General features: G+C 40.0%; 2 protein-coding genes across 3 annotated transcripts; one reads left to right on the forward strand and one right to left on the reverse strand.

The window, feature by feature from the left end:
* Nucleotides 1–24,877: 24,877 nt before the first annotated feature.
* Nucleotides 24,878–53,688, reverse strand: LOC134056386 (3'-5' RNA helicase YTHDC2-like). Its single transcript, XM_062513151.1, has 29 exons — nucleotides 53,514–53,688; nucleotides 52,690–52,780; nucleotides 52,101–52,297; nucleotides 50,282–50,481; nucleotides 49,480–49,646; nucleotides 46,925–47,027; nucleotides 45,602–45,758; nucleotides 43,330–43,437; nucleotides 42,156–42,304; nucleotides 41,643–41,778; nucleotides 41,172–41,298; nucleotides 40,107–40,172; nucleotides 39,140–39,318; nucleotides 38,872–38,968; nucleotides 38,708–38,795; nucleotides 38,530–38,610; nucleotides 37,518–37,600; nucleotides 36,536–36,641; nucleotides 36,279–36,398; nucleotides 35,662–35,934; nucleotides 34,971–35,097; nucleotides 34,301–34,506; nucleotides 33,415–33,610; nucleotides 31,493–31,602; nucleotides 29,770–30,059; nucleotides 29,202–29,367; nucleotides 28,065–28,268; nucleotides 26,051–26,233; nucleotides 24,878–24,967 (listed from the first exon to the last, which is right to left on the reverse strand). Exons 1-29 carry the CDS (start codon nucleotides 53,686–53,688, stop codon nucleotides 24,878–24,880), a joined length of 4,275 nt encoding a protein of 1,424 aa, XP_062369135.1.
* Nucleotides 53,689–62,956: 9,268 nt separating this feature from the next.
* MCC (MCC regulator of WNT signaling pathway) lies at nucleotides 62,957–242,887 on the forward strand. Of its 2 annotated transcripts, XM_062513152.1 has the most exons (20): nucleotides 62,957–63,101; nucleotides 76,154–76,401; nucleotides 89,707–89,918; nucleotides 179,024–179,137; nucleotides 185,852–185,994; nucleotides 193,699–193,835; nucleotides 197,642–197,805; nucleotides 201,348–201,554; nucleotides 210,162–210,308; nucleotides 210,612–210,701; nucleotides 211,133–211,281; nucleotides 212,986–213,126; nucleotides 214,293–214,389; nucleotides 215,259–215,265; nucleotides 216,658–216,841; nucleotides 223,389–223,623; nucleotides 229,786–229,992; nucleotides 230,909–231,006; nucleotides 241,573–241,695; nucleotides 242,707–242,887. In XM_062513152.1, the coding sequence occupies exons 1-20, from the start codon at nucleotides 62,962–62,964 to the stop codon at nucleotides 242,885–242,887; spliced, it is 3,024 nt and encodes a 1,007-aa protein (XP_062369136.1). In that variant the 5' UTR covers nucleotides 62,957–62,961. The 2 variants fall into 2 exon arrangements, with proteins under 2 accessions (XP_062369136.1, XP_062369137.1); XM_062513153.1 differs by lacking the exons at nucleotides 62,957–63,101; nucleotides 76,154–76,401; nucleotides 89,707–89,918 and adding an exon at nucleotides 105,587–105,643.
* Nucleotides 242,888–244,922: the final 2,035 nt, after the last annotated feature.

A 244,922-nucleotide genomic window follows, 5' to 3' on the forward strand; every position in this document is an offset into this window, starting at 1 on the left:
GGCGGAAAGACTTGGATTGCTTTCTTGTGTTGCTAAGAGCAGGAAAGACATCTCGCAATTCCGGATGCCGGATCCTAAATCCAAGGTGCAACTTTGCACCTGGGGAGCTGCCTGGGACAAAAAGGAGCCAGGGCTTGCGGTCAATAGCAGCTGACCATGAGGCGCCGTGTGCCCTGGTGGCCAAGAAGGCCAAGGGCATGGTGGCCTGTGTCAGCAGTAGTGGGGCAGCAGGAGCAGGGCAGTGCCCTGTGCCCTGTGCTGGGCATTGGTGCTGTGGCCGCAGCTGGAGTGCTGTGAGCAGTTCTGGGCCCACCTGAAGCAGAAAGACATTGAGGGGCTGGAGCGTGTCCAGAGAAGGACACGGCAGCTGGGGACAGGTGGGAGCACAAGCCCAATGAGGAGGTGCTGCGGGAACTTTAGGCAGGGGAAAAGGAGGCTCATCAGCAACCTTGCAGGCTCACTTCCAGAAATGCCTACATGACAGTGCTCCCCGCAAGGGCCGTTCTCATTCCAAGAATGCCCTCACTGCATCCAGATGCTTTAGACACTGGAGTAGGGGGCACTTGGATCCTTTGCTTGGTGGGCTCCTTCCTTTGCCATTAGGAGAAGCCCCGCTCATTTTGTCTTCAAGCAGAAGTGCTTTTGCTGAAGACTTCCTCCCCTTTGGCAGCACCGGCTGACATTCTGAGAGTGTTTTAGTTTTCCATGTCTGCAGCAGCAACAGCTGGCTATTTCCTAATTTTCCATTTCAGAGCTTTACACAGGTCAAAGCCCAGTTTTCAGAGAGAAGGTTGCTTGCTGGTAGTAGCCAGGGTGGACTACTGAATTGGGAGCCATGTGCACGTCTGTTCAGTCAGCCCGTCCTCACTGGACTGGAGTGACTTCAGAGTCCCATTGCTATGAGAGTTGATGATTTTGCCTTAGTGGAGCAACTTGTAGAGCTGAAGAGAAATAAGGTTAGGAATGATAGGCAATGGCCTGTCCCTGATGCTTCTCTCTGTCCACAGAGCCCTGAACCGATAACAAACTCTGAAGTGACTCTTACAATTCCTGGGGACGAGGCCAAAGAGGCGCAAAAGGACCAGAAGCCTCCTGTGGCAATCAGCGAAGAAGCTGAGCATTCTGAGCCAGTAAGTGCCAGTTGTGGCTGGTGCCATCTTTAGTGCGAGACAGAGCTGCAAGATCCTGACCAGCCAGCACTTGGTGGTGCTGGCTGAGGATGCTGAGTGCTGGAATGTTGCCAGGAGCTAGCAATCCCCCCAGCCAGTGAGAGCTGGAGAATGGGCTTTGACCTGTGCCGTTTAGGTCCCTGCCTGCTGGGATTCTGATAGGGACAGGCCTGAAGCATGAAGGCTTCCCGGCCCCAGAGGAGGGAGCATGTCCAAGACACTGAGCTCAGCCGTGTTGGATACGTAGGGGCCAGTGTGGTCTGGAGAGACCTGTCCCTTTCCAGAGTGTGGTCAAGGAGTTGGAGGCACATAAAGGCTTGATCTGACCCCAGAGGCTCTTCGGGGTGCTTGGTCCCCATGAGCTTCTGGGCCGTGCTTACTTGGGTGCATTTCCGAGACACACTGTGGAGTTGCCGCTAGAAGTGAGAGATTTGGTGCCTTTCTTGCCAAGTCCTTCCTTTGCCTCTTCTGGCAGAGCGCTCAGTAGCAGCGTCCCCTCTGAGTGCACCTGTCTTTTGATAAGCTGCAACGAGTTGATTGTGTTGTTCACGAGTCCTTGTGGGCCTGGTCCTGTCTGGTGTGCAAAAAAGAGACAGAAATGGCATAGTTCTGGACCCATTTGTGAGGCAAAACCCAGAGGCTGCATGTGTCTCTTGATACTTTCTGTTGTGTGGTCTGCCTTGATAAGTGCCCTTGAAAATGTGCATTGCAGCCTGGAGAGGGGAGAAGGCGGAAAGACTTGGATTGCTTTCTTGTGTTGCTAAGAGCAGGAAAGACATCTCGCAATTCCGGATGCCGGATCCTAAATCCAAGGTGCAACTTTGCACCTGGGGAGCTGCCTGGGACAAAAAGGAACCAGGGCTTGTGGTCAATAGCAGCTGACCATGAGGCGCCGTGTGCCCTGGTGGCCAAGAAGGCCAAGGGCATGGTGGCCTGTGTCAGCAGTAGTGGGGCAGCAGGAGCAGGGCAGTGACCTGTGCCCTGTGCTGGGCATTGGTGCTGTGGCCGCAGCTGGAGTGCTGTGAGCAGTTCTGGGCCCACCTGAAGCAGAAAGACATTGAGGGGCTGGAGCGTGTCCAGAGAAGGACACGGCAGCTGGGGACAGGTGGGAGCACAAGCCCAATGAGGAGGTGCTGCGGGAACTTTAGGCAGGGGAAAAGGAGGCTCATCAGCAACCTTGCAGGCTCACTTCCAGAAATGCCTACATGACAGTGCTCCCCGCAAGGGCCGTTCTCATTCCAAGAATGCCCTCACTGCATCCAGATGCTTTAGACACTGGAGTAGGGGGCACTTGGATCCTTTGCTTGGTGGGCTCCTTCCTTTGCCATTAGGAGAAGCCCCGCTCATTTTGTCTTCAAGCAGAAGTGCTTTTGCTGAAGACTTCCTCCCCTTTGGCAGCACCGGCTGACATTCTGAGAGTGTTTTAGTTTTCCATGTCTGCAGCAGCAACAGCTGGCTATTTCCTAATTTTCCATTTCAGAGCTTTACACAAGTCAAAGCCCAGTTTTCAGAGAGAAGGTTGCTTGCTGGTAGTAGCCAGGGTGGACTACTGAATTGGGAGCCATGTGCACGTCTGTTCAGTCAGCCCGTCCTCACTGGACTGGAGTGACTTCAGAGTCCCATTGCTATGAGAGTTGATGATTTTGCCTTAGTGGAGCAACTTGTAAAGCTGAAGAGAAATAAGGTTAGGAATGATAGGCAATGGCCTGTCCCTGATGCTTCTCTCTGTCCACAGAGCCCTGAACCAATAACAAACTCTGAAGTGACTCTTTCAATTCCTGGGGACGAGGCCAAAGAGGCGCAAAAGGACCAGAAGCCTCCTGTGACAATCAGCGAAGAAGCTGAGCATTCTGAGCCGGTAAGTGCCAGTTGTGGCTGGTGCCGTCTTTAGTGCGAGACAGAGCTGCAAGATCCTGACCAGCCAGCACTTGGTGTTGCTGGCTGAGGATGCTGAGTGCTGGAATGCTGCCAGGAGCTAGCAATCCCCCCAGCCAGTGAGAGCTGGAGAATGGGCTTTGACCTGTGCCGTTTAGGTCCCTGCCTGCTGGGATTCTGATAGGGACAGGCCTGAAGCATGAAGGCTTCCCGGCCCCAGAGGAGGGAGCATGTCCAAGACACTGAGCTCAGCCGTGTTGGATATGTAGGGGCCAGTGTGGTCTGAAGAGACCGGTCCCTCTCCAGAGTCTGGTCAAGGGGCTGCAGGCAGAGAAAGGTGTGATCTGACCCCAGAGGTTCTTTGGGGTGCTTGGTCCCCACAAGCTTCTGGGCCGTGCTTACTTGGGAGCATTTCCGAGACACACTGTGGAGTTGCCGCTAGAAGTGAGAGATTTGGTGCCTTTCTTGCCAAGTCCTTCCTTTGCCTCTTCTGGCAGAGCGCTCAGTAGCAGTGTCCCCTCTGAGTCCTCCTGTCATTTGATAAGCTGCAACGAGTTGATTGTGTTGTTCACGAGTCCTTGTGGGCCTGGTCCTGTCTGGTGTGCAAAAAAGAGACAGAAATGGCATAGTTCTGGACCCATTTGTGAGGCAAAACCCAGAGGCTGCATGTGTCTCTTGATACTTTCTGTGGTGTGGTCTGCCTTGATAAGTGCCCTTGAAAATGTGCATTGCAGCCTGGAGAGGGGAGAAGGCGGAAAGACTTGGATTGCTTTCTTGTGTTGCTAAGAGCAGGAAAGACATCTCGCAATTCCGGATGCCGGATCCTAAATCCAAGGTGCAACTTTGCACCTGGGGAGCTGCCTGGGACAAAAAGGAGCCAGGGCTTGTGGTCAATAGCAGCTGACCATGAGGCGCCGTGTGCCCTGGTGGCCAAGAAGGCCAAGGGCATGGTGGCCTGTGTCAGCAGTAGTGGGGCAGCAGGAGCAGGGCAGTGACCTGTGCCCTGTGCTGGGCATCGGTGCTGTGGCCGCAGCTGGAGTGCTGTGAGCAGTTCTGGGCCCACCTGAAGCAGAAAGACATTGAGGGGCTGGAGCGTGTCCAGAGAAGGACACGGCAGCTGGGGACAGGTGGGAGCACAAGCCCAATGAGGAGGTGCTGCGGGAACTTTAGGCAGGGGAAAAGGAGGCTCATCAGCAACCTTGCAGGCTCACTTCCAGAAATGCCTACATGACAGTGCTCCCCGCAAGGGCCGTTCTCATTCCAAGAATGCCCTCACTGCATCCAGATGCTTTAGACACTGGAGTAGGGGGCACTTGGATCCTTTGCTTGGTGGGCTCCTTCCTTTGCCAGTCGGAGAAGCCCCGCTCATTTTGTCTTCAAGCAGAAGTGCTTTTGCTGAAGACTTCCTCCCCTTTGGCAGCACCGGCTGACATTCTGAGAGTGTTTTAGTTTTCCATGTCTGCAGCAGCAACAGCTGGCTATTTCCTAATTTTCCATTTCAGAGCTTTACACAAGTCAAAGCCCAGTTTTCAGAGAGAAGGTTGCTTGCTGGTAGTAGCCAGGGTGGACTACTGAATTGGGAGCCATGTGCACGTCTGTTCAGTCAGCCCGTCCTCACTGGGCTGGAGTGACTTCAGAGTCCCATTGCTATGAGAGTTGATGATTTTGCCTTAGTGGAGCAACTTGTAGAGCTGAAGAGAAATAAGGTTAGGAATGATAGGCAATGGCCTGTCCCTGATGCTTCTCTCTGTCCACAGAGCCCTGAACCGATAACAGACTCTGAAGTGACTCTCTCAATTCCTGGAGATGAGGCCAAAGAGGTGCAAAAGGACTGCAAGCCTCTGGCTGCAGTCACGGAAGAAGCTGAGCATTCTGAGCCGGTAAGTGCCAGTTGTGGCTGGTGCCGTCTTTAGTGCGAGACAGAGCTGCAAGATCCTGACCAGCCAGCACTTGGTGTTGCTGGCTGAGGATGCTGAGTGCTGGAATGCTGCCAGGAGCTAGCAATCCCCCCAGCCAGTGAGAGCTGGAGAATGGGCTTTGACCTGTGCCGTTTAGGTCCCTGCCTGCTGGGATTCTGATAGGGACAGGCCTGAAGCATGAAGGCTTCCCGGCCCCAGAGGAGGGAGCATGTCCAAGACACTGAGCTCAGCCGTGTTGGATATGTAGGGGCCAGTGTGGTCTGAAGAGACCTGTCCCATTCCAGAGTCTTGTCAAGGGGCTGCAGGCAGAGAAAGGTGTGATCTGACCCCAGAGGCTCTTTGGGGTGCTTGGTCCCCACGAGCTTCTGGGCCGTGCTTACTTGGGTGCATTTCCGAGACACACTGTGGAGTTGCCGCTAGAAGTGAGAGATTTGGTGCCTTTCTTGCCAAGTCCTTCCTTTGCCTCTTCTGGCAGAGCGCTCAGTAGCAGCGTCCCCTCTGAGTCCTCCTGTCATTTGATAAGCTGCAACGAGTTGATTGTGTTGTTCACGAGTCCTTGTGGGCCTGGTCCTGTCTGGTGTGCAAATAAGAGACAGAAATGGCATAGTTCTGGACCCATTTGTGAGGCAAAACCCAGCGGCAACGTGTGTCTCTTGATACTTTCTGTGGTGTGGTCTGCCTTGATAAGTGCCCTTGAAAATGCGCATTGCAGCCTGGAGAGGGGAGAAGGCGGAAAGACTTGGATTGCTTTCTTGTGTTGCTAAGAGCAGGAAAGACATCTCGCAATTCCGGATGCCGGATCCTAAATCCAAGGTGCAACTTTGCACCTGGGGAGCTGCCTGGGACAAAAAGGAGCCAGGGCTTGCGGTCAATAGCAGCTGACCATGAGGCGCCGTGTGCCCTGGTGGCCAAGAAGGCCAAGGGCATGGTGGCCTGTGTCAGCAGTAGTGGGGCAGCAGGAGCAGGGCAGTGCCCTGTGCCCTGTGCTGGGCATCGGTGCTGTAGCCGCAGCTGGAGTGCTGTGAGCAGTTCTGGGCCCATCTGAAGCAGAAAGACATTGAGGGGCTGGAGCGTGTCCAGAGAAGGACACGGCAGCTGGGGACAGGTGGGAGCACAAGCCCAATGAGGAGGTGCTGCGGGAGCTTTAGGCAGGGGAAAGGGAGGCTCATCAGCAACCTTGCAGGCTCACTTCCAGAAATGCCTACATGACAGTGCTCCCCGCAAGGGCCGTTCTCATTCCAAGAATGCCCTCACTGCATCCAGATGCTTTAGACACTGGAGTAGGGGGCACTTGGATCCTTTGCTCTCTTGGGTTTTTGCTTCTATGGTTTTAGAAGGCCTTTTTATTTTCTTCCTGCTGCTAGCATAGGTAATATTCCTGAACTGTTTTTTTCACGAGAAGATGCAATTTGGTCAGGGATTTGGGTGTTGAAAGTCCTTTTCTCTTGCCAGGTCGGCCATTAGGACCTTGCACGTCTGTGTCATTTTAACAGTGCCTTTTCCTTCTGGCAAGCTTGCAGATCCAGAATTGCCCAATTATAGAATCAGGTTTTCAGTCTGGGAATTGAGCATTAAATCATCTCCTTTGCATTCCAGCTGGTCCTAAGATGTCAGATTAGTTTGGAGGGGCTCGGCTTGATTCTGATTACAGGCACTTTAGCACCATCCGTGTGGCTGTGACATACAGTAGATCTTGCCCCAGCGCAGATGCATAAAGAGTGCAGTTCCAAGGGCCATGCTCTGGGTCTGATGTCATTCCATAAGCTGCTACACCCTCCAGATTCCTCGAGAGTGTGGTTCGCTGAAGCAACAAGACAGCAAGTTCAAGATTGCTGCTGAATGGGGCACTGGCTTTCCAAGAGTTGATGTGTGTCATAACAGAAAGTATAGTAAGAGAATATATATAAGTGAGATCGATCTATCTATCTATTTATCTATCTATCTATCTATCTATCTATCTATCTATCTATCTATTTATCTATCCATCTATCTAACTTTTCCATAAGTGATTCTTCCCAGGTCTGGTTAGAGGCAGGTGGAGGTGCAAAGCTCACCCTAAGGCATCCCTTCAGCAGAAGAGGAGAGGCATGTTCTATCAACTGATCCCGAGCAGTCAGAAATGTCTCCCCTCCAGAGATGGTTGTTTTCCCCCCTCAGAGTTGTTTTCCTCCTCCTGCCTCTTCTGCCCTGAAGCCCCATTTTATTCTTTAAATTTCTCCCTTTCCTAGTGATGTGGAACGATTCCATGTTTTAGGTGGTGTTTGGTGACTCTTGTCATACATCCATTACATGGCACATGATTTTCTTCATTGGAACCCCTGAGGGTGTGTAAGTTCATTTGTTGATGGGGGTTTCTGTTGAGAAACCCCCATCTTTCTTATGAGGGTTTCTGTTACCACTGGTGTGAATTCTCAGGTGACAAATGAGCAAGAATGAATGCCTTGGTCCTCCTCCATATACTGAGGTGGCTGTAGAGGCTCTCTGGCCTCCATCAGAGGAGTTGTGCATGCATCCTTATCTCCTGAATGAGCAGGATTTCTAACAAGAGTGTAGATGTCAGAAAGGCAGGAGACTAGTGGTGTGGCCTGAAGAAAACATGAACTCCAGAAGTGTCTCTCACAAGAAGTGAGCCCACAATGGAAGCCCACAATGGAAGCAGAGCCAGGATGGAGCTGTGGGACAGGGCTGGGTGTCAGTCACAAAGGAAAGACAAACGGGACACAGCAGAAGTGGAGGGAGGTCCTCACCAGACCCTTGAGAAATGCCACACCTTCCCTGTCAGCTGCCTGAGAGGCTCTAGGAACTTCAGTCCCAGATGGACCCTGATTGTACTGCCAGTGTCACTTTGGAATCTGTGCCTCCCCATGGGCAGAGAATGATGCAAGAGAGCAGCAGCACAGTGCTTTGGGAACATGTGAGCCCATCCGGCTTAGAGACTTGGCCCACAAGTGTTGTATGAGAAGTTGAAACGCATCTTCTTTTGCTTTCTGTGCAGGCCCTTCTAGAGAAAGAGCGTGAGCAGATTGCTTTATCAGAGGTGCCATGGCAGACTCAGGAAGAGGTGTTCCCAGCCCCAGAGCAGGAAGAGCAGCTCAGGCAGCAGGTGGAAGAGCTACAGGAGAATGGCCAGGTAAGCCTGGCTCACCAGATGACAGACTGAAGGGCAGAAGCAGGAGCAAAAAACAGAGCTCCTGGGACTGAGGAGGCCAGGAGTCCCACAGGCACTGAAAGCACAGAGCCTTGTAATCTGCAGAGATCAGCACTGGGATGGGAGGGTTAAAATGGAAGCACAGGTGGGTAGGGAAGCAGAAAGAAGTGGCTGAATGAATTTGATTTTGAGGCTGAAAGAGGAAAAGCTGAGCTGGTGACAGCTTCCTGTGACTTGCTCTGCATTTGTGTCTACAGAACATCAAGGCAGAGCCACAAGTAGAGCTGCCTGAAGATCAGATTGCCATCATGGCAGTGAAGAGGAGGAACAAGGAAGACATGAGAAGTGTCCAAGAGGAGATGAATCTCCATCAGCAGAGAGGCGATCAACAAAACCAGGTTAGTGCAAAAGTGACACACACTCCACTCAAGAAACATTTCACTTCTTTTTTACAGAACCTCAAGGACAACATCAGTGCAGAGCTGAAGGAAATTGAGGTTAGGATGAAGGCAAGAGAGAAGAGGCTGGAGGAAGAAATAAAAATGATCAGAGAGAAACATAATCCCCTGCTTCAGGCTGTACAAAAGCAAGTGAGTGAAAAAAGCAATAGCCAATGCAGTCACCAGACTAGTGGTTTCTGCCCTTCTTGCCTTTCCAGTGTAGAGTAGCAGGGGGTGGGGTGGTGCCTCTGAGTGCCATCCTGCTGTAGGGTCCATCACAGCCACTCTGAAGGACATTTTCTGGTGTGCTGAATCACAACATCTGCCCTGGAGAGTGAGGCTAGTCCTTTGGCCTTTTGGCTAACAGTCATTCAAATGGATTCCTGCTGGCCTGTTCCTGCACTCCTTCTTTCTTGAGGTATTTTTTACAGTGGGACATGGTGACCCAGACGGAGGATTGAAACAAGCTGTCTGTAGTCTTGTAAATCTGTTCTCTCCCTTTCCTCACAGTCAATGACTCTTGGCTGACAGGGACAAGCTGTAGTCTCTGACTGCTTTGTTCTGTTTGACTTGAGGTGGAAGCCTTGACATCTCACCTGCCAGCCCGCAAAGACTTCCAGCAAATGACTGGAAAGAAAAAGCCCCGTTGTCAGCGTGAGGCACAAGAGCTGTCCCAACCGGAGATGCTGCAGGTTGGGCATGTCCTGAAGATGGGCCAGGAAAAGAGGACTCAGTGGAAGGAGGTAAAGCATTTGAACAAGCATGTCTGCAGCCCTTGGAGAGGGAAAGGAATCCCTGGGGAGGAAGTGGAATGGTCATTGTGGCAGCCATCCTTCAGAAAATCCATGAGAATGGAACATGAATCTGGCTCTGAACTCGAGTAAAACCAGCCTTTGATACTGACCCACCAGTTTGAGAAGGGGCCATCCAAATAATCCATTTTAAGAGCCCTGCATGTGGCTGACAACATCTTCCTGTGGGCTTGCATTTGAGAAGGGATCTTAAATTAAAACTTTGCCAGCCACCTTTCTAACACAAACTCTTTACTTGTCTCAGATCTACACAGGCAGTGTTACTGAACCTGCTGCAGCAGCAGCCTTGTCTAGTGGAGCCTTTGCTCCCCAGCCTGAGAAGTGGAGCCTGGGCAGTTTGTTCATCTCCAGCACTGACACAGCTGCTGCTCGGCCAAAGGAGACTAAGAAGTACTTGCAGCTACTGAGTACGTCTGGTGTATTTCTTGTCTGAGGGACAGTGTGTTGTGTGCATGTGTCAGTAGAGCTGTACCAAATGTTCCTCCTCAGTTTGGTGGCACAGGGACATTTAGGATTCCCTGTAGGAACTGCTGTAGAAAATCACTCTCTGTGTTGGCCATCTGTGCTACAGAGTTATCTGTCTGGTTATTGTTGTTGTTCCTCAGCCAACCACAAAGGGTTCAGAGACCCACCCAGTGGGGCTGCCTTTTTTATCTTCTGGAAGCTGAGATCTCTGCTTTAAAGTGAGCATCTTGCATTTTGTTTCCCTCAGGGAAAATAGTGAACATGAAAAATCCTGCAACAAAGTACAATGAACTGGAAAACATTGGCAGCGGGTGAGTCCAACCACAGTTACTTCTACACAACCATGGGCAGGTGATTTGCTGGTAGAATGTCTATCAAGTGTGAAGTCAGGCAAGCTGCAAACATATTCAGACACTGAGGTTAGATTGCTCAACCTCTCAGTACTGGCCAGAATTTGTGAGCAAGGTCAAAAGGCATTGTCAAAGACATCTCCATGCTTCTAAGGTCTTGCCTGCAGCAAGAAACAGGACCTGGAAGATCTCCTTGTCTCTACAGTGTGGGACAGCTCTGTGTTATTTTCCTTAGCACTTTTTAATATCTCCAAATCATACAGCCAGAGTAATGAAAGGAGAAGAATCTTGCTTGCCTGAAAAAGCAAACTACCCACTATGATAGCTGTCAGATTACGGTTCTCAGGAACATTTCTTTCCAAGAGTTTGCTGAAGCACATACTCCAAGGTCAGGAGAAGAACTGCAACAGTTTAGAAACTGCAGCCTGAGATGAAAGAATAAGCTCTGTCTTTGAGCTAAGGCAGTAAACCCCAACACTCCAGGAACAGGCCCAGTGCCCATGCACTTGAGAGGAAAATGCATCAGCTGCCTTCCGGCAGACCCTTCCTGCATCCTGCAGATTTTAGGCACTTCCTGGGCTGGCTTTCACTCCACGATCTAAATGGCTTCTCCTTTCCTTGCTTTGTTTTGTTTCTAGGACTTTTGGAGAGGTTTGTAGGGCACTTGACAAGGCAGCAGGAAGAGAGGTAAATGTCAACAGCCCCTGCAGACTCTGCAGCTCTTGAGGGCTTTCCCCTCTGGTGTCAGCTGTGGCTGGAGCTTTGGGTGGAGCTGTGCAGTAAAGGCACAAGAAGCACAGACTGGCACCAGCCTGCAAACTGTATTTGGGCCATTCTTTGTCCTTCTCAGCTGCCAGAAGGAAGGTGAGGAGGGCAGCGGTTCCTTTCAGAGAAGGACGCGCTCGCTCGCTCTCAATTGCTAAAACAAAGGTGGTGCCTTAGAACATCTCACTGCTCCTTGCGGCTACAGCTTCAGAGCTGTATTCTCATTTCTGGCTGCCAGCAAATACTTCTGAATGTTACTGGCAGTTCCTTAGCCATCTGCAGGGCTGCACCTGGGAACTGCACATAGGGAGAGACCTGCAAGGCATCCCTAAAAGCCCGAAGCCCCGCTTGCAGCCCAGGATGTATCCACCGAGTACCAAGGCATGCATTACTTTTGAATCCCAGGAAGGAATGTGGTCAGAGCCTTGTGGGTTATGGTTAAGACATCTTTGCTACCAGGTGGACATTGTAAAATGTCGGTGGCCACACATCCTGAAACTGGCCTCCAAGGGAGCAGAGAAATGGGCTGTTGGAATGACAGTTCCTAATTATTCCAATGTCTAATCACAAGGTGCTTTGGCTCAGCTTGGCTGTGTCATTCCAAAATCACTCACTCCGTGTGTGTTGTGGTCTCGTGCCACCAACTTCTGAAGTTACTGAATTTCAATGTCATTTTAGGTGGCCATAAAGAAAATAAATCTCCACAGACTGAAAGAGAAGGAACTACTAGTCAATGAACTCATGCTCATGAATAAGCATAAGAATCCCAACCTGGTTAACTGTTTAGACTGGTGAGTCATGCTTTTGTCCCATGACTGTTTGTTTACTACTGCAAATATGCAAGGTAAAAACCCACTTTGGTCCCTGGCAGAAAACAGAGCTGTTAATTATTACTTCTTATTGTTCTTCTCATCTCCAATGGATGGGAAGAGAGTGCATCTTGTCTGCATGAGTTTTCCCTGGCACACGTAGTTTGAAAATTGTTCAAAAACCTGGATCACCCATATCTTACCAAATCGTAAGTTCATCATGAATCGTAAGCCTGTAAGTTCACTGCCACCATGTTGTTCTGGGGCTTGATTTATTTCAAGTGTCCTCTTACATGCGGATCAACTAACAAGGATTTCCCTTGATTGTGTTCCCTCTTTTCTATTGCTTTGCATGCCAGGAAGACTAGGTGCTTTTTTTTCCAGAAACACATAGTGTGAGAGGCTTTTTATCTGTTACTAAACTGCATTTTTCACTTGCTGGTCATCTAACACATCTCTTTTTCATAGCTGTACCTTTCTCCTTGAGACGACATAGACTGCAAACACTGCACGGCATAGAGGGAATGTCTACTCCTTTCATTCTGTCCTTGTCAGAAAGGGACCCGGAAACAAGAATCAACCCTTGTCGTTTCCAAACAGCAACGTAGCCATGCACGTTCATATCCACGCCCTTGTTTCCTTCTTTCAGCTACCTTGTGGATGAGGAACTCTGGCTGGTTATGGAGTACATGGATGGAGGCACTCTGAGAGATATCATCAGCAAGACCTACCTATCTGAAGATGAGATGGCAGCTGTCAGTCGGGAGGTCAGGGATCCCACCTGGGCTTCCAAGGGCTTGGGCAGGATTGTCTGGGAAACTGGGGCTCAGAACTGGAGAGATTTCATGTGCCAAGCTTTGTTTCTGTATTACTAGAATGCTATGGGCAAGCAAGAGCCTTTCAAGTGAATTGCGTGGCAGTGTGCCTGCATTCACTGTACTCTGTTCTTATACTCTGATCTCCTGCTGTTAAATCCTTGCTCTGTCTCTTGTGTTTGTATTTTCTATGCTCCACTTCGCCTCTCTAAATGCTTACCTCGAGCCTGTCTGCGCTGCATTCATCGCCTGTAAAAGCAAAGGTGCTTGTGGTAGGATTTGAAATTAATAGCAAAGAAAGAGCAACTCGTTTCTCACAGGTCTCAAAAAGCACAGTAGTGCACCCAGGATGACGTTTGCTTCTGAAAGGTGACTGATGTGATGTTTCCAAGTCTGTGCTGAGGCCAACAATAAATCCTTTGTCATGCAGCCTCCCACCTCAAAGTAACCCACTTCACACCAAAGGGAGGGATGTTTTCTTTCTTGGCAAACCCTTGTTTGTCCTCTGCATGGAGGGCACATCCACTGCGGGAGCAGTCATTCTGGCTGGTTTGCGGGGGGCCAGTCTACAACAGCAGTTGCTGTTGCTCTTTCAAAAGCTGACATGCCTCTCCTTAGAAAGGTCCTGCTCTGCTAGTGTTGGAGCAGCAAGCTCTTCCTCTCAATGGCACCGTGTGTTCTGCCATTACTCCCCATTCCCCTGGAAGGGGAATCATTTAGAGTTGTTTCCCGTCTTGTGTGATGAACTCCCATCACTAATTTTTGCCCTCCTGTTTCTGTTTTCCTTCCCAGTGCCTGCAAGGACTGGATTTTCTTCACAGAAACCGTGTGATCCATCGAAATGTGAAGAGCCGCAACATCCTTCTCAGCACCGATGGCTCTGTCAAGCTGGGTCAGTATATTCCTGGTCAGGAGCAGTATTCCAGGGATGTGGGGTGTGGGTCTTCTTTGAGTGACTGCCAGCTCTCCAAAAATGGTGCTGGTGGGAGTGCAAGGGCCCAGGCTGCAAGCTGAAGGCTTGAAGTTGCAATGTGCACAGAGGTACAATAAGGAACCAAAAGCAGACAAGAGTGGCGTTGGTCTGCATGTGTCCCTTCCGGAGGGAGGGAGGCACAATCTAAACCTTCAGGGGAATAAAGGCTACTGCTGTGAGCTGCGTTTAAAAACCTCGGTTTTTCTGGAAGTGGCCAGTTTCCTACTTCCTTGGCTAAAGCCCCAGGGAAACGGAGCATGGACAGTTCTCCAGGAGATTCATCAACAGCACATTCTTAGACTGAGAGTGTGGAATTCTTTTGCTTGCTTTCATAATTTGAGCTGGCTTTTATGGTGTGTTGTTTTCTCCACAGCTGATTTTGGCCTCTTTGCTCAGCTCACCCCTGAGCAGAGTAGATGGAGCTCAGTGACCAGCACTTCTGAGTGGATGGCACCTGAAGTCATGACAGGTCAACCATATGGCCCCAAAGCAGACATATGGTCTTTTGGAATCATGGGCATTGAAATGGTGGAACAAGAAGTTCCTTGCCAGAGGCAAACTCCTGTCTGGGTAAGGTGCAAACACTTACTGATCTCACTGCCCTTCTCACCTGTCCCATGTTCTGTGTGCCACTGGACAAAATCCCATTGCCATGTGCTGGCACCACTTCCACCAATGTCCCTTTCTAAATATGTCCCTGCAGCACATTGGCATCTGCTGTAGAGTTTTGGTTGCATCAGAAGGGAAGTGGCAGGTAACCAGTTCAGCAGCCTGCCATTTTTGCCTCCAGCCATGCCTGACATTTCTCATTTGCTTTTTGAACACTGTTGGAGCTTTGTTTCGGGAGGAAAGGAATTATTTAATGAAATTGTTAGATATGTGATAAAAATCCTTCAAAATGGAGGTTGAATCTTCTGAGGTTCAATTTTATAGAAAAAGTAAGAAAAAAGGATAAAAAAGAAAATGAAAAATAGATCAAAACAACCACCAAAGCAGTGCCCAAGCAATTCTGCTAGCTTTTTCATTTTCTAACCACAGCACATCAATTTTCCTGCATACTGTAGCACATTTTCCAAATCCTGTGTGTCTTTGGAGCTTCCAGTCTTTCAAATAATTTGTACATTCTTCTGTCATGTCTCTGGGTGGCCTGGATAGCTTTAGGATGCATTTTTCTCTGACTGCAGTTAGAATTGCACTCCAAACCCTTGGCTGTTTCTTGGTACTTTAACAAGTTGATGAGCTGCAGTCAGGTGCCTGTGGCTGGGATCCAAGGTGTGGGGTTGATGCGGGTGCTGTGTTCCTTTACTGCAGGAGCAGGGTCATTCCCTGACTTGCACAGTTCTAATGACAGTGAGGATTTCAGCTCCCCACCATGTCTAGTGGCTGAGCTCAGCTGCAGAGGGACAGGATAAAACCCCCTTTGTGACCTCTGGCGGTATGGGAAAAGGAAAGAAAGCTGCCATAATTATTTTTACTCAAGGGGAGTGTGTTTGCTTTTTTAGGCTTGGAAATTTCCCTCTGGGTTGAAGAGGATAATAACAGAGTCTCTTTGGTCACCATCTATTTCAGTGCCACCAGCACTGAGCTGTTGGTATTGTGATGGACATTTTTATGAAGACCAGGCTGGAGCCTGGTATCATGGAGAGCTTGCCCAAACCTCGCATTTCTTGCCTGGCACTTTCTAAGATGGCATACCATTAATGCATCAACTAGAGCATCCAAATGAGCAGAGGGGAACCATAGGGGTAGCCCTTCTCCTTCTTCTGATTTGCCCATGAAAAGGTTTCCTCTTGCCACATAAAGAAGATGAAACTTGCAGACTGCTGAGAAAAAGAGCTGCAGGTGTTTCCCGTTTGTGTGCCCAAACAAGCATTTTCATCCCAATATATTTGTGCATGCATCTTAATGTGTCTGTGTTGAATAAGAGATTCCAGATGTTTGTTTCCTTACCTGAGGAATACCTGGTGGATTTCCCTTTTTTTTTTCTTCCAATTACCATTGTTTTCCAGAACAGGAGAGAAAGCTTGATGAGTTTCGGTTTGTGGCAGCTGTACTTAAGGGACCAACAATCCCTGCAGAAATGCCTTTCTTGTAATAATTCTTTGAAACAGAGTTAGTTAATGTAGCTAAATCCCTCTCCCAAAAAGCTTGTCAAGCTGTGTGAATCCTCAAGGAACCAAACACGCTTTTGGTGATGTAATTTCCCCTAACCAGGTCAGTCCATGAAATCAGCTGCCAAGGCATCCATTTCCTGGATGTCGGAAGAGCTGTGGCCGCTTTGCAGATGGTGTTTCTTGGTACAGGAGAGTCATCTCTGCCTCTCTGCCAGGACAAAAACTGCCACTGCAGAGTGGAGGTTCAACAACGGGGTCTGGGAGAGCAGTTACAGATGTGAAAGAAGCAGGCCTAGCCTCGTGTTTCCTTTTTCTCCAGCCTCAACTCCAGATAGCCAAAGGAGGGAGACCAAAGCTGCAGCAGCCCAACCTCTTCTCGCTTCAGCTGCGGGACTTCCTGAGCTGCTGCCTGCAGACTGACGAGGCTCGGCGCTGGTCTGCCATGGAGCTCCTGCAGGTAAAATGTGAAAGGGCTGCAGGTGAAACAGTGTCCAAGGGATGGGCTCCTCCTCCTCTGAAGTCCAAGGCATCAGATAAGCCCCGCTCCTCCCCACCTCCAATCTTGGTGCTGCTAAAATGAAAATGGGTGAGGAATCCTGGACTGGGCTGGGCTGGGCTGGCAGGGAGCTCTATATGTCATGTGGTCCAAGTGGCCTGCAACGAGCAGGGACATCTTTAAGGAGATCAGGTTGCTCTGAGCCCTGTGCCACCTGATCTGGGACGGTTCCAGGGATGGGGCACCTACCAGCTCTCAGGGTATCTTGTGCCAGTGTTGCACCATGCTCCTAGTAAACAAGTTCTTCCTCAGACCTACTGTAACTCGATTCCCTTTTTGTTTAAAAATGGTAGCCCACATCCTATTGTAACTGGACCTGTTAAAAAAAGGTGTCTTGCACTCCCTCAGAGACCACATTGAAGGTTTGGAAGGTGTCAATAAAGTCTCCCCGGGACCTATTCTTCTCCAGGCTAAATAACTCCAGGTCTCTCAGTCTGTCCTAAGAGGAGAGGTGCTCTGTCCTCTGACTGTTTCTGTCACATTACAGTTGTGTAATTTGGTGGTGTGTTCAGTTTTATCTAATGGCAAAAGACTTGAAGTAGAGCAGTGCAGGGTCCAGAGGCATGAAATGGTGGTGGAAGAACCCAAGGAAGCCAGTCCCGGCCGAGCAGTCAGAGATTTGGCTGTGGGAAAGAGCGGCTGTGGCAGGCTCACTGTGAGCCTCTGAGGGGCCCTGCTTTGTGTCCCCCACCCCACTCTTAGAGGTTTCTGCCACACAAACAGAAGCAGCTGAAAGAGACTTTTCCCAGCCCCATCTGCTGCCTGGCATGGTCAAGCAGACAGGAACTGCCCCAGGGTTACTGCCAGGTTGTGTGGCAGAGAGGGAACTGCAGGACCCAGTGCCACTCGGCTGTCCCTGCTGGGAAGGAAAGAAGGAAAGGAGCCATCCTGTGCCATCCAGCACAGGAGGGGCAGGGCATGGAAAGGTAGACACTGCTCTCTCACTTTGTGGAAATTAGCATGATGCCCGTCTTTCAAAGAGAGGCACCTATGTGAGTCTTTGGAGTTTCCTGAAAGGAAGAAACCCCAAGGACAGAAAGCACCATTTCCAGAGCCCTGGCAGGGCAAAAATCCTAGCAAGATGAAGACACCAGAACAGAGATGAGTGGGATTCTGGGCCAGGTTTGCCTGTGATGGCAAGGTCCTGCACATGAAGGTTGAGGTGCAAATGGCCCCGTTGGTCCTCTTGCTGCATCTTTCATGCACCAGAGGAATCCTGATTGAGCCTATAAAGCACTGTACTTGGAAAATCATGATTCATTGTTTGTTCGTTTGTTTGTTTTTCCTGTCGACAGCATCCATTTGTTACATCAGCCAAGCCAGCATCAACTCTGGCACCACTCATCATTTCAATGAAGAGGAAGGTGGAGACAAGAATGTAACAATCACATCAAGACATTAGCTTCACAACCAGCACAGAGCAAGATTGTAGATTAGGACTGTACAATAGGATTTTAAATAAATAAAGTTTCTCAAACCTCAACTCACTTGGAAGATTCCCCACCTTCTGAATCATTCAGAAAATTCAACATTTCCTTCTGGATTGCCAGTTGTTTCTTAATGGTGCTAAGTCACACTTATGGCCTGGTTTTTTTTTGCTGTGGTTTCTATGTGGGGAAGGTTCTTCTTCATTTATCTTCACCAGAATACACTGCCTTTGGAATATGGCCCACTGGCCTGTTTGTTTTTGTTTTTTTTTTTTTTGCCCAGCCAAGGAGCTTCTTTTTGAGGCAGAAAGGGCAATGGCATTTGCAGGCAAAACCAAAGGAGGAGGCAGCAGCCAAGCCATCCTGTGTGGATGCAGGCCTTCCATGATGGCTAACATCTGGCCTGGAGGCTTCACAGTCAGAGATACCGTAATTATATATCCACCAGTCTGTGCCATTAGGGAAAAGATGTAAACATCCCTAGGAGGAAGGCATTTGAAAGCTGGGAGATTTAAATACAAACAACGCCAGCCAATCCCTGGCAAGCGTGGACACAGGAAGCTCTTGGCCACTGAGCTGGGTGGTGGTAACCACATTCAGCCAGTTAGGAGAGCAACCGCGCAGGTTTTTGACAACCGTATAAAAAAGAACTGCACTCAGTAAAATTGGCTGTTGTTGTGGGAACTACGGAGTGTCGTGTCTTGTACATCTCAACTGTGACAGCCTTCGGTCGTGACTCAAGAGCATTTGGGTTCCTGCCACTTGGATTTGCATCCCTCAGTGCAATCTCTTTGGCTGGAGGAGAGTCTTGCTCAACTGAGAAAGCAGGAAGACCGGTGAGGGTGCTCTGAAAGGTCTCCAGGATCTGGTGCAGAGCTGACAGCGACTGCGAGGTGAGAGTGAGCCCAGCCTTGTCCAGGGTGGAGCCCCAGCAGAGCCCTGGCAGAGCCCGGAGCAGCCTCAGCCCGGGCAGAGGCAGGCTTGAAGGAGGCCCTTGTAGCTGCAAGAGGCAGCAGCCCGGCTCTGGGTGCCTCCTCCTGGCACCGGGCATATCCTCTGCTCTCAGAGCCGAACTGGCAGCTGGCTGGTCCCGTGGGGAAGCGCAGCCGTGCTGGGCACAGCACAGACTGCTGGCACTGGCCGTCTGGAGTGTGGCCAGGAGGAGAGAAAGGCAAAGAGCAGCCGAGGGCTAGCTCCCTGGCTGAGGATTGCTACTCTTGTGCCAGGTGCCCTGTAACTCCTGGGAAAGGTCAGCGGTGTGTGCAGCACTCTGGGCACAGGGGGAGGGAGCCCGGCTGCTGCGCAGGCTCCAGCCCAGGGCAGCATCCTTCAGGCACGGCAGTTCTGCCAGGGAAACCAAGGCCAGCGGGAGGCGCTGTCAGCTCGGCAGGTCACATCTGCAGGACACACTGCCTCCCACAGCTCTGGGAGGAAGCGCCTGCAGTCCTGGAGTTGTGCACTGAGCCAAAGGTAGGAAATGCAGAGTGTTTTGCAGAAATATTCAGGGGCAGCAGGCCAGCCTGCTTTGTGCTCTCAGGAGCACAGCAAGCACTGTGCAATGCAGCTCTGAACTGCTGGGAGAGAGGGAATATGGGGATGTGCCTGAAAATTGTGCTTGAGTAGTGAACTGATTTCGGTAGGCAATCTGTACTTTCTTTATTCCTTTCTGAAAGACAGATACAATGTGGCTTCATTCAGCAAAAACACAGATTTGGTTTTTGGGTTTTTTGTGGGGTTTTTTTCTGTATTTTAGGACAACTACTCAGGCAAGACCTTCAAAGCAGCAATTGTAGCAATTCCTACCCAGTGAGCAAAAAAAATACCAAAACCCCCTACATCTTTCTAATGTAGATCTTGACTTTTTGGGCTGGTCCTGCAAACAGTTAAGTGGCCTTTAAGGTGTGAAGCGCCTTCTCGTGTTGCCAGCAGGGACATGGATGCTTGGCCTGTTCTGGGATCAGGCCATGAGCTTGTTTGGTTTTGCTGCAGCCCCTCTGCAAGCTGACCAAGCCTTGCTTACTCTGTCCATCTCAGTGCTTCTGGCAGAGGCAGCAGATGGAAGCCTCTTCTGCTGCAAAGGGAACCTATTTGGAATGGTGCAGTGATCCCAAAGTCCACACAATGCCGCACTGAAAGATTAGACCCCTCACTCGTCAGTACCTTCTAACTGATCCTGCCTAAGGATCGCCTAATAACCTAAGGTGGTTCTAGTGAATATCAGCCGCCTCACACCTCTGTTGCAGGGCTGTTCTTCCTCTCAGTAATAATGGCTCAGCTGTCTCCTGCTGACATATTGCTGACCCAAGGCCAGTCTCTTGCCTGTTCCCTATAGAAGGACTTTACCTTAGATCCTCAAATTTTGCATGCATGCATGTAAAAAAGCCAACACAAACCCTTAGGAAAATCAAGACAGAAAAGCAGATTTATCAAGCCCAAAGCAACTGCATTAAAATGTAGGTCTATAAGCCTTTCTTCAGAATTTTCTTAATCATGGCTCCAGAGTCATTTTTGAGAGATAACTAGGCTGCCCCTAACAAGTCCAGATTAGTTGGCAAGCGGCAATTAGTCATCCGTAAAGCTATCCAGCAGTTGTGCAGCATTTTATCCAGATAACTGCTCCGTGGACATTGCAACCAGCTCCTGATTTATGTCTCCCCACTTCTTTTCCATGTTCTGAGCCAAGAGCGGTAGTATCTTTGTGAGGGCATCCTAACGCATTCCACGGGGACACCTCACTCCTATTCCATGTATTCTTCCATGGAAGATTCCTTGCTCTTTTTTCCCTGTCACCAGTGGGGATCAGCAGTCCCTTCCTGGCCCTGCTCGTTGTGCGTTCTCAAGACAGAGGCGATGCTCTGGCGCACCTGGCGCAGGTGACCCTTGGGCCCGAGGAGGGACCGATGCTCTGAGCTGCCGCGGATACGGCGGCGAACCCGAGCGGTGCCATCGCCTCACTGGGAACCCGAGCGGTGCCCATGGCGCTGCCTCCCCGGGCAGGGCTGTGCTCTCAGTGCCGCCGGGGCTGCCGAGCAGTGGCTTTCCACGTGTTCCGGCTCCGGCTCCGGCTCCGTCCCCGCAGCCGCGCTCTCCCGAACGCACTGACCCGCGCCCATTCCCGGTCCGGCTGCAGGAGCCCCCGCTCCTGGGCTCCCGCCGCTGGGCTGTCCTCTCCCAGAGCTTTCCCAGACTCTCTCCGCTCTACCAGGCTCCCACCTCTCTCGGGCTCTTCCCCCGTTCCCAGGTTCTGCCCCGTGTCCCGGGCTCTCCCCCCTCTCTCGGGTTTCCCCCGGTCGCGAGCTACTCCTTGTCCCAGGTTCCATCCTTTCCCGGGCTGTAGCCAGTGGTTTTCTTCCTCTCCCGGCATCTCTCCCAATCACTCCTCCCTCTCCCACGATCTCCCCTCTCTCCTAGGCCTCTCTCCCCTCCCCCGGCTTGTCCGTCGGTTCCCAGCCCGCCCCATCCCCGGCCCGGAGCGCAGCTTGGAGCTCGGAGAGCACCGGGGCCACACCGGTCCATTTTGTACAGACATTAGCACACAGCTTTCCTCTCACCCAGAAATACCCTTCTTGTTTAGGCGACCCGTTTCAACATCTGCCAAAAGAAACAAAACAGGAAATAAAACTTTTAATCTAAAGCAGCATCACCTCCTTTGTACACTGTGATTCCTGTTAAAAGATGCAACAAAGGCAGCAGGAGCGACAGCAAGATCCACGGGAAAGGAAAACAGAGCAGCCAAGTGTGAACCAGAAAATATAAAGCAACACAAGACATAACTGCTAATGTTTTCCAGATAATGAAACCCATGACTGAATACATCTAGAAAAGTGGCTACTCTGGAACAATCACTACAGCATCATTTCACAAAAGGAAAAGCTGGAATTGGTGGCTGCAAAAACCAGTCTTAATTCACTTTAAAGATAAAGTGTCTGGGGATAACTATGGACTAATCCAACCACAACCCTGTGGTGTGGCCTGCCAGATATGAGCTGTGATTTCATTTTTTCACTTCTACAGCTGTGATCAAGTATTTAAAATGAAAGCTACAAAAAATCCCTCAGCAGAATTAAACCCACAATGTCTTTGCAGATGTTGTGATGATGAAGCAGAAATCATGCCAATTCAATAGTCAGGGAAAAAATTCAGTAAAGCAAATATTGAAAGAAATAGTTGCAATAAATGAGCAATTTCATGCTGCATGGTATTTAACAACAACAACAAAAAAACATCTGTAGGAAAACAGCTTGCCATTTTTACCTGCGTTATAGATCAGTAATGTAATGGATTGGCACTTGCAATTAAAGAATGAATACTGTGGATATGTTAAGAGAAGTTTTATTGATGTACAGTCGATTTATTATTTAGACACCCTCTGTTCTCCCCATAGTCCCTTCTATTGTTTTTTTTCCTCTACCCCTTATACTGTTGCCACTAGACAGCCTTAGTAGTCTGGGCATACGGGCTGGAGGTGGCACATATCTGTGCCCCTCACATGGGGTATATGGGAGGAAGACAGACCTGTTACTGGGAGGCATGGCACGACAACACCTGATCTGCAGAACAGTTCCAGAAAGTAAAAGTAGTGTCCACCAACAGATGGTGAAGAGATGATGAACAAACTTAGGGAGGGGCTAGGGTTGGCTGATGTAACCACAGAGGTATAAAAGGCAGAGCAGCTGTTCTGCAGTCGAGCAGTGGCTGCTAGTCACAGGGATTTTCAGTGCTGTAGTTTTTCTTTATTCAGTCCTTCTGTTGTATTTTGTTAAGGTTTAATAAACCTTTCAAAATTTTCAAAGGTGAGCATCGTTTCTCACACCTCTATTCAGGAATATGTTCCTGAGGAGGCAGCAAAGCTTCAGCATTTTCTCATGAGATGTTGACAAAGCTCTTATTTTCTGTGGTGAGGAACATGACTGGAGTTGTCCTGAACCAGCATTGCTCAAGTAGGTTTTGTTCATATATGAACAAGCTTTGCAAAACTGTGACTATCCTTCAGAATCCTCTTTGTTTCCTTCTTCCACACCTTAGTTATGGACAATGTTCTAGCTTGCAAGAACTTCATTAATTCTTAATGCAGAACAACAAAGTGGGATTTTTACTGTTGCTGAGGAGATGGACTATTTGTCCTATTTGTTGACATCAATGCCAGGATTCTGTTAAACTGCTGGCTCTTGCTGCCCTGTTATTTTTCAGACAGATTCAGCTCCCTGCCCTTTATCCTCTCAGTTTTCACTTCAGGGCAGTGATGACCACAATCGGTCATGATCAGGCAGGTTGGGTGTCTCTAAAAATCGTGCTGCAGTGCTGGAGTTCTGCAGGCTGATGACATCACTGTTGGCATCATCACAGAAAGTGGCAATCCACTCCTGCTACCAGGGTGTAAAGGCTTTAGGCTCCTGCTAAAACGAGATGGCTACAAACACCAGACCACCAGCTTAAGGGATAAACACTTCAGATCTAAATGCAGTATGTGAGAAAATGCAGGTCAGTAGTAGAGTTATTTGGGTAATAATAATATTATGCAATTCACCATGAGTGGGCTGCATCTAACATCTGGGCATACAAAAAGTTACACGACCTTACGTGACTTACATGACAGACATGCCTTACATGTCTGTCAGGCAGGCAGCAGGGTACAATCTCTTCTCCACACAAGTGGCCTAGACTGGCCAGTGGCCTTGTGGAATGCAAATTCCATGGCTGGACAGTCCTTTTTACCTTTTTATCAAGCAGAAGTACTATTTGGCTGGTTAACCAAACATTACACTCAGCCATGCTCCCTCTCTGTGCCAGCTCTGTCTCTGGAGCACACAGGGCCCCGTACATCTGTACAAAGCAGTACTGCCCCACATTCCTGTGTGGGCACAGGCCTGCAAGTACTGTGAAAGGCAAAAAGACCCTCGTATCTGCCTTGCTGTATACTCTGTCTCGAGAAACAATGGACTGGGCAGTACCAGCCCTACAGGCATCCAGTTAGTCTTGACAAAGGTCAAACTGATGGTTCATGTGTGGAAGTCACCACACAAAATGCAAAATGAATGCATGGAGTAATATCCAGAACAGACATAAGAAAATAGGCAGAGGGTCAGAAGCAGAAAAAAAAAATCTTGGTTTAACCTAAGAATGACCACAAACAGTGCTGACAGTGATCACACCCATTTATACCAGCTTTACAGAACAGTATGTTAAGGACTGAGATGAAGACAAATAAACCAAGACAGGAGCAGTATGAAAGAAAAAGCAACAAGTTGAAAGACTATATTAAATGATCAAGAAGTTGTACTGGTAATGATTTTTATTGTTTTTTAAAGAAATACAGATTTTCTGACAGTGCCTAAATTAGGGAACTGTTGAAGTACCACTTGGCCACAGGTTTCTGAAGGACTGTTTCAGCTTCTCAAGGTGTGAGTCACGCCTTAAAGGTGAAAAATAACTGACACTGGAAACATCAGTGGGTGCACCCAATCTCAAAAGTCTCATGCTCCTTTTAAAAAAAAAATAATTTAAAATAATAAATAATAAATAAATAAATAAATAAAATATAAGCGTATTAAAAATAATTACATTTAAATAAACAGAAAATTAACATTTCCAGCTGCCTAGTTGTTTGTATGAATATATTCTGCTCTCTTGCACTGTGGATGCAGAAGTACTTAAGGAGCCTTTCAATATACTTGGAGTTAGTATATTTTTTAACTGAACTGCAAGACTGATTAAACAACATTTACGTTCTCATACGCTTTACTGGGTTGAGAAAGCTTTAACTGTAAACTGCATACTTAAACTGCCTGCTGTGCTCTTGTAAACGCACAGACAACTTACATGCAGTCCATTGTTTCAAACTTTGTTTTGAACTTAACTATTTTTAAATATTAACTGCACACTACTGTAAAATAACCAACTCAGTCAAAAAACAGGTGGGCGAGTAAACACTGAAAACTACACAGTTCCCTCTTATTTTTCCACTTCTAGCTACTGAGCATGACGAAGAATGTCAGGAGGTTGTTGTGTTGCCTTCTTCCTCATCTTTACTGTAGACATGCTGCTGGTTCTCATGACTGATGTTTCAACAACCTAAACCAGCTGAAAAAATTCAAAATTAATAAAATATTTAGTACCAAGTGTAGCAGTTCTTCCACAAGGTAGAAAGGAAAGATAGCACTGTGATGATACACTGTATGTGCACAGCTTGCTCTTTACCACAAAACCAGTAAGCAATGCATGAATAACTACCTCTGTCCTATCACTTGATATGCTCAGTCAGTTTTTTTCCTGCCAAAGGAATATGGTCCCAAAGCTGCAGCAACTGCTCTCCAACTTGTGGTTCCAGCTCCTAGAAATTATCAGGAAACCAGGGAAATTACTTGTACTGCTACTATTGAGCATATAGAAACTATTTATTACTGAATTGTTAGATGAGGTTGCTGGTGACTGCTTTCAACCTTTCTAGAAGAACTCTACAGAATTCTGCTATCAGGACAAACATTAGAACTCCCAGCAGAGCAAGGTTTTCTTACGAGCGCTCAGCAGGAGATAAAAGCTTTCACAAGTCACCCTGGCCCACAGGCTGTTTGAGGTGTTTTCATTCACAGTGAGTTGTCATTTCTCAAAAAGATAATTCCCAGTGAACACACCACCACCATACACAAGAACAGATGCACCAGATACTTTGCGCCTCCCACAGATCAGTCACTTACTAACTAAAAGTCATTATTTTCCACATCTTTTAAGTTGAATTTCATCAAGGGTGGTGGAGAATGTAGAAAGAGAGGTCACAGGAAATACAGTGGCAATCTGTCCCTTGTAGTTCCCTTTCCTCCAGTTTCTTACAACTGGAGAGAGGTTTGGAAGAAGAGAAGGTGATACAAGAATTTTAGCTCTTGAATCATCACGGAGATGTTATGGGAGGGGATGGGGAGAGCAGAAACTGACACACAGCAATTTTGGCCTTTTGTAGTAGCTTTTAGAGCTTTAACAAATGCAAGAACTGTCCTAAGCTTTACTCTACCTCAAACCTCAGGATTCTCTTCAGGCTTTACAGAAAAAAACCTTACAATTATGAACAGTTATATGGGTGTGCTAGACTATCTAAGAGAACATATCTCAACCAAATAGGGCACAAACCTCCAGAGCTAAATTACAAACTAAAAAACAAACCAAACAACTTCTTTTTGGAAGCATCCACCTTTAAATAATTTTTTAAACACATAAGCAAGAAACTCTTTTGATTTTATCCAAATAGCTCCGTTACTTCAACAGTAATCCTGCATTAGCTGAACACACAATACACCGACGAACTGTGAATTCAGATTAGCAGATACACACACAAGTGGAGATAAATGTCAAGGCTGAACAAGCTAATAAGAATTACACAATTCTTCTAAGTAAAGACAACTTGAGAAGAAAATAATATTACCTGGCCATCTGTACTTATCTGTACTTTCTTACTGTCGTTCCATGGATTGAGCAAATGGTGTGCAAACTGAAAAGGAATGACTTCTTTTCGGATCCAGTCCACCTTAAATACACCTCCAAAACCAGCAGATCCCCAGTCTTGACTTTTCTCAAACCCGATAGCTGAAGCCATTCTAGCAAAACCCTGGGACAAAAATTGAAATATGAAAGAACAGACATAATGAGACTATATCTCTCTACAGTGGAATGAGATAAATAACCAAACTTCCTCTGAAACTTTCAAAGTACTTTCAAAGTGATTCACACACTCTCCACCACAAAGCTGGAGCTTCCAAGCTTCCAAAATATTTACATCTAGAAAGTTTCCACTTCAAATATGCCTTGTAGAGTTTGACTATAAGGAATGTCTCTCAATGACAAAATTATCACTAAGGGTTTTTTTAACTTTGTAACAGATTAAAAGACTGCTGCATAACCACTTGAATCAGAAGGAAATCAAGAACATTCTACTTCAGTATAGTCTATTAGGTATTCGTATTCCTTGTTACTTGTAGATTATTTTTAGAGAAATCCACTTGTTCCTTCTCATGTTCCCTCTATGTCAACAAACTTTAATGCAGAATTAGGAGAGTGTAGCTGTTCTTCAAAGAAAGAAGTCAAAGTTCCTTTTATTTCCTTCTTTAGTGAAGCTGGACAATAGTCCAACATGACAAGCATTCATCAAGAAAATGAATGAAACCCCAAACCCAAGACGGCATCTAACTTACGTAAGGACACCCTGATTTACCCACACACCAAACAAACTGAAAGTAAACCCAACCCCACACACAACGTATCAACTGTTCAGGTGTATTTACGCCATTTAGGACTTAGCAGTCCAAGAGATGGAGTTCACCATGTAGATTACTGGCACACACTGCTGTTGTAAGACAACCAGTCTTAGGTAGCTCAAGCCAGACTTAAATGACAATTAATAAAAGGAACAAAGGAAAAATAAATGTGGAATAGAAAGAGACAGTTGGGACAAGAGAAGATTAACAGAGAAGTTAATCTCACATTCCCATGAGGGTGCAGTGCACTGTCAAAACTGGGAGGGCAGTGCAAGGTCAACCACTCCTGACTTCAGCGTGTCTTCGTTTCCCTGCTTCCTTGTCCGAAAGCACCAGTGCAACAGCCATTTTCATTATCAACTGACTTGCTGAAAATTACTTTCCAGTATTACATTTGAATTTTCCAAACCATCGTAGGTAAGATGTCATTGCAGTCCTTCAGAGGTATTGCCAAGACAGCTATGTTTTGGCTGGTTCATTAGATTTTAAGTTCAGCTGACTTTTATAAATTGCTTATATAGGAAAATGTAAGTTGAACTTTCTTTACTTGGAACAACTGAAATTAGCCAGCTCACAGCTAACCTGCAACTTTGCACTGCCAGGTCAAGCTTTTAACTTCAAACTGACCACAGATTTGTCATATTTGTCAACAAACTGTTGACAGTTTGTCAAACAAACAGTTTGTCAACAAACTGTTGACAAATATCTCACTGAATATAAAGTCAAGACACAGCTCTGAAAGAATCATGACCAGCTTCCTAACTGGAAGTGAAAAAAACCCCCAGTTTTTAATAAAAATTTTAATAAAGAAATTTATGAGTTTCTTGGCTTTAGAAAGCTGTTACTTGTCTGTAACTGCTTGTTCACTTACAATACACAATCTGGCATGCAAGCAGTAGCAATTCCCTACTTTGTTACAATTTTTTGCTGTTGTTGTTTTAGAGGATTAATGTAGGGTACAAACATTTTTCTGACTCATGATGTTTGGAGACAATTCTGTCTCAGCTTTTGAGGGACAAGTGTATTTCAGATACTCTTTCTTCAGCAAGCACAGATATTTACACCTTGTTCTGCTCCTCAGAAAATCAGAAGCAATAAGCAAAGCCGCCCACACTACACAGCCATTTGTTACACCCTCCTAAACCATCAACCACTGTGAATACATAGTTTTAGATTAAGACTCACCTGAAAGCATGCAGACCCTTGAACAGCAAATATTAAGTAAACCACACTGCTCTCCCAAAAGGCTCCGTTCAATTTCCGTTCATTACTTGGTGTGGTGGACCATATTCCCTTCTGCTGAGAAATATCAATGCTTTGCAAGTTGCTACTTTTCATTATAAAGTACCGAACTGGCATGTTTTGTCTTGGTGAAGGAGATTTGCAGCCCTGGAAAAATAAATTAAATTCATAAATACAATACAATAAAACAGGCTTTATTTCTGAAGTTTTATACACATGAAGATAGAAATCCCTCGACAGTGCTCCTCCCTTCCTCCTCCAGGTTCTGAAAGAAACATAGTATCTATCAGCTGGTCCAGTCTGAAATGGCTTTAAAATGTATTTCACCTCTATTTTACATTTTTAAAGCCCTTTTCAAAATAGTAATTCATCCATGAGGGGCAGAAACAAAATTAATCATCCTAGACTGCAGCTTACAGCACACTACTCACATTTCAACCTTCAGCAAACATTTTCTTCCTTTTACAATGTCTGATTTTAAAAGCTGAAAGACTCAAAGAGGAATTTCTAAATTCTCCCAGGAGGCCATGAAGGTTCCTCTAAGTGATCTCTTTAGTGTTACTGCAGGTTACTATTCAAGTATATAGGGACAACTATGACAATAATCTCATTAAAAATATGTGCTGTGTTAAAATAGCCATCACAAAAAAACCCAAGCAGTCATAGTAAGGCAGATAACACAATACTTAAAAACAATCAGTATCAATGTCTGCTATTAAAGAAACTGAGAAAGGCAGAACCCAAAAATTTCAGATGTGTGTGTACAGTATACTAATTTAGCTGAAAAAAATTAATACACCTTCACCGTTTATTACAAGTTTTTAAAAAAATCTCATTTTTTTCTACTTTGAATAGCTTTCAAAGCTCAGCAGTCCACAACTTTTATTTTTACTGTACTAAACTAGTGTAACAAGGATATTTAGTCTAGATTTTAAGTTCCAGAAGGAAGTATTATGCAGCAGCTACAAACAGAAAGTTAAGTTAGGTTCCTAATTTATCAGTAAAATACTTAATAGCTGCAGAATGGTATCAGCAAGAAATTCTGTTACTTTTGAGGAGAAGGGTGTTTGACATCTCTACCTTTCCAGATACCGGAGAAGGAGGAGTAGCACGGGGGCTGCTATCTACAGGCTTCACTGAGGACTGAGCTGATCTGTTATCTGAGGATTGTTTGGAGACCATAATGTCTTTTTCTTTGTACTTCTTTGGCTGGTGGAGTGCGGGAGATGTAGATTTCACTGAAACCCTAAAAAGGACATACCTTGAGTTTTACAAACAGTCACTGAACAATTTACATCGACCTGTCAGTCTACTACATGTCCACATGTATTACAGCAAGTACAAAATATATTAAACCCTAACTAAAAAACCCATACTGATCATGCATCGTTTTTTAATGCTACTGTTAAGCCTCTTCTGATGCTTCTCAAAGATCACAGTTCATGGACAATATTTCTGACTGCCCTCTCAAATAGCAGACTCATCTACGAAATACTTCTCAGTGGGATTGCAATACAGCATACAACAGTATTAACACTTTTCAACTGTATTTCCACTGTTTCAACCTCCTTATTACTAGCAGAAATTTAAGTGTAGCTTGTATACATAATTTGCAACCTACAGGGAGCAGAAGACCTCAACAGCTTACTTTTCAGCATTAGAAGAGTCAGACAATTCAGTTTCTGTGGAGTTTTTTCTGCTGTTGGATGACTTCCACGTAGATGCCAAAGGAAGTTCTTCGCAAGTCGCAGGTCTTGGTCTCTGGCCAATTCCTGAAGGCTGCTGCAGACCTGCATACTGTTCTTCAGCACACAGAACAGCTGTAATTGCTCTTACAATTGTTTCATCACCCTGAGACCATGGTTTAGAAGGAGCTTGCATACGACGCAGGAACAAACTGTGCCACTTCTGCCTGAGTTGCAACAGCATACCAGCAGCCTGTAACGCATTCCAATTCTGTTAAAGACTGATGAAAATTACATCAGACAGGTGAGAGGACCCTATCTCTTTCCAATCAGGCAGCACCTGGCATTCTAATAATAATTTTTTTCCAAAATGAAAGGCAAGACTAAGGTCTTGGGGAGGGGGAATAATTAATATTTAAACTAAGATGTTAATTTACTTTATTTTCCTTGGGTGCAAGGTAATTTTTGAAACATTTAATTTAGCTCTGTATTAAACTTAACATTGTATTGTAAATCCACAATTTTTTTTTTTCCTTTTTATCTTTCTAGAAAACCCAATCCTTTCATGCTGTATGCCCTTCCTCTCAAATCAGTCTATACTCATGCACTCTTCAGTCATACCTGAGGGAAAAGAGCTCTAAGTGACGTTTTTTGTACGCAGACTTCTGCACAAATGTGATGACTAAATTCAAAAGGCTATAGTCTTAATCCCCATGTTATCAGAAATGCTTCCATTAAAATAATTTTTTTACATCACTCTTTTGGACATGTCTAGGAGAGACGGTATTATTATTACAGCTGGTAAGGTCAAGTGTTTCATGACCCATAAACTACTTCCAGAGTAGTTTAGTAAACAGTCAGAGCTCCTCAATGACCTAAAGACTTCTATTTCAAAGAGATTTTTATTTATCCTTCCAAAATCTGACAGCAACTTTTTTTCAGCAACTCCAGCTTCAAGTGCTCCTTTTTTTGATTCAATTTTGGTTACCCTCTCAGAGAAATAAAAACACAATATACCAATGTGATTCTTCTCTCAGCTGCTGTTCAGCTGCTGGGATTTTGGCTATCCCAGATCATGCTATGGCCTGATGGAGCACCATGCAGGCAGCACAGGAGGCCAGAAGGAGCAGAAGGACATTATACAGCCACTGTCATCTGCAGGTTGCTGTCTCCTGCACCCATTGTTTTCTGTCTGGCAGTCTCTTCAGAATTTGCTGACTTGTGGAAAGGGACAAAACGCCCAAGATCAGACATATAAAACATCATACTGCCCAGAAGTTTTTGAAGCAGATACAACAGTATCTGGACTGCTAAGGCTTTCCGGCTCTCTTGTGTGATAAACAGAACCACACCAAGATGGAGGAAGACAGATGACAACTTTCACTGTTGACTTAGGTGACTAATTATTTTTTTCTTTTTGCTCATAGGTGAAAGAGTTGAAAGATATGGGTGATGGGTTATGAAACCTTGCAGCTTGGATGTTGAATACATGAATTCACTGGGCCAAAAGGAATTTAAGCCCTTTAATTCTTGATGAGCTTGTGAAGTAAAGGTTAGATCACAGAGTGTGTACTTTGAGAGGCTCAAATGGATCATGACATTCTTGGCTACTCAAATCTTACAAAAACCTTATACACATCTTTTATCAATTCTTCTGTATGAAGCAAACCCAGGAGTCTAACTTACTTCAGGGTCCAGTTTGAGATGGAGCCATTCATCCAGCTTCAGTAGTGCCAGATTAGCAGCTGTTTTGTCCTCCATCTCACTGCCACTGCTATCATTAGATGCCCCTCCCCCTGAATTAATGACAAAAGGTGCATTAACATTGCTATACTTACATACAAAAACCAAACACTACTTTATTAAATATTTTAATACAGCAGTATTTTTCCTTCTAAAATTGAATTTAAAATACAAGCATTTGTAAAACTACCTCTCCTTTTCTGCAAATACACTGAAAAGTCTTCGCTCCAGATAGCAGCAATCAAGTAGCCAGATCTGCTGGCCTTTCCTACTAAGTAAAAACCTGTACTGATGTGATCTGACTCAACTCATGTACCTTCACCAATATTCACAAGGCACTATCCAATTTTTGCCTGAAGCTGTTTGCAAAACCACATATGGCTCTATTTCGTAGTAAAACAGCAGATTTAAATACCTAGTAGGAAAAAAAAATATATATATATACATATGGCCATTAATTAGGAATCCTTATTTTCCTAAGGTGCAATTCATTCAGAATGATCAGTATTCTAAGGTTAACTGTTTAAAAGCAAGACAGGAAAGCTTCAGGTGGACGTTCAGTTTGATTCAAACTATGAGAACTATCAGCACTTATTTTTTGCTTCCATGCCAACAGGACTCAATTTAAATTAAAAAAAAAAAAAAAGAAAGGAAATTTCTATATGTTCTCTATTACTTTCAGGTAATAGTACAAAATTACGCTAATTTTTACTAACAAAATCTATCAGCAGAACATATCTTGAAAATGTGTGCATTAGCTAGAAGCAACATGACTTGTTTGCCATATTTCTAAATTATTCGGTTTGAATAATCTGATTCAAAGTATCAAATAAAGCAGGCTATAGAAAAAGAATATTGTTGGGGGTTGGTTATTTCCCTTTTCCCTCTGTGGAATTTTCCCCATTGTCATGCTAAGATACCTGTTGATCAGGCCCTAATGACAGGGGAAAGGGGGGAGGGGAGGGAAGAGGGAAACCCCTTGATATCCAAACAGCCAGAAGAGAAGACAGAAGGCTCTGGCCCGGCCCATTTCCCCCATGGAGTTCAGACTGGAAGGACGATCGCTGCCTCGGACCCATTCTGCCATCCCAGTGCCAGGAGCCATCCTCACTGCTGTCGGACCCTGCCCTGCTGCCTTCTCGCTGTAACCTGCCACCATCCAGCACTCTGCTGAGCACCAGGACCGACACCGTGAGCGGAGGGCTCTCTCCATCTCTCTCTCCCCCTGGGACAGCGCTGCCATCACCCCCAGCCCTCCTGCAGCTCTGCGGGACCTGCCTGCCCCCAGCACCGGGAACTGCAGCTCAGGGAAAAGGTGCCTGCAGCCCGAAAGGACTGGGACTGAGTTACTGTTGTGTTTGTGGCTAATTTCATAGCTGCTGTTGTTCTTGTTTGCCTTGTTAGTTATACTAGTAAAGAACAGTTATTCCTATCCCCCTATCTTTGCCTGAGAGCTCCCTTAATTTCAAAATCATAATAATCTGTAGCAAGGAAGGATCACATTTTTCAGTTCAAAGGGAGGCTTCTGCTTTCCTCAGCAAACACCTGTCTTTCAAACTAGGACAAACATACATACTACAGTTCTCAGTACCAGTATTATCATTAGCCATCATGTCTGCATTCTTTCCTTAAAAACTACACTGTAACTTCTGAGACCCCAGAACTGCGTAATTTATGGACACAAATTTGTAAGGAATCGCAAAAGTAAGAGATTTATTACGGAACCTACAGACTATTCCTGCACAGCTACAGGAATTGTAACACTGTTGTTTTCAGAATCAGCCAATATATGTATTAAATATTACTTAAAAATAACCTTTCCATGTCACTAGTATACCAGTGGAAACATTCTAAATACAGTGTACCTCGAAAGGATGAAGATGCCTGCAAAGCGTTACTTGGCAGTCTGGCTGGTCCACAGAAGAGGGCCACGGTGACAGGTGTCACAACAGAGCAGCACCTGATGTTTGCTATCTTATGACCTCTTGTCATTTCATCATATATGAGCCAGTCTGTAGGGAGAGCCTGGATGGCTGCAGCTTGTCCATTTGCTGGGGCAATCTGTGCAAGAGCAGGTAAGCCTAGGCTATTATACTGTCTACCTGTAATTAACATAAATTTTAACATATTTCTCATTTTATCCACCACACTGTGGATGCCTCAACCTGGTAGTGTCCGAGGCCAGGCTGGGTGGAGCTCTGAGAAACCTGGACTAGTGGAAGGTGTCCCTGCCCATGGCAGGGGCTTGGAATGAGATAAACTTTAAGGTCCATTCCAACACAAACCATTGCGTGATTCTGTATTTTAAGAAATAACTACATGTATAATTATATACATATAAAAATATACATGCAAAGTAAGAAGTGTGAGAGAGTTCAGCCAGATTCACAAATTATACTACCACGACAAAACAAAGTCTTTTGCTTTAAAAAGAAATGTTAAAAAAAGTTTCAGAGCAGAACTTCTTGCTTTTAAGAGTAGGGATCATTATATCTTTCAAACAATTTTGTAACTAGGGACAGGTTTTTTGCCATTTTGCCTTGCTCCATCTAGAGAAAGGACTGATTGAAACAATGGAAAAATGAATCAACTCCAATTCTATCAGCTGATTAGAAGAGTATTTTCTAAAGCTGAAGTATTAAATGCCCATGCTGCTTTTAAAGTACTAACAACTAGGAAAAAGACATTTTTAAAAGCTGTGATAGATTTTAGTGCTCTTTTTTGTGAACTGTAAGTTCAAAGTGATTTTACCTTTTTATACTGAGACTGACCAAGAACAGAGGTAGGATGAAATCGCACTTTCTTCTCCTTTGGTTCAGTCAACACCAGGCTTTCTCTGTCTATATGAACAAGATTGGGATACATGCCAGCCACTAAGGCAGCTTTAATTACAGCCCAGTTCTCAGAGTTAGTATTGACATCTCTAATATCAGCTCCTCCTCTGGCTCTCACAAAACCTGACAAAAGAACAGGACAAAACAGTCCCATGTGAGTTTGCATTTGTTTCCCAAAAGGAGTTTGAAAATAAAGGCAAAATGAACAACTTACTTGTTGCATTTTTCACTACTGCCAACCTCAACAGCACCAAGAAGAAACCATTACACTGAAATCCTTCCTGATAAGGGGTTTCATACTAACACAGAATACAATTCTTTTCTACAATACAAACGTATTTCCTATGGGAATAATTTATTAAAACATCAAGATCCAAAGAAATTAACAGTGAAATGCAGTGGCATGTAGAGATGAGGGTGCTCTCAGTTAGATCAGCCACACTTCCACATCTACACCATACCCTGAATGCACACATGAAGGCGTGTTTCAAATTAAGTGAAGAAGATTACAACGGCGAACATGGCTTTTTACAATTCCTATTAGCTTGACTTTAAAATAAGGTCAACATTTTTTCCAAGTTCTTTACCTGAGGCTCTAAGCTGGCCAAGCAACTGTGTTCTCATTCCTACGATGATTTCCATTGTGGCTTGGGATAGGAAGTTCTTTTCACAGAAGGTTCTCTCCCAGCCGTCACTGCGTGCCTTCTGCCAAGCCTGAAAATGTTTTTACATTTGCCTATTAATTTTATAAACTACTACTAAAAACTGCATTTTTAAAGACAATTTACATTTATGTCAATAAAATTTACACAAAATCCACTCTAAAGTAAATGCATCAAACTAGATTATTTGTTTCTGTTCAAGAATTAGATTCTCTTTTCCCATTCACTGCAATAGCCATTATGTCAAGTCAGAATGATTAATTTAATAAATTAATCATATTAATTATTGAATAATAATTTAATAAATTCATCTAATTTAATAAATATCATTACATTAAGATGGTTATTTGAAGGTCTCATTGTAGTAGGATGTAAAGAGCAGCTTGTTGGAACATTCATAATTTTGTAAGGCTTGAAAATACAAACAAAACATACCACAAAAAGTGTTCCTTCACGAATTTAGGAGTCCAATAAACAGGAAAGCCACTAGGCAAAAATGAACTCTTCTCCAAGGACTTAATCACAGTCCACCACTCTATATTCAAGTAGACTGGTACGTTATTTGCCTCAATTGGGTGATCTACTGTGATTAGTTCTCTCTGAAATGAAATATTACCTGGAAAGCCCTGAGCAGGGCCATGTGGTCACTGAACGTCCCTGCAGCAAAACGCTTCCTGCACAGCATGGCTGCACGCTTTTGGGAGGCCAGCATGGGCAGCACAAAAGGGTCTTGGCAGGCAAGAGCACAGGCAATGGTCAGAACAGGATCCAGGCACTTCAGAACTACAGCATACAACACCATTTTACCGAGGTGTGGCTCTACAGGTAATTCAGTGAGATGATAACCAAGCTCAGTGAGATCTTCCCAAGGGTCCATGGCATCTATGGTCTGTTTATAAACAAACAAACAAAGAAACAAACAAAGGCGAGGGGGTTGGGGACAGTGGACAAAATAAATTTACAGTGAAAGCAAAAAGAATGTGACTACTGGACATTAATTAGACTTGTTCCCAAACTCTTAAAAAACAAGTCAAATTAACAGAGACAAGACTTTGAAGCACTCTCTTCCCTTGATATGGAAGAACACATCCCCCCACACAAAATGAAAACAGACAATAAACAAAAAATCAAAACATCCTTAAGTAATTGAAAACAGCTCCAGTACAAACTGAAGCCAGTAAGATAGACTGCTGCTACATCACAATACCCATATAAACCTATTCCATTTCTGACCTTAAGCATATGTACAGCATTTCTCACAGTTACAGCAGGTGGAGGATCAGGAGCTCTCATAAGAAAGTCTATAACTGGACAATTAGTTGGAGCCAGAAGTTTTGTGTACAAACAAATCTCCTGCAAGTTAAAAGGTGGAACATAAAATATTACCAGGAGTTGGAAATAACCCCAAAAACCCACAATTTGTTGCATTTAATAGTATGGTTTGATAACATTACATTTTTTAAAGTTATTATTTCTAACTGAACATTCACCTGAAGTGGAATTCTTAGAAGCTCTGGAGACTGAAATTCTAACATATTCTGAAATCGGAGCCTGCTGAAGAGACGAAAACAGACTCCAGGCTGACAGCGCCCAGCCCTTGAAAATAAAATACAGGAAGTTATGAAAATCAGGATTTCTTTCTGAAAACAAAACTAAAAGCCAACAAACAGACACAGAAACTTAGAATGGAAAAGTAGAAGCTGTTCTGAAGAAAGAGTTGTTAAGTGTAAGTCACACACAAAGCGAGAGTTTTCCAATCATGGATTATTTTTGAGAGTCTGGCAATTTTTTACTGTAATTTTAACTCAAGACTGAGAAATGTGGAGAAGGAAAAACAAGGCTTATCTAAGTGAAGTGCTGTTTTTGCTAACCTAAGACCAGTCCAAATCTCAATCATCCCTTGCTGTAAGGAATTTAAGTTCCAAACTTCATTTTTTCCCCTCACATCCCCCAAACAGAAGTGACCCTTGGAGTAAAAGGTAAAATAAAGATTAAATAACTTGTGAGTGAATGGACAGAGACAGCAAATTTTCACATTCATGCACATATACCTGTATCTTAATGCCAATTTGGTTGATTAAACAGACATTTGTTGCTAAATAAAACTCTGAGCCCTCACCCACAGTGTTAGGAAGAATATGATCATGGCCTGTTAAGTCATGGATAGTTTGGACAAAGTGAAATATGCAGTCCTCTGCACACAGACTGCTGTTGCTACATGGGAGAAAGAGGAAGGAGAGCGAATTAATGGAGGGAAAATAACCTAGAGCTTTGGGAAATGTCTCAGCATTACTTTTCTACAATTTGGGAAATGAATCCAAGGAAATACATACTGACCCCTACTCGTCTGCAGTGTTGGCCACTGTCCATGCTACTAGACTAGGCTAGAAACAGTTATTATGTTGTGTGCCTTTATTCTTAACATACAGGATGCTGGTTATCTGCAAAATGAAAACCAGTATGAGGCATTACCTTCCTTTCCTCTGGATAGCGCTGGCTTTTGAAATCCACCCCATTTTTAGCATTGTAACACGACTCCGTGGATCAAAAGACATCTATAAAAACAAAGAAAGGAAAATAAACCCCAGACTGAATAGGGTACACGAAATAAAAGTTACAGTTAGTTATTTGGATTACCAACAGAACTAAAAAGTATGAAACAGTAATATACACAGCAGCTCCTGGCACAAAGGTATCTTCTCAGTTTCAAGCGAATTTATGATGGTTTCTACTCTGCCGTGTCTTTGTGCTACACAGTTTTTGAAATTAATTTTTTTCTAGTCAATAGGTAACTGCAAGTCAGTAAATGATATGTCAGATCTGTGTTCTGAGACATTACAAAGCAAGCAAAAATACATTATTGTACTGAATCAAGTTTTCCTTTTTGTCTCACTTGGAAATTACCTACTTATTTTCTTAGACTGATGTAAAATTACAAAAAAAGAGTTTGATTTATTGAAATTCAGAAATTTGGTGTGCATACCACCCCTGAAATCCAATTTTATTTTTGAAGCCATTCACTAGATCTTAAATTGCCTTAAAATCATTATGGTGTCTCACTTTGCTTGAACAAATAATGTAGGAGCACTCAACACATCAAAAAAGTGCGCAAAAATTTAATGGATTATTTTTGGACTTGATACAATAGTAGGACAAAAAGAACTCCCAGTGGTCTCAGGAAGGTGGTGGCCTAAACTGAAGACTTGTTTTAAAAATCCAAGAGAAATACTAAATTAGAAAAAGACAAAGATACTTCAACACATCAACCTACATTAGCTTTTACAGGTTTTTTATACCAGTTTAAGTAGACAGCTATTCACAGTATTTGTCTTAAAACTAATGGATGTTGAAAGTTTTCAGTGAGGTCTGTTGCCTGACAGGCACCAGCTCTCAGCCTACTGTAAAGCTGAAAAACCAGAAGTGCTCCAAAATTTACGCACCATGTGTTTTAGAATCATCCTAGGAAAAACTAAGGCAATCATACCTCTTTCACCTTGCCTGAGTCAATGACAAACACAACATCACTGACCGTTATGCTTGTTTCTGCAATATTAGTAGAAAGAATCTGCAATGAAAGAAAATCAAAACCAAAACTATAGTAACTGTAAAAGCAAAGGCAAAACAGATCATTGTAGCATCTGACAAAGTCCTCTGCTACTTGCAATTTTGCGGATGCCAGAAGGTGGAGTTTCAAGCACTTTCTTCTGATCCAAAGTCTGCACACTTGAATGAAGCAAGAAAACTCGGTATCTAACGCAAGACAAAAAGCACATTTTGAGGATCCTTAAAAGAAGCAATGAAAAGCCACAGAAATGAAAGGTTTTACCTGTGAGCATTATCAGCAAATTTTTTGTCATCAAAAAGAATGCGATCCCTCAGGCTCACTATCTCATCGTATCCAGGAAGAAATATTAAAATTGCTCCTAAAAAATGGAAGTGGGTTTGCAACGTTAAACAGAAAATTCAAGCGTATGTCATACCATGTAGACTAGCACTAACTCAGAAGGTCCTAACTTTTGGGGATTTCTGAAAACAGAGCATGATTCATCAGAAGCCTAACCCACAATTCACTGGGAGTGTGGGTATTTACCCACCTGCACCACAACTATGACAGATGGTGTGAAGTAAGTGCATTATCAGATCCAGATCCACTTTTTCATCATCAAAACTGTGATGATAAGCTGTCAGTAGCTCTCTGTCCTCTGCTCTAAGGTCACTACCGCTGTTTTGGACCAGGGAACTTTCATCCAGATTTCCAAATCCGAATGAAGCACTGTAATAGAAAAAAACACAGAGCAGAGTCAAGGCTGCCCTCTTCGGGTTTGCATTCAGCCATCAGCTCAAACTTAGACCAAGACCAACATGACTATTGGCCACAAATTCTAATTTTTAAGTGTAGCAGAAGAGAAATCACCACACTATTGCTGTTCACTGATTTAAATGTTAACATAACAAAGCATGCCACTTCATTTTTTTAGTGTTAACTTTAGTTTTCTTAAACTTTATTGAAACACAACCATAAGCAAATGAAAGTATAAAGATACTTCTCATTTTTAATCCGTTCAAGAAAAATTTTTTAACAGATACATATTCCCCAAAAATTTCCCACTTGCAAAAACTACACCAACAGAAATTATAATAAATATAATCTTTACAAAGATTATTTACCTCAACTGTGATAACTGTAAGTTAAGAAAAAAATCATTCTTTAATAGCCTAATGTACCTGTTACTTCTAAGAATTTTCTTTAATATTTCTATAGTGTATAAACAATATACAGATAAAAACACGACATATTTGTTTCCAAAGTACACATGTGAAAATAAATGGTACACAGTACAGAATCTGCAAGTTGTGCAAACACAAGCAATGATACTGAGTACAAACTTTTTTGCTGTTTGTTTTTGAAATGCTCCTATTCTCAAAAAAAAAAAGGTATTGCTATTTAGTCCAGATTTTACAGCATGAAAAACTAAAACCTGTTCTGATTAAACGAATACAAAACTCAAATTTCCCTTCACCATGCTATACAATTCTTTCTGCAAAGTAGTTACAGCTTACCTGTAGGATTCCAATAGATCAATAACCTCTGTTTGTCCAAAATGCCTAGCCCAGTCCACAGCCATCCTGAAGAGAGTTGCACAGGTATTTTTATTAGATTTTTCACTTCAGAAGATGAATATGCATAGCACATCAGCCGAGGAGACAACTGACACCAGACTTTTGTATCCATTTCTGTACTGTTATCAGTACTGCTACTGATGGATATACAACTTCCCATATGAATGGGCTTGAATAGGTATTAACAGCTATCTGATTTTTAGATAACTGCAGTTCTTTACCACAAAAGAATGTTAGTTTTATACACGAGTACCTGCAAACATGCACAAAGAAATGAGGAGGGAAAATGTGCCACTCTTAAAAAGCCCGCAAGTGCAGAGATCAGACCTGCCAGTTTGCAGCACCCTTCAAGTCATTCCCCAAAAGGCACACCCCAGTGTTCTTCATCAAAATGTGGGAAACCATTGGGCTGTTTCATGTCTTTCAGAAGCTATCCTGCTCACAATGCATTCACAGTTTCACCTTTAAACCGCATTCCTTCCTAAGTTTTTCAAGTGTTAGTACACCAAATATCAGACCCCTGGTATCCTGATTCTCATCCTTCCATATGACAATTATTTACTTCTTTTAATTATTATTTAATTATTTCCCCTGTTTATAGGAAGACATACTTCACAATCACAAAACTTGAGTTTTTACAGATTCACAAATATTTTTACATGCTACAACATATTTAGAAATATAACACAAAGATCTTCTGATATAGGTTAACTCCATGAAAATAAGAATTGCCAAACATTTTGGTTCAATTCAGCAGATTACAGTATTTCTGCTGACCAGTGTCTTTAATAAAACCTATTGAAACAAGGTTTATAGCCCATAATCAAGACCATGTACAGAAAACAGTGTGATTAACAGGAGCTACAAACTCTTTGGGCTGTCAAAATCTATAGGTCTTACAGCAGTGTGATAAGTTAGCAAATTAACTTAGATGTTATAGAAGTTTAGTTCGTTCTCCTATATTGACAAATAAATGTATCTTTTGGATTTTCTGTTTGTTTTTACCAGCCATTGGATGATTTGAAGTGGATACTTGCTCCCATGCTGATCAGCTGTTCTATTTGACTCAAAAAGCCTCTCCCTGAAGAAATCATCAGAGCAGTTGCACCGGTTTCACTGTGCCTATAATCAACTGAGATGTAAAAAAAAAAATAAAAAAAAAAAAATCAGCAAACCAAATAGAAATGTTATTTCTTCATCTAAGTATAGTACAAATATCGCTTTAAAATTCCAGCCCACAGGGAATTTGTTTCCTCACTTTATCTCTGCAGTCAGTTCATGTGAATTCCACACTGTTTTAGAAACACACTTCTGTCAATATTTCAAAACTAACTAAACAATTTTTTAATTCTGCTAGCCTATTCATTTTTTCAGTAGGCATCAAAAAGCAAAGGTAACAACATCTGAAACTGGAGATAAAAGTAGCCATAAATTTGAAGTTCCTTGTTTTCTTGCGTAATAACACAGGAAACTTACCACTGACATTTTCAGTTAAAATAAGATGGAACACGTGAGCAAAGGAATCAATATCTTTATGTAACCAGATGTCAGAAAGACAGGAATCCATTTCTTTTACTATCCATGGTTCAAGGCAATTCACATCTTTCTCCATCTGAAGACAGAAAACAATATTGAAAGATTAATCTCTTCCAAGAGTTTTCTTTATTCTCATACATTACCCACAAAGAATTTGAATGGTTAGTTTTCCCAGCAGCAATCAGAAATCCAGCACTCAGGTATCAGTTAATACACTGATTGAGTCATATGCAAGTACTCCCACAATGGCAGTCAAGCCATTTGATCTAAGAAAATGTTGTGTACAACGACCATAATTAAAAAGCACACTTCAGCTAGAGCAGTTCATCCTAATAAAGTAATCTTTATAATACGTTAATATTCTGAGAGACTCTACTGCACTGTCTTTAGAAAACAGATTCTAGCAATACAACGCAAATATAAACATCTCTTCGAACAAAAAGAAAAACTTACGAGTTGATTAAATACTGTGTCACCACCATCATCCAACCATTTGTACTCTTCATTTGCCTTTGGAATCAATTTTTGTCTCCGAGATGCCAGTTTGTGAGTGTTTTCTTCAGCTGAACACCACTCAGCGAGAGTGTTCTTCTGCTTCTCTTCTAGAATGCAAAGTATTTCCCAAGAAAGTTTTGCGTCATTTTTATTATCCATTGTTTTCTACTAAAAAAAATAGTTACAGCAGGTAAAGTTTAACCTATTTAACCTCTTCTATTTAATCTAGAAAGCTACTACCACTCCAACGTAAATGGTATGTGTAAAGGTACCCAAAGTGCACCACTGCAAACAAGGGCTCTACGAACAAGGCAAAACCCACCATTTTGGTGGGTTCATTCAAGCTTCCATTATTCCAAACTACTGCATTCAAAGGAGCAATCTCAGCTCAGAACTTTCTCTAGAAGTGAAAGGCTGAAGACAAGGGATACACTCCCTGCACGTAACAACGCTTTTTTGTACACTAGTGGAAGAAACAGTAGAAAACACCAGCATCTTAACTGAACTTTTCTGTCCCCAGTGATCAGAGCTGAGCACTGTGATAAATATCCAGTTAGGACTGTATGTTATAGCTTTGGGGTTTGCGTTTTTTAAAAAAAATTTCCTTAAATAATCATGGGATCATTGTTTACATTGCTTATCATTGCCAGGAAAACTTCTGAAGTAGTATCTTCCTAATCAACTGAAAACCAATTATGTTGAGCTCAAGAGTGTTAAGACTTATAAAAAATACATCCATGCCTGAAGAATGCAGTGAAAGATATTACTGAAGTGTATAAAATCCTGCCTGCTTTAATAGCTGCACTTCAATTCACACCCAAAGGTACAGTGTTTATGTGGGCAGATACCCCAATTACATGTAACTGCACACCATAGTAATTAATAAAAAATATGACATTTATTAACTGAAAGCAAAAAGAATGCAACCACTGGATCAAAGTGACTTTTTTTCTTTAATTGCATAAACTATTTCAATCATGTAAATACTGAGAGTTTAAAGATACTTGCTGTCATCTAATCACATCTCATTTAACCTCCTGACTTGAGAATTTTAACAGAAAATAATCCTGTTAATTGTTTGTTCAATCAATGATTCTCACTGCCAACTCTTACAATTAAGAAGTCCACCAACCTTGGTGCTTCTCATTTTTGTACTTTACCATCTCTTTGTTTGTATACCCAGTGCTTCGTAAAATGTCCTCCAGAAACATCTCTTTAACTTCAAAAGCTCTTCCTTGGACTAAAAGTATAAAAAAATCCATCAAAGATTATATATTCACTAGCTTCACTTACAGCATTTATTTTTTTTTTCAATTATCTTTGCTGGAGTTTATTTTTCTGAAAATTATACAAAACAAAACATTTCCAAAGTAAAAAGTCACCTTGTTTCTCATCAACCTCTTCAATTTTATCATGTGCTAGAGCAAGAGATGTTCACAAGATTTACCATTATTAACTCCAAAATTTTTTCAATTAGAAAACAGCCGTTTTTGTTTAGGGTTATAAACAAGAACTCACCATGTAAGGTTGCCACCTGGATTTAAAATGCAATTAATTAATAAGCAATGAATATAGCTTTGTGCAAGGTTGCACAAGGAGACAGTACATCTTTGTACTGAACTACTTTCTTTTCATGAGAAGTATGTGACGATATTGATTTATCTCAACTACCTCAACTAATTTAGCAAAGCTGGGCTTTCTTTACCGAATACTTCTTGACAGATGAGACATCCCAGTGGTCTTCAGCTTCTAATAATTTATCCTGACTTATTTTTCAACACGACTCTTTTCTAGACCCTATCTGTGTATATTAAAGGATACTTTTTGCATGAACAATTAAAATCCCTACCTTTTTTTTTCTAGTCTCTTAAGATGACTTTAGATCACTCAGGATTTTCCTTCAGAAAGAACAATCCTCAATTCACATACTTTTAAAAACTGTCACAGAGGAACTCCTCCAACAATGATCACAAACTCTGTGAACTACAGGAATCCACAACCACAAAATGTTGGTTTCTGTGGTCAGGATTTTGTCAGCCATATTGCTGGAGGAGAATCAAACCTTTTTGTTACATTAATAGACAAAGCCACTTCTTTTAATTCTTAAATTCCCAAGGAAAAAAAAAAAAAAAAGGAAAAAATCCCATCAAAAATCCCATCATTTCAATTGCTATTGGCCTGTCACATTAGCAGCATAAGCACTGTGGTAAACTGGAGAGATTGCCATCCGAATTTCCAACACAAATATCCTGATCTAAAAGAACAGGAAGCTACAGAAAGAGTAAAACTGGAAGGCCACACAACAATTACACCTGAGGCTGCCCCTTGCAAAAAAAATTCAGAGAATATGGGATCATGTGCAATTTCCAGATTCCTGTCTCCAACAAGATGCAAGCCTTAATTTTACTATGCAGAAATTCAAAGCTGGGGACTAGAAATAAACACTTCTATCTGTAAAAAAAAAAAACGGAAAAAGAGGTTTCCTTCTCCAAACATTTGCTAAAACAACCCAGTAAGCAATCCCACCCATTTCCTAAAACTGTTGAGATGCTTTTAAAACAGGCTGATACTCAGAGAATCCACCCAATTGTCAAATAAAGCATTTATCTTAAAAGCTACTTTCCAAAACACATTAAACTTGGACATCATTGTTGAAAAAGTAAGAGGATGCCAAGGTGCCAGAGGAGTTCGCCTATACAGAAAACCTGCAACCCAGGAGGATGGGGAAAAAAAAGAAAACAACACAAACAAAACCCCCATCTCCCACACATCTATATTTTGCCTCTACGAAAGATTAGTCAAATTAAATTAAAAGAGCAATAATGGTAACTTCTTTGCATCTGAATGTAATCTAACTGCAGGAAATAAGCCTGAACATAAACTAAGAGAAATAGTTTTGAATGGCTACTGATTTCCTTTACATCTAAGAATCATGTGATTCAAGCATGAAAGCCAATCTGCCTAGGCCTGTATTTCTGAACTGAAGAGGTACAGTTTTACAGTCTGTGTTTTATTCAGTAACAACCTTCATGAGGCCTCAAGACTTAGAATCTACTGGAATGTATTAACATGTATCACACTCATGTAGCTCAGAAGTCCTGTATCAGCATGAAGACAGCACTTCAATAACCTTATCCTACCTCTTGAATTAACAGTGGAAAGAGGCAGGACATAACCTGCATTTACAGAACACTCCTAGTGATTGAAACACTTCACTCTGAAGTAGGTGCAAACTTAGGTGCAAAAAGCAGTTGCAAACAAGAAACTTCAAAAAACAACCAACAGGATTCCTGTAACTCTCAGTGTACTTATTCATCATGTGCCTTTACTCAGAATAGTTTGCTACAGTTTAGTAAGTCTCAGGACAGGTAGACTCAGATTTAAGAGTGAAGATAAATACTTACTATGTATTACTGGGCAGCTTCCAAAATATCTAATAAAGAGATTTGCATCTAGAGCAGCACTAGAAATAATTAGCTTTAAATTAGGCTGGTTTTGCAGCACATCTCTCAGTTTTATTAGCAAGAAGTCGCTAAACCTATCCCTCTCATGTACTTCATCCTATAACAAAAGGGAAAATAGATTCAAAATCAAAACTTCTGACAAACACAAACTACTTTTTAAAATAAAATATATTGTTAGGTGGCACACTAGAGAAGCCTTAAAATGTCTAAGAATAGTTTAAGTAATAGAGTTTTTTTAAAAAACTATCCATAAGCAAAAATAAACTTCAGAAGGCTTTTATCAGAGCTGAGTGCACTGCAGTGCTGAATCTGTGCACACCTCAACTTCAGAGGCCAAAATGAATATCTGAAACCTCGCTAATTTTTTATTTGAAGCCCACTTTCAAGAAAAGGGCACAAGCCACAAATCCTACAAACCTTATTTTAGTGAATTCTCACTTCACCACTGACAACATTTAATGAAATGTATGACACCACACAATCAGAAAAAAACATAGATTGCTGAGACAAGTCATACGCAAAGCCTATAAATTAAGGTACATAATTGATTAATCATCTGTCATTCTTCTGTTTTCTTTTCTACTACGAATGAACGAAGCAAGGACTCATCTACAAGGTTTGCAGTTTGACATCATAAATGCACAGATCATTCCCATGTTTTTTAACTTTGATAAACAGCTAGACACCTAAACTTGCCATGATTTATTTTAATCCTCACTACTTAAATCTTGCCATAAACATTCTAGCTCCCCTTACTCATTAAATTCACAATTGGACTGTTAACATGAACACACCTGGATCATTTGCTAGCAATTAGACTGCACATTATCTTGAAAACACTGGGCAAACAAATGGACTGAAAACCTGGTATTGGTAAAACAATGGTAACAGAAATTCTCACATGATCCCACTGAAGCACATCAATGTAAGCCTCCCTAAGGCTTTTCTGATGACAGGGGAAGTTCAGAAAAACTTACACTCCTGTCCTCCTCAACTCCTCCCGATTCCACAACTGGCATGAAAATTAAATAAGATATTTTTACAGGAAAAAAAAAAACAAAAACACACAGAAAAACACCAAAATCCACAAAACATGCATGCTACTCTAAAGACTCAGAAAGTCTTTAAAACCGATTCAGTGTCTACCAAACAAAACCACCTAAAATGCTCAGCAAATTTAAATAAAACAAGCAAGGACCTCATTTTCCAAAGCAATACTCCAAAGTATTGCTCCAACCCACATGAAAGCCACAGGATGCTCACCACAATAACATGAGTCACGGTGGAGAGGGTGCTGTCTCCTGCCATCAGCGTGCCAAGGAGCATGTCATTAGTGCAGAATGTTACCAGTGTCTTTGGAGAAACCCTGTGGAACAAATCACAGAGACAGCTCAGGACTTTTGCACCATTTAAAGGCTGCTAGCTTTCCACAGCTCAAAAATTACAACAGCTGCTCACCAGAAGAGGAATTACAGTTGTCTCCCCAAAAGATTCATGCACACCACTTATTCTTAAACTACGCCTTTTCTCAGAAATTTCCTAACAATTCTTAATGTTTGCACCCCAACGGATTAATTGAAAAAATAAGATTCAGATTGTAATAAATAAGGAAGTTAAACAGAACTGTGAGAAACTCTGCATGTCATTTAATTTACTAGAAAATTCCATATGGAAAAACAGGTTCCAATTCCTCAGCATATGCTTGGATATAGCCTTTTTATTTGCCTACATGGGGTGGGATGATCCTGGTAGGATGCCAAGTACCTACCCAGCCACTCCATCTGTCCTCTCCATGAGCAGGGGAGTGGAAACACAACAGGGTCAAGAGAAGGACAAGAAGAGATGTGGGTCTCTCCCATGGGCGACAGTCCTTCGTGAGCTTCTCCAGTGTGAGTCCTTCCCATGGCCTGCAGTTCTTCATGAAGTGCTGCAGCACAGGTCCCTTTCCACAGGGTGCAGTGCTTCAGGAACAGCCTGCTTCAGCATGGGACCCTGACAGGGTCACAATCCTGACGGCAAACCTGGCTTTGTGTGGGCTACCTCCATGGGGTCACAGGTTCTGCCAGGAGCCCGTTTCAGCACAGACTTCCCAGACCACAGCCTCCTTCAAGTATCCACCTGCTCCAACACGGAGTACTGCACAGGGGTGTCCCTGCTGCACCGTGGACCTCCACAGGCTGCAGGGGCACAACTGCCTTACCATGGGCTGCACCATGAGCTGCACCATGGGCTGCTCTGGCATTTGGGGCACCTCCTCCCCTCCTGCACTGACTTTCCTGTCTGCTCCTTTCACATGCCCTCACTGCTCTCCTTGAACTGCTGCCTCCATTGTGCAGGTTTTTCTCCCCTGCTTCCCACTATCCGAGAGGCACTACCACCATCACAGATGGGCTCAGCCTCAGCTAGAGGCAGGTCTGTCTTGGCTAGCACCAGCTCTATCAGACATGGGAGAGGCTTCTGGCATCTTCTCACAGAAGCCTCCCCACAGCTCCCAAAGCCTTGCCCTGCAAACCCAATAGAGTACAGCTGAGTAAATCACAGAGTAATCAGCTGATCCTCTGATTTTTCAGGAGGTGAAAATGGACTGAAATGCAACTATTCTATACCTGGGGCAGAGTTAGCTGTCCTAGTAAAAGCAGCAATTCTACTTCTACAAGTCACTACTTCCTCCCATACTGCCATCCTAAAGGAGCTGAAAAGTTCCTTTGTACTGTACTCTACAGCTCTTCTCTGGAAGACAGTTTAGAAAGCTTTAAACATTAGACTTCTGTGTTACTATAAACACTTCTAAACATCTCCACTCCAGGTCTTTTTTGTCCACAGCTCAAAATACTGTCATCTCTCCCTTTCAGTGTTTCTCTGGAGTAAATGTCTTGATTCTTCTCAAGAAAAAGATTTCGGATTTTCTGCACTACTTCCAGTAGTTCTTCCATTTTTATCTGACCTCGTTCTTCTGCCAGTATAGTACTTCCATACATTAATCATCCATCTTATTTGTGGTGCATCTTCACTAGCTCTTCTAATCCCTTAGAGCCTTGTGAGCTTTCATACAGACATCTGAATTCTTATTGCGACTTTGTTGTTCAAGTGCATTCCTTTTCATCAGCTATATTCTATCTCTGTTCATTCAAGCAACACAACCTTTTGCCATCTTCTGGTCACTCATATCTCAGCCATTGCTCCTTACCTGAAATGTCACTGGCTACACAGTGCAAAGATGTTAAAACCCCCACACAATCCATTCATGCTCTGCTTTGATCTCATCAAGGGATATCAAAATCTCTACTTTCACATCACTTCATGTTTTAAACACAAAAGCTGAAGCAGAGTAAATTTAGCCCAAAACTAGACTGGTAAATAATGCTCAGCTTCATCAGCCACTTTCCAATTTTGTTGTTTTCCCTTTTAAGACTCCTATCAACTCGCACTACATAACATTTGTTATAGCATGCTGGTCTTCTCACCTATCTTCAAAGCTTGGAGAACTTTTGGATCCACACAAGTTAAGAGGAAAGAGGCGAGGGGGGAAAGAGAGGAAAGTGCAGATTTGATCTGAAAATCACACAAGGATTTACACGCACACACTCTGCAGAGGAAATCAATAGAAAGCACTTGAAATTCAGTTCGAGAAGACAACCTGCTACATGTTCCTGCGAAACACAAGAAGAAAGTCATCCTGTTCGTTCTTAAGTATTCCTTACCTGCAATAACATAGCCACCTATAATTTATGGGCTGCATACCAAAGATGTTGCAGTTCAAATGTACTCAAGATTCACAATGCCAGCACAAGATCAACACTTAGAAATACCATTAGTACCTGCTTTCTAAGCGGATCTGGTAACCAATCGTCTGGCCAATCTTCTCTTTTCTTTCTGCTGCAACCCTTTCAGCCGCAGCAACAGCTGCTAAACGTCTTGGCTGGGTACAAAACACACGACAGGGAGTTCCATTCTTGCAGCAGTCATCAAGGATAAACTGAGGGATCTGTAAAGAAGGGGTTCAAATTCACTTTTTGAGAAAGTTACAGCTTTCTTAGCACAGGGAAACAATTTCATTTCATCCCAGTATTACACATTGCAAAAGACTTTTCATTAGAACTATCCCTGCAAACACACCTGAATCGGCAGAAAATAAATTTCTAAGTATAACCTCTTTAGGTTTGTTTTAGAGAAAAAACCTGCAGTGTCTCTCCTGCTTCAGAGAAATCTATTTTTAAAAAAGCCCTACAGATAATCAAATAATCTCTCATTTGAACACAAAAAATATGTTACTCTGGGTACTAAGAACAGATCTAGCCTTAGAAGTATATATATATATATACATACATACATATGTATGTACAAACATCACAGCACCTTCCCTTCCATATTTTGCATTATTTTAATGAAAAAATTGTATCCATCAGAAAATCATGAGGAACCATTTAAGCTTTTAGTGTCTATCTGCTGGCTTAGTGGTTCAAAAGCAAGAAAGTTAATTGGAACACGAGATTTCCAATCATACAGGAAAAGAAAAGCCTTAAAATGTCATAAAAATATCCCTTTATCACAAATGTTACATAACTGCCATTAGTTTAGTATGAATACAGTTATCTTTTTTATTTCATTGAAGAAACATACTTGAGTAGTTTTTCCTGATCCAGTCTCTCCTATAATCAAAACGATTTTATTGTCCTTTATTATTTGGACGATTTCTTCCTGTTTTTCAAAAACTGGTAGTGATTGCCTGAAGGAATCAAACTCTGATTCCCCTCTTTTCACTGGGATCTGGGGGATACCATCATTAAGTCGACAACTTCTCTTGTTCACTTCTTTGTTTTCTGTGAAGAGAAGTTAAAAGTTTATTTATACAGATACAGAGGAAGGTCGTATAAAATCACTGCTCAAAAACTGCTCTTCAGAATTAATGTTGCTGACTTTTATGCATCCCTGTGGGTAAAGTGACAAGCCCATCACACATTTAGAAGTCATACTTATAGCAACACATCCTCCTGAAGTATTTCAAATAGACATTTTCCAAAACGGTTATTACTTTCATAGGTATTTTGAACAAAACCAGAGTCTTCCAGAGCATTGTCAAAAAAGTCAAAAAAGCCTACCAAGAGCAAAAGGAGAAAGAGAAACTAAACCAGTGAAAAACAGCCTGGTGTATTTTGATGGCCTTTTTATCAGCATCCATGCTTTACATCTGTACTTTTCCCTAGAAAACACACTTACAGAGTTAAACCTATAAGCTATTCCACGAAGTTGCCTGAAATCATACTCATTCAAGCATGCTATATCCAGAGTCCTGAACCCCACATAATAGTGTGATGTGTTAGAAAGCAGGTCATAAGTAGCTGAAAAACATGCACCTCTCCTGAGCCAGAGACTTCAACTGCAGCCCTGGAAGTGCAACTCTGTAATTCCTTGATAATTACTTTCCAGAAGAATGAGAAGCTTGCTGTAAGCTCAATTATACGTATTTAATGTGATTAGCAGTTTCCTGTACTAAACTACAAGCTCTGTTGTACCAAGACAAACACAGACTAAGAGATCAGGAGAACTAAAAACACATTCTTGAGAAACAGAGAAAGACAAATGTTAGACTGTTCATTAACTTACCCCTTCCATTCCTAAGACATTGTGTTTCAGTACCTTTATTATAGCTTCCCTGTGCTCACTAAACAATCCCATTAAACAACTGAAAAAAATAGCAAAGGAAGCACTTAAAGAACACACATCATGTATCAGAAATATGCAATTAAAGAAGGCATATTGGTACAAGTGTTTTCTGCTCACTATATCCACCTCTGCACACAGAAACACAGCGTAACTCTTCCACTTGTAGCTGCTAAAGCAGTAATTTAGATGAAAGCGTTGCATTTAAAAAAACCCCAACATTTTATTAGGAGTTTGTCTTTCAGTGTTTATCTTTCATTTGAACTCTTTCATATTCTAGAAATCAAGATGTCTGGACAGTAGTCTCTTAAGGACCAAATCTATTTTGCAGAGATGAAGAAACAAAAACCAAACTTCCCAATTTATCAAGGACACGAACTTCTATAAGCAGAACCGCCAACCTCATTTTCTCATTAGGGTGTTCTTATGGCATCATGGTAACACCCTGACTCTTCAGTCCCACCTCACAGCACTTGTATGAAGCCACATTTCACAAATGTGCTTCCAAAAAGATTTGCCTGGAACTGGCTCAAAGGTTCTAAATTAACTCAGCACAAGGTAAGATATTGCAATATGCATGATATGACTGCCCAAGTTCCTCACAACACCAGTTATAGAAGACCTTAAAAGCAAGGAAAAATCATGTTTGTTTCAAGGTGTCCATCAGGACATGAGAAGGGACAGAACAGAAGGAGGTTTGTTTTTTCCCTGGGCTGCAGGTTGTTTTTTCCACTGGCATTGATGGACAAGTCCAAATCAGAAGACATACCAAACATACCAGATTCAACAGCACAGGTATTTCCTCGCTCTGACCTTGGCAGGAGTTCTGTGTGTTCCTTATTTGTGACAGGAAAGCTCTCAATTACACTCCAAACAATGTGTCTTGTACGGAGAGCCAAGTCACAAGTCATGACTGCATGCGTCAGTTCTGACACATCCTTCTTCCTTGCAGTCAGGTATCGATTGGCTCCTTTTCTGTGAGGGAGGAAAACATATCTTAGGAATAAGTAACTTAACTCTAGGTTAATTTTTATCTGTCAAGGTATGGGATTCTATGCAAAACCTTTGAAAAACAAACAGAGATCACTTTGATCACTTTGAAAGGTTTTTGAGAAGCTTCTTTAATGGACCCATTAAATCCATGAAGTATAAAAACAAGCTATCCCAAAATGCATGTTACAAGTTTTTCCAATGAAGCATGCAGCAATGAAAAAAGATACTTATTTCTATGTCTACTTTTACACTTTTTTCTCTAATACTATTCCTTGCTACACAGTAGGGTATGTTGAAAACTTCAATCAGGTTATCAGTAGGCATGAAATTCCATTCATCTGCACCAAAAAATGCAAAGCTGTACCCCAACTCACCCTTTGCTTTTAGGTACCAGTCCAAGAGACTGACAGCGCCGGCGAACAAATGCTCTTTCAGTACTAGTGAAACTAGAAGGAAATTCCAACTCTAGAACAAGAAATAATCATAAAAACCCAGTATCAATGCAACAGGCGGTAATCTTGGCATCTTATCTTAATGTTACAGAATCGCTGAATTGTTAGGATTGGAAGGGAGATCCCCCAGTGCAACCCCCCCTGCCAAGGCAGAGTCACCTGGAGCAGATGGGTTTGGGATGTCTCCAGAGGGGGAAATTCAACACTCTCCCTGGGCTGTGGTTCCAGTGCTCTGCCACCCTCAGTGGAAAGAATTTCTCCCTCGTGTTGAGATGGAACTTCTTGTGCTTTAATTTACACCATTGCTTCTTGTCCTGTCACCAAGAAGTCCACACTGCCCTCCTGGCATTCATCTTGGATATATTTATGCATTAATTATATTAATAATTAATATATTTATGCATTAATGAGATCTCCTCGCAGTCTTATCTAGGCTGAACAGGCCCAGCTCCCACACCTCTCCTGATAAGAAATGCTCTGGACATCTCATCTCATCTCATCTCATCTCATCTCATCTCATCTCATCTCATCTCATCTCATCTCATCTCATCTCATCTCATCTCAGTGGTCCCTGCTGGACTCCCTCCTGTGGGTCCCTCTCTCTGTCTGAGGAGCCCAGAACTGACACAGCACCACAGCTGTGCCGCACCAGGGCCGGGCAGAGGGGACAGGATCCCCACCCTGCCCCACTATCAGCGCCCGTCCAACACCCGCAGGTTCCCCCCAGGCCGGGCTGTGCCACGCACCCGCCTCGTCCCCGCTCCGGAACCGCTCCAGGGCGAGCTGCACCGCAATCTCCACCTCCTCGTCCACGACGACCTCCCTGAGGGCCTCGGCCCGGGCGCGCACCGCGGCGGAGGCAGCCGAGCCCCCCCTGGCCCCGCTGGGCTGCCGGCACGAGACCCGCCTGTGTCGCGACATGGCCTCCACACGGCCTCGACACCGGCACGGATACGGGCCCGTTGCTCCTCGGCCCGCGGGGCGATGCTGGCGGCAGGGCGGGGCGCGTCTGGGGTCACCCACAGCCGGAATCGCCCCCGGACGGAAGGAAATGGGCCCTTTTTCCCGCGTTAGGGTGTTAAAGCCTGCCTGACGTATGTGTATGGCCGTGACCAAAGAGTGGCAATGGTACCCTGTCTGGTCATAAATTACGTGATTTAATTGAATGGCATTCAACATAGGTGTGGCGGGGGTCATCTCGGCCCTCAGCGCCTCCAACCTGTGAAGTGCTACTTGCTCTTGATTTTGGATCGTCTTTTCCTGCTGTTTGACTCCACGCTGAGGACATGAGATAGAAATTAAACCCAAATCTCTTGGGCATGGCACAGGGCGCGGTATTGAGGGCTGCTGCTTTGGAAACAACATTAAGTCAGGAGGAGAGTACTTGGAAGAAGAGCTACTCAGTTGGGGAGAATTAAATGTACAGAAAAGAAACAGTAACTGATGTAGCTGGCTGGAAAATAGCTCTTAAGAGACCCATACCAAAGCTGTGTACAAAGCTCATTTCAGCATAATTCTGCACTGAGAGGTCACACTGGAGCTGAACGATTCATCTATTCTAATGATGGTTTGTTTTTTTTTTTTTTTCCGGTTTTCCAGTACAGGTATCTGCCTATGTATCGTCAACCAAAGAGCTGTTCCTATGACATTCAGTACTGCCACCTTAGAGCACATCACAGTTATTATGGCAAATTAAACACTTAAGCTGAATAAAATGAGGATTACTCTTATCATCCTTGGTATCAACAGTAAAAACTGAGAGCTCATAATTCATTTGAAAAAGTCACATCAGAAATCCTTTTTTAAGAATTCATTTCTCTTAACAGTTTCTGTCTCTTAACAGCATCATCTTGCCTTCATATAGAAAAAAGCACCATTATTCTCAAAAGTTATACCTCAGGTTGAATTCTGCTATTGGTTTGCAATCCTGTAAATACAGTAACTAACTATCTGTTAGGTTAGGTCTCATCTATATGGCCAAGAGTGGGGTGAAGCTTGAGTATGTCCTGCATAACAAATGCCTTAATACATGCCTTTCTTCTTTCACTGCTTTTTTGAATCTCTGATGCTATTAGAAGGGTGAAAAATAGGAGAATGTAGTCACCCATGTGCTGCCTGCTGCAGCCCTGCTAAAGACAAAATTGCAGTCTGCACTCAACACATGAAAAAACATGAGCAAAGACAGAATTGTGCTTACCCAAGCTCTTAGACATGGAGGTTTTATTTATATATAGTCTCTTAATAAAAACTTCTAGATGTGGATTTTCATACTAGAATTAGCAACCTGTAAGTCTTTAAAAATTCTGTTTTCGTGATTAACCTCAGAAATACCTTCTGGCTGATGTTTACTCAAAAACAAAAACAAAAACAAACCCTGGAATACGAATGAGTTCCTTCTATTAACATATGTCCAAATGTCCATGTATGTTTTAATAAGAAGAATCAAGAGGCTGCACAGTTTTATGCAAAAACACATCTGCATGTTTAAATACAATTAAGTATTCTTATTTTACCCTCCCTAGAGGCACTTCTGCTGACTTCTTTTAATTTTGTGGAATATTTTCTCTCTTGTAAACACTCTTATTTTCCAAAAAAGGTGCCAGTTCTGAGAAAAAGACCTGCAATGGAAGTTGGTGAAACAGTATTATCTATTATGTACTGTGTTAGATTGTGTCAGATTTCACTGCAAAATAGTCTTTCTGGTTTTTGTTTGTTTGGGATTTTTTAAAGATTTTTAAGTGCTGTAAAACTTATTAGCTGTTGAAATATAAGGATCACTGGTGAGCCAGTTCTTCAAGATCAAGTTAATGAAAAAGCACAAGATTTATTCATCTTTTCAGTTCCTTGGTTATAAAAACAAACAAACAAAACAAAACAAGACCCAAAAAATCCAATAGATAGGGTTTTTTTAAGCATTACAGTAAATTTGTAAGCAGACAGTTGTTGGCCGCTGTGATTATTAATGATCCCATCAAATAAGTTATGTATTTACACACATTGAGGAAAGTAAGACTGATGTGAAATTATATTGAGAGATATTTGTTTAATAAATTAACTGCAGTGAAAATGGGCTTCTTTTGCTTTACTGCACACTACTGTATACAATGATAGTTCCCCAGACCTTTGGCTGCTGATGTGGGCTTTATTTGGGTCATTGCCTCCATCCCATTTCTATAACCTCTCCTGTCATCTACTGACACATAATTTCTTATTTATCTGTCTTTTTCCACTTCCTTTACTCAAATTTTGGTGGTTTTTTTAGACATAATGGAAAAAGCCTTTCAATCACTTCTACCCCTGTAAAACAACCTCTCTCAGGTCCTCACTTGCCACAGTTCAGAGCTTGGGCTGTTGAACATCCAGGGAAAACTGGAACCCTTCAGTGGAGCTCAGGGCATCCATAGAGTTCAGGAGGGAATCCAGAATGAAGGCTGAGAAAGAGTATGATTCCCAACAGGGTCAAATATGCCCCAGCTCTTCTCACAGCTTTCTTCACTACTCCTCACTCCTAAATTGAGAAACTCCAGTTTCCAGGGTGAGCAAATGACTGAAGTCAGGAGGGAGAATGGGATGATCCTCTGCTAACAGATCTTCCTGTGTCTACATATAAAGGCAGGAGTTTAGGAGTAGACTGAAGGCAGAATGATTTCATGTGGTTGTGTGATTCATGTGGTTGTGTCTTTGCTGAAACTGGAACTGAGTGGAACTGATGGGCTCCTGATGGGAGCTGGGAAACTGATGGGGATTTATTTATCCAGAATATAATCTCCTGTTAGAATACTGTCTCACTGAAATATTTTGACTAAAATGATACCTATGTTGCAGAAATTTTCTGGAGCACAAAACACGTTTAACTATTCCAGTCATCAGTAGCCTGCAGAAAAAAGTTATTGAAGTTACTTCATAGTCACAGTCTACAAAAAGTCCATTTATTTTTACATGTGCCCCCATTTTTTTACCAAAGTAGTATTTATTAAAGAGAGCTTTTTTAAGCTTCAAATAACATACTTTGATAAAAAATAGTGGAAATATTCAATATTGGGTTTAGATGTATATACAAGAAATGAGGAAATTAACTTCCAACTTTCTGTATCCAAATTGTGGATCCTTATGTAAGATCCAAGAGTAGGAAGCTGTTTGAGTAGGAGAATAGTTTAGGATATTTTTGGAACAAGGAGCAAACCTGTCTCATTTCTATTCATCATCACAAAAAAGTACTCTTTTTAGAACAGTTTTACAAAGTGGTTGAGCATTTATAAAGGTGAAGAATGAGTAGGAAGCTTATCAAAAGAGGCATTAATAATCCATATAAAATTAATACTCTATCTAAAATATTTTCACTCCTAGATAAAATATCTCAGTTTTGCAGATTACTCTTGAGAGCAGGAGGAGAAAAATTGGAAAAATTTGCCTCACAAAAAAAATATTTTTTGAATATACTGTTTTGAGAATTTCCAAATAGTTTTATTGCAAAGAATACCACAGTAAGGGCTGCACAAGACTTTTATTTCTAAATGCAACTTGAAATCTAAAGTCTGTGATGAGAACAAAGTAAATCTAAGCAAAGTAATGTGAAGAAAGTAATACAGTAACTTCAAACCCAAGATTTTGATGAGAATTTAACTAGCAATTTCCTAGCTAAACCATGGCTCTGTTAGCAGCAGAGGCTACACAATGATGTTTTAAATAACATTAATTTGAACTCATATTATATGTCTGCTACTTTAAATTTTGCTACTATGAAGATCAAAAAGCAAAGATGGTCTTTATCTGAAGCCAACTGAAACACAGAATAATCCCTCCTTTGATAGCTCCAGGCATTGCTTTTGATCATAGTGCACATCAAAATCTTCAGTCTGAATACCTAAGCAGGAGCAGCAATTAGAATAGCTAATTCCCCCATCTATCTTACAGCAACATCAAAAATATGCATTTTTTAACTTACATCATAGAAAATAAAGTATGTTTTTAATTTCACTTCCTTAATGAGGAAAAGAAAAATATTACATAGGAAGTAACTTTTACTTAGCCCTTTTATTACCTGGGCATGGTTTATATAGGCTAGGCACAGATTTACATCTGAACATATTTGCATCTTAGTAGCTTGGTGTCCATGTGCAAAGTCATGTTATGTGAGTGCTGGTGGCCAAGCTAGCTCCACTCTGGTGCCATGTCCCAGCCTGGCCTGCAGCCCAGGGAGGTGTCTAATATCCTGGCTGACCTGGCTGGGATGGCTGGGTGAGTCCTGGTTGCCAGGTCCTGCCATGCCTTCCCAGGCAGTCTCTGCAACCTCTGGCTTCCCAGCCCCTCGAGATTTCGATTGTAATGCTGATACTACAAGCCGTGGATTGGGATCTGACCAGAGTGCAGAGGATCCAGGTGATTAGAAATTATAAGTTAAGTTGTATTATAAATTCCCTACCATCCTAGTTACAGACTGTACTATGTTGACTCTGCTCATAGAAATCTGTACCATTCTAATAATAAATTCTCTTCTATATCAATCATAACATTTTGTTAAGAAAACAGAGTTTTAATTGTATCTATGGTTTATGCTCATGCTCGCTCTACCAATATCACCAAGAGAAGCCACCTGTGCTGGACGACAGTGCCACTCAAGATAACAGTGACATGTCTATTAACCAAGAACCTCATGGAGCAACAGGGAACTTTTCAGCAAATATGTGAGAAGGGCTGGATGTAGTATTTAGGAAACTGAAAGAGATGGTGTTCTGGGCAGTTGGACTCTGGATACTCAGAAAGTTCTGTATTGCACACCCCTGGCTGCCTTGCTCAAAGGACTGTTACTAAATTAAACTTCCTGCTTGCAAATTAAGTTAGTGTTTCTTTTGTTGGTGGGTTTTGAAAGAGATTAGTAGAAAAATGCAACAGCTGAATGTTATCTAGAGGAAAGTTTTTATCTTTTTCTAGTCATTTGATTTTGGTCATTTGGCAGCTTTTTATGCAGCGACTTAAGTTGTTTTCTACTGCAAAACCATTTATGCCGGACTTCCCCTGGTCTTTCTGACCTGCCTCGGCCAGCTGGGGTCAGAGAGATAGGGGATTTTTATCCAGCATGGACAAAGGCAAAAGATTAGAGGAGGTTCTCCTTCCCGGGATGATTCAAGTTTATTGTCCTGAAGAGTTCCAGGGAGAAGAGGGGGCGAGCATGGGAAACGCGGGGTATTTTCTATCCCAAGTCAGGGGGCAGAGGAACCCTGTGTCACAGCCACTCAGGGCTGGCCAGGGGGAAAAGGGAGGGGTTAAGGGAAGGGGAGAACCACGCTACAAACCAAGAGGGGAAACAGAACAAACCATCCTCAGTGCAACACAAAACCATAAACGTGCATTACAACACATTTTTAGTTAGAGTGGTTTACAGTGCTTTTCTTTTCCTGTTGTTCAACACCTACTTTGAGCTAGACTTGACTTTCAAAGATCACATGAGCCTAAGTGTCCTGTTGATTTGATGGAAAGTCTGAGAAGTCCAGCATCTCTGGAAATCAGTCGTCTCCTACCCATCTTACAGAGATGTCAGATTTTGGGTATATAAATGTTGGAGATTAAGAGCAGCTAATTGTGCTACAGCATTGTTATTAACGTTTGCATTGACTGTCTGGTGTCTGCTTATTTGCATTTAGAATTCAGGTCATTATGGAAAATTAATATTGTAGAATATAGATTAATATTGAAAAACTACAGATTTATTTAATTTACATAGAAGACAAGCAAACAAATACCCAACGATTGACAGATAAAACCCACAGTCTTAAAGATAAAACTTACAAACTTTTAAAAGATTTCTTTTGAGAAATATCAAGCCTATTCTCCTACTCACAGCAGTACGGAACTCTCACTCCTTGCCCTCCTTCCTTGCTCTCTCTTTACAACTTTCTAGGTGCCATACACCCCGTGCACCTGGGATACTTCAGACAGAATTGTACTTTGTGCTGCACAGCATTCTTTGGTTTTAAATGTAGGGGTTTGCCATCTGAAATTCACATTCTTGGCTGTAGGAGTGATCTGCCACATAATTCACAGCAGGCACAGCAGGAATGTGGTGAACTGCAGCTTATGGTATTGCATCTGATGTGATGCATCTTTTAAAAAATGCAGATGGGCATCACTATACAAGCCAGCAAGCTCAGCTGGTTTTACAGTCTTGCATGCCATACCACAGCTAGGATATCAGCTGTTCCTATCAGCAAGGAGGAACTGGTATCAGGGAAAGTCAGAAACCACTGCACCAGGCTTTTTATGGGACTGGTGCAAATGCAAAAATGTCACCTACAGCTGATCCCCCAAAACGGAAAAGACAGCAGGAAAAATTCAATTCAATGGGCTCCAAAACTGTTCACAATGAGCAGGGAGAAAATAAGGAATGGGTGAATTTCTGACCCACAAAGAAAGCTACTGTGTGAATCCTGCAGCTAAGATCAAAACAAAAGATTAAGTGTTATCTATATTAGGGGAGAAGTGGGAGACTAGTTAAAAAGAAGGTGAGAACTGGCCAACTGTGAGGCTTGGCAGATAGCATCAGGATGGAGAGAGATTGTTTTTGGAGATTCTCATTGGAATATTTTGGATCCATCTTGCTCAGTTGATATTGGTGGCCTGGTCAGGAAACACTGTTTTAGGACTCTGTAAAGAATCAAGAGAATATCACAAGATGAAAGGGATGCACACATATACATTGGGTCCCTGCGGTTAAGAATTTTCATAATTAGTAAGAAGCAGTGCATGCTATATTTGCAGAATGTGTGCAGGGATTCTTGTGTGTGGTACTGAACAGCTCGTCTATGATATCTGGCTGAAGAAAATGGTTTTGTGACTTCACCTCTCCTCCAGTCCTCAGTGTAAACAAGCAGCTGCAGTAATCAACTGATATCACACATGAGCAACATCCTGCCTACGACTGAAAAAGCATGTGGTCAAGACTAAGAGCCAAACAACTGGAGGTCAGGAGATGGAACACCTGAAGGGTAGTTGCAATATTCTCTGGTTTCAGTGCCTTGAAACAGTATGGAACTGTCTTGACTCCGTATTACAGTGCCCTGGTCATGCAGCAAGAATTAATGTGAGCAATGTAATTTGGAAACCTGCAGAGACCAAGACGAGAGTGAGTGTATGAACGCTTACACTTGCAAGTAGCTTTAGTTAAAAAAATGCTAGAGGGACTTTTTACCTTGTAATGGCTTACATAATCAAGGTGCAATAAATACTAACAACTAGAACTGTTGCCATGAGTTAATGTATTTAAAAGGCACTGTGCAAGAAGTGTGATAACTTTGCTGAATTTATATATTCATTAATCCTTGTCAGCATGTTCTAGTTTGAAAGACAGGTGTTTGCTAAGGAAAGCAGAAGCCTCCCTTTGGACTGAAAAATACGATCCTTCCTTCCTACAGATTATTATGAATTTCAAATTAAGGGAACTCTCAGGCCAAGGTATGGGGGTAGGAATAACTGTTCTTTACTAGTTTATCTAACAAGGCAAACAAGAACAACAGCTATGAAATTAGCCACAAACAGAACAATAACTCAGTCCCAGTCCTTTCTGGCTGCAGGCACCTTTTCCCTGAGCTGCAGTTCCCGGTGCTGGGGGCAGGCAGGTCCCGCAGAGCTGCAGGAGGGCTGGGGGTGATGGCAGAGCTGTCCCAGGGGGAGAGGGAGATGGAGAGAGCCCTCCGCTCACGGTGTCGGTCCTGGTGCTCAGCAGAGTGCTGGATGGTGGCAGGTTACAGCGAGAAGGCAGCAGGGCAGGGTCCGACAGCAGTGAGGATGGCTCCTGGTACTGATTGGCAGGGATGAGGCCCAGGCGGCGATCGTCCTTCCAGTCTGAACTCCACGGGGGAAATAGGCCGAGCCAGAGCCTTCTGTCTGCTCTTCTGGATGTTTGGATATCGAGGGGTTTCCCTCTTCCCTCCCCTCCCCCTTGCCACCATGGCCCAGTCAACAGGTATCTTAGCATGACAATGGGGAAAATTCCACAGAGGGAAAAGGTAAAGAACCAACCCCCAACACAGCAAGAAGGAAGACCAAGATGTTTTGTGGCAGGAACTGGATATCTCCAAAGACTTAATTAATAGGAGGATTATATACTATATACTTACTAGATACTATGAGAGAAATGTATGTCCTTAATAACAATGTCTTTTTTTTGTTTTGTTTTGTTTTGCTTTCCAAATACAGAAACAGGTTAGGAAAAAAAATAGTTGACCCAAATTAGTCACAGGATGATGGAGTAAGAAAGATAATGTGTATGTAAACTGAAATGGAGTTCTAGACTGTTTCAGACTGCTTCCAGTAGAGATAAAACAGATCGGTGCTGGTGCTGTATCACTTCTTTTTGCAAGAAGAAGAATAAAAAGCACTGAATAAAACTCAATTATGTATTTAGAAAGGTGGCAAAGAATTAAAGGAAATTAAGAAGCTGTACTATCCAGGCACAATTTTATTTTTTTTTTTCATCTGGCCACAAGATAACTACAAAGAAAACTACTTTTCTTTAAATGAAAAAGAGACTAACCGATAGGGATGGGTATAGGCCACAACCATGTTCAGGGACAGAAAATCGAATTACTGACTTCGCAGGAAAATTTTCTTCGCAGTGAAAAGGAACTGGACGAGTCAAGAGGGGTTGGTGCTCTGCACCTTAAAGTGCTTTTACCTGACCAGTACCCCATCAGTCTGGAGTGTAAACGCAGGGCCACATGAAACGCTGAGGTTTGTTGGCATCCACAGAGCAGCCAAAGCCGCAGCCAAAGCAGCATGCCCGGAGCAGGGAGCCGGCCCTGCCCGGCTCAAGGAGAACAAGAGACACTCGGGGCGGGTTTGAGTCGCCCCGCACTCAGCGGCTCCCCGCAAAGAGGGCAGCTGGACCCAGGCTGGCGACACCACCCGCTCGCTCCCGGTGGATCCCGCCGCGATCCCGGCGCCGGGCGATGCAGTGCGCGGGCGAGAGCTCCGAGCCTCAGCGCCCTATCCCCGCCCCGAGTGCCGGCGGGGTTGCGGCCTGGGCGTCACTCCGCGGGTAGTGAGTGCCGGGTCGGCAGAGCCTCCCGCCCCACCTTTGTGCTGCCGCACGCACTTTACAGGAGTGGCGGGACTGGGAATCCCGAGCTCCCGAGGCAGCCTTGCCTCCTCCTCCTCCTTTCCCCTTCCTCCTTTTCCTCCTCCGCCGGAGCGGGGCTCATGATGGCGGCAGCTGCAGTAGCGGAGGTGAGCAGTGCCGGCGGCAGCAGCAGCAGCGATACATCCAGCACGGGCGAGGAGGAGAGGATGAGGTGCCTCTTCCAGACCTGCGACGGCGATGGGGATGGCTTCATCAGCAGGTAGCGACAGCGGGAGGCGGTTCTTTGCTGGTACGGAGCCGTCCCGTCCTTCCCCTCCGCCCCGCGTTTTCCGACGCTCAACTTGTGGGCGAGTTGGGGGCTTCAGCGGGGCCTCGGCACCGAGAGCTTCCCGGGACAGCGGGCGAAGCCTGCCCGCAGCACTTCCACCTCTGCTGGGGCTGAAAGGTGATGTCTCCGACCCCGGATTTCATCACCTCGTGTCCCGGGCAGGTGGTCTTTGCAAGTAAACACACAAAAATCCGGTCGTGAGGGATCTAGGAGAAAACTCACACTGTTGTCCCAGAACATATAATTTTGTTTTGTCAGTGCGTTTTAATCAATGTTCTTGTTACACAGTTTCGTTTAAATTCCTCTGCTGGTCCTCAGAGTTTGTGGTGTGTCACCCAGGCTGATGAATTTCGGTGGGGAAGGGTGAGTTCGTGTATTTGTAGTAGATACCCCGAAGTAAGCCATAGTGCAGTGTTTATGGGTCTGGAAGCACTGGCAGTGCGTTTCGGTCAGGGGTTGTTTTTGTGGCAATAAGCTCTCACGGCATAATTGAAAAAAATACTGAACTTCAAAAGGTGGCATTTGCCAGAGGCTGTGGAAACTTGCATTTTCTAAATGAAACTTTTGCTATTGCTTGTAATTAGTAAGAGCCTCTAGAAAACTGGGACAGTGAGGGAATTTCTTAAGTCTGCCATTTAACCTTTAAGCTAAGAATATGACCCCACAGAAAGGCTAAGTAGACTTGAATCCCCACTGCCATTCCTTTGGAGCCAGAAAGTTGTTGAAAATCTGTAAAAACTGGCAGTCACTTTAAAAATAAAGTTCGAGGGTTATGATAATTTTTATCTAAACGGCTCCTTGAACACTTTCCCCCCCCCCTCAGTCTAATGATTATTTCGACAGTTGTGTTTTTGATACATAAACTTTGAAAATGTGTACTTTCCAGCCAGTGTGATAAGAGTGATTATTTTTCCATTCGTTTATGGTCTTCATGGAATTTATTCTGATGTCTGAAAACTTGTGATGTTCACATAAAGTGTGCACTGTCTCCTCAGAGCACGCTTGTTCTTCTGTACTGTCATGTTCTTCTGGAATGTAAACTCTGAATTTCAGGACCTTACTCGAAGAATGTTAAGGTTTTAATGTTTCATAGGTTGAGAGATATTATCATGACACAAATTCCTCATTTCTGATTGACTAATCCACATTCCCTAAGTTTTGTCCTAGATTTGTATTCTGTGTTCTTCAAAGTAGGTTTTTTCAGACTGTTGCTTGAACTACAGTGCTAAAATTCCAGGATGTGTCTGAGTAGGGAAGTTGGATTTTATGGAAATGGCAGTAAGGCTCAGGGCCTGGATGGTGGTTGAAAGTCCCTCAGGAGATGGTTGGTTAATTTTTGAAGGTTGCTAATACTTTGCTTCAAGGCAGAACTGGTGTGGCCTTTGTCAGAGAATATGGTATTCTAAATTACTGTCTTCCTTTACATCTCTGTATGTGTGACAAAGTAGTGAAGGAATATTTAAGAAATTATCTTTAACATGACTTTACTTCACTAGCTGGTCTGGATGATGAGTTGTATAAATGGAATGCCTTTCTTGCTTTCTGCAGTTACTCAGTTTTGCTTCCAATCTGTTTTATGGCAGTGGCTTACGCAGGAGGAGACTTGTCCAGTTGGATTTGGATGTCTTTATAGTATGTACCACCATAGTATTATAGACAGCTCTGTCATGTTTATGGACTCAGGGTATCCCTGTTAAAAGTATAGCACCTGGGGGTTTGTTGTTGTTTAGAGCCCTAGTGTTTAGGTAATTGCATCCTTTTTAATGTCATAAATTAAAAGAAAGGCAAAAAAGTTACAGCTGCTTTTATACTAAATTTCATATTGCCATTTTCTGCATGCTGTTTGTTTGTTTGTGGGGTTTGTGTTCACGGGCCAGTTGCTTGTCTTTCCTGTTCCTTCTAGGCCTGCTTATTTGCACTTCTCTTTGCTCATCCTGTGGCCAACAATTTTTTGCCTTTCTTGCAGAACAGTGGAGATTGAAGGCTGACTTCTGCATGTTGTGGTATCTCTCACAGCAGGTCAAAAATGGCAATAAATGCCCATGCATCTCTTTAAAGAGCTGAAAACACAGAAGCTAGCACTAGAAAATCATCACCTTCCTTGTGTAGTAGAACTAGAGCTGGCTATGATCTGTAATCTATTACTGGTACTAAAAAGAAGCTATTAGTGAGCTTCTTTTTCAAAAATTAGCTTGTTTTCACTGCAACGTTGCTGAAATTTGCAGCTTTGCAGCTGCTACTGAGTATAAATTTTATCTTTGGGAATTAGTATCTCTTCTATTTTCAGGCCTGAAGTTTGGTCAGTCATTTCTTTGCCTTGCATATGCAGCTGTTTGTTTGTAAGGTTTCTTTTTTTTCCAGCTCCATAGCTGTTAAGGAAAATAAGATATTTATACTTGCAGCAAGAGCAGACATTTGTGTGTGTGTGTTTATTTAGTTCATATTGGGGGGGGGAAAGAGGTGTTTGCATTCCTAATGAAATAACATGGTGTCTTAGCTGTGGAAGTGCTTTACTGTGCATCAAACTGCAATAAACCTCTTCAAATAGTAGCAGGGAAGTACAGGCACAGATGGTGAGGAGGAGCATGTCCTAAGATACTGATTAATTTTCAGGCTCTCACCTGAGATGTTGATTAATTTTCAGGCTCTAAACAGGATGATATCAAAACAATAAAGCATAATTAAGGATGTACCATTGGTGGGTATAATCCTGAAGACACTGAACTATGGGATATGAAATGCTGAAAGCTCTGAGTTTTGCATTGATATGTGCATATTGAAATTTTACAATTTTACATTACCATTTAATTTAACTTTTTTTCCAAGTTTGATTCTGCTAATGTGCTTCAACTTCTTTGCTTAACATTTCAAGAGATACCTGTTGAAGCACATAAGGACTGATAAAATGAAGCAGCAAAATCAGTGTAGGTTGCCTGTGACCAGTCAAGTTACCACAGTTGGTAAAACATGTGTTTAATCCATAAGGTGACCATTTATGAAGTCATGGAAACATGTTCAGTTAGGATCTCTGAAAACTTACTTTGGGCATGAGTTAATATTCTGCATGTAGAGGCTTTCTAGTCTCTGCAGGGTATTCTGGTACTGGTGGAAAGCAGTATCAGGAGCAAGCTGTTGTGAGTGCTTCTCAAATGTCAGCAGAGTAGGGAGTGGAAAAGCCTTTTATCGTAAAGCAAAAGGTTTATAAAAGGTCAACTGTAACAGAACAGGTGGAAATAGAAAACTGCCTTTGAAGTCTTGTGAGAGATATAATATTTATTCTGCTAGTTTTGCAGCTACTGGGATTTCAGATTTCAAAAAAAGTTTGATCCCGGTACTGTACAGTCCTAAGTCTGACTTCAATCCAGCTGTCTAACAAGAAGACATAATTTAAAAGCAGTCTGTAAAATGTCAGCAAGACTGGGACTAAGCTTTGGTTAGACCTTGCCTTCAGTCTGGCTCTTCACATAGCAGGGCTGTTCTTACCATGAAGCTAAAAAATTTAAGACCTCAATACAGGATTTTATTCTCACTTGAGCTCTGGACTATTTGCTCTGTGTTTTCTTTAAACCAGCCCAGTTTGAGAAATTCCAGGGGAAAAAAAATCCCAAATCTCCAAAACCCCAAAACCTTGGCAAAATAATTTGTCCATGCACTACTGCTTTAGTATTTCTTGAAAACAGTTTCAGCTTCCAGATTCTCTTCCTAAACTTAATTGTAGTCTTTATCCATCTCCATTAGGAGGCTGTCACAAGATTTGTGATCCGTGTAACTGAAGGATTGCTTTTATATGGATACAGCACAATACTTCCTGTATGCCAAGTAAAATGGTGACTGGGAGCACTGTTTCTCACATAATTGTCGTCTGTTTTTTCTGTTTCTCCTGGGACTTGCCTTAGTCAATGATTCCACAGTTGTATAGAATTTGGTGGGGTTTTAGTCCAACTTTGTCTTCTACAGGTCCTCTTGGAGAATCATAACCAAAAAAAGAATAAGTTACAGGGAAAGCCAGGAGGGTGGATGTGTACGGAAAGCCAGAGAGATACGCTTAGTTTGAGATGAAGAAAGAGGTATCTCCTTTGTTAAATAATGTGTCTATAAAATACACCAAGAGTCAACATTCATTAAGGGATTATGTATTTCAAAGTCTGTATTTCTTACAGCTGGTACACAGTCAAAGAAATATGCTCAAACTTGAATTTTATGAACATACTGTATTTTTAATTGGTTAGCAGCCCAGTTCTTATGTAAACATCAGACACTTGAAGAGTGTTCTAGCTGGAGTTGTTAACATTTTAAACTCAGTGAAGTTAGTTGGTGTGTTTTATATATTGCTTTTTTCGTTCCTCATTGGCACTATTAGTCTGGTAAAAGGGACTAAGGAGTATATATCAGGCGTATTGTTACATGATATTACAGTATTTTCTTTCTTAGGACCTTGTTGTTCAGGTAGAATGTACTGTGGGAAAACTGTCCAAACAGTAGTTCACTTGAAAATATATATATGCCATATTTTTTGATCCCTTTGACAGTTGCCTTCCAGCTGGCTTCTAAGCAGTGAAGTTATTTTTCTTTTTAGTTTCCTTTATTCATTTTAGTAATTAATATAATAATTTTATAATTAGTAATATTTATTAATTTTGTTATTGGTTTTATTTTGTTTTATTGAACTTGTTGCAAATACCATGTTAGTTGGGTTATTACGGGAAGTTAATGACTTTTTAAAGTCAGTAATTTCCCTTTTGTGATTTAAAAAAAAAAAAAGTTAAGCTGGGAATATTTTTGCCTTGAGTTTTCTTGGGTTTCTTGATGGCAATTCTGAAAGATTAACTTCACAAATATACAGTGTTACTTTCTTCCAAAGGGTGATAGGGAGCTCGGCCCTCATGAGATCCTTTGGTGCTTGGTCTTTCTAGCAAATCCATAGCCCTGGGTTTATAACCACTGGTGGCTTTTCTAGCAGTATGACTGGGACTATGGTAAATACTTGGTTTTATTTAGCTCATGTGTGATTGCATTTTCCATTTACAGCAGGCGAGTCAGTTAGCGTCCTCCTTAATCACTGATGGTTAGCTTGTGTTCCTAGGGAGCAATTTTCTGTATCTTTTCCAAGTGAATTTGTCAAAACCTAGAGTTTGAAATTCATGGATAGGTTGACTGTGTTGGGAGGCACTTGAATGTGAGAAGAGTTCTTCCAGTTCTGTTTCTTTGTATTTATTGTTTGAGGGTGGTATGTGCAAATACTTTGCTGGTAGTTGGGGCTGGATTCTAAAATTATCTTAAAATCCTCTTTGTCTCTGATTGCTAGGGTAGGCCAGAGATTACCTGGCATTGATTGAAGCAGCAGGTCATACATGTTTTGATTGGGAGTAAGGAACCTCAAAAAATACTTTGGCACCTGGCCTTTTTTTTCAGATATACACCTCTAAGTTGTGCACCTGCACTCCTTACAGAATGGACTGTGAATAGCTAGTAGAGGGTTTAAGGTTTTTTTAAGTCAGCCTGTTTTCTGCCAGGTGATGTTTGGCTGTGCATGGTCCTGGAGTTTCACTCTGTCTGCCCTTGGTTCCAAGAATCACCTTAGCTGCACACTAGCTCAGTAAGAAATACTTCTTTGCAGCATGGTCAGTTTATAGTTGTGACTTTTTATCTGTCTGTGTGACTTTTAATTTTGGCACAAGATGATAGAAGGGGGTAAGAAATGAGCTTGGGGGTTATTTGTGATCCCTCTGATAATGTCTGCTTGACTTTTAAACATGCTGCACTCAAAATGATCTGAGCTAAGAAATCCCACTAAAAGTTAATTCATTTTCAGAAGTGTAAAAGGACAACAGAGATTTTATTGAGACTCTGGTATCTGAGCTTGTAGATGAAAGATATTAACAAGGCTGGTGTTGTGCCTAATTGAGTGTTGTCCAAAGGATGGGCTTCAAATGGCATCTGAAAGAAAAGTTACGCTGTGGATACATGGCTTTTCAAATCCGCTGTATTTTTACTGTGAATGTTCACATGCATCTTTTAGAATAAATAGTCCATATGTGGAATATGTGGAATTCATCCTAGCGCAGGGGTTCTTGCTTTCATTGACCTGTGTTAATTAACATCACCTTAATGCTTAATTGAAATCCGCACATTCCATTTCTCCTTTCTTCTGAGAGATTTTCTGTTGCAGTTCCTTTTTAAATTTAATAGAAAAGAACAGTATTTATGTAGTATTAGTGGTTATTAGATGAAATCGGTGCTCCTAACCACATGGAAGAGTCTGTAGGTTGAATTGTTACTGTGTATTAGCAACATATTTGAAGCCAGTGAACAGCACAAAAGAAAGCGTAGAATGGCAGAGATTCTATTGACAAACTCTGCTTCTCTGTTGACAGATGGACCTTTGTTTGCCTGCAACAGTTCAGTCCCCAGAAATGAGACCCTTAGCCAAAAAGGTCCTGTCCTCTCAGGTGATGTGGTTTGTGCTAGTGTAGGTGATCAGAGCACAAAGTTTAAGCTATTTCTAGTGAGTAGAATATGCATTTGTTGTGACATCTGTAAAATACATTTCTGTTCTGAGAAGTACCTGCTGCAGGCTGTCTGTCTTGCACGTATCTAGTGTGAAATGGGGAAGAGACGCACACACAGAAACACGCACACACAGAAACACGGTGGTGGGGAGGGAACCAGCCCCTGCTTCCCCAGAGGAAGGAGTGGTGTCTTGCATGCTTGGAATAGTATGGTGAGAGGCAGCCAAGCCAGGAGACAGAGCTGGGAAGTAGAAGTTCAAGTGGCTGAATGATGAATAAAGAATGCAGGGCTTTGGGGCTGGCTGATTGTTAACCTTGTCTTTTCCCTGATGATGCTCAGTGTTGTGGATCTAGATCAAGTTGCAGAGTAGTTGTGAACAGGCACTGGAACATGCAGAAATTGAAACTAGCAGGGAATTTGAAGAGTAAAATTGTTCCACACTATGGAAACAGTTTTGAAAAAGTGACAGAAAAACCAGAGAAAGAGTACCCAAGAGAGGGAGTCAGTGAGCTGCTGATGACACTAAGAAGTGTGAGATTTTTGGTTTTGTTTTCCTTTCTACATTGAAAATAACACATGTAGTGAGATTGTTCATGCAAATAGGACTGGTAACAAATACCTTAGATAGGAGAAGGAAGAAAGAAGTTGAAGAGTGCTTGGATTTGTTTTAATTAGTTGTACTTGGAGATTTTGATGTAATAATCCTAAAGATGTAACCTCAGAATTATTTTCCATTCTTTTTTTCTGACTTCTTCTGAAAAATAGAAGTAACAGGAAATGGGGAAAGATAAAATATGCTGCTTTTCTTTAAATGTATGTTGAGATGGGGGTCAGTCAACAGACAACTTGCTGTGTACGGATTTGTTAAGAAAAAGGTCGAAGCCATCTAATCTAAGATCTAGTGTCAGCAGTTTGCGGTGGGAGTGAAACAAGAGATGCCCTTTATGTTGTCTATTTTAATTAAGGCTTTCGATGTTGTTTTATGATACTCGTAGGCAAGCCAAGGAGCTAGACTAAGAGAGTTGGTTTTTTTTGTTTTTTTTTTTTTTTTTGAGCTGTGCTTGGAGCTCATTTAGACACTTGTGCTTTGTTTGACACACACAATACTGTATCAAATTGAAATCAAAAGGATGGCCTGGTCCAGATCAGCGTTATTAGGGATTAATGATCTGGATGACATGATAATGGGTAAACTTTCTAAAATCTGAGGTGACATCAAGCTGAGGAAAACTGGAGGCTTGATGTGGAATGAGGGTCACAATTGGTGCTGACCGATGAAGGTATTGCTTGAAAAAAACCCCAAGTAATATAAAGTAGAGATAAGCAGAGAATAATAGCACATTTGGTGATATACATACAGGATGTGTGCCTGATGAAAAACTTTATGAGATTTATAGTGGTTCTCAAGTTAAACTTGAATTAACAGAATTGGGCTGTTGCAGAACAAGACTTATACTTTCAACTTTTAGTCTCTTTTCAGACTGTGCTTTAAGCTGGTATGTAGTTCTGTGTGCTGTCATCCATTCAGTTGGTGGATCATTTAGAGAAAGACAAGAATAGTTTATGGAAGGTGATGGGAGATACAAAAAATGGGGTTCCTTACTTAAAAGAAGGAGAAACATCTGGTTATGGGCTTTAAATATGTAAAGACTATTTTTCTTATCCACTGTGATGGCAGAAAATAGGGTGTTAACTTCTTTTTTGAAGTAGCAAGCTGAATTGTATCTGGGAAAATTAAGATTAGGAGACTTGCAGAAGACAACAGTGAAGTACTAGGACATAGTACACATGGAGGTTGTGGCTTTCTTAAAAAGCAGCTTAGACGCCCATCCATGAGTGATGACACTTTTTTGAGTCTGGCATGTTGTCCTGGTTTACAATACAAGATATATATTCTATTACCATCGGAGAAGGGTGATCATCCTTATCTCTGTGGGAAGTATCTTCTGTTAATGGGCCATTGACTCCTACTGTATAACTGATAAGATTACATCATCCCATTGGGAGATGCTCCAGCCAGGAGGACCAGCCAAGCCTTTCCTACCTAGATAAAAACTGAGGTTTAGAACGCCAAAGGCAGCCTTTTTCCACTGGATTCCAGAGGAAGAACCAGATTTTTTCCACATCATCACTGGACCCTTTGGAGGAAAACTGCACCAACCCCCTGACTGACAGGGTATGGGGTTGTATTCTGACTCTGTCAGTGGTTTTATTTTTTATTATTGCATGTATTTCATTCTTCCTTTTTCTCTTCCCTATTAAAAATTGTATTACTGACTTGAAGTCTGACTGGTTTTGCTTTTCAAACCAGTACATATGTTTTCTACACTGGTAGGACTTCCTTGCCTGTCTTCCTCTGTTTAAGAGTTTGTCTGCTGAGTTACGCAGTTTGTCTCTTGTGCTTATAATCAGGCAGATGTGCAAGATCCTGTATAGTGCTATATAGACTTGTACTATACAGAACTCAGTAGTTACAGAATAAGTACCTTTTATGGAAATGCAGTCTGGTCTAGTGACCTTTTTCCCCCCATTTCTTTCAACATTACATTTACACTTTGCTTTAATTCCTTCATATTTGGGACAAATATAGAAAAAAAGTCCTATCAAATATCAAAGCTCTTACGTCCTCCTAAGTTTTCATGTAGCGTGACAAAACCTGTCTGCATGATTCCTGATCACAACGAGGTGTTAAAAATGAAGCTTCAGTGTGAGGTTTCAGATCCCAGTATCAACAGTATCGCTGCTCAGCATTTTAAGCAAGCATGTCCAGCTGATGTGCCTGTTCTCCATCCCATCCTGCCTCACATTATTCATGCCTTGCCAAACAAATCAACCTCACTGAAAATGGCTCATTTACAACTATTGTCTGGTGCTGACAATGTACTTGATACACAAATTATAGGGAGCATTGGGACAGCCATAAGGAAACGGAACTTTACCTTAAACATAAACAAAATGGGTGTTACTGCATGTTGTATACTTAAATTTTAAAAAGGGTTGATTAATACTACTACATACTCTGGCACTAGGAAGTAAACCCAAATAAAAGACTGTTGAAGCAAAATGCATTTTGTTTAGCAATGCGAAGAGTATTCCAACCATACATGTAAAAATTGCTTACACATCATTTTATCAGTTGTTTCGTGTATGAATAGCAATGTTGGTAATGAATGCAGTTTATTAAACTGAGATGAGAACTTCAGGCCTTTATTTTCTAACCATAACTTTCAAAACTTTCAAGTAGATACATTGTTGCAGGAAACTTTTCTTCATTCTTCGCCCTTTTCTAAGGAGATCTAGTTTGCTGCAGGTGGAAAATACCAGCAGTTCTAAAGCTGTCTGTTATTCCTTCAGAAGCTGTAACTGTAGTCTTGCCTTGCCACTTCCTTTAAAAGATAATGTGGAAATTAGTCTTTATTTAATTGGTCTTTATTGGATTTAGTCTTATCAGGATGACCCCTACCTGATAAATTAATAGCTTCTTCTATATTGTTAAACCATCAAAATTTGTCATAATTGAGGAAACTGGAGAGTAAAAAATAACCTCTTAAAGTATTTTCATGTTAAAATGTTTGTGGAGATGTAATTGGTGAGATTATGACAGAGGTAATAGAATCTATTTCCGAGTCTAAATTCATTAGATGCACAGAAATTCTTTTTTTTTTTTTTTTTGGTGGTTGTTGCTGCTTCTAGAAATTATTTCTTCAAGCAAATATACTAAATAAGAACTGCTGTGAGTGTTTGTCCTCTTTCCTAGTCTTCCTGCTCTATCTGCTTGTGAACTTCTTGAACAGTTTTCTTCTCTTCTGTTAAGTCAAGAGGTTTGTGAGGCCTTGGGTAGACCACAAAACTGTGTAAATTCTCCATCCAGCACCCTATGAAGGTGAGGACATTGTTTTTATTCATGTTTTGCTGACAGCAGTGGACATTGTATTTTAGTCTGGTAACCTTCCAAAGTTCTCTCTGTAGCTGGGTGCTAACCTTTAGATGTTTTTTTTTGCCAAAGATCATAGTGTCATAGAGGGCTTCTGTTACACTCTCTGTGATTTCTGCTTTTGTGGTATTTCAGGTGACTTTGGAATTATTGTGGGTTACTTGTTCATCCAGATTAAGAAATAAGCATTTTGATACAGCCTGCCTGGTGATGCTTGGAGGCTCTTTCCCCATCTAAAGCTCTGTTAGAAGTTTTTTCAGAAGAAAAGGTGCCACGCTGTGACCTTTTTGGAAGACTTCTGTCTGCAGATGAGCACAGTTCTGGGATTGCTGCTAGGATTGTTTGCCTGCAGTTGCTCATAGAAAAATCAAAGATGGAGAACTGATGTGATTCTGTGCTTTAGAGCAGTCAGGGGCTTGACTTGCTGTGAGACTCAGAGCAAATGGAGCAGCGGGTCCAGGATGCTCTGGAGATTGATGGGTGCACCAGGAACCAAAACAAAACACCCTCCTACCAAGAACAAAAGTGATCCGGAATGATTTTAGTACATCTTTTAGATCAGCAACGTCTTATTGTCTCTGAGTGCTCTTCTAGTCAGTCCTTTTTAGCTAAGACCTTTAAAAATTAATGTTTCAAATAGATTAGACTTTAGCTACAGTATTGATATAGAAGTGACTTATGACACAGCTGCATGGAACAGGTTTTCTTACACTGTTTATTTACTCTGTTTGCCTCTAGGGAACTTGGCCACATTTATAATTTTTACTGCCCTCCTTAAAAGCGTGCGCCTAGAACTGCAAGTTTCCATCAGCAAAGATTAAATGTTTCTGGAAAAATGATGATACCTTTTTGCTATCTGAAAATTTAAGTAGTTTTAAGAAAACACATGGTTTGTCTTTGGTGTTATGTAGTGGAACAATCTTTGCCAGATTTGCTTTATAAAGCAATTTGCATTTGTGTAACACTTTTAGACTATAGGGAATCAGAACTGGGTTTGGACATGTTCCTGTGAGCTGTAGTGAAATAGAAGTTTTACAGCTGTCATGAACAGGGCTATGTAAGGTGTACTACCAGTGCCACAGCCTTGTCCTGCCCCAGTATAACAGATTAATTCTTCTGCAGCCAGGGCAACAGACTGGAATCCCTGTCCTGGAATGCCATGGCAAAATAACCCTGCACTGCTTCTCCTGGTGCTCATTTTAAAATTAGCACACCTCGGCAGAATCCCTCAATCTGATGCTATGTCTGATCTGTTCCAAGAGACATAGCTGCGTTATATCTGTCACTCCCCATGTAAGAATTTGAATATGCTGTCATCCTTATTTTTCTTTGCAACACCCTTGTGAGATTGTATTTGTACTGTTTATTTTTTAAAAACAAGGAACTGAGCCATGGAGATTATTTGTTAATTGATCAGATTCAAATCTAAGAGCAAAACTCTGAGCAAAAATTGAATTGCAAGTAATGGTACCTTGTATTTGGCCTATGAGATTAATTCTTCTGTAATAAAGTTATTTCTTGTCATAAGTAGAGATTTGCTTGCTTTCTGTTATTTTTGTAGGGGTTCGTTTGTTTTTAAACTACATGTTCATGTTATCATCATCATTATTATCATAATCATTAGTATTGTAATTATTATTGTTCTCATCATCATTACTGTTATTTTGTTACTGTGGTCATCATTATCCAGTTTTATTGCAAACAACTCTGACAAGAGTTCTGTTTCTGCAGCTCTGGAATTCCTGCATAGAAGAGATTTACAGAGCTGCACCCAACGTACAAGTTCTTTCTGTAGAATAGAATGGGCCTCAGTACCTCAGTGAAACTGTTCATGCAAGAACTTTGAATTTTCAATGTTTATGTTTTCATAGAAACCTTCTGAATGATGCCCTGATACTAGTAATGAAAAAAAATACTAAATCTGCTAATAATTCATGTAATAGTAATATTGCCCATTTCCTTTGCCTTCCTTCTACAGAAAGATTTTGTACAACACAGAAATAAGCAATATACTTTTAAGTTTTGTAAAAGAAGCCATAGCATAGAAACATACTCATGCTATTTGTGATATAAATTGGTATGGTAGTGCTATGCAATCCAATTCAAAAAGTGCTTAAGAGAAGGATGGCAGGAAAGAAGCAGTTAAGTGTGAGATAGTAAAGTAGAGGTAATTTAAAAAAATAATAATCAGGGAGAATGGGCACCCAGAAGATTTTGATCAGCAGCTGTTGTTTCAGATCTGGCTGAATTGGTTTGCCCACATTTTATTTAGAATGTGATTATTTGTCATTTGATAAATATGCATCTTTCATCCTTCAGATGCTGGAGAAATTGTTTCAAGATTTTGTTTCCTTCAGTAGTTGGCTTATTGGTTTTAAATGCCTGTGCATTAATGCATATCCAGATTAGACAGGGCTAGTATTCCTTTTCTTCTAAACTAAGTTGTTGGTTTTTTGTTTGTTTTTTTTTTTTTTTTTTTTCTCTATTCCCACTTTTCCAATCTTCCTCTGCCCCCATTTCCCTCTAAAAATATCTTCAGGAATGACTTGCTGATGCTGTGCCGGCAGCTGAATATGGAGGCGTCTGTTGCAGAGATCATGTGCCAGCTGGGAGCAGATGAAAATGGAAAAATTTCCTTCCAGGATTTTAGTCAGTGCCACATGGAACTGGTACAGGAAATGAAGAAGGAAGAAGTGGAGCTTTCTGTGAAATCGGATGACTCTTGTAAAAAGAAAAAGTTAAGGGATAGAGTAGCTTCCTGGCCAACTAGCAGCAATAACAGTTTAGGTAGGTATGACTTTTAAATGTGCTGTTGGTGTAATTTAACAAAAGTAAACTGTGGGATGTTTGTTACTGATTTTACTGGCATGAGGGTTGCCCCTAAAGGGCTTTGTGAATCTCCCTTGGCATAATTTCATCACGTGTTAGAGTGCAGTTTTAATGGATGCAGGCTTGTCATCAGAATCTAAACTAGAATGTATGCAGAGCATCCTTTTCTAAAAACAGAAATTGCACAAGAGAACAGACTTCCTGGGACTGGAAGACTTCCTTGTCCCTGGAAGGGACAAGGGCTGGTAACTAAAGATCCAGGGAGTTCTCTGTACAAGCCCAGGCAGGTTTGTAGGTAAGTAAAACTGAAAAAGGAGGGGAGACTTAATCTTGGTTCCAGTCATAACACACTGTAAGAACTAATGTTTTAAAAATTGTTCCACTTAGTGGGAGATCTGAATGCTGGAAGAGCCCTGTGGTTTAGAGAATACAAAAATACTCCTCCATCGGGTTAAAAACCAAGCCAAAAAAAGCCAAAATCCAAACCAGGACCAACCAAATCAAAAGAAACCAACAAGAAAAACAAACCACAAACCCCTCAAAAACTGCAAACCAACAAACACAAAAATGTGCTATTCCATCCCCAGGAAAATGGGATGTAGGAAGGGATTACCTGTGTCATTGAGCCCAGACCTTGATAGCACTGTGACCAGTCAGCATTGGGTCAGAAATGTTAACACCTGCAGAATGCTTCCTTTTACTTTGTAAAAAATGGAAGAGTCTAAAGGACACAGTTTCTGGGGTCAAAAATGGTGAAGTGTGGTTTCTTGTGGAAAAAGCTGAGGATGCTGTCCCTTCCCCAGCTCCCTACAACAGATGCATGCTGGCTGTGCATGACTGCTGGCTGGTGACATGGAACTGACCTGAGTCCGTGCTTCACAAAAACACCATCAACCTCTGATGGTGTTTAGTTGAAGCTGTGTTTCCTCAACCTTTTATTTAGGCTATATGAGCCTACATGTTTTAAAACACTTTTTAAACTAGAAATCTTCCATTAGTCTTCCCAATAGCTTTTTTTGAAATGTCTTAAATTAAGTTGGGAATGTTTTTTACTGTTGGATCTGCTTCATACATCTTCTAGAGAGTTGCGTTATTCCAGCTTCTCATGTAATAATGTGACCTGTTGTCAGGTGTAATGTTTAACATGAAATTTATTTATTTATTTATTTGAAGGTAGTTGATGGTATGTGGGATTTCTGTTTTAGCAGCATGATGCAAAGCATACTGAAAACACAATACAGATACAAGTCACACACAGCAGAAGAGAGCAATTGCAGGGCACAGCTCAACCAGTGTGACTGAGCTGTGTATACAAGTACCCCACACTGGCCTGGCTAGTTCAGGGAGACATTCACACTCTTAATGAACTCGGGGAAATACAGCACCAGTTGATTCTCTCAGCTGTTTATAGTTTATCTAAAGCAAAACCCACCCTCAGGCGTTGAGATCAAGCCAGCTTTTCTGCAGCAGCTGTGATCAGTTCCAGCCCACATTCTTCCTGAGCTTCATGGGCACATCACCTTGGCCCGTCTCGGATCCTGCTCCCATGGCAGGGCTTTGCTGCTCAGTCACACCTGTGTTTATCTCATCAGTAGTCAGTTTCACAGAAAGTGAAGCTGGTCATATGTTGATTTTGGTGGTTTGGTCTATCTATTCATTTACTTATTTGCTTTGGAGCTATGGGGTTAACATGTTCTGTCTTCTAGTCACTTTGCACATTTTTTGGCTGTCATCTCAGAAATTCAAATTTCCCTTGTTTACTTTGTATCCTTGGTGAACTCCTTATCTTTTTGGTTTTTGAATGGACTGTACTAGGCCCTTGTCATCCCATCATCTCATGCTTCTTGGCTTTTCATTTTGGCTCTTAACATAACAAATCAGTTTCACAACTCTGTTAAACTTCCATCCCATATTTTATGGTTTCATAGTCATATTTTGTTACAGAGGTAGTTTGTTCATTCACTGCTAGCATTTCTTTTGTTTTGCCTTCTTTCATACATATTCTGGAATTGCAAAACTCTAGTTTCTATGCCCATTTCTCCCATCACATGCTCAATTGATTTTCAGCCTGTGAATCTCTTTCTGGAGATGTCAGACAATATTTTAAAGCCAAGATTGTGCTTTATTTCTTTAAGGATATTGTGTGCTCCCTTGCTCATATGATTATCTTCCATTGCCTGCTTTTTTGGATCTGACACAGTTGTATTTTTCTGCAAAACAGAGTTGTTGTACTACCCTCAGATGGCTATGCAAAGTTTCCCTGTTTGCTGACCAGATTTCTGGGGTTTAAAATCTTATTTCTCAGACAAACCAGCCAAGTAATTATGATTTGTAGTAATCAGAGGTGAAAGACATCTCCTAAACTTCATAAGCGAAAGGCCAACATAATAGTCTTAAAATTTATCCCACAAAGAAAACTTACAAATTGCTGCCAAAAAGTATTCATAGATGAACTTCCAAATTTATTAGTGTATAGAATTCAATCCCAACTGCTTTTTCCTCCTATTCTCCCATTGCTGCTAAGTTTTACAAGAATAATTTAATGCATTTTTCAAGTTGGTGATTGTGCCCATTTTTATTTTCCTGTTTTTTTTTTTTTTTTCTGAAAAGTTAAGTCCAGAAGACATTTGAATTTCCTACCTTGATGTATTTTGCTCTGCTGATCAAGTGTGACTACCTTCATGCACTGTACTTAGAGAGCTATGGGGAATTACGGGATTTTTTACACTGCACATTGATGTGTAATTGTGCAGAGATTACCAGTCAGGCAGCATTTTGTGCTGCCTTTTCTTGGAACTGTTCAAATTCTTAAAAAAAAATAAAAGCAAGACCTTTTATCTAAATACAATATTAGCTTTGCTGCCTGTAATTTTTGCTTTTCATTATGAGGAAAATAACTCGAAAAGAAGTTTCAAGAAGTAATTGCATCTAATTTACTATTGAACTTTATCTTATTCATCTTTTTTATCATTGATAAGGTTATTTGCATAATTTTGCCCAATTTTGCTCAACAAATGTTCATGCCTGTGTTTCCAGGTAGGATGCAGAAGTGAGGAAATTGGTTTACTATTTTAATCAAGGCACAGGACTCAGGTTTATTATTACTGACTCATGTATGTCCTCAGTAAGCCAAACCTGCATCCATATTTACCACCCTGTTGAGCAAATAAGTGTATAGATTTAAAAGCTTAATATTTTATTCAAGTGCACAAAAAGGAAGTTTTCTAAGTTAGTAGAATTAGGTTTTTTGAGGTTTAGTAATCAGCAAGTCAAAGCTGCTATATTGTGTTGTAATTCTCACCTTACACTATTAATGTCAGCCAGCAGGAGCTTTAATAATAATTTGCCAGTCATAACCAGTTGCTTTTCTACAAGTGAAATGGAGTGTAAGCTGTCTTAATCTTCATGCATTTTAAAATACAATAAAAATAAAATAAAATTAAAACAAACAAACAAACAAACAAAAACATAACAACCAGAACAAAGAACACCCAAACTTTTGAAAGTGTTGCTGGAGTCTTGCAGTCACCATATATGACGTGACTTTATTGTATCATTTCAGTAGGAAATGCAGGAAGAATATCAGTTACTGATTGAATCTATGGGTCCTGCGTCCCGCTGTGGAGACTAAGGGCCATGATAGGTTCAGTAAATCTGTGTGAATAATATAGTGAATGATGGAGGTGGATTGCTTGGCACAGGAAAACTTTAACAAAGCAGAATTACATCTCTAATATTTAAAGCAGGGAGTTGCCTGAACAGTTGTGGCTTTTGTTAGCTTTTTCAGCTTTGTATGTCTTTTATAAAAACTATCATTAGAATTATTTATAGTATGCGTTGTATAGATTTGTCTAGCTCTTTACAAGGAGCAAATTGTTATTTTTTTCCCTTGATAAAAAATAGCCTATTTCTAGCACCCATTGACTTGGAGGATGAACAAGAAATGACAGTATTTGTTAGTGAATTCTTGGTTTCCTTTAAGTGCATGTATTTATTGATCTGATTCCATATTCTAGATAAACAGTTACAAACACAAGAGTCCTTTACCAATTTTTGGTTGTAGGTCAGTAATTAGTAATTAATTCATAGCCAACTCCCCTTCCTTTACTGAAAATAATTTCCCTGAAAACTTGCTATGATAATTTATTTGCATAGTGGATCAAGCATGAGAAATAATCAAAGAAATGGTAGGAATTCAGCCTTCAATTACGCTTATGGTTAAACAGGAGAAGCAGGCCAGTGGGGCTGAAAATTCATTATTTTTGCTTTACATTAATTCCATGTTTGATCTTACTACAAATAAATTGCCCTTGAGAAACTGATGCAGTGATTACATTTATCTATGCTATATTTTATCTTATGCTATATAAATAATTTATATTAACTAATGCTGTATTTAATTACAAATGACAGAACTCATATGTACTCAAAGGCATGCTGCAGATTTTCTTGAGATTTATGAGTAAAATTTCACCCTTAGATACACTTAACTAAGAAAAGCTTTGAGTGTCTGTTAGGGTAAATTTACTTACATATAAACTCTTTTTAACTGTAGGTGGTTTAGTTTATTATGTTTGAATAATCTTTTGAAACCACTGTCTTTGTGCAAAGCACAAAGGTAATTTTTCTATTTTTTTAAGAAACAGAGAGTTTGTGTTCTATGACCACCCTTCCAAATGAACCTGATTTTCTGGAGTTTTATAGTTGACAACTGATGAATCTTGCTAAAATAGTATAAATAGTATGTGTTAAACATGAGTGAATCTATAAAGGATAGAAGTGATCCCTGCAGCGGTGTCTGGTGTATAATAGAAAAACACACTTTGTTGACAGTTTCTTCTGGTTTGAATATTTGTAAAAGGAAAGAACAGCTAATTATAATAGACCAGACTTTATTCTCAAATGGTAATTCTGTTTCTTAGTATGCTGAGAAGAAAATTATTAGAGAAGATAGTGGGGACTGAGTGATCATGTAACAATGTTTGCATATTACATTTCAGCTCAGGGACTTTGCATTAGAGGTAGTTGCACTTGCTCACACGCACATGGCCTCTCTCCCTCTTAACCCTGTCTTAGGACTGAGTCTGAACACATGCAAGTCTTTAGTGTTCACCATGGCCTGCTGCCAGGAGTATCGTATCTTGTCCTTCCACTGTATGAGGAACAAACTCTTTTTGCTTTCCTGAAGTTTCCTTCGTTCCATGTTTTTGCAGGGGTTTTTCTCTCTTTTTCTCCCCCTAGTTTATCTTGTCAAGGTTGAGCATTGCATTGCACTGTGTTACCTTCCTCAGTAATAGCACTGACAGAGTCAGTCATGTCTGTGCCATCCATAAAAATTAGTGGAATTTTGTGTATTTGACCCTTTGACACCCCTACCAAATGCCCTTGAAATTACCAAATACCTTAAAATTTTGAGAGGAAAGGGGAAGGACAGACAGCTGAGTGGATAGAACTGGGGGCAAGAGAAAGCTGCTGTTCTTGTGAGCTGCTGCTACCCAGGGTTGATAGAAAGGCTGGCCCAGAACCAGCTCTGCAGAGCAGCTCAGGTCAGGCTTGTTTCAGGACAGTGCTGTCTGTGCCTCCTGGCCAGCTCCAGTGGTAACACATTGGGTTTGCCATAGGTTTTGAAACTGGATTACAACATCACTTTCTCAGTTTTGTCCGAGTTTATACTTTCCATGCAAACTGTCATCAGCTTGAGAAACTGAAAGGCTGCAGCTGGGATTTTCATAGAAGGCATACTTCATTTGGCTCAAGATGAGAGCTGTCACACATCTTACAGTTCAACTTTTTTAAATCAAGGGTTGCCTCTCAGCATATTTCTGTTTTATCTCTCCTGACTTATGTGATGTGCTCTTCACCTGCCTGTTTCTAATGTTGCTCTGACATACTATGGTTCATGAAATAGGGACAAAATGAAACTGACAGGCAACAAACTCTGGATGTTTCATTTGTGTGCTTGGGTACATGTATATTCAAGTCAGATCTAAAGTGAGGTTGCCTTGAGTGGGAGAAAATCAGGGAGGAAGCTGATTATTAATGTGTAAATTTCTGTATAAGGAAAGCCAACTTTTTTAGAAATACACTGCATACAGTACAAATACTGTACTTGAAAGTGTGTTGGAACTTCCTCTAGCTTCTGTATGACTTCAGGTTTTATGTGCTCTTTTTTCCTATATATTCCCCTCTTTATTAGAGATTATTAATTTTCAGGGGAAAAAAAGGATTGTTTTCTGCCTTAATAGAAACTTCAAATTAAATTCTAGATTGCGTTTCTGAGTACAATGCAGTTGTTAGCCAGCAACATTTCTGGCAAAATTTAGTCTAGGTGCTTAAACAATGCTGGGTACTAGGACATCTTGGTTTCTAGACTGTTGAGAAGTCATCCCCATCCTCTGTTTCTTATGTCTGAGTAGAGCAAATGGTTGTCTGGTCTCAAGGATAGTCTTAAATAATTTCAGAGTTAAGGACAGGTGTATGAAGGTGTTATGGACAGCGTGTTTTTGTTTTGTTTTCTGTGCTACTTTTTCTTATAGAGACAGTGCCTGTCTGCTGGCAAGTACTGAAGCCATGATAGTTTACATAAATACATTTCTCCAGTAACTGAAATAAATTTGAAGAAGGTAAATTGACAGAAATTCCACAAACATTTTTTAATATATATGGTCTGAACTACTGGTTTAACAAACCCAGCTTCTTCATCCAAAAGCTGTGTTGAATAACTGGGAAATTGTAATGAGAGAAACTTCTTTAGCTAGATATGTCTCTTACTTTCTCAAGGCTTTATGAATTACTTTGTCTACTTTATGGTTTTGCTCTTGGCAAGCTTATCCACTAATCTATCCTAATTTTCATGTAGCTGTTTGATTTTTTCTTAAGATTTGATGTAGTTTTTATAATTGATAAAAATCTGCTGAGAAAAATATGTCATGGAATGTAAAAACATTAAAATCCAAAAGCCTAAAAAAAAATAGTATTACTCTGGTAAGTAAGAGTGCTGGTTACATTGCAGATTATTCCAATTTCTTTAGCGTTCATTTAACTGCTTCTGAGTTTTATGGTATAATGATACCCTGTCATGAGTTGGGCAGCACAAAATTGGGAGAATTCCTGAATTTTGAATGTGCAAATGTTGGGGATACTTCACTGAACCTGAAATACTGTTGAAGTTTTGTGATAATTTTGTGAAATACACCAGTAGAAAGTGCAAATGTGTGGACTTAAAGTTCAGGGATGAAACGAAGATGGCATGTGATATGACAGCAGTCTTCTAGAGCAGAATTTATAATGTGGTTCAATTTTCCTCTTATACCTAATTTCATAAAAGAGATTTCTCCCATGAATAAGTTGTGTTAATCAGTCAGGATGGGGTGTAGCTGTCATTTCCTTCCCTTGGGGCTTTTAATCCCCACTCCCAAGACTAATGAGAAAAGGACTGAAATAACACAGCCTAACATTGTATGTTGTGTGCAGTGTTCATCAAACCAGACAAAAGGCATTGTGGAAGGAAAAAAAAATTAGATGGTAATCCCACAGACCCTTGCCTTGAGATTCCCCATTTCTTATAACTGCTTTGCCCACATCAGTTACTTCCTTCTTGGTCACTAGACAAGTGTTAGAAAAGATTCTGATGGAGTCAGAATAAGACTGAATGCTGAGTCGAGAATACATTCCGTCCCCCTGAGTTCTCCAAGAACTTGTAATGCATGTATAGATAGCTTTCTGTATTTAGTAAACATTCTCACCCAGTTGTGCATGTGAGGATCAGTTATTGTCATCATCACTCTGCTGCTGTGCTATTCATAGGTATCATTCATACTGTCTTATCATCTGATGCAAAGCAATAAATTAGTTTTAAAAAGTGATTCCTGTTAAATAGGAAGGAGTTAGATTAGCTGTCAGGCTACCAGCTGAAGCCAGACACTTTGGCCTTTGATTCCTGTATGGAGGTGTTTCATAGAAACAATGGAAATATTTGTGATAAGCTCCAAATATGACTTATTTTCACTTTCCAAATCAGATTGGATTAGTATAAAATTGATTCCTCCACAGAACGTATCTTCTTTTCAGTTATTTTGATTTACTGTACTTGGTATCAAAGTACAGTAAATCAGTACTTGGTTGCTTGAGCAATTTGAGCTCTTTTCAGTTCCTAAATTTTCTTTAAAGTGAATTTGGATTTTATAATGTTTGCACCAGCTCAGGGGACTTGAATTGTCCGAATGTGCAAAGATTTACTCTCATTCTTCCTGGCTTCCTGCATAGTCTCCATTTTTTGTATCTAGACCTACTCCTTGAGGCCCTGACTTGACTAGCAAATGCAAAATGACCATTCTTTGTTAATTTTCTGCATTTCCCCCTTCATTAGATGCACTTACCTCCAAAACTCTTACTACTGAAGCTGACAGAGAGCTTTGAAATGGTTAGTGCTTTACACAAATTTCCCTATTGACTTCACTGAATAATAGTAATTCAAATTTCCTATTCTTTATGGTAGGTTATCACAATTTAACTGTTAAATGAAAGATGAAAAAAATGCTGAAAAACAGCCATTCTTTTGGTAATATAATGCATATAAGTCTAGGTAGCTAAATGTTGTGGCTACCTCATGGAAAACAGTAGTCAGACTCCTTACTGATTGAGGTGAAGCTGTGAACCAAGGAGCAGGCTGTGCACTTACGTCGTCAGCTGTCTTCATGTTTGCCATTCACAAGACAGACTAATTTCTGAACTTGCTGCAGGGCTAGTTCTACAGTACCTCACTTTTCCTGATACCCCAGGTCCTTTCAGAAACAAATACATCTTCAATGTCCTACCATCCTGGTGGTTTATCTTTTCTACTCTGTGAACAATGAAGAAATCACATAATTGGTTCACCAGCATGGCCTGGTAAAATTAGCCTTTCCTAAACCAAAAATCCTGGCTGTATGGGCAGGCTTGTATTTTTGGTAGGCATGTGTTTGTTGCAGAATACAGGCCTTCTGGACAGAGGGTTAACTGCTGGAATATAAAATGAAATGCTGTTTTCTTTCAGATCAGAGTGGCAGGGTGGCACCAGTACCAGAATACAGACCAGAGAACTTTGCAGATCATAAAGGAAGATGTAGATAGCAACAATTCTAGGTGCAGGTGGGCAGGGTACACTATCCAGAGTAGTATGTGTCAAGTGAATTGATCATAGTTGTTTTAAACAGCTTTGGTACAATTCACAAACTGAAATTTTATGTGATTATGGAATCTTTCATGTGCCATCAAACTAAACTGTCATTTGTTATTCTTTAATACACTATGTATTTGTTCACTCCAGAAAGTGTTGTTTTAACTTTCTTACTCTGGGATTAAAGTATTACTCTCATAATTTGAAAACAATTATGTGCTCTTATATTACTTGTCTAATACAAATAATTATGCAGTGAATTTATTTATTTATTTATGTTTTCTTTCTGTCTAATTATTGTAGTAACATCAACTTCCTAGCAGGCTTATTACCTGTGAATTTTCATTATAGTTTTGTTTCAATTAATGCAGAAATGTCATGCTTCTTGTTATTTTAACTGCAGCTAAGCATGGAAAAACTACCATGGGATGTATGTTGTTCTGCAAAGACTAATCCTGAACACTGATTTAGTAACTGTAGGATCCTAGTTACCAGGTCAGCTGTCTGCCACCATACCTAATGTTCCCTTATTTCTGATTAATATTGGAAGAGAAGGAATTGTGTATTAATTTCAGCAAGAAACAAGAGTTGTCTATTAATTCCTGGTTGAATTTTCAGTTACAAGTGAAATGTCAGTTTTGACTCCAAATTTTCCCTGCAAAGCTGAGATTGGAGGGGTGCATGATCCAGGACAGCATCTTAACAGACAGAGTTCTGAAATTTGTTGGGAAAACAGTGGGCAAATTTAGGGATTAGGGTTAAGCCCAAAATAAAATACTGTAAATGCCTTCCCCTCATCTCCCCTTCCATTTTTAGTATGTATGTTTTAAATTAGCTTTCAAGAAAACATGGGTTAAAGGTGCAGTCAAAATACAGTAATAAAACCCTCAGTGTTTCCTTATCCACCTGTGACTGACAGGTGACTTCTGTGCCATCTTGAGTGTTCAGTCTGATAGCAGATGGTACAATATATGAAGGTCACTTGGGTGCTTCAACAGAGCTGCTGTTTTTAATTGCATGAATATGGAAGCTCTTTTGCAAAACAATGATTTTTGAGTAATAGAAATATAGTGCACCTTCTCTGTAGAAACATGTGCCATATTTAGCTCTGTGAAAAGAGGTGTACCTGTATGATACAACCAGCTCTCTTAATTCTGTGAACTTGCTTGCCCAGAGAGGGTTGTTTTCCATGCTCCTGGCAGGCTTGGGAAGTGGCAGAACCGATCCTTTGCCTCCCTTGGACGCCTGAGACACTTTAGTGGCTTCAGGTTGGTGAGCTGGAAATTTTTTTGCTCTGTGGTGTTTTGTAGCCACATGAGGGCAGAGACACCCGATGTTCTGCACAGCCACAGTGCCCTGCCTGCTCTATAAAATATTGCTGGTACCAGTATCTCAGAGAAAGTCTGTTGGAAAGCTTGCAGCACATAGCTAGATGAAGTACAGTGATGCATGTTCTTGGTGTGAAAGTCATTGAATTAATCTTAAATTAATCTCCCTCTACTGATGATAAGGAATCATGGTAATTATATTAGTATAAAATGTAATTATTATGCTTTATTTTCTACTTAGATGTGTCAAGACTAGAATATTTGCATTGCAGAAAGATGGGGGAACCAACTCTAGGTTTCCTAAGTCTGCTTTCCATGCATAACAGCTTTGCAGGGTGTTAGGGTGTTGACCTGAAACAACGTATCAGTTGCTGCCTTGCAGCCCTTCTGTCTGGTTTTCCACTTGTCCTTTTGCATCTCCAACTTTTCTTGGTGAGGGGGAGACATCCTCCTAATAGTCTATTATGTAGTTTATTGATTTTGCCTGATAATGTACTGAATAAGTAATGACCACTGATTAGTAAGCACTGCCTTAGAATGCTGATTAATATTTGAGAGAGAAAAAGAGCTCAAAAAAGGAAAAGCTTTCCAAATAATAGGATGGCATTATAGGTAACTACCTATAGTTTGATGATTGCATGTTTAATTTAGAGTTTTGATTTAGTTTGTAGCTCTGGATTCTATTCAGACTTCTCTATTAACCAGAGTGTATGCTTGTACAGGTCACTGTCTAAGTTACTGACAAAACTAGAAATATTTCTTCTACTTGTTTTATGGTTTAAGCCCATCTCTGTGCATAGGGAATTGGAAAGATTGCTCACGGAGAAACGGGAACCCTACAGCTACATGATACAGAGACTTTCTCAAAGTATTTATTGTTTGTCACTTGCCACAAGGTCATACCCATGCATTGATTTGTAATGAAACACCTTGTGATGGATGTGTCTGTAACTTGAATTGAAACAAGCAATCCTGAGATAATGAAAAAGGTAGTGGTAACATGAGAAGTGGTAACTGTACAGGCTAAAAGATAAACTTATTTGTTGGCATCCAGTAAACAAAAAGTTAAAGGAATTAGGATTTTCCTCTGTTTCAGTTTGAAAGAAAGGTGTCTACTAAGGAGGGCAGGAGCCACTTGGATTGGAGATTGTAAACGCTTGCCTTCTGAATTATTATACTTGAAATTCGGGGGCTCTCAGGCAAAGATATGGCATAGGAATAACATTTCTTCACTGGTATGTACAACAAGGCAAACAAAGCAACACCACCAATGTAATTATCACCAAGCAGAACAGGAACCCAGTTCCAGCCCTGTCGGCCGCGGGCTCTTTCCCCTTTGGCGCAGTTCCCGTCACAGCCGGCAGGGAGCGCTGGTGGCTCCCGGTGGGCGGGGCAGGTGCGATGATCCCCGCGCGGCTGCAGGGGGCGCTGTGGGGCGGGCTCGGGGAGCACGCGGTGATGGCGGCTGGGCCCAGACGGGAAGGGATGGAAAAGAGAGGATTTGGTTCATGAACCCTGGGACAGTGTCGGTCCCGGTGCCCCAGCAGGATTCATGGAAAGAGCGAGCTGAAGTGGCAGGGTGTCCTGGCAGGGCGGGGGTGCGGGGTCCAGCAGCAGAAGCAGAGGCAGCTCCCAGCTGGGCCATGGCGGTGGTAGCAGTGACCCTTCTCCTCAGCCAAGAGTGAGAGAGAGAGAGCAGCAACTGCCCCTGCTGTCCTTTTACCTGTTTCTAATCTCGCCACGTCTCTGTCCCTCCCTCTGAGAGAAACTCCCAAAAAACAGAGGGGTTCACCCTCCTCTTTGTCTCAAGCACCCAGCCATCAGTGCTTCTTAAGCCAGTTAATAGGAAAAATTCCACAGCTAACAAGGAAAGAAAAGGAAAGAAAACCCAACCACCAACATCCTCTTTTGCTCTTTGATCTCTGCTGCTTTTCAATCTGACCTAAGTTACTGGTACTCATGTCATGGTCCTTAGCTGTTGTAAACTACGCTGGTTTTGCAGTGTACTAAATAACATAAGCATTGGAAATTCTACTGCATTTTTCCCCCTGATATTATAAGCACATGCAAGATGGGTAGTAATGGTGGTGGAGGTTTTGCTTTTTTTCTTTCTTGAGTGATGGTCAGGGTTATTCCTGTGTCAGCAGGGTGCCCTGGCAGCCAAAATGGCCGTATTGTGGGGTGTATCAACATCATCAGCTGGTCAGAAGGAGGTGGTTGTCCTAACCTGCGCTGTGTTGTTACTGCCTCACCTTGAGTACTGTATGCATTTTTGGGTATTTTCTCAGTATGTGAAAAACACTGAACTATGGTAGTGTGTCCAGAGGAGGTAGAGAAAGATGGTGAAAGATCTCAGGGAGCGGCTGAGGTTGCTGGGTTTGCTCAGCTTGGAGAAGGCTGAGGAGTGACCCCAGAGGTTGCTGATTTCATCTCTCTGGTGAGCAGTGGCAGGACATGAGGAAAGGGAATGCAGCTGCATTCGGGAAAGTTCAAACTGGATGTTAAGAAAAGGTTCCTCTCTGGAATGATGTCTGGTCACTGGAACAGGCTTCCTAGGGAAGTGGTTGCAGCGCCAAGCCTGGCAGAATTCAAGGAGCACCTGAATGATGCTGTTGGTCATATGGTTTAGGTTTAGACAGTCCTGTGAGGAGCAGTATTGAATTCAGTGACTTCATGATGATTTTCAGATGAATTCATGGGTGCCTTCCAACTTGAGAGATTCTGTGTTTTCTTCATACACAGTCCATACTAGAAAGTTTTTCCTTTTCTGTATTTTAGGTGCCTTATCAGGAGCCAGAGAAAGTTGGGAGTATGATTCAGGAGCGAGAGATCTTCAGAGTCCAGACCTCCACAGTCATTTTCCTCTACAAAAGGTGTTGGGGTATGGTGGAAGCAATGTGACTCAACAGGCTACTCTACAAAGACTTCTAGCCCAGTCCTCAAGTTGTAGCAACTCTGTTGGAGGTAGCTACTTGGAACTTGCCAACACTGTAAGTGCATTTTGTGTTTACATTTTATTCTGCTTTTAAGTATTAAGTAGGAGGATTTTTTTGTTTGTTGGTTTGGTTTGGTTTTTTTTGTTTTGTTTTAGAAGTAGCATATTTATTCCAGTCGTAGAGCCCTTATGGAAACAATTTTTACTTTATTTATTAGAAAACCAATGTGATTTTAGCAATAATGTAGTCTGTAGTGTTCCCAAGCTTGATAATCAATTTGTGTCAAAAAAGGTAGGAATCCCTGAGTGTTCAAACTGAAATTCCTAACTGATGCAATTTAACTGAGGAAGATTTGTTTATAAAATTGTCTTTCAAATTTATTTTAAGTGTGTCAGATTGATAGAAAGTCTTGTGCAGCAGAATTCTTCATATGTTATTTCATTACTACCCACTAAAGTATTTGATACTTTCTTTATGTCCTTGGTGTGCTTTTTTATTTCTACAGGCAAATACTATTCTCCATTTTAAAAAGCCCACATAACTGTGTGTGGTGGTTTTGGCTGGAGAAAGGTGAGTTTTCTTCACAGTGACTAGTGTGGAACTGTGATACTTTTGAACGAGTAAGACATTATTTTTTGCTTGTTCCCATTTGTATTGGGATCATGTTTTTGTTTTAAATTTAACCCAGGCATCTTATAAAAGACCATCTGTTTTGTAGCATGGTTCTGTTTTATGTTGCACAGAAACTTAGGTGGAGAAGTAAAAGATGCTAAAATGAAAGTGAAGAATTTCTAATTTAAAATTGTTAAAATTATTCTCCATTGGCATGCTTGACCTTGATGAAATAGACTCTTAGTTCATGGTATCATAAGATAATTCAAGCTGTAAGGTTGTCTGGAGGTCGTCTGGCCTAACATCCTACTCAAAATGGAAGTGATTGCTAACAACAGAGGAAGAACAGCGTCTTCAAGCCATGTTATTTAAAAAGAAAATGATGAAAAGTATCTTGACAATGTATGCAAAAGCTTTCTTGTTTTATCCAAGTTTCTAAACATGAGCTGATAGAGGACCTGTTTCCATATACAGGGTAAAAATACATAGATATTAAAACTGCCCTAAGAGGGAAAAGAATTTTAAAAAGTTGATAGTTTCTTAAAGGAATTATGTTCTCATTTTTCCTAGGGAGAATAAGAAGAGATCAGCTGTGGTTTAATCATGAACTCACCCAGAAGCATATGGGAACTGTAAGAAAGGGAAAACAGGCACGCATGTATTATAAAGACAATAATATGGGGGAATTGAGAGATTATAGGCCATTTAGCAGCCTTGTCTGTATGTTCCATTACTTGTGGGGAAATAAGAGCAATTTTAAGTGAGAACAGAGAACATGTAGATTTGTAAAAGAATAATCAAGTCCATCCAACATAATAGCTCTTTTTACGAGGAGATAGAAGACAAAACATCCTGTTTCTCTGGTAAGACATGTGACCCTTGTGTGATGTTCTCATCATCAAGGCAAGAAACACAATTTAAGTGTAACTATTAATGGTTGTACAATGACAGTTCAGATATTTTGTGCTGCTACATGTTTACAGAGATAGGATACGAAGTCGCAATGTGCAGTGTTACTCGAGAATGCACAGCGTGATTGCTCTGACATGTAGAAATCTGAAAAATAAAAATGCAGGAGGCATATAAAAAATACAGATTCCCAGGTTTAATGGCTTTCTAAGTTGAGGGAGACCCCAGGATGGTTGAGTACTAGAAAGTCTCCCCTGGGCAGTGGTCATGGCACCAGTCTGACAAGAGTTCAGGAAGTGTTTGGACAATGCTCTGGGGCATGCAGTGTGACTCTTTGAGTGTTTTGTGCAGGGCCAGGAATTGGACTCAGTGACCCTGACTGGGTCCCTACCAACTCAGGATATTCCTATGATTTGCTGATGTCCAAATTCCTTCCTTGCTTGCTGTCATGAAAGATGCTTGATCTTTGTTCTAATCTGTTATACTTCTGCTTTAGGGTATTTCTTCTATGCTTTCCAAAGCCACAATAGAGTCTCTCATTTGTATGTAGATGAATACAATAACATGTTCATTTGACTCCTGCTGAGCACTGGTGTCAGGGGTCATAAGTAATTTTTTGCTTTGGCTTTATTGAAATGGAGAGAGAAAGGAGAGGGAGAAAATTCAGATGATTATTTACTTTGGGTTTCAGTATTTATTAATCTTTATTTAATCTTTAGTCTAAATTAATGCTCTTCAAAGAGGTAAATATTGCCTTCACAGAGCTGAGATTTAATACAGGTTCTTCCTTCTCTGTCTCTTTCTCAGATCTTTTTTACTGAGCAGTACTTGACACAGTGACAAGCAAGCTCGTCCCTAGCATTCATTCTCAGAAATGACAGATTTCAGCTTCCCCATTCTTATAAGTTGAATTCAGTTAATTAATCAAGTGTCAATTCTTGTTATGAATGTCCTGGTTTACTTTTTGGCTGCCTTATTTTAGCTTACTTTTGAGTTTAAAGTGTGCAGTCAGGCTAAAGACATCCTTGTGGTGATTATGTACTCCTACAGCATAGGTTACACCCCTCAGTCAAGGCAGATGGTCTCCATGCTGTCCATAACGTTTAGGTTTTCAACTTGCAAAAGCTACATGAACATCAGTCCACTTTGTCTGGCTTTTATAAGAGGATTTTTTAAAATGCATTTTTATAATTTTGGGAGCATGCAGCTCTACAGCATTTTCTCAAAACATAATGCCTGCTCTGAAGCATTATTCTTCATCAGAGGAGTGATGCAATACTTAAAAGAGTGCTGTTTGGAATTTAGCTGTTTATACTCATTGCATATGTTTCTATTGTTGTTCATTTTGCATCATTTTACTCTAAGTTTATTAAGCCATGTTCAGATTCAGCTTTTGTTTTACCTGAATAATTTATTCTGTAATCTTCAGAGGGTGTTAATATCTTTCAATGTTTTCCAGATTTGCATTTTTACTCTTAAATATTAAGAACATATTCCTCTTTGTTGGTCCCCTTGGCACCAACATTTACGACTAAAATACTAACCTTTCGCATGACTTGTCATCCCTTACTGATGATGTACCTGTTTGTGCCAATAGGAGTCCTCATATGTGTGTGTGTTTGGGAGTTGTAAATAATTTAAATCTTACTTGTGGACAGAAAAGAATGCAAGTATTTTGAAGGATTTGTTGGTGCATGTGGATGCTTGGGAGCAGCCATGGGATCTCAGTGTGTGCCCTATAGTGCCATAAGGAGGTATGGAATTTTGTTCCAGGAGATAAAGTATTGCTGTTCTCTGAAAACACCACGCAGACAATATCTCAATACATTAGGCATATTTCACATTAAAATTCCACTGAAGTTGAATAAGCAGAAGCAATAAAACTTGCTTTAATTCCCTTTTTGTATTTTCCTTGCATGTGATAGAATACACTTGATTTTTTTTTAGTAGAATATGTGCATATAAATGGTAATACATGTCTGTGTGCTTAATGTTGGTTTCTGTTGCCTAAATTTGGTGTGAAGATGAATATATTTATTGTCAGAAGTAACGATGTTTACATAAATAAAAAAAACATTGTGTCTGTTTCATTTGCCATGATAATAAGATCTCTGTTATCACCAGATGTAAATACATCTGGTCTGCTGAGAAAACTCTTTGCATCAAGATCTTACATCTTTAAAATGTGACCCCAAGTATCTTGATAGGTGATTTTTTTAAAACAGTCCATTCCCTGGTCTTGTAAGATCCAGAACACTTTGATCTCTGATTTTTCCATCCAAAGACACTTCAGCTATACTAGAACCTCACTGATTCCACCTTCCTTGCCAGGGCTTTTTTACTTGGAAAAGATTTGATGCCAATATAATTGACTTGCAGAGTAGAAGGGTACAGCTGTATTTTTGATAAGTGTGTTAGAATTTTGTTATGAACATCATTTCAGAGGCTGTCTTGCTATTTCCTCTTCAAAGCAGCTGTGCCACAGGTGTGGTTATTCTTAGTCAGAGAGAAGGGCTTATTTACACAGTTGCCAGAATTACTTCTTGCAACATCTCACTCTTCTGGCCAACCACAAAGTGTGCATAATCCTGCTTTTTATCATGTACAGGACTGTCAGTGCAAGGTGGATGTGTCTAGGTGGGAGGGTGTTGGAGCAGACTGCTCCACCTGCCAAATCTGCACTTCTCATCTCAAGAGGAGATGATATTTGTAATGTCTCCATCAAGAGCAAACAGCAGACTAGTACAAAATGTTCTTAAAGCATCTTCTTATAACTGCTCTGGTATATGATCTTTCTTATCTCCCCTTGTCTGATTTGCATGTCTATACCTCATCTGAAGGTATACTAAAAGTATCACTGGGCTTGAGAATGGACTGTTGATATGCATCTGTGTGACAAAATATGCTTTGTGTACAGCAGAATTAAAGCAACTAAACTGGATTTAGTTCTGGCTATAGACACTGTATCAAATGCAGATGCCATCTCTACTGCGTACATGGCCCAAAAGTTTGTAAAGTACAAGGTTAAACTGAAAATATGTGTACCAAATCAATGTATAGTTGTGTTAGCATTAGTTTCTCAGCAGACGAGAACTTGGTGTCTTTGTTTTAGAAAGCAGCATGTTAGCTGACAATAGATATTCTTACTGCAATACCTCTTCATGAGTCAGACTCAGTGAAAGTTTGCCTTGCTAATTTTTCTTCATGAAGAGCATTGAGCTGCAAGTTATGACAGACAGAACCACTGTTTTGAGAAGGGAGTTGTTTTTAGTTGACGTAGTTTATACTGAGCAATTGTATTCTGAGAGTCATTATTGCATTTTTCAGGAGCACATGACTTTTCCTTTCCTACCTGGATCTGCTCCTTAATCAGACAAACCTAATTTGCTGTGGTCTACTTATGTTAATAGCTTTTGTGTATAAAACAACACGCTTAGTATTATCATTGTGTTTATATTTATGTCAGGCTGTAGTGCATTTCATTCTGGATAACTGCTTCAAACAGCATTAATGCCCTGCTGCATCCTGAGTCACAGTAAGCATTTATGTGCTCTGAGGTACCTGCAAATGTAAATTAAGTGATTTACACGTAAATTCCATGCTGCTGTCATATTACTGAGCATGTAATAATTTCTTGTAATTCCTTGATGCTATAAAATGTACTTTAGCACTAACTTTAAAGTTAGTACTTTAGCAGGGTAATATCTCAGAGGTGCTTGGTATGTGGCATATATTCATATGTGATATTCTGTGATGAAATTCAAAGTGCTGAATTTAGCTTCCTTGTCTGGTCCTTTCTCCAGCACTTCAGGCTATTTGAAAATACATCAATTGTTCTGTTACTTCTTACCTTACCTCTTACCTTAAGTATTGGGCAGCCATCTGATGTTTCTGCTGTCCTTTGCTATAGGATATGTGCTTACATAACCAACAGTCTTTCATTACAAAGACTGAAATTCAGATTACTGGATGATAAATGATGTCTGCTTATTAATCTTATGTATGTAAGTTTTTCTGTGGCACCAGTCAGTATAATGTTAGTGTGTTTAGAGATTAAAAATTATATGCTTAAAAACATAGTATCATTCACCATCCCAAAAAGATGTACACCTTGTGTGTATATACTGTAATTTTTTTTTTCAGACTACATTTAGGGCTCATTTTAACCGAGCAAGTAAATGTAGATTTTAAAATTTATATTCCTTAAAAACAGGAAGGATTGTCTAGTTGCCAAAGAAAGCAAAGCTACTTTTGAAGGGGATGAGGGAAAAGGGTCTTCCTAGAGATTTGTGGCAGTCTACAGATACTCTTGTATCTGTCCTAAATGTGAACCATTTTCTCTGTTGCTAATGTACAGTCATTAGCTGTAAATTAAATGAGAAATCCTGTGGAAATTCTTTCGTGAAATGATATTTTAAGGGAAAGTAGCAAGGAAGTCTGAAAATAGAACTAAACTGTGAGAAAGGGAATTCTGTGGTTGTTTTGTAGGCTACTTTTGTTTGGTGTTGCTGTCAATGAGAATCTACTGCAAAATTTCTCATTTAATTTCTGACATTTTCATGGTTGTAGAACCCGTTCATATTGATATATCCTTTTCTGGCAAAGTCTGCCCTTTTTTATCCTAACCCCTGTCTCCAAATCTACCCTTCTTTAAAATAATTTTGTTTTTGCCTCAGTGTGGGAAGTTCTGCTCCTTCAGCTTCCCCACGCCTTCCATTAGAGTCAGGGAAATGGGCCCTAAAGCATCAGGTATCCCATGCTCTCAAGGCACTTCATTTTGAGTGGAAGAAGGTAATGCCTTTCTAGCTTCTCCACATGAGGCTACGGTGAATAGGAAATACTTAGATTTTTGTGTATTTTGAGGAATTTATCCAGTACATAGCTGCTTTGTGGGATCTGTTGGAATTCAGTTGCTTGTGTAGAGATTGATTTTTCATGAGTTACTGTCTGGGGACTCTGTTCCATGTTTGGGAACCAGTACATACAATAAACCACAGGAGCTGGATCTCCTCCTCCCCTTGCAGCCATGTTTTTACCATATTCTGTATGCAGCTTCTACTGCAATTTCTTTTTCATGCCAATGAAAATTATTGCTGTAAAAATGTAGCCTAATCATGCCTTTATTTGGAACTGAAATAGATAGAAAGGCCTGAAATTGAAGATTCTGGTGGTGTGGACAGTTGAGCCTAGTACAAAGCTTTGTCCCCAGGATAACCTTACCTTCTGTGCATGTGCTTTCAAACCAGGCATCGTTTCCTTTCTGGTGGGCTAAAAATAGAATCCAAGAATTCCACTAAAGCAACAGCTGATTATTGGAATATAATAGATTCAGGAGATTTGGCTTGTCCTAAAGAAGGCACAAAGTCAGTTTTGTCTGGCGGACATTTTTTATATTTAGGGGTGTGGGAAGCTGTTAGCTCTTTGATCTCAAGCCAGCATTGTAATGGTCCTTGTTTGTCTCAAGCAGGCATCGGCTGTAATGGGATTATGCATTTTGTTTGTACAAACCTGGCTTCTATAGCCCTCTAAAATTGTTGTCAGTTATTAGTTTTTTTCTTGAAATAGACATTCTGGATTAGGTCCGCCAGGACTCATCTATTTTGTATGAAATGTAGTTTTGCTGTCTTTTGAGTTTCCAGCATTAGAACAGACATAGAGGTGAGAAAATGGCAAATTATTATTATTTTTAAAATTCTGTTACTACTTCCATCTGCAGACAATCATAGCACAGTGTGATAAGTGTTGTCACAGGTCACATTTCTTCAGGTAGACTATTAATAGATCTTTTTGACTGAGGCTTTTAATTGGATCTGTTATATGAGAGTTGAAGAATCTCTTACAAGTACGTGACAAAGTTGGAGAGAGTGATGGGTTTTGACCTAGTTCTGCAGTTGTGACTGAATGATGTGAGCTGGCATATGGAAATCAGGTACTGTAGGAAAGAGGGTCTTAACAAGTGTGTTTAAGTCGATGTTTTGAAGGTTTCAAAACCTCTAATTTAATTTAGTTGCTAGGACTTTGTATTTTTCCTCCCTCATTGCTCAGAAAATGCTCTTACACATCCCATTTTCTTTGCTGTACTCAAGGAAGGTCTGGTTCCAGTGCAGATGTTATGATCTTTTTAATTATCCAAATTCTTTCACACCTCCCCCCCCTCCAGTTGTCTGAAATGGAGAGCAATTCACCTGGTGAATGGTCCAGCATCTTTGCACGCAGCTATACAGAACACAGTGTTGTTGTTTTTATTTTTATTTTTATTTTTATTTTTATTTTTATTTTTATTTTTATTTTTATTTTTATTTTTATTTTTATTTTTATTTTTATTTTTATTAGCAGTGGCAAGGTGAGTCTGAGGGTCAGGATTAGTCTGGTGGAGCAAGATTATTCTCCTGGGTTCTGGTGTGCCAGAAAGATTGCCACATAGTTCTTGTTACAGGGTTTTCTTTTTTACCAGATTTTCTGCCTGCTCTCTGAGTGTGAGCTGCTGACTTGAGCTTAAGTTTGCAGTGCTGAGCTTCTGTGTATCCTCATTTTATAAAAAGGTGAGATGACAACTTAAGTGCCCCTTTTCTTATATGTACACTACACCCTTGTGTTCTGGTTACATGAAATACAGGATTTTAGTAATAAAGTGAAAATCTTAACTGCAGTGCATAGTTAAAAATGGACTCCCTTAAGTGCTTTTGGAATTCAGTGTCAGTTTAGTTATAATGGAGTAAAAAACTGTTATCCTGCCAACCTAGAGAGGCACGGCTGAGTTCCCATAGAAACCTGTCAGTGACACAGTAAAATTTATCAAGATGCTCCTGTTCCTTGGAATTGTTTCTCTGCCACTGTCAGGCCTGGGACATTGACTTGAGGCAGTGCAAGATGCTGCCACTGGTAGAATACCCCATTCCTCTTTGTGTTGTGTCGTTTTTTAAATGACTGTGCAGCACAGCTGTTTTGGGGAACTGTTTCATGTGCTCTCTTGTGCTTGCTGTTCTTTACGTGAAAAACTGTTTCAGCATGATCGCTCTATTTTGGGCTAGAAATCTGCATTATGAGATTTCTATGAGGGTGGCAATTTATGATTGTAGCTGTGTTGCAGTAAATTAGTAAACACCGCTTTTCTTCCTGGTAGGAAACAACCAAAGTAAACTTGGTTTTTCAGGGAAGGCACTGTCTGTTTTGTAAAGAGTTCATAATGAAATAAGTTCATCCCACTGAGGTACTCAAATGAGGTTCATGCCTTTAGGCCATCTGTAATTTCCTGCCCTGAGTTTTGTATTCATTTACCTGCTTGAAACTCTAATTTCAGGAACAAGACTGGAGAAAAAGACATTGAGTCTTTCTGTGCTCTGAATTTTTAAAAAGATTATAAGTGCTTATTATTGTTTGAATCTAATTTTTACATAAATACTAATTTTCTGATATGCATTATAGAAAATGCAGTTGTTTCTGTAGCACCTACATGGGTGGCAGGTGGTTTTTTTCATAATGATATATTATCTTGTGCCAGCATTCTGAATTGTGAAGGCAGAACAAATAAGACTTTTTAATATGAGACATGGTGTTGTTTATTTTACTTGGTTTAGTTGATAGAGATAGGTTGATAGAGAGCCTTATCTGAAAGTAAACACTAGAAACTGTAGGCAAATAATTTCTTAACGAAGTAAAAGACTGTCCACATGAGGCCTGAAAAGAAAGAAGGTTTTAGTAATCATCTGAAGTAAGTGTAAGTAGCTTGAGAAAAATGTCTTGGGATGTAGAAGCAAATAAAAACATACCAGAAAGAGAGATCATAAATGCTGAAGCAGTGTTGTCCACCATACCTCAAATTGTAAAATGGAGCTGACAGGTATGAAGGCTGAAATAGATGTGAGGGAGGCAGAGGTAAGGTAGTCTTGAAGAATATGATGAGAACCTTAAATGTAGAAAGATGTAAAGGAAAAATGTCACTGGAGAGATTTAAATTGTATATGGCAAAGCAATTAGAAGAGAAAAAAACTAATTTTAAAGACCAGATCTATATGCTGGGTTAGAATAGAGAGTTTGGATTTTATGTTTAACCGTCCATAGAGAGAAAAACCCCACAAATACCAGATCTTTAGAAAAACTAAAAAATACCATCATTTACTGGCTAGTAGGGAGTTGAAAAGTGATCTGTAGACCAACTTGCTGACCTTCATAAGCAGCTACTAAACTGTGCAGACAAAAAATATATCAAATTAATGAATATAGATGAGAATGTAGGAATTCAGTTACAGCAGTCATAAAATAGATCTGGTTGAAAACTAGGGGGTTTGATTCACTAATTTTTTTAATATATTATTTCAGTTCATGTCACTGTTGAAGTAATTTTGGTTACAATTTCTGCTAAAATAAAGCACCCCAAACCTTTAAGTGGTGAAAGAAGTTGACATTCTTGTAATTCAGGTGCTCATGCCAAGTCTTGTAGAGCTTTAAGCAGGGATCTGTCAGATGCTTGCTTTGCATTTGACAGAATTTGTTGGATTGAAGATACTTCAAGTTTCACATTTCAGTGGATCCAAATACATATAGGTAGGTAGGCAGATAGATGGATAAATATAGCTAAGCGTGTGTACATGCATGCATGAGAGTATATATGTGTGCACACTTGTTTGTGTATGTACAAGACATATACAAATGTCACACATATGTACATACACAAATGGGTGAATTAAGTGTGTATATATATATATATATATATTCATGTATATACAGGTAGTATTCACATTGTAGTCAGAAACTATTCAACAGTTCATCTGTTAAACGTTCAGAGATCTTGTCCACGGATGGTGAAATGGGATGCTTGGCTAGGTGGGGCATGAATTGTCAAAGCACAGTTCTGGGGTAATCCAGGGGCCAGGATCCATCCTCGTTCTTTGTGGGAATTCACATCATCATCAATTCATGGTTCAGGGCACTCTAGTTGGAGAGCTGAGTGTTCAGTATGACAGTGGTAATGAAAGAGAGAAGAGAAATCTTGGAGTTAGGCAAAATAATGACACACAGATGTCTTGGTATATATAGTTCAAGGGCTGCTGAATATTTGCAGAGGCATGATCATAACTGTGGAATGGAGACTGGAACTGGAAATGACAGCCCATGAAAGACAAGACACAAAACAAAAGAGATGTTAGGAGTAAGGAAGGAATGAAGGAAACTTTACTATTGGAGATTGGGAAAAATAGGAGAGACTTAGCAGGGGAGTCCTGGCAAATCTTTCTATTATAGTGAGAACTTGCGGAGGAGATTTGGTTCACAGTTGATAAACAGGAGGAAATACAAGTTGGCTACCAAAATAGCAGGGACTTGAACTAAAATGAATTGATTTCCTTGTGGTTAATAATTGGAGGAATGATGGACTATGAAGGGAAGCTAAACAGGAATATGATGGCATGAACTGTAGTTTACAGAATGTTCCTGTTGGTGTTTTTAGGCAAGGAACAAATAAAGTGATGATAATTAGGTGACTGTAGAAATGGCTATTGTCTCTCTGTGTCCTCACAGACAAGGCACCAACATAAACAATAGGCACACATTTACTCCTGGTCCTTTTCCTGTCCTGACCCGGCTCTGTGGGTCAGCAGGAATACAAATTAATGTGATAGGTTTGGATGAAATGACATGAAAGGAGAGTGTTTGTTTGACAGGTTGGTGAGTGGCTTCATGGCGTGAAATACTGGAGAATGAGAAGAGGGATCAAATGTGAACTCCCAAGGAGACTGGTCAGGTCAAGGATGTGACTTTTTAAGTAGACTGAGTAGCTGAGGAAGCATGAACAGGTGAGAGTAGCTGATTGAAGTGCTACTTTGAAATTATATTATTCTAGACATATTACCTGTTTCAGACTAATTGAGATGGTTTGGTTGAAGGAAAGAAAAAACATCTGCTTATGTTTTCTTCAGAGACAGTGCTTCATTTTTCAGTGTAAGGTTACTTGCAGTTGTTTCAAATGGGTTGGATTTGTTTTCTCTCAGCCTAGGTGCATAACCTTTACTGTCACTAATGACAGCAGTTTGTATCATGAACCTACCATCCCTTTCAGCCTCTCCCTCTTACATCATGGTGCATTAGTGATACTGAATAAAAAATTTTCTGGAAACATTATCCAAGTATTGTATTGAATTTCTGCTTCCAAGTTTAGCTTTCATGCTAATCTGAGTGCTGTTTTCTCTGTGGAAATTTGGACTTTGGCACTATGCCAGTGTGTTCTATGCAAGAATGATAAGGAAAAAAATTGTACTCAAACTGTAGTAGATTTGCAATACTTACGAATTATTACAAATACTTCCTTAGTGTGATTATTTGTGTGTTGAATTGTGCAGAGTGCTGCTCTAACTGTAGGGATGATACTGAAACAAACAGCTAAATGCTCAGTGGACTTCAATTAGTTGCATTTCAATTACAGAGCTAATTAAACAGAACCAACCAAGGAGGCCTTATTTCATACATCCTGGAATTGTGATCAGCTAATGTTGCATGTTGCGTGAAACTGCGTCTCAGAAAATGGCACACACTATGCTGAAGAATATATGACATGTACATATTTAATAGATAATTACTTTTATGTTGTATTATTCACTCTACAGCTGTTGAAACAAGGAAAGAATATTAATTTCTGCCAAGTGTGACACCTGCTCCACTAAATATAAGTAATAGACTATTGTAATTACCGAGACATTATGAGGGAGAGGTCTGATAAAATAACATCAGTGCTAGTGTTTTGCATATTTTGTGGCACTTTCAGAATTACAGGCGAGAAGGATGACAGAGCTGTCACTTGTCCCAAAAGAATCCTTTCACACTAGATAATAGAGCAAATCTTATTAAGTGCTTATTCAGATACAATCAGTAAACTAGAAATCCTCATTGAATCTCAGACATATGTCAGTAGTTCTTTTTCTACAGCTGAATGAGAGTAAACAAATGGAATAGAGCAGCCATAGGATTATTAGTTCAACAGTCAGCAAACTGGCCACACTAATGGTTGTTGCTGCATAAATTCTGAAATTATCTTGGGAAGAATCTGTCAGTGCAAATGCACTTATCACAAGCAGTATGTGCATCATGAGTGCCTTAGAGGTAAAGTAATGGATCAGAAGTGCCCTGCAATTGCGTGGTAGCCCAAGCCAGTTTCTCTATCCAGACAGAAAGCATGTGGTGGATGTTGTTTCTGAAAGCCCGTGTGGCAGTCAGGTTTGTCCTTCTTGTTACCTGCTTCTTGTTACCTCTTCCACACCAAGGCATCCACTGATACTCTGTCAACCTAGTGTCATACTAAGAAAGGTTAAAAGATTCTTCTTCCTACTCCCAGTCCAAACCCCTCCCTGCCTGTAGAGGCTAAAAATGGAGGCAGGAACAAGGCTGAGGGCAAGGAAGCATTGCTGCTCTAGGCAGGGAACTGAGTCACCAAGAGAGAGGATGAACAGTCAGCTGCCAAACAACAGAGAGGGACTGAGTCCAACAGGCCCCTCTCTTGCTGGGTCACAGGGTGCTCTGTTTATTTCCTGGCAATGCAAAGTTGGCATACTTGAGGTTTTCTTTTGTTTGCTTTGAATCCTGCCTTTGGCACAAGCCATTGGGAAAATATATTTTGACTTAAACAAAGTTCTTTGTATTGTATTTGTATTGTATTGTATTAGGTATGAGTACCTGCTATTAGTATTAGGTATGAGTACCATGTACTTTCTGATGGCTGGTCTGCCAGAAGTGGATGAACTATGGTGAGGTTAGAAGAAAACAAATCAGAACTTTTAATTTCTGAATGCCTATTCACAGTCAACTGTTTAGCAGTATAGGGATAGAGCATGGGAAGTGCAGTGTATTGAACCCATAATTAATATGGGTTTCATTTAGAAAAGCAAAACCTCAGACCTGTGATAGATTTGGATGAAGATAAGATCAGAGCAGATTATAAACGGGAAAATGAAATCAATATGGGTAGTGGTACAAAATACAAAAGACTGCCTTGTTCTTGAAGGCACAATTTTGAAAAGATAAAACATTTTTAAATGTACTGTGTGAGCTGCAGGAAGTTTTGAATGGAAGTTCTTGGGGTTTTAACTTATCTATGAAAAATAAACTGTCACTGTATAGCACCTTTGTTTCTGGGTGCAAATCCCTGATATTCATATTTTAATACACAGGAGGTCAGTGTACAACACTGCTGTGGGTATGCTGTTCTCGTGCTGCAGTCTGGAGGAGCCTGCACGCCCCTGGCTCCCTGCCCACTGTGGGGAACAGTGCAGTCTGTCCCAGTGCCATCCTTGCTGTAACACACCGTCCCTCTGCCAGCAGAGAGCAGTGCAGCCTTTCACCGGGATTGCAGGGGCCATAACTGGAAACATCTGTGGGAAACAAAGCAGATGAGTATGGAGGAATATACACAGAAGCACAGAGGCAGACCCGAATGTTAATGTGGGGACAGGGAGAATGCACTCGATGGGGAAAACAAATGGAGAGTTGAGGTGATGCAAGGTGGGCATGAAAAGAGGAAGGGGAACACCAAAATACAGATTGTGCAAGCAAACTGGAGACCCGAAGGATGAAAGTAAAACATCTTGGGAAGAGACTGTAGCATTCTTGTTACCTTATGAGACACAGGAGTGTTGCAGTTCCTCCTGCTGGGCATGGAGGATGGGACAGGGACCCAGGAAGTGTGATCATAGTACCATAGAGCAACATAGGTGTGTTTTTCTTGGTTCTAGAACTTAATGAACTTGTAGTAAATTGGGGGGAATTATCCCTGTCTCTGCATAGTGATACTAATCTGTGACTAACAGAGAAGAAAGAAAAACTCACATGATTATTTTCAAAATTCTGCTCTTGGAGTGCATTGTTTCCCATAAAAATGTTTTTGCCAGAGTGCAAAAATAGAGGCACAGCTTGTATAGCATTTATTCCTGATTCTTATATTTGTTTTTTTTTTTCCTGAACTAATTTGGCACATCAATAATATATTGTATTAAGATGATCAGATAAGTTTCAGTTGCAGAGGATTATGTTTCCTACATCTGACTCAAGAAATAAATCAGAATCCAATCAAAAAGTGTGTGGGGCTCTCACTGTGTTTTAGGGAACAAAGGAAAGAGGAAAAGGAGTTATTATTTCTTGTAATAAGTACAACATGTCCACAAATCCAGCTTATTAAGGATTTTTCCTCGATTTTTAGCAGGATTTTGAAAGCAAATGCTTTTTTCTCCCCTTCTTCCAGTAGCATCTCCTGAACTCTTTGCAAAATGTCAGTCTGTTATGTAAAATCTGCAGCATTCTAATGGTGCTTTCAGGCTTACTGTGACCTTTTGAAATCATTACAAGCATCACCCCCTCCTCCCCCCCCCCCCCCCCAGCTCCCTATTTTTCCTTACTTAATTGCACATAGGAATAGAGAAATAGGAATCCAATTTATTTTTATCCATGTGGCATTTCCTGTTACATAGCTTTATAGTTTTCTGCATAGTAATTAGTATGCAGAAAGCTGGAGAGATGCCTGTCATTCCAAAATGAACTCTCTGTAGCTCTCTCCCTCCCTCCCTCCTACTTGCGCTCTCCTTTGGGTACCACCCCTTCCATGCACCCTTTAGCCAGCTGCAAGACAGCTGTGTTTGATCATAAGCCACTTAAACTCCAGGCTCACTGGCAGGGGAAACTTTAGCGTGAAGTGCAGCATTGGTTTCTCTCAGGGAGGGGGGCTTTCTTCTCTTTTGCTTTCTGCCTCCCCAAATACTGAGGACTGTAGCAGTACTCTCATTTTAATTCTCTGTGAACTTGTGTGAAGCTCGTCAAATTTTTCTGAGTACGTTCAGCGGCACTGGGAGAAGCCCTTTAACAGAATTGTGGAAAAAAGCAGCATAAAGCAGAGAGCAGAGATGAAGCATGCCTTGTAGATGGACTAAGACAGCCCTGGGATCCTGGTAAGCACTTCATTCCATGCATGCTCTGAGCACTTCACATTTTTAACAAGTCTCTCACAGCAATGAATTGTCTGTGAAGTCAAAATCAGTTTGGCTCTTTTAGAAGATCTTGCATCATTAACTTAAACTCTCAATGTGAAGTAAAAATGGCTGTCTAAAGCAAAATGTATAAGAGAGAAAAATTTTGGAAAAGTATTTTGGTGAAAGTATTGAACCAGTTGAACAAAGCTTTGAAGCATTAAAATCTGCAGAAATCATCAAGCCCTAAGAAGTCTAATCATGAATTCTGGAGTTGCTATGAAATATGGAAATGAATCCCCTGCAGAGCTGAGTGAGGTAAGCAGTTTCAGTGCCCTTCTTTACACTTTAAAAAGAAACATTCTCCATTCGGGATTTCAGTCTGCGAGCAATGCAATTAAAAATTAATAGAATGTGTATCTTGCTATAACTTGCTGTGCCAGTCAGGAAATGACCTGAAGTTTTTTGCTGCTTTGCTCTGAATGAGTGGTGAAAGGCTAGTGATTGGTACCATGTGGAGACATTTTTCCTGTTACCCTGCAGCAGTGATTGCCTTCCCTCTGAGAACTGTGTTTATACCAAACATTCATCTTTGCAGTAGGTGAAATACGGAGATCTCAGTTGAGATTAAACAGATGGTGAATAATTTAGGAGGGAAATGGGGTAAGTGGAAAATGACAAATATTTATTGGTAAGACAACAACATTGACAGAAGTTGTGTTTGCTTATATTTAGCCAAGGTGATAGTGTTTGTTTAGGTTAGATGAATTAGGTTACTTTCCTTCCTTGCCTAAAAGAAAACAAGTAATGAGAAACTTTCTGCTTTTCCGCTGGAAATAATAGTTAAGCTGTTATTTCTTACAGTTGTGGGGTGTGTTGTATGTGTAACATGATTGTGTGTATTTTTAATAAATTTAAAATTAAAGCCATATCAGATGTTATGCATATTCTTAATAAATATTTTAGAAGTGACATAATTTGTCAGTTACTGAAATGTCTTAGATATGTAATCCTTATGGGCTTTATTGAGAACTGCTAATTTAGTTATGCTATGAAATCCCAGTCATTTGATTAAGGTAATTTTGTAGAAAATTGAATCTGCAGTCTGTCTTGTCCCAGTTTAACTGAAGTGCTTCTCTGTTCCTTTTGACCGTTTCTTTGATGCACCTTTTACTGTGACATATCCTTTATGTGCCTGTTTTTTTAAGGAATATTAGCTAGATATGCTTGGCAGAATAAGAGAGTTAACAGTTTCTGGAGTTGAGTAGAGAAAGGAGACACTGAGGTATAGAGTGGAATAATAATATAAATGGAATAAGTAGGCTAGTGAGGGAGACAACAGTGTAGGAGTAAGCACAGCAAATATGTGAAAGATAAGCAAGTGCTGTGCCCTGCCGTACAAGAGGACAGTACGTTTGTGACTGGGAAGTTCTGGCAAAATAAATGTCATGTGTATTTCTCCTTAAAGTAAAAAAGGTTTCAATTTCATAATTTCAGTAGTTATTTTTCCAAAGTATTGCTTAGAAATTCTGTATTGGCATTGCAGCATAAGTGGGGTTTATAAATTCAGCATAAAAGCCTGGGTTACTTTTGGTCAGTGTTTCTGGCTATGGTTGTATTTATTGATGGTGATCACTGATTTTTATCCTCTCAACATTTAACTTTGAAGACTTTGCAAGATGACATAGATCATGGAGTGTCCTCAAGGAATTGACATTTGAGTCAGTATTTGGAGAAGGTAGTATTTGCATAGCTGCCTTGGAATTACTTACTCAAGTTTCCTTCATGCATCAACTGAGTATGACTTTTGTGAGAGATACATTTTCTTTCAGATGTTTTAACACGGGAGATATTGAGCAGAGTCTGTGCAGCATTGTCATTGTTTAGGTAGGGTTTTTTCCCCAACAAGCTTTCTTTTGTCCTTAGTTCACATTTGCACTCTGGTGCTACAAGTGGGTTAGAAATAGACCCTTTTTTGACTGCAGACATAGCAGGGAAGATCGTATAACTCCTAACTTTCCCCAGCTGCTTATCGTAATTTGCTTGCTGCTCATCTTCATCTTTGCTGTTTGAGCTGCTTGTGTTAGTGAGCCTTAGCCAGTCACCAAGAAGGGCTGGGTCAGCTTCAGCAGTGATCTTGGATAAGAAACTGGGTTTTTAATGAAAAACATGGAGGCTTCGCAAAAACATCGTATTCCGCTTCTCAGAGGCAATAAGATCCATAAGTACTCTGAGATGCAGTAGGTAGGAGCTCACCCCTAATTGTTAATTTCTCAAACACCTCTCTGTAATTTCTGTGCTCCTATTAGACCTTTCCCTATTGGTCACTGATGCTTGCTGTAATTGAAAGTAAAAAGTCCTGGGTAAAGGTTGTACTTGTGGTGTATGTATCTGTATTTTTCCCATCTTTGTTGTGTTCTTTTTCTTCCTTTCTGGCTCTGTCTTCTATGCACCATTTTTATTTTTGATCAGTGAAGGACAAGAATCTTGAGTTCATTTAAATGATGGAAGAATGGCTACAATGGAAATTTGATTAAATGGCTGATACCTTAGTTTGTGTTCACTTGCACCTCTATCTCTGTCAGACAGCTCATATGCTGATACTACAGTGGGCTGCTACTGCTGTGCATACCTGAATGCCAAATATGATAACAGACCAAGAAATACCATGATTCACATGACGCACAGTGGGTTTTCATGTAGATGTCTTGATCTCTTTATCTCAGTATGTGGAGCTCTAGGCATGAAGCTACTGTTATTAAAATAAACAGGAAATCTACAAAGCCCTGAAGATATAATAAATGCATTCCTGACTGGATACATTAGACAGAAGAGAAAATATCACAATTCATTCCATCTGTATTATAACTTCCTACCTGAGATTTACATCTCTCTTTGGCTAGAATTAAAGGATATGTTTCTTGTCCAAGACACAGTGTGATTGTAGAAACTTGTGTATAGTTGATGTTTGCTATTCTCAAACTCCTATCCAGGTAAACAGGGATCATGATAGTCTCTATTACTCATGTGCCCCTATCCAAAGGTCATGCGGAAAGCAGAAGAAAAAACAAATCTGTTGTAGGTCATTCAGACCTCCACAGAATTTATGCTCTGTGGTTCCAGAGTTCGGGCTGTTAGGTTATTGAAATGTGTCAGTTCATTACCACATTTCTTCTGCTCTTCTTTGCCTTCAATTTCAAGTCCAAAGAAAGAAAGAAAGATTATCCAGTTTGCTCTTTGCATGGTGAATTTGCAATGTTACAACTGCTTAGTGATTTAGAAGAAATTTTGTTCTTATACAGCAAGGTGGTGTTGGGCTTGGTGATTTATTTGGTTTGAGTGGGTTTTTGGTATAAGATACAATGAGAGGCAACACTGTTGTATAGTCTGTGAGGATCTACAACAAGCTGTGTTACCTTTGTAAGTAGGTAACAGTGGCCAAAAAAGCTCCATTCTATTATTCTGAAATGGGCCTTCACCTGTCCGTATTAAGGCTTAACACAGTTTGCAGAAATTGCCTTTAAGGCTTGAATCAAGGAAGGATGTAATTTTTGTGTATAACATAATACCCAAATTATGAAAGCTCTCATTGGATCCCTTCAATTTCTTACTCATGTAGTTCTGAAAGCCTTTGTTGTAAGTACAAAAGCAAGGTTTTAAAGCCAACGTAATGAATTTTATGGAAAATATGTACAGATTAACAGTAGGGTGCCTGTAATTGAAGGCCATTTTATACATCATTAAAAATGAAACTTTGTATCAGAATTGAATTTATCAGCTTTGTATCTATTAAATTATCTATTTTACAGAAAGAGATCTTCATTTAGAAGGAGCTGGATTATCTAATCTATATTTTCTTCCAAACTCAAAGGCACTACCTGGCTTTAAACCCCAGCATTCTGAAGAGGTATCACTTACATACTAACATGGATCTTACCTGCTCCCCTGGCCATTCACTGTGGAGATGATGTTCTAAAATAGAGGGAGCTGTGGTCTGAACTGGTACACCTGTTGGACTAAATGTGGCCAGCAGTTATGCCCGTGCCTAATGCTGAGACAGTTAAAATTGTTGGTGTAGGAATGTGAAGGAAATGTTAAGTGCTGAGCTTAATGATATTTTTCTCAATTGTATACTTAAGAGATAAATTTTATCCTTGAATTAAAAGCCAAGCTATGTTCTTGGCTAGAATTTTTATTAAGTGAACTGCCGGTTTCTTTTCTCCCTGGGTCCGCTCGGCTAGCTCCGGACCATGGGAGATGAAGAATGCCAACAATGACAAAGTTGAAAGACAAGGAGGCTCTTTCTCCCGGGACCACAGTCCCACTTTATTGCGGAATAATTTCAGGGGAAAAGAGAGAGAGAGAACAGAAGACAGCGGGAGATTTTAAACCTAGGGGAAGGGGAGGAGAGGAACAGAACCATAACCAATGGAGTACAACTGATGGGGAGGGGAGGACTCAACCAACACCACAAACTTGGGGGAGTACAGAACAAACCATTCAGTGCAATATAATAACCACAAACCATGTAATATGAAACAAACTAATTAGTACAATACAACAGTGAGCCTTGTGAATTTGCTGGTAGTAAGACTGTGCCTATGAGATTTTGTAATGATGAAAGGGCTGGTACTACTATAAAGCAATGTGTTCAGCACTGCAGCTGATTTGTATAATATTACTGTTTATTGTGTTCAGCATTTGCTACAGGAGTTGATGGTGTACAGCATCTGAAGAGTTTATTTTATTATTTTCTGCATGGCATAATTAGGAGATAGCATGCTGCTTTAGGTGCACACTTTATACCTCCTGCTTCTTGATGTTTGGAAGTCAGGTGTTTAGGTACAGATGTTGTACGTGACAGCATTACAGCTGTGAAGTTACAGCTTCATATTCTTTAACCCTTTAACACTGATTGGAATAAACAGATGGACTGTTTCTCTTCTTATTTTTGTTTGTTTCAACAACAAAGTGTTTAAAATTTGGGGGAGGGGAAGGAAGGACAGGCTTCAAAGCTGGTGTTTGTGTAGGAAGCAGAATAATGAGTTTGTACAAAAGATGTCACTAAAATCTTATGTGTGAGGAAAGAACCAAATCTGAAAGGTTTAAATTCTGGCTTTTTAGTAATTTTACAGTAGGACAATATTGCACTTTCTTCTCATTGTGGGAGAATTGCAGAACTAAGAGGGGCTGCATGGCTTCAAGATGTGTACACGAGTCCAGTGGGATGAGGTGGTAACCAGCAGAGGAGCAGGACATCACTCAAAGCCTCCCTGGGGCAGAGGAAGAGTTCAGCAGTGACCATCCCCACCCTGAGGTACTTTACTATGTGTGCCCCCGTTCCTTTAGAACAAGCACTAGCTTGTGCTCTCACTGTGCCTAGGTATGGGGAAAGATGGGAAAGGGAAAAGGTTTTTTGTGTGTTCCAATGTAGGATTAAATCCTTGACACTTGTTTTATCTTCCTGAACTTGGTAGTCTTCGAGTAAAATCAGTGAGTAAATATCACCCTAATATTTCATCCGCTTCCTTCTGGTCATGCAACAAATGTGCCAGGGTATTTCCAGTACCTCACATGAGCAGGTAAACATCATATTCTACTGAAATTCCATCTCTGCTACTGGATGTAGCCTTGGCTGTCAGTGTTAAAGCTGTTCAGGTTCTAACACAGAAGGGTGTACTGCACCTTGCCAACAGAGGTGGTGTGTTTTCCCCAGTCAGAGGATGTTTTGAGAAATGTGGTAAATTATTAATCCTTCAAAATGTTGCAGCCTTACAATAGAACAGAGCGGAATGTGGTTTTCAAACAGCAAATACGGCATATTTTAAAGTTATTTTAACCTTGATAAAGTTGCATAACTGATCTTTTCCTAACAGTAGGCAAACCAAAAGGGTGAACTGCTAAACTCCTAGCAAAGCAAGCACTGAAACCCAATATGCTTAAATCAAAAATCTTGAGAAACTTTCTTAAATGGTCTCTATGGAGAGCTGGGTAAAACTGCCATCTGGAGATAGCAACACCTGTAGCCTCAGCTTTAGTGTTTCAGAGATGCTGAGGTGAAGTTGGTAAATCTTTGGGTGAACTCTCTTCTCTTTCCTGGTTCACATGTGCTTTGTGAAGCACTAGTTTACCTTTCAAACCTGACATTTTCCTGTGCTGTTGTCATGGGGAGTGTGGAGACATTAGATGTGAAATATAATCACAGATTTTAAAGACTTCTGTGTGTCCCTGTTACACTGATGTATCTATAATAATTTAAAGAAAATGCTTCAGTGGTAAACTTTAATGGGCATGCTCCTGGACAGTGATATCAGTCTGAATGCAGTCTTTAGATTGGGTCCATAGTCAAGCTGAAGGTGCTCTGGCATAATTAAGATCTGTAATTTACAGTGTGCATGGTATTCCCAGTGTTTAAAACATAGTGACTTCAAAGAATTTTTTTTTCCTGGATTTGTTTGAGCTGCTTATTAGGCACAGAGTGTGTTCCAGGCTTGGCTATTATTAAATTGAAGTACTATAAAAAATATTAGTCAAAATGCCCAAACACTGTCAGCACTGATAATGCTCTTCTGCAACCTTCTAATGAAAAAAGACAAAGATTATGTAACTTATCTGTCTGATATTTTAGTATTCCTTGCTCCTAAAAATACCATGTTTGAAAAATGCCTTATATGCTGGAAAATGTGTTAGTACAAATATATGCTGTGAAAGTACCAGTAACAATGTATTGGATTGTCTAATTGCTTTTAGAGACTTGATGTTTTTATTCATATATAAAAAAGCCAGAGTTCGTTGTTGGAAGATATTTGAAAATAAGTTTTGTAGTCTTTTCTCTTCTCCTCTTCCAGCTTGGAAGTAAAATATATTTTTGCCTGTGATCAGACTTGGACATACCAGAACATGGCTCTGTGTGGGAACAATTGCAAGATTCTTCTTTCAGAAGGTATTTTTATGTACTCCTCTGCAGTCTCTGGATTTCTAGTTTGTACATAAAGAAAAGGTTCTGGAAGAAGAATCCATAGATTGCAAGGCTAAGGTTTGCAGAGACAAAAGTTTCTGTGCTGTATATGTGGGAAGAGAGGTCATGAAGGGAGGCTGTATTATTTGTTTGTTCACCTACAGTGGGGTGTCATTATATTCCTCTTCTGGGGCTCTGAGTAGTTTATGTATGATTGAGAAGGAAACGTGCTCATGTCACTTCTGGGTGTTTTCCTTATGTTTAGGTTTTACTGTCTTTGTGACATCGCATGGTATGTCTAGCTTCAGGTTTTACTTGTGATGAGAATTTCTGCTTCTCAAGTAGCATGGAAAACTTTAATTGGACTTTCCTGTTCTATGCAGTAATAATATACCAATTTATGTACTCCGAGTGATGGCCTCTGAGTTCAAAGATCCTGAGGGATGGAGGTTTGATGTGGGGATCTGATGCTGGTAAGAGGGCTTTTTGACGCTGGTGGCAAACTGCTTTAGGCAGTCCCATGTCAGGATTTTCCGTATAAATTAACTGTCTGTATGAATTAGGTATATTTTCTGTAGATAGAGATTTTAACTATCTCTGATGAATAGAAATATTCCTTAAGACTGTGTAAATTGGCTTACATGTTCTCACTCTTTTGTAATTATATATGTGTTGAGGGTTAGTTCTTTCTTTTTTTTTTTTCCCTCTGTGGAATTTTCCCCATTGTCATGCTAAGATACCTGTTGACTGGGCCCTGGTGACAAGGGGGAGGAGAGGGGAGGGAAGAAGCAAGCCCCGCGAGATTCAAACAGCCAGAAGAGGAAGCAGAAGGCTGGGCCTCGGCCCATTTCCCCCGCGGAGTTCGGACGAGAAGGACGATCGCCGCTTCTCCTCCATCTCCACCATCCCAGCGTCGGGAAACCACCATCGGACCCTGTCCGGCGTCTTCTCGCTGTGAACTACCACCATCCAGCACTCTACTGAGCACCGGGACCGACACCATGAGCGGAGAGCTCTCTCTCCATCTCCATCTCCCCCTGGGACAGCGCTGCCATCACCCCCAGCCCTCCTGCGGCTCTGTGGGACCCGCGCGCCCCCAGCACCGGGAACTGCAGCTCAGGGAAAAGGTGCCTGCAGCCAAAAAACACTGGGACTGAGTTACTGTTCTGTTTGTGGGTAATTTCATAGCTGTTGTTGTTCTTGTTTGTCTTGTTAGATATACTAGTAAAGAACTGTTATTCCTACCCCCATATCTTTGCCTGAGAGCTCTCTTAATTCCAAAATTATAATAATCGGAAGAATCACATTTTCTTTCAGTCCAAGGGGAAGCTTCTGCTTTCCTTGGCAAACACCTGTCCTTCAAACCAGGACAATATGGAAATTTCAGATATTGTCAGAAATCTTTTCAGCCCTCCCAAACGTAAAGATATACAGAAAGAAGTATTTTTTCATTATGCATAGATATACCCCTTATGGTTGTTTGTAATATTATTGCTTGTATGCTAAGTTTTATAAATTACCCTCAATAACCTTTGCAGAACTTTTGAAATGCTTCAGAAGGTGGTTACTGGATTTTATTGCAGATATCTGGGACATCACTAAAATATAGTACATCCCAAAATAGAAATTTACATCAGGATTATGGCTATCTGCTGATATCTGAAATGAGGTACTGTTTCAAAAAACAGGCCATTTGTGCATTTTAAAATGTGAGGCTGTTTCAGTGTTTGACAGGTACACAACAGCACCTCTGCTTTCTGATCTGCCAGAGCAATTTTTGAAATGTTTCCAAAAAAAAAGTAAACTCTTTGGTTGCAGTGATGGAATTATAATTGTCAACATAGAACTGTGATTCATGATTGTGATGACAGAAAAATACAAGATCCTTACTTTGCTATATGATGAGTCCAAAACTATTCCAGTGACAGCTCATTGTCCTTCTGAACTGTGTCCACAGTGGTTTAGCAGAAGCTGGTGTTCCCACAAAGCAGCCCAGGTGCCTATCTTGAAAAAGTCTTCCCTTTGCACACTATAAACCCCAAAGTATCATTTGCTTGCAAAGACATGTTATCTTGCCTTCATTTATAAGAGGCTGTGATAATCCTGCCCAAAATTGTGTTGGTTTGCTTCCTATCCTTCAGTAGACTGAATGCCTCTAGTTTGATTATTTTTAGAACTTTGCATCCTATCTAAATTGCACAGGTTGTTTACTGGTAAGCTGTTGCCAGGTAGGAGATAGTAGCATCTAGGTGGTTGTTAACTGTGCTTGGGACTGATACTGCCACTCCTCAAGTGGCACATCAGCTGCATCTTCCTTCCTTTGCCTGGATTCATGGTTTGAGATGCTTGAGATGGTTTTTGCAGCATGTACAGAAACCAAAATGAGTATTGTCATCTGCAGAAAGACCAGGTACCCCCTTTAGAATGATGTACTGAGGGCTGTCCTTTGCTGTTTTACATGTTTGACTTTTTTTTTACATTACATATAAAATCTTTCATCTTCATGAGATAAGTTCCTTTTTCTGTTCCTTAATCTCTGTTTTCCTTTTTTTTTTTTTTTTGCACAGCATTGTACAGCATAATTTTTTTCAAGATACTGATGTTGCTCTTGTCTAATTTACTGACTTAGGTGGATTTTTGCTTTTGTTTGTTTATTTGTTTTTAATTTAAGCTTATTTGCCCATGTACTTGGATCTTTTTATTTAAACTCATGGTGGTTGGCCTGTTCATCAGGTTGGTTGGTTCATCAGCTGATTCTTTCTTTTTGTATGTTGTGATCTCACTCCTGTAGTGATCTCACTCCTGTAGGAAGAGATGATTCTCTCTTGATGCTTGATACAGCATAGGTCAATTATCTGCCAGGTATAACTCACCAGATAGAAGGTCTGGTCCATGCTAAATAAGAATATAGTTCATTTTGTGAAATACATAAGTAAAGTAAATCTTTGAGAGAAAAATCTTAGTCTGCCTGAAGTAGATAGGTGCTTGCTGTATGTGAAGCACAAAATTTGTTAACAGTATTTCCAGTTATGCTTTTCTTCTGTCTTGTGAGATGCTGGATTAAAGAATGGACAGAATCTCTTTATTTTTCCTCTGCCACTAACAGATATCTTCCCTGTGGAGCAAAGTAGGAAAAAATGTATTGATTCATAACTGTGAAGTTATAACTGCATGGAGATCTGTATTAATTTAGTTACTTGGTGAGTGAGATCTGCAAAACACTGAACTTTTTTTCCATCCTTTTTAAAACTTTTAGATTCTGTCTCACATCCTGCAGGGTTGAATACCTATGAATACCTATAATTATCTTTCTTTGTGAAACTCCATGTGGTTGAATTTCAATACCTGCCCCTTCTGGAATGGAAATAAATGTGCCAATTTATTTTCATGAAGGTACATTTTCTCCTTTCCTGTGAGAATTTCTTTAACATCTTAAATTTCTGTATTGTGTGTTAGGCTGAATTTCTTTTTATAGTTTATTTAAGCACTTTTAAATATAAGGATTGATGCCAGTGAGTTAGAGGCAAGTGTCATCTCAGTCAGTATGTTACATAATTATATTCTTCAGTAACAAGATGTTATTTCCCATTATGTAATCACAGAATGGTTGAGACTGTCAGGTCCTTCTGGTGGTAACCTGCTCTAAATCCCTGCTCATTTGGGGTCAACTAGAGCCGAATGCCCAAGACAAAAGCTTTTGGGTATCTCCAAGGATGGAGACTCCACCACCTCCCTGAGTAACAAATGCTCAATCACCCTCTCAGAGAAAAGGAGTTTCCTGATGTTCAGAGGGAGCCTCCTGTGTTTCAGTGTGTACCCATCACCTCTAGTGCTGTCACTGCACATCCCTGAAAAGAACCTGAATCCATCCTCCTTTCACTCTCCCTGAAGGTGTTTATGGACATGGATGAGATCCCCTGAGTCTTCTCCAAGATGAGAGTCCCTGCTTTCTCAGCCTTTCCCCCTAGGAGAGGTGCTAGAGTCCATCCATCATCTTGGTGTCCCTTTGCTGGACTGTCCCCAGTACGTCCATGTCTGTTTTGTTCTGGGGAGCCCAGAACTGCATCCAACATTCCACCTTTCGCTTCACCAGTACTGAGAACAACAGAAGGTTCACATCTCTTGATCTGCTGTCAAAACTTTACCTAATCCAGCCCACAATCCATCCATCTTCTTTGCAGCAAGAGCATGTTGCTGGCTCACATTCAATTTAATGTCCACCAGCATCTATAGGCCTCTTTCCCTTCAGAACCTTATCTCACAGGATTTTTCCAAGGAGAGGTTTGAGTGAAGCCTATAGCTGTGACCTTGATTTTTGACCACCTCTCTCCTCTCTGGATCATAAACTCCACTGTCTTGTGGTTATGAGAGTGGTTAAATATTATATCTGTGAGTGCATGAACTATTGTGCCCTTGAAAATGATAGGAGCACAGTATATATTGGAATCAAGAAGAAAAAATATTTTAGAAACACCAAGGGAACTTTCTGTGAATAAACAAAATATTCAGTTGCAGAACATTTATTGAATTAGTTCTGTCAGAAACTTCTCTGACTTGGAGTGGAAAGAGAGGGTAGTGTCCTACCATGAATAATTCCTTAAAAGGAATTAGTAAGCTTCAGAAACTGATGGTTTATTTATACATTTAATTTCATTCGGTTGAACAGTATGATTAGAATTCTGTAGATTTTTTCATCGTTCTGATTTTTATAAAGAAGGCAAAGTGCTACAAAGGATGACCCACAGTGATAAGAAAAGAGGAAAAAATAAAAAAGGAAAACCTTTCCACTGTTTGTCCTTGTGCCTTTGCTGCTAATTTTTAGAGCAAATTACGTTGGCTTTTCATGGAAGATGTTTCTCTTCCAAGAGAGCAAAGGAAGGATTTTGCAGTTTTAGTTCTTAGCAGATGTTGACATTATGTGTGTTCTGTCTCATATAATGCTACCTTCTTAAGGATCTGAAAAAGCAGTACTACAGAAATAAATCACAGTAAGGAAGTTTAAATTTAGATTTTGTATTTGAATACAGTGATGTGGGAGTTTCTAGTGATAATAAGTTTTCTGCTAATCCAGAATCCAACTCAGTTTGCTCACTTAAATCAGCTTTGAAGTTAAGCTTATATTTCAAAGACACATTCATAGTAAATTCAATCTAAAAACAATGTGAATAATTCCTGATGTGGATATGGATGTCCTGGATGTTTAGTACTGCATTATACCAAGTCCCTGAAGATGACAAGATTTATCTGGTATAGCTGTGTATTACTGTCAGGGACTAATGGGACACTGTTTCTGAGAAGCAGGAAATTCTACACTGATTAAAGTCCATACACAGTCTGGCTTATTCACAATGTATAAACACAGCTCCCAGTGGATTAAAACAAACTTAAAAACTAGTAATTCCCTTCCCTGTGAAAGGACTGTTTCTTAGCCCCACTATTTTGTCATGGTTGTGTGAACACTGGTGCTTGGCACAGTCAGAATGGAAGCACTCTTCGGTTTAGAAAAAGCTGAGGACAGGAATTGGCATCCGTTGGGAAGCTGGGAGGAAGAAATAGAAAGATGTCAAGAGGAAATACACCTCAAACCTATGATAAGAAGTTACATGAGTTTCTTGTGAACTTTTGCCATTGCTAATTCATGACTGCAAAGGGGTTTAGGGCATCATTCTGAACAACTGAGTCAGCATTCATTTTTAAAATCTAACAGCAGAGATTTTACTGAGAAATGAAAATGGTGGATTTATGTGGTATTTTGAAGTCAGTGAAGCAATTCACAGTCTAGTTATAGTTCAGTTTTTTGGTGTTTTCTAGATTTTGTTTCCCTTCAAACTGAGCTGTGTCTAAAGCTGTGCTATTTATTTGTCTGAATGGGAATTTTGAACAGTTGGTAGCCTTAAATCATCTATCTGACTTATATTGGAATGGTCGTAGGACCATGTTGCCAAGATTTAGTCATTATTATTTTTTTAGACCAAGTGTCAAACCCTGTCTTTTGTACAGAAAATATAAATAGAACAACTGATAGAGTAAGCTTTGTTTTAGATTTGAAATGCCAGTAATATGCAGTGCCACTGCCATGACAGTGATGCTTTGTCCTTTATAGTGCATTTCATTTAAGGAGCTGAAATAAGCTGCACACAATTATTGATGCAATGCTGTCATTGTAATGTAGAAGAATTTACATTTAATTTTATAACTTCACTATGTTACCATGATTTATCAAAAGTCTTATTAGTCTTTTCAATTTCAATTGCAGTTGCTTGGCTTGGTCTTATAAAGAGCAATGTATCTAGCTGGAGCATTGTTATGAAACTATACTTAAAACAGTTTTTTAGCAAAACAAAAGTTTTTAGAGAATTTTACTGGTAGGCTGAATTAGTACAGATTTACTTTTTAAAAGAATGGTATTGTTATAACTGTAGTGTGGATTTTGTGGCGTTGCTTGAAGAGATGATGTGATCTAGTAACTTTGAGAGAATAATTTTTGAAAAAGGTGACCATGACACAGAGGATTTCTAGACTATTAAGTCTTCGAGTTTATATATTTTAAGATAATTGTTAGCATAATTTTTCTCCTGCTCATAATAGTTGTATTTAGAGTCTGGAAGTTCAATCAGCAGATGTTTATTGAGTTCTGTAGTTTGCCTCTGAATAGGCTTTTCTGCTTCTTTGTCTTCTGTGCTTGCAGCTCATTCTCTTCTGTTCTTCTTAGAGCTTCACTAAATGTAATGTGTGTTCTCAGCTTTCATTAGCCTTTTCTTTCAGCTCTCTTGCAGTGCCAATTTATTGTTGCTGCACGTGATCCTTTTGCATGTGCCAGTCTACATCTTCCCTTTCTCGGTCCTTTTAATGTTGCACTCCAAGATTGTGCAGGGTCCTCCAAAATGCTCACTCATATTCTTCAGTCAAAGAAGAAGGAATCCCTCCTGTGGCAGGGCTGACTGAGGCTGCAAGTGCTTCGAGAAAAGGCTTGGTTCTCTTGGCACAAAGGCAAGCTTCTGCCCCGTGATTAATTAGTGTGATGTTGCAGCAAATGAACTGTTGCAATTAAACCAGTGCAATAATGAAACACAATGAGCAACATTGCTTAAGGCTGGCACAGGCAAGGGGAGGCTGATCCCAGATTGTGTTGGTCCAGCCGACCCATTTTGACACAAAACCCACTCCTTTTGTGTAGCCATAGATACAGAGTTCCTGAAGATTACACAGTATTTAAAAGCCTGAGGATGAAATTTAGATTTATAGAGAATTTATGGTTTGAGTTTTATGTCTTAGGAGTTGTACTTCTTTGTTGTTGAATACTTTGTACAAAATCAAGCTTCCTTGACAAACTGACATTGTGAGAGGGATTTTCTTGGAGAACTCAAAAGTTATGATGGCCAGGCTAAGTTTTACTGAAATTCCTGTGTGTCACATCACTGTTATGCAAATAGCTGCCTCCTCAGAGTTTAGGGTAGATGACTACTGACCATAAGCAATAATAGATCTTACGAGCGTACCTTGAGAGCCTTTATGCAATCTCCTGAAATACCCTCCTCTTCAGTAACATTTTTCTGCTGTGGTATTTGTAAGATGTCTGAGTAGTTAGATCTGGTTGTTCTGAGCTGTAGTAATAATAATTTGCAAATGTCATATGCAAAGTTGCCACTACTGTTTCTTCTCCTTCTTCTTGCCTAAAGCCAGAGTCTTATGGCAGCTTAAAAGGGAAAGCAAAATATTTAAAAAAAGAAGAAAATATTACTGTCTGTTTTGCCACTTTTCCTGAAAGAAAATGAATGGCTTTGAAGTTTAACTTAGTTCTGCTCCATCTGGTGGTTTACTAACTTGTTTGTTCCATTTTAACAGAAATCATGAGAAACAATTGATCTAGATAAGCTGAGACCTTTGTGATCAGAGGGGAAGCATGGACATTTCAGCATTGCTACAACATCCTAATGAGTAGTATGCCATTCATAGTTATATGCCAAATACATTTATTATGATTATGAATCTCATTGCACTATAATAATTTTTAGATATAAATTAAAATCTTCTTTCTGTTTTTAAGCCCCACAGAAACATTGCTTCTCATTTTAAGCCCCACAGAAACATTGCTTCTCATTGGGCTGAACTAAAATGCATACTGAAGTAAAAAGATACTGTAAAGGACAGGGAGTATAGTTCTTTGCTAAGTCATGATCCAAGAAATATTTTTTTGCAAGCCTAACAATATTTCCAAATTACAATTTAAATGTACCCATTTAAAATACTGTGGACACAAAAATAATACCATTATTTTTTTTTCACTTTTATTTTTTTTGGCGACTGTTTTTTTGTCAAAGTGATTAAAAAAAAATAAGCGTAGTCCTAAACTACCTGGAAGTTGCAGTTTTACAGCACTGCTGAGACGGTTCTGTTTGGTTTTAGTAAATACTTCCATCCTGTGCTGGGTGACTTGAAAAAAGTAACCCACTAATGTTGTTGTTTGATAAATAATTGCTGCCAAAAAATATTGATTGTCTAAGCAATAGACTAATGACGATCACATAATTTTATGTGAGTTGGACAAACTAGCATTTGAGGATTGAACTAATTTTGCAAACGATTAGTGTTTTCTGAGATAGGCCTACCTATGTCCTTAGTGAATTTTTGTACGAAAGCTGAAGCTACCAGTATGAAATTGATTTCTACTTCTATTAAAAAGCTCAGTGCAGATTTAAGGATAGCATGTTCCAAGTGTTTTGTAGCTGAATGAGAACTTGTGTCTTGTGATTCTGTTGAAAAGTTTTTTTGTATGTGTTTGGACACGTTGTAAAAGGTATTTTTAACTGTTCCAGAAAATGCATGTTTATAATGGAGAAAAAAAATTAAAAGCAGTTTGAATTTCAACTTCATTAAAGCTTGTGAACTGATTGGTGATTGGTACATTCCATACACAGGATAAAAAAAAACAATTAAATTTTGTTAGGAAAAAGAAAATCAGTATGCTGAACAGAGCACAAGTAAAAGTGCTTTCCTTTTGGGTCAGAAATGGAAATGTAGATATCTATTACAGAACTTTCTGCTGGAGCAGCTGCAGAACATGAGCAAAACCACATGGATATTTAGTATCTTAGAGCTTTCTAAAGCTGCAGTATAGTCAGTTGTTGTTTGTGGCAAGCAGCTTGAGAATTACAGCAGGATTACTTGAACCTTTTTTAACATGTAAGATTCTTGGCATGAATTCCAGTTGAGGTGAAGCAGAAAGTCATTAGAGGATGGCAGAGATTCCAGGTGGCTAATTGTTTTAAAAGGAAGAACAGTAAGTGCATGTACTGTATTTGTCCCAGGGCAAGAGGAAACTTGGTGATCCCTCCCTTCCCGTGCTTAATTTAAAAAGAATAACAATATTACTCTTATTTGTGTCTATTTATTTTTCTTTAGAGTTGTTCTAAGCAACACTGGGTGACTACAGTGTTCTGAAAACACAAAATGCTGTGTATTTACTATATATTACTCACCCCTTTAAAACATCAGTAGTATTGGGAAAAAGATGGCTGGTTTTCATTTAAGTTAGAGGAAGATAATCTGTAAGCAAAGTATTTGCTGATGGAAAGAGCCAGACATAGTTTGAAGCTTTTTTCTTAAGCTAAATTATTTGCAGAATTATGTTTTGGGAAATGAGGCTGACACATCAGCTCTGTAAGTATCTGGATTTAATTTTTTTCCTTCTTTGCATACTTGGTTGGTATCTCTAAAGTCTGTCTGTTTATTTCTTATAAACTGATGGTCAGTAATATTCTAGCTTTGTCCTCACCCTGCAGTAGTCTAAAAGAACTGCTGTACTATCATTTTTTGGCTCTTGGGATCTTCTGTTTTAGGGCTTTATCAGAGTCTCTAAAATATTTCTCCCGGCTCCAATTTTAAATGTATGAGAAATAGAGATGTTTTCATCAATGGCAAGTCTGTTGCTGTTGTGCCAATATATTTTTTTTTTTTCATAACAGCATGACATTAAATACTTTTTCCCATGTTTTATTTCATGCTTTCCTATTCCTGTAAGCCCTTCTTTCTCTGGCCAGAGAAAAGGATGTTGTTTCCCAAAAGGATTACTTGAATTATATATATAATGACAATCTCAAGGTCTGTTTTTTTTATATCAAAAAGCTGATCTTGGTCTGAGTGTGCTACAGAACATAGAGTCTTAAAGCCACCATGAAAATACACGCACAAAGTGAGAGGCCTCTCTTTGCTTTTTAATCATCCTGAGTAGTTCTTGGTATTAACTGAAGATTGACCACTTGACCTATTAAATTAATATGCTGTTTTATTGTGATAGAAATAATAATCTGAAAGTATTACTTGGTCAGTTGTCCGATATTTTGAAAACCTTTTCTTCTATGATTTATGAAACTGATTTAGCTGTTACTGAATATCCAGACTGCCCAGTGTCCAAAATAGTGTTCTATCTGACATCTTCTGAACAGAGATGCCAACAGAACAAGAGAAATGGCAATAATTACATCTTATCTTTGTTATGGTATGTAGCTAACAACACAGAATATGGAAATTAATGGACACCTATGAATGCATAGTGATGTGTCACATATTCAAAGCAGGTAGCGGTACAGAAGACTTTTCACTCTTATCATAGATTTTAGATTTTTCCACTTAAAGAATTAGCTCTTCTACTGTAAAAACTCTGTATTTCCATGTTTCTCTTTGTTTTAAAATACATTGTTTGGTAATAGTTTGCTTTCGGAGTTTCAGCTGAGGTTCTTGGGATGACAGTCTTTAACTCTGGGGTACATGATCTAACATCTCTCCTTGGCACTTGGTTCTGTCAAAAAGTTTGTTATATTAATGTCTGCTTAATCTCAAATCAATTAAGAATTTATTTTGCATTGAATTTTGTCCAGGTTTTATCTGTGCCTTGTGGTTACATCATGCTTTCTTGACTACGACAAGTTCACTATCTTAATAAAGCAAAGATTTAAGAGAGCTTCCTTCGATGACTCATCTGCAAAGAATAACAAAAGGGCTTGACATAATAATAAGTTATTCTTTAACAGATGGTGATTGGTCTTGATGGAGATGAAAACTGTAGATAAAATAAAACAAGCATGCCATGCTCATTTCATAAAAACTACCCTGGTATAATCAGCATGGCATTCGAGGGGTCAGAGGTCTGTGCAAGTCATGAGGAATCATAATTAGCAAAAAACATATCTTTTTGGTCTTATTGACTGTATGTCTTAAGAGCCACAATTATGCAATGCAAATATTCATCAAGGAGTTTGGGTTTATGGTAAATATTTGAAGTAAACTGTTTTTTTAGTTGCTGGAGCTTTATGTTGTAGACTTTGATTAAGTACACTGGTAAATGCTTAATTTAAAAGGAGTCTGTCACCCTGAAACATAATCCTTTTAAATTTTTTTAAATTATTATTTGAGAGGAGTCTGTCTAAAGAGACTCTTGTCAGCTCCCTTGTGTAATGTCATGGCCACTCTGTTTTTTGCTTTCTTCAAGGTTTCTTTCCAGCAGTCAGTAATAAAATTAATTGGTGTAAAACAAGCTTTCTAAAATAAGCAAAATGTAAAATACATTGAGTTAATAATTTTTCCCAAGCAATAATTAATCTTGATAGATCTGGTGTTATCACCTTGTTATTAATACTATATTTTTTTTAAATTTAAGGAATTTCTGAACCTTCTCAGCATTCTGACTGTCAATTCTTTTGTTATAACCTACTGCATTCACTAGTTAGCTGAAACTCCAGTTTCACATGTACTACATGAAGGATCTTGACAGGACAGCTCCTGCCTGTCTTGCTGCAGCTGTGTGAGAGACTGCTGTTTGCCAGCTGTCTGCACCACCTCTGTAGGCAGCTACTGTTCCAACAGGTGCCTCTGCTTTCACTCTGTCTAAAGCCCAGCTCCTTTCATTTTAAATCCTTCTTCACCAGAACTACTCCCTGTTAGTGCACAGTGAACAATCCAGGTAGGACATCTGTTGACATGCAGCCTGGCTGGTCTGTTACAAATGCCCAACTGAACCTGAGAGTCATGTTCTTTCTGAAATGATCCTCAGATTCTCTTTCCTCTCTGCTCTCCCTTCGTACAGCCTGGCAGTGTTTTTACAATGCCTAATTCTGCTTTCTCTTCTTTCTGCCATTCTTCCTAGACCAATATGTATCCAATAACTGTGTTGCTTCCCCTTTTTTTTTAATAATAGAAACAGTCTTTGGATTTTTTCAAGAAATAGATTTTGAGTATTTACATGGGTTTCTGTATCTCTAAGTATATATCACATTAAGCAGTACTGTCCAGTGTTGTTTAATTATTGTTTTGATCTTAAGTATTTCTAGTAAAAGTGTATTGTATTGGTATTGCTTGCTGTGAACTGGTGACTGGAGAAGTGTCCACATCTTTCCTCTTCTAAGTGCCTATTTGATCAGCTGTTTTAACTATGATTTTCCCATAGTCAGTGGTATGACAATGATTTGTTCTTGACAGAGATACAGCGACTAAATTTCCTCTGAAATCAGAGGAGACATCCCATAGAATTTTTTGTTGATCACAGCTGGTGACTTTGAGGCTCCACAAGCCACTGCAGAGTTTTATGTTGACACACAGATAAAATACTCTGGTCTCTCAGGTTTTTAAAATCTTGGTAAGACAGAATGTTATAAATTTATTTTAATGCACTTAAGGTCGTAATAAGTAGCATGAAGTTGTCAAAATTATGCATCACATTTATGTCACTAGTAGACCAATCTGAGAGCTGTAAGGATGTGGTATTTTTAGTCAATTATGCCATGACTTCTTGCCAGTTTAACTACAGTGATGTCTTAAGTTGGTTGTCACTGTTAGGATAGCTAGAAAACATGCCTTGTCTTTACTGTAGGCTTAAGTAGATGTGCTACCAAAACTCCCAAAGTGTAGACTTGGGGGAAAAATCCTATTTATTATCTCTACCTGAATGAAGAAGGCAAAGTTATACTCCAACTATACTTGACAGTGCAGCAAAACACATTGATACCACATAAAAAACCCCTTCAAAGCAGCATAAATCAGTTTCTGCAACAAAATCACCCCCTCCCTCCCTCTCACCTTCCCCTGCCCTTTTCTTCTCTGGGTAAAGTGTGCTAGCTTTTCTCGAAATATTTCCAGAGAGATTTTGTATTTTGTGAAATTTTAGCCTGTGCCAAATGCAAATCTCTTTTGTTCTTTGAAGTTTTAGGTTTACAGTACCTCTGGTCAGCTAGTCAGGGATGTGATAGAAGCTTGATAATATGTTTGAGGAAACCAATCACAAGCTGACTGCCAAAGCACCAAATAACTAGGTACTTTTTACCCCTCTTTTTATACATATTATCTTGCTCAAAAGGATAGAGACATGAAGACAAAAAACCTTCCTTAATTGAAAAGTGAAGTAGATGCCTCAGGGAGTGCTTTGCAAAATGCTTTAACAACACAAATTGTGTGTGCTTACTATGAAGTGATATCAGAGGAACCAGCGTGGTTCTGTAACTCTTGGCATTCCCAAACTGGCTTTTTTGGCTTTTTTTATGTGACTTTCTACACATAACTTTTTGTCACTTGTTTTAGAATCCATCTCATATCACCTGATATCTATTTTTTAATCTAAGTTTCCTCAAATCAGAATAGAAACGTCCAGCATTGACTTGAAATGTTATTTTTTTCCAACCAACTTCTTGCTGGTAGCAAAAGAAAGAGCAGTAGAGTATTCCCTAGTGCTTACACTATTTTGTAACACTCTTCATGCCACCCCCTTGCAATAACTGGCAGAGAGTCTGTGAATGAGACTGCACGTCAGGCCAGGCAGTGCTTTGGAAAGTATAACCCTCTTCAGATCTTTCTGTGAAGAATTAAGTGTTAACTGAAAGTGTCATGATTTCAAATGAACTTAATACTTTCATACAAGCAAGCCACATTCCAGATGAAAGTCCTCAAACTCATCTGCTGAGTGTCTCAACCATGTGGACTTTTTGCCTTTGAGTTACCTTACAGCTATTTTCTTGTGTCAATCTACTCTTGCCACCAAAAATGTCTCAGATGTATTAAAAGAAACAAAAAGGAACATTGTTCAATAAAATATAGATAGTAGAACTTGAAAAATTATTGTAGATAAATAATTTCCAAAATGTATACAACTATTTGCTTTAAATATGTCTTATGCCAACATTTAATAAATAATGTTATGGTTGGTTGGTTTGTTGGTTGGTTGGTTGGTTGGTTGGTTGGTTTTAAACGCAACAAGGGCTTTAGTTATATGCATTTTATTCCAGTAGAAAATGCTGAGTCTGTAACTATTGTTTACTTACTTTTTGCAGTCCAGACATTCCCTGTGCAGGTATGCAGCATTTGTGAAAATAGTTTCTTCTAGACTGCAGTGGACTTGTTTCAGACTGCTCTGATGTGGTTAGAGCATCCCCCAGTCAGAAGTGGGGCGCTTATAGCACTGAACTAATCCCTGTCTACTGCAGCCTCCTGAGGTTTAAAAGTTAATGGCATAAATAACTCCTTTCAGAGTTATTCCAACTCACCTTATTTTGTGATTCTGTAATATTTTGTCTTTCTGAGGGTAGCAGGAAGGTCAGTAGCCCATTGCATGGATACATTACTTTGAGAATGTCTTCTGAGTAACAGTCAACCTGCTTTATTAACATTATTCCATGGCTTGCATTTTTGCTGAAAAAGAAAAAAATGCAACCAACCCAAACCACAAACCAAAAGACAGATGTGGGGGAAAAAAAAAAAAATTGCAGCAACTGTTTTTCCCTTATGTGTTTTGCCACAAGCTCATTATGAAGATTGTGAAATCATGAGAAGGTGTCCAGTTGCCTTGGAAGTACCCTCACAGGAATTTCTATGCTTGTACAGTTGGAGTATCCTGTCCAGTAAAAAATATCCTAAGGTCACATAGTTTTGGATGCTTCTCTGGGATATTGCTTCATTAAATTAACTTCTCAGAATTTCCATTTATTCTGGAGTAATATTGAACACCAATTTCCAGCTGTGCTACTTAATGAAATACATGTTTAATTTAAAAGATTGCTAAAAGAGTGTAGACTTCAAGAATTGATGCCCTGAGTTGATACTAAGCTCGGGGATTGTCCAGTGCAGCACACACAAGGCCTACATCTTAGTTTTCCTCTGTCAATGAGTTAATATAGCAAGAAAACCAAAACTGCAGCAGAGCCGCATGGAAACAATAGTTCTGTCAACTGAGCCATTTGGCTTTTTAATTTTAAAACAGATACTAGGCTTTGTTGCGTGGCTTGGGAGGTAGTTAAAGTTGTATGTATATATCCCTAAAATTACTTGTTCAGGCTTAGAATGGAACTGTTTTATCAAAGTAAAAGTAATATTGTTTAGTTCATTCATCATAAAATCTGTTTTTACAACTATATGAATCTATATATTTCATTCTCAAGTAAACCCAGAGGAATTACCTATTTTGCAAATAGTGAAGCTTACCTATCACATGTCAGTTATGAAGTTATTCCTGCTCTACTAATTTTTGCTGGTCTGAGGTTAGACACTGCTGCCAGTGAGATGCCATGGTCTAGTTCTCACCACAGCAACACCACTGGTTCTTTAAATAGCTTTCATCAAATTGTTTAATTGCTGTTTCTGAATTCCCTCTTTGTAATGGGCACACTATTTTTTACAGTAGGTATTTTCCGAAGATATTTACCTTTTATGCTTATGTTTATGTGAAGCATCCAGGTGTGATTTTTGTTTTTTTATAGACAAACTTAATTTTAAAAAGTAAGTGAGGAGTGCGGGTTAAAAGCAGTAGTGTTGATTGAAAATTAAAACTACTCATTGCATTAAAGTGCAGGGCATCCTCTGGGGTTTTTTATTTGTTGCTCCTTGTATTCTTCCTGCTAGTAATATGCCACTGAATATGCAAGTAGATACATGAAGAAACAACATGAACTCCTGGTCTGTGATCACCTCTGCCGTACAGAAAAGCTCACTGATTTCTGTTGGGTTTTTTTTTGTTTTGTTTTTTTGTTTGTTTGTTTGCGGGTTTTTTTTTGTTTGTTTTTGTTTTTGTTTTAATCTCTTGCATAAGTAAGCAGGCATTGGATAAGGTTCAGTCAAGTAACAAGGGAATAAAGGAAGAGCAGAACAGAAAGGAAATTTAGTCCTTTGTATATGACACCATGCCCAAGGTTATGCAGAATTTGTAGAGCTGAATTTCAAGTACTTTGTCTTCCAGCTCAGGCTTAGATTTATGTGTAGTCAGGTATGTCTGACCTTTGCCCAAGGCCCTGCAAACTGGATCAATGTGATCCCAACCTGCACCTGCAGGTAACAAGGTAATTGGTGTTATCTGTGACTGTGATTGATATCCACCCACCAAGGGCAGCAGTAAGAGCTATAGCATTTCTAGTAAGAGAAATTAATTTGTAGTTGTAGGAAGGAGAGAAAGACATGAGACTGCAGCATAGATGAACACAATGTCACGGTCTAAATGGGTTTAATTGTTAATACTGCGCTTGAGCCTGCAGATGGAGCAGCAAAAGAGTGGGAGAGACATATTTTATTTATCCTTGTACAGTTTTACTTATTTACTATGAGTAGTTCTCCTGCCCTACCCTTGAGGATTTGTGTTAAAAATGATGCATCCAAACACCCTGATTATGGCTCATCTCCTGCTCCTCACTGAGGAACTCCCAAACCTCACATTAGTGCTGCATCACAGATTTGCTGCTGTGACTTGGGTACTTAGTCTGTGTAAGAAATTAGATATCCCTTAAGTACCTGTACCTCAAGTGTGGTTAAAATGCTCAGAAGCACTAGGAAGGCCCTTCTAGACAGTAGTCTCCAGATGCTATAGTAGTGCCTATTGTAATTTGAAATAAGGGTGGAATTCCTTTACAGGTGAGTTTTTTTTGAAAGGCAGTTTGTTAGACTCTTTGAAAACTCCAATTTTTATTTCAAGAGACAGATTCCATGATTTGTCTCTCCAGTTATCTGCAAGACTGTAATCCTGTCTGAAGTGAGCTTTCTTCACCCTTTCTTTTCAGCTTAGGAAAATCCCCTAGTTTTTCTTGTGACATTTCAGAGAGGTACTAGTAGAGTCCAATGTTGACTTCCACATAAAAACAAATAGGAAACGTGTTGGTATGTGCTCTACCTTTCTCCATGTACCAATTAACAGCTACTAAATTATAAGTAGCCAGGGTGCTAATTTGGTGGCCTGAAATACTTGAAGTTAAAAGGCTAAATGCACTTTTAATATATGTGTCTAATAAAATATTGAATACTAGTAAATTAAGACAGCTTCTCTCCTTGTTTTGAGGTATTTCTTCAGAAAACATCCTATCCCAACAGTTAGCAGAAGAGATGTTCCTCTGAATTCTTTCAGGCTTCCCTTGGTCCTCCCAAAATGTTTTCTTTGCTTGTCTACATGAAGGGTATTTTAACTGTTTGAGCTATAGATGGTTAAAAATGATACCATTTTGCATCTGAGGTGAATGTCCTTTTTCTGGTCCAAGTTTCTTCATAATTTTAATCATTTCTGTAGATTCCTTCAATACCATGCTTCAGATTGCAAAGAAAGAGGTAAAGTAATACAGTGTATCTTTGCTGTATTTAATTCTCTAACTGTGTGATTTTGAAGTATATATCAAGTGTATTTACCTCAGAGCTTTGCTGGTCATGACCTGCTCATATAAAGAATAACTACAGCAGTCTTGTTTTTCCATAGTCTCCTGTACCCGTGGTGTGTTAATTAGTTACTGGTTACCCACTGTGTGCCAGCCTGGCTTCAGTCTGCTTGTGGTGTCTGAAGCTGGGAATGTTCTAGTTGCACCAGCAGCCACAGCAGCAATTTCGGTTCTTGTGAATGCCAAATCACTTTGTTTTAATGATCCTTCCAGATGACTTGGGAAAGCAATATTTTCATACAAGACACATCACCCTCAGCTAAACGGAGAGCTGCCATACCCTGGAGCTGCTGCAGACAGGAATTTTAAGGGAAAAAAAAGCTGAAGAAAGCAGTGCTATCTGGGAACAAGAAAAGCATGTTTTATTATCTGGAGTGCTGTAATTACTAAACATGTTTGTGATGAGAGAAAGTGGAGTTATTCCCATATTACATGTGAGAAAATAGTGATGGCTTATCTACACAGGGATGCTATGCAATTGTGCTGTTGGCCAGTATACTGCTGTATTTAAACAGCTGCAATTATGCTGGTAGAATTGCCTGGGTGAGACTCTCCTCTGAGTTGAAATATGCCCCTTTCTGGTTTTGAGGTGTACTGGTTTGGAAGAAATTTCAAGTGACCTAAAAAAGGAAAAACAACCTGAATTTCTGAATATATACAAGCTAGGACCAAATAAGTTATACTCAGAAACCATAGCCTTTGATACATTTCTTTCATTCTATATAGCTTTCCTGGCTAGAGAAGCCTTGAACAAGATAGTAATGGGCTTGTGCCACTGTTTCTTCTGCTTGCTAACACTGTATTACTATTTCCTTGTGGCTGCTGTTTTCTCCCTACATCACTGTAGATTTTTAACTTGTCCTAGAGGGCTTCTTTTGCAAAAGAATTCATACATATGTACAACAGCAGTGCCACAGTCACTAGAAGTTATTAAAAAAAAAAAAAGGAAACTCAAGTATACAGAATATATAGCAAAATATGAGATATTCTCTGGCCTATACAGTGGAACAATTTTCCCACTGTAAAATTGCATTGGTTGTAATTCAGGAGTTGTTAAGTACTCTTCATAAAAAAGGCTTCTGATGTATTGCCTTCTCTCCTCTTCTTACTGCAAGAGTCTTAAAGTCCTCTCCACCAGCATCCAGGTTTAAAGATGGACACAACTACAAACAAATAGATAAAAAAAAGAGCACTTGCCTTGTGAATTAGAACTCCATGTAAGAGTTGAAAGAAATAATTTCTACTTTCATGCCTTCACTCTGTGGAGAAAAGGCCACCTTGGTCCTTTTCCTATGAGTTAGGGGTTAGTACCAATTAATTAATGATACCGTAAAGATGAGCCAACAGGCTGCTGAAGAAAAACAGGAATACGAGCATTTATGAAATGTGAGAAATCTCACTGAAATAGAAAAAATAATTATGAGTGGCAAAGGTTACTCTAACTGAATAGTATTTGGTTTTCCACTCATTTACTAAAATAAGTAAATGAGTACAGGAATCTGTTGAATAACCATATAATTGAAACATATTAAGGGCAAAAAAAAAGAAATAAGCAAAACCAGTTAGAAGACTAGAAATTAATGTTTGTCCAGTGGAACTACATAGCTGCTGAATTTTCACCACAATTCAGAAGACTTATTTACTGACCTCCCATGGGAAGGGCTAAAAATTCCATTGCTTGGGAAGCTTCCATCTACTGGTAGGTTGCATTTTCATCAGATTTATGTATTCTTTCAGTTTGGTGAAAGTGCAAAACCCTTAATTTTTAACTCATTACAGGTTAATGTTGTTTTGAAGAGCTGTTTGTTTAAGGGATAGAACAGTGGATGATAATGGAGGCATTACTTTTGTGAACCAAAGCAATTCATTATTTTGTTGAGGCCAGAGGCGGAAAAATATTTTTTACATTTTGTTGTTTTCATTGTTTTAAGAAGAAAACAGTCCTAGGACTTCTTGAATTAATCAATACAATTGTACAAGTTTTCCCATTTTAGCATTCTATTGCTTTGTTTTGTATTATAAAACAAGTTTTGAAAAAAGTAAAAGTGTATGACTTTGAGTGTTTAATACAGTTAAAATCAGATTTAGCAAAATGTGGTGATCGTTTTGCATGTCATTGATTTCATATAATCATTTGGGCTGGAAACAGCCTTTAAGAACCGTGTCCAGCCATTAACCCAGCAGTGCCAAGTCCACTATTAAACCATGTTCCCATGTCATCTGCACATCTTTTAAATACCTCCAGAGATGGTGACTCCACCACTCTGGGTAACTTGTTCCGATGCTTGGCAATAATTTTGGTGAACAAAATTTTCCTAATATCCAACCTAAACCTCCCCTTGAGACCATTTCCTGTCATCCTGTCCCTTATTCTCTGGGAGTAGAGCCCAACCTCCACCTGGCTGCACCATCTTCAGGTGGAGTGAGTTGGAGTTGTGGAGTGTGAGAAGGACCCCCTGAGCAGCCTTTGCTCCAGGCTGAGCCCCTTTCCCAGTTCCCTCAACTGCTCCTCAATGGACTTGTGCTCCAGTCTCTTCTCCAGCTCCATTCCCTCCTCTGGACACCCTCCAGCTCTTCAGTGTCCTTCCTGAATGAAGGGGCCCAGAGCTGCACACAGCACTCGGGCTGCAGCCACAGTGGTGCCCAGCACAGGGCACAGGTTACTGCCATTCTCCTGCTGCCCCACTACTGCTGACACAGGCCACCATGCCCTTGGCCTTCTTGGCCACCTGGGCACATGCTGCCACATGTTCAGCTGCTGTTGACCAGCACCCCCAGGTCCTTTTCCACCAGGCAGCTTTCCAGATGCTTTCCCCAGCCCATTACACAGCAGGGGTTGTTGTGACCCAAGGGCAACAGGACCCAGCACTTGGTCTTGTTGAACCTCAGACCACTGGACTCGTCCCACGGATCCAGCCTGTTCTAATCCCTCTGCAGAGCCATCCAGCAGATCAACACTCCCACCCAACTCAGTAGCATCTGCATTATCCACAGGACTGGTCCCAACATGGGACCCTGGGGCACTCCACTGGTTGGTGCCCAGCCACCAGCAGGATGTAACTCCATTCACCACCACTCCCAGGGTCCAGATGTCCAGACAGCTTTCCACTCAGTGACACAGCACCTGTTCTAGCCATGAGCAGCCAGTTTCTCCAGGAGAGTGCCATAGGAGACAGTGCCAAAGGCTTTACTAGAGTTCAGGCAGGCAACAGCCACAGCCTTTCCCTGATCCATTCAGCAGGTTACCTTGTTGTAGAAGAAGATCAGGATAGTCAAGTAAGACCTGCCCTTCATAAAAACCTATGCTCATTTATCTTCATAGATGCTATTTCCATGTTTCAAAAGTAAGCATGTTTATTTATTTTTGTTCTGTGGTCTAAGATCTGATCAGTTACAGGATATTTCATTATTATTACTGAAAATTACAAACATATGGGCAAAAGCCAGAGTGTAATTCTAATCTTTATTCTACTTACAACTGCTGAAAAAAACCAACACCGAAACTGGTAGAGAAGCCTAACTCTGAAAGTTTAAAAATTGTCATTTGGAGGAAAGCTTTCTGGACTAAAGTAATATAAACAAGTGCTGCTGTGCATGGGGAAACTAGCTGTGTTTAAGGAAATGAAATTTCCTGTATTTCTTGTTTATTTTTGTATCATTGTTCAAATGCAAAATCCTGGATTGATAATAGAATATGATGCTATCTATATATTGATGGTTTTTTTGGTTTTGGTGGCAGTGAGTTTTTCGTTTGTTTTTTGTATCTCACTGCTCAGTGTGCATGCACACATATATTGCCTTAACTCACAGTAGTTCCATGCAATGATTTTCAACAGATTTCTTATTTCTTGATGATGGATCTGAATTTTTTTCCGTTTTGATAATAATCTATGCATTAGCCCTGACAATAGTCAACCAGAAGAACAGGAAATACTGAAAGAAACTTTTATTTTCCCAGCTTTTGTGATTTTGCTGCTGTTGCTCAAGGGTGTAAATCAAATATAGAGTGCAAAGCAAGTGCATAAGATTTCCATTCAATGTAATAGTCCAAGGATTTTTCAGGTTTTTCTTTATTCCCTCTTAGGACAAATGTGTCACGTGCTACTTTTTCCCCCCTGTTTGTCTATTAATCTTTTCTTTAGGTATTCTGAATCAGCATACTTCATGAGAAAGTGGAGAGGTCAGCAAAGGAAATGGTTTTCTCAAATTACATACTGCTTATGTGTAGCTGCATTTGTATGAATATTATAGTGGTTTTGCCTCAATGACAGATCTCATTCTAGATTGTTTTATTCAGCCTCTTATCTCCTGTTTTGAGATCATAGTCTTTAGTAAAATATCCCTAATGCAGTCATATATATATAGACCTTAAAATCACTTTATATCCTTTATATCCTTTATATCCTTTCCAGTATTCCATAGATCTAAAGCTATATCTCTCTGGCACATATTCTGTTCTTTCCTCTCCTTTGGTTCTGGCTTTCATGAGTAGAAGCTGGCTCTTTCTGTAAGAAAAAAATTTAAACAAAATAATTTTAAATCATTTTACAAAGAGTGCATACTGAGACGAGTAAGTAACTTTTGGAGGATGTTTAATAAAATACATTTCTACAGATACAAATATAAAAAATATTTCTCATGTTCAGTTCAGCCATTCATGATGATAAAATAGACTGTGTTCTGCAGAAGAAGATGTTGTGAATCCAGACTGAGGTGAGGCTGGAAGTAGCTTCTGTTTATCCCATACTTCCAAACAAAACAGAAGACACAGCAAACAGTTATCTTTTTCAGCCCTCGAGTGCCATTCAGGGTCTTGAATACCTACTTAAACAGTGAAGAGATGAGTAGTTGTAGATACAGGGTAGTTTTCAATACAAAGGTGTTTGAATACCAAGTCAGCAATAGCTGGAGACTTGACTAAATTCTGACAGGTTCTTTTTCACGGAGCATCTCTTGGCAATCCTATCTGTAGCTTGGCTGTCCTCAGAGGGAAAAGGTTGTTTCATGCTTCTGGTTGGAACTTCCTCTGTGTTGACTTACTTTTATTCTCTTGTGTCCTCCCACTGTGCCTCTCAGCAGAGAGCATAGCTACATCTTCATGTTCATCTCTTCATGGCTACTGGCAGGCTGCATGAGGCTCTCCGAAGTTGCATCTGAACAATTTCTCAAAGCCTTTCTTCAAGTGCTCAACACCCTGGATATCTAGCTGGCCTTGGCTAAGCTTGTTTAGGTTCCTTGATGACAGGATGAGGGGTTATATAAGTTTATATATAAATTTATATAATAAATTTATATAATAAATTTATACATAAACTAATATAATCTAAGTTTAGATTATATATTAGAAGAAATTCTTCACTGTGAGGATTGTGAGGCACTGGCACAGATTTCCCAGAGAGGCTGTGGACTTCTAATCCCTGGAGGTGTTCATGACCAAGTGGAATGGGTCTTGAAGTAACAGGGTCTAGTGCAAGGTTTCCTGCTCGTGGCAGGGGGTTTAAATGATCTTTAAACTCCTTTCCAACCCAAACCATTCTATGACTGTATGACTCCAGACATAATGATTTGAATGTTGTTCAGGTGCTGTGAGGCCCAAAACCAAACACACACTTCCAAGGGGTGGTGTAAAGAGGACAGAGTAAGTGGGAGTGTTCACCTATCTTCATCTGCCATCTGGATTCAGGATACCATTAGTCCTTATTGCTGCCACTGTGTGCTATGGACACCTGCTTAGCCTTTTTTTCCTTTTTACCAGCCCCTTTTCAGCAGTGGTTTCCAAGTCAGTCCCTAGCATGGCCTATTGCAGGTTTAGTTCATCTTATCTGCCAGAGATTGCATTTGTCCTTGTTGAATTTAATTAAACTACTGCTGGTCTAGTCCTTCAGCCTGTTTATTTTGCTCTCAATGGCAATCCTGCCCTTGAGTGTATCATTGAAATGGAGGTTGATTGAGATCATTAATAATGATAAACAATGGTGAATCAAAAAAAGAGCAAAAGATACCATAATCTTTGTAGGATACCATCTCCATTAAAAATAATCACCATTTTCAGGCACAGTCCTACAATTCAGCAAGCAGCTGTGGATGGTAAATTGGAGCAAAGCAAATGTACCCCTTTTTCCTCTACTAAGAATAAGCACATGTTTATATTGAGATATGTAGATACTTATCAATTGAGCTTCTGTTCTAGCATTGAATACACTTCACTGTTGGCTTCTGTCAGTTACTGATTCTATTTTCAACTATCAATACTTAGACATAAAGTAATCTGCTGTGCAAGAGAAATTGAGTGTGGGTTCCTACATTGTGCTTAATAGAGTGGGCTGGAAGATAAACCTGGTTTTTAACTCCAAATGCACTATGTACTTATGTGTCATCAAAGCTGTTTTTTAATGTCTACCTTCCCTGTCTAAAATAGGATGTCACAAAATATAATGAGAATTTGAGAAAGTAGAAAAAATGAAAAAGCATCTTCAATGGACTATATAAAGCTTCCAGAGAAATGTTGCATGTTGGTACTAAAGAATAAACTATGCTGTCAAAAATACATAACGTGCTAACAAATTACTGCAAAGTAACTTCAGGAGACTTGTCTGAAGAAATTTCAGTATTTTCAGGAGACTTATCTGAAAAAAAATATCGGATAAACTTTTATAGATAATGGGAAATATTTCTGAGGATAGTTCTCCTAAGGGAACTAAGAGAACCTAAGACTGAAAAATAGAACAGCATTTAAGAAGCAGCTTTCTTTTACACATGTAGGCTGGGTGTTTATAGAGGTTTCTGAGAAATAAAGGTGTACTCAGAAATAAATTAAAAGTTTTTTAGGGGTGGAGTATTGAAAGTATGGCTCAAGTATAGTTTAAAGTAATTCTGAGAATAAGAAGTGTCAGGAAGATCAAAGTTAATAGTTTTCCTGAAGGTCTGAGTTATATCCTAGTTACTGATACATACAGTTAAAAGTGTTTAGGAGGCTTTTGTTGTTGTTGTTAGTTCCTTTTAGGGCTTTTAAAATCTTGAATTATACAGATTTTTTTTTTTTTTGCATAAATCTCTTGCCTCCTCTCATATGGTCTGTATTCCTTCTATAATTTCCCCATGTTATATTTAGCCCTTTTTGTGATACTTTCTTTGAAATCACAGGACTTGAGTTTTCTTGCACAGGGAATGAGTTGCTGGGTAGAAGCATCTGTTTGGTGTAGGATCCAGGGATGTGTTGTTCTGTGACCTCTTGTAATGAGCCATTTCTTCACTGATTAAGTTTCAGTAAAACTTTTTATTTCATTCTAACTCCTCATTTTGGCATTTTAGTGTAGCATTACTTGGTTTTTCTGCCATGCTGCCTTTGCTAATTAGCTTTGAAATGGCTTGCTTACCTCTTACTGTTTGCCCACTAATAGAAATATGATTGTAGAAATAAGTTAATGTCCCAGTGTTAGGCGCTGTATGAGCTGAAAAAGTTGATTATTGTTAACAAGCAATCAGGAGCATTGTATTCATATGTGAAGGGAATCATCTGATTTCAGGAATTTCCAGAGTAACAAAAAACTGCTCAAAAGAATGAGAAATTTGCTTTTGGAACTTTCTGTATCTTTGGTGAGCAGTAAAGATTGTTCCTGGTAGGGCAGGTATTTTCCATATACTATTTTCACATTTGATTGGAAGATGCAGTGTCCAGACATTATTTTCAAAAAAAACCAGTACATGAAATAGCTTTTGCAGAATACGCTAAGTTTGGTCAATTGCATTGAAGTATCATTTCAGGCTTAATATGGTAAAAATTTGCCAGAGTAGGTAGATAAATGCCAGCTCTTCTGTGACTTGATTTTTTTTTCATGAAAACATAGTGAACATTTAAATTTTTAAAATCAACTGGTGACAGAGTTGGATACATAAAACAAGTGTAATCTCTGTTTTTATAATTACATGAGAAAATACTGTAGCTGAACCTCACTGAAAAGAGAGGTTATCTGAGAGTCATTTGAAATTGTGTCATGTGAAATTGATAGGATACTTTTTTGCTGTTGCGGTTCTAGACATACTAACTTTATATGAGACTAGGGACTAATTTTGAAACATAAGTAGTAACCTCAAATTTGCCAGATTAATTGAAGAACTAGATACAATACTGGTTGATGTGAAGGCAAATATGGCAGAATACTAAAGACTATGGCTTTTTATGCCTGGATAATTTTTTAAATTTTGACAATTTGACAGGCCATCACTAGCTTTTCTTGTGTGAGTGATGTGGCAGAAGAAGAGAAAGTGTTTTCATTTTCTGAAGTATGAAAGATGCTGAGTGTGAAAATAAAATACCAAGACAACTAGAGCTTATAAACCACTTGAGATGAATGAAGAGTTTGCCTTTTAAAACTACAAAATTGAACAGACTTTGGAAAGTGCCAGTTAGAGAGCTGTTTGTCATAGAAGAGACTGGACATTACTGCAAATAGAGCTGACATGTAGTGTAGTCAGAGATAGCTTTGGCATTTTAAGATATGCTGACCAGGTACACCAGAACACGTATTGAAACTTTCCTGATTACTGATTTAACTCCACTTCTGAATCACAATGTCTTAAGCTGTTCTTTTCAAAGCTACCGTCAAGTCAGCAAGGATAGACTGTGCTACACTATTCAAAGTTTCACAACTGTCAAGAAAATGTGCCTGGATTTGAGCAGTATTTCCTTTTGGAAATCTGAGTAACAAGGAAGTAGCAAAAGTGGTTAAATGATGTTTCATAATGGACTTGACTGCACAGACAATTAACAAGTAGAAGGTCATACCTGTAAATGCTGTCATTTCTCACTTTCCAGTACTTAATGATTTATAACCAGATATAGCATGTAATGTGGTTGAATCTACAATTTTAAGAGGAGATTTTAGTAGATTTTGAATGTTTCTGTGTTAGAGTTGGTAGCAAATTCTCTTTTTTGGGTCGTTTTGAGATGTGTTCCATTGCTTTATTTTGGGAAGAGAATGTGCAGAGAGAAATGGATAAATAAGTAAATGGAAAGAAAGGTATTCACACTTCTGTTGCCCATTCATTAAACAACTCTTTTGCTTCTGGTCTCACCTAAGTGCAGTTAATTAGTGTTAGTGGATGACTGCTGCTGTCACAGCATAGAAACTCCCTTAATGATGTGGTGTTCATGTGATATTTAAAATTCTGCTGATCTGCTGATACACTGAGAAAAAAAATGTGACTTTTATATTTTTTGGTAGTCATAACTTGTCTAGGTCCTCTACATTTACTAAAGATTTATCTTTCAGTTAACCCATTTGGGCTGAATTTTGCCTGGGGTATAAGCAGCACTGAATTCAATGCTGTTACATGATGTGTAACTGCGCTCATTACCTTGTGGTGCTGCGGCTGCAGTGTGATGGGGGAGTTGCTGCAGACAGAACAGGACACACTCCTTAGCTTGTTCAAAGACAGCAGGGTCAGTTCATTCATGGAGGCTATCTTTCACAGGGGGTTCAAAATTTGCATTCCTGGCCATATCGTTGCTTGAGGTCTTGGTGTCGCCCAGCTCCTCTGACCAATCATATGTCTGCAGCCTAGGTGGAATCCAGTTGGGTGAATATCCACCCAGGGACTGGTGCATGGTATGAACATGGTCCAAATTCTTTCATCTTTTGCCAGACGTTCACAGGATCAGCTGCAGCGACATTGCGGTGTTCCACAAGGGGACAATGGTTATGGCTGTCTCTGCTGATATTCTCAGTATATAGTTCCATAAAAACCCTGACTATGGCAGGGGCAGTGCACTCAGGACAATGGTGCTGATTTTCCCGAGTCCTGATGATGCATTTCCCCCACCCATGGAGTCTGAGTCAGCGATGGAGGCATGCTCCACGGAGGAGGCATGGCTTCTCTTTTACTGCCAGCTGCCATGTGCTCACCACATCTAAAACAGGTGGCAGCCACCATCTTTGGGTTCTTCTGCAGCTGTCTCTGTGGCATGTTACTGGGCACAGAGCATAAAAATTACTCCTTCAGCCATGGTATGGGGAGTGCTGGAGCAATCACGGAGCAGGGTGGCATGGCATGCTCACCCAAAGCAGCAGCATAGGCTGTGCAGGCTATTGCAGTCTCACAGCAGCAGGGCACGGTCCCACAGTGGCCGGGACAGCTGAAGCTGGCACAGGGGGATATAGAGAAAGGACTGGGCTGCCCCAGTGGTCCCACACAACTGCAAAATGCTCAAATGGCATCCTGTCCCTGCCTGAAATGGTCCCTTGTCTCTGCAAGGGGGTTTCACAACCGCCTGTGTCTGCTCTGCCCATCTTCCTTCCCCTTTCATTATTTGTTTAGTAAGTCCAGGACTATCTTCCATGGTTCTATGACATTCATGGCTATTTCATAACCATCAGAGCCTGCCACAAGTATGTTTTTGCCAGCCCTCTCCCAGGTTTATAAGTCTAAGTAGGTCCCTTCGGATACATGCAGATTATGTCTTTCACACCATTGAAGCAGGGCTAGTAAAGCCTATTTGTTGTAATTAATACCTATTTTTTAAAGAAAAAAGTCCATACCTTCAGGACAGGGTATTCTGGTGTAGGAACTCACACTCCCATGGTCCCAATGGCGGTTCCAATCCTGTAGGGGGGTTCTGGAATCACGCAGCACCTCTGCTGCCAGAATTTGCTGCCTTGGCTGGATCCTGCTGAATCCTGCTGTCTTTCCAGCTGTCTCTGCAACAAAATCCACTGCTTTTCCACCGTCCCACCAGCTGAATCTTGGCTATTCCCGATGACTGCAACAAAACCATCACTTTCCGCAATCTTCCCAACTGTTTTTCCGCCCATCCTCTGTCTTCCTGCTATTCTGCAGTGTTTAAGGTGACTGAGTCCATATCTTCACATGGGGCACCACTTGTAACCACACTCATTACCTTGTGGTGCTGCGGCTGCAGTGTGGTGGGGGAGAGACTGCAGACAGAACAGGACACATTCCTTAGCTTGTTCAAGGACAGCAGGGTCAGTTCATTAATGGAGGCTATCTTTTATAGGGGGTTCAACATTTGCGTGCCTGACCATATCGTTGCTTGAGGTCTTAGTGTCGCCCAGCTCCTCTGACCAATCATATGTCTGCAGCCAGGTGGAATCCAGTTGGGTGAATATCCACCCAGGGGCTGGTGTATGGTACGGAGCTGGCTTTCCAAGGCAGCCATAGCACAACCCAAGCTTGTACTGCAGCAATGGCTTATCCGTCCAAGCTAATCAGGTCTTAGTTCAGCAACCATCCTTCCTTCCAGGAGTATTTCTAACAATGCCACTCTCATCAGGGCAATCTCATCAGCAACCAAAATGTTCCTGATAGCAGGAGCAGTAGTTGTGAAGGCCTGGTTTATTGACTGAGCAAAAGCCATTCCACTTTGTGAACAGTTTTCATATCTGTGTTTGTGCTGCTAAGCTACTCTGGAGCATGTCCCATGCAGATTTTTTCCTTTACCTTTTTAGACTAGATTCCCTCTAGCAGCCTTGGTTTCTTGGTGAACATTTTTCTTCTGCAGGCACAAACCTCCCTCTCCTGTATATGTCTAAAATGCTCTCCTTGCTGATTGATCAGTGATCTCATCACCTGCTTCTTGTGCTGTACTGTGTTAGACTTGCACTGCCAGTTCTCAGGTTCATTTTTGTAAATAACTTCTCTCCATTTTCCTCCCCCTTTCCCTTTACTCTGTGCTCTTTAAGATTATTTCCCTTTCCAGACAGTATTTCTTTAGAGTTTGTTGTTGTTTGTGAAAACAAGTAATACTGAATCTGAGGGGAAGTGAGGAACAGAAATTGTTCTTGCCTGCTCAGGCAGCAGCCAAACAAGTGGCATGCAAGACAAAGGATTTGGCCTGGGTGAGGAGGTGGAATGTTCTGGGCAGAAAGCAGGGGTAGGGCTGGCACTCTCCTGTCTTAGAGCATAGTTTCTATTTCACTAGTGGCTTCCTCTAGAAGTTTTTGCTCTTATGCCTTCAAGACACTTTGTCCTATTTGGGCTGCACATTCTGTGAGGGTCACTTGTAGGAGTGGGACCTGAGACCTCCATGCTGAAATGGAATTTCTTTAACAAGGAAAATGACCTTAGAGGAGTTGCAAAATTTGAATTGATAAATGCTTAGGTAACTTCTTAAGCTGTAAGTAACATCTAAACCTGTAGGACATCAGATGAGAAGACAAACTACTGCTTGGTCTTGTGTTTCAGACAGCGGCTGAGGATAGATGCTTTGTTCAAAAGTAAGGTAGTGAGGTACTGTGATGTCCCACCTAATTTCAGCAGAGACATTTCTGAGCTAGAGCTAGGAATTTTTGAGCTAGAGCCAGAAATATAGGCCATTCTGCTTAATGATTTTTGAAGGATTTTTCTTGCCCTAATGAAAGAGTTATTTGAATCCACATAAATTGCAAATATCACATGTGTGGTGGGGTGGTGGTCCCAAAGACTGGTGGCATATTGTATGAAAGCCCTTTTTTTTTTTTTTGTGTTGAACCTGACATCTAATTATTTTCAGTGTCACATCTTCATTTTTGTATTATGAGACAACAAAGAGTCATTCCTTGATTTTCTTTTCTTTAACAGTCAATATTTCCTTAACAGTCAACTGTTTATTGTAGTCTAATTACTTTGTTTGATCTAGCCTTGGATTGTCCTTGCCATTCATCTTTGTTTTATTCTGTGCTCACTAATGTCTTTGTATACCTGATTTAGTTGTTGCTTAATAGCCTTACCCTCAGAACAGCATACTGGGTTTTGTGTTTTTTCAGTCATTTCCCCCCAAACATCTTTAAAACATATTTTCATAACATTTCCTCCTTGTTTTACCAGTTGAAGGTATTTTTTCTTGTCTTAGTACATGATGTATACGCATTGATTTTTTATTCTTGAATTGGGCCTGGGTGGGAGGGAGGTATAGCAGCTCATATTTTGAGGTGTCTTTTAGATCTTTAGTCAAAACAAAGATAATACACTAATGTTTTGGCTGTTGATGAACAGCGCTTTCTCAGGGTCATGGGTTTTTCTGTTTCTTATTCTTCCCTTCCCCAGTCAATAGATTAAGGTGAGTACATATAAGAATTGTTTAGTAAATGAAGAAGTAGGGGAAGAGAGAAGGAAAACAAAAGTAAAGAAAGCAATGTAATGGCATTTGCTCACCCCCTCTGACAGGCAGACTAATGCCCAGCCAGTGTAAAGACTTAAAAAAAGTGATGCATGCTGGATGCATATTAACCTTAGGAGTTGCTGCTTTTACCATCAGTAATGATTTTACCAGACACTACTGGGAATGTTGTAAATGAGAACTACGTAACAATAAAAGAAAAAGACAGTAGAGGTTAATTTTGCCAAAGAGCTTTAAAAAATCATTTGTTTTCCAAACTCGGGATGTAATGTTGTTCAGGTGAATGATAGTAGTAGGAGGGTACCATGAGTCTCTAGATGTTTGTTCATTAAAATATTCTGAAGTAAGGTTAATATGACTGCTGTTGAAATAAATGTGTTCAGGAGCTAGGGTATGTCTAAGTGTTTAATGGATGTACAGACAAATCTACTTTACATTCGTGGAGGTACTGAGATAATTCTGTGAGAAGTTTTGACAGAACATGAGAGGAAAATCATTGGAGAGATTTCTCAGTAACAGTAATTGTACTCATGCAACAGCATAAAAGGGAATAGTTCTGTGACATCTGTGAGAAATTGGCTCTAAAAAGGGGTATTTGTTATGGGAAAACCTTTTTGCCTTAATAGTTTTGGGTGACAAATTACTGTCCTCAATTTAGGCTTAAATTTAGCCTAGAATCCATTTCCTCTGTGATCAGCAGGAGTTTAAGTGATCTGGAAAAGATACAGAAGTTCTCGGGATCATACTTTTCAGTCAATGTAGTAAATAAGGAGTGTAAGAGTCATATTTGATACTGAAAAATGCAATTGCAAAATTTAATTATTTATTATCTCACACCTGAGCAGACCATGTGGTTAATGTTATATATATGCATACATATATATGCATGTATATATAAATGTATGCATATATATAACAGCAATTTATCGGCATATACCTGCACATAGAGCATGTGAATTTCTGAAGGGAAAGGCAAAAGCATTTGTAAAATATATTCTTTTCAGCTCACAGTCATGCCGCAGACAGAGTGAGCTTTTACTGCTGAGACTGTCCAGCTGCTGCTGCTGCTGCCTTTGTGAGGTTGCTGTTGGCTGTATGCGCCAGCTGGACATGCACTGCACTTCTTGGCCTCTTCGTTTTTGCCTTGCTGCACAGGAATGCAGCCGGGAGCCAGGAGTGACTCATGCCGATGGCTGTGAGCTGCAGTGGCTCAGGGAGAGCTTTGTACTCTGGAGGTAATAGGAGAAGGCGGCTGGGGGAAGAACTGCCTTATCTGCACTGCCTCACTTTCAGGGAATGTGAGTTAGGGCCACTGGTCATGCCTCCTGCCCTCCTTTCACAGCTCAGAAAGGATGCAGCAGCAGGTTTTGTTACAAGAAGTGTTTTTGTATTTCAAAATACAAAAAAGATACCTAAAAGGAGACAATTCTCTTTTCACAACAGCTGAGCTAAACCCCTGCAATCATCTGCTGTAATCTCTACAATATCTGAGTTACCTGTGATAAATGAAAACTTCAGTGAGAGAGTTGCTACATGCCAGTTTTCACCAAAAGACTTCTTTTTTTGTGGTTAAGGTGGAGATACTGACATCCACACAAGCTTGGTTTTTCAATCATGCATCTATGTAAAACCTTTTCCCCATCTGAAATGTGAAAAACACTGTGAGGTCATGAATTTATGAAGTCAGTACAACTTAAAAGTATTAAAAAATGAGAAGCTAGAAGATTACTTAGATAATTTTTTACAGCTATGTCATTGACCTATGATCATCATTACATGCTTTTTTATGCTCTGCAATATTATGTAAAAATTAAAATTATGAAGATGGTATTCCTGCACAAAAAAAAAAAATGCTACCAGTGTTTTCCTCATATGATTAATGTGCTTGGAAAAAAATAAACACAACAGTTGTCTTTAGTTTATAACCTTGTAAGTATTACACACTTATGAGTTAAGTAAATGCTGAAAATGTTCTTCAAAAAGTTATAGTTGTTCAACAAATTTGATGTCAAACAGGACTAAGCAGAAATGTCCCCAGAACACAAAAACCTGAAATACTGTGTCCCTCAATGTGATGGTTGTCAGGTTGGAAGCTGCAGAAAAACCCCATAACATCAATAACATAAGAAAAGCCCTTGTGTTTTGTTAAGGGTTTTATCTTTGCCATTCTGTATCAGTATTAAACATCTAGACCATATGTGTAACTCAAAAAGAAAACCCGTGACATAAAAGGCAGTTGATGGTTTCATTCTGTCTTGCAGAAATACTTCTGTTTTTAGAACTTGGCTGGTGGTTTCGTTTGTGATAAATGATGCAGAATTGAATATAGTAGATAACTTACAAGTCATAAAGGGGGAAAGGGGGCAGGGAGAAGTATAGAAAATCAGTGTGACTATTGTTATCTGAGGAGACAGAAGGAGAAGGTGCAGTGTTGAAAGGTGCAGTTACAGAACTGTGGGTTTTGTAATGATGATTGTGCTTCAGAAGTTCTGCATGCACATTCCAAGGAGCTTGTAGTGCTGCAGGTTATTCCAAACAATTTTTACTCTGTGCAATGACAGGGAAGATAGGCACAGCATACAAAAGCTTTTGGCGTAGTGCTTGATCTGATTACTACTGCAAGGGCCGGGAGGGAGAGGTAACTTGAAGATAGATTTCTAAGGTAGACCACTTTGCTTATTTTCTTTTGCTGTGACTTGTGATAAATGCTGAAGGAGTGAATCCTGAGCAGAGAACATATGTAGGTTGCAGTCAGAAATTAATATTTTTCTGGAGCTTTCTCATTTGAATGCACGTGGATGGGTATTAGAAACATACTAAATTTAAAAAAATCATGTAGATTTGTAAAATATAACGGTTAGTTCTTTGGAAAATCCTGTGTTCCAAAGAAAGCAAGAGTTTAAAACTCCTTGAAATATATTTTTCTGTCTATGGGCTCAGGGTGTCAAATAAATTGGTTGAAGTAATGATATAGAAGTTCAAGTATGTACAACCTCAAATCTAAAGAATATGAAAACTCAAAATAATATTATGCTGTTAATCTAATTGGTTTTGTCTCTGGAACAAACAATTTCTTTCTACTTCTAAAACATGCCTGCAGCATAAAACTTACTATAATGTTGGTATTGAAAAGGTGGGTGTCTACTAGTTAAGCTGAGTAATTTACCTGACAATGACAAACCAATTAAAAATTGAATAAATGTTTGGCATGGGTTATTTCATTTAGGTGATACCACTTTGTGATACCTTGCTCTTACCTAGCTTGTGCTAGGGAAGTCAGGGAAGTCATGCCAGGGAACTACCCCTGGTAATCACCAGGGGTTTGTTCTGAGGCCGGGTGCAAGTCTGTGTGCTGAATCAGGGGACTGGGAACTCTGTGCTGCCTGAAGACCTGCTGGGTTGGTGTGTGTTGGTGCTGATGCTTGGGTGTTGCATCCAGTGGGTACTCCCAATGAGGCTCTGGATGGAGGATGACTCTGCTGGAGAGTGAATTAATCTGGCTGCTTTGTGCAAGTGGGGACTGCCTGTCAGCACAGAGTGGGATGGCAACGTGAGCCACTAATCTCTGGATCCAAAAGAGGACATCCCCCTGTCTTCTGGGAGGTGTGTTTGGGCGGTGCAGGACCTGCCTGATGCAGCATGCATCAAATTAGCATTGTATGTGAATGTTTCAAAATGGATCTGGCAAAACCAGAGTGATTCACCAGTGTTGGTGAGTTACCATATCAAGCTTGTCACTGAGCCAGATAATTGCTAGGTGGAGTGATACAGCCTATGTGTTATGCAGGAGGTCAGATTAGATCATCACTGTTTCTTCTGGTTTTGAATTCTGTGACTCTACTGCAACCAGTTGTTCCATGCAATCACTGTCCATGCTTGTTTATCACTGACACACCCAAATTGTCTTGCACCCATATGTGGCTGACACTATAATAGAGCTGACTGTTTTCCAAGGCATGAAGAGCTTTCCCATAGGTAAAATGTGGTAAGGAAAATGGGACTTCAGAAATTATATACTTGCATGACATGGAATTGAATCAATGGGGGGGAAAGGGGTATCTAAAATATAGAATTTTGTATGAGAAGTTCAAGTATGTCTGACTAACTTATGCTAAATCGGTAGAACCTGTTTTAAACTGAGGTAGCACTCCAGTCAGGTTTGGAAGTAGGAGTAATAAAAGTACAGTGCAAAATTGTGTTCTGCAGAATTGTGTTGTTATTATTATGTGTTGTGCATGCTGTATATTACATGTACTAAAATTTGCAACATGTTGTTATGTATTATTGTGCTCTTAATACAGAATTAAGGACAAAGTAGGTGGGTCACTTTGAAGTAAGATGCAGCTGCTTGAAAGCCTTTTCTATTATGCTGGTTGTGTTAGTCCGTTTCCATCACTGAGAGTATAGGATTGGCCAAAGGATTGGTTCAATTAGATGTATTTGGTGTTCCTGAAAATAATGCCTTTTTGTAGTTCAGCAATGTGTAAGTAGCCCTATATTTATTTTGGTAAACCTTCATGCTCCCTTTTTTTTTACAAGGCTGGTTGAAGGCATGAATTTACCTATGAATGCAACTTCAGGCCAGATCTGGAGGCCTGAGTAAGAGAAGTTTAACTCCATTTGCATAACAATGACTTTGAGAGAGATAAAAAACATAAATTTTCTGACAGTTAGTATGCACAAAATATGTAAAAACTCTTACATAATTATGGAGATATGAAAATACAAAAATAACCCCTAATTATTGAGAAGTTTTTTTAGCTTACATGAATATGAGTTAAGTTGTAATTCTGCAGATCAATATGATCTGTTGGTCATATTGAACCAGTTAACATTACTGCAATGCTATCTGCTCAGGTGTGTGAGAGAGAAAGCTCTCCCCTCCCTGTGTTTGTGGCCTCCCAAAAATAACTGATTTGCCAGACACATTTCTTTTCAAGAAGGAAGACATTATTTTCAAGGGAGGACAAGACTGAGATGAATGCATTTTAGAGTGCTGTTGCCATTTTAATAAGGTTTCAGTCAGCATCACTCTATGCACTTACTGCCTTGCTTCAATTTATCTGTCTCTTAGAATGCCTAATTTTATTTGGAAGAAATCAAATTTGTAGAGTTGCTGTGGATAGAGTGATTTACATGCAGTATTAACTAACTGGTAGATTTTCTTCCTTTATTGCAGGGTCTGGGGTAAAATGATAAGTCTGTTGGGTGTTTTCCTTAATCAAACAAATACTGCATTTGGGATGGTATACAAATTTTCCTCAACAAAGCTTATTTAAAAATTACCACAAAGGCTTGTTGTTAATATCAATAAATAATAAATTCTGCACTCGCTGTTACCTTTTATGTCTTTCTGACAGATGGTCTGCATAGCTCTTGAATCAGCTATGCCCATTAAAAGATGGAACATAAATAGATCATATGAAGCTGCTAACTCTTCTAATGTAATTCAGGAGCACTGAGCATAACACAGGTTTTTGGTACAAAAGCACATAGTTTTAATTATTGTCTGAGGAATATATTGCAATCCATACAAAGAAAATTTGTGTATAGAGCTATTGCCTTTAATTTGTTTTTCTCTGACACCCTTTGCTGATTTTGTCTGTGTGGTTTAGCTGAATACTTGGGATGATTTGGATGGATAATAATTTAGTTTCTCTGAAACAAAAATTCAGTTTTAAAAAGTAATGATTAAAAAATATGTTTGAAATTCAGTTTGCACTTAGAAGAATAGGAAGAAGGTTTAAAAGCTGAAAGTAAAAATTAAAATTTGCTACAGAGGCCATTTTTTAATTTACCCTTTTGCACGGTGCCCAAGTATTACTGTGATATTACAGTTTTACTTATTTGTTAGCTATAAACACAGACATTTTGGGTAAGTGGGGAAGTAGTTATAGCTATTTACGGCTTTTAGAGTTATCATTACTAGTTGGCAGGATGCCTCAGTGTGTCACGTGTCAAATATTTCCCAAACGTGAGTGCTCCAGAGGCTGCTTTTCCCTAGCCCATACAATCATGTGCTCATTTGCTTTGGCTCTTTCATTGTACTGCCAATGTGAAGTTTTAACTATTTACCTTCAGAAGTTCCTTCTGAAGGAGAATTGGTTGTTGCTGGTGATGAGAGCCAGAAGCTTCAGTTTTGATTCTTTCAAAATAACTTGTTAAAGCGGTTTCATTATGTCAGCATACTGGTCAGAACCCTGTTTCTTCGGGGATACAATTACAAAAGGATATCAGATAACGTTTTTCACTTTAGGTATTAGGAAGCAGTTTAAGCATCTTTATTCAGCTGTTTTGTTCAATACTTATTTATAGCATAAAAATAAAGGGTGGGAAAAATTAGAAGGAAGCTTCTGAGCATGCAAGTGTCTGAAGCAAGTAAATCCTTAGAGGTTGAACTACCTTTTAAAATACCACAGTTTGATTATGGAACCAGAAGAGCTCTTCAGGGTTACAGAGGAATTCTGCTTTCAGTTATGAAGAAAGGAATTGGAAGTACATTTGGCATGCATCACAAAAGCACAGCTCAGTCGTGATAAGGCATTTGGGGCAGGGGTGGGCTAAGCTTTGAGACAAAGCAGTTAGAGAGATTTTATGAAGGAGAGGCTAGAATGGCTACCAGTGACATTCACCTGGTGATAAGGTTGGGATCTAAACCCAGTCCTTCCAAGGATGCTCTGCATCACTCAAGACAGCCAGCAGCTATTATTTATGGAATTATTGTCAAAGAACTGAGTTTTGTTTAAATACATTGCTTATCTTGAACTAATGAACAAAAGTCCTTTTTTCTGGTGTTCAATCAAATTTCCAATTTACTTCTTGTAACAGGAACATGTATCTGTAAAAAAGTATCCACATGCACCAGCATTTAACTCCATATTTGCAAGCATATGTATTTAGGGAATTCAGTCTTCAGTAAAATAGGTCAGGACTGAAATTGGTCTTTCATATTCAAACGTGTGCTGAGATTTATCACACAGTGCCAATTCATGCAGATTTTTTGTGATGATTTGCACACCAGATGGACGTTCTCATGCAAATTCTTGACTCCTTTGGAGTGGTTTCTTTCCATAAGAGAGAACTTTGTAATGGGTTTGTACTAACCCATAGGGAAAGAGAAGAAAACAGTGCTTGCCCTACTAGACAAACGCTTGTGAAACAGTAAAAAATAATGTGCATTTTCAAATATAAAGGATCGTGCACAACATACTCAAGTTTGCTGTGTTATTAGGACACAAAACTATGTCTAGAATGCATTTTAATGTGGTGACATTTATAAGCCAACTAATGACAATATATATTCATTTTACTGGTCCTCTGATGCTAAGTTTAAGGAACCTTATGTATGTATCACATACTCATGGTTTCTTACTTTTGCATTAACAATGATGACAACTATAGATTTAGGGTGAAGAACTCAAATGCTTCACAGAAAAGGAGAACATCTTCCTGTGGGGATTAACACCTCTTATAGTATGTTCTAGATACCCCCTTGAAATGGAAGAATCCTGTGGCTTAATTTGCCCTATTAAATAATGTAGCACTGTTTTGTCAAAATTATACTGAGTACCACAAAAACAGGTTAGTATGCATGTTTTTAGATTGAAATAATAGTTTCCCTTTCTCTTCTGTTCCCAGCCTGTGACTTCTAACCTTATGCTGCACTCTAGAATGCTTTGTTCTCTATTGTTGCCTATGCCGTTTATTATTGTAGGTTTGCTGGAAATTTACTACAAATGTGAGCACCTGAAAAATATCTTTTGCTAATCTGTAAATGTGATATGCAACGGGAACACTCTCCAGCCTCCAGATAAGGTCTACGAAGTATCCTAGAGGTATAAAGTAATCTGTGGATTGGGTCATTCTGAAAGCTCTTATTGATATGAGTCCCGATGGAGAAGTCCTGCTGTCACATGTTCATCACGTACTGAATGAGAGCAGGGGGACAGACTCAGAGGGAAGGCTGAAGCTGAGATATTTCCTGTGCTGCAGAGATTGAAGGTGTGAAAGAGGCTAGTGCTTCATTAAGCTTCACTAATTAACAAATGGCAGATCTTATCAGACATAGGATGCTCTGTTCACAGCTAATGGGACAAGTGAGCAGTGTATTAAGGTAAGTGCATTGTTCTTCAGAAGCAGATATGAGAAGCTTTGTTTATTGTCTGGGGCGGGGGCAGGGGGGTGGGAGGGTGGGGGGGTGTTAAAGTGCAGTTTGCTGCTTTGCTATTGGAAAAAAAAAAAAAAAGGCTGCTGTGTCACACATAGCCTTGTCAGAGAAACAGTTGGAATGCAGAAATGCCTTTGAACTCAGGATGGATTTGTTTTTGCTTCCCAGGCAGTCAGCATCAGTGTTTTTAACAAAAATAAGGAGGCTGATTACCACAAGGTTTCCTGTTCATATGGATAAGGAACTTTCATAAAGAAACAGCAAAACAGAAGTTTTCACAAATAATCAGTATTTGGTGAATTTTGTGGCATTCTTTACAAATTTTAAGTGAAGGAAAAAATAGGTGTCTGGAGAAAACAGAGCACAAGGCACTGAGAGAAAAGAATGTTGAAAAAGAAGCAGGTTTATACAAAATGTCTCTCCATTACTGGGCTTAGGTGCTTGTAGACGCTTGATGAGAGCATGCTGATGGGTGTTCTTGCTGGGCCCTGCAGGGAATGTGGGGTAGCCTGAGGTTTGTAGATGAAGTAGGGGTAGAGTGCATGATTTTCCTTCTGTTTGAAGAAGGCAGTTCCTTGGGGAGCACGGCACTTACTGAGGCTGCACTTGAAGTTGCAGGTGGTGGGTCGGCTACTCCTCTCTTCTTAGGGCACGTAGCTCTGGCCCATTCCTCTCCCAGGTATGTACACATACCTGCACACACACATTTCTAAACAAGAAAGGCTTTCCAGAAAGAAAGGGCTTTCAGAGTTACTGAAACAACAGCTGGCTGCATGTAGGATTTTGTCAGGAGAGGATTTTAGTGTGGGAAAAGCTTTGCAGGGCTGGCAGGCTCGGAAGGTGCCTCTGCGGGCAGGTTTGTCGTCCACCTATCTCCTCTTCCCGTTGAGGACAGAAAAACTCCCCGGCCTTAAAGAAGGGTCTGCTCTATATGAGTTTTTCGCCCGAAAGTGGGATGGGGCAGTTGTGTCCCACGGCGAGGACAGAACGCGAAAGCATGTTTGCTCCCGCAGCCTGCGGCTCCTCCTCCGCCTCCCACAACTTTATCTGGCTCGGGCGCCGCGTTCTCGGCGGTATCACGGCTTTCCCGCCCCATGGCTCTGCCTTTGTGGCCGTGCGGAGCCGCGCCGGGCCGGAGGATGGGCGAGGCGGGGCAGGAGGCGGGCAGGGGGAAGTTGGCCCTGGGAGCCGAGGGCGGCCGCGGGCCTGAGGGGAGCGGCGCAGTGGCCCCGGAGCGTCCTCGCAGCCGGGCGAAGATGCGAGATCCAGGTACGGCACCCGGAGAAAACACGGATGGTGGCGGTGTGCGGCTCTTTTGCCCCCGCCATTTTCTGCGTTTAAAGCTTCTTTCCCTTTCGAACAGGACAAGTATCTAGGGGGACTCGGGTGCCAGGTGTGAACTAAACATAACTTTTTTTTAACCTAAGTTACAGCATAGGAGCGTTGGGCTTCGGGTAATAAGTGATCACATCTTGTATGGTTAACCTCTGCATGATCTTAACTGGGAGGAGCAACAACTTAAAACATGAGTCCATATTTTTTTTCCTGCGCTGTAAATACCTTTATGTTTATATGCACACATGGGAGTGCATAATTAGCTGGCTGATTTTCTGGGAGTGGAGTTATAGACTATAAACCTTCTGTCTTGAGCTGTGTGCTGGGATTACTGTCCTGTTTGTCAGAGTTATGATGAAGGTAACATGGAGAGGAAGTGCTGGTTATGCTGGGTGATAATTAAGCAGCCTAGATACCAGTATTTAAGACATGTGAGATCTTGGGAGTGGGAGGTCCAGCCGAAAGAACAGTGAGATCACATACTGGAGGTACAGGTGAGATGAATTACATGTCTGAGCTGACCACTGACACTCTGGAAATTAGAAATAATTTAACTTACTAGGAAGGATAAATCAGTGAAGGATCTAGAGAGTTACAGGGAAGCTTTGTGGTCTTAAAAAATAGATCAAACAAAACCTTATGTCATAGTAAATCTGTTCTTTCCTCTGATCTTAAGTTTCTCTGTAGCTTTTAGTTGCCTTCATCCCTACAACTAATAAAAGAGAAACACTAGCAGGCTTATTTTGTAGCAAATGTTCAGAATATTTCTACAGCAATTATGTAGTAGAAATAGATACAGCATCTTTTGACTCTATAATTTAAAATGTTTTATTTGTAAAGTAATTATTTATCAAATAATTTTTTACATTATTATAAAGTAGCAAATAGGATGTGATCAGTCTTTCAAAACTGCTTTTTACCAAAGTTTACTGAGTACAAAGAAATTTTACCATTTTATTTTGATCTGCATTATAATTTCATTGCCAGCTGGAAGCCTGGCAGAGGCCAGCTGCAAGAATAGGCCTGTTTTCAGTTATCAGTCCTTTTAAGTCACATTAATACATTAATTGTAATACCAGATATAGGTAGGCTGTGACTAGTGTTTTGATGTGAACCTACTTGACAGTACAGAAGAGCTAGAGACAAATAAATAATTTGAGATAATACTTTATCACAGTAACCATTAACATTTAGACCACACATCTGAATATACTTTATTTGAGAGAAACAGTTCCTGCATATTCTGATCTAGACAATAAACTCTTTTACTCTTTTGGAACAGAGTACATAGGTGGTTTCGATGTGTGGCAGGGCCTATGCAGAATGTTCTGTCACCACAGGTAACAGTAATAAAGTTCTCTGGTAAAAAAAGTGTTTTGCTTTTTTTTTTTTTTTTTTCCAATGAGCACTTCCTCTTTAGTCTCAATCATTGTGTAATAGCTGTTGATACAGCCTTAACATGCTTCTGCATCTTTGCATATATTAGATTCTTTTATTAGAAAACAAAGCAAACCTCACCAGTCTGCCTTGCATGTTAGCACAGGTCAGCCCCAGCAGCCTCTAATGAATTTGGTTTATTTCCATCTTAGGAGAAACAGTACAAAGGGCAATGGTGAAAAATCCTTGAACCCTCTATTAGTGCTGCTGTGACAGATTGTGCACAATCTGCTCAAACATCCAGGGCTGGTTCTGAACCTCGGTTTCAGAGGTCCAGCCTTCGATCTGGCCATTGCTTCTGAAGAATGCTGCAAACACTAGCTCTGTTATGTGAGTAGTTGTTACTTGCTTTGAGAGCTGAGACATGGCCAAAAAAGATTTACAGTATAGGATACTCTTCTTCCTCTTCTTCCCTGTGGCTTAGGTACTTTCCTGTTGTTGAGGAAGTTGGGAGGGAGCTGTGTTCCAAAACATGCTCTTGGGAATTTAGAATAATATTTTCTAAAGATATCTGTTTAAAAAGCAACAATAACAACAAAAACAAACAAACAAACAAAAAAATCACCACCAAAAACACACACACACAAAAAACCCACCAACAAACCAACTCTGGCCTTGTTCCCTTGTTCTTATTTCTTATATTTGAAGCTTCTTAGTATATTGCAGTCATTCCTTCATTGTACATTTCCTTGGCATCATGTAATTAACATTACAAACAGCTCTTGCTTTGTTTTATATCTAGCTTGCTGTTTTATTGGTGCAGGCCTTTCGGGCTGTCTGAACTTGTTTGTTTGGTGTTTTCTTCACATTTCCTTTTGGAAGTGTGTGGGCTGGTTTACATTAGCACTGTACCCATCCTGTATGAATCAGTATATACTAAAACTTCACACCTAGAGAAGCTACCACCTGTCTTTTTGTTCCCTCCTGTTAAAGGAGGGTCTTTCCAAACTCCAGATAAGTGTGGGAGTTGTGACAGGTGCAGTGCTTTTTTCCACTCTGGACCTAGAGAAGTCACACTTGCCATTTACCACTCAGGATGTTATTAAGTAAGTTCTCCACCTCACAGCAGCAGTGATAGAACTTCAAAAGCATTATTCACTTCCTTCATTGCTATCTCAAGGGCAGCTGTATGTTGTCTAATCCTGGTCAATACTAGATAATGTGGTACAGGTTCCCTCAGCCCAATTGCAGCAGGGACTAAGGAGTAGTGTTAATCTTCCATGCAGAGTATTTTTGCAGTAAATTTTATTGTCCTTCTTTCCTCTCAAGTGCAGGGTTTTCATTAATACTAAATGCCTCAGATAGGTTGCTTTTCTGCTCCAGTGTGGTGAATTATCTATTTCCAGCCAAAATATACACGTTATTGTTGCTCTTAAAGACCTCCCTTTCCTTCCCTTTGTCGTTGTGTATTGCTATAGCACAGTGAACAATGAGAGCTGCTATGTGCTGTCCAAAGGTTCAGCCATGTCCACACGCCTTCCTGTGTGCATTCTTCCTCTTTCTTGTGTGAACTCATTGCATGTTTTACAGCTGTCAGTGTGACACTGTACCTGGAAAGGCTGGCATGCACACCTTGGCACTCTTGCTTGCTCACATGCTCCCTCTGTCTTTTATTAACACCCCCAACCCGGGTATTCATGTAGTCTGGGGATAAATTTCAGCTCCCTATGGGTGGGATACTCTGGGAAGCATAAGCAGTCATCTGGATAGTAAGAATAAGAGATTGCAGCCTAGTAGCAGTCCTGCTCATTTCTCACTAGGATCCATATTCTGCTTTTCAGAATTTGGGTACACTGAGTTATTTTTACACTGTTAGCTTTCAGATTTAATTTTGGTGCCCTACAAATGTGATCACTTCCATCCCTACCCACATGATCACTTTTTTCCTTCCACTAGGGAATGGCTTCCGTAGTTCAAATAACGAAGAAGAATCCTTCCCTGTGGAACTTTATACCTGAATAAAACACCTGTGAGGGCAGTATCAAAATATTCACGACAGAGACAGTGGAGATGTTCTGAGAGGTGGTGCTGGCTAGGATGTAAAGACAACAGCATTTTTCTAGGTTCTTTTAGGTATCCTGGGGGGGAATTATGGGAATAGTCTAGATGATAAAGGTATAAAGCAGGTCTTTAAAATTAACAAAAGATGCTGGAGGGAAACTTCAGGAAAAATCTTGCTGTGAAGCAAGCAGAGTGAGATCTTCTGTCTTGCTGACAAGTGTTGCTAAAAGAGTGGTGCTAGTTTTCCTACTCCAGGGGAGGTAGAGTTCAGGCAAAGAAGACTGTGTGCATTCCTGATGAGTGACACTGACAGGAGGCACAAGTAGGCAGTTCTCTGTGTGACAGTCCAACACAATGCAGGTGGGAAGTAGCAGCATGGAAGTGTGGGAGTATGTGGAAGAGATTGTGATAACATGGAAGTTGGCTTAAAATATGACCCTCTTGAGTTTCCGGGGGACTCATTAATGCCAGTTATGAGGACTTGAGTTTCCTTGAAGTATCTCAGCTGAGACAGTCCCAAACTGGAAAAGCCTTTCAGAAGGAGAAAGATGGTGTCATTCTCTGACAGTGGTGACTGTGTTCCCCACTTGATCTTTGCTCTGGGGATGAGTTTCACTGATCCAGGACAATTTGAGCTTGATCAAGAGCTGAGGTTTGTGCTCATATAGTCTCCAGGGCTTGCATCCAAGGCAGACTTTGTGTGGCTTCCCTTCCTTTATGGTTTGATATGGTTTGATAGTTAGCTTTGCCTTTTTTTTTTCTCCTTTTGTGCTTCATTAGTGTTTTTTCTTCATTAGACCTCCCATAATTAAAATAGAGGTTTGATTGTAAAGGATCTGGGAGAAATATTTTCAATTTTCTCTATGATGTAAAGAATGTTTGGGATGAGGTAAAACTGACTTCACGTGAGTACTGAAAAGCTACAGGGTGCTATACGCATAAGTTATTTTTTGTACTGGCCATTACAGAATAAAGGAACAGGCTGATACCTTATGCTTTTCTAATTTACTTTTCTCTCTGAAATTAGTTGAATGTTAGCCAGACATGCAAAGACAAACCTTTCTTGTCAGCTGAATTTCAGCCAGCGTGAAGCAGTGAAGTCACAATCACTGATTTGGAAGTGAACTCCCTCATTTTTTAAAAAACTATTTTTAGACGATTGTTGAAGTTTCCTCTTCTGGCACAGAATGTTTTTCTGTATTTCACTGAGTTATGTAACATCTCATTTAGCTTTTGGAAAGTTCATTTTGAAATGCTTGATTATCACATATTTTAAGTTCTTAAATTTAGATAGGTTTAAAAAAAACCAACTACTAGACTTCAGTGCTTCCTGCTTCTACTTATTCCTTTGTCCCTTTTGTTACTGTCACTGTAATTACATACTGACATGAAATTTGTCTTCTGAGTATATTTGAAGGAAGGGAGAGGGTCAGAGTGCTATAAGTCATATGGATTCTCTCACCTGGGCATGTGCTGTGCTGCTCAGTGCTGTAGGGTGCTGCTGTGGGTTGACCCCCTCTGGCAGCCACTCCCCAGCTGGTTGCTCACCTCTTTCCCTGCTGTAGAGTGGGGAGAGGATAGAAGGGCAGGCATTTAGAGGGCATCTTCCATGGTGAGCCAGACTAATGCCAACCTAAAGCAAGATTCTAAGAATGCAAATCAAAACTGTACTAGGCTATCTGATTAATGGATTTACAGGTTTTCCTGTGGTGTTGCTCATTTATGATGAATGTGACTCTTCTAAAGAATTCAGGCACAATTCTTTCATCCTTATCAGAGATATGTTTGAAGAGAAACGCTTACGTATAACGGTTATTAATACAATAGTGAAGATCTGTTGCTGTAAATCAAGTTGTGCTGAGAAATTATCTTTGTTCAAAATTTAAGTTGTGTTTTTTAAGGATTTTAGGGAAGGAGCAATTCCATACTTTGCTTTGTGTTGGGCTGTTTTTTCCCTTTTCTTCTATTTTCAAATATACTTTCATTTTCTAAAGATGAGAGATGAAGAAGACTAAATGCAAGAACAGGCTTAAGGTTTTCATAGAGCTCTTGTGGTGCAAAGATTATTTGCTTGGCTTTTGCTTTTGGAGCAGGATTTCTCTGTGTTTTTGTCCTAACTCTTGTGGTTTGGTGTACCTTATGTATATCTTTGTTTACCACTACTCTGTAGTATTTCAGAACCTTTTGCAACTCTTAAACATGTCTTAGATTATGGAAACTCAAAAATGTCTCTTGGGAGATTGTTGAACTGAACACAATCATATAGTCTGAAAAAAATAGTAACACACTTTCCTTTCTTACTCTCCTGTATTAAAGTTCTTGTTATTCAGGGTCCATACTCTGGAATTAGCTGCTCATGCCCCTTGCCACTTACCTAGATTATTCATCTCAACTTCACATGCCTCACAAGTGTACAAATCTGTAGTGATGAAAATAGAACTTGAGAGTAGGTGGGTAGTCACACAAAGCAGTCTGGTCAGTGGCTTTGTGCTGCTCATTTTACTTTTCTGAATTCCCCTCAGTATCTCATTCTCTACTTGATAATTCCATTTCTCAGGACTGAGTGGATTATTCCAGATGACTTCTTACCTGAGCTGCAGACAAGACCTGTCATTTTATTGACTCCCAAACATGATTCCTTCCATAAATGCAAAGTTCCTTTTTCTGCTGCCTCACTTTCCAAAGTCTCTGCCTCCCTCAGGACCCTGCTGCACCATAACATACATTTAGTATAATACCATTCCATCTTGTATTATTTGGCCTTTTACCAAAAGTGCTTTAATTTTCAAGTCATCTTTTTAAGACTTCTGTACTGTTTCTCATTCTTCACTGATCTTTCCAGCACCAGCATGTTTACTCTTACTTGCAGATGTCATTAGTCCGATTTAGCTCCCTTTTGTAGGTATTGGAATTAGGTAAGGTGGGCCTAACCAGTTAATGCCTCTGCACAACTCAGTGGCATTTTTTGCTTACTGTATTGTGTTATTGTCTATGTCTGACTGTAAGTTAATTAAATTTGAAATTAAGTATTCCTGAGATGCTTGGAGATTTTACTTAAATGGGATATATTCTGTATCTACCACTTCTAGTCTCCATCCATGGAGGTTTTCAAGATCCAGCTGTGCAAGAAGTCCTAAGCAACACTGACTCTACTGTGAGCACAAGACTGGGCTAGAGATTAGCCATCTAACCTCATTAATTTCATGGTTCTGGAGTATTCATCAGTCTTACACCACTCCACATCTTTCAGTTTCACCACTCCTGATCCTTCATGTCTCAGAGTTTGCTTCCCTTATTAAATAATGTTAGGTACATTGGATTACCCCTAGTTTCATGGGGTAATCATATAGGTTGCATTTCCAAACATAACTCTCATGTACACTGAAAGATGTATCTTTATCAATTGATAGGTTCTTTGTAAAGAGCTAATTTTGTCACTTTTAAAATGAGGGTAAGAATTCTGTTTGTCAGATCATGGTATTTCCATGATGTCTGACAGCAGAGCACATTACTATGATTAATTTATAGAAGTAAACAGGGTGTTCTGGAATGACTGCAGGGTATGGCTTCCGTGAAATGTGAGCAAGTTGGAACTAAAGCTATATTTAATATTTCAGTTCCCTTCTGAGGTCCTGCTTTCTTAACTATAAATAATGTACAACTCCCTTTTGCATACACTCCTGGACACTAGTGCTCAGTGTGGCTTGTATGTAACTCTGTTCCTTTTTAGTTTACTTTCTCTTTCTGCCTTATAGGTGCTCCATTCAAGTATTTTAAGGTGTGGAATGATGATCTATAAAGCCTTTTTCAATGGTTTCTGTTGGGGGGGGCTGCATAAGCTCTTCTTGTTTCTCTTGTTCAGTGAAGACAGATTGAAATATCTTGACTTTCATACCTACTATGCATTTTCCAAAACAAAGTTACTAAATTTTAATGTCTACAGTGGGTAAAAAAAATTGTTTCCATATTCATTGCAGTATAATAATAAAAGCTTTTCTTCCATTCCCTCTTTGGTTTTGCTTCACAGAGATAAAATCACTAGTGCATTTGTGGTTTTATGTGAATGAAATCTCTCTTCTCATTACTGTTTCAAAACAAGCTTTCTAATTCCTATTGTCCTAATTTTAAAAAAATTAATTATTTGACACCAGAAAACTAGCAATGTGACCTCATTTTTGATGTAAAAAAAATCCGAATTTTATTAGTTTCTGAAACTAGTATTTTTTATATCACTACTCCAGTAGTGTATAATTCTTGCATATAGAATAGGAAGTAAGCAGAGTTAAGCTTATGGTATGCCCACCAAAATATGTTCATAAAATTAACTGGGGTCATGATGGTTGGATGATAGGACCCCTGGTCTGGGAAATGAAACACCTGGCTTCCAGTGCCAGGTCTGCCATTTTCTGTCTGATGTCTGAAAAAAAAAAAAATAATAAAAAAAAGCAATCTCATTTATTGTTGTCTGTGGAAAGAAATATCATTACCCACTTCTGCGAAGTGTTTATGTGGTTCCTTACTTTTCACTCCAAGATTTTTAAAATAATGGTAGTTTCACATTCTCACTCTGTCTTGGAAATCCCAAGCATTGTTAATGGGTAGTATGTGGTGTTAACCAGTAGCCTATGGTGTTTCCAGGCTTTGATTTGGAAGAGTTGATAGTAATGAGCCTCCCAAATCTTTCTTTCAATGTGCTACAGGAATTTCTCAATGTTCTGCTATTTTTGGTGTTATTTGGACTTTAAGAGTATGAAATAATTTGGGTTCTCTTACTGTTTTGGAGGGGGGGGATTCTTTGGTTTGTTTTAGCCTAAATTTATAAGTAACCTAGGTCTGTTAAACTATGATGTTATTTTGTTTTAGCTGGGTGAGAGACTTCAGTAAAAGGTGATTGAGGACTTTTTTTTTTTTTAATCTCTACCCATGTAATAGATTTTTTTAAAAATTGTTTGAAATGGCATAGTATAATTCTGTCACACTAAGCATGGAAGGGTCTCGTCTTCTGATTATTTGTGGGGAGTGTGGAGGAGGAAGATGTAGTAGTTTCAAAGTGTATGACTCAGGGTAGTGGGAGAAACAACTCTGTCCCATGTATAAGGATTAGAAACCCAAAATCAGCTTGGATGAAATTTAACTACAGTGTGTAAGTCCTGTTGGGATTTTGAAGGTCTGGGGTGTTCCCATCTGCCTTCATTCTGCCCGTGGCTATGAAGTGGGTTGAACAGACAGAATGATTGATTCTCAGAGTTTCCATAATTTTTGTTGGCAGTTGAAACTTGTCCATTGATAGTCGCATAGCTGAATATGTAAAACAAACCCCATTTTTCCTTTGGCTGATTGTGCTGCCTTTCTATCTCATGCAGTGTGTAGTTCTGGGATGTGGAATAGCACTGGAACTGTTGAGTTGGTAATGCTGCAAAAATGTGCGTGAGTTGTGCAGAGAGATGTTTATGTTTAAGTGTAATGGTCTTGCCTAGAGACATCTGGTTTATACTGTCCTTGAATTCTTTGCGAGGTATCTGTCTTGTTTTCTGGTTTTATAATGTAATAGAACATTTGCTATTAATTAGAAAAGCCCTTAATGTCCTTACTTAAGTAAAGCAGCTAACTCAAATCTCAGGAAACTCAAGTATATTAGCTCAAAGTAGGGTTGCCTAATTCACAGCACCATTTACTGATCAAGTACATGCAATCTGCAGTCAACATTTGGGGAAATTTGGCAGTGACTACAAGGGAAGCACATGTAAGCCCTACAATTGCACATGTCTCTAGGTACACATCCTGGTATTGTATGAAAGGAAGGCAGAATTGATGATTCCTGATTATGGCTGGTGTGTAGCACTGACTTATATAACCAGCTCTGAGCTTCAGGTAGAAGAAGCTGTTGCAAGGAGGGCTGTAAAATCAGTGATATAAACCTCTCACCAGCAGAGACTTTGGACCACTGTGGCTCAAAAACTTGGCTAGTTACAAGACATGAGCGTCCCTGCTCCATTTTCTAACAGCAGCTCGAACTGGGATTTATTCTTATCTGAATATGGATCAGGGAAAAGATTAGAAAGATAAGGCTGCCCTGTGGTGTGGTGACCACGTCGAAGTCTTGCAGACTTAACTCTGAATCTCCTGCTTTTGCTAGGCAGTGAAACTGACATCAGCATAATATCTTTACCAGGTTAATACAAATACAGTTTTGATGCACAGCACCTGAGGAGATTGTGTAATGTTCTGCTAGTGCAGTGGGGACTGCTTCAGTTTTGTTATACATTTATAAATGGAACTTGGATGAAGATTTTTGAGTGTGCACAAACTGTGCATGATCAGAGCTCAGAGAAGCAGATTATAATTTCTCTGCTTCCCTGTTAAGACTGGGCAAATGGGAAATCTCGGTAGCAGGATTAAAGAGCACTACAAATTACATTTAGAGAAATACTTTACTGGAATTATTTGTGAAGATAAATATGAGAATCTCATATAGCTGATGCATACAATCACAAGAAACATTTCTTCCCTTCCTGCTCCTCACATCCTTTTCTTCAGGTAATACCTATACTTAGGTTTGACTGGATGGCATATAAGGAATGGTAGGACCATAAAAAATTACACTAAAATTTATATATCCTAGGCAGCTAAACCACCTTATACATGCAATTGTATGTTTGTGATTACAGTTTCATTGAAGTGGAAGGGAACAGTAGGACTGAGTCTTGTTTTGTCTCCAATGTGGTAGTTTCATGGAATGTGTTTTTTATAAATTTTCTGTCCTCAGACCAGATTTAGCTCTTTTCAAAGCATGTCATGGGGGAGGCTGATACCTTTTTACTCTAAAATATACAGTGTATATCAATATGTTTTTATTCAGATTGGCACAGGCTTTCAGATACAGACTTTCTGGTTTTCTGTAATCTTAAAACAAGACAAGAAAATAAATTACTTTCCCTGTTTTCTAGGTCAGGTCCAGTTCTATTTTTTCATCTTTGTTTTAGTGAACATTTGTATTTCTGTTGATTAGATTGCTTTACAGTGATGTTAGCACAGTCAAATTGGCAGGAAAATATCCCATTGTGTGTCTCAAGAAAGAGCAAATTCATGGTGGCATCTGTAGTTCTTTTACCCTTCCAGTTGTTGAGACTATGAAGAGTATTTTGCAGAGTGCTTTGAGATATACTCATTGGGTGACATTGAACTGTGTCTGGAGCAGTAACTTCAGGTCATGAGGTAGAGAGGGATTCTTTCTTCAGAAGACTGCTTGCTTGCTTGCTTTTAGTTTGTTCTCCAGCTCTAACCCCCTTGGAATTTCAACATCTGTGTTTCTACAAGAGCCCCCAACTCAGTCCTAAGTTCACGTAAGGAGTAAACATTTGAATAAATACTTGAGCATATGTTACAGGATCAGCTCTGCGGTGCTCTCTGAGTCCCAGCTTGTGCAGTCAGATTTCCTCCAGCATGGAAGGAATAGGGCCTCTGGTGAGGTTAGAGGAAGAGTAAACAAAATAGTGATGGGGAAGGTCTGTTGCTAGGATGGCAACCCTTGTACCACACACAGAACACTCTTCTGTGGCTGTTCCCAGGAGTTTGGGGAGTGTAGGAAGAGGAATGTGCTTAGCTGATCTGGGTCAGGTTTGCACACACTGACGCATTGCTGCTTCTGCCTGAGTAGCCACTCTCGGCTTTGCTGCCTGTACTTCACTGAGCACTGTGCTTGTTTCAAGCTTGGCTATTGTGTAATAATAGTTTTGTGTAATTTGCAGTCTGGGTCCATCTGATGGCAAATTTACCCTCTGAGACTTGAATGAGATGCCTGAGCCAAGTAGCTGTCTGAACAGAAGCCATCAATACCTTCTTCTCTGAGATGAAAATAGTAGGACAAAATGAAATGGAATGAAACTTGAAATGGACTGAGAGAGCTAGAGACTATTGCTGGGAGGAGGAAGAACACTCACCTTCTTACCACAATATAAAAATAGAAAACAACCAATGTTAATTTTCTACAATAACCACTTCTTTTAAAAAGCTGTTTTATCTCAACAGGATTTTAAATGTTTGTTTTTCAATATATATGCACAAATACTCAGGCAAATGGAGCAGTTAGGTGCACTTCAGCAAAGAAATATCATTAAGAATTCCACTATTTTGAGCAGTTTAAAAATCCCACAACAAAACAAACACAAAACCATAAAGAAGTGGTACTTTCTGAAGTGGCTTTTCTTCCAGCAATAGCATGTATTAAAACTTGCTGTTGTAAATCAAGTCCCTGTATTGGGGGTTGTTTTTTTCCTTTTTCCCTCTGTGGGATTTTCCCCATTGTCATGGTAAGATACCTGTTGATTAGGCCATAGTGGCAGGGGGAAGGAGGGACAGGAGAGAAGAGGGAAACCCCATGATATCCAAAAAGCCAGAAGAGGAGATGGAAGGCTCTGGCTCGCCCCATTTTGCTTGTGGAGTCGGAGGAGGAGAACGATCACTACCTCTGTCCCATCCCTGCCATCCCAGCGCCGGGAGCCATCCTCACTGCTGTCGGACCCTGCCCTGCTGCCTTCTCGCTGTAACCTGCCACCATCCAGCACTCTGCTGAGCACCAGGACCGACATCGTGAGCAGAGGGGTCTCCCCATCACCCTTCCCCCCCCATCCCCCCATCGCCCCAGCCCTCCTGCAGCTGTGCAGGATCATCCCCCAAGACGGGTAACTGCAGCACAGGGAGAGGGTGCCTGGAGCTGAAAAAGTACTGGGACTGAATTACTGTTCTGTTTGTTGCTAATTTCATAGCTGTTGTTGTTGTTGTTTGTCTTGTTATACTAGTAAAGAACTGTTATTCCTACCCCCATATCTTTGCCTGAGAGCTCCCTTAATTCCAAAATTATTATAATTTGTAGGGTGGAGGGATCACATTTTTCAGTTCAAAGGGAGGCTTCTGCCTTTCTTAGTGAATGCCTGTCTTTCAAACCAGGACACCCTGTCACACAGTCTCTTCTAAAATATCTGTTTATGTACCTTAATTTCTAGAAAGAGTCTTTGAGCTGTTGTGTTCTGGGATTTAGATATCTGTGGCAGTCAAGTATGCTGCTGCACACTCAGCATTGCAGCTAAAGGAGGCAGGAATGGTGACTGCAGGGAGGGTGCTACTTGCTCCCTGCACTTACTTAAATAGCTGCATCAATGCATAAAAGCTGGAGGGATAGGGTTAATGACAGGTTAATTCCATCCTCAGAGGGACTGCAGGGCTGAATGGAAATAGCTGCTGCAGGTTCTAGGCTGCACAGGATGTTGCTGGCAGCTTCGGTGAAGGGAGGGAACCAGAGAAGAATGGTATGTGGGGAAGGGAATAAACAATCCAGAAAGAAAAGGAACATATAAAAGTATCTTATGTCGGGACCCTAGAGAGGGAAGAAATCACAGCAGGTGGGAGTGGAGGAAGGGAGACTTCAGGCTGAATTGCAGACCAGAGGAGCGGGTGCAGCCACCTGCGAGCCCTTGACCTCATTCTGTGAACATCAAGGTTTACAGTTAAGTCAACATGGCACAGTGTAGGTGTAGCTTGGATAGTGAAACAGTATAGCTGTGTAAAAGCGCACTTAGCTGAGCTAGTGGGCTCTGTTGGAAGGTGTGGAGATGTTGCTGGGGATGGATATTGGATGTGTGTGGCAGTGCTCCACCAGAAGTGCACACTTCTGATAGTATTTGTCAAAATATGAAAATGAAAGTAGGAGTTTGGCTAACTGAAGTCAGCTGCCTAAGAGTCAAATTACCCACAGGTCTGAGAATATGAATAATGCAGGTAATTGCCATCTCTGTTGCATGCCATGATGTCATCACTTGAAAGTTTTCTTCTTTCAGACCCCCTGTGGTGTACTCAGATATGTCATGTGTTCCTGCTTGCAAACCAGCAGCTGTTACCAGCATTCAATACACAATAAACCCCCAGAAATGCTTTAGCTGAAGACACAGACTGCCCACTTCATGGAGGCAGAACTGCTAATGCCGTTCCCACTGCTTTCTCCTAAAGACCTGCATTTTTCCCTTCAATTGATAGTTATCTGAGGTGGGGTTGGTGGGGAGGACAGCCAAGTTTGAAATTCTCAGTGCAGAGAACCTTGGAATATACCCAGGAGAAATACTTGAGAACACAAAGATTGCATATGTGCAGTTAGATTGTTAATGTAGTGTAAGTCAGGGATGTAATACGTGCATAGATTGCTGACAGCAAAAAATCAGCATGGCCAGCTGTGCAGTCAGGCACTGTCCCACAGGGTTGTGATTTGTCAAGCACCAGAACTATAAAACCAAAGTGGTCCTAAGAAAGGCACCAGGGGGAATCAAAAGTGGAAGAGAATGTCCTGTTAAATAGATTCAGCATGTTAGCCTCAGATGATAAGAAAAAGAGGTACATGTTTTGAGAAAGCATTATAAATTCACGAGTGATACGAAGAACATCAAAAGGGACAGAAGTTATCCTTGAGGTGCAGAACATGTAAAGCAATATCAGAGAAGCTTTAGAACAGGACTGGTACAGGACTTCTTTAGAATGCTTTCTGACACAGGAATCTGCTTTAAGGTGGGAAAACAGATTTAATTTCTTTTTTTCACTGTTGTTTCTTCAGTTATATTAGAGTCATTACTGTTCCATTCTTAAAATTACATTAATTATTACATTTCTTGATGTCAAGATTTTAGATCCCACAGAAACAATTGTTAAGAATGTAAATGAAATTGAATGAAAAAAAATGCACCAATGTAACTCTTCACCTGAACTGTGAAGTATTCTGTTATACAGATGATGAAGCCACAAAAAATTAAAAAAGTGACTTCCGCTTTCATTCTGCTGGATTATGTGAGTAATATGCTACAAGCTATATAAAGATTCAAATAAGAATGCTGTATGAATGAGGTACAGTTTTTATGAAGAATTAATTCGGAATAGCTTTACAGCTTCAGAATCAGCAAATTTTTTTGCCTATGTGCTGTTCAGGGGTGAAAAATAAGCCATGTGTTAAATGAAATAATGCAGTGTTGATCCTTTTCTGTCAGGACAATTAACATGAGTAAAATATTTGCCATACTTTAAATGGATAAGGGGGTATGCATTGTGTTCTTAAGATTCATGTTTCTGTATTGGCAGCTGAGAGCACAAGATTTATTTGTAGAGCCTTGTATAGATTTACAGCTGTGCCAGATACTGCTTGAAAGCTCTTTATATGTCATGCTCACAGGGAGTCTTTTTGTGTGGGTGAATGTTAGTGAAAGTGGTCATAAGAAGGTTGCAGACATTTTGAAGTGTTAAGTGTGACTGTTAAGTGTGACACATACAATGCCTTTAAATTATAAATTTTGTCTTGTCATGACTCCTGATTTCCTTTTCTCATATGTGCATATGTGGACATGCATTTGTGTGATATAAACATTAAAAATGTATTTTATTAAAATGTTGTAGAAGCAACTTTCTATGGTGTCCTGACTTCCTTACAGAATTAGTAATGTTTTTTGTTATTATTTGATGATTTAAAGCAGAGAAAATTTCACACAAAGAAAGAATGACAGTCTCAGGGGATGTGCACTTTTTATGGAACCATGCTCTGGACTCATAAATATCTCTGCAACTCGTATTTATCTAATAGGATTGCATGAGTCAAATACGTGGTTGAATTTGGCATTCAGAGTTCAAGATAAAGAAGTGAATCTGCTTTGGGCTTGGTAGAGACAAACACATAATATTGGGAATACTGTGTAATCTCAAAATGTTAGAGCAGTTGCTGTTTTTCTGTGTGACTGAAGCTTTCAAGTTTGATAATTGTAAGCATCTGTAATTTCAGTAAGTGTGATTAAATGTTGAGTGTGTGTAGATACAAGTGAAGATTAATTGTCTAATAAACACATTTGAATCATCACTTTTATTCTTTTGCAGAAAAATTTCAGGGAAAATTTATATAAAATGAGCAATCTTAACCCAAATATGAAATAATGTGGTTAGAAAATGGCTTTTAATTTGCAGAAGTTTTTGACATTTAAGAATGTCGTTCTACACTTCTTCTTGATGAACAAGAAAATGTTTTTTAATACCAGTTGAAAAAGAAAATAGAGACTTCCTCACTTGAAGAAAAACTGAAGTTTTTTTGTCAAACCTCAGTATCTGAATTTACAGTAAAAAATAAAGAAAATTAGGTCATTGTGGGAGGAGAGGTTAAGAGCAAAACATTTACTCTTGTACCAGGGTTTTCCAGACACCTTTTCCTTCCCATGAGTTTTGCAGACAGGGTTTTGAACCAGGCTGAATTCTAACCATTGCATTCGTGAACACTTGATTAGCTTCAGGGTTATAATTACTGTCTGTGTCTCTGAATTACTTTTAATCCCATTTTAACAGATTATTGTCACTAGTTGACTCAAATGCTGTAGCATGGTTTTGTCATGCTACAGACACTTGATTCTCTGCAAATTTTACAGCTACTTGCTTTTATGTTGGGAGAAACCTGCTAAATAAATCGCTGAAAAAGTATGAAGCCACTTGAACAAGATGTTGTGCTGGATGCTACAGACAGAGATACTGTGTTGGGTTATTAGTCCAGTGCATGACCAAATAACCCAAAATGTTTCTTCTGAGTGGAGTAATATATTCAGGTGTTACTGAAATACTAAAAAACTTATCTATGCAAATAGTAAGCATGTTGGGGTCTGCTAGCTGTGCAGATTTATCTGTGTCAGTGCAATTGGTAATAAACACATTAATATTTATTTTCAACTTCTTAGTTTGTGGACTGGAGGTTCTGTTGCTTAAAGTGCAAACCATATGACTGGAAAAGAGCAATATATTCATGCAATTGAGGGTTTTTCTGGCAGCTCTGGTTCATGAATGGCATATGTTTGTGCTGTTTCCTTCGTTCCAAAGGTAGTTACTATCAGAAAGGAGTTTGAGGCATCAAGCAGATATCTTGCATAAGGTTTTCTGTTGGCTAGCACTAGATATGAGCATTCAAATAACTGATACCAGTTGGAGCATGGAAGGTGGTGGAGGCCATTTGCAGTTTCTTGGTTTTCTGACACTGCTTTTATCTTGCAAGGAAGAAAAAACCTCTAGTGATTTTCAGTAATGCAAATTGTGTTTTCATGTTTTTCCACCTAGAAGAAGAGATTTTTTAGTGGAATTTTTCAGTAAGAGATTGGTATCAAAAGAGTTATACCATACAGATCAAGAACTAACTTGAATAGGAAAGATTGTCAGGAGATTGTCAGGATGGAGCATAGTTGTGCTTCAGACTTTTCTATATTCCGCATACTTTCATTAGGAGTCATTATATAAATATAAAAAAAAACATGCTGATGTACTGAAATCCAGATAAGCAGATGCTTATTTTCATAGCTTTTTCTGTTGTAAAAACACTCCTCTAGCAGTGTTGTAGTAACTGCTGATGTACTCATTTCTTTGTAACACACTCTTAGAGATTTTTCATCGCAGAGCCTTACCAGGGCTGTGTTTTGCAACAGTAATTGTTTTGTATCAAATTTGTTAAAATTATAATTTGAATAGTAACATCCAGTGGAAAACCTCAGCAGGAAATAATGCTAACTGCTCCTGCAATTTGCCATCCATTTGCAAAGCTTTCAGTAACATTGGTCACCTTTTCGTGGTGTATTGACCTGGTAATAAGGAAGAGGAGGCAGGGAAAGATGCAGGACTTGTGATTGAAAATGCTAGAATGTTCTGGGTGTTTGTTATGAAATAAATACTCAGAGATAACTCACACAAAGGTTTATGGTATGGGAGTTAAAAGGAAATTTTGGAAACTTCCTGCAGCAATTGAAGTTATAGTAGCATAAGTAATTTTTCTGCCTAGGATTTGTATTAAGTTTGAAGAAATTAACTGTCCTTGGAGAAGTTGTGCATTAAGTTTTGGTTGGCTTGTGAAGATTACTGGGCAAAAGAACTGAATTCTGCCTAAAATGGCAAGTTCTGGTCTAGGAGACAGTTGCTTGTGCTAAGGATTGACATGCAGTGGTGAGACAGTGACCTGGGAATATAGCATGGACTAGTGTGAGATGTACAGCCAGGGGCATAAAGGTTGATACTTAAAACTCTATAACTCTTACGTTTTCTTTCGAAAAGCATTTTAAAAACTGTTACTTCACTGTAAGCTGGAAGGTCACTGGAAACCTCAACTTCTTTTCCACTTTTTCACCTTGGAGAAGCTTTGACTCTTGAGTGCCCTTAGGGGTGCTAAGGGGGCTCTTGGCAGGAATGGCCATCAGAAGAGGGAAGAGGGAGTGGCTGCTTGCCGGAGCTTAAAGGAGCAGGGAAGGGGATATGAAGGTCTCAGAGGTGCCGATAACCTTGGGAAGGTGAAATAATTAAGAACTGTACTGAATGTGTTTTGTTAAATGAGAAAATGCACATTCAGGGAATTTTTCTGTCACATCTGGAAGCTCCAAAGTTGATCAGCTGCTTCTAAAAATCATTTTAGAGCTGTACTTTTGGAAGTTAGGTAATGGACATTCTAATGTAAAGCTCTTTAGGGCATTAGCTGACTAAGGAAAGCTGGAGAGGTGTTTTCTTTTTGTGAGTTTCAAATAATTGGACAAGTGCATCCTAGAGGATTTGATGGGGTTTTTTGTTTGTTTTCTGGGTTGAGTTGGTTTTGGTTTGATTTTTTAAATGGCTTATGGTAGAAACAAAGTGCTGATTTGACCTGGCAATACAGATCTTATTTCTCTAAATTTATGGTGACAGCAGATCAGGTGGGTCATTCTGGAGGCAGAGGTCCTTTGTATCTTTGTAAGTAAGCTTATTGCTATTCCATGGTGTCCTGTCTTTGAAAAACAGAAGTTATTTTGAGATACTTTTTGGAAATAACTCAAGAACTATGGGACACTTCAGTAAATTATGATTAAATTAGCAAACAAGTAGTGTCTAATGTTTGAGTGGTTCTTGAATGGTTATTTCTGTTTTGAAAGATCTAAATTATTGTCAGTCAGAAAAAAATAAGGCTGAAGGAGCAAGTTAGTTGTTACAAAAAATAGCATAGCTCTTGGTAAACAATCCAATGTGGATGAGCTTACATCCTGTCTGGAATGTTGCAGCCAGCACTGGACTGTGGGTCACCATAATACTAAATGCAGAGGATTGAGTGAGGTGCATTCTTTGGATTAGTTTTCCACTCCTTTCCTTCCTGAGGGGAAAATACTGTGCCCATCACCTCAATAAATTGGAAAGGAACGCGGAAAAGGAGTTTGGCATCCTGACATTTCAAGGGAAAAAGGACCTGCACTGAGCCTTGCTAGTTTTCTTCTTTTAATTTTCTCTGGGGATGTTGGGCAGAAGAGGAGACCAGAAATAAGTGTCTTCTTCTTTCCATTGGTGCAGTGATAAAGAGATAATTTGCCTTAATTTATTGTCCTTAAATTATGTTGAGAGTAAGTGTAAAGTGAGTAAGAATGCTAAATGAAGAGGGATTCTGAAGGGGGATAAAATCCTTCTGAGACTGGACCTAGGACCTAGCTAGGACCCTTCCTGGCTCATAATTTTGTAGTATTTTTTTATTTTATTTTAAGAAAGGCTGTGATTGCAGACAGTATGTTGAGAAATGAAGGCCGTATTTTGTTCTAATCTTAGTTTCCCCACAGCGCCATTTTCATACCCTGCATTACTGTTGCTTTGCTCGTTGAGTGGGAGTGGAAATAGCCCCCCAATTCCTCATCTGGAAGGTAAAAGCTAGGCTGACCATTACTGCACAGTGTAAATGCCAGTTCTGGGGCCATCAGGCACATGTGGGCTGCCCTGCAGTGCCACATAGAAGGTTCTTAAGAATCCCGTATGAGTTAACTTTGAAATGTGTAGTTGTTTTCTGCAGTCCCCAGATTCAGGTGTTTGTCTCCTTTTACTATTTTTAGATCTCAATATTTAGCATTTCTTCTAATGCCACTTAAAATTTTCTTTTAGTGATATTGTAAACATCTCTTTTAATAGAAGTAGAGCCATTAGTCAAGGCCTTGGGCATACTCAGAAGTGCAATTAGCACTATGGTCCATTCATCAAGTGTGAATTGCCAGAATAATTTTTCAAAGGAAAATCTACCATGGTTGCATTCTTGTTTTTTTTTCCTTTAATAGATTTTAAAACTGATCCTGCTCACCAGAATAGCATTAGTTTACCTCTTTTGTGTATTTTTTAAACAATCTTTAGTGTATTTTCTTTATGGAACATTTTTTTGCTTTGATTTAGTTGGGTTAGTTTTTTTGTTTGTTTTATGAAATAGTTTGAAATATTTACAAATGCCTCCAAATGTTAATTTTTAGTTAAGAAAACCCCAAGCAATTTCAGTTTAAATTGTTTGTAAATTATGAAAACAGATTGAAAACATGTACTGCAGATTTTTTAAAATTAAAACTGTATCTTACAAAAATTTGGCCTTTGTTTATCTAGAATTTGAATGGCTCCATCCTGGCTAGTGTTGGCACATTATTTGTTTAGTATTGCGCAAGCATATGAAGTAACTGTCTAATGTTTAATACGACTATATTTGCCTCAGAAGCATAGTAATAAAATGCCCATTTTGTATGTCATTTTGAAAATGTATAGGTTTTTATTAGCACGTAATAGTTTTTTCAAAGATTTAGGGCATATTTTTAGGCATATCCAGCAATTCAGTGGTCCTACTTTTTTACTCATTTTGACTTTGCCTTGGGTAGTTATTTACAGGGCTGTTGACTGTGGTATTTCAGGGCTGTGCTCTAGAGATCACACAGCTGGAATTGTCTGGGGAATATCAATCTGTCATGTCACTGCTTCTGGAATATGGTTATTCTTTTATGTTTTTCCCTTCCATTTTGTCAGTAAAGTCACAAAAACTGAGTTTGATTACATTTATTTCATTGCTTGGACCATAAAAATGCACCTTTTATGGGCTATGGCCAGGAGAAAGTGGCATGAAAACTGTGTAGAACAGAGAAGAAAAATGGTTGAAAGTAGCTGCACATTTATATAGAATCACTTTAAGTGATGTTTGGAATTAGTGCTGATCTGTGCTCCTAATAAAATGTAAACCTGACAGAGCCTTGGAGTTTTATCCACAACAAATGTCTGTAACTTCTCTCTTAAAAGATTTTTAAGCTTTGCCTTGGCTTTTGTTTCATTTTGTTTGGATTTTTTCCTGGTTTTGTGAAGCAGTGCGGTATTTTCTTTCATGCTTACTGTTCCATGTAATTTTTTCCTCCTTATTCACATGTCTTCACTATATCTTCCATGCCTTAGCATGAAAGGTACTCATTCACCTTAGCAGATAAGTGCCAGCCTTGTCTTTGCTTTCCCCAGACCATCCCTGATACTGTTCTGTACTGCCATTTATGAAAGTTAGCAGTCTACAGCACAACCACAGCCCTGAGATTGCTGAAGGTTTTATTATTCTGTCTTCAGATGTGTTTTTCACTATGAACTTACATTACCAATCTTTTCATTCCTTGACTACAATCCCTCTTTCCATTGAAGAAGAAAGGTGTCAGAAAATATCAACACATGGATAGACCAATAAATGGATAGACATTTGCTGTTTAGCCCTTTCTGCACTGTTAGCTGGAGTTCTAACTTGTTCTCTCATGTTAGGAAGCATCTCAGGTTTTCAAACCCAGCATAATGTCCAGTGTCATTTTATAACAGAATAATTGGAAAGTTTTCAGGGAAGAGGCAACATTCTGAATATTTAATCAAATTATTTTATGTATACTGTCTGCCAGTAAAATGAGTAGTTGCAAGACATAGAAAATGTCCATGTTGTGGATTATTTGCACTAAATTATGGAAAATGCCAATGGGAAATAAAAAAGAGAGAATAGAAGAGCCTAGTATTCTCTGACCGGGTTCTTTTAGACAGTCCATATGTGGAAGGTGTGGTGTTTAACATCAGATTTTTTTATTTGGAAATGGTTGGTGGTACACAGGCTTTCTGTTTTAGCATCATGACATAGAATACAATGAGAATACAATACAGATACAAGTCAAACACAGCAGAGGAGAGCAATTGCAGTGCCCAGCTCAATCATAGCACCAGTGTGGATCCCAGCCTCTCTCTAATGTAATCACTCCCACCACCCTGGGCACCCCTGGCCTTGCCAGGAGTAAATGTGTGAATTGAAGCTGGCTCAGACTCATTACTCACTTTGAAATTCTGTCAGTTGATTATGTTTTTGTAGTTTGTATTTTAGGCTGAGCCATGTATAACACCCCACACTGGCCTGGCTGACTCAGGGAGACATTCACACTCTTAATGAGCCTGGGGAGAAATACACACCAGCTCATTTTTTCAGCTGTTGGTAGTTGTTTATCTAAATCAAAACCGACCCCTCAGGTCCTCTTGGTGTTGAGAGCAAGTCAGTGTTTTTTTTGCAGCAGCTGTGCTCAGTCCCACGCAGCCATTTTCTTCCTGTGCTACATGGATACATCACCCTGGTCCATCTGTGATTCTTCTCCCATGGTAGGGCTTTGCTGATCAGCTACAGAAGTCACACACAGAAAAAAACTGGTGTTTGGCTGCTTTGTATTGGTGTATAATTTGGTGTGATTTTATGGCTCCCTGGTTATGTCAGAGGTTACCTTTCTGAGCATTTGTTCCCAAACTGGTGTGCAGCAGTACTGTAGCTGAGGAATACAAGAAATAAGAGGAAAAAGATAAGATTAGTATTTTATTTTCACAGAGAATTATGTGCATAGGTCCTTTTTATAATTTCTCTGTTGAAAATAGCAAATGTGCAGTCAGTACAACTGGTTTTAGCAATATGGTTTGATTAGTCTGGTTCCAGGCTGAGGGAATGAAAAATGTGGATCATATTTAGTGGTGAGGATCACATTTGACAATGGCTGGGAAAAATCCTGAGTGTAATAGTAATTTTAGTGCTCTTCAGGGCTTTAACCTTATCATTTTTTCAGCGTCCTCCTTCATTGCCCTTTTTGTCTTTCTCTTGGTTTATTCTTGGCTTCAGAACACTTCTAGCAGTATGTACAACAGTACAGTAGTTACCTTCTTCCTTGGCATTCAGTTCATCTTTACTATCCCATCCACTTCTGTACTTGTTGCCCACAAAATTCTTCAGAAACCTGACTGCCCACAAATGTTTTTCCTAATTCCTGCAGAAAATATTTCACAGCACCAAAAGCAGTCTTAAGTATAGTACAAAACAGGCATTACATATCATACCTGCAGTATTCTATGAAATGCTTGTAGAAGCAGGTGGATAATGAGGAAGAAACTGCATTCATAAATGAAGCTTGATCAGAGGTCAGGAAGTTGCTTTTCCTAAGCTTGTTTCTATGTTTTTATAATTGCAGTACCTTTAAAAATTCAGCTGCACATTGGTTTGCATTTTAACAAAAGCATACTATGCAGTTTGCTTTTTTGTTTTAATAATACCTTATAATAAATAAATGTTATTGTATATTTAATATATTAAAACCTGGCAAGATAATATTGGATATAGCATATGGTGTCTGTATGTTTCAGTAAGCAACCCTCTGTTCTCACTGCAATAAAAGCTCAAGGAAATTGTATCTTCTTAGTTAAGATAGGTAATTAACTTTATATTTATACTATGCATCTAATTTTCTTACTTTCTTGGATGGTGGTAGAGAAGCAGATTGTCTGGTCTGATCCTTCTTATCTTTGTTCTCACATGTTGATCCTATGTGTCCTTTTGGACAAATGGGGTGCCTCAGCATCACAACAGTGGTTTCTCTCTTGACACAGTTTGAGTAGATGGATCAGTATAAAGTTTATGAACAACACAAGCTTTGTCAGTTGACTGTTTTCTCTGTATGAAGTAGTATTTGCAGTCTGTTTCTTAAAGGTTTAGACCTTTGCCTTTTACAAGCAGAAATCTTTGTGCTATCTATTAATTTTGCACACTGATGAGTTTTTTGTGTTTCATAATCTCATGTTATTAAGATGCATGCCACTTCGAACTATAAATGTATGGTATCAGTGTTAGTCATAGTGACTTTGCCTTATCTGTCATTGTTTGCTGAGAGAAAAAAAAAAAACAAACAGTATGCCATATGGCTCTACTCATGTTCTCTCTTTCTCAGTTGTCACAATCCTGTAGTGGTTCCACAGACAGTTGTGGTTGACTTAGTTTTGAGATTTTTAACTGGGGTCTTTCCCAATTTAATAATTTGGTTATTATACTTGAGTTCTGAACACAAACTTTTTTTTTTCGTCTCACCCAGAATACTTCTGCATGGACTGTAGCTCTTTGCTCTGGTGTTTCCTTTTCTTGGGTTAGAGCAACATCCAGTGATCATGTTCTGGTTCCCACCTGACTTGTGATAAACAAGCACACTGGAAGTGTTCCCACCATCTGTGGGAACACTCACTCCTTAAGGGAAAGTCATGTAACATGTTTTTAAGAATTGGAGAGGAGAGCTTGTCTCTGTCATTAGTATACAGTTAGAGTGGATGTGTTAACCTTACACATTTCAAGCTGGAAACATCGCTTGCACATCACACTAGAGTACCACAAGCAACTCTCCTCTGTTATGTTAGCTCATTTTTGCTTAGTCTGCCCTTTCAGTAAATTTATTATTTTCAAATTTATTATTTTATTAGCGCTTGGAAACTGAAACAGTCCAATTAATGAAAGGGTAATTTTGGACGGTACAAAGATGCAACAAGCTTTTCTTGTCATTAATAAAGCCATTCTTTGGTTACTTGGAGAAGAGAGATGCTATATTGAACACAGGGGTGGGTGTAACTCACATAGTGAGTACCCATGTTTGGCAGGGACTGCCAGGCCAGGCAGCAGGGTTGCTGTAAAACTAGGCACAATTCATGTTGTTTCTTACCCAGTTTGCAGTGTGCTAGGGAGCATGAAGAACAGCTGAGCTGACTGCAGAGGGTGAAGAGGACGAAGATAAATCCATTGGAAGTCTGCCTCGTTAGTTCCAATGTTCAGAGAACAAGTTGCTTTTCATTGAGATTTTCAAATTAATGGTGTCCTTTTATATTACGAGGCTATGTGTATGGGCATTACTAGTCTTGTATTTAATTAAAACCACAGCTGGTGATCATTTAATTACAGTGTATGAAAGGGAATGATACTTGACTATGTAGCATTGCTTTATTCAATTTGGAGAATTGTAGATGTTTTTCATATACTATTTGAAAGCTGTGGTGAAGGATGCACATTCTGATGAACAAACTTGTGAGCTTCATTGCAACAATTCCACTCTGTTATGGGAATAAGGTGAAACAGTGGCTTAAAAATTTGCCATCTTTCCTGAAAATTGGAAGCAACTTATGAACAGATTGGTACAATTGGTCTGGTTCTTTTTTCTCTGCACTGTAAAATCAATACACAGTTTCCTCTGGTAGGAAAGAGGCCTTCTGCTGAAAGTCAAAAATATTTAAAGGTATTCAGGATGTTTATGGGTTTATTGAGATTCAGGATGTTTATGGGTTTATTAAGAGGTTTCAGTGTACATACTTTACTACTGTGTAGGATATGCCCATAGCTAGCCTGAGTTACTCGGATTTACATGAAAAATGAAGCTGCCTTGAGAATCTTAAATGTTCTACAATATCTAAAATTGTGCGTGTGTATATTTGTACTGAAACAAATAACTGCATATGTGTAAGGTATTTTTGTAGTTGATGTAGTAAAAACCCTGTCAACTCAACTCACAAGTGAATAACTAGTTACACAGCATTTAAAAAAGCAGAATTCACATCCAAATATATTTTTAAATTATCTTTCATGTCTTGAAGGCAGAGGTTTTTTTCATTAACAATGGGAATACTGTACGTGAAGAAGCAGTTGCCAAATGATCTGGTGTCTCAGAAGTTAATCTGCTGTCAGGTAGCTGTGTGAAACATCAGTATGGGAAAATAGCTATGGTTCTGCTGGCTTCCAGTATTATAAAAGGTAGAATTTATATCAAAATAGGACTCATTAGCTGATTCATTGTAAATGAAACAAGAAAAACTACTTTTAGGTGTCCTGCCCAATAGAGTATCAGATTGAGGGACTGAAAGTGGGTGGAGGATTAGAAGCAGAGTTTGTGTTTCAGCCTGCATCTTGGCAGCAGAGCAGTGTTTGGTATGTTGGTTGATCTGGTATGAAAAGTCACTTCTGTTTTGATACCCAGTATAACTTGAAACTGCTTTTTACTACTGCAAAAAAAAACAACTTCAGGGCTAGTGGCTAGTTCTCCTCCTGGACTTTGCAGTTGCAGTTGTCAATACTTAGTGTTGAATTCTGGCTGATGCTTTTAGTGAAATGATGAATGATTTAAGGGCAAGGAGAGAGTGGGAACATAACTTTTAAGAACTGTTCTTGGTTCCTAAGTTGTGTGGCTTACCTAATTTCAATGTTGTGAGCTATTCTAGCCTGAGATATATATTTCCACTTGCTGTGTGCTAAGTGTAGACAGTATCTTTCATCAAAAAGATCTGCTGCAGAAAGAAAAATAGTTCAGGTTCTTCATGTGTGGGTTAGTAGATAAGAATCACTGAAACTTGCTAGCATGAGGATGAGAGCAACAACTGCAGAAGAGTAGCTCGCAGTGGAGTAAGCATTAGTTGCATAACGAAACCAAAGCCTTTGCATCAAGCTATCCACTTTCACCAAACTGATAACCTCTATACGTCTAAAGCCATCAAAACATGGTACACCTCATTCTGTAATGAAAATCTTAGTTAACATTTAATGTAAGTTAATGTAATTTATAGTGCAAGACTCAGGTTACGTCTTAATGAATTAGCTTTAGAACTAATCTACACATTTCTAGCTGAATTATTCCTCATTGTGTTTATGCTTATAAAAGATATAGTGAAGGAAAGTGTGTGCTTCCCAGTAAGAAAAATTCCATGTTAAAATGTTAGTTGCATGTGGATTTCTTTTAGATTTTGTTCTACTGAAGTTCCTGTTAACTACTACAGAAATCCAGCATTACTGTACTATCTCTTCTCTAGTGCAAAATGGATTGTGAATTGGTAAATTTGTTGGTAATTTTGGTAAAATTGGTAATTTGTTTCTTTCTTCCCTATCTTCTAGCTTCATTTAGCAGCCCTGGCTTCATTAAAGGGAGACATCGTGGAGCTTAATAAGCGTCTGCAACAAACAGAAAAGGAGCGTGATCTGTTGGAAAAGAAATTAGCAAAAGCACAGGTGAGGAATAGTAGTTCAACATTCTGAAGATGATCCTTGGTTTTGTGCAGTCCTTGTTCCTCAGAGAGAAAAGAAAATACTGAACAATGTCACAAGTCAAAAGAATCTTAAGACTGCAAGACACGTGGTCGCCATTGGTTATGCCTTTTATGTGTTGAAGACATTATTCTAAAAAAAACCCCATAAAAATTAATTAGATACATTTTGGTTTGAAGTCAAGTAAGCAATAAGTGGTTTGAATTATTGTAGAATATAAGAATTACAGCTTGTTCTCAGTGGGTTAGGTAACTGGTTGCAGAGCTTTGCACTCCTGGGTCACATTTAAACACAGCAGAAATTAACAGTTATCAAAAATTATTGCCAATTTTCAGTGGTTTGATGTTATGTGAGAAATTGTGGTCTAGCTTCCAGTAAGCCAGTTGGAAAACACAGCCAAAGGGTTAAATAATAATGTTGGAACTCTGATGCTTTCATAGCTCTTACATAGATGCAAATGCAAGCAAGGAAAATTGAAATATCTTCTTTAATATTTCTCTCTTCTGTAAAAAAGTCTTTGTTTTTAGATACTGCCATTGTATCAAATACCTTTTATAAGTAGTTAATATTTCAAAACTAGTTCAAAATACTTGGCTAGAGATTATAGAGATAATCAAAACATTTTGTCCTGTAAAGTATGGCACCATATTTGTTGCTCAGAGATGTTGTAGAATCTCCAACCTTGGAAGTACTCAAGGCACCTGGACCTTGGTCTTGCGTTGGGTAAGGGGACCCTGAGTGAGTAAGTTCCAGTGGTCCCTGTCATCCTTAGCCATTCTGTGATTTTGCACATTTAAAGTTTTCAGTATTTGGTGCATTTTGATGAGACCTTTCATCTGTGTTACTTAAATTCAAGTCAAATATAGGAGTCTTTAAGCAGTCTGGATTTTCAGGCTCTCTTTAGTCCTCCCTTATTTTGGCCTTTGCTTGCATTCCCTGTTTTTTTTCATCTTTTTAAGATTTATGAGCTTGTAAGTGATACTGTTATTGCAGGCCATCAATGTAACATCCAGAAATAAAATCGCTTTCATGATTTTATTCCCCTCGATATGTGAGCCAGAGCCATCAGCTATAATCCTGAGAGCCTTTTCTAATTTCTGTAGCATTCTTTGGATATCCTTGGGATAGAGTCTTCTTTCTGGCTGACAGTTTGATATGAGGCTGCATTTGAGAATTATTAAACTCTCAGATGGATTCACTGTATCCAGATGATCCACATAATTCTACATGCTTGCACTGACTTTATTGTTGTAATTTATAACTCTGGTGCTAACCACAGGTTTTTGTTAATGTTTTAATTTTATTTCTGGGTCTTTATTTAAAAATACATAGATTATCTCTCAGCTAGTGAAGAGTGCCTTGTAGTTGCTCCCATACAGTACCGAATACATACTGATGGCAACTGGGATTAAGGATCAGTCCATAATACCAATTAACATGTGCTCTGTTAGCACAAGATTGTTTGGTGTTTTCTTTGATGGGTTACCAATTATGTGTGTGTACATAGTGCTTAGTTTGTAGTACTGGGGGTATTTACTTGGTATTATACCATATGAACACAAACTTAGTGCCTCCTGACCTGTGAAGAGCACACAGCTGGAGTATCTGAAAAGCAGGCTGATATCTAGATTTCAGATTTAAAAAGCATTTTCAATGAACAGCTTTATATAAAGGTTTAATTATTTATCTTTTTGCAGTTTTTTTCTGAAGCCCTCAAGAGGATAGAATTTAGTATATATTAAATAAAATACAAATCTTTCTCAAGGAATTAAAATCATTAAACAAACACAACTCATATATTCAGTATGTTGGCAGTGTTTAAGTACTGAGACATACACTGGTAAAACCACCACACCTTGTCTTCTTTTTCTAACTTCATCAATTCCAAGTACATGTGCCACTCTAGCATAATTTTTTTACCTCTCTTTCCACTCCACAGAGATTCATTCATTATTCTTTCCTCTACAGCTTCTGTCTAATGTGAGTCTGAGGTTCAGAAAGCATAATTTAAATATGGGGTGTTTGAGGTTCTGCATGACCATACTCAGATGCTCATGACCATGCTCAGATGGGTCAGTATTAAATCCTATTCTGCATTTGGACTGTACTTACAAAGACAGCACAAGTTTCATTTTAGCTGGTGTGGTAAATTCTTTCTGGAACAATTAGCTCTTAAAATCCATTTTTGGTAATACCCTTCACATAATTTCATGAGGCATTTGAGGCATTTGGAAAGAAGGATTAGTGATTTGCTGAGTGGAGGTAATTTGAGCAGCCACAGCTCAAGTGATAGATGACAAATGGTGAAAAATCTAGTTGGACAGTCTGGGCATAAGATTTTGTGAAGTGATGTAATTGATCAGAGGTTGTTGTAGCATACTCTCTTCTAAATTTGCAGCTTGTGGCGACCAGATGTAGCATTTCTCTTCGTGCTTCTATTATTTCAGTAACACAGCAGATCTCTTTGTCTCTGTGTTTTTATCAGTGTACAGTTGGGCAGTAAAATGATCTCTTGAGTGAAATGTGTTTTAAAACACTGGTCAACCACAACTAATGTCTTCTTCTAAAAATCTTTCTGTGATTATGGAAATTCTAGTGCTTTCTATTGGCTCTGTGTAGCACAGTATCCTGGCCTTGATAGTGATAAACAATGGGAGTCTGAAGGGAGAGCATAAGAAGTGCACATAAAGAATTGTTCTCCTTCGTATCCCCTCCCTTTCTTCCAACATCTGTGAGCAGGAGGCCACATCACATTTTATAGTTTTCCATAGTCCTATCTTCCATGGATTTTTATAATCTTCTTTCTAATCCATCTACATTCTAGTCATTTCCAACATGTTGTGACACTGAGTTCTGCAATTCTGTGATCAAGCATGGGATTTAATAACATGCTAAATGTTTCAGCAAGTACAAGAAGAGTAGATAATTCAATTACTAAATTTTTCTTAAAATTTCATCTGCTTTCAGAAGGTTGTCTTGCTCTCTCATTCTTTGTGCTTAGTCATTGTTGTTTTGGATTTTTGTAATAGCTGTAGACAAAGAATGTGTAATGTTCTGGATCCTGTGTCACAGTAGTAAGTCTCATTACTGCAGTGATAATTCTTTGCCATCCTCCTCATTATTCAGCATACAGGGAGGAACAGCAGAATTTCAGTATAAGAATAAAACCACCACTTTGTGGACATTTCAGAGCAGAAGCAGCATTTTCTGTAGACATGTAAGAACATGTGAACTTCACAGGAAGGCTGCAGTTTCTCATTTAACGGAGAAACTTACACAGAGATGCATAGTGTTCAGATGAACCTTGAAATGACGTGTTCTGTTGCGTGATGTCCTTATTTGACATGAATTAATTCTGTGTTCTTGTATTCATCTTCCACACTTAGTATACACAGAACCACAGAACAATTGATTCTGACCATGCATGCTTTTGTGATTGAGGATTTAGCAGTATAGATTTGTTTTTAGACTTAAATTTAGATTAATGGATTTCCACTTTTAAATCTGCCACTCCTCTCAAATTAAAATACTGTATTAGTTGAGCAAAGGTTTTTAGCCTCTGTAATCCTGTTAGACAGGTTTATGACTGTGGTTTGTTCAGGTGATGACTTGTATTCTTGGTGAACAATACCACAGCCAGTGTTTGTCTCTGCAGGGCCTGGGGCACTGGGGCATCTCTTAATGACAACTGCTGCTAGTAATTATTTTCCTTTTGTCCTCTGATTGAACACTGCAAATTTAATACAATGGTGAACATAATTTAACACATTGTTAATGTTTCTTACACTACGAATTTGTGTACATTAATAGGCAATAGAATCATTTGTTCAGACAATAAGCTTGAATTAAATTATTTTCTCTTATCATCCTTCTCCCTCATATACTTGCTGTCGTTGTTGTTTCCCAGCATCAAGAGGTCAGGCAGTGGTGATTCTAGCTATTGTTAATTTTTATTGTGAATGAAATAACCTTTTTAATCTGTACCAAAAAACAACCAAGAGTTCTGAACTTATATAGAGAACCATGCTGGAAACTTCTCTCCTGACCCAACAATCAATTGCTCATCTTTTGCAGCCTCTCAGTAGGTTGTCCCTGTGCTTTCTCAGAGAATTTAGACCTGTTAAGAGGTTGGAGGCCAGAGCTCTTAAGAGCTGGAAGAGAGATGAGGAAAAGGGTATGAGGTATTTACTGTGTGACTGACATGCAACTAAATCTTAAGAGCTGAATGCGTACGCCTTGGAAAGAAGTAGAAACTGGTGGCAGATTGCTGTTCTGAGACTCAAAGCATAAAGAAACTAAGGAGCATGGTGAACAGCCATCGTATCCCAGAGAAAAACTTAAGCAGTGGGTAGAAAAACAAGCATTTGTTTATTTTCCTTTTCTAGTTTTCAGATGAATGTTCCATAATAAAGAGGAGTCCTGAATAACCAGGAATTTTCCACTGTTGCATTTTGGGATTCATATTGAACCATATTTCTGTTGCTTGCATGCTTTTGCCATTTTCACTTGAGTCTTGTCATAGCTGACCAGAACTTAGATGATGTAATTCTGTTCCCCACCTCCAAGACAGAGCAGTCTTCAGCATCATGGCATATCTTTTACAGAGGTTTCCTTTCAGGCTTTTCCAGTTGCTTTTACCTAAGATAATTCAAGAACTCTTTTAAAAAATCAGATGTGAAGCTATTGTCATATATTGCCAGTCTGCTGGTTGTTCACAAAGTACACCTGTCACCGAATGATGTTATCCTGAAAAATGGTGACTGAGAAATGGCTGGAGAAAGCAGAAATCAAATCCTAATGTGGCTGAGACACATTAGCAAAAAGTCCATATATCTTCAGTCAAGATAAATAAGTTCTGCTTTTCAGTGCATAGCTTAGAGAGAAAAAAAATTATTGTGTTAGGGGTTATATTTATTGTCTGGAAACAATTATTATACACTCTATCTGAAACATCCCTTTGGTTTAAAAGGTAATAAAACCATCAGTGTTTTTGAAAAAATTGCATAACAGATTGATCTGGAAATGCTGAGGTAGCATTTGTGGGCATATATGTTTGTCAGAGGAAATTCAGGTTTAGGAAGGCTGAAGAAGCAACTCTTTATTGCCCCTAAATCTGCTGTAAAGCTTTTGTGAAACATTTTCGCTGTGTTATTATCTGCGCTTTGAAAGCCATGGTAGTTCTTCAGAAAGATACAACGTTAAGATGTGGAACTGTGAGAAATAAGTTAGAGAATGATCCTACAGTGAAAAGTCATGATAATGTACATACACGTACAGCTGTATCTGTTGCCAGCATGAAGTTTCATAAGCCAAGTGAACATTATCAGTCTTTTGAAATGTGTTCCTTTCGTCTCCTTTGCAGTGTGATATGATCTGTTTCTCCTAGTGTAAGTGAAAGTGATTTTTACTACAGCTGAAGGTAGAAACTATTTTCTTGTAGTCGGTGGAAGGGTACTCTGATGTCTAGGCTACTTTTAAGTGTGCGAATTCATGAAAGTTAAAAATTGAGGAATAAATTTATTTAAAGTTCAAAATGAAAATATTGTTGAAGCTTATTGTAAATTTTAATTTTGAAGCAGGTTTTTATGTAGATGATGTTCGCAAGCTGTGAATGTAAGTGGCCAAAAAAAATTGGGAGCAAATTACGGAAATTCTGGCACACCTACTACTTTGGGTATATTATTATTTATAGTACAAAGGGTTTAGTGAGTTAGCTTGTATAGAGTGTTTACTTGATTTGAAAAAAAAAACAACAATTTGATTCAGCAGTTTTGGAGGGCCTCCAACATTACTATCAATTTTGGCCCTTAGAAATGCTAAGGTTTTACATTGCAGCTCTTCAGTTAAGGAGTGTGGGTTTTATACTGTTAAGTAGCTTGTGAGTTTTCTTTTTTTGACAGTGTATTATCAGCATTGTGTGATTGCAAGGAAGCTTGACAGAAGAGGGTCAGAAGCAAAATTTTACAAATCAAACTCTTGCCAGCTGCTACCAAGCGAAAATTCAATCAGCATGCAATGCTGGCTTGTAATAGCAGTGATTTGTAATAGTTGCTGTAATTGAAATAGAGCATGCGCTGGCCTGAAGAGTAAGCCAGAGAGGCTACATTTAAAATACTGTGGGAAGGAAAAAGGACGATTTTATGATATGTATAAAAAACAAGCAGTCATGTAGCTCTTTAATTGTTCAAATCATAAGCATTTTATTGGCGAGTACAAACATAATAAAAATATGCTATGTTACCTATAAATATCAATATAAACAAGTACTTAGACTGAAGTTGTAACGTCAAAGTATGATTACTTTATAATAACGATGTCTCTCCCATAGGATTTTTTTCTAAATCAGAACACATCAGGAAGATCCTAGGATTCAAAGATGATATATTTATAGCTGTTTTGAGTTGGAAATAGTGGGGTTTTATTCAAGCAGAAACAACAACTTCTCTTTAGGAAAAAAACAAACAATCAAAGTACACTGCATAGTCTGTCAGTTCCTCAAATATTGTAACTACCTACCTGCATATACCTGTCAGTGTTTTGTGTCTGTCCTTTTCTCTTGCTGAGGCACTGTTGGCTTGATGAGTAGGAAAAACAGAGTGCTGTGCACTCCTGCCTTGTGCCTGATCTCTCTGCAGCTGTCCATAACACCCTTTCTGTTTCCTTGCTTCTCTGCTGCAGCGTGAGCAGTCCCACCTGATGAGAGAGCACGAGGATGTGCAGGAGCGAACAACGCTGCGCTACGAGGAGCGGATCACAGAGCTGCACAGCATCATTGCTGAGCTCAACAAGAAAATCAGCCGGCTGCAGGGAGCAGCCATAAGGTACAGCAGCTTCTTGGGAATTCTGGGCCAGTTCAAGATGTGGTGTGAGTTATACTCTAATATGATAATGACTTTCAGGCTTGTCATGATAGGTACTGAATAGATGCCCATAATTAAGGTGTGTGTTCTGCAGGGTATCATCCCAAGCACTCAAGACATGCTGCCTTCTCTCTGGCAAAACAACACTTTGCAAAACTTAACAAACACTGCAAAACATGCACCATGACATATAAATATTTCTTTTTTAATGTGCTAGAGTGCCACATCAGTAATAACAACAGTGTGTAAAGAAAGGTGAAGACATTTGACTTGAACCTCTGCTTTTAACTTTATTTTGCGGCTTCCTGTAGATCACTTAATCAAAATCATTTGTGGGAGAGATATGGTCCAAACAAATTTTGGTCAGTTTTGCCTCTTCTTATGCTGGATTTTTTGACAGAACACAGTGACACAAATAATGTTGCTGACTCTGCAGCAGCAAAGCTTGCAGTATTACACTAGATTGTTACTGTGTTAAAATAAACTTTATATTTGACTACATGGAAATACTTTTCCTCACTTGTTTTTATGCATTTTTTTCAATGTAGAAAAGTTGGAGGGGAGTGCAGAAGGAGCTTCCTAAAGTTTATCTAGTGAGGATGCAACTATCTGCCAGAATGTGGAGATTTTCTAGAAAACATATGAAGTTGGATTTGATGCATTTGTGGGTAACGCTGACTGCGGAAAATCCCCTGGTCTCCCTGACCTGCCTCGGCTAGCTCCGGGACAGAGATGAGGGGTTTTCCAGCATGGCCAAATGTAAAAGACCAAAGGACGCTCTCCTTCCCAGGATAACCCAAGTTTATTATCCTGAAGGGTTCCAGGGAAAGAGAGAGTTATCATGGGAAACGCGGGACATTTCCAAACCTCGGTGAGGGGCGGAGGAACCCCGGGTCACAGCCAATCAGGGCTGGCCAGGGGAGGAAGGGGAGGGGCTAAGGGGAGGGAAGAACCACGTTACAAACCGAGGGGGGGGAAACAGAACAAACCATTTCCAGTGCAATGTAAAACCGTGAAGGTGCATTACAACAGCTGACATAGTGCTCTAGCCACTCAGCTAATTTTCAGTTTTCCTTTACCTATTAGCTGCACTTCTTTTTGTAATTCCTTAATTTCTTCTTCATTGTAAATTCTTCTGCATGCACAAGGCAGTGTTGTTACAACTACTGATTTAATCTCTCACGAAAATATTAGTGTGCAAAAAGAATGTTGGGTGTACCATAAATAAGAAGGAATATGATCACATACATATTTATCACTACTAAAGCAGTGTTAGAATCACATGTTCATGTTATCTAAGAGCATAAATCCTGTTGCCTATGAGATAATCATAACTAGCAGTGGTCATGGTGAGATTTTTCAGGTATTTTCTATGCTGGTAGTAGCTCTCTGAAAAAAATCCCTATTGCTACCTTTTTATGTATGCTTGATACCTCTGCAGACAAGCTTTCCATTTGTCTTTTGAAAAGACCAGTTGGAAAGTAAAATCTGCAAAAGCATGAGAGCTGCACTGTTTTGTTTGGTTGGTTGGTTTTTTTCCCTTGAGTGACAGAAAAATTCTGTGACATTTAAGAAAAATATTACCTAGAATTCACAAAAATGATGTGTTTGGAATCCTTGTGGCAAAGTAAATGGCAACTAATGTTCAATTATGAACAACTGGAATCAGGTGGATACTCTTAATATTTAAGCATGTCCATAAATGAGTCAGCTGAGACATGCACAGGAACGTGAAATGTAAGAACCAAGCCTGATGGGGATGTACATGCTTCTCATGAAAAATGAAGTTTTTCTGTCCCTTCTGGGAGGTTCTAGCCTTTAAAGACATCGGAACAATATTGTTACAACAGGTGCCACACCACTGAAACACCACTGTCATGCCCCTCCAGTTTCATTCAGTCATATGAGAACTTGTTTTCTTGTTTTACTCAGACAGCTGGAATGCCTAATCTGTTTTTTTGGTGTGTGTCGTTGTGTGGGGGTTTTTGTTTTGGGGGTTTTTTTGTTTGTTTGTTTGTGGTTTTTTGTTTGTTTGTTCGGTTTTTTTTGTTTTTTGTTTTGTTTTGGGTTTTTTGTTTTTTGGTTTGTGTTGGTTGTTTTTTTTTGGGGGGGGGGGGTTGGTTTTATTAGTAAGAAAAAATACTGTTAAGTTAGTGGCTCTTTTTATATCCTTTAATGAAGGAAGTAGGTTATTTTCTTTGGCAGGCCAATAATTTGGTGTCCAGGGAACAGGGGATTAATAGTCCTCCTGAAAATGGAGACTGAAGGGATTCCACAGGGTTTGTAAAGCCAACTTAAAGAAGGAAAATTACCTTCTGCTGTGGCTTTCTGTAAATCTACACTGAGATCCACTTGTGTCATTCTTGAGAAGCTGTCTGTGATGCAGTGCAAGGGTGGTGCAGTTGCTGTCCTTGCTGGAACAGGTGTGACTCAAAGCACTCCACCCTTGTCTCTGGGGTCTGTTGAGTCCAAGACCTGGAAAAGAACAGAGAGAAAGTGTTCTGGCAGCACAGCCCTGCTGGGGCCTCAGCAGTTACACTTTCTTCTAAAACAGGAGGATTTTAGTTTTGATTTGTCTCTTTGAAACCCGCAGGTAGTATTGACCAGAAGCTTTATTTGTGCTGTCATTCTGGAAGCAGAGTTTCCATTAATTGCATAACAGATTGATGTTTACCCAGTGCTGACACAGTGACTCTTGAGTTTTTTTGCATATCAATTCTAGATTGTAAAAATAAACTAATATGTAGCTTCATGTTTATCTACTCCATGACATTCTTTATAGTTCCTAAACCCAAAAGTATTTTGGAAACAATTAGAAGAAACCAGTGCTTCATGGACGGTATTTGACTATGCTCTGTAAATTGCATTATGTTTATTTGAACATCAGTAGTACCCTCAGCAGGACAGAAAGTAAGGAGACACTGTGTTTAAATCTGAATAAGGTGCTCTAACAGTTTGAGGATGAGTATTGGCAGGCTGTATAAGCAGGTTAAAATATTCTCTATTCTGAGAATTTTTGTCTCTTTTTTTTGGCATGTGTTGTGGTATTTTTTGCCTTTGCAATGTCAGGGTTTTGAAGTGTAATGGCTTTTGCTCGTGTGGTTTAGTAATGCCAGCTCTAGAATTGTGGAGTGCTTTGGGTTGAAAGGGACTTGAAGATCATCTGGTTCTAACCTCCTGCCATGGGCAGGGGCATCTTCCACGAGACCAGGCTCAGGGTCCTATGTAACTTGTCCTTGGACACTTGCCAGGTATGTCTGATGTGCTGATCCCAGCAGCAGTAATTATACAGTAATATTTTTAGAAGTTTACAGGACTTTTCTAGGTTTGCTAGCCATTTCTTGGGTCCAAGTGTGAGGCCTCATGAATTTAGCTGCAGCTCTTGATTTGCATTCTTCCAGCATTCCCTGAGGAAAATGAGTTCATCATGCTTGGTGGAGCAAGCCAGCATTCATCTGCAATTGTCTCATCTCCCTACTGCTGGTGCTCTGAAAAGTCCAGATGGTTTGGAATCTCCCCTTCAAAAAGTGACTCCCAATACTCAAGCACTCACATGGCAGTGTTGCCAAGGATCCTTTGACAAGGTGCATGCAGTTTTCTCTCAAAGTGTGTACAGCCTAGACGATGGCAAAACCAGTCAAATGATCTTCTCAGTTAGAGTCATATTGTAAATACTTGGACATAAAGAATGCACCCAGTAACTCTGAAGCACGAAATGGATTTAGAAATTACATGGTAAAGTACTGAAATGCAATAATGTCTACATTTAAGGTGAAAATTTCTGACTTCAGAAGTTTTTAGTATTGCCTTAGATTCATTCAAACTTGACTCTTCTTTCTTAGTCATTTCTTTGGCTGTCAAAATCAACTGTAACTTCAGCATGTGACTGATAGTTTTTCTTAGATGTCAAATTGAGCTTCAAGAAAAGGAAAAGACAGATGTCTAATTCCTTTTAGTTCCAAACCAGTGGCTGTTTGGGTACATCTCTGCAACTCTTAAAATAGTGAGCAGCCATGACAGTACCAGACAGAAATATATATGGCCGTAACAGGACTGGGCCAGCCGGGGAATCTGTGGCATTATGGCTAGAGAGACAGAAACTACAGAGTTGCCTCAAAACATAAAGGCTTTTAATGTAAAAAAAGTAAGAAATGTAGAAACCACACGGCACAAGGGCAACCTCCAAAGATCTCCGAACCCAGAGTGCACAGAGGTATATAGATGGGGTGGAGGGCAGAAGATCCAATTGATATCAAGGATAAGGAGCAAAACCATATATGTAGCTGGCAGCCAGACAACTATATATCAAAACCAAGATCAACACCTTATTTGTAACAAACTCTACTTTCTATTCTCTCACCAAGATGTAAAAGGATGTCTTCTTTTTTAGCTAGGTGTCTCCCAGGTTTTGAAACTGAAGCTTTGTATCTGCAGGTGAAGCCAGCTCCCTGTCCACCCCAATTTCCACAGAAATATACTCTGTTCAGTGTTGGTGCCTGATAAGAATTACTTTAAATAGCTGTCAAGAAGCTTATTACCCATTAGTGTAAAATGATTTGTTCAGACTTACAACTTTTAATCTGAGATATATTTAGAAAGCATTGGAAGTTATTTGAGAAGAGGGGTAGCAAAGAGACTACAGCATCACAAGAAGTAACCCACAGCACTTACAGTGACATTTACACAGTGACCTGGAGCTTCTAAGCATATGCTAGGTGGAAACTAGCACATACTGGATTCAATTCAAAGGGCAGTATGGGTGTGGTAGCGTCGGGTTCATCACACAGTGAAGTGCCCAACTCCACCGGCCTTCAGCGGTTAATTTCCATGCTGTCTTGAATGTGTCACTATTTGTTCACAATGTTCGGAGGGACCTCAAATGTTTGTACACAGAGTGCAGTCATTCCTTGTGCACATACACCTGTAGTATTTTCTATCTGAGGGTCTTAGACGGTTTTTAAAACAGTTATTTAAGTAAAATAATTGTTGAAAAATTGCTGGTACCTGTAGTACTAAGACTGTTTGCAGCCATGAGGAGAACATGCACCTTGCCAGTGTTCTGTGGTGTGGAAAGGATGATGAAAAATGTGCAGTTTTGCTCACTGTTTGAACAAGTTTTTCTGAGTATCTGTGCAGCACTCTGGTCCTTGGTTGCACCTGGTCATGAAGAAAGCAAATTGGTGCAGAAGTAACTGAAAACCACAGGGTTTCCTTCTCCAATCCTCCCATCCTCTGTGTCTAGAACTACTTGATCTGGTCTTTATTGCCCCCAATTTACCATGACATTCCAGCAAGTGGGAACATCCAGGTCCTTAACAGAACAAATGCCTGCTTTTTACAACCAGGCTGTTGCTGATGGCAGCAATAAGGAAGTTGTAATGCCTCCACTGTGGCTGGAGTCCAACAGCTGGTCATTGTCAGGTGTCAAGCACCTTGCATTGCCAGTGCCACTGGAGGACTCTTTCCTCTGTTTTAGGGAAAGTCTCAAAGAGTATCTTTGTTATTGCCAGCATCAGTTTTAAAGCCAGAATTTTTATTTGTGATGTGGCACTGCCCTCGAATTCCCCTTATTCTTGCCCTCAGTCTGTTGCCAGTCTGCTCTCTGTTGGTGGAGGGACTGGTCAACCTTGCTGCCACTTTATCAGAAATGGATGTCTGATCTTTCAGGTCAGCTTTTAAAAGCATTAGTTCATTTAGAAACTGACTTCTGGCTTGAGTCATCAGAGGGTGAGAGTCCTACTGCATTATGTACTTTTCATTCTCCCAATATATTGAGGGGCACTTAAACTGAAAAACTCAGAACTAGTGCTAGCATAGTAGTCTGTGTTGTATTTTAAATGGAAAAATCTGTACAAGAAGACCCTGAAGAAGAGTGGTGAGAAATTATTATTATGTGTGCCATTGCTTTAGGGCCAGTAGAGCTTTTTATCGATTTGTAAAGGTAATTCAGGTTTTAAAAATATAGGACTAATTGTTTAATAAGTGAAAAAATCAGTTACCTTCAGATGAAAACTTACAACTCTCTGAGTGCTTGGTAATTGTTTTGTCTAAAGCTAATTTCTAGTGGCTTTTTTTGTGCCTAATAACAAACTGGTTCATGGAACATTAACTGACACATATGTGTTTTCATTGTACTGTTTTAACTCCTGCTATTCATGACTAGGTTCTAACACTGTCTTAAATAAGTATTGTGTGGTTCCTCCAAGACATGTCTTTGTTTTAAATCTCAGTGTTAATCAGCTGGCCTGCATTTTGTTTAGTAATAGTAGTCACTAAGTGCTGCTGCTAAAATCACACTTTCTTTGCACTGAAGCAAATGTAAGGGCTAGAAGAGTATGGTAGAAATTACATCTTGCTGCCTTGGGAAATGCTGCTTGGCAAGCAAGCTGGAAGTCCTTTTTTGAGTTTTGTTGAGGTATGTAAGTTTTCACCTCTACAGCTGTGAGAGCAGACTTACTTGTGTCATTGATGTCTGGGTGTATGGGCCATCTTGTCTGCTGTTTGGCCTGACAAATTGATACACACCTCCAGGCTGAATCCTGCCAGAAAGACTCATCACCATGTAGCACACACACAACAGACCTTACATTACAGATACCCCTCCCTGATGCAGATCCCCAGGTAGGTCTTTGCTGTTTCTCATTGCTTCCAAAGCCAGACAGTTCCATTCTCACACTTTTCTGCTGAATCTGCACCAAAAATTAATCTCTGCAAGTGATTTAGTGTGCAACAAAATGATGGCTGATTGTTTTCTATCAGAGGGGCCCTGCACCTGGAAAAACTGGTGTTTTTCCAATGTTTAAAATAGTTAATTTAATGTGAAAACAGTTGCTATGAAAGTTTAAAAAAATAAATCTGAGTCAGATCAGCAAATGGATCAAAAGAAAAAAATGTTTACAAATGTTCTCAAGCAAAGCTATTATTCATTTACTTATCTTCTTTCCTAGTGCTCTGAACTCTTTGTGTGGAGACAGGAGAAAAAAACCCTAGTTTTTTAAGCTCATTAGTTTTAGCTAAGGTATTCTGTTTCCTCAATTATTTTAGTTATACCAGCTTGACAAATATATTAAAACCTAGATAATTAAGGCTTTTCCTTTTTCACTAACTCCAGCAGTTCAGTGCAATGCTCACTTATCTGTTCCTCTGTGCTTTGGAAGGAGAAAATGAAAAACCAACCTGTCCTGTAAGAGCATTTTGATTCACATATGCAGGTACATGCATGTGCATGCTTACTTTGCACATGGGATGGTGACATTCTTGAACTGAGAAAGAGACCAAAACCAGTTACTTCTAATTCACTTTGTAATCAAAGCCACTTGTGCTGATCTGTGTGAAATACCACCTGGGGAGTCACTGCAGAACAGTCTATGCCCTTTCACACATCCTATGTGGCACTCAGTTCCACCCATTGCTTCCTTCTCCAGTGGCCAGGAGAAATAATGAAGGTGGGAATAAAGACATGGAAACCAGGCACCAACTGCTGCAAGTGGGTGTTATGGGTATGGCACAGTGGCTTTGCAGTGAAGGGTTTAAAGTCATCTCTACTGACTGGACAAAACACTTGTGTGAATGTGGCTGTGGCTCAGCTTACGGATCTGAAATGAGTGTCACAAAGATGCACATTTCCTCAGAGGATTTCATTTCTGCCTTTGCTCTCTCTGCCAGGGAGGAGGATGAGTACTCAGAGCTGCAGTCGGAGCTGAGTCAAAGCCAGCAGGAGGTTAATGAAGACTCACGCAGTATGGATCAGAACTCTGTCTCAGTGCCCGAGAATCAGTCCACCATGGTCACTGCAGATGTGGGTGAGTTGTGTTCTTAGCAGAAGAGGTAACTTCCCACAGCAGAAAGGTATCATAGCTTTTGAAATGCAAATCCAAGTATTGGGTAAGGAAATGAATTAATGTAGGATGTGTTAATCACAGCTGATGCTGAGCTTCTGCAGGTCTGTGAACTTAAATTAAGTAATCTCTGTGCTTTGATTGTAGAATTATAGAATCATTAAGTTTGGAAAAAATCTCTGAGATCATTGAGTCCAACCATCAACCCAGCACCAACACTGTTCACCATTAAACCATGTCCTCAAGTGCCATATCCACACTTTTTTAATACTTTCAGGTATGGTGACTCTACACACCCCCTAGGCAGTCTGTTCCAACATTTTACAATTCTATCCAGGGGCATGTTTTTCCTGATATCCAGTCTAAACCTCCCCTGGTGCAGCTTGAGGCTGTTTGGTCTTGTCTGGTCACTTGTTACCTGAGAAAAGAGTCTGACCCTCACCTGACTTCAGCCCTAGCAGAATTCTGGTGTAATCCTCACTATGACAGATTTCCAGAATTCTCTTCAGAAGTCTATTCCTATTTTCTGTTCAATATTGTTTGTAAGTCCAAGATCTGCAGCAGCACATTTGTATTTTAGTGTCTATGAGTTTTAGAAACATTGATACAACAGTATTAATAATAATAATAATGTGACTGTGAAGTGTCTGACTTAGGGAATTCAAAATATTTAACAGAGGTTTTTAAAGTTACAGAAAAATGGATGTTACACTTTCAAAAGCTAGTGCTTACTGTTAAGTTCCTATTTGAAGAGATTCTAATATGATGATTTTTTTTCTTCCTTAATTTTCTTCTTACCAAAAAAAAAAAAGTAACTAATTCACTTTTCAGGATTTATTTTGTCTTCATGAAGTGGAGCTTAACCAGGGTGTGTGGACATAAACAGCAAGTTGTCTGTTTAAGTTTGTTCTAACAATGAAAAACATGGCAGTAGAAAGACATACAATGTAGTGACCTAGAAGATAAGGGGGTTGATGTGTCTGTCTCAAAAACCAACAGATAGCTCTCGAGCCAGCCAAGGATTGTTGGTAATAAAACACTCTGAGAAGCAACAGGATGTGGCTGGAGAAGGGAGCCATGCAAAGATACAGGCAACTCTCTTTAGAGACAATTGTCCTGAAGACATGTCCTGTGCTCCAGGACATGAGCACAACACAGTACACAGCAAGCACAGGGGTGAGGCTGAGAAGGGAGCATGTGCTGTGGAGGGGAATATACAGACCACCTAAGACCCCGGAAGCCCTCCCAATGATTTCTAGAAAGGTCTGAAAGAATAGATTAATAATTATAAATAATAAATAAATAAATGATAAATAATTTGCATAGAAAAGAAGAAATTTCTATCCAGAGTGGGGGAAAACTTACCTGTAAACAGGTAACTCCACAAAGCCCAGGGTGCTTTATTTGCATCTGCAACCCAGCACCCTGAACAGCTGAATCATGCCAGAGCCAGAGAGCCAGGACTGGTGATCTTGTCTTTTCTTCTCTTTCTCTCCCCCTGTTTTCTTTTTTTTTTCCCTCTTTATTAAAAAAAAAAAAGAAAAGAAAAAAAAAAAACCACTGCCATGTGCTTATGTAGTAGATCAGAGCCTAACCTGACCTGGTTTCCATGCCAGGTGTGTATTTGTGAACTTTGTGGACCCTCTGGCTTTTGTCATTCCTTAGACCACAAGCGTCTGCAAATCTTGGGTGCACCCCTTCCCTTAAGGGTAGGGCTCACAGATACCAGTGAACAAAATAAGAACATTATCTCTAGGGATTCCTGCATTTCTCTGTATTTTCCTCCTGTCCATAGAATCTGTCCTTTTTGGATGTTGTTTTCCTATTCCTGTGAAATTAAATTGCACACACACACATAGATACAGGAATACATGTATAATTTTAAATCCTTCTAGATATAGGCATATAAGGATAAAAAATTATGCTCTAATAGCTCATGTGCATGACTTGCTTACTGCCCTGATGGAGTGACTGCCCCTAATTAGTGACTCAGTAAATCCAGTAATACCTCATGACACACTCATGCATGTGGATCTGCTGCTCTGTTGCTACAGGCAATAAAACACCTAGAGCTAGAGCTGTGAATGCTCTCCAGTAAGTCTTGCAGAGCTTGTGATGGGACTGTGCTGGTTTTCTGTAAGGAATGGGGCTCTCACATTGTCTGCTGGTGACATTTCCCCCAGTTTACAAGATCTTGTGAAGGTTGTCTAAATGTACAAAATGTTTATTACAGAAGATGTTATGGAAGAAAAGCAAGTTCAAGCAAACAAAACACAAGGTTCTTACAACTAAGTATTCTGCTTGTGAGTGGTAGTATTATTATGAAGGGCTTTTTTGGTATTACTATAATGCATGGATGGCTGCTAATCAGGAATTAGTGAAATGACTTTACAGAAAAAACTTACGTGTTGCCCATTCAGATTTTTCATGAAATGCTGTAACATTATTCTGAAGTCTTCTTTTTTGGTTAGCAGTAGGTTTGTGTTTATCTGTTAGGCTGTGGAGTTAGATTAATGATAATGAGTTTGCAGTTTTTTACTTTCTGTTCCTCTCATTCCTTCATCCAAGAGCTCTCAGTATTCCCTTGCATAGGGAGGTATCAGGGCAATCTACAATAATCTGGTGACTCTTGTCTCTTAAAATTCAGGCCCAGTTCAGTGCCACACTGCTTTAGTGCCCTGCAAGAACCACAGCTATGAGACTACCACGAAGTTTTGATCATGGTGAAGCACTTGCAGCAACAGTACAGAAATCACACCTTCCACCAAGAATGCCTACCACTGTTTTTAGTGGGATAGAGGAGCTGTGGGTGCACTGCTGCCTCATTGGGCATCCCTTGTATTCTGTGCTGTGGCTAGCTACTGCAGACTCTTAGCAAGCCAGAAATACTGACTGGCACACCCAGGAGACAGCGCAAGAGTGAATTCTGCCGAAGGTCTGCCTTAGGAACTACTGCTGTCCATCACTGGAGTGACCTAAGAGAAACAAAAATAATTTATGGAGTGAGCTAGCAAGGTACAGAGACACAGCTGTTCTCACATAAGTGGAGGAGGCTGTGGCAGTGGGCACTAGAAGAGATTTGCCTAAAGGAAGAGAAAGGAAGTGATTCTATGTGATACTTTAAAATAGCATTGTTGTAGAAGCTGGTAATATGGTTGTAGTATGACACATAACAAGCTGTGGTGTTGTGATCCCTGAACATTCTCCAGGTTTATTTGAAGGAGTAGCTATTAAGATAAAACACAGGCTCTAAGACAGTTGGTAGGGGTCATTTCTGTAAACACCTTTTTTTTTTAGAATGAGGCAGTACCCAAGTACAACCACAAAGATTCTTCTGAAAAACATCAAGTCATAACATTCCTGAATATACCAGACAGAAAAATGTCTTTACAGAGATGAACGTATGACATTAATAAAATCAGGATAATAGACCTTGAATGGCCAAAATAATAAAATAATGTCACAGACTGTAAGCATGTAATATCTTAAAATGTTCTTCAGAGAAGAGGGGGTTTTAAAGAATGAGCACTTCAGATAAGCTGTGGGGCTGTTGTTTGTCAGATGAGAGGTAGCTCATGATTTCAGTTGATGTGATTATAATATTTAAGCCTATCAGTTGTCGAGATCAAAGCGGTAGAATGCAAGGACATTATTTGAACAGTATCAGTCTTGGCTGTTCTGCAGGAGACACTTCCTGGTTAAGAGTTTGTGTTTTCACTGCGTCACTAATTGTTGTGATGTTTGTTTTGTTTTGTCTTGCTTTCTTTTAGATAACTGTAGTGACTTGAATTCAGAACTGCAGAGAGTGCTGACAGGTCTGGAAAATGTTGTCTGTGGGAGGAAGAAAAGCAGCTGCAGTTTATCAGTGGCAGAAGTGGACAGGCATATTGAACAACTCACTACTGCCAGCGAACATTGTGATTTAGCCATTAAGGTAATGGTAACATTAGGCTCTAAAATGTGTTCATTGCCTGAGACATCTGATCACTTCTGTAGTAATCACACTTTTCTTCCAAAGGTGTTAAAAGTACTTCACAAGAGTCAACTCAAGTTCACAGTGTGTGTACATACACAACCACAAAACCACAGTGTTTGTAGTTGGTTAAGTTGTGATTGGCTGCCTTAAAATATAAAGCTGTCCTGGTTCCAGCCAGGACTGGGTTAATTTTTGCAGTAGCCAGGACAGGGCATGGCCAGGTTATCCTTTATCCCTCATTTTCCAGGAAGGAGGGAAAGGGTCCCTTCCTGGTCATGTACTCTTGGGGGTGACAGCTCATGTGCAAATTGCGCATTTCTTGTACACTCCCTTATTAGTGTTGCTGTTACTGTTCCTTTTCTTACCTCATTGCTGCTTCCATTAAATTGTTCTTATCCCAGCCTCTGATCTTTTGTGCCTCTGATTTCCCTTTCCATCCCTGTATAGGAGACTGGGGAGGGAGGGAGTGAGTGGGGCATTGTTTGGAGCTGTTTCAGTGGGAACGCTAAATTGGGGAACCATTAGGAGCCGTTCCTAACCCACAACGAGAGCTAATTTAATACTAAGCATTGGTTGTGCATTAGTTCAAATAAGATAAGTCAGCCTCAGGAGGAAATAATAAGTGATACCTGTTTGTGTTGCATTTATTGTGAATGTAACATTGAGCAAGGAGAGGGATATTTTCTGGCACATGTAACAAAAAGCATTGCAGTTCAGAGCCTGAAAGCAAGAGAGCCACAGAGAGTCTTCCTATATACAGGGGATGACATGAACAAGCTTTTTGTGTCAGGTGGAAAGCTGTCAGTGACTCATTTATACAAGAAAAATTGCTCTTAGAGTGGAGAGGTCTGTGACCATTCTAGATGGCTTTGACAGCCTTTTTTCCTACTACTGGGAAAAGTTCCTTCTGTCCCTGGTAGTGCCTGAGGAATATAACAAAATACAAAGAAATTAATGTTGAATAGTAAATTGAAGAATGTGTGTATATTTGACTTCTGGTCTCTTGGGATCAGTATTAAAGCATTTTATTTGAGTGTCTCAGAGGATTAGGATCAGGACTTTGAATGTTGCCAACTACTGTTTGGAGTTTTAGGGTTAAGTTGTTTTCAGAAGTCACTGCTGTTCACCAAAAGAGAGACTGTGGATTCTGGGGAATAGGTAGAGATCTGCCTGTGTGAGGCCCACAGAGGTATCAGAATTAAGATGTGTTTAATAGAGCAAAACCTACACACAGAGCCCATCTTCACCATTGCAGCCCTGGATGCAGGTAATTTCTGTTTTCCTGTTTCCTCAGAGAAAAAAATGAGAGAGTTTTAAAGTGGGTGGAACTGTGAATGAAAACCTGAAGTGTTCTTACTGTCTTTTGCCTTGGCTGTTTGCTTTTTTCTTCACCAACAGACTAATGCATTTAAATATTTTAAATCCTTCAACTTTGGTGGTTAACTTCCACTGGGTTCCTTTTATTGTAGCTGCTGATGAATTATTTTTTTGCTTCTTTTGTACAAATTATGTTACCCTAGATAACTTAATTGCTTCTGTCCCACAAAAACTGAAAATACCTTGAAATTAAATTAATCACATTGTCTTACGAACTGAACAGTTGCAAAAGCATACTTTTAAAAAGGATTTAAGAAAATGTCCACAGAATAGTCTGGTTAATGCTTTGTTGATTTTGGACAGCACATAAGTAACAGATAATTAACCAGTAAAATGTTCCTGATTAAAAAACCCGTAAATATTTCCAAGCATGAAACACTTCAAACATGAGAGCACCTGTACTGGGTCAAATCAAAAGTCCATCTACCTAGTGGCAGGTGCTAATAGAAGGACAGCATCAAAAATGACTTGCATAATACGTTCTACTTCTTCTTTCAGAGATGCTTCCAGCAAAGTGAGCCTGTAGGGACTTGAGCCAAAGATGGTGTCTTTGTGTTTAATTTTAATGGATTGGATTTTCTTCTTTGTTTCTATCTGCTGTGGTTTCGGACCTGTCTAAATTTTTTGCCTCCATAAATTCCATTAGAAATAAATTCTGCCATTGAGTTACACAATGTGAAGAAGTACTGCTTTAGTGTCTTTTAAACCTGATACTTGCTGATTTAATCTGATGCCACATCTGTGACATAACCATTTATAAAGAAAATAAGGCAGAGAGCACTGATGGCAGTGTCAGTGACAAGGCTGGAATTACCATGATATGACATCCTGCTGCTCTGTGCTCAGAACACAACATTGTAATTCAATCCCATACTCCATGAAATTATACCTGAATTATCTGCTGTGTAGCAGCACACCAGATAAAACCACTCTGTAATACTGCTTTGAAGATTAATTAGCGTTATTTTACATAGCTGTATCTGTGTACAGTGTTTATGTTTTATTTTCCATTGAGGATGGTTGGTAGCATATTGGACACTGGAGAACTGCTGTAGTGGTAATGCTCTGAAAAGCAAGTGGTCAGGGAAGGGGAGGGGTTGGGAAAATAGCAACACTGGAGCAGGCAGAATAAAGAAGAAGGAGGCAGCAGCAGAACTTCACATTAGAGGAGTGAGAAAATAGTGGGGGAAGTTTGAGGGGGGTGTGGGGGATTGAAGGGAGAGGAGGAATCAGCAACAAAGAGAGGATCATCAAAAGAGAATGTTCTTGCCATTACAGAGCTTCTCTTTACATAATGAGATTAACCACCCTGTGCTTATTCAGAACTTGAACTCGTCCTTATGCTGTGTTGAAATAATTTACCTGGTCATAATTTGAGACCTCTGGGTCCAGGAGACCTGCAGCTTCTTTCATATCACAAAGAGATTGCAAGCCTCTACTTTCTCAGAAAATTTTGGCACAGGTCTGAGCACAGAGGTGGGACAGGAAGTGCTGGATGGCATTGTGTCCCAGAGAAACAAAGCCTTTTTTTAGGTAGTAGAAAAGCTGTAAACATCCCCTGTAAATCTAACCAAGGCCAGAATTATGTCTTTTATTTTGCTGTCACCTCAGGGAAGGAACATACTCAGGGACATGGGAAAGAAGAGCCCTCTTTTAATCCTTTCCCACTCTTTTAATTTCCCTTTTATGGCATTGGTCTAGCAATAAGTAATGCCCCGTGCCATGCACATTCACAGGCTGCTCATTTCTGCCTGTTGCTCAGTGGAGAAACAAGTACACTGCTTGCCCATGACAAGGAGTCATTAATTTGTTCGAAAGTATTTTGAGATTAAGCTACCAGGGTTGCTGTCATTCACAGTTGACATGTTTTATTTGCATGTATTTGTCTGCTTTGGTGTTTGTCAGTATGAAATGTTTTAATGAAGTGGTCAAACTGTCAAAATAAGTAATAATTTTATTTGATATTACTTAGCAAACAAAAGAAACAAACTAATGGTGTTGAGAGGCTGGGAGTGTAGAAGTGTATGGAGTTGCCTGTTAACACACATTTCTGTTCATGTACCCATTAGTCCTTCTCAGCTGTCTTTGCCCCTTTCTGTTTATTGATGGCTGTGTTTTTGCAGACCGTGGAGGAGATTGAGGGTGTGCTGGGATGTGACCTTTATCCACACCTATCTGAGGAGAGGTCCCGGTGGGAGAAGAACCTAGCTGGCCTGCGGGAAGAAAATGAGAGCCTCACAGCCATGTTGTGCAGCAAAGAGGAGGAGCTTAACAGGACCAAGGCCACCATGAATGCTGTCCGTGAGGAGAGGGACAGGCTACGTAGAAGGGTAAGGCTGCTGCCACAGGTGATGCCTCCTTCTTCCTCCAGCCTGTGTGGTTTTGTCAGCCGAGCAGGCTTTTCTTTAATCTCACTTCCTGTGCTGGCTGTAGGGCTTTTTGTTTTCAAAGCTTTGTTTACAAATGACAAAACTAGGACAGAACTGAACATAATTGAAAAAGAGCGTGCGGAAAACAGCCAGTGTGCATAACAGGCTGATTTCAGAAATCATGTGTTAACAGAAAAACTGATATTCATCTTCAAGGAAGCATATGTAACTTGGATGTAGAGAAAGCAGATGTTCATCTAGTGAATTTTCCTGTGAGGCTATTTTTCCTGTAAACAACAAATATTTCTTTGTTTTTGATAGGAATTCAGTTTGTGATTAGGAGAAAGAAAAAGAGCAGGACTCCTGTCAGTGGGTAGTAATTAGTATACTAAACAATAAGTAGTTCCAGCCATGTCCTGCTTTCCTGTCTACATTTTATGATGCTTTAAGGTCAGATAAAGGCGTTATGCTTTGTGTGGAGTCCAAAATAAAAAAAAAATAAAACAAAAAAAAATATTAAAAAAAAAGGAAAATTTGTTCACAAAAAAGATGAAAGATCCAATGTGACCTCAATCTCAGTTACTTTTAAAATTTATTAACTTTGTACCTGGTAAATTTGTAGAGCTTTGACTATGTATTTTTGTTTTTAAAATAGCCAGTTTCAAATTTGTGTTCAGTCTGGATAACAATTCAGACCACCATATCATGGTAAATTACTGCATTATTGCAAGTATTACTCTTGACCTATTAGCAGCAGATTAGCTTTTTTTGCCGTTCTAAACTAACATTGTTCTGCAGTGACTGTGCCATTATAGCATGAACCTGTGTTGTATGAGATTTGCAGTGTTCAAATATGAATATTACCTTCTCAAAACTCCCTGTCTTCTCCCAACACTAAAAAGGCATGTGTGATGAGGCAAGAATAGAAATCTCATGTCATATAAAGCAGGACCTTGAGCTATAGAAGTAGCATTTATGGACTGGTTGGATTGTCGCCAAACTGAGGTAGTGGACAGCAACGCAAGCAGGCAGAGTTGAAGTGTGTGCTTGAGAAATTTGCTTACACAAATGCAGGTACTGACACTCCAGGTGATACAGATCAATACCGAGCTGTCAAACAAGAGAAAGCTAGGTGGCCTGGAGCATACAAAGAGATTGCTGTTTTGAGAAGTACAGCAGGCAAGTTAGGGGTCTTGAAAGACTGGTAACACGAATTTATGCTGACATCCAGGTGCTCCTCAGTTGAGAAACAGAAAAGGGGAAAGAATTGGTGTTGTACCCTCAGAGATCAGCATGGCTGAGCCATAGTGGTAAATTCAGTCCTGTGAGGTACCAGAGAAGTTATTTTCAGTAGGGATTGGAAAAAACTATATAAAGAATGGTGAGATCTGATCTGGAATGTTACATGTCATTCTTACCTCTTAGGCATGTAAAGGTGCAGTTAAAATTGGCAAAAACTGATGTAGATAATGGTCAGAGAAATGGATGTTATCTGTGGAGAAGGGATTTGTCCAGTTCAGCATGGCAAAACAAATTTTTTATTTGTTTTCTCTTTACAAATGCTAGAGAAAGAAAACAAAAATGGGGACAATGGCTCTCTAAACTCAGGGACAAAACGGGAGCAAGAACAGATTAATATGAACCACTTGTGGCTTTATGAGGCCAGAAGTTAGACTGTGAGGTGTCAAAGACACAAGAAGGTTGTTGTTCTGAAGAAACAGTAAGGAGTAAGGCTACTTAATACTTTCTGAGTGGAGCTTTCAAATATTAAAGTTATGTTTGTATAATGAAATATGCAAGGACCTGTAATGAAATTTGCAAGGATAACTGTTAAAACCAGGATCATTACATTAGGATTGTATCTGAAGGAAAGAAGAAAAGGCCAAGCTAACGCAGCTGCATTAATGCTAGAGCCAGCCTTAACATCTTTTCACGATTCTGCTATGTTTTGTCTGGCTGCCAGCAGTTCCAGTTCTCTATTGTGGAAGCATCTCTGGTGGAACCAGAATTAAGGTCATCAGCTCATTTCAGTTGTTTGCAGCTATGGAGGACTTGACCAAAATCTGGTAATTAATATCATCCTTATCATGCAGAACATGATTTATTGCCCTCACCAGATAAGTTAGTTCGTGACATATGACCCTGTCTGCACACTATGTAATTGTTGCACTGGAGACCATATTTACATTTTTAATGTAGCTTCATGTCCATAGTGGAAACAAGATAAATGTTTTCTTTGACCTATGAAATATTTTCTATATGCCACCTGAACTCAAGAGTCACTTCAAATTATTTCCCTGGAGAGCAGGAAAAGAGATCCAACTAGAATTTAGTTTTTGTCCTTCTCAAATTGAATTGGGTGAAGTGAACAAGCTTGAAGTTGACCAGATCAATAGGTCTGTTCTTTCAGAGCAGTGCCTGTAATCAAGCAGAGTGCTTTCAATATATTTTTCTCAGGCTTGTTGCAGATTTAATTTAATTAGGTATTTACTGTGCTCAGTTGACAGATTGAGCTGCTCTCTGGAACCAGTAGCTAAGAAACAACATACATTCAGAGTTTTTTTTGTCACACAGGTCATTAGCAAGTGAGGTAATTGCTTACTTCTGTAGGTTGTCTGCAGTGTAACAGCTAATTCCATAATGCATAGGTTTATTTTACCTCTGCATTATTTTGCTGCACTAAATATAAAACCTGTTTAGGCCCAGTCCAGTCAGTGCCCTATAAACTGCTTACACATAGCTGACCATAATCCTAAGTCCGGTAATACAGATAAGATGATGGGAACTTCTGTACCAGTCTGTGGGATTAATATTATTACATGAGAATAAGGCTGTAATCAGGTCAGCACTATTTACAACTGCTGTACAGAGTATTGATTAAGTAGCAGAAGACAAAAAGTAGTATTTGTGTTCTTACACAAAAGCCCTTGTATTTAGCAGGGGATTCAGATGAGCAGCAGTGAAACAGCATATAAACTCCATCCTAACTGCAAGGTAAAAATTGTGGGTATTTTAGTTACTGCCCATGAAAGTTGTCAGATGAGTGGTACCTCAGCACAGTCTTAAGGAGCTGGTTGGCATAAAAAGCAGTGGGTGTGGGCAGCATTCAGGCTTCTTTGAGTCTGTTCTGAAGAACTAAGTCTGAAGTGAAAAGGCAGTTCCAGCTCTGGAAGTCTGTCAAATCTGTTCTCTGCATGAGCCATATGTCACCTTGTTCAGTTAATCCCATGCTTCTGGTTGTGAAGGTTGTTCTGTACCTGCTCCAAACTCAACTGGAATCACCAAACTGACCAGAACAAAAACACTTCATTAGCTGTCTTCAACTAAGACCCTAATGAAAACATAATCTGTGGAGTACTAGAAAATAGTGTATTGTGTTGTCCAATCAGCTGCCCATATTTCCCACTCCAGAGAACTTTGATTTGAGCAAAGGGCTCTCCCAAAATACGTGATTTTTGTGGACAGTTTACACCTACCCTTGCCACAGCAGGACTCTGATCCTTGGCTTGCAGATGTTCTTGGGCCCGAACTGTTCTCAAATGACACAAAGCTGACAGGATCTGATGGTCTCTGTTTTGTAGTCATTCCTGTAGGGATCAGAAGGCATTGTTCCAGATTGCTGGAGTACACTGATACATTATGGGGCCTTAGAGATTATTATCTGCTTGTACAGCTTAAAGTGACCCTGGAGCTGTTATGTCTCCTTCGTCTCTTGATGAGCACCAGAAACCTGAGGTAGCTGCCCAAAGCTATTTCCATTCTCTGCATCCTTCACTTGCATGATATTTGCTTATGCAGCAGCATCTCCTCTTGGGTGTCAACAAAGTAGAGTTCTACTTCTGCTTCTAAACTTGCATGCAAATACTCAGCATTTAATTTGCCTTACCATATTCAGTCAATCACAACAGGCAATACATAGGAACTCAGGCTTTGTTTGTTCTGGTGGCCATGATATAGGAGAGGCTGAAAAATTCTGGCTGAAAATAATCAACACTAGGACTGAATGTGAAAGGTAAGGGTTTTTTTTGGCTGGGAAGGACCCTCACCACTCAGAGAAGCTCAGATTGTTACACTGGTGTTTGATTTGGCATCCCCTCCTTCACAGATCTGAAGTTTTCATGAATAAATTAGAAAGTGGGCGCAGTTCACTTCCTGTGGTGTGTTGTACTTCATTTTCCTCCTCTATATAAGGGAAAGGAAATAAAGCAGTATTAAAATGCTGGGGGAGAAAATTGCTGCTACATGTAGGGTTCAAAGTACTGTATGATGAAACTGGTCATGAGTAGGGTAGAATGAAAAGAATCACAGGCATGTCCCTCATTTTAAACTGGTTTAGAAACAAAAGCAGCAGGTGTCCTTTGAATGTGGAAATCAGTGGCAAAAACAGGCAGTTTGTAGCTGTGGGTTTTTATTTAGGATATGTTAATGAATCATGTAGTTGTCACTATGCATGTGTAAAATAAAAAGACTTAAGAGCATGCTTCTCAGAGTCATGGTTATAAATAATGAGAATATTCCACTGAAATATTTTTCTATAGCCCATGATGCATTTGGACAAACGTGTCTGTGTTGCCTGTTAATAGCTTATAAGTCTTTGATAAATTGAGCACTGCTGTAGTGTGTCAGCGCCTTTTCTCTTCTACCCTTGCTTTCCTTTTATTTATTTCTTAAGGTGTTAAGAATTTACCCCTAATTTTTCACGATTTCCTACTCCAATTCTCAACATTCAGAAGAAAAAGATCAGAAATGCAACTCAACAATTGGTTCAATTGCAAAACATGAAATATTAATGAGTGACAATTCGGTTACTTATGTTTATATTAATAATGAGAACATCTTTTTGCACCTGACTATTTTTTTTTTTTGGAGCTAGGCTATCCATTGCTCTGAAACCTAATGGCTCTGTTGCCTTGTGTCTACTTAGTGCACCTGCTCCTGCTCTTTACAGGGCTCCAGCACTTCTTTACTTCTGTAATTTCTTGGACTTCCTCCAGTCATTTAAAAGATCTTCCCATTCCTTTTTTTCTGGATTTCACAGACATTTCCATGGATTTCTCCTTTTCCCCGTCATTCTCTATTCCATTTTTTTTTCTGACCATATCATAAGATCTGCTTGTCAGTTTCCACCTCATTTTAGTGCTTCAGGAGTTTATAGCAATTTTTATACGCTTCTGCATGTTTCTGTTTTTAAACTAGTGTGGTGCAAGGACTCAAGATATTTTTCTTTAAATCCTTCCTGGTTATTCCTCCTCCCAAACTCAGAAATCCACACTCTTCCTGTCCTATAATGTAACTTTTTTGGGTTTCTTTCTGTATTTGTCTTTACCTATTGCATTTTACCAATTTATCATTGATTTCCTGTAAGATACAACCTTCCTCTCTCTCCCATTTCCAAACATTTTTTGTGTCTCCTGTACAGTACTGTAGTGCACCTCCATTCCATGAGTTAACCTTCAGAATAATTTATATTACATTGGTAATGATGCTAAAGACTTGACACAGGGATCAGACAGTTTTTAATCCTGCTTTTAAAACCAGTCTTTTCATAACCTGTGCATTCACAAAACCAGAGAAGAAAGTTGCTCTTCTGAACTCTGATTTGGATTTTGGTTTTTTTTTCTCTTCTTTGGTTATTCTTTATTTTTTCTGTAGAAAAGCTACCAGCATGGCAGAGTACTTTCTGAAGAGATGCTGCATACTCCTCTATTTACAATGGATGTTTTGGTGACCAGAAGTAGTTACCTCATGTGTCTCTAGGCAGTGTGGTAGGTAGGCAACCCAGTAATGAGATGCTTGGTGAATGTGTGAATTGTGAGATGGGTGATTTTACAGGACAGGCAAACTTGCCCTGTTATCTTGCTCAGAATTAGCATTCAGTACTCAGTGTTGCTAAAATTAGTGCAGTTATTTATAGCAGTCAGTTCAGCACATAATTTCACAAATGAAAGCCTGACTTAATAAATACATCAAGAAGGACAGATAAGCAGGCAGCTTCTTTTTGTGGTTGCTTCTATACAACATTAAGGGAGTGAGTTGCACTGATTAATTAACTATGCTGTGCTCTGAGTTTTCTTCTAGAAGTTCTTTCCTGAGCAAAGCTTTACCTGACTAACTCTCAGCTGTGCTCATTTCTCTTTCTGTTGTCAGTGTTGTTTTACAGATTACTATGATAATCAGCTTTGTAGTCCTGGCCAATAGTCACTTCTCAGTAAGAAAACAGAATAAAGGAAACCTATCTGCATTAAAGGTTTGTGTGATAAGTCTTTGCATAAGGTAGTTCTAAATTTCAGAGTCTACCAACACTTGGCATTTAAGCAACTTTACCACTCTCTTTCCTGGTTGCACTTACATTTAAAATGTTGCTTGGCCTTTGGACTGCAATCTTCCAGGACTGACTTCCAAGTATAGGTGAATATTTTAGCAGTTTTTAAGTTGGGCATGGAGGATGGGGTTTTATTATATAAAGAATACATCCATATTGTCTTCCTGTTGGTTTGCTTTTAAACAGTGCTGTAACTTAAGCACTTGGAGAATTTAATTTTGACCAGTCTGGGTTGAAAGAAATAGTAATAAATGGCAGTTTTGACTTAATGAAGTTTTGGGATTGTTTTTTTTTTCAGTGTCAATGCCACAGTACAAATCCTATCTTGCACTGACATTCCACATCTGCAAGCAAAAACATGCATGTGTGGTTTATTACAGGTTTATGCTTATCAACAGGCTGAAATTATTGGTTTGCATCAGTAGAGCACTTCTGGCCTTAAGGTTTGTATTAGTGCAGCTCTACCCATGTTGAAGCTAAAAATGCCTGTATGAACAAAGGAGGCCTCAGCTGCAAATATGTAGAAGTTACTTCCTATGAATGTGCATTTCATACACTCTGCTCAGTTAACTTCATGAGATAATTGCAGTTAGGATACATAATTCTGTGTCAAGCACCCATATCCATTTTTCAGCAAGTTACTTTTAACATTGGGAATCTGATTTGAGGTTTTGTGTACTTTAGTTGTTTGGAGTAATTTTGTTCAAGGTGTAGTGCTCCTGCACAACTGAACAGGGAACTTAGAAATGCAGTGTGATTTTTGTATTTCTTTATTGTTGTCACTGATAGCTTTTTAAAAACACCATTTTACGTAAAACACACAGGGTGTTTTTTCTTTTTTTGTAATTTTTAAATGCCTAAAAATTGTTTTGTCATTAAGTGCAGGCAGTCTGTCCTTCATTTTGCATACAGTGGAGGGAGAGGCAGGGATACTCTTCAGGAAGTAGGAGCAGGCTGTAGAGGATTGTAGGAGGCATAAAATACTGCTTTGGTGACTGGAGAGCATTCCAACTTGAACTCTTTCCTCTCTGCAGTAGGTTGAAGCATCTGTTGTGCAAATAAGACATGAATGCTGCTGCTGCTTCAAGCATAGATTGATAAAACACTGCAGCTACACCTAAGAAAGTCTAAACTTTGGCACAACTTTAATTTTGGGGGTTTTTGACTAAGAGAGTTCACCTTGCTTAGTCTTTATGTCAATGCATTTAGTATAAAATCCCACTTTAGATAGCAGGAATCACAGTTGCATTTCATGCTACATACAAGGGGAGATATCAAATAGGCTGAATTTTACTTGACTGAACTAATAAAATTTCACAAGTTCTGGTTTGTAGAGGGATTCTTCCAACAAAATTACATAGAAACCTGTTTATTTAAGGAAAACTGTGTACAGGGGAATTTCCTCTTTGGATGGTTTCTTTCATCTTCTCCCATCTCACAGTCTGAGATCAGTGAGAAAAATGAGCTCTATCACTTTACCTTGGGTCATAACTGTTGTGTTAGGCAGACCATTTCTTCCTTGTCAGTTAAGAATTATTCCAAGGTAAACACTATAATCTTCAGCACAGCTGTAGTTTGGTTGCTGCAGACCTTTCTTCTTTTTTTAGACATTAAACTTAAAATCTTTTGACATCAGTTCTGCAAGTAGCTGATGTGTTATGAGGACCGTGCAGTGTTTGCAGGGTATGTTTTCAGAGAGCTTTTGCAGGCTGCTGGTTGAGTGCTGGTATTTTTTTTGTCTGTACATTTCTCACTTACTGGTAGCTTTAGATGACTTAGTTTTAAAGCATGATTAATGTTTGAATTCCTTTTACCTTTAAATATGACCAAGTCATGTGATTTATTTATGTCAAGGGGTTTTTCTCAGCACTGGAGTTTTCCATTAACAGGAGGATCATCATCTGATTTGTTTAGCCATCATTATCTTAGGCTGGAGCATCAGCTTTACCCCAGAGAGAATAACATCTATACCTATAGTACAGCTGAAACTTTGAGTAATTATTCTGCAGTGTTACATTTGCATATTTCCTTATTGCACGTAGTTTAAAAAAACTCAAAGCAGTGAGATTTTAAAATAACCTCCACTCACCTGCTCCCCATATGAAAACTTCACTGCCACCACAGTACAAAAATGTAACTTCTGTGCTGAAGCCAGAAGCAGTTAGACTTTGCTAGACAATGAGAAAGTCTGCAGACTACTCCAAACCATGAAAGTGTAAAAATCAGAATGTTATGTTTTACTGCAGGTTCGGGAGCTGCAGACTCGGTTGCAGAGTGTGCAGGCCACAGTCCCATCCAGCCCAAGCCGCCTTACTCCTGCCAACCGCCCCGTCAACCCCAGCACGGGAGAGCTCAGCACCAGCAGCAGCAGCAATGACATTCCCATTGCCAAGGTGGAGTTTGTGTGTCTGTAACCCTTCTCATGACCTGGGAAAAGCAGGCTTCGTTTTGTGCTGTGCAAGGGTGGGATTAACTGGGAGATGTTTAGGGGAGTCCAGAGTAGGTCCACAAACTTGAGCTGTGGAAAGGAATTAAACATTATTAATTGTAGTTCAGTTACAACACAGGGCTCAGTTTTCTAGTAGTTTGCTTCAGCTTTGCAAGTGTAGCTAGAGGACAGATGGGTAGATCACACATTGTGTGATCTTTTTGGGGTGTGGGCTGCTATGTAACCTGTGCAGCATTCTGATTTACAGATTGCTGAAAGAGTGAAGTTGTCAAAGACAAGATCAGAATCTTCATCATCTGATAGACCTGTCTTAGGATCAGAAATCAGCAGCATAGGGGTAAGGACTAAGAACTGTGTGCTCCAGTTTTATTTCACAGCTTTCAACCAACAGCAAACTGGATTCTGCTTTTGAAATGCTGATGTAACTCTATAACGCTGTTGTTATTGTGTTAATATTTGTTTTACTGAACAATTTGGCTCTAATCCTTTGCTAAGCTCTCAAGAACATAAATAACTTGCATAGTACGCTTTTAAAATATATACTGAAATAGTGGATTTCACCCTTGGTTAGTAGAATTTTAAAACAAAATGGCTTCTAAAAGTGGAATCTTGTAAACGTTCTATTCAATGTGAAATTCGTAACAAAAACTGAATAATTATTGCATTGAAGTAAGTGAATGCAAGCAAATGCAGTTCTCAGTGCAGAAGGTATCTGGGAGAAATCCAGTGGGTATCTGTTCACAATGATCTATTTACTGCCCTGTGCAGGTGTCTAGTACCGTGGCTGAACATTTGGCACATTCCCTTCAAGACTGCTCAAACATCCAGGAAATCTTCCAGACTCTCTATTCACATGGATCTGCTATCTCTGAAAGCAAAATCCGAGAATTTGAAGTGGAGACAGAAAGATTAAATAGGTGAGCTGGAAAGTTAATGTGCTCACACGTGTTGTCTTACATTGCCTTCATTAAAGTTCACTGCTTTTTTACCCTTTTTGAACATATATTAGTTCAGTTCCATCTCAGCTGTGGTAGGTACAGATAAAGATGGAATGTGGTTGCTGAAGAGGAGCTTGCATCGTATGCTAGGGATTCTTTCCATGAGTATGAGTTTCTTCGTGCATTATTAGATCAGCACAGCACCTTCCCCTGTCTGCACTATGGAGACCTCTCTGTGGCTGATCAAGTAGTCATGGCATCTGTTTTCATAAGACACTTACTCTTTGAGATAAGGACTCCCATAACTTAGTCTGCATCATTCTGTAATTAGCTTGCTTGATTTTGTCCTGAAGAAACAGATTAATAGCATTTAACTGTCTCAGTAAATGTACTAATGCATGGTGATATGGCATATATACCAGCAAATAGGTTTCTGTCTGCAGAAGAGAGATTGCAGCTTTCTGATTGCAGTTACAATACTGCTGGTGTTATCCTTTAGCAAGCTCTATCAAAATCAGTGGTTTATGTCTTTTGTGGCACATAAAATCACAACTGTGGATTACGATTATGAGAATCATGTCTGAGCGTATCTCTATCCAAATTCTCTCTTCCCCACAGCTAGCTAAAGTTTAGTCTGATTAGTACAGTATCTCTTTTTATTTATAGCTCGTGTTATTGTAGTGCTGCAAACGGTGATTCTTGTTTTCTTTTTTTTTTTTAGTCTTTTTATTTTTTTCTGAGCAGTGCACAATTATGCTTTGACAACAGGAATCATTATAGAAGACGTTAGCATACAGAGAGTGACAGTTCTAGCACCTAGAAAAGTCAGGGCTTTATTTTGGTAACTGTACAAATAGAATACTAGCCCTTCTTGTTCTTTGTCAAGAAGTCAGTGATTTTAGAGTCCTGAATGGCATGGATTTCTTCATTAGCTATCTCTGCAAAGTTTCAAATTGTTTGTCTCTTTGGTTATGGCATATATCCAATTTTTACAGTTAGGCATAGTATAGTGATGTGTGGTTCAGTTGTCAGCAAAGAGAAAAAACAGCAGTACTGATACTCTGGATCTTCATTTTCATGTTCATGGTTAACCTCATTGAGAAGGGTATTACAGTTAAGATTCTGTTTCACTTTTGCCAGAACATTGGGAGATTACATTGCCCCACTGAAACCTCATACATAGTCTGGAAGTTCCCTCTCTAATCACAACCCAAATATGACTTCAGGTGGAATGGTTACTCTGGATTTTCAGAAGAAAGGAGGCATTTATACAACTGCGTGATCCCTGCACACACCCACAGTTACACTAATGAACATGCCATTTAAAACGAGTTGCAGCAGAAAGTGAGGAATGAAGGCAGAAAAATTGAGCAAAGGGTTAATATGAAACTGTCCTAAGCAGTCTTGTGCCTGCAGAACAAGAGTACAGCTTTCTGCTTACTGCTGCTGCACAGGGTTATGACTACATTTTATGGAGAAGAGAAAAGGATGACCTAAGAGAAATTTATATCCTCTTGACATTTGATGAGGGATACAGAACTGATGGATTTTGCCATCTTTGTTAGAAAACACTTGTGTAGACCAAGAAATTTTAATTGTTTCAAAAGTATGGTTGTCCTAGAATTTTCAGGACAGTGACTGCAAGGTAGGCTTGAAGGTTGCTAATGACTTGGTTTTTTGCAGCCGTATTGAACACCTGAAATCCCAGAACGACTTGCTGACAATAACACTGGAGGAGTGCAAGAGCAATGCAGAGAGGATGAGCATGCTTGTGGGCAAATACGAGTCCAATGCCACAGCCCTCAGGCTGGCTCTGCAGTACAGGTATGTATATACACAGGGGGCTCAGCCAGGAAGAGGGAGCTGGGGGAGACTTGGTAGAAGTGTTTAAGAGTGAAGTTATTGGTGTGCCATATAATAATATTACTTTTTGTTTCCTCCCTGAAAAAGCACCCCTTTAGTTCAATTACCTGGTGAACTACGCAACTGAAGTTATTCCTACAGTGTATTTCAACTGTAGTTGACCAGCATCTAGCAGTAATGTAGAGGTTTATCTCTTCATTCTTAAATGCTGAATTAACATTTGATTTAGGGGTTATGTGTAGGCTCAGACTGTCTTGCTGATTCCAACCTTAAGATACAGGTTCTCTGTACCTTTCTCAAGACCAGTGGACCAGAGACTGTTATACTCCAAATAACTCAGAATGACTTTGTATTGCACCAGTTGAATTGTGGATTAATGGCTTGGTATTTGGTAATAAGTATCTAAATTTGCCTCAAACTGTTCACAAAAATATGGTGTCATTTGACACCTTCAACTGCAGCTAATTTGGGACAGGCAGATTTGGTCTTGGAACAAATCATGTGCCTTTTAAAGAATGTATGCTTTTACTATCAGCCTTGAGCAAATTACAGCGAAGTGTAAACTGCTAACAGTATATTAGTTTGTGTTTTTAAAAACATTAAAATGTCACAGGGATTGTGTGACTCATAAATACAATTGGAGGCTGATTTGTTGTAAGGAGGAACATCTTACTGCCAGGACAGGGCAAGAAGTATTTTTGTTGCATCTGTTCTGCTTGCAACACTTTGTGTAGTATAATTATATTGTAGAGTATAGAATATTGTATGTTGTATATTAAGAAGGTCTGGGAAAAGTTTCTCAAAGGGATCATCTTGACCACTATTTGTATTGTCACGTGTTTAAAACATGCTTTGGAGCCTCCTTTATTTCAGGTCACTCTCTTATCTTGTTACATTACTTGAGGCCAGCCTGGCACTGTTATGAGAATGGGGAGACTGCTGAATGCTTGTGATAGAAGCTATGTCTTCTATATGTGTATAATGTTATTTAATATCCCTGCTGCTATACAAGTAGTACAGAATCATGCATTTAATCGGATATCTCTTTGTTTGCAATTGCTCCTGCAGGTATTGTTCTTCTTTAAATTGCAGTTAATACATTGTGTGTGTTTTGTTTCCCCTTTCAGTGAACAGTGCATAGAAGCATATGAGCTGCTGTTAGCATTGGCAGAAAGTGAGCAGAGTCTCATTCTTGGACAATTCAGAGCTGCAGGTGTTGGTTCTGTTGGTAAGATGTCAATTAATCACTTAATTTAAGGTTTTTTTGGCATGTCAGTTAGCATAAGAATTGGTTGTAATGGTGGATCATGTCATGACCCATTACTTAAGAATACTCTCCAGTCATTTCTTGTTTTTAAACTATTTAAATTATTTTACACACCCCAAAAATAGGGGGAAAATGCAAGAGAGAAATTTAAATTCACCTGTGTATGCTGTCATGAGGAGATGCCTCTTCTGGCAGGGGTGAGGTTGTTGTAGGCATGCAGCTGTACAGAGTGGAATAATTAAACAGTACTTGTGAGCACAGGTGGCTTAGGGCCATAAAGCTGTGTTAGTTGCAAGTCCAGATTCAGTAAGATTGATTCCCCAGAAACGGTCTGTGAAAAACTGGGATTAAAATTGTACAAAGGTAGCACTGAGTAGTTACGAATTAAAAAAAAGTAAAAGGCTGTCATTTTTCACCCTGTTTTATCTTTGCTTTGGAATTTTAAAGGATTCTATCTTCTGTTCATCCTTTATGTCCTGTGGTTATTTAATATTAATAATTATTATATTGACTATAAATATTTAATATTTATTTTGTGGTTAGTTAATCCTGTGGTTTTTTTAATATGCTGCCTGCCAAGTGATAGAACAAGCCACTATCACAGGTACAGTACAGTTCAGAAATTCGGAGCTTGACACTTCTGCTGGCTCCAAATCTTCTGATGGAAAGAGGTGATTACACAATGAAATTCCAGTAGTTAGTAGTTCCATTCCTTTTATTGATAGGAGAAGGCAGTCATAATAATCTTCAAGTAGAAAGAAGCATTCAGGAGAGAGAATAGCTCTTCATACTGTGCTGAGGAATAGCAAGTGCCTGGTGTGTTAAGAGTGCTGGTTTTTCTTTAGAGGGATGTATGAGATTTTCTTCACCTTTCTCCAAACTCTGTTCATTCCTTTCCACAATGTGCTAGGGAGCTTTTCTCAGCTGACAGGAAACAGTGAGTAGCAATAGTAATAGGCTTGGATTTTCTATTCCTGTGGTAGAAAGAAATCTTATAAGGGAGAAATACTTCAGGTTTGTGGAAGGTTTCATCTGAGGTGCATTTTATGGAAGAGACTGTAGTTAAATTTTTATGTATGTGTCTGTCTCCAGCTCTTAATTATGGTATTATCAGTTACAGCCCTGAGAAAGAAATAGTGCAAATTTCCCATTACACAGTACAGCATGGAGGAAGTTGTGTATGGTTTATCTACCTTTACTTCATTATGAAATTTGATTAACATACCTAGATAAAATAACAGATTTTTGGTTTGAAGGTCAGTCAAGCTTCAACATCTGTGAGTTGAAAATTCATGCAAGTTGCATCACTTAAATTCAGCATATCCAGCTTCTCTTAACAGAACATTCACCCTTCCTTTCATCCTCATTATTCTAGTGCCTGCACTTCACTCAGCAAGTGTGAAGTACAGGTAATTGACTTGAAAAAGGATTAAATGAAAATCCAACACAGAGCAAGCTGTTACATTTTGCTAAAGAATGAATAAATGGTAGCTTAATCTCCAAATAAGTTCGTAGATTTTTTGTGTAACCAATAACGTGTCTTAATTCAATGACTTGACTGCAGCTGGAAGACTAGGAGTAGTGACCGTGGTGGTTTCAGTCCTGCTTCTCCTGAAGCTTACCAGCTACACAGGTGCTGTGTAACCACTAAAAATTATAGCAATGCAATAAACCAGGACTAGTTTTCTTTTGGCTAAGTATGCATGACTATAAAATGTGAGAGGCTGCTTCTGAGCAGCAGGGCACTTCTTCTGTCTGGCCAGGTAGCCTGTAAGAAGGTGAGGCAAACCATCAGGCTTGAGGTCAAAGTGCCTGTGAGGAGAAGCTCTGGAGACGACTACACTGTGAAATCACACTGCACTGAGCCACACCAAGTGTGAAACCACACTGAGCTTTTCTTTCCAGTGTGTTCGTAATTTGAGCATCCAAACCTAATGTTAATGCAGAATACACGCCATTATAAACAAATAAGCTATAATCCTATCTCACTTAAGACATGTTGCCATCACTTAAGACATGAGCAACAAGTGCCTGGAGCTTGTGACTGGGAGTGGGGTATGTTCAGGCCAGTATCCCAGTTATCACTGATGCTCACAGGGCAATGAAGTTGCTTTTACCTCACATATTGGTAATATAATGTCACTGTCTTGGCATAAACTGAGAGTGAATAGAAGGATCTCTTGCCTTAATTTCTGTCTCTGAAACATTGTTTGCTTGAAAACTAGGGGACCAGACGGGTGATGAAAATGTCACACAGATGCTTAAGAGAGCTCATGACTGCAGGAAGACAGCTGAGAATGCAGCAAAAGCCTTGCTGATGAAGCTGGATGGGAGCTGTGGGGGAGCCTATGCAGTCACAGGCTGTAGCGTGCAGCCCTGGGAAAGCCTGTCCTCCAACAGCCACACCAGGTAACTGCAACTCTTTTCTCTCCTAATTGCCTAATCTTTGATTCCAGACAAAAAGTTATGTTCTATAGTACTTGCTGAGCTTCCTCCCCTCACCTCAGTTCTTTTGGCTTCTATGCTCTTATTTATTCATGCCTCAGTGGTCTAATTGTCTTTGGGCTTTGAGAAACTCCAGCCAAGAAGAGTTTTGGATAAATTTTTTGCATGGGTGTCTCAGAACTTTGATCTTCCTCATAAAGGGCAAAACCAGTACATTTGTTTTACTACAGTGACTTTCTTGCTGTTTTGTTGGAACTCAAATTATGTACTTGTTACTCATATCTATTGTATGCAGACAGCATGGATGTGTGGAGAACCAGAGATCTGAATCAGGCTTTCACTGGCGTTTTGGAGTGCTCAAGAATTGTTTTCCAAATGTTGCAAATCTAGCCATTCTGTTTTAAACCATTTCCTTTCCCTTCTCCTTCCTTACCCTTTTCACTCCTCCAAATTCTTCTTTCCCATCCTGTTCTTTTCACTGAGGGCATGGAATAGATTTGATTCTTCCAGGAAAGACTAGATATTGCAGTTTTTCTGAAGACCTATAAAATAATGGAACATAGATGAGCTATTGTTGCAGAAGTGTTCCAGTTCAAATATTTCTGCCAGCAGCTTCATCTTGAGTTTTTGCCTGCCTGTGGTGTAACTGTACTCTTCAGTAAATATGCGTGCTTGTGTATGGATGCAAATTTGGCAAGTGTCCTGGATAAGTATAGATGAACATTTTTCTCTTTAAAAGTTATTTTTGTTTCTCAGATTTGCTCTGAAACTTCATTTTAATTCAGTTTTCTAGCCAGTTCTTTATTCAAATGCTGTCATTTTTTTGACACTTCAGAAGTTTATTTTAGTACTGTATTATTTCCTCTTCTTGCTGATGCCTCCTCTAAAGGATCTTATTTCCTGCCATATGACTGGCAGGGAATAGCTAAAAAGTGAGCAAAAAGGTAATCTGAGGGAACAGGGTCCTAATGTGAGGTGAAGAGTTTATTCAGAGTTTTCTGGTGCACTCTCAGTGCAAGAAAGCTGTGTCTTTACATAGAAATGATTGTGACAGCATCTGTGCTAGTAGAAAACTGATCACATTTCATACCAAAAGCATTTAAATCAGGCTTGGAAAGAAATTACATGAAGCTGTTTCTTGTTTCAACTTGGCTTGCTATGTCTTCAGCTATATCTACACCTGTATGTGAACATATTGTCTGTGTCTGCATGTAGTGACACCTCTACCTAAGCCAAGCTTGTTTCCCATTCTGTTGTTTGAAAGGGTCATTTTCAGTTTTTCAGAATTGCCTCAGTGTTTTTTTACCTTGTGAGATGTGTGGCATGTAGTCAAGGCATAGTAATTTTTTTTTCTTGAAAACAGGCAGTTTCCAGTACTGACAGAGAAGGGGTGGGGGGAGGGGAGGGCGGGGGCAGCAGAGAGGGATTGTTACTGTTTCAGTGTTTGCTTTCCTATACTTGCTCTGAAAGTGTTTGGTAGGAATGTAATCTCTACAACCCTTGCTTTCTCTAGCAGAATTTTTGGGAGGATAAGAGTCTGTCTTTGTGTGTGTGTTCATTGGTGGTCAGCTGGACCTGTGTGTATGTGTCCATATAAGGTGTTGGCTCAGTAGATAGTTTCAGCAGAGTTATGTTTAAAGTGGCATAGGATTTAAAATTTCATCAGGATAAACTATGCCATGAATGAAAATGCAAATGTAATGTTCTTACTTGAAAGAGATGTTTTAGCTTAAGCCATTATTATTGCCATATTTTTTTCTGGTGTGGAGCAGCATACTATGCTGAATGAGATAACTTATGTTCCACATATATTAAAAAAAATTGAAGTTATCTCTCACCCAGAGGGCACACAGCAAGTCAGGAATTTGTGACATGGGCACCCTGATCTGATGGTCACTTTCAGGTTGTTGTCCCTTTCCCTTCTCCCATGCCCAAAATAATTTATCTTTGCCTAAGCATACATATCAGTGAAAACATTTTTGAAAATTCAACTTGTCCAGAAAATATACATCTTCTCTTCTTTTCTTTTGTTGTATTCGAGTGACATATGCTTAGAGGTGTTTTCAGATGTTTTCTTCTGTGAACCCTGTCACAAAAGAGAGGAATCCTTTCTTCAGTTTACAGACACATGATATTGTGCCAGCCGTTTGACGGAAAATTTGTCTTGGTTTAAAAGGCATACACTTCTCTATGTTTATATCACAGAACCACAGAATCCTCAAGTTTTGAAGATACCTTCAAGGTCATCCAGTCCAGCCATCACCCCAGCACCACCATAACCACCCCAAAAGCTTATCCCCAAGTGCCACATCCAGATACCCCTTGAACACTTCTTGGGATGGTGACTTCACTGACTCTCTGGGCAACTTATTCCAATGCCTGACCGTTCTTGTCAGTGAAAATTTTTTTCTAATACCTAATCTGAACCTGCTCTAGCACAATTTAAGGTCATTTCCTCTCTGAGTGAGTGCTGTGTGAACCACCCACCTCTTGGGGACTACACTGAAACAATTTTTACAGTATTCAGTTGAAACAAACTTTGAATCTGCTAAACTCTTTTTTTCTTGCCTTGGATGTTTCAGTGTTGCAGGCTTTTAGTTGCAGATACCTACTGCTACCTTTTCCCTTTGAAACTAAATTAATTAAGTGGTAGTGGGATGATAAAAACTGTCCTTTGCTGAGACTTGTGACAAAGGACTAATTCTCCCTGTTGTCTGAAATCCTGTAGAATATGGATTTAAAGTGAAATTGTTGATGCAACTTGGGCTGTGAAGTTTCACAAGAAATTCTGAATGTCAAATCACTGAACACACTGAGAGTAAGTGCTTGATGAGCCATTAGTGACTGGTGGTAAAAGACTGTAAAGAGGAACAAGTAAAATGAAAATGGCAATGAAAGAGCATCTGAATTCATTAGACTGGCAGCAGCACAATAATGTTGCCAATTCAATTTTTGAAAATAGGAATTGGTTTGCAATATAGTTGAAAGTCATAATTATTTTAAATGGACAGAAACTAAATATAGAACATACTCTGCCAACAAGGTTTAACTGATAGCACCTTTGGAAGGAAACAAAAGGGAAGAAACCGGATTGTAACACTGACTGAAAATGGTGTATTTTATTCCCTGCTGTGCTAGTAAGCCCAACCTTACACATCTGGTCCGTTATAGGCAAAGACAATTCATTTCAGTAGCATGCAGTGTCATAAAATATCTCAACTCAGTCAACAGTAGGAATATATCTCTCATCAGAACCATCTCAGGTTTCAGATAAGTTGGTGACAGGTAAGATTATCTTGGCTGAGGCATGCAAACGAGTTATTTGGAAATGTGCAAATAGATATCTCAGTGTTATCTGTGTAGCACTGTTGCTGAACTGAAGCAGTCTCGAAAGCAGGGCAGTTAACCAAAGGCTCTCATTTTAGCTGTTGTTTGTACTTTGCCTGGTTCGGGTATTTTTCAGTTCTCAGGAAGTTACTGCCTTCTGGCATTGTGCTGTACCAGTTCTCAAACCACAATGTTCAGCTAGAAAGAAGGTGTTTGGCCCATGTTTACCGTGGATCATGCATTCTTTAAAGCATGAGGTCATGTGCAGGTGTTCAGTCAAGTTCATGGATTCAGTTCTCACAGTGTTAATCTTCAGTTCTACCACCTGTATTATCCAGACCATTGCTTAATTGCAAATATATTATTGATTTTTAGCAGATAAAATGATGCTCATATAGGGTTTTATGGATAAATGTTTGTAGTGTGCTGAAACTACTCACAGAGAAGCACTGCTGGAATCCTCTTTCATATCCATCCACTGCATTTTGTACACACTCATGCCAGCAAATAAGACTGACATTATGCTGCGCCTGCCCACACATTTTCCACAAACTGTATATGAAAATTATTTTGACATCACCCAGGAATGACATCATCATAAAAGACTCAAGGAATGAAGCAAGTGTGAAGAACATTTCTCTTCTCTTGTTCTGATACAGCATCTGTGAGAATGGGCAGATTGATGTTGTATTCCCTCCAGCTGTGATGAAACTGTGATCTTTTCTCTGTCCTTACCTAAACACTTGAGAAATGAGGAACTGCTCATCTTTTCCAACAGTTTCCTGTGGTTTTTGGATGGAAGCATTATGCTATAAAAGTTTTCCTTTGTCCTGATTGCTGTTCAGAAGGAGAGCAATATCAGAAATTCAGGTTGAAGTGCTCACCAGCTGTCATCCCTTGAGAAGAGCAGTACTGGACCAGCACTGTGGCTGTGGACGACTGTTTGGTGAGGTTCTTGGGGCAGCACACCCTGGCAGAGTTGCTGGCGAGATCAGAAACACTGCAGTGCTGTTTCTGTCCCTTCTACCCCAGCTGCTTCCAGTCTTCAGGGTGGGGATGTGCTGCTGAATGCAGGGGTAGGGTGAAGGTTGCTGAGCTCCCCATAACTTCTTAAAAAAAAAAATCTAGAAGAGGAAAAGCAGCTTGCTAGCAAATCACCGGAGGAGCCAGCTCAGCTGCATACTGGCAGGCAGCCAGGACTGAAGTAAAAGCAACCTGAGTATCATTGGCAACAGCCCAGACTGCCTTCCTCAGTTTGGACTGCACTCCCCCTGTGTATATGTCCATAGCTGTACATCTTTAAGGGCCAAAATATGTGAATATGCATGGAGTATGAAGTCCAGCTCACTGTAACAATAAACTTTCAGCATTTTTTTTGTTCAAGTTTCATTTGTAGCAGGAGGGCTAGGTTTTCTTTTCAAGCAAAAACTGAGATGAGGTCTCTTTGTCTCAGGATTTGAAGACTTTTAAATCTGTCCTTCCTCCAACAACAGCTATTTTACATTTAATCCAGAAAAGCTCTGCAGTTGCAGTCTTTGGGTGCTGAGGAGGAAACTTACAACATGACTCAGGTACAGAATTAAGTAGTTTTGACATTGTCTATCCTCATTATTTTTATATAAATTCAGAAAGATGCCCTTAGGCTCAGTGAAGCAGGATTTATTAAGTGTTTCACTATTTTCTAATCAAGAAACAGTTTGAGCAAAAACTTGTTTCAGTCTCAGAGAGTTTCTATGTGTAAAGGTACTGAGTGCTCTTAAGCTCCGCTGCAGAAGAAAGTGTATGAAAACAAAAGCAAAGACTAATTTACAGTTGTGTTGACTATGGCAGGCACCTCTTATCCCTCAGAGGAGGGAATAATGTGAAATTAACATAGAAGTGTAGTAAAGAACTGTAATGTGATATTTCATGAGGGGGAAGGATTTTGAGAAATCTTCGTAGACCTGCCAATTCTCTGTCTTCTCCAGGGCTGTGCTTGGAATTTGTGGGAAGAAGAGCAATTATTTGAAGCACTTTAAAATCAATTTAGCTTTAGCTAAGTAGAACCAAAGGAAAGAGAAAAATCAAGCCCGTCTTGGTAGGCTTCTGCTTTGTACATGCATAGTACATTTTGGCTCTCTAAGCAGTTAGCAGTTGGGAGTTTTTTTCTTAGTACAAAAATGTTGAATAGCAGTGCAGTTTGATACAGAAAGTGATTTATTCCCCTGCTGATAACTGAGATCATCTAGCATTCCAGACAGGCACAGTTAATGGATGACTTATCCTCCACCCAGCAGCCTAATACAGGTTCTCAGGAGACAGCAGGCAGTTTTGAGTGAGGCTACAGAAACAACATGGCATTTTATTTTCCTTCTAGTGTTATTGCAACTATATTCAGCCCAGGAATGCTACAGCTGTGTCAGTCATTGGCATGCATGGAGGTGGGTAGGTAGGTTCAGCTACCATTGTTCTAATTACATTGTTACCCCTTTCTGCCATTTCTGTGTAAACACTTACAGGGCATCTTATACTCACTTATTCAGAAGATACACCAAGTCTTTCATGATGATGTTTTGTTAGAAGTTCTGCTACTCTATTGGTTAGTTTTAAATCAGTCTTGCCCTGTAGGAATACTGAGGAGTACACCTTCACATAAACTGAAAGTTCTCCTGGTATCTGCCCGTGGAATTTTGATCAGGTTGATTCCTAAAAGTTTAAGTATCTGAGGTGATGTCTGTATGGTCATCAGCAGAGACAGATCAAGTCTGGCTTCATTCTTTTTTCTTTGCAGATGCTTCTTCTTGAAGATGAAGACTCAGTGTCCGAGCACCTTGCTGTGCTGTATTATTGCTAAGAAGTCTTAAGTAACTTTTTTTTTTTAATTAAAAAACAAACCACTTTTTTCCTTTTTTTCAGAAGACACCACTTCAGATAAAGTAATTCAGTTAGACATCACTAAATATCTGGCTTTGCAGAGAAGTTGTAACATGATTCAATTTTCTCATGCAGCTTAGAGAATTAATTTCTTTTCTGAATTTGTCACACCTTGCATTTCAAGGTCCAGTCCATGTTACATCTGTGTCCTTTCTATGAACCTTTAAGAAAGACTCAGATGTGTTGATGAAGTATTTGGAGGGTGTTTGATGTAAAAATTAAGATTGTGTTTCAAATGTATTTTTTCTAATTCCATTGCTTCTCTTTCCAGTACTACTAGCTCAACGGCAAGCAGTTGTGACACAGAGTTTACGAAGGAGGATGAGCAGCGGCTGAAGGATTACATCCAGCAGCTGAAAAACGACAGGGCAGCAGTGAAACTGACAATGCTGGAGCTGGAAAGCGTCCACATTGATCCTCTTAGTTATGATGTTAAGCCACGTGGAGACAGCCAGAGGCTGGACCTGGAAAATGCAGTCCTGATGCAGGAACTTATGGCAATGAAGGTATTTTATTCATAACCAAGAGGGGAGTTGCTCTGCTAGCATTGCCTGTGTGTCACAAAACATACACAGTCACACACATGGGAGGCTTTGATAGTGTTCACTGGGTAATACAGGGTAATTTCATTGTAACATATAATCTGGATTTAAAATCCAGTAGTCAGAAAGTGACAGAAGACAGTGCATTAACAGTCAGGAGCTATGTGTGTTCTGAATTAGGAGAACTTAATCTGTGTCTCTAAACTTGGAATGCTCTTCTTGATAAACCAGATGCTCTCTCTCTGAGAGATATGGCAGCTGAATTGCTCGAGGACAGCCAAAAACCATGATTCAGCACTTCCCAAGAGACAGTTCATTACTTATGAGCTTGCAAATGTACATCATGAATATTTGTGATCTGAAGCAGAATAAATTCGGCTGCTTTTAATATTGTTGTGGGAGGAGGAATGATCTGTCAGATGTCATCCCTAACACTTTCTGGCAGTTGGTCTCAACTCCTGCGCTGTTCTAGGCATTGTGTTGCAATCTGTAGTGCAGTCCACAGTCTGATCAAAGAGTAGGGTATGTAATAACTTGCTTTAACAGAGGGTTTTGGGGAAAACCCTGGTTTATATATCCAGCTCTAAAGATGTGATCTAGAAAAGATGATCTTTACTGCACAGGTGTAGAGCTTATACAATTTTAAGTCTGTCTTCTGTATTGCTTTTGAGAGGTGAACTAAAATATAGGAACATACCAAAGGCAATAGAAGGCTATGTCTGCATTCCAGATTTGTCTGGTTTTAGTTCACTTTAATTTCTGTATTTTAGCGAGTGCTGATTTAGCCAACGAATTGCAGACATGTCTAGTGATGGTATAGAGTGGGACAGCAAATTCTAATAGTTTCATAAGCTTCTAAGGTTATAGATCTTTATTCAGATGTGCTGCTTCTGGCTAAGTAGTAGACTGGTGATGATAATTTTGTTCTTAGTGGTGCTGCTTTTCCATGACGACAGATACAGTTTTGCAATAATGCATTCATTATTCACAGTCCAGAAAAGACTGCTTGCTAGGGAGATGTAAAATTATGTTACTTGTTTGAAAAAAAATTGGAGCCAACAGCAGTATATTCTAAAGTATGCAAGATGTACTGTAAAATGTTGGTAGATAATTAATGTGTATTTCAGATAGCACACTTCCTTCTGTTTTTTTGAATCCAAATCTTACCTGAAATCTCTTGTACGCCATTCTTACCTCTGTTTTTAAATTTTAACTTATTTTAATTAATTTTCCTAATATTATTTAAATGTAAAGGTACGGGCAAACTGCAGAGCTGTATCCCTTGTAAGTAGTGCCCTGGCCTTCCCTGACTGTCAGAAATACTAGCAGCATATCATAGTTTCTCCTACACTTCTGAGTGCTTTTTGTTCACACAACGGTCATCTAACTTGTTTTTGACACACAGCATCCATTTGACCGGATCTGGCCCATTGGGTTTTCACTGCAGGAATTGCCTGTAGAAGAAGATTGTTTTCTTCTTGATTGGGTTGTGTGTAGTGCATATGGAGTAGACACACTTTTTGCATAGGTGTCTGAAGTTACCTGCAGCCCTTTGTAGTACAGAGAAACTGACAATACTGTTATTCATTGTAATTTCTTGTACTTGGCTGGAATTCACAGCTGTGGGAAAACCTTATGTTTCTGAAAGAGACATTATGAAAACTCACATTTGTCAAATGTGTAACCTATCAGCATCCATGGTTGTTGCTCAGATCTGCATTACACCTCCGCATCTGTTTGCCAAGCTGGAACAGAGTTGAACCTAAGGTCAGGACTCATTTTGCCTGAGTATATTTTTATATCAGTTATTTGAAACACATATCTTACACAGAACAGTACATGTATCTGCCTCCTTCTGAGACAAATGGGGAATTTAGGTTTCCTTACAGTATTTTATTTAACTTGAAGCAGATGGACTGCAGAAGACTTCATTGTTTAGCATTCTAAGTTTGTTCTCTCCCTTCTATATTCTTAGCGAGGGTGATAAAGCTGGACCAAGCTACTCAACGATTTCCTGCATTGCTGTGTCTTACAATCTCCTACTGTCTTCCCAAAACTTTGTTTTGTGTTGGAATCTCTGCCCATCTTTTGGCACCTTCCATTTTTGATTTCCAGTAAAAACTGATCACCTCCAATTGGTTTGAAATACCTTTAAAACAGTCATTCTTCATTACTAATTAGAAAGACATTTGAGGGTTGTTTCTCTGCTGCCTTGTTTATTACTGTTCTTTTACTGATCCAGAGCATATGACATAGTTGTCTGTTACGTGAGGTCGTGAGGTCATTGGTTGGAGACAGAAAAACGAACTTCAAAGATCATGAGAAAAAACAGCATGTTTTATTGTTCCCAGCCTTCTTATAGAGGGGGTTTGAACTTCCTGAATTAAGACAGCTGATAGGTTGGGATCTCAGACTGCCCAGCTCTCTGACCAGTGAAGCATCTGCGACATAGGATGGAACATCACTGAATGAAATCTCTGTTTAGGTTTGAATATATCCTGTCATTGTTCACCTAAGCCCTGTTTATTGAACAAGGCTAGCCAAACTGGGTTTCTTACTTATGACCAAATTATTTGCCCAGCTACAGACTGGCTGTGCTGTGACAGTTGTCTGCCAGTACTCCTATAAAATTCAATTCTTTGCTTCAAGCAATAATTAACCATGTTTCCAAATACATTTTCATCAGTGATTTGTCATCATTCAGTGGTCTTGCTTTAAGGTCAGTTGTTGTCATGCCCCAGTTAGCAAGGAGATTACTTCTGATGGGTGTAAATAATTCTTGGTTTACAGCCTTTCTCCATTGCAAAAGGACTTAGTCTGGATAAGAAGTCTCAGCTTTCTATACTGACAGATTTTCCTCTTTTTTGTACAAGTGTTCATAATGTTGTTCATGGTGTGCTTTGAAACTACAGTCTCTGGGTAGAAAATGTTAAGAATTCCATTGTCCACCTTTGCTATAGCCCCTCATTCTTTTACAGATTTGTGTAGTGAAATACAGTTAGCTGGAGCTGTGACATTTATCTGCTCTGATCTTTATTTTAATTCTGAAGGCCGTTACATCCCACCTTGTTTACTGTGCTTCTCCTGGAGTTGTGATTTTTTGGGACTTAAAAACTTTTCGCAACATTGGAGTCCTACATGACCAAACTGAATACAAATTTTGATTTTGAGAATTCTTTGGTGTTTCTGATAATTTTGAATCAGTTTTTAATTTTCACTCAAGTTTTTGCCCAAAATCAGGGTTACAGTATGACTTCAAGTACAAAATATCCCTCAGTTTTCAATTAGTTATTCCCAAAATAACTGCTGGATTTGATACCTGCAGGTTGTGAATTTTCTTGGGTTGTCTAAATCTTCTGCAGTCCCCTAGAAGAGGGACACTTGCTACCTCCTCCTTCAGGGTTTCATTTAGTGAATGCCATTTGTGCTCACACTCTGAAGATTCAGCTGTGTTAAACTGCAAAAATGCTTCACAGCAACCTGTAGCTGGAAGAAAAGGGAAATAGTAAATATACAAAAGTGACACTGTCATTTCTATTAAATTTAGGTACAGTCTTTAGAAAATGTATTTTCATGGAAAAAAAAGTGCTGCATATTGACTGTCTGAGCAAAGCTGAACTACTTGAATTTTCCCAAAACGGCTGCTGCCAGTCTGCTTCACACATTGCGTAGGTCCACACCACAATTCTCAATTGCAGTTTGAATTTTTAACCATCTTCTGCCCTTCAATTCCCTCCTGTTCCTTCTCTGTGAGCCTCTGTAAGACATTGGCTGACACAAGCTTTTTAACTTTCCTCTGCTTTGTTTTTTCTTCTTTACTTCCAAGTCACATTGTTTTAACGTGAGAAAAGTAACTTATGGGAGGTGCATGATATTTCTTCTGGGACAGGATGCAAACTGATGAATGAATATATGATGATCTAAGCTTACTGTCTTCATAAACAAAGGAGTTAAATATTGATCCTCATTTTTTAATGGATATATTTGATATACTGGATATATTAAAATAAGTTAAAATTATGAAAATAAAATAAGTTAAAACCTTTGCATAATGAGAAAAACCTGTTCCACAGATTCACTGTAGTAGTGGATAAATTCACCTTTTTACTTTAGGAAATACTTGTTCCTTATTTTTGGGCTGAATTTGCCTGGCTTCATCTTCTAGACAGGAAAGATCTTGTCATGACCATCCCACACAGACAGCCATAAGTATCTTTTATTCATATAAGTGTCAAAATACTCTGTTCAAATTACTTCTCAACCTTCACTAAGAAGGCTTAGTAGATTAATGGTTTTAAAAGTAGAGGCTTAAGAAGTTAACATGAATATACTTGAGTATATCAGAACATCCAGTTCAACTCCTCTAACAAAATATCCCCATCATTATTTATCAATATTATTTCCATTTTTTACTGTTGACAGAGGCAATTAATGGTAAGTTTGTCTAACAACTACATTTGTGTAAACCACATTGAATGAAACTGGTGCTTCTAACCTTCAGTTTACATACAAGCTGATGAATAAATCAACAACTTTAAAGCTCATAAAAACCTTTCCAAACCCCTTGGGGTTTTTAAGATATGGATTTTATTTTTGCATGGTTGGTGATTCTCAATAAGGCAGTGATTACCTGTGATGGTTGTAACTGTGATACAACTGTGTGCACTGCTTACATCTAATCCAGACAGCAGATTTTTGGTGGGAACATAGATTCCCTTCAACATAAAAAGTTGGTCTAAATATGTGTAAAGATTTGTTTCTGTATAACCTGTGTTAGTAATGGCCATAATATATGAACAGCATTGTTTTTGAATAATAAAGCTAAATACTTAACACTATTTTTGTGGTTAGAATTATTTTTTTTTTCAATAAATAGTGACTTATTCCTAGGCTGGCCATACAATGAGAAACTTCTGTCTTTCAGAGGTGGTTACACAGTGAACAAGTCTGGAACAGAAATGTAATGCAGAAAATGTCTGCATGAGCTTTACTAAGTGACCTAGGGCAAGGCAAGCTAAACAGTGGAAACATGATTCTAGGTTTTTTTGTTTGTTTGTTGGGTTTTGGTTTTGGTGTTTGTTTTTTGTTTGTGTTTGTTTTTGTTTTGGCAGTCTTTTGATTGCTTAGTGGTGATTTTAAGCACATAATGTGAATTATGTATTACTACTATCTCTGTAACGGTTTTGTGGATATTGGGTTTTTCTGGGTATATAAAATAGCTAGGCATTTTGTACAAGAAAGATTTCTGAAGTGCTGTTAATCACAAAGAGCCTTCTGGTTCAGGAATAACCCATCATTTGCTTTTCACAGGAGTCTTGGAGCATGTGCTGAAAGAAGGGTCATTGCACTCATGCCTTGCTCTTAAACTTCTGCCCAGCCACTGTCAGATAGATGTTAAGCATCAGAGCAGTGGAAGAATTGCACACAAGAAGCTCTCAGAGCTGAGCTTCTTTCTATCAAGTACCAGTGTCTATCCTCTGTGGATTGTATTTAGGGAAGAATGTGAGTGCATTTTTCTGTCAAACTCAAGTTGTGTGTACTTGGGATTCTGGCAACCAAGAGGAGGGAAATTACTAATGGACATCTGAGGGTGTCATACTCTGTCTGAAATAATTCATTCTACCACAGAGGCTGGTATTACAAGGCAGGAATATGTAACCTTAAGTGCTGTTCTGGTTTCTGAAACCCCCTTCCACTGTAATGAGATTAATTCTTGCATATCAATAATAAACTGAAATCTTGCTTTTAGGAACATGTTTCACAAAGTCATACACTTCTGCTTTTAAGACAGTGGTGTCTGAAGAACCAGAACCAGAGAAAAGTAGAACCAGAGAAAGTACAGCAGCTGTGGCAATTGCCTCAGATCCCTGATAGTCTAACTAGTTTTGAGCTGATTCCCGAAGATGATAAAGGGATGGCACAATTCGTCATACTCAGACTGAGGATATACAGGTCTTTTGACAAATACACAATGGGATTATAAAAAGTCATCTGGATGCTGATTGTTTTCTCAGTGAAAGGAATACTTAGGTTATAAGAGTGGATGAAAATCTTGTTTAACCTCATCTTCCTTTAGGTACCTAGTCCCATAAAGCAGTATGCAATAATACAGTGTTTCTTCAACAGGAAGAGATGGCAGAGCTCAAGGCACAGCTTTACCTGCTGGAGAAGGAGAAGAAGGCTTTGGAATTAAAGCTGAGCACTCGAGAGGCCCAGGAGCAGGCCTACCTTGTCCATATTGAGCACTTGAAGTCTGAAGTGGAAGAACAAAAAGAGCAGAGAAGAAGGTCTCTCAGCTCAACCAGTAGCGGAAGCAAAGACAAACTGGGCAAGGTCAGGAGTCAAGCGTTTCCAAAGTTGTAAACATGATTAATTAAACTCCTACCATCCTTGTTGCAGTCTTTAGCTTATTAATCATTCTCCCCTTTTGTCTGTATGCAGATCTGTTCTCTCTATCCCAGTTGTTAGGTGGTTCCTTCCATGGTCTAACCTGAGGACTTTGCAGAATTGGTGTTAAACGTGGGCTAAAATTAGGGTGTTTTGAGTACCACAAGGCCAGTCATGCCAGACATACAAGTTGAGCATGTGTATTGCCGGATACTGGTAACACTGGGAGTCTAAAAAATATGCCATCCTCCCATAAACACAAAACATGACAACATTAGCACTCATTTCTATGCAGTATTTAGAGCATTGTAATGACAGTCTCTTCAAGTCAGACTAATAATTTGAGAATGAAGACTCTTCTCCCCTTAATGCAAAATAAACTGATTTCTGCATTTGCAGTAATAATTCGCATTAAGAAATGAATATTTTGGAAAACTTTATTTTGTCATATTTTAGTGCTGTGTCCCCGGAAAATGTCAATAGTGTATTTAAAAACAAAAACCAAGAGATACATCTTGCTTGCTCCTGACAATGCATCATCTGAATGTCTTGATCCCATTGCTTCTTTGTTTGATATATGGTCTCAAAAGAAATATAAGGAAGGCTTGTGGACGTTTTGCACACAGGAGCAGAATTCTGCAAGTCAGTGAGCTGTGGTGGTTTAAAAAAACATTTAGAGATATTTGTGGCTATTGATCTGTTTAGTCCATTCCTTGGTATGTTGATACTGCCATGTTGCTGTAGCATTATATTGTTTATTTCACCTTCATTTTAAAAGTAGCTGTGAGCTAAGAGGCTTTCAGAATTTTCCCATTAAGATGGTCAGTAATTTCTAATGAGGTGGCTTTTCCTCCTTTCTCAGGAATGCAGTGATGGCACCACAACACCACTAACACTCGCTGAGCTGAGACCATACAGTGAGAGTGAAGTGACTGCTGAGCTGACAAATGCACTCAGGAGGTAAGCACAGCTTCCCTCACCAGGGGCAGGACTTGTCCAGTGGGTACAAAGAAAGGTCTAAACCTTCACTCTAACCCTGAAGTGATTTGAAGAGTGAGCACAGATTTATCCTGCGAGAAATAAAACTAACAAAGTCCATTTAATTTTCCCTTCTCTCCTGCTGTTGTTCTTTAGCTGCTTTCACATGGTGCTCAACTCCATTCTCAAGGTTCTCTAAAATTCAGTGGAATTTTGGAAATAAACACTCAAAATGGCAGTAATGACCACATTCAGGCAAGAATATAAGACATAAAACAGTGACATGACACATTTCTTTGTGTGCATAAAGAAAACCTTTAGTGAAGACAGGATTTGAAGTGTAGTCTTTGGTTAAGAAGATTGGCCCCAGGTTAGAATTTGGGTAGGAGTTATGGGACTGGAAATTGCAGGCATTTTGATGACTCAGATGCTCAGTTTTTCTCCTGAGTACATAAGTGGAGCCACAATTCAATTACAAATGACATTCTGTGAGGTATTAGCTTTCCAGTGGGAGAGAAAATTGATGTTTTGACAAATGTCTTTTATCAACAGCCAGGTTTTAAGCCTAAGCGTTCAGTGCAGTTATATATACATTAGCTAGATACTTGTTTGTGCAGCAGTTTTTCCTGCACCAGCTATGTGGTAAAGTTAATGACAAAGAAATTCATAATTTTTATAATGGTTTCAGTACTTGTTTCCACCTTTTACAAGATACTGTCTGGTATCTAATCTGGTTCTTATATTCAGAACCTGTCCAAAATGCTGTTAAGAACTTTGGCTGAGAAGAGTGTGTTTTGCTTACTGGTGTTTGTACCTTATCTGACGGTGGAATGTCCTTTAAGCCAGCTGTGGTGTTTCATTCCTGAGGTGTTTTTTTTTTTTCATAGGTGTAAGGAGTGGTGTGCCTAGGGACATTTAACCTTGAAAGGCATTATGTAAAAATGTAAGATCATTGCCATGGCACAATCAAAACATCTCATACCATTTACCTAGCAGTATGGCAGTTGCTGAGTACTTAGTTTGCATGAGGCAGGAAACAAAATTCAGTTGGTAAAATAATCAAAATGGTCACTTCTGTGTGGGTGGATAAAACCCATCAACAAAGTAGTTTACATAAACACTGCAAAGAGCCATTGGCCTCCCCTGTATCCCCCACATTGCAGTCCTGGTGTGAGCTGCTCCACCAGCATTTTCTCCCTTCACTCAAGCTGCTGCTTCTTCCTGCTTTTGTTATTTGCTCCTGGATTTCAAGAAGATGCCAATGACCTTCGTTAGCAGAGGTTTGAGTATAGTCATGAAATGTTTTTTGTTGTCAGCATGTGGTTCGCTGAAAACACAGAGAAAACAACTTTGCTTTATCTACTAGGCCTTAAGTTGATTAGCATGGATTTCCAACCAAGGGCCTCACAAGTACAGTTTGTCAGGCAGAAATGGAGAAAAAGAATAATCAGATTAAACTGTAGATTAAACTTGTGAAAGCTCTCTGTGTAATGGAAATACGGCTACACTAAATGTGATTGCTGCTACCAGTGGGGCTCAAGCACAATTCCTGCAAGCTGTGTGGACAGGGTATTTTTCTCCCTAATCAGTGTGCCAGCCAGATCAGGCTGAATGCTTAGCCCTCTCTACCCTAAACTCTTGTCTCTGCAAGTCAGTTGAAGATCTGTCTAGCACATGGAGAAGGCTTACTGCAACCTGTTTCACAGCTATGCTAAAAATACCAGAAATCTCTTAACTTCTCTTCTGGATAAATGGGCCCTCAAATACCACAGTGATGTTTAGACCATCACAAATCCACAGAAGAATTCTGAAAATTATCAAAGTCTGTTCTTCTCTGTGAATGCATTCTCCTCATTGGCCAAAGAAGTGGACCAGAATACAAAATTAAAAGGATTTGTCCCAGTAACTGTGTTTGCTGAGGAGTTGGGGGGGACACATGAAACAAGTGCATATCACACTCTGTGGTCCATAGAGAGTATTTAAATGCTGATGTTCAGGAGTGTTTCAGGGCTAGTTACAATTGGTGCTTTTGTCCAGCAATTGGTCCTCCCTGTTGTTTCTCCAGGCAGTAGACACTGGTGCAGGTGACAACAGCTGCAAGGATAGGGGCAGAAATCCCTTTGTTTTTGAGTCTCTTTATCAGAGCATGTGATACCAATCAGCAGCCCTGATTGGTATCCCTGTCCTGTCCTCATCCTGTCATTACAGATACTAAAGCTCTGGCTGCTCCCCACCTCTGCTACTTTCTCCTCCTGTCCTTCTGCTGCTGTTAAATTGCCACATTCTTCTCAGTTAATTGAAACAAAGTGAAACCCAAATAAAACAGCAGGACATAGTTACAGTTTGGGTTTTGGTATAGTTTGGAAGCATTTATTTGCTCATAGTCTGCAAATAGCCATGCAGCAGAACAATTTCATCCAAAGAATCAGGCTGGCTTCTCTCTGCAGATGTGTGGATAGTTTTGTAAATCTGGAATCCAGTAGCATGTAGGCTTTTGTTGGTAATGCCCATCAGCAGAAATTCAAAGCAGAAGCAGTTCTTCATGTGTTGTGTCCTAACATATTTGTTCTAGAACAGCCCAGGATTTCCTGTAGAAGTGCTCAGCATTAAAACCCCTGTTACCAGCTTTTTACAGAATTCACTTGACTTTTTACATGGTTATTATCCTAACTGGGAGAAATGTAAATTCTCTAATCCTATGCTGTTAAAGTTACACCTAGGTTAACTAATTTCTTGCAGGTGTTGCAGGCCAAGCTCAGTAATTCAGAAACATCTTGCTCCAGTCAGGAGCAGATGTAAACACTTTCTGCCGGTGCCTTTAAGTTTTTTTTTTCCCCTCTCTCTTTTCTTTATGAAATTATGTGCTTTGAAGGACACAAAGCCTCTTCTTTCTCAAGTCTGACGCATGCATAACCAAGCTTCTTGGCAGGAAGTACCTTATTCTTGTGAGAGCAGAAATGTGTTCTCAGCAGCCTCATGGCCTGGTGCTGACACCTTGATGATTGTGCCAGAGGCCAGTTTTATAAGACAAGATCTGGTTGAATACTCTGAAATCAGACATGTAATGCAGTCTCTGAAGGAAGACCTTAAATGAGTTCTATTCCTTTCTGGTTTGTTCTGCTCTACTGGGGCGGGGAACACTATACATTATCTGCGTGAGTTTGTAACTCAGTAGACACATACCAGGTTATGCATTAATGCAGGTAAATGCATTACAGGTGGCAGGATGGAGGCAGTAAGAATTCCATCTTGCTGTAGAAGGCTGATATAATGATGATAGAACTGATGTTTTCTTCTATTAAGTTCTTCCATTCTGTGAAAAATTGCCAGGCTGGCAAGACAGAAACTTCTTCCTCCCCCTAGATTTTGCTACAAATGCTTTGATCATTGAGGTCCTCCTGTGGTCTCTGCTTGTGTATTTCCAGCTGCTGACAGTTTTTTCTGTTTATGTAGAGCTGTATTTTATTCATGTATTTAGAGAATAATTTGTAAATCATTAAAATGCTTTGCTAGGAAGGATCTAGCAGTACTAGGCAAGGACCATGGCCAGCAAAACACTTTGTAACTAGACTGACTATTCAGACCTCAGCTGCATCATCATTTGATTATTATTATCATTATCATTTGATTAAATTATGATCCTTGATAGTTGTGCAGGGATACAAGAATCATGTAGATCTAGACATGTTTCAGTATCTCCCTCACTAAAGAGTTATTTTCTATCTGGCAACACTACAAAGAAGCTTTATATTTACTTGATAAGGTAATATAAAGAGGTTTAGAAGCTGATAACTTCTAAACTAAGAGATAATGTAATGAGGGATACTACTAATTGTGAAGTCACTGTGGAGAGAGGAAATGAGTAGTAATCAATAGGACTGGCAGACAACTTTTCTGTTAGCAAAAAGTACGTTTTGCACTTTTGTAGAGCTGTGGTCCCAACTCTCTGGAGTGGAAGCTGCAGGTATTTCTAGAAGGACATAAAAATGCATCCTACTGCCTATTCTGTCCGTTAAGACAGAACAATATTTGTTGCACTCTTATGTCCTCATCCCTGTCTGAAGACCAGAACCATGTTTTGTGCCAAACTTCTTTTCAGAGAGCTTTTCAAACATTTCAATAGAAAGCTGGGCCAAGGAATGGCAGTGACTATTTCCTGACACAATGTTACTGAGAGAGAAATCAAGCCACCTTCCTTTATTTTAAATTTCCATAAACTTCATGTGATGGCATTTTAACCTTGAATATTTTCAAGGGCTAACCTTAGTTTCATGATAGCAGGAGTCAGTAAATTTCATCATTGAATTTCAGGCCTATGCTGAGCATCAGTAAGGCTGTCTCACAAATGGAAATAGGAATGCCTAAAACACATCATACTGTAACCTTCAGATTTAAAATTGCTCTTTAGACTTCTACTGATTTGTAAAAGCCCCTTTTACTTTTACCAAGCTAAAGGGCGAACATGCAGTTGGTAAAAGTAGGGGGAGAGAGGCAGGGGTTTGTGTTCTGGACCTACTGATGCATCCTTAGCTACTTTCTGTCAGTGTTTGCTTATTTCTGTTCTCCAGTTACCACATCAATTAAATGAGGAGATAAGCAACTCTGAGGCATTTGAAAGCCAGACACTTGTATGGCTTGCAGTCATCACAAATTTCAGACACGTCTCTTTTTTGTTACTGTGTGTGGTATCCTGATGTGGTTTCCCTTTGGCTGCCAAGGTGGGGTTCAGAAGACATGGCCTTGTCTCTGGAAATCCCTCTGGAGAGTCCCACTGAAAGAAAATTTCTCACAGGAAGAGAAGTGACTCATGGTGATATCAGGGACAGATTCCTTGGAAGCACTTCGAGTAACTGTTTTAGCCATATGCCTTACAGACAGCCATAACTTGTCTTTTTCTTTATTTTTGACATGGAGTAAGTAGTTCTTACCACCATGTGGTTATCTGAACTGCTGAGCTGCTGTGCACTGTCACAGGGAGCTCCAAATAACTCCAGGTCTGGAGAGCTTCCAGGTTGGGCTGGTAAAGCTGGGTAGGAGGTTTAAGCAGTTATGTGGCAGGCGTGCTGCTGCCTCCCTGCAGGGCTGTTCTCTCTTTTGCTGCCAGTATGTTGCTTCCAGGACCGCACCTGGCCTGTCTCCCCACTGTGGGTGGTTTAACACATGCATATGGTACTTTCTGGTTTTTGAGATCTGTTCTGAGCATCTTGGAAGCCAGCAAGAAAAGCAGTACAGTATTTTACCCCAGCAAAGTGGTTTTTAAAGTACTCTCTGTCACCTCTGCAGTCAGGAAAGGCCTCCTGTGAAAAGGGAGCTGGCAAGCACAGGTCGTGCTTCAGCAGGTATGCCAGGAAGACTTGGCATTTGAAGAGGGTGGCTCTCTTAGTGTTTGGGTAATGTTGCTTTGTTGCCTCTTTAAAACATTTATTATGTTCAGGTTGTTTCCCTTAGCAGGCCAAGTCAGATCAGTGAGGCAAGAGCATGCATTCAAATTAGCTTGAGGATTCTTCATGCCAGCCACACATAAGATGTTAGTTTAGACTGCTGATAAAAATAATTTATCTGCATTCCTTTTAAATGTCCAGCTGTTAGCTTCTGAGAGGAGAGGAGTCAGATGCCTAGGAAAAACAATCATGTGTCACCCTGTTCAGCTGGCAAAGTCAAGAGAGTGGAGTGAGGGATGGTGCCAGGCTCCCTGCAACAGGATATCAGGGAAGGAGTAGGAGTGGAGTGTGGGATGGGAGGTGTGTGCCTTCCCTTCAAAGCAGGGTCCTCACAGATAGCTATGAGGTGCAGGAGGTGCCTTCCCTCCCTCCCCTTCCGCACCCCCACCCCGTGGCCTGGGGCCCTGCCAACATGGATAGCTCTGCCAGGAATCCTCTGTCACGCTGGGCTGGCTGCTGCTGGTGCTACTGCATCAGGGCTTTGTGCCTGCAGAGTTCAGGGACAGATGCTGGGCTGAACCTGGTCATCCCTCTCCTCGGGGAGCCAGGATTTGAAGGGATCTGCCCAGAGCAGGTCTCTTCTGATGAGTAAGATGTGCCCTAGGGATGGCAAGAGTCCTTAGCCTGGCTGTGGGAAAGTTTCTCACCACTTCATTTGGAGAGAGCTCATTGTTCTTGTTTTGCTTCAGATTTGGCAAGAGTTGTGGTACTTTTGACCCCGGGAGTGAGAGGGGTGGTAGCTGGTGCTTTCACAAGAAGGGGAATTAGCTGGGTGCACTCCAAGCCAGGGGCAGAAAAATCTACTTTCTGCATGCCAGAGAAGAGCAGCTTCCTGTTTGCAGCACTGGGGAATTTCAATGAAATCAGCAAGATCAGGAAGTCTGGGAAGACTTCTAGTACATGAAACTTGAATGTGTCTGGAAAAGCCCAGACATGAGGGAAAATATAAGGTGCTCATGACCTTGCTTACACGACTGTGTGCCAAACATGGTGTCAGCATGTGGAGGCCAAATTGACAGAAACATTTCCTTTATGGCCCTGGCAGAATTCTCCACCCTTCAAAGTGGTAGCATTGAAACCAGAGAACACCAGTTAGCCCCTTCCTATTCAGTCATCCTGAAACAAAAAGCCCTTCAAAACCGCTATGCAACATGAGTGTTTTGATTGTGAAAATACCAAACAAAAACCTTTATTACCAGCATATTAGGCATTTCACTGAAAATAGTGTTTTTAGGGGATGTTATAGGCTGTAGGCCTTTGAATACACTCATTCTGAGCTTTTCCCTGGAAAGGGAGCAGTCAGGGATTTCCCCACTGGCTTCTCAGCAGCAGAGAGCCCTGGTGCTGGAATTGAGCCATGCCTTCAGATCATAGGCTCATTCCCTCTTCTGGGAATACTTGCTCATTTTCTCTGTGCACACAAAGTGTGGCTGTGTTGTCTGCAGCTCCAGCTTGCAGCAGTCACTTGGAACAGGAGCTGTTGGGATAAGAAGCTCTGCTAACTTCTGCAGTCAAACAGAGTATGAGTCAGGGACTCACAGAATTTGTGTTCTCTGAAAAACACTTGCTTTTCCTTCCCTCTTCCCATGAAAATACATAGATAAGTACTTTCTTGGGCCCAAGGTCCAAAGAGGTCCAAATTACACCCCAGGACTACAATAGCAGTGTGCATTTGGTGTGTCTGCTTCCATGGGGGTTTGGACTCCAGAAGACTGTTTGGCAGCACCAGGCTGTGCCGACATCAGTAGGATATTCCATGTCTTGTCACATCAAGTGCACTTCCCTCCCTGGTGATGGCTTGAGAGGCTGACCTGGAACAGAGACTAGACAGAGCTAAAAGAATAAAGTAGGTATTTATTGGAAGGCCTTTAAAGGATACACCTTGGGCAGTACAAGAGCCTGTCCTTGGCTACACCCAGGATGGATCCTAGATGGCTCGCAGTCACAAGTTTTACACTTGTATAAGTTTTGGTTCATCTACATATTGGGGTTAATTATCCAATTACAGCCTCAGGTCATTAAGTCCCATCCTCCTTGCTTGCTCTCTTCAGTTCCCCATTGTTTATGCTTTTTGAGCCTGAAGCTTGTAACAGTTGTCCTTGGTCTCAAGCTGGAAAAGTATTATTTTATCTACCTACCCTATGAAGAGAACTAACTAATACTTAATATGAAGCTCAGAGCTACATATCTAGGCAGCACAGAATCTGAAAAATATGAAAGCTAAGAGTTAAGGGATCACTGGTTTGCAGCTTTGATGTGTTCTCATTATCGAGACATGGTTCATATGCAATATTGAAAATATTCTGCCTTATTAAGCCCTGTAGTGGCTGATTTTTCATATCCTGCAGTCAGGAAAGTGTGGTGGTGCTGGAAATCCCCCTAGGACAACATTTCAGGATTCAGTGTAGGTCCTGTTCATTGCCTACACAATCAGTTTTGAAGAGAAACAAGTGTGGACAATTCTTTCTGACCAAACTGACGTGATCAGTGATAGAAACTGAGGGAAGCAGGGGGAGTTACCATAGTGAGACACAGGGTTCTTACCAGCCTATGAGGTACAGCTCTGAGGTCTCTCATCTGCTAATCAAAGAGAAGATGCAGCACCCTGGGGAAAACCTTACATGTTTTAATGTGTAACAGTCATTAACCCAGTGTATCTTCATTACCCAGAGTAAACCAGGGTGCATGTTCTGCCTGTACTGTTGCTGCTGTGTATGGCTTCATTGTTCTGTGAAATGTCTCTTGAAGTAAAGATACTTAGATAGGCAGTTTTAAAATTAGAAACAGGTGTAAAAGTAGATCCCTATATGTTGTTTTATTCAGATTTCTGGGCATTTCCGCACATGCAATCAAACCACAAATTGGTTTCCATGAGATTAAGGTTGAGTAGGTATTATCTAGTGACTTCAAGACATCATGAAAAGCCAAAATAAATACATGTATTTTACTGATGCCAGTGTAAATTTGAGTCATCTATAGATTTGAAGTATTACCTACTGTTTCCTATTTAGCTAGATGGTTCAGAACTGGCATCTGAACAATTAAGTAGCTTGAACACGGTGCTTACCACTCCACTGGATCTGTGTCTTTGACAAGCATCAAGACAAAGATTTAGACCAAATATAAAGAAATACAGCTTGATGTTTAGCTGAGTTCAGGCTGAACAGGGCTGGTTGAAAAGTATGAGATGAGTGAAAAACAAGACAAAAGTGATATCGTTTTATCAGCTAGCAATCACCATAACAACGAAACTTTACCATGCATGAAAAGTTCCTCAAAGTCTTTACACTGTGTTTCTTTTTCACGCAGCTTTTATTACAACAGGTATGTGTGAAGGACTTCAGCTGCAGTGAACTGTGGCTCTTTCCTATGGGCTATGTGCAGTGTTTCCACATAGATACCTTTTCTTGCACATCATGTTAAATCAACCTCACACAGTTTTGGGATTTCTCTGTCCATCACTGTGCATGTTTATTCCACTGGGCTTGCTGTTCACACTAGGTCATCATCCTGGAAATGGTGCTACTGAGCCTGCCCCAGAGCCTCTGGATGTAGCAACCTTTGGAGCAGAGAAGCCAAATTTACTCTACTCTGTTCTGTCACATTAGTAATGCCATGCTACAAATGCATTAGGTTTGACCTCTGCCACAGCTGATATTTTCTTGGTTGTGTTCTGGCTCTTTCTATTCCTGTTTTCTTTGCAGAAAACAGATTTTAGGTGTAAATTGTGCTGAGCCTTTCTGACTGCTGAGACAGAATATAAAAACTAAGATTCCATTTGGGATGTATGGCAGTGAACTTCTGCGTTCATGGATTGCGTTACTTGAAAGCAGAGAGCATGTTCCTTCTGTGAAGGGACGTGCAAAGAATATTACTGATTCCTCATCAACAAGGGCCCTCTTATGTCCTTTTTAATTTGGCTGTTAGCCCAGCGCCTGGGTCTGTTGGGATACACTGCTAAATTGGAATATTTGTCCGGCTGACTTTGTGAAAGCCCTTCTGTTGCTGCTGGAGCTGGGTGCTGTCCCTCTCTCCAGTGATAAAAGACTGCCATATCCAGGCCTTCCTGAGAACTGCAGGCTACTGAGCTGGAATTCCAGGAAGGTCCATGTAGTTTCTGCAGAGCTGGGGAAGCTTTCCCAAGCTTCAGAGTATTCATTCCTGTTGGGCTTATATGGCAGCTGTCAGTTGTCTCGTTACTGAGGTGAAAACAAGTGTACTCATGTAGCAGTATTGCAACAGAGCAGGAGGGAGAGATGGATCACTGCAGAGTGGTTCTAGGCAGCAAAGCATAGACTTCATGTAAAAACCTAAGAAATTCCCATGTGTAAGATCTGATGCTGCAAAATCTGTGTCGCGGTAGAGCCCAGCTCCATGTCATTATTAAAATACCTTTTATTTTTTCTTCCCCCACCCCACTCTTCGAAATCTTATATTTTTTTCCTTGGGCTATCTGTGCAGAGTTTGGGTCACAGAGAAGAGCTCCTGGAAGAGTCCCATGTGCGTGTAGTGGGCTGAACAGGCATCAGCCATCCGCTCTGCAGCAGGGAGCTCCCCAAGAGGAAGTACCTGCCTTGTGCTACGTGCTTACTTGGGAAATGCATTTTAAACCCACCTTAATCCCCACGCTTAAATGCTTGCTTCTGTCCAGAACTTCTGTCTTGTTCACTTTCCCTCACAGAGATACTTGTAATGTGAAAATATCATGTTACCTTATTTCCATTTTGTCACACTTCATTAATATAGCTGTTGGTTTGGAGTTGGTAAGTAAGTACAAATAGCTATATTAGCATTTTATATATCTTTGTGCTAATTTCTTAGTGTGATTCAATGCCTACACTGTGATCTACCAGAGAAGTTTGTTTACTCCTTGGTCTACTCTGTCTCTGGTCCTGAATTTAAAATGGTGAATGTTACAAATACCAATCTTCGGAAGAGTTTAATGTATGAATTTCCTAATGGTAATACTCCTGTATTATCCCAGTAGTAGTAAAGAAAATATTTGCAGCATGTCAACCCAACACAGGACAATTGTTGATAGACTTCCAAGCCGAAGGGCTGTTATTGTTTTGAAAATCGTTTTCTACCTCCTTTTCTCCTGATCCAGGGAGAAGAAACTGAAAGCAAGAGTGCAGGAGTTAGTGAGTGCTTTGGAGAGACTCACGAAGAGCAGTGAAATCAGACATCAGCAGTCAGCAGAATTTGTTAATGACCTTAAAAGGGCAAACAGGTAAAGGATCTACCAGCAGATGGATGCACTATTAGTTTTTTTCCGCTGTGTTCTTGCAAAGCATTGCAACATTCCATTTACCTTAATGAGACATTTCCGGATCCTCATATTCCTTCCACATGTTGCCACTCCAGGGTTATAGGTAGAGAAGGGGGAGGTATAAACCTCCCACGTAGGCATCTGACAACTACACAGTTAAGAACAGAAAGCAGGAAAATAGGTTAATCTCAACTGAGTTACTACTAGTGATTGCACAATTAAAAAAGCAAACAAAAAATATTTATTAATCTGTTACTTTGTTTTTAACTGCTCCCTTTTCTTCGGCTCCAGTCTCATCATTAATGAACTGTCTTGGATAATCACTCCTTAGTTCTGTTGCTCATTCAGGGCATTTTTCTTTTCTTTGGATGGCCTAGGAATATGGTGGACTGCAGCTGCCCTTCCTGCAAGCAGCCTCTCACTCACAATGTAGTTGTCCTTAAATTGTATTTAAAAGTCTTTGTAGTGAAAAGCAGTACTCATCTTAAGCTTTCCAACCCAGCCAAGGTGGAGGTATGGAAGCTACTCAGCTGCTGGCAAATTAGAACAAGATGCCATCCTCTTTTAAAATTAAAAATGCAAAATCAGTCCTTGACTTTGTAAGCAGATTCAGACCATGCAATGTTCTTATAAATCACATTTGATGTTGTGGTATCTTGATTCACAAACAGTGTTTTGAGAGGTCATCAACAACTCCCATCTGCCTCTTCGAACCACATTTAGTTTTCTTCACCAGTTTACTGGTAAAAGTGTGTGCTTCCCCCAGGAAAGACACAGACATTAGCATTGGTCTGGGTTTGGATCAAAAAGGTTTGCATCTAATCCATTTTAAAGCACTGGTAAATTTTGGGAAGGGGATCAGTACCCAGCCCTTGAAGTTCCCTGAAGGTGGGGCTTTGGGGTAGATTTTTAGTAGTACTTGCTTTGAACAAGCCTGTTTGAATTACCTTGCATGCTTTATGTTTTTAACAGCAACTTGGTAGCAGCTTATGAAAAAGCAAAGAAAAAGCATCAAAATAAGCTGAAGAAACTGGAATCACAAATGATGGCCATGGTGGACAGACATGAAACTCAAGTAAGAATGCTCAAACAAAGAATAGCTTTATTGGAAGAAGAGAACTCTAGACCACACACCAATGAAACTTCACTTTAAATACATCTCCTTAAAGGATGCTTAGTGCCATTACAACTTTCTTTCTTTTGGAGGTTGACTTTTAGGTAGCTTCAAATATTAAAAGCTCTGACTGTCAATGCTGACAAAACTTAAAATTTAAGCACCTTCTCTGGGATCCCAGAGAGGTGTCATGGGGATAATAAAAGTGTTAACCTTAATGACTTTTACGTAATGTAAAATGGCAGTGCCTGAATTATCATGCTATAATTGTGTACATTGTGTTGTTATGTCTGTATTCATACAGCTTGTTTTTCATCTTATCAATGGCCCATGGGTGACAGTGTCACACAGCAGAATAATTCATGTAAAGAGGTTTTCATTTGGGTAGTTTGGAGATCATGTGAGAGTTCTACCAGTCCCTGAGCTCTCTCTGCACAGGCCATACTGTACCCTCAAGACTCACTATTGTGGTTACACCAGCACACAGGCAGCTGCAGAGTGGGAATGGCAGCCTGGCTGGCTTTTTCTTTGCACCCTGCTTGCAGTTCTGCTGCTCATGGTGCACGTCACCTAGGAAAACTGATTTGGGAAAAAAACAAGAAAGCATAGTTTCATCTCTGAGAATTATGATAAAGGTGTCATTCTTACAGTGCCTAAAAGGGCCAAAGGCTGTGGGTTTCACCATGCCACATGACAGTCTGTGCCAAGGGTGGGTAAGAAATTACAGAAGACCTCCTGGTATTTATATTGCATAGTGTTTGCAACTACTTTGTAAAAAAAGATTTTTTTTCTTTCTATATACTCTATATCCAGGGTTTTCTTTAAGAAGCTGGGCCATTTTTCTCACTTGTGCTTATTACAGCTTACTGTGATCAAGACATAGAATATCTTCTTTTTATACTTTTTTTTGACCAAAAAAGGTACTTGAGTAATGTACCTAATACCGAATACATAGGCACAAAACTATAAATGTGTAGGTGTATGGATATCCAGCCACAAACGGAATGTGAATGGTAAAGTCTTACAGCTTCTTACGTTAGTTTTTGTTACTGTTAACATTCTCTTGTTTAAATCACGTATTACTGTACTATCAAACTGATTGAAGTGCAAGTTTTGGCTTTAGGTTAATGAACATTAAGCAAATCATGGGGATCAGGTTGATTTCTGTAGGGGTCAAAATACAGGAGTCTGCCATAGCACCTGTCATATTCAGAATTTGCTTTTTTTTTGACAGAGTACGTAAAACATCTTCATGTGCGTTTTAAAAACCCAAGCTATTGTCCCTTCACTGGGTTAGCCTCCTGCTGTTCTGCCTGTGTTTTGCATTTTCCAGGCTGTTTTCCAGTGAATCTGATTTCAGGAGACATTGTTTTTGCTTTACACGTTGAGTTGCACCTCAAGTTTTTTACTAGTGTATTTAGAATTATAACTTCTCTCATTTATTCCTCCCAATACTAGTACTAAGGAACTTTTAGAGAACTTTTTTTGCCTACTGTTTGGTTAGGTCAGTCAGGCAACATCGTTGTGGGAATTTGTGTCCAGAATATGGCATTATTGTTAAGTCTTGGTTATGTATGGAATTGTAGCAGTTGGTTTTCCATCTCTTACTACTGTAGCTGCTTTTTTCTTCTGTACTTAGAGTAGTCCTTCCTACTTCTCTGGAATCTAGCACATTATCCACAAAGCCGACAGCACATGTGATTGATTGCAACCGCAAATTAAAACAATGCTGATTTCAAAATTTTGAGGTAGCAATGTTCTGGTTTTGATCAGTCCTCTTTCTCAGAATAATTGCACTTCTTAATTTATAATGTGGCTAGAAATTTTTGCAAATATGTCTATTGAGGGAGGAGGCACATTTCTTCTGTCTTTATGGTTCTACTTAGCATCTCTCTATGGTGTTTCCCCTTTTTTGGTCCAATATTCTCACCCCAGGAACCTGGGGGTTTGCCATCAGCTTCAGTGGTAGCTTGAGTACACTTGTCCTGAAAAAACACAAAGGAAAGTATCTGCCATGTGCTGTGGCAAGAATGCAGTTACACTTCCCATTTTCTGGCATCTGAAACACCCATGT

This window comes from Cinclus cinclus, chromosome Z (genome assembly GCF_963662255.1).
Source record: "Cinclus cinclus chromosome Z, bCinCin1.1, whole genome shotgun sequence".
In the NCBI taxonomy this organism is placed as follows: Eukaryota; Metazoa; Chordata; class Aves; order Passeriformes; family Cinclidae; genus Cinclus; species Cinclus cinclus.

Bases quoted from the DNA above. Each gene is read 5' to 3' on its own strand.
- LOC134056386 (XM_062513151.1), bottom strand. From the start codon at position 53,688: ATGTCGCGACACAGGCGGGTCTCGTGCCGGCAGCCCAGCGGGGCCAGG. The intron at 43,438-45,601 runs GTAAGTATTTAT...TTATACTTTTAG, and splicing joins AAGCTGCCCAGTAATACATA to TCCAAGGAAGAGCTTTTGAA. The intron at 40,173-41,171 runs GTAAAAACAAAC...AACTCTCTTCAG, and splicing joins TTCAAATCATCCAATGGCTG to GATGGCTGTGGACTGGGCTA.
- MCC (XM_062513152.1), top strand. From the start codon at position 62,962: ATGATGGCGGCAGCTGCAGTAGCGGAGGTGAGCAGTGCCGGCGGCAGC. The intron at 197,806-201,347 runs GTAATGGTAACA...GTGTTTTTGCAG, and splicing joins ATTGTGATTTAGCCATTAAG to ACCGTGGAGGAGATTGAGGG. The intron at 213,127-214,292 runs GTATGTATATAC...TTCCCCTTTCAG, and splicing joins AGGCTGGCTCTGCAGTACAG to TGAACAGTGCATAGAAGCAT.